Source organism: Saccopteryx leptura, chromosome 13, assembly GCF_036850995.1.
Source record: "Saccopteryx leptura isolate mSacLep1 chromosome 13, mSacLep1_pri_phased_curated, whole genome shotgun sequence".
Taxonomy (NCBI): domain Eukaryota; kingdom Metazoa; phylum Chordata; class Mammalia; order Chiroptera; family Emballonuridae; genus Saccopteryx; species Saccopteryx leptura.
In genome coordinates this window covers 30,331,238-30,538,300 of record NC_089515.1, presented here as the reverse complement: position 1 = coordinate 30,538,300, position 207,063 = coordinate 30,331,238, and the positions used below count along the sequence as shown (strand labels likewise).

Below are 207,063 nucleotides of genomic sequence, written 5' to 3'. Positions count from 1 at the left end.
GGCTTGAAGGGCATTGGAAAAGAATAGTAGTAAATTAGAGCCTGGCCTGATGCTGGTTCGAAACCCTGGACTTGCCCGTTCAAGGCACATACGACAAGGAATCAGTGAACAGCTCGAGTGAAACAACTACTGCTTGTCCCTGCCCCTCTGTAAAATCAGTAAATCGCTTTAAAAAATAAAGGAAATTGGAGCATACTATAACCTGAGTATGACTGAGAATTTTTGGTTAATCTTTAAATAAATCCAGTCAACTTTCAAGGTATTAGTTTTCCCCCTCCCCCAAAACTCAAGGATAAGTTTCTGTGATAACTTTTTAAAAATGAAATTGAATGTCTTGTCAGTGAAAAAAATTTTGTCCGGATTCCCAAAAGAGTATGACAGTTTTGTTTTGAATAAATAATTATCATCTTATAAATTTTATAAATTTATAAGTTTATCATCTATAAATTTTTATCTTTTTATGGCTTGAGACCCACTGAAATACTGGCAATTTTTTGTGTAAGTGTGAAATATTTATATCACATCAGCAAAGCAGCCCCCACATTCCATCAGTAAAGACTCTTCCCTGAGCTTGCTCCCAGATCGTCTTCAGGGGGAAAAAATAAATAAAAAGATTATTGTATTTAAAACAAGCAGAATTATGGGAAGCCTTTGGGCTACCATATCAATATAATTCATCCCTTGAAACATCAAAAGAAACTGCTATTATATTCTACAGTGATGGACTGGAAGACGTTGGAGGTCTGACCTCTTTAAAGGTAATGAATCCTACTCGGGTCAGAACGCCGATGGCTGCTCCTGGCTCAGGGCTTTGTTGGGCTGTGCTGGGGACCCAGGGCACCAGCCACCTTGGGTGCTTAGCAGAGGGTGTCCCTGCCCATGCTTCTATCCTTGGAATTGAACGGAAGCTGGTCAGTTCCTTCCATCACCACCCGCCTGTCTGGTCTGTCTGCCTTTTCTCAGAGCCGGTGGTGGATGCTTGGCACTTCGGAGCCATCCTTGGCTCCGCCCTTCGGAGGGGGCGTTGAGCAGTTATGCTCGCCTGGTGGGCGCGGCGACACAGGCTTTCTCACCTACCTGGGACCATCCCATTGAACACAGGGTACTCAGTCAGTAGGCAGGCCACAAGAAAGTATAGACTGCCCATTTTAAGGGCAGTCTATACTTTTTACCTTGAAGAAAAGGAACCTGATGCTCATGGTTTTATAATATGCCAGAGGTTGGAGGAATGTATTTTACTTTTTTTTCAAATGGTCATTTTGAAAATAACAGACCATATGTGGCCCTCACAGCCTAAAACATAAAATATTTACTACCTGGTCCTTGACAGAAAAGTGTTGCTGACCCTTGCAATATGTCACTCAAGATCAAATTGTGTAGACCGTTAGGTACAAACTTTTTCCCCACGTAGCCCGGCATTGCAACATTTCTTTCCTTTTGGATTTTAGGGTACCTTGGGTGCTCGCCTCAGCACAAGGCTGTGCTGCACATTATCCCTGAGTAATGCTTGTGTATTAAAGAACAAGAAATTATCCCCCCCATGTTGATCGATTATTCATTAAAGTCTAGACATACAAATCTTATCTACTAGGGTAAGTAGTTAAAACTCAAAAGTACAAAGTCAGACTGAAAGTACTGCAGTCTTTGTCATGTTTGAGAATCTGGGTGAACTCTACTCTGGAGAAGCATTCCTGTCTGGCCGTGCTCAACATGAAGGGAATTACTGATGAGCATAAAGCCTAAACCAGTGCCTGTCCCGGCAAGCACAGGGCATGTAGGTCTTACCCCCAGAGGCCCTTTACATATGCAGGTTACTTACGTGCACATTTCTTGCTCCCCAAGGCGTGGTCTCAACTGCAGGGGTCGTCAAACTTTTTATAAAAACCGCCCACTTTTGCAGTGCGGGTCAACCTGGTCCCTACCGCCCACTAGTGGGCGGTCCAGCTTTCATGGTGGGCCAATCGCAGCGCTGTTTGGTTGCACGGTAGGGACCAGGTTGACCAGCACTGCAAAAGTGGGCGGTTTTTATAAAAAGTTTGAAGACCCCTGGACGGTCAACGTAAATGGCTGGTCTTTGCCTGTTGGAACCTTGAACTCAGACCACCTGTTCTCAGCTCTTAAAAATACCAGCATGGCCAGCAAAGCCACCCAGTCGGGCCTAACTCACCTCGTTTTGAGGAGACACCCCTGGCCCCGTTGTCTCTTTCTTCCCTGTCCTGCTGATGCCACCAGCCCCTTTCAGGAGGCATTGTCTCTGGAACATCTGCCACCTCCAGGTGCTTCACTCAACACCTGTATGTCCTGTTAGAAGCATTTTTCCTTTTGTAACTTTATTTTTCTCCTAATACTTAGCCATTGGGTCCAAATGCTATTAAATTTATCAACTTTTTCACCCTCATTGTTCTCTATAATCCACACCTCTATCTTGTAGCTAAAACTACAGTACTTGGGAGCTAGTTTGCAGAATAGATGCTATACAGACAAGAATTGCATAATTCTGTATATTTATTCCACAGGTAGAGATTAGTTTTAGAGCCACTATAGCTTAAGGTTATTAGTTTCACCAGTGACTTCTACATTCTTAGTAGTGCTAGGAGACTGTGTTAGTGACTATGGTTTCAAATACATGTATAATACATATTTATACACACCACTGTGGAATCTATTTCATTGTGTAAATAGTGTATTTTCCTGTTCAAATGCTTCTATAGAAAGTATTTATTTTAACAACAAAAATAAAACTGTCAAAAGGGCTTTCCAAAAAAGTGTTCTTTCTAGCCACCCATCCTCCCCAGCTACTGTGCTCGGCCATTGAACCCCCAGACGACACAGTGAAGGCAGAAGGTTGGGGCCTTGGAACCCTCACTGTTTGGGGGCAGATGCAACGTGGATTTGGAACCTGAGTGCACCCCCCCACTGTCACCCCATCCCAGAACAAAGTGGGTCTCCCACCATCGGTATGGCCGCGCCAGGTGTGGCATCAGGGTTAGGCTCGGGCAGCCCACTTTTTGCATACACAGTTGGTACGTTCACCTGTGAGCCTCAGCAGCCTGTGCAGGGAAATGAGCCTTAGTTGTAGCCCCAAGGAAATCCAGACCCCTACCTTTGAGATATGGAGAAACCACTGGTTGCCTAAAGAAAGTGTGGAGTTGTATTTTAGTCTTTCTCATGTTTGTGAAAGACACCTGTTCCCACTCTCATCCATGGGAGATAAGCACGTTTTGTTTCATCCCTTGGCATTCCTCCTCCTCTTCCTCTTTGCCCTCCCCAGCCTCACCTGTAGCCAGTAGTTACAGAACAAGACCATTTGTTCTAGATAATGTGCAGCTTTACTTCTCGGGAGTCCTGGTTTGCAGTTCAGAGCACCCCTCGATGTAACGGAACCAATGCTTTCTGATCATGTCCCTCTTTCCTGGGCACCCCTGTCTGTGTCGTGAGTCTCATTCCATCGGGCTGACTGGACTGAGGGCTGCGGAGAGCTTGGGACTGAACCACAGGATTTAGTCATCCTTTTGAATCTTGCCTTGCATATTTACTTTGGGCTTCCCTTTGTCTTTTCCAAACAAATGAGGACACTTGAACGGTAATGCTGGAGAATGTTTTTTCTATGATACTCTTTGTAAGCAGATCTGATTTTAAGATGAAATGTGAATGGGTAACTAGGTGCCAGGGAATTTAGCACTGAACTAAGACAGACAGAACTTTTTCTAACCTTTGCAGGAAAAAATAAGTTTTGCTTGCATCTAAATGTTCACAAGAGGTAATGTTGTAAATAGTTTTTAAAAAATATTTATTATATGTGCTGTATACAGATTCATGTTCTGAGTGCTGTTGGTTTGCATTGTAGTATTGTAGAAGAATATATTTTGAGCAGTGGACGTCCTTTCATAACACAGTTCACACATGGAGAAAGAACAAAAACCAGCAGGTGGAGAGCTGTTTGGGGCCTTCGATCTGTAATGTTACATCACATCCAAGCTTTAATTGCCCCCTCTTCTTGTCTGGTTATGTTATATATTACACACACGCATGCACGCACACACACACACACACACACACACACACACACACACACACACACCTGTGTATGATAAACTGGTCAGTGGTCAGTCCCAGATCTGCAGAGCAGATTGCCAGGTGTTCTTTTCAATGTGTTGCCTACAAGCAATAAGATCCTAGATAATAACATTGATTCCGGGCTCCGCATGGGCCCTTGTCTCAGAGGATAGGGTGGGGGGTAGAACAGCTCTTGCTAAGACCTCTTGCCTTTGCCTGAGAGGTTGCTGTACTTGAATTTGTGCTTCTGTTTGTCTGCACGCTCCTTCCAGTCATAGAAACTCTAGCAGTGGATGAGAAATCTGCCAGCACCAGATACATCCAAAATTGGGCATAGAGATTGAAAAATACCAGTTTTCCATGAATTGGAAAGGGCTTCCAGCTTCTAGTTGAGGCAAAGCTCACTTGGCTATAGAATAAATGTATGAACTTTTTGCATTAGAAGTTTAAATGGCCAATTTAAAGTCCTTTGACTGTATCTGAGCTACTTTGCAAAGCTAGCCCGTTTCCTGGAATTTCCTGTGCCTGGGTTTGAAATGTCGGAAGCTCCCTTCAGTGTCGGGAGTCAAACCTTTTAGGTGAGTGCAAAGAGGGCAGACTCTCCTCCACGTCTCCAGGTCTCCCAGCGTGTCCTGTTCAACAGGTTTCGAAGCTGTTTAGCAGCCTCTCCTTTGACCGTCCTAAACTTTACGAACAATACCCCACACCCAAATAACCATTAATAGAATAATGTAGTTTTCTAGGCTTTTGGAATATGTCTTCTCTTTTGTATTTATGATGGTGTTTGGAATTTTTCACTAGTGATTTTTTAGATTGCAGTGGATGCATTAGGATGAAACTTTCCATTGCTGAGCCTGAAAGCAGGCAAGAGGAAAGAAACTGACCTATGTTGTATCCTTGGGAAGGTGACTACTTCTTGTGGTGGGGGGCGGGGAGGGGACATTGTAGATTACGTGGGAGTAAAATAGAATTCTGGCCTGAGGCGTCCCAAGTCTTACTACTTTGTAATAAATAATCCCTTGCTAGCCTCACTTAATCTCAATAGAAGCCTGCTGTTTACCCTCAGGGAACAAGTAGTTTTCAAAATTGAGCTCCAAGGTCATAGGCCGGTGCCTATGTGCAGGCATTGGTCATCTTTTGAACTCATGGCATTATTTTCCCATATGCATTATGATATTGAGAAATTCCACCCCAACCTGTATGAAAAGCACAGCCCAGGGTCCCACGTCAGGCCAGAGTTAATGCCTCTGAGGGGCCCATGCAATTTCACTGAAGCTCAGGTGCCATGTTGGGTTTTTGTTCTTTTCAGGACCCTTCAGATGAGTTTAGGGCGAGGGCTACTGATTCGGCTGTGGACCCAGAGAGCTCTGAGATGAATCTCTACCGTTCCTTTAAAGGTCTTTTTGGTTCCTCCCCGTGGTGTCATTGCCGAGGTCAATCTCGTAGTTGTTCAGATGTGCTCCTTTTTGCCGTCTTGTCTTAGCCAGTGATCCAGACACCCACGGAGAGTCTCCAGAGGGCCCAGCCCCTTCGCAGTACCAAGTGTGTGCTCCTGACCTGTGTACATGTGGTCTTTCCAAAAGCAGTGGCATGCGAAGTTCTGCAGATGGTTATCAGATGATCAGCGTGCATCTCCTGGGCCTGGATTTCCACTACGTTAGCGAGTGTAGGAAAATACTGTGTGTTGTTAATGGATGAAAATTCAATGTATGCTGTGAATTTGTTGGTTTGAAACATTGAAAATCTTTCATTAGACAATGTTTACATACCTCACCTGAAGAACCTTTGAGAGTGTCTATATGAAATTTTAAAATATATTAAGTTGCTTTAAAACAATATGTATAGCTATAAAAGTTGGAGTTATTTTAACTTTGAATATGTACCAAGTCTCCTAAATATTGAAATCTTGTGGACTTTCTGTGCTTCTGTGTTTGGCTTTCCCCTTAGGCCATGTAGGAAACTGTTCTTGTTACTGGTGAAGGGGCCCTCGCCGAAATCCAAGCTTGGAAGGATTTCCTTTGTTGTTTCAGATTTTCTTGTTTGGTTTGGAGGGATGAGGTTTTGGATCTAGAGGATGTATGGGAGGGATTTCTCTAACATTGACATCTATTCCATGAGCTTTTTCTAGGCGCTTATTTTATTGCAGCATATTAAATTTCTTTGATATTAATGCGTGTTTGTGTAGTCACTGGAGAGGGTACCGAACGCATCGAAGCCCAGCATTCAATTTGTAGACCGGCGCAAAGTTGCCAAAAGGAACCAAAAGGCAATCCTTTCTCATACTTCCGCCTCAGCCCTGGTGTTGGGGCTTAAAGGGACATTGTTGGCTCGATCTGTAGCCATTTTGTGAGTGATGCCTAACTTCAGGGAAAAGAACACATGGTGGGTGGACCTTTGGGAATGCCTACATCAGAGTTGGAATTGTGCCAGCATTTCATCCTGAAGAGCGGGGGGCAGTTGAGGTCAGGGGGGCTCCTGACCTCAGGTAAGCAGCTCTTAAACCTCAGGGTGATACGCGCAGGCACCAGAGAGCCCCAGCTCTCTGTATCCCATGTTGGGCTATGGCCAAAAGGTGGCAGGAAACCCTTCCGTTTCCTTGCCTCGTGACCTGTTTCATTACATTCTTTCCTTCGGATGGGTCTATTTAAGGATCCATTGGGCAAGGCATTTCTCTGAAATCAACCATAATCCCATTAACAGGTTTATCTGACGGTGGCCATTGACATGCCGACTACACCAGTGAGAACCCTGCATTTGGACCACCACTTCTTAATTGGAAGAATTATCTCGTTCCAGATAAGGACTTTTCATTGTTTAAACAGACTTCTTTCCCTCCCATATTCATTTTGTGGTAGAATAACTAGAATATGATAGAAGAGGTGCAGACTCGCTTGGGATGAAGGGACATCTCTAAAATTAGCTCTGAGGGTTCAGGGTATAAGGATGATAAGAGTTGCATTATCACTAATCAGGAAAACTTGGCAACTCTGCCTCCGGCCCAACCATGCCCTGTGGTGCCCGTCCTCTTGCGTGAGGATGTCTTTTTTTTTTTTTTAATATAGTGAGAGTAGGGAAGGCAGAGACACTCCCACATGCACCCTGACCAGGATCTACTTGGCAAGCCCACTAGGGGGCGATGCACCACCCATCTGAGCTCTTGTTCCATTGCAACTGCTGCCATTTGTTTTAGCTCCTGAGGTGGAAGCCATGGAGCCATCCTCAGTGCCTGGGGCCAACTTGCTCCAATCGAGCAGTGGCTGTGGGAGGGGAGAAGGAGAGCTAAGCAAGAGCTGAAGGGGTGGAGAAGCAGATGGGCGCTTCCCCTGTGTGCCCTGACCTGGAATTGAACCCAAGACATACACATGCCAGGCCGATGCTCTACCGCTGAGCCAACCGGCCGGGCCTGGGTGGGGATGTCCTTTTATCTGTGAAACCTTGCCTCTTATTTTACACTACCTCCGTGGTTGCACACTGGTGAGTCACAGACACTTTATTTTAGCACATTGCTGTGCTGGGTTTTTTTAAAAGATTTTTAAACTAGGAGTGTTTACATAAAAATTGGTTTCTGGATTCTCTTTAAAAAGAGATAATGAAGATCTGACCAAATTGGTGCATGGAATCAGTTGGAGCTCAGTAGGTTGGAAAATGTGTCCTTCAGGTCACCACTGTCCCTGTCAGTTACCATTTGCCCCCATTTATTACAGTGGGGAAATAGGTCTCTACCCGCTGCTTAGTCAGAAGTGGCAATACTAATAATGGCCCCAAAGGGTGTGTGCCCAGTTCACTGACTTAGGTAACCTACTGACCACTCAAGACACTTGAGCTTTTTTTTTCTTTTTAAGTGAGAATAGGGGAGATAGACTCCCACATGCACCCGACCAGAATCCACCTGGCAACCCCTGTGTGGGGCCAATGCTCAGCCCATCTGGAGCTGCTCTCAACTGAGCTATTTTTAGCACCTGAGGCAGAGGTTCTACGGAGCCATTCGCAGTACCCAAGGCCGATGTGCTCGAACCAATGGAGCTACAGCTGTGGGAGAAGGAGAGAGAAAGAAGGAGGAGGGATGGAGAAACAGATGGGCGCTTCTCCTGTGTGCCCTGACCAGGAATCAAACCCAGGTCATCAACATGCCAGGCTGACGCTCTACCACTGAGCCAGCCAACCAGGGCCAACACTTGAACATTTAACCCTGATTTAATTAACCCATTTTCTCTCATGTACCTGGTTCATTACAGTTCTTCCAAAATCCCTAAATGCTTTAAAGGCACTACAGTAGTTACTATCACTGCCCAATTTCAAAGAGACTGTGCTGTTATGGTGTGGCTTGTGTGACCATCACCACAACCCTGGTCTTCTATTTGGAAGTTAGTCTATATCCTGGCATCAGAGGAGGGCCAGCTGGGTCCCTTTAGTGTTAGAGGCCTTGCCCAGCCTGACTGCCAGTCCCTGGCCTCACTCAGATGTCATCTTACAGAACTCCTGCGTGCAATTTTGTATGTAGTTGGAAATCATTGAAGAACCACTGTAGCAGTATGTTTGCCTCCTTTTTCCACTGATCCCTCAGAACCATTCTCCTGGCAACAGGCAGGATAGTCTTACACCAGGGGTCCCCAAACTTTTTACACAGGGGGCCAGTTCACTGTCCCTCAGACCATTGGAGGGCCGGACTATTAAAAAAACTATGAACAAATCCCTATGCACACTGCACATATCTTATTTTAAAGTAAAAAAACAAAACAAAACGGGAACAAATACAATATTTAAAATAAAGAACAAAAAATAAATAAATAAAAAACAAGTAAATTTAAATCAACAAACTGACCAGTATTTCATTGGGAACTATGGGCCTGCTTTTGGCTAATGAGATGGTCAATGTGCTCCTCTCACTGACCACCAATGAAAGAGGTGCCCCTTCCAGAAGTGTGGCAGGGGCCGGATAAATGGCCTCAGGGGGCCACATGCGGCCCGTGGGCTGTAGTTTGGGGACCCCTGCCTTACACGATAGTCTGAGAAGCCACACTACTTTCTAATCTGTTGCCCTGAAACTCTGAAACCTTCAGTGCCAGGTTAAATATGGGTGTGGCTCTACACAGACTTATAAAACGTGGGGTGTGAGATGAAGGGGAGGGAGATGAGCAGCCTCCCAGCTCTCCATGTGTGCTGAGCAGTGCCGGGCGCTGCCGTCACACTGGGCCCCAGGGAACCGTGACCCGGCTGTCTCCCAGACCTTTCCTTCTGTCTGCAGGAAGAACAAACCTCCTTTGCCAGTTCAGGAAGACGTCCCATTCGTGTCATAGCTGGGAGCCATCGGCGGACCGTGGCTGGTGTGTGGGCAGCCTATAGAAGCCCTTGAACCCAGCAGGGTGCGTGTCAGCAGCCCCCACTCACCCTCAGTTCAGAAAAAGAAATCAACAAGGCAGAACCTGAGTGAATCAATGTCATGTTCACATGAAAGACAACAGACAATATTCAACATGTTCTAAAGCAACACTTCTAGGCAAAGGGCAGGTGTGGCTCCCTCACGGTCCTGTTCTAAAACCAGTCTCTCTAAAAGACCCAAACGAGGCTGCAGAAACCCCCAAACAGAATGTCACGACTACAGAGCATCTGAAAATCAAACGAGACAGTGGATGTTGACTTTAACATATAAAAATACTATAACAAAATGAAATACAAATATATATTAGAATCTGTTAAGTATTCTGTATAAAGAGATACTTTTGTGGTTAGGCTAACAACAGGCAAAGAGGAAACAAAGTCCGGCCTTTTCCACCTTCAGACACCGTCGCAGGGAGCCCGGGCTGCTGTGGCCGGCAGTGCCGCCCGAGGAGCAGCCAGCTCGGGACTCACCTGCTGGCGTCTCTTCGGTGTGTTCTGAATGGGAACAGACAATGGCAATGTCCAAGTGAACTGAAGGTCTTCACCAAAGGGATGGCAAGTTGTGGAGATGACTTCTCAGATAGATGATTTCGTGGTACCCTCTGGGACTCAGCGGGCCCAGATGTGAGCAGGCGAGATGAGTGGATTCGGGTCCTTAGCAACTGGCAGGTTGGTGGCTGAGTTGAGGAAAACTTGGTCCTGGGGTGCATGGCTCTTCTAGCCCCTTGCTGCTCTCACCCCTGTGGTATTTCCCAATTTTCCTGCTCAATCAAGAGCAAGTGTAGAAGCTGGGTTGGGCCGGGGCCTTGTGGAGAGGCCAGCAGGGCCAACAGCGAGCTCACAGGGTGTTCCCTGTGAATACTCCGTCCTCTGCCCTTCCCACCGCATGGCACTCGGGCTGCAGAACTCCTGGCAGCCATCACCTGTCTGCAGGTGTCCTTTCTACTTCCTGCAAAGTAAAGAGGCCCCTGCCAATCAGGGCCCCTCCAGCCTGGGAAAGTGCTTCTCCAAGCGGTAAGGAATGGTGGTGGCCAGGGGAAGGTGTTACTCAGGGTTGGTGGGTCCGAGAACGCCTCTGTTCCACGGAAGGAACAAACTAGCTGCACTTGAACTGTCCTGCCTGCCCACCCTGGTGCTAGCTATTCTGAGAGTCCCTCGGGGCCCAGAAACTCTAGGTACAACCGGCATGCTATACAGCGAGGTCCACGCAGCTGTCCACAGGGGCAGGGGCACTGCGGTCCTGTCAGAGCTCCATGAAGACAGAGCCCAGTGCCTGGTGAGGGCACCACCCCAATTAGGCCAGGCAGGGTCCTATTCCCATTCCAGGGGTCCCCAGACTAAATTCATTGGCCTGAGTCCTGGTGTAGTGGGACATGCCAGGCTCCCACAGTCACCGGCGGCTCCTGCCCTCGACTACTGAGCAGCAAAGCCCTCACCAGCCTGCAGCACCCCCCCCAACTGCCATGGTGGCTGAGGACAGAGGCGCACTCCCCACCCCTGCCTTCTGTTTGCAGATGGAAGGAGCCAGGAAAAGGGTGTGCTCACCCCCCTGGGTTCCCCCAGGGTACATTGTCTTGGAGAGACATCTGAGACAAGAGAGTGTACCCTGTCTTCGTGCCAGCCAACTTGCTATTTAAGCTCAAAGATCGTCTTTCTAGGTTTTCATTCTGCATGGAGGAAGCATTTGTAGTCATACAGTCACATATTCAGTGACTCTTCAAATACCGAGTCCTTGCAAAAGCCTATGGCGAGCTCCAGCCAGGGCCGAGGCTGTGGTTGGAGCCCACACTCGGCTCCACTCTGTTCCTGAGTGTCCTGGTCGCCCCTGTGACTAGTTGGCATGTGTCCTCAAGGGCAGAACACCCACAGTCCCCAGCCCCGGTCAGGCACATAAATACTTGTTGATGTGGTTAATAAAGGATCTTCTAGCTCCTGCGCCTTCCCTCCAGGAGCCACAGTCGGAGGGGCTCCACTGCTTTAGTTGCTTTCCGTCCCCTCCTGAGCTGAGAGTGAGGCCCACAGGGAAGAAATTTCCCCAGAGTGACAGAGCCAGCAGGTTTCCTGATGCCTGGACCACTGCTCCCCACTGGTCTGCAGCGTGAGGGGTGCTAAACCCCATCAGCTCAAGAGGAAACTCATCCCCGGCCAAGCAGCCGAGGCCACGCCCCTCCACCCTGTCCCCCTGCCGGGGGCTCGCCAGCAGCGGGCTAATGGGCTAATGGGCTAATGGCTGGGGAAGCCCAGGACCAGCGCCCTTTTGCTGGCTTATGTCTGGAGGTGGTAATGTTTATTCTTCTGAAACCAAGAACCCCCCCCTGTCATTTTTGGTGGGGTCTGCCACCCCAATAAGTCCCAGTGACTGTTTCCTCCAAGTAAGCCCCCTCCTTGAAGCTACAATGGTCATCTCATAACTTTAGGATTCAGAGGTCTGGTCCTAAGACCCACCTCCACCCCAGGCCTCGTTTCGGAGGGTTCTCTGCCTGCCAATCAGCTCAGGGGCAAGGGTCAGTCCCTTCCTGGCCAGCAGGAGGGGCCCATCCCCTCCAGAACCTGGCCCACTACCCACAGAGGCCGTGTAGCAGAAGGAGCAGAGAGCCAGGCTGGGAGGCTGAGTCCTTCAAGGTTACCTGTAGGGGGCGAGGGGCCCTGGGGCCAGCATGGGCCACAGACAGGAGGCAGAGGCTGGTTTGGGAAGGGCTAGTTCCTTCTTCAGACCCAGGTAGCAGGCAAGGAGGGAGTGTCACTATTCTGCACTTCTTGGCCTGACCTCATGCACGTATTCATTCAACAAATATTTATTAAGTGCCTATTTGTGCAAGGCACTTCCAGAGAGGGCGGTCTGCAGCCAGGCCTCGCCCACCTGCTCAGCCCCCAGCTGCTGGGGCCGGCTTGAGAAAAGCTGCCCGGACCCTAAGAGGTGGGCCTCAGCCCACCCAAGAAGGTCCGGCCGCCCATGAGCCACGCTGGTGATGGCCCAAGCCCAGCCCAGGTCTCCTGGCGGCCGTGCTTCTCAGCAGCCCTCCCCCCGCCCCATCAGCGCTGGGCACTAAGCACAGAGGGCACAGCCACACTGGGTGGGCTTCTCCACCTCCTCAGCAAAGGAGGTCCCGTCGCTGCACTCGAAGGTGAACTTCCTCCGCTTCAGCCGCAGGCCCTGGCAGCAGCCCTGACCCGGGCAGGCGCCCCGGCACTCCACCCACGACAGCGGGCGCGTGGTCTGGCAGATGGCATAGCCCCTCTGGACCTGGTGAAAGTCCCGGACAGGGTCCCCCCGGCACTCGGACTCTGGATGGGACAGACACCAAGAGAAAGCCTCAGGGCACAAGTACGGGCCAGTGCTGCCTCCTGGGAGGCAGAAGGAAGAGGAGAGAGGAGAGAGGGGTGAGGGGAGGGAGGCGGTGGAGGGCAGCATCCTCAGACGGGTCCTCTCAATCTCAGAACCCGCCCTGTCCCCAGCATCCTCCCTGCCCAGCATGCACACGGACAGCCTCCTCCTGGGCCCACAGTGCACTCAGTGGGAAGGGAAGACTCGGGCTGCCAGGCCCTCCAGCACAGACTGGGTGGCCGGGCTCCAGCCAGCTGCCCCCGAGCGCGAGAAGAGACTGGAGGCCTGGGAGGCGATAGTGCTAGAGAAGGGATTCGTGCTGGGAGGGTGTGGCCTAGGGGACCCTAAGGTGCCTGAGTCCTGGATTCTCAAGACTTCTCCCGCCCCACGCAGCACTCTCTATTCCAGCAGAAGCATCTCGGTCACGCAGACCAGGGAGGGCCCTGGGAAGGAGTCCCCAATCCTCAGACTTCCTGCTGCGTTCTGGCCCCCAGGTGATAGGGCCAAGAATGCAGAGATTTGGGTAGGAGCTGCTCCCCTGGTGGTCTCTTCGGTAAGGAGAGACCCCAGCCCGAAGGGGCACTTACCCCAGATAAGGGGGCTGCAGGAAAAGCTGGGCCAGGGAGAGATGGGGCCCTGTCTGGGGGTGGGACTCAGAGCCCAGAGGGTGGGGGGCACCAAAGCCCAGTGGCAGCCTAAGGTGCAGGAGGGGAGCACAGAGGGTTACTGAGATTGGGAGGAAGAAAACACCACGTTGCTAAAGCCAGTTGTGAGGAGGAACCCTGGAGAGGACCCATCAGGAGGGGGGCCCCTGACCTTGCTCACAGAGCTCGCCCGAAAAGCCAGGGTCACACACACAGTGTGCCCCCTTGGTGGCCAAGGCCTGGCAGTGGCCGTGCAGGCACTGCAGGCCCCCACACGGGTCTGCAGGTGCCCCGGCCTGGTTGCACAGGGCCCCCGAGTACCCATCCTGGCACTGGCAGCTGTACGAGAGAGCATCGAGGGGCACACACTTCCCGTGGACACACCTAGAGGGGACAGAGAAAAACACTAATTGCAATAGGCCAGAGCCAGTCCAAGGCCTGCCCGAGGGTACCCCACACCCCCAGTCTTGGCATCATGGGATATTGTTCCCAGATTGAAACACAGGGAGCCCTGGCCGGCTGGCTCAGCGGTAGAGCGTCGGCCTGGCGTGCGGGGGACCCAGGTTCGATTCCTGGCCAGGGCACATAGGAGAAGCGCCCATTTGCTTCTCCACCCCCCCCCCTTCCTCTCTGTCTCTCTCTTCCCCTCCTGCAGCGAGGCTCCATTGGAGCAAAGATGGCCCGGGCGCTGGGGATGGCTCCTTGGCCTCTGCCCTAGGCGCTAGAGTGGCTCTGGTCACAGCAGAGCGACACCCTGGAGGGGCAGAGCACCGCCCCCTGGTGGGCGTGCCGGGTGGATCCTGGTCGGGCGCATGCGGGGGTCTGTCTGTCTCTCCCCATTTCCAGCTTCAGAAAAATAAAAATAAATAAATAAATAAATAAAAAAGAAACACAGGGAGCAAAATGTGAGTCTGTGTTTGTCCCTACGGGCATCTCCTGTCAATAAAATTTGAAAAACAGAAAAAAAGAATAAAACCCTGTGTTAGGCCACATGTTCCAATTTTGGGATTTGAAAGTACTGTCTCTCTTCACCACAGGGAATGGGAACGTGCAGGGAAGGGAAGGGAGTTTTCAGGTGGGCAGGGCATGGGGGCTCCCTGAACCCAGCGCAGGCTCACTTGTGGCCATGACAGGGCCCTTCAGCTGGCTGGTCACAGTGCAGGCCCCCCCAGCCGGCCTCGCAGTGGCACACGGGCCCCGGGGTGGCGTTGGGCTGGCAGATGCCGTGCAAGCAGTAGAGCTTCCGGCAGGGCTCGCAGCCCGGCACCACGCCCGGCTTCATCCGCGTCTTGGTGAAGTCCTGCAGCTCGTTGTTGATGTACAGGTTTCGGATGCATCCGTGGAAGCTGCTGCCATTGAGAATCTGCCACAGGCGGAAGGCGGCCGAGTTCACGTCCACTGGCATCCCTGGGACGGAGGGGAGGGGGCGGAGCTGAGCCGAGTCGGGCTTGGACAGTGCCTGGCACCTACCTCTGAGTTCTGTTGGGCATCTCCAGTGTTCCTTCTTGCCCCTGGCCTCTGTCCTGTCTCTGCGACCCCAGGCCAAGGACCTCTGCCACCTTGGAGTGCTTGGACTGCTTCCCCAGAAGAAACAGGGAAGCTGCTTTCCCTGTGGTCGGAGCCTGGGGCACCAGGCCTGGGGGCAGCCAGCCAGCAGAAGAGGCCCGGTGCCTGAGTCTGGCTGCCCTTTCCCAGGGTGCCCTCCTTCCCTCTGGAATGCCTGTGTTTACCTCCCAGAGGCCCCAGAAGCAGCAGAGAACTGGGGCTTAGAACTCAGGCGTATGGTACTTTGTCATCTGCTTTTGTGGTTACCACTTCACAGTGACCCCACTGGATGCACCGGACTCTGTGACTGGCCTGAAGTTGCACAACTAGTCAGTAGCAGAGCTGGGATTAAAGCCCGGGTTCTCCATCCCTCACGCCTGCCCAGTGCCTAGGCGAGGCCCCCACAGCACTGAGACAGCCCCGCTGCACCCAGAACCTGCTCGTCGGGACCTGGAAAGCCCACAGGTGGTGGACGAGGCCACTTCGCTGCAAAGCCTCTAAGGCCAGCTCGGCAGTCCCCAGCTGATGCAGGGACTCGGTATGTGGGCCTCGCAGCAACTCTGGGCCTTGAGGGGAATGGACCCTGAACAATGACAAGCTCCTTACGGCCCAAAGCCAAGAGGAAAGAAGCCCACAGTGCAGAAGACAGCTGGGACAATCCTCCTCCTCCTCCCCCAGCTAGGCCTCAGTCCCAACTCAAGCCCATATCCTCCTCGGTTCGTCTGAGCAGGGTGGACGACAGCCTGGCTCCTGGCAGCGCTGAGCAATCCACCAACAGCTTGGCCATTCACTAGGACCCTCCCCGCCCCCAACTGGAATGCCCCCCACAGTCCAGTGCCCTGGGCACCAGCTCTCCTGGCCAGAGAGCAACTGAGGCCCCGCCTGAAAGGCTACCTCCATCACCTGGTGGAGACGCCGGGGCAGAGCAGGTTCTCACCTCCCACATAGAGGGGGGCCTCGCTGTTCAGTGTGTAGTGTTTGCCGAAGTTGTCCATGGTCATGGGACTGCCGCCATCGATGGAGAGATTCACCATCTGGTCAAAGGTGACTAGCTCAACAGTGTGGAACTGCCCGTCATTGATCGTCTCAGCACTGCAAGAAGATGGAGTGCCCCCACCCCGGAGAATGAGCTCCCGTTCGGCCCACCCACACCCGGACACTTCCCCAGATAGGCCACTGGTGCAGCAGCTGCTTCCCAAGGGACGACAGCTCTCAGGGGGGAGACTGTGGGGACTTGGGGGCCCATGGCTTAGTCTCTTCTGCTCCCCTGGGGAAAGCTGAGAAGTTTGGGGAAGGGATTTCCAACCTAATCAGCCTCCCCATCCCCACTGAGGAGAGGAGTCCCCTGTGAAGCGGTCATGGGATGGGGAAGGATGGGACCACTGCTTGGGCCTCAGAGAGCCTCAGACCCAAGCTTGGCTGTACTCAGTGGTTCAAATGCCCTTTCCACTTGGGCAGCCCAGGTGCTGCTGGTCCAAATAATGACCGGCTCTTGGCCCAGGAGACTGTTGAGAGCATCTGTTGGGCATGAGAAAGTCTTACCTGTAGATGGCAGAGCTGGGGTAGCTGCCAGGGTCGTAGCTGACACGCACGTGGCCCTGGTACAGCTCCACTGCGATGTGGTCATTGTCCCCGTTGTACAGAAGGATCCCATTGTCCTCTGCTGTGGAGACCTGGTGGGCAATGGCACTGTCTCTCCAACCCCATCCCACGCAGCAGCAGCACAGGCTGGTAGGTGGAGCAGATGGGGGACCCACAATTGGAAGAGAGATGCTGTGTGCAGAACTGTCCTCTGCCTGCCCAGGTAACATGTCCTCCAAGGGGCCCTGACAGAGGCTGGAAGCCCCGGGTTTAAATCCTATCCACTAACAGTGTGGCCAGGGCCAGGCAGCAAACAGCAGGTGGGCTGGCTTTGAAGCCTGGAAACTACAGGACAGTAGGGGAAGGTAAGAGCCCATCAGACCACCTGCCTGGAGATGAAAATCAGGCCGGCAGCAGTGGGGCAGCCCACTCTGGGCCTCGGAGAACTGCCTTGGGGCCAGGGTGGGACCTCCAGAGAGGACAAATTCAGGACCTACAGAAAGAACAAGTTCTCTTTAACAGCCAGAGCCACCCAGACCAGGAAGTAACCACGCAAGAGGTAGACCCGGTTGCTGGAGCTGCGCAAGCAGGTGGAATTGTGCATTTAAAGGGAGATCCCTCTGTGATGCTATTAGAACCATGATCTTTTTCTTTCCTGCCAGTTCCTCTTCCCCCCTTTCTTCTGGTAAAGACCTCACCCCCCCCACCCCCACCCCCAGTCTGCAGAGCAGGCACATGGCCCAGGCTGGGCCTATCATAGCAGTCCATCTCCTGGGCTTTAGTGGTTGGTCCGGGGATGGGCATGTGACTGAAGGCAGACCAATCAGAGGTCTTCCCTGAGATTGTTGATTGTTGTCCCAACTAGGGCTGTCAAGGAAGAGTCGGCATGGGATAAACTGAGCCTCTCTAAGGATGTGCCTGAGGCGATGGATGGGTACGGTTTGGGTGAATTTTCTTTTGGGGGACAACTGGGCTAGCTGTGGTCTTGCTGTGTGGACCCAGTTAGGTGGACAGAATTTTGGAGAGTTGATAAACAGGAGGAGAGCACAGTGAGTATGTTTGAGAGGCTTATTAGGTTCTGAGAACAAAGAAGAAGCCAGAACTAGAGAACGACGTGACATTTGGGATAGGGAATGGAATTTTGGGGAAAGAGAAAGATGATTAAAGAGAAGTTTAAAATATTTTATCATGTAATGTGCAAAATAATCTACTCTCTTCTTCTTCCCTAAGAAACAATTAGCAAAATCTGTATATTAGCCATCAATGCTGTTGAACTGGGCTTGTTTTTTTCTTTCTCAACATGATGTTCTAAGATGGAATTCAAGATATAAAATGGCAAAATAAGGGACCACATGACTTCTGGTTAAAGATATATGCCCAGTGTCAACTCTGGCTGTGCTCCAGCCTCATGAGAACTTATCGGCAGCATTGGAGGCTGAAGCTGAGGGGTAGAGATAAGAGGGGGTAGGAGAGGATCCTTCTGAGTTTGGCTTTCTGGATCCAGTCACCCATGAGACCCCCACCCCACCCCCAACCCGATTTGTCTCTGAGATTGGTTTTGTGACCCAATAACCTTTCCAACTGAGCTTAAACTAGTTATAGCTGAGATACTGACACCCACATCCAAAGACTTTTTGACCAACACAGGGCCTCCCCATCATCCTAGACAGGGATGCATCTTGATGCTCTGACCTGAGGCCAGAGTCCCCCCACTGTCTGACTCCCCTTTGTAACCGGCACCCTGAGCACGTACCTGCAGCGTGATGTTGGCCCGTGGCCAGTTCTGCAAGTCAGTGAACTGCAGGTAAGTGTCCCGATCCACAAAGTTGACGCTAAGCAGCTTCTCACACTCGGGGCCGCCGAAGCCTGGGAGGCACTGGCACACGGGCTGGCTGCCCTGGTCCACACAGCTGGCCCCGTTCTGGCACTCGGTCCCCTCACAGGGGCTCCTGGGGGCAGGAGTCTCACACAGCTGCCCACTGAGCGGGAAAGGACATGGGTCAGACAGGGCAGAGCAACGGGGCAAGGGGCATATTCCTCCCACCAGGTCCTAAAGAGAAACTCACTAAACATCTTGGGAAACTGGATCCTTAAGGTGACAGAAGATGCTCCTAATGAACACTTTTCCTGAGAGAACAAGGAGCCAGAAGGATGGTGAGAATCAAGTATGGCCCTTGGACCAGCAACATCGATGTCACCTGGTTACTTGTCAGAAATGGAAAACCTACTGAATCTGCTTTTTAACAATATGCCGGGTGACTTGTGTGCACCTTCAAGTTTAAGAGTCATTCACTGCTCATGTCTCATCGTACAGAAAAGATGACTGAGACTTAAAACACAAGCAAATGAGGGAAGACTCAAATTACTAAAGTAAAGAAATAAAAGAGAGGGCATTACTACCAACAGGTAGTTCCAATCCATGCTACAATAATCTATAGCATCAGTATTCACAATAGTCAAAAAGTGGAAACAATCCAAAGGTCTATCAACAGATAAATGGACAAACACATGTGGTCTAGCCACACAATGGTATATTATTCAGCCATGAAAAGGAATGAGGGGCCCTGGCCGGTTGGCTCAGTGGTAGAACGTTGGCCTGGGGTGTGAATGTCCAGGTTTCAATTCCCAATCAGGGCACACAGGAGAAGCACCTATCTGTTTCTCTACCCCTCTTCCTCTTGCTTCTCTCTCTCTCTCTCTATCTCTTTCTCTTCCCCTCCTGCAGCCATGGCTCAATTAAAGCAAGTTGGCCCCGGGTGCTGAGGATGGTTCCATGGCCTCCGCCTCAGGTGCTTAGAAGAGCTCAGTTGCTGAGCAACAGAGCAATGTCCCAGATGGGCAGAGCACTGTCCCCTAGTGGGCTTGCTGGGTGGATCCCAGTCGGGGCACATGCGGGAGTCCATTTCTCTGTCCCTCAGCCTCTCACTGAATTAAAAAAAAAAAAGGAATGTGGTTCTGATACATGCTACCTTCAAAAACATGATGCTAAGTGAAAGCCAGTTACAAGGGACGAAAGATTGTATGCTTCTGTTTACATGAAATATCCAGAATAAGCAAATCTATATACATGGATATCATAGATTAGTGGTTGCCTAGAGCTGGGGTGGAGGGGGTATGGTGTGACAGATAAAAGGTATAGAGTTCCTTTTTAGAGTAATGAAAATGTTCTAAAATTGATTGTGGTAATGAATGTACAAATTTGGGAACATCCTAATAGCCATTGAATTGTACATTTTAACCAGGGGAATTGTATGGTATGTGAATTATATCTCAATAAAACTGTTAAAAAACAAAACAAAAGACCCAAGCAGATCATGGGAGGTGGGTGGCCAGAGGGAGGGCAGGTGCTGTCCCCTGTAGGGAATCACCCATTTAACTTTGAACCCTTTATGACTTGGATTGAGGAACTTTAGTTAAAAGCCCTGAGTGACTGTCTCTTGGATGCAAACACCAAGAAAGTGTGAGTGGGTGACCTTTACGCAGACACAAAGGCATGCATGTGAACGGGCTTTAGAAAATTAGCCTAGAGGTTCTGGATTGCCCCTTCCTTTGTGCTTGTTAATTAGCAAAAGAAAAGAATGTTCTGATCAATGGAGCCCTTTCTCCATGTCAGCAAAATGGCCTCTGATCATTCTTCCCCTTTCACCTGGCCTCCCTCCCTGTAATCCTGTTACCTCTGTTCTGCTTCTGATAATAAAAGCTAAGGGAGAAGGAGATTCAGGAGGTCTTCTTCGCCTCCCTTGGCAGGCCTCCCCCTCTTCCTCTTGACAGAAGTTTGTGTCTTGAGTAGGTTTTTTCCACCCCGACACTGGTTGTTCCCAGCGGGCTGGAGTACTACAGTCCCCTCCCAACCTCCAGAGGAGCCAAGATGTGAAGGTCAATGACGTTTATGGCAGGATGTGTCTTCAGAGGCTCCCTGGGCAGGTAAGTGATGGGCACTGCCCACTATCTGAACCCACTTCCCACTTTCTCTACCAAAGAGGTTAGGGACCCTCTGCCTATGCTCTGAGTGGTTAAATAACTTCCCCAAACTGTGATAGGCATAGCCATGGTTAAAACCCCAGCACTGCCTGACTAGGTGGTGGTGCAGTGGATAGAGAATCAGACTGGGACGCAGAGGACCAGGTTTGAAACCTCGAAGTCGCCAGCTTGAGTGCAGGTTCATCTGGTTTGAGCACAGCTCACCAGCTTGAGCCCAAGGTCACTGGCTTGAGCAAGGGGTCACTCGGTCTGCTGTAGCCCCCTGGTCAAGGCACATATGAGAAAGCAATCAATGAGAAATTAAGGTGCAGCAACGAAGAATTGATGCTTCTCATCTCTCTCTCTTCCTGTCTGTTCTTTCTGTCTCTGTCTCTCTCTGTCTCTGTCACCATGAAAAAAAACCCAACCAGCACCTGACTCCCAGGCTATGAACCTCCCTCCTGCTAACCATGCCAGTGGGGTCCTCCCAGACGAGGGGCTGATGCTAGGAGTCAGTCCCCGTGGTGTGGCCAGGGCCTCTCACCTGTAGCCCTCAGCACAGAGGCAGGAGTAGCTGTTGACTTCATCTACGCACTGGGCCCCGTTCTGGCAGCGGTGATCTCTGCAGTCATCCCGGTTCTCACTGCAGCTGTCACCTGCGTAGCCTGGTGCACACTCACACCTGGGGGTGGGCAAAGGGGGAAGGTGGTCAGTCAGGAACCTGCAGGGCCCAGGTCTGACAGAGCCTCAAGGCCCTGGGGGGTCTACGGGGTCCCCTGGAAGTCAAACAGAGCCCTGGATATAAAGATGCCATGGAACCCTTTTATAGGACAAGAGAGCTTGTGTGGGTTTGGGGGGACTCTGGGTTGGGAGAGACACCCAGCAGCAGGAAGAGATGGGAATCTTTTTTTTTATTTTTATTTTTTATTTTTTTGTATTTTTCCGAAGCTGGAAACGGGGAGAGAGACAGACAGACTCCCGCATGCGCCCGACCGGGATCCACCCGGCATGCCCACCAGGGGGCGATGCTCTGCCCCTCTGGGGCATCGCTCTGCCGCGACCAGAGCCACTCCAGCGCCTGGGGCAGAGGCCAAGGAGCCATCCCCAGCACCCGGGCCAGCTCTGCTCCAATGAAGCCTCGCTGTGGGAGGGGAAGAGAGAGACAGAGAGGAAGGGGGGGGGGGTGGAGAAGCAAATGGGCACTTCTCCTATGTGCCCTGGCCGGGAATCGAACCCAGGTCCCCCGCACGCCAGGCTGACGCTCTACCGCTGAGCCAACCGGCCAGGGCTGAGATGGGAATCTTGTCAGGGAGGACCCACACTCATCACCAACAGCACGGCCAGAGCCGAACTTCAGCCCCGTTCGGACCTGCTCAGCTGCTCTCCAGCGCATGGGCCTGAGTCATAGGGCTCCTCCCCCTCCCCCCCAGCTTCCCCAACGGGCCCAGCCCAGCCTCCTGGCCCCAACGGGGCTAGTGTCCACCTGCTGTGAGTGCCTGAGTCCAGGCCCACCTCCAGCTTCCCCGCTTGCACTGTGCCTCACTGCTCACCTGAAAACCCACTTCGGCCAACCATTCGCCTATCAAATAAATGGCACATCCTCCACCCCTTTTCAGTCACGGCCTTGCAAAATGCTCATTCCTGGGCCTGACCTGTGGTGGCGCAGTGGGATAAAGCGTCGACCTGGAACACTGAGGTTGCCAGTTCGAAACCTTGGGCTTGCCTGGTCAAGGCACATATGAGAGTTGATGCTTCCTGCTCCTCCCCCTTCTCTCTCTCTCTCTCTCTCACTCCTCTCTCTCTAAAAATCAATAAATAATATATATTTTTTAAAAAAGATGCTCATTCCTGTTCCTCCCACACCGGGCCCACCCTGTGGTCACACCTGTCTCCACTGGCAGCACCCCCACCCATGGACACTCCCCTGCCTTCACTACTGTTGATTCCGGAGTCCTCTCTGCTCTCTCCCTGCCTCAGTCCAGCCAGGCCAAGATCTCACCTCCTCCAGGAAGCCTCTGATGAACATCCCAGCCATCACTGAGCAAACCTTTGTTGGAAACTCTTCCATATTGCAAACTCCACAGCCTGGCAGGTAGGTGCTCCTGCCTGAATTTTTTATTTATTTTCAGTGTTTATCAAGCTATAAGAAGTACCTTTCTATACAGTACACACACACACACACACACACACACACACACACACACCTGAAACTATACTTATCCTTACTATATAAAACAGTACAGTCGTCCTTTGCCATATTGCAGTTTACTTTCCACGGTCTCACTGTATCGCGGATTTTTAAAGTGTATATATCTAATTTTGTACCACGGATTTTTCACTATATCGCAGGATTTGTGGTAGATAGGTATTTTTATATATAATTTTAATTATTTTGTGGTAAAATGTGCATTTTCTAGCCTAAAAAATGAAAAAATATAAAAAATATTAAAAGAATATTAAACTGAAATAAAGCCTTAAAATACATATAAAAAATAAAATAAATATTAGGTTGCTACTTCACGGATTTTCACCTGTCGCAGGGGGCTCTGAAACCTAACCCCCACGATAGAAGAGGGACCACTTGTATTATGCTCTCTGATAATTTGTTTTATTTTATTTTTTGTGACAGAGACAAAGAGAGACAGAGAGAGGGACAGATAGGGACAGACCAACAGAAAGGGAGAGAGATAAGAAGCATCAATTCTTGTTGCAGCACCTTAGTTGTTCATTGATTGCTTTCTCATATGTGCCTTGACAGGACAGGGCGGGGGGGGGAGCTACAGTGGACCGAGTGAGCGACCTTGGGTCCAAGCTGGTGAGCTTTTGCTCAAACCAGATGAGCCCGCGCTCAAGCTGGTGACCTCGATGTTTCAAACCTGGGTCCTCCACATCCCAGTCTGATGCTCTATCCACTGCGCCACCACCTGGTCAGACTGTTTAATTTCTTAATGTTAATCTTTTTTCTTTTTTTAAGTGAGATAGTCAGAGAGAGAGATAGAGAGGAAGGGAGAGAGATGAGGAGCATCAATTCTTTGTTGCAGCACCTTAGTTGTTCATTGATTCCTTTTTCATATGTGCCTTGACCAGGAGGCTACAGCAGAGCCAGAGACCCCTTGCTCAAGCCAGCGACCTTGGGCTCAAGCCAGTGACCTTGGGTTTCAAGCTAGCGACCTTTGGGCTCAAGCCAGCAACCATGGGTCATGTTTATGAACCCATGCTCAAACCAACGACCCCATGCTTAAGCTAGATGAGCCCACGCTCAAGCTGATGACCTTAGCATTTGAAATCTGAAGCCTCTGCAATCCGGGCCGATGCTCTATCCACGGCATCACTGCCTGGTCAGGCTTAATGTTAATCTTGACCCACCCAATAATTGATCACAAGCCACTGTTGGGTCTTGAGCAGCAGTCCAAAAGTGTTTCAGTACCTAAGCTACCACCCACTCCATTCTCACCCATTCAATCATTCATTCATTCATTCTTTCATTCAATAAGTGGACTGAATACTTGCTGGGTTCCAGGTATAATGACAAGCACAGCTGAGCATCTGTCCCATCTTTCTTCCAAGACAGGGAGTTGAGAGGACATGTGTACTCATCTTGCAGTGTGAGGGACAGTGTGTGGTCTCACTTTATCCACCTCTGAGGCCCACCTCTCTGAGAAGCAGGCATGCCACTTGATCTGCCACTGCTTCTTGGTCTTCTGTGCCAACCCCACCTGGCAGCTCATCCAGGAGGACAGTGTTTGTCCACTATTTGGATGGTGGCTTCCATGTAGCCTCTTGTTCTCATACCCGGGCCTCTAACACCCTCTGGCTCTCCCTTTGCCCAGGGGCCTCCTGCTGGACCAAGGGCTTCCTGTTGACTCCACCCCCCTACCCTGGCCTGAGTGGCTGGGGGTGGGTCCCTTAGCCACAGACCTCAAGTAGTGCTGCCCTGACTGGCAAAACAGGGGTCCCGGGAATGACACTGCTTGAAAACTGCAGATGGGAGCAACATCTAAAAACCCATGACCTTCACATCACATGCAGTCTTCAGGCAACAAAGTGCTTCCACATATACCAGCAATGACAATGGTGATAATAAGGACCCCTTTTCAAACCTCCTGTGGCCAGACGGGTTTTAGAATGCAGCATTTTTGGATTTTGGAAAGGTAATACAGTACCTACAACTGTGTATTATGTAACATCCTAGCGGGGGCTAGGGCCGCCCCTCAGTTAAACATGCTCACAGTCCTGCAGCAGCACCTCAATACAGTCACGCTATGTGGATGGCTGTTGACCATAAGTAGCCCCGTATCTGTGGGATCAGTTTTTATTACTAAATATATTCAGATCAGATCCGATTTTGCTATCAAATCAACTTTTGGTTTTCAGACTTTCGTGGGTCCTGTAACTGAGGATGAGAAGTTGTGGGTCTGGAATAATAATAGCTATTATGAAGGATTTATCAGGTGTCAGACACGGAGCCAAGTGCATTTGTTCAACTGATCCTGCCAACCACCACAGGAGTAAGCTTCTGGTGCATCCAGTTTGTAGATGAGAAAACAGAGGCTCCAAGTGGTCAAGCCATCCATTCAGGGACACACTGCCAGCCAAGCTGTCCCCTTAAGCACCCCCATTACCGATTCACAGGAACCCTGCACGGCTGAGACCAAACCCACTTGACAGGTGAGAGAATAGGATGGGGAGGGGTTTGGGGTGACTTAGCAGCCCCTGCCCTTCCCTGGCCCTGGAAACGGGCATCACTGACCTGGGCCCATCTGGGGTGCCCACACACTGGGCCTCGTGCTGACATGGATTCAAATCTGGGGAGCAGAAGTCCACCAACTGTTCACAGGTCCTTCCTGGGGAAAGAACGAGGGAGAGGCAGGAGAGAAGCTGCCCCCGGTGCTCTGCCGGGCAGCCGGCCCAGCGGAAACCTCCTGCTGACCCTGAGCCAAGGCTGCCCCTCTGCCCACTGGAACGGGGCTCAGGGTATGCATGCTCGCCCCCACCTCCCCAGACCTCAAGCCCACATACCCGCATACGGCCGGGGACACTGGCAAGTGTAGTTGCCCAAGCCGTCCACACAGCGGCCCCCGTTGGCACATGTGTGCTCCACACAGTCGTCGCTGTTCACTCCGCAGGTCGGCCCTTCAAAGCCAGGCAGACAGGCGCACCTGCGAGGCCGGGAGGGAGGGAAAGGCGAGTGGGCCCACGGCCAGAGCAGCAGCCTGCGGTCACTGGTCATTATCATCGTCCCAGAGTTTTGGTCCCTACTCCAGGCCAGGCCGTTGCTTGGGTAACAGAGATGAACAAGCCCAGTCCTACACATTGTGGGACTCACTGTCTCGTGGGGGAGATGATGAGGAGACAGGCAACCAGAGGACAGGCGGTGGGTGTCCGGATAGTGCAGTGCCGCGGCCAGGAGTGGAAACAGAGGGGCAGGGGACGCCTAGCCCCTCCTCGGGGAAGAGGGCAGGGATGGTGATGAGAAGTTAGTCAAGGACCCTGATGGGAGCACAGGAACGGGGGGGGGGGGGGCGGGGGGAAGACAGTGTGCAAAAGGCTGGAGACGACCCTAAACCCAGTCCTCTGGGAGGGGTCCTGTTCTCCCAGACAGTTCAGGCCTTCAGGAGCACAGACTTCAGGATCGGTGAGCACGGGGCTGCAGCAGGTTTGGAGAGCACTGGAGACCAGGGTCTTCATACCGGGTGCGCCCCGCCCTGGGGTGCCTGGGCTTTTCCAAGGGGAGCGTGGGTCAGAGAGGTCTGAGAAATGAATTTCCAGGTTTCCAGGCTCTGCAGGAACTCTTCCCGGGACTGATCTGCCCAGAGCTGCACAAGGGCACACACACCTCTCCCAGCCCGCGTCTAAGGTGGCAAGTGTCTGGGGCCTAAGACCCCAGGGCTCCAAATAAAGGGACAATTAGGAATATTAATATTTTGAAAGTGAATGAACAAATGGCTTTTGCAGGTCAAGGGGTTTCAAGTCCATGTGTTAAAAATACTTGAAGGAAGACCTCATGGAACTGTCAGCTGGTAGAGCATTAAAAATAATTTCTGATCACAGCCCCCTCGAGTTTTTGGCAAACAAACTCAAGGATTTCCAAGACTTGAGTGACATGTCTATAATAAAACTTCTTCTAATCTTATCTGTTTATTTATGTGAATGAATTTTATCAGCATTTATAGCTATATATATAAAGCTCTACCTATCTCATTAAGAGATGCATCTAATTAAATTCTACTTTTATGTGTAATAACTGTCTATCAAATTTTATATATAATACAGTAATGCTGTTTTGATCAATTGCATATTATTGGTAATTGTAATGACAACTCAATGCAAAAGAAACTTTTACAGAGACAGAGTCAGAGAGAGGGATAGACAGGGACGGAGAGAGATGAGAAGCATCAATCATTAGTTTTTCATTGCGCGTTGCAACACCTTAGTTGTTCATTGATTGCTTTCTCATATATGCCTTGACCGTGGGCCTTCAGCAGACCGAGTAACCCCTTGCTGGAGCCAGTGACCTTGGGTTCAAGCTGGTGGGCTTTTTTTTGCTCAAACTAGATGAGCCTGCGCTCAAGCTGGCGGTCTCGAACCTGGGTCCTCTGCATCCTAGTCCAGCGCTCTATCCACTGCGCCACTGCCTGGTCAGGCCAAAAGAAACTTTTAATCAGAGGCTTAGAGTCATAAGAAATAAAGAAAGCTTTAAATTTACACTTAGGCCCTGGCCGGTTGGCTCAGCGGTAGAGCGTCGGCCTGGCGTGTGGAAGTCCCAGGTTCGATTCCCGGCCAGGGCACACAGGAGAAGCGCCCATTTGCTTCTCCACCCCCGCCCCCTCCTTCCTCTCTGTCTCTCTCTTCCCCTCCCGCAGCCGAGGCTCCATTGGAGCAAAGATGGCCCGGGCGCTGGGGATGGCTCCTTGGCCTCTGCCCCAGGCCCTAGAGTGGCTCTGGTCGCGGCAGAGCGACGCCCCGGAGGGGCAGAGCATCACCCCCTGGTGGGCAGAGCGTAGCCCCTGGTGGGCGTGCCGGGTGAATCTCGGTCGGGTGCATGCGGGAGTCTATCTGACTGTCTCTCCCCGTTTCCAGCTTCAGGAAAAAAAAAAAAAAAAAATTTAAATTTACACTTAAATACCCATGTTGGTGGTAGAGAAATATGGCAGCAAGCTCAAGAAAAGCCTTTCTGGCATAAAAACAGATTACATTAGAAGAGAAATGGGAGGGGGCGTGGGAAGTAAAATGGAAATATTAGTTCAAGAAGAAAAAAAAAGAGGTAATTTTTTCTTTTGTATTGAATTTATTGGGGTGAATTTATTGGGGTGACACTGGTTAATAAAATGAGGTCAATGTTTAAACTGTAAAAAAACCCAACTTGTGTAATTTTTTCTAATGGTATCAAATCGCTATGTTCTTCAGATTCCATTGGAGAATGATGAAGGAGTCATAGCTTTATTTTTAAATGTTAATATTGAAATACCCTAAAAACAACCTCCTTCGCAACAAAAAATTAAACTTACAGTGAAAAATTTTAGTTGTCACCCTAAGAAAGTGTGAGGACATATGTAGTTTTTAAATATGTTTGGGGGGGTAGGTGAGCAAAAACGTTTGAAGCCCACTGTTGGGGGGCATGTCTCGGAGTTTACTTTTCTCCCCATAAAGATGGGGGTGGGGGGCAGGGGGGACATCAGAGGGGTTTTAAGCAGGCTGAAGGGATCAGCTTTGCATTTCTGAAAAGGCCCTTGTAAGACTCAGGGTTGAGGGGTAACTCAGGGAGGCGCCCTCCTTCTACTTGGAGAGCCCACTCGATGGCCCCCAACCTGTAGGGCTGCTAGGTATCGGGGAGGCTACTCACAAAGGCACCTCTCTCTGCCCAGCAGGGGGTCTCAGCCCCTCCACTCTCCACAGACATCCCCACCGAGGAGTCCAGGGAACGAGGAGGGGGCTTGGATGGAACTGCTGCCCAAGCCCAAAGGAGGACTGCGCCTATGGTAAGGATGTCGTTGCCAAGGCAACAAGGGGCTGCTCTCAGCCAATGAGTGTTTTCCTTTTTATACCTGGTCATTTGGATTGGTAGAGACAGGTTTGGCCATTTCTGCCAGTAGATGCAGAGCCAATGTGTTCAGCTGGCAATTTATTTTCAGCAACTAAATACCAAGTATTCTTCAGAAGAACTCTGAATCCAGGAGAGCTCTGGGAATTGGGGTGTTTATCGAGGGGTCCTGGGGGAACAGGGTCAGTGTGTGGAGAGGTTGCTTGCATGGTGGCGTCAGCCCCGGAGAGTTTGAGAAGCGGCTCATGAGGCCGGCCCATCATGGAGCTGTGGGAAACTGGCTGCTCTGTGGGACCAGTGGGACCAGTGGGACCGTGAGACAGCGGAGGAAGCTCCCGAGGGCATGACCAGGACTTGCTCCCACCTCTGGGCAGGCTTCCTATCTTGGGAGCCTGGCGTGGTGGCTTGATTGGAAGGAGCTGGCTAAGGGCCCTGCCTTCAGGCAACACTGATACAACAAGCAGATGTTTGACTTCTATTAGAGGCCTCAGGTTAGCAAAGATTATAGGGTTTTAAAACGTCCCCAAACTGCCCCTTGGCACTGCCGCTACATATGCCCTTGGCCATGAATTCTCAGTGCCATCTAAGAGCAGAGAGAGGCCTGGAGCAGGAGAGGGCAGCTCAGCTCCCAGCCCCAGTGGCGCCCCCTTTCTGAGGAGGAGGGCACTGCAGCTGGGGTGCCGGACCCAGTCAGCACCCCATCCGCCAGGTTCTGGAACTCACGTGAAGCCGGCCTCCACGTCCTCCCGCGCGTGGCAGGTCCCACCGTTGTCACAGGGGCCACTGGAACAGCTGTCCAGGGACACCTCGCAGTCTCGGCCCTGGGGAGCAGGTCAGTGATGGGACCAGGGAGACCCAGGGGCTCGTGGGAGCCCACACAGACAGCTTCAGCAGCTCTGCCTGCCCGGGCCAGGTGTGCTTGCTCAGCCGTCCAGGAACTGCTCTCGGGGCACAGGGGGCAGAGTGGGGAACAAGACGGGACCAGCCTTGCCCCTCGACACAGGGGCAGCCCGCCTCCTCCCTGTCGCAGCCTCCGCTCACCTTGTAGCCGCTGGAGCAGGTGCACCTGTATGCTTCAAGGGGGTCGTTATGGCAGCTGCCCTGGTTCTGGCACGGGCTGGACAAGCAGGGGTCACACTTGGCCTGCACAGCCCGAGTGGGGGGACCTGAGACAAGGGGGAGGGGTTAAAACTGGGAGGAGGGGTTAGCCCCCCCCCCATGTCTCAGCCCCTTCAGAGAGGGGTTAGCCCCCCCCCCATGTCTCAGCCCCTTCAGAGAGAGGTTAGCCCCCCCCCCCGTGTCTCAGCCCCTTCAGAGACAGGTGGCAGGAAGCCCTCTCCTCAAGGAAATCTTTGCCATTTCCTCTGAGTCACGTTCATCTTCCTCTCACAGGCCCGTCTCCAGCCTTCTGACCCCGTTTGTGGGATGGAGTTAGTGACAGTCCCCGCTCCCTGGCGCTCAGGGCAGGGCCATCAGTGCGGGAGCGCCGAAGTCGCTATGACTGAAGTCAGGTGGCCTCTTCTGGTTCCCTTCCACCCTGCTGAGGCCACTGCCCCCAGCCTGCCACCCCCTAACCAGTGTAACAAAGGTGACTGCCTCCGCAGGGAGAAGGCGCAGCTCTGCAAGGCCACACCGAGGAGGAGAAGGTCCTGTCCCGTGAAGCCGTTTCTCTCCATGGACAAAGGGGGAAGGACCATTTCCCATCACCTCTCCAGCTACGAGGGTGACCTGCCCCAGCCCCTCCAGGACCCACTGGTCACCTGCCCTTCCCAGAGCCTGGAGGCAGCCAGGCTGCCTGGGCACCTCCTAGGAGGGCATTAGGACCTCGCAAGAATAACCAGAGCAGCCGGCTGATTCAGCTTCCCACTCAGACTCCTTCCGGAAGCGGAGAAATATCGGTTCTGCTCAAAGGCACAAGCATGACCAGCAACAGAAACCCTTCCAGTAATAACCGGAGGACGGAGGATGCCCGAAGGGACTCTCAGACCGGGTGGGGGATTCTGCTTCTTGACCCAGGTGCTGTTACCTGTGTGTGCTCGGTTTGTGAAAATTTAGTGAGCCATTCACTTATAGTCTGTGTACTGTTCCGTTATGCGTGCGTGTATATCAACAAAAAGTTTTAAAAACTTATTTCTCACCAGTACCAACACCACCCAATCAAATAAATCCTGAGCAAATGTTTCAACCTAAATCAGCCTGCTCCCAACAGCCAACAGCTACGCTGCAGATGGGACCCCTCTGAGCTGTTACTCCTGTGGCAGCATCCTGCACACTGGGTGGCCCAGGGCCTCCTCGTGAACCCACAGCTGTCAGTTACATTTCCCACGGTGGTCTGTGAGCTTGCAGAGGGCAGAAGCGCGCCCCACGACCTCCCTCCACCCCGCCCCTCCCCCCCCCCCCCGCTGTGCCCCAGCACACAAAACCTCACTGTGCCCCAGCACACAACACAAAGCACCAGGCCCGGGCAATTCCCAGCCACCTCCCCTGCTCAGCAGGGTCCTGGGGCTTGGGCTGTCCGTCAGTCAGTCCCTGAACAGCCTTTACAGATGCCCAGGGTGAGGCCTTCAGAGCAAAGCCTGAGCCTCTGATCCCCTGTTTCTAAAATGTCAGGAGTGGCTCCTGGGCCCAGCGGCTCAGGGCTTTAAGCTAATTGCTGAGCACAGTTCCTACCAAAGGGAGGCCCAAGTGCTCCCAGTGCTGAGAGGCTTGAGGCTTCCAGAAATGTGTTGCTATTTTTACTTTCCTTACATAACCCCAGGGAGGGATTAAAACCCTTACACTACAGCCTGAGATTCTCCGGCCTGGCTTTTCTCGTTCATTGTTCCATCAGGATTAGAAGGCGGCCATGCCAGGCAGTTGCAGAGGCCCCTTCTGCCACCTGACCCCTCTGCCCAGCTGGTCACCACAGGCACATCTGGAAGGCCCAGCCGGGGTGAAGCAGGCGCTGTGGGGGGCATGGGTGCGAGCCGGCAGCCTCCACCTTTCCTCACGCTCCTCGGCTCACCTTGGCATTCGAACTTCTTGGCGGGCGTGGTGAGGAGCAGCTTGCCCTCCATGTCTGGGGGCCCCGCGCAGCGGGCAATGCCTGGTTCCTTGTAGCCTGTCTTCACCCAGCTGGACAGCCAGCGGAGGTGGCAGTCACAGTACAGGGGGTTGGCACCAATGGCCCTGGTTCAGAAAGCAGAGAAGCAGGCGTTACAGCTTTGGTTTTCCACAGGGCACAGGGCATTCCACCAGGGGCTGGCAAACGCCTAATTTCACGATCAGGTACTGTGTCACCCATACAGTTTCAAGTCCTTTACATGTGTCACCTTACTTTGTCCTCACCACACCCTACTATCCCCATTTTACATGTTGAAAATGAGGCTCAAACAGGTGGCCCTTGCCTAAGATTGCACAGAGAAAGGGAAGAGGTGGGATTTGAACTCGTGTTGTTGAGGCCAGAGCCTGTGCCTGCATTGCCCCCAGAGCGCACTGGGGAGAAAGGCACCAACATCCAGCACTGCGGTGCGTCTTCCACGTGGCGCCTCTGATCCTCTCATTAGCCCCAAAGGGTAGCCTCTCCCTCCATCTCAGAGACGGGGGAACTGAGCCTCCTGCGGAATCAGTCACTGCCCTGAGGTCACACGACTAGGGAAGGGCCACTCCTGGATCCGGGCCCAGAGCTGCCTCACTCTGAAGCCCGGACTCTTTCATGTTTCTTTTCAGTTTTAGTCAAACAAGGAGTACAGGGATGCATTCTCACTGTAAACCTCTTTCAAACGTTGCAGACCAAAGTCTCTACCTCGCCCAACACTGTGAAGGTACTAAATGCCACTGAATTATACGCATTAAAATGGTTTGTTCTATATTACATAAATTTTACTTCAAAAAAAATATTTTTTTTCCTTTCCTTTCTGTATTTTTCTGAAGCTGGAAATGGGGAGAGACAGCCAGACAGACTCCCGCATGCGCCCGACCGGGATCCACCCGGCACGCCCACCAGGGGGCGACGCTCTGCCCACCAGGGGCGACGCTCTGCCCCTCCAGGGCGTCGCTCCGCCGAGACCAGAGCCACTCCAGCGCCCGGGGCAGAGGCCAAGGAGCCATCCCCAGTGCCCGGGCCATCCCCGCTCCAATGGAGCCTTCGCTGCGGGAGGGGAAGAGAGAGACAGAGAGGAAGGGGGGGGGGCGGAGAAGCAAATGGGCGCCTCTCCTATGTGCCCTGGCCGGGAATCGAACCCAGGTCCCCCGCACGCCAGGCCGACGCTCCACCGCTGAGCCAACCGGCCAGGGCCTACTTCAAAAAATTTTAAGGCACATTCCTACATCACTGACGGAGTGCAAAAGGGAATAACACTGATTCTGTGATATCTATGAAAGTCCCAGTGCGGTTGCCTTCTGACCCACCAATTCTGTCTCTGGGAATCTGTCTCACAGATCTACCTGCATAAGTACATAAAGACATCTGTCACAACATTGTTTGTAATAAGAAGACTGGAAATCAGGGTTCATTAGTGTGGGAGTACTTACATAAACCACCAAACATCCACATTATAAAAAAGCCTACACCCGCTGACCGCGCCAGCCACCGGATACGTGGTCATCGTGCTTGAGCCTGGAGCTGTCCCGTCCTTCCCATAGTCACACGTATCATGTCACAAATTATATCCACCCACTAGACATCATTTCCGAGCAGCTTGCTTCTTGTCACTGAACAGCATGTCTTGGAGATCTTTCCAGGTCAGTGTATACATGAATCCATGTCATTTTGTCAGCTTGCTTCACAGCATCCCAAAGAATGGATGCCCATAGCTTACTAAGCCATTTCCCTGTTGCCAGACATTCTGGTCATTTCCAAAGGCAGTCAACACTGTTGTACATGCCTCTTTGTGAAGCAAACATTTCTCCGGAACAGAAGCCTAGACGTAGGGTTCAGGTTGCAGAGGAAATGCGTGTAAAAAAGACTGTTAACAGCTGCCCTCCAGAACAGGTCGTACAGACAGACGTACACACACCAGCAGTGTAAGGGCGCGCCTGCCCCAACATCATATACGGCCAACCTCCTCCTGTTTTACCAGGCTGGTGGCCAAGCTCCTAATCTCACTGAACCACAGTGAGACTAAGAGATGAACAGAACATGGATTTGGGGACAGGAAGGGGCCCAAGTTTTCTGATCCAGCAAATAGAAGATTTCAGAGCTTCATGTCTGATCACTGATAGCATTATTTTGAAAATACCAGGCTGTATAAGGTCAGTGAGAATGAGCACATATTAAGTGACCGATAGATACGCAGTGCCATTTTCCACCTGTTTCTGGGCAACACAGAGGAAGTGGCTCCCCTCAGAAGTGTGTGGTCTGATGAAAGCAGCAGCCACTCTGAGCAGGAATGCCCCCAAATAGCACATCTGAGGACTGTGTGTTTTAAAAAGCAGGCTGAACGAGGCTTGGACTCTGGCCCCAGCGCAGCTGCTCACTGCCCGGGTGACCTTGAGCGGCTTGCTTTACATCTCTGGGGCTCCCTTTACGACTCGATAAAGAGCCTGCAATCTGGAGAGGGGCAAAGACAAGCACATATGACCTACAATGGGTGCCGAGGGACCGGTGCGGCTTGGAAAAGCCAGCTCAACCTCGACGTGTATTTAATTTCTTTCTGTCCTGATTTGCTGACAGCATCCATCTTGGCTAATGGGATAGGAGACATTTCCACTGAACAGAACTAGGGCTTCTCAGAAGCAGAGGAAGCTCAGACATGGATGTTTTTTTAAGTTCCTGTGTGTCCGTGTGTTAAAGAGAGAGAGAGGAGAGAGACATTTAAATAACAGGAGCATAAAAATTGTGCTATATTTGAGATGTTTACATTAACCACATTAATATGTTTAACATAACAAGTGCAAAGAGATGTGATTATGTCATTCACATGATAAATAGGGAATTTAGTTTAAAACATTATTTGTAGTGTACTCTGGGAGTGTGGTCTACTGATACACCGCCCATCTAAGGTTTATTCTGAATGGCTTCTTCTTTCAGTCCTGTTGCTCATTTACAGAACCCGCCCAAAAGGTTGAATCCGTGGCCACAGGGAACGTGGAGGCCTTGACACATTGTAGGATCGTACCAATTCCCCATTCTCAGATATATCCCCCCCATAAATGGCAGCAAAGTTGCACCTCAAATGCAAGTGTTCCTTTCTGACTCTTAATATAAAAAAATAATAAAGACTACCCAAGTCAATATAAAGCTAATCAAAACTCGGAATTCTGGCCTGACGGACAGACACGTGCTTTCCTTGTTTCTGTCCGGAGCAGACTCCGCGCCACACCTGATTTCCGTTTCAAGCTTTAATTTATCCAGTGGCCGGGTTCTTGTGGCTCATTCAGCAGTACGACTCAACTCGTAGTTCACGCTCAGCTGGGGACCCGTTTCCCAACAAAAACTACTGTGAGTCAGTGGGGAATGGGGAGCCACAGGCAGCTGGGCTGCTCATCAGCCCAGAAGGACTATGGATTGGGTCCCCAACAAGTGTATAAATAACCCTGTGTTGTTGATCTTTGGCGTAACTGGGAAAGAGATGAAACAGTAGATATTAGGTGTGCTCCTGCCAAGACCCTGCCGGGCTTCTCTTCATGTAACTGAGACCAAAATAGCTTTCCTGCGGCTGTTTGACCGAGGCGCCAACTGGAGAGTTTAGCATGTACTAAACTTCAAGATCTCCTTCACCTGAGCCCAGCCTCCTCCCAGGCCATTTATCTGTGCACATCACAGTCTCCTTCTGTGGGCCAGAGCTTCTAGAGAGCAGGAACCTTAAAGCCCAGCTGTGCCTGACAACAGCAGGCGTCGGTAAACACTGGCTGAGTCAAAGCTCGCCAAAAACATGAGAAAAGCAAAAACTTCAGCATGAAAGTAAATTCAAAAAGAAAAGTATCATCTATCATCCCGTACATGTAACTCACTTAATTTTCATATATTTCCTTCTAGTTCTTGTGTTGTATATGTACATTTTTTAAATCAGTGTACCATCTTTTTTTATTCTACATTTTCATCAAATAATAAATTACAGTGTCATAATTATAATTAACTACTCACTATTCTGTCATATGGGCATTACTGAATCATTTCGTACTTACTTTTCCTACCCAATTCTTAATGAATTCAGAAATCTAACTTCCCGGCATGTAGCAGATTAGAGGCAACAAAATGCCAGATTATAGAAATGAAGAATGATGTTGGGGAACCTTGATACCGGACCTGACACATAGTAAATATTTGCTGATGGATAGATGGACAGACAAGTGGACAAAAGCTGAGAGATGTCCGGGGTACTAAAACCCAGACCAGTGATGAGCACTCACAATTCTTATGGCATGTTAGAACCACAGTGGCCATTAGAAATAATCTTTGTGCCTGACCTGTGGTGGCGCAGTGGATAAAGCGTCGACCTGGAAATGCTGAGGTCGCCAGTTCGAAACCCTGGGCTTGCCTGGTCAAGGCACATATGGGAGTTGATGCTTCCAGCTCCTTCCCCCTTCTCTCTCTCTCTCTCTCCTCTCTCTCCCTCTCTGTCTCTCTCCTCTCTAAAAATGAATAAAAAAAAATTTAAAAAAAGAAATAATCTTTGTATCGGCGAGGAAAAAGGCCTGGAGAGATGAACAGATTGTCTGAGATCTTAACGCAAGTTGTTGCAAAACAGAGAGCTAATGCCACATGTTCTGTTTCCTAATCTAGAGTTGAAGGGGTTGAAGTGTGGCAGACCTCGCCCTGCACCACCCCTCTGCCCCCCTCCCTCTTGCACACTGCCAATGAAGAGGAGAGGCCAGGAACAGAGGGCACCTGCAGGAAACAGGAACACTGGATGCTAACTCTTGGGCATCAACCCCCCGACTTGTTATGGAGCCATGAGCATGTTCCTCCCTTCAGACTGCACACGGCCTTTGTGAAGCCCAGAGTGAACGCGGTGAGTCCCTACCATCCTTTCACTATTCCTTGACTCCTCGTAAGTGTTCAAGAAACCCTAAGAGTGTGCCACTCTGCCACTCTTCCACACAGAGGAGATCACGGACACATGTGTGCACTTACACACGTATTCCATAAGTATCGCAGGTGCACACACCTGAACACAAGCACATGCACGTTTCTCAGGCTACTGCCTCGTTCCATTCGAAACCCTGAGTATAAAGGGCAGAGTTTATTCGTGACGTTGCTTCATAACAACGAGAGATTTCTTTCACATGGATGCTGTCTCATAGAGAAATGGGGCTTAGAAGTAACAAACAAACAAACACATTCATCAGTAATGTGCTGTTCCACAATTACCCCTTACTGATCTTTACGTCTTACTAACTGGATCCAGCCTTATTTCACTGTTCTAAAGAAAATCTAAATTTATAAATCAGTATGAGCTCAAATTTTGTTTTGAAAGGTTTGGATTGTTTTGTTTGTATGTTTGTACAAAACATGTTGTTTTCTTCACTTCCCATTGGAAGAACAAAACCTCTAGATTTTGAGCTGGATTCAAGATCGGAATGTATATTAGGTATCATTCTCTTTTCATGGGGAAAGACGAAAGGTTGTTAACTTTACATTTAAAACTCAAGCCTAAAAGATACACAAAAGGGGGGATCCAAAGGCATTTCAGAAAGGTGGGCCAGATGATTGAAAAGGCCTCGCCTGGTGAGGTGGAGAATGAAATCAGACAGCTGGCACGGCCCAGGGCTAAGCAAAAGAGGCTCGTGGCCCAGAGTAGAGGCAGACCCTGGCACCCAGCAGAGACAAGCATCTCCAAGAAAATGAGCTCGTAACCAAAATTTACCAAACACAGATGGAAAGACTCCCTGGGGAATGGGAGTCATCAAGTGCAACGAGCAACACTGCTCTTGCCTGGCCTTGGCTAGAGCCTCCCTCTCCAGCCAGGCTCCCTCCTGCCACCCTCCATCCGATCCGGCCTCCACAGGTCACCATGGCTTTCCACGAGTTTTCTACAACTTAATTCTTCCACCATCCCTTTCTACCTATAGAACGAAGTCCACACTCCTCAGCACGCACAAAGGTCCATCACAATCAAACCCCAACGTTCCTTTCTAGATGCGTCTGTTCCCACCCCGTCTCCTTACCTAACCAACCCCTTTATCTTATGCTGGACAACACTGCATCCCTGACTGTGTCATTTACTTTCTTGCCTCTGTGCCTTTACACATGCTGTTCCCTCGGCCTAGGATGTCCTTCTCCATCTTCTCCAAATGCCAAACTCCTAGTTTCTTTCCAACATAAATGGCGCCTCCTATGTGCAGCTCCTCAGAGTTTCCCAGAGTTAGTCGCTGCTGTCTTTGAATTAATTCTTATAACATCCAAGGTAGTCACAGAGAGAAGAATCCTCATGTTAGTAAATTCTTTAGCACCTGCCTCACTGTAGTTACTCAAGACATATTTATTGAAGCAATTAAAAATAAATAAAAAACTTTGGAATCAGACAAACCTAAGTTAAAATCCCGTCTCTATATCGTTTCCTAGCTTTATGACTTAGGGAAGCTACTTAACTTTTCAGGACTTGGGACTATAAAATGGAAATAATAAATCCTACCAACTAAGACAGAACCCCTCACCCATTCCACTCCTGTGGCAGACATCACTAATCAATCACTGCACTCTTCCCACTGAATCCAGATTCCCTTGGAATCTTCGGCGTGGGCTTAAGGCAGTCCCCGTCAAATTTGTACAGCTGATATACAGCATAAAACTTACTTCTCATTTTGGCCATGAAGTAAACAAGATACCACAGAGAAAGTTTTCACATGCAGCAAAATATTCATACCAAGCAGACCCTCAATGAATGACACATGATTATGTTATTTCCTCAAGTCTAAAATCTTTGATGCACTACTGATTTCCCATGCTTTGGAAGGGGAGACGAAATATTATAAGATTTAAATATAGAGATCACTATAAAGTACACTGATTTCAGAGACTAAAATGTGGGAAAGGTGAGTCTTAGAACTGAGACAATCCAGTAAGATTGTTGAGTGAATGAACTTCAAGTAGAGACTCTTAGGGGGACCCCAGAAGGCTCTCCGGCCTGGCTGTGCCTGCCCCCAGGCCCTGGCACTGGGGCATGCAGAGGGCAGGAGGGTGCAGTGACACGCAGGGTCCCAGCTGCAGCCCATCGGCCAGAACGCTGCCTCAAACTGCAGCTGAGACTCCAGGAGAGAACGCTCTGAGCCCGGACTCCCCTCCAGAATTAGCCCACTGCTTTTTTGTTTCTTTACTTTTTTTTTTTTTTAGCGTGGTAAAATACATTTAACATAAAATTTGCCATCTGGACCATTTTAAGTGTGCAGTTCTGTGGCATCAATTACATTCATTGTGTTTTGCAACCATCACCACTATCCGGTTCCAAAACTTGTTCATCACCTCAAACAGAGACTCTGCGTCTTTAAACAAAAGCTGCCCATTTCTGCCTGCTCCCAGCACCCAGCACCCAGTTCTCCTCTGTCGCTACGACCTGTACTACCTTGGGGACTTCATATTGGTGGGGTCACACACTACTTGTCATTCCATGCCTGGGCTGTTCTACTTTGCATCTCCATGTCGTCGCAGGTGTCAGAACTCCTTTTCATGGCTGGATAATCTCCCAGTGTACGTATACACTACACTTTGTTCGTGTCCATTCATCTGCTGATGGACGCTTGGGTTGTTTGTGGTTTCTGGCAATTGTGTGAATGATGCTGCTGTGGACATGGGTGGGCAAGTATCTGGGTCCCTGCTTTCGGTTCTTCGCAGAATGGACTTGCTGGAGCATACGGTAATTCTACAGGGAGCTAGGGAGCTTTTTTTTTCTTTTTTCTTTTGTATTTTTCTGAAGTTGAAAATGGGGAGGCAGTCAGAGAGACTCCCGCATGTGCCCAGCCGGGATCCACCCGGCACGCCCACCAGGGGGCGATGCTCTGCCCATCTGGGGTGTTGCTCTGTTGCAACCACAGCCATTCTAGCGCCTGAGGCAGAGGCCACAGAGCCATCCTCAGTGCCCGGGCCAACTTTGCTCCAATGGAGCCTTGGCTGCGGGAGGGGAAGAGAGAGACAGAGAGGAAGGAGAGGGAGAGGGGTGGAGAAGCAGATGGGCGCTTCTCCTGTGTACCCTGGCCAGGAATCGAACCCAGGACTCCTGCATGTCAGGCCGACGCTCTACCACTGAGCCAACTGGCCAGGGCTACAGGGAGCTTTTTGAAGATCGGGTATACTGCTTTCTTTCTTTTTTTTTTTTTTTTGTATTTTTCTGAAGCTAGAAACGGGGAGAGACAGTCAGACAGACTCCCGCATGCGCCCGACCGGGATCCACCCGGCACGCCCACCAGGGGCGATGCTCTGCCCACCAGGGGGCGATGCTCTGCCCCTCCGGGCATCGCTCTGCTCCTCCGGGGCGTCGCTCTGCCGAGACCAGAGCCACTCTAGTGCCTGGGGCAGAGGCCAAGGAGCCATCCCCAGTGCCCGGGCCATCTTTGCTCCAATGGAGCCTTGGCTGCAGGAGGGGAAGAGAGAGACAGAGAGGAAGGAGAGGGGGAGGGGTGGAGAAGCAGATGGGCGCTTCTCCTGTGTGCCCTGGCCGGGAATCGAACCCGGGACTTCTGCACGCCAGGCCGACGCTCTACCACTGAGCCAATCGGCCAGGGCCGGGTATACTGCTTTCTAAGACTAGCTCATGCAGGTGCAGTGCTTGGCAACCAGTAAATGGTCATTACTACTTTTATTATTGCTGGTGAAGAGTTCTCAGATTCCATTGTTGTGACTGATGAAACCTGAACGTATAAGAGTCTGAGATGGGGAGCATTAAAAGTTCACAAGCTCAGTTAGTTTCAGGGTAAAAGCAACACATTCTGATAGTCTCAGGAGGTAGGGTCTTTCTTCGAATCCAAATTCTGTTTAATCCAGAGTGGCCCCAAGAACGGGGCCGGAGATACTTACAAATGAGACAGGGAGGTCACGTCTGCGAAGATGCCCTCTGGAAGGGCGGCGATGTCATTGCCATGCAGGGACCTGCGGAGGGAAGGGGCTGTCAGTGCTTCACCTGAGGCAGAACCCCGAGTTCTGCTGGGGGGCGTGGTGCTGTGAAGGAGATGCCCTCACCTCCCAGAGGGACCCTGCCCTGCTGGCCACAGGCAGGGGACAGGGAGCCCCTAATCATCCAGAGAGACCACCCTGCCTCTCAGCCCTCCTGGAAGACTCTCTTTTTTTCTATCATAAATAACTCAAGCGCCATTTCTGTTTCCGTAACAGATGGAATGCATGCTGCCAGGAGCCTGAGGGATAGACTTTTTCTTGGTAAGGAAGTTAATAGATGACCATAAACTGGGGGTGAACAATGTCATCTTGCCCCAGATGGAGCTGCCAGAGAATCTGAGTGCATAGCACATGAGGGGCCATCGTAACAGTGTGACAGAGGTCTGAGCACAGGGTAAAAACTTCGCAGTGGGAATTCTTAGAAAAGATGCCTGAATCTTGCCAACATTGTCTCTCTGAACAAGAGACTCACATGCAGACAATGAGCTGTCTTATCTTGGATGCCGCCCCCCCCCCCCACACACACACACTGCAGACACAACAACCTGGGGCAGACAGCAACCCCCTTTCTCAGCTCTTTTCCCGTTCATTCAGTGGACTCTGTTAGGACTTGAATGAGAGTGGACTGGCCTCCCACCTTTGGACAGAGTTGGCCCTCCTGAGACCCCAAATGTGGGGATATTTCTGCCCACCGTGTGGGTGACAGGGTAGGGTCCTGGGTGGGTGGGGGGATTTCCCAGAGGAATGAAGGGCGGAGACTTACAGCAGACGCAGGGAGCGCAGCCCCTGGAAGGTCAGCGGAGGGATACACTGCAGGGCATTGTAGCTGAGGATCCTGCAGGGAGGGGGGAAGGCAGGGAGGGAGGGAAGGAGGAAGGTGGGGGAGGAAGGGAAATGGGTTGATGTTTGCCTGGGGGAGGGGTGGGGAGGATTATCAAGGGCTGCAAGGAAACTTCTGGGAGTGATGGAATGGTCACTATCCTGATTGTGGTGTTGGTTCCATGGGTGTGAGCTTAGATCAAAACGTATCAAAGTGTACACCTGAAGTATGTACAGTTTATTGTATATTAATTTTCCCTTAATAACAAGAGAAAGGAGCCACTCTCATCACAGGAGAGGGCTATTTCCCTCGCAGCAGCCAGGGTCACTTAGACCAGGAGTTCTCAGCCTTGGCACTGTGGATGATTCTTCGTTTGGGGGCTGTCCCTACCCATGAGCTGCTGGTAGCTTCCCTGCTCTCCTCCAGCTGTGACAACCAAAAGTGGTTTGGACATTGCCGAATGTCTGCTGGAAGGCAGAGCCACCCCTGGTTGAGAACCACGGCCCTAGACCATGGCAGCTTCACACACAGGCTCATGGAGACTTTGAAAAGGGTCCACGCTGACCAATAAGTAGGCCATGGGGCGGATAAGTCAGGTGGATGGAAGCTGCACTTCAAGGCCTCTGGCCCTCATCCTGCTCCTGAGCCTGGGCTAGTTCGGGACTCCATCTTGGCTCTACTGTGTGACCCAACAGGGGTCGTCAAACTTTTTATAAAAACCGCCCACTTTTGCAGTGCTGATAGACCTGGTCCCTACTGCCCACTAGTGGGCGTTCCAGCTTTCATGATGGGCCAATCGCGGCGCTGTTTGGTTGCACGGTAGGGACCAGGTTGACCAGCACTGCAAAAGTGGGCGGTTTTTATAAAAAGTTTGACGATCCCTGAAGGGAAAGTTCAGAAGTCTCTGACACATTAACTGAAAAATGAGGTTTTGGGAAAGTGAATGAGATACACTCATAAGCTCCAGGAAAATATATAGGATGCTTGTTAATGCTTTCTTGGATATATATATACAAACAATCATGAAATTAGGGGCACAAAAATGTTTCAAGGGTCACTATTCACAATAGTGCAAACTGTAAACAACCCAAATATCCATCAACAGGAGACCGGGTAAGGAAAGTATGGAATACTCCTCCAAGGAATACTACACAGCAGTGAAAATTAACAGACCATAGCTTCACACAGCACAAGTGGATCTCACAAGCATCATGGTAAATAAAAATATATATTCTGCATAATGCAATTTATATAAGGTTAAAAAATGGGCAAAACTAAACTTCGTTATGTAGAAATGAATTTGTAGATGGCGACACTATAAAGACCAAAGACGTGATCAACATAAGAGTCAGGGTCAGGAGTGCCTTGAGTGGAGAAGGGAGGGATAATGAGCAGGAAGAGGCAGGGCAATTTCTGGGCTGCGAGCTGTGTTCTAGCTTTTTGCCTGAGGTATTTACACATGCATGCTAGCTTTCTGATTATTTGTTAAATTGTACATTTCTATCTTTTGTACTTTTCTGTATATATGCTGTATTTCACAATTTTTTAAAAATGTTCTTTAACATTGACTTTGGCTGGCAGGCCCTGGCACACCCCGTGGCAGGTGGGGGAGTCGCATGTGATACCTGTAAGTGACCAGGGTTTGGGTCAAGTCTCATTAGCCATAACACGAGCCCTCCCGCCGCTCCCCGCACCAGGACTCACAGAGTGGTCAGCTGGCTCATGTTGGTGAAGGAGGAATTGCTTAAGGAACTGATCTTGTTGTTACTTAGATCCCTGGAAAAGACAAAGGCCCCCAACAGATGGTTTCATAGTAAGAACTGGTGTGATATTAGTCGTCTCTCCCCCTTTACCTTTTCAAGTATATTTGAGCCCCTCATGGAGCTGAATCACATTAGACCAAAGAAAAGTTGTTTCTCTCTTTGGCAATCTGCCACCAGCTAACAAATCACTCCATACACCCCTCCCCCACCACACACATTGGAATAGTCAAAACCCATTTGTGCTACTCAAAGTAACTAGTCCTTAACCTGAATGTCCCATACAGCAGGAACCTGTGCCAAAATGAGATCTCCTATGACACTAAACACAGTTTACTGTAGCTGACATGTTTTTATAGCAAGACTTCCTCAATGAAGGAAGCAATATGTACATTTATATTCTGGTGCAAGTTCCTATTCTAATTGTGGACCTATTACAAATAGTTCTCAGGCAGCCTGACCAGGCGGTGGCGCTGTGGATAGAGCGTCAGACTGGGAGACGGAGGACCCAGGTTCAAAATTCTGAGGTTGGCGGCTTGAGTGCGGGTTCATCTGGTTTGAGCAAAGCTCACCAGCTTGAGCCCAAGGTCGCTGGCTTGACCAAGGAGTCACTCAGTCTGCTGTAGCCCCCCAGTCAAGGCACATATGAGAAAGCAATCTTTGAACAACTAAGCTGTCGCAACGAAGAATTGATGCTTCTCATCTCTCTCCCTTTCTGTCTGTCTGTCCCTATCTGTCCCTCTCTCTGTCTCTGTCACACACACACACACACACACACACACACAAATAAATAAATTAAAACAAACAAACAAACAGTTCTCAGACTACCGTTGATCCACAGACCAACTTTGAGTAGTAGTGCTGCTCCAAGCCACACTAAGATAGGATGTTCTCTTAACTTCCTTTTTGGTAGAATCTGGCCAATAAGTAGACAAAGACAATTGAGGTGAGGTGTTAATTAGGCTGGAAGGCTAAGAGGAGCTAACTTATTCTGAGGCTTATTTTGCACTTTTTTTAATGAGGTGGAAATAATAAAAAAGCAGATGTTTAGCCTAAAGAAAAATTTAGTTACAGAAACTTACTTATAGCTGCTATATTTCATATTCGGTCTGGGAGCCAAGATTGGACTGAGAAATTTCCCATCATCCTCTACTTGTGCACAGGTTCTTACCTCTGCAAGGCTGACCCTTATTAACAATAATTATCAGCCCAGAGGGAGACCTGGGGAGATGGTGTAGGGAGAAGCAGACTGGGTCCAACCCAAGGAGCCTGGAACAATGCAATCCCCAAGCATGGCCACTAGGTGGCAAAACAGCTCTATGCACAGGTGTTGCCAGGGGGAGGGGTGAAAATTAAAAAACAAACAAAACAAAAGAACAGAATCTACTAGAAGTGGGATCTATAGGGAATTCCAGCCACAATGGCCAGATGTCAATGGCCCTCTTGTCCTCTGAGGCAGGTCTGGGGGGTCCTCAAGTTTCCTGGATACTCACACAAGCTGCAGGTACTTGTAGGTGGATAGCTGTCCTGGAACCAGCGTGAACTGATTCCCATCCAAGTAGCTGCAGGAGAAACACAGGGGTTAGTGCACGGTCTCTGCCTCTATCCCACGCTGGAGACGCTCTCCCAGCAGCCAGGGGGTTGGTCAAATATGTTTGTAAAAATGATGTATATGTTTGCTTGCTTTTAGTTTGCATTGGGTGTGGGGGACATACTGTAAGCTGGCAAAGTCCTTATAGCCTAAGGCAGGGGTCCCCAAACTTTTTACACAGGGGGGCAGTTCACTGTCCCTCAGACTGTTGGAGGGCCGGACTATAAAAAAAAACTATGAACAAATCCCTATGCATACTGCACATAACTTATTTTAAAGTAAAAAAACAAAATGGGAACAAATACAATATTTAAAATAAAGAGCAAGTAAATTTAAATCAACAAACTGACCAGTATTTCAATGGGAACTATGCTCCTCTCACTGACCACCAATGAAAGAGGTGCCCCCTCCGGAAGTGCGGCGGGGGCCGGATAAATGGCCTCAGGGGGTCGCATGCAGCCCACGGGCCGTAGTTTGGGGACCCCTGGCCTAAGGCTTAGTTTTAAGATTAAGTCTTTCCCACCCTTTTAATATTGTACTAGGATCTTTTCAACTTCCTCCTAATACTAAGATCTTCTCAACACTAAGCTTTTCCCCACACCCCTGACTGTTGCACGATGGGGGTGGTGCACTCTCATGAGGAATCCCATTTATGCCTCAGATAAGTGGCTTTGTATCAGAGACTTCCTTATTTGTATATTGGCTTAAATGTTTTGATTTCTACACTATAAAATAAAGCAGACCAGGGGCTCTTTCTCTCGGTTCCTGCCATCAGCATTGCAGAGGAAAGGCAGCCAAAATGGCGAAATGGTAAAGGAGAAGCCAGTTTGTGTAGGAGAAGGAGATGGGGAACAGAGGAGAATAAGATTGGTGAAGTGCAAACCTTTGATTCTAGGAAAACTCAGTTGAGTCCGTGGCTTTGGGAGTTCTGAATGGAAAGGGAAGTGTTTCCCCACTGTGTGTTTTTACTCGCTTGTGGAGTGCGAGTCGGGAATAAAGGAAAAGGGACCACCAGTTCTTGGCTCTGTTGATTCATTATGATCAATCCAGATTAAATGTGAACCTGCGTTGGCCAGGCGGCTGTGATGGTGGCCACGGCTACTGGCCTTACACAGGGCCTTCTTCTCCCTTGTGTCCTTTCCTACCTGCAGGCCACCCAATGGCTCAGAATTGCTTATCGGAGGAGAAAATACTTAACTTCTTAGGCTGTTTAAATAGGTGCCACCAAAAAAACTTCCTAAAAGCCACTGAGACATGAAGCCTCCCTCAGCTCCTGTCCTGTGCCCCTGTCTCGCCCTCTCGGCCTCCTTCCAGCCTGTGGGCATTACCAGGGCTCAGTGCTGGGCCCCTGTCCTTCCCTCTGCTCTGCAGTTTTCCTAGCCAAATAGATCTGGTCTACATGTTAATACCTCTCAGGCCCACCTGCCATCCACCCTAACCCCCACCCACTCTCAGGTCTCCTCTCTGCCTGCTGGCAAGTTGTATGAAGCCAATCTCCTGAAACCCCGCACCCAAAGGTGCCCAAACCCGAGCTCAGTATTTTCACTCCCAAACCGGCTTCCTTGACCTCATCAGCATCATACTCCATGTTCTAATCATTAGGCTCTAGGACCCTGACATGATTCCCCAACTCCCCCTGCAGCCAGTCCCATGACCGCTGGCTTCTCCTACCCACTGATCTCTCATTAGTTGCTTTTAAAAAAATTGTTTTTCCAATTATAGCTGACATTTGATGTTATGTTTGTTTCAGGTGTACAGTATCTTGATTCGACAATTATGTAATTTATGAAGTGATCTCCTTGATAATTCTAGTACCCACCTGCCCCCATACATGGCTATCATTAATATTCTTGACTACTCATCATTTGCTTTTGTTCTGTTCTTATATTACCTGACTTCACACGTGTGTCACCCACGCTGGGCTCCTGTGCAGCCGCCTTGCACTCCCCCAACCTTGGTCTCCCTTCTGGGACCCACTCTCTACACTCTCATTCAAGTCATAGTCCTTAAAGCTGAGCCCACCAAAACTTCTCCTAAAACTGCCCCATGTCTAGAAGGCAGAGCTTGGGATTCAAAAGCTGCGAAGCTGCCTGACCAGGCGGTGGCGTAGCGGCTAGAGCATCAGACTGAAACACGGAAGACCCAGGTTCGAGACCCTGAGGTCACCAGGTTGAGCCCCCAAAAAGCTGCGAAGCTGCTCGCCTATTCCCCCAGTGCCACCAGCCATCCTTGCTGAGCAGCGACCCAAGCCCCAGCAGCCGAAGCCGCAGCTGGGCTCCCTGCTCAGGACCTGAGCTCAGGATGGCTCCCCACACCCCGGAGATTCAGGGCCATATTCACCCGGACCCATCACTCTGTTGTCATTCAAAGCAGCTTCCTGCCCATCTCACTTGATCCTCCCAGCTGCCCTTCAATACACCCCAGCAGCCTCATTTTACAGCTGAGGAAACTGAGACTAAAAAAAATCAAGTGACTTTCTCAGCATCCTCAGTCAAAGAAGGCAGCCATCCCACCTGTCCCATTATTCTCAGGGCTGCTATGAGGCACCAAAGAGAAAATAGGGACTTCAGCTCTGTGACAGAAAACTGGGCAGGTGACAGGGAACGCCAGTCACTGGACCTGGACTGCCTTGGTCAATGTGCTTGTGAAGAAATAGCCAGACTTGCTGGTAATGAAAGAAATAAAATGAAATCATCATGCATTCTCCACGGGAGAAAAAGAAAAGCTTGGCTACGGAGGCCTGGAGGGACCAATCCCAAGAGAGAGGTAAAGTGAGGGACTAACCAAAGCCTTTCATTTGGATGTACCCTTTGAAGAAGCCCAGCTCTCCACATGTGTGTCATTTACACCAAAACCACATGAGCTCAGATACCAAATCCCAATGAACAAAGATTTTAGACCACACAGTCAGTGTTGATAGGAGGGCAGACACGCTGTCTCCAGACACAGTTAGTTAGAGTACAAAGGAAACTGCTTTTCTGGAAGGCCGTCAGGCAAAAGGCGGCAAGAGTCCTAACAACGCACGGCTCCCGGACTAACAGTCTCACTGAAGCGCTATTTATGATAGTAAAAAATGGGAACAGCTTAAACACCCAACAGAGGGGGATTTGTTATACAGCCACAGTAGATTCATGTGATAGAATATTATGTGACCAATAAAAATAACTTTTGTGAGTTTTCATTGCAGAGTGGAATGCTCATGAGATAATATAAAGTAAAGCAAGCAATACTATTTCTTATTTTAAAGACAGAGCTTAATTTAAAGGGATGAAGCACTGGCCATGGGTGACGCATGCCATCAGGTGACTGCAGAGGGGATCAAAGCAAAGCTCAAAGCCTTCTTGGAACCAGTGTCTCCCGCAAAGCGCTAAGTGCAAGCTGCTAGTCAGCTAATATCTGCTCTGGTCACCTTCTCCTCCTGACGCCAGGCGTCCGGCTACTCACAGTTCTGTGACGTTCTTGGGGATGCCCTTGGGCAGAGCCTGGAGGTGCTTGTTGCTGCATCGGACCACGGTGTCCAGGCAGGAGCATTCCTGGGGGCACTGGGGGCGGGGCAGGCAGCCCCCCTCCTCCTGGCCTGGGGAGGGAGGCAGGAAGTCACATCAGTGAGGGGACAGGCTTTCTCAGGGTCTCCTGTAGCCACGGCCCCTCTGCGGGTGCCTCAGAACAGAAGCCCCTCTCGGCCGTTCCCTCACGCTCCAGTGAGTCTCCTCGTGGCTGCACCCCTCCCTTGCCAGGGACAAAGCCCCTTGGACCTGTTTTGAGGTTAATATAGGTCTTGGGTCGATCTCTTTCATCTCAGGCCCAAGGTGGCACTGGGCACAAAAGAGAAGGAGGATGGCAGCCACACCTTTTCCTGAGCACCTACTATGTGCTCGACACTGTATCAAACAGTCCCCTTGACAGTGGAGTATGGGGTGTCACTCTCATCCCTAGAATACAAGCACCATGAGGACAGAGACTGTGTCTCTTCTTTGTTCACTGAAGGAGCCAGGCACACAGCAGAGGAGGGCCAGGCACACAGCAGCCCTCAAAACAGAGCAGCTGAATGAATGGGTTTTTGTTTTACTGAGACCTGGAGAGGTTAAATGACTTGCTCAGGTCAGGAGACTGGTCAGAAGCAATGTGAGGCTGTACCCACTGCATATTCAGGACAGTGTGAACCTATATACCTGCAGCATGTAGGAGCAGCCAGGAGGCAGGTCTCTGGGTTAAATATATTGTGTAAAGAAAACCCATGTCTGACCAGATAGCTCAGTTGGTTAGAGCACTGTCCCCAAGCACAGAGGTTGCCAGTTCGATCCCCAGTCAGGACACACACAGGGACAGACTGATGTTCCTGTCTTCCTCTCTGTCTCCTTTCCTTCCTCTCTCACTAAAATCAATAAATAAAAATTTTAAAAAGAAAGAAAATCCACTAACATGTTACTGTGAATTTTCTCTGAATGATAATCGGTAATGTGTATTTTTCTTTTTTTATCCATATTTTCCCATTTTTTTAAACAATAAGCACATACTGCTCTTATAATCAATCACACAAAGCGCCACCAGGCAGGGGCAGGGGCGGGGGCAGGGGCAGGGGGCAGGGGCAGGGGCGGGGGCGGGGGCGGGGGCAGGACTAAGAGCTGGCCTCCTGCTCCTCACCCCTCCCCTCCCTCTCCACCGACCCCTCCTCTCAAGGACATGTCACAGGGCACTGCTGCCCGCTCCCCACCCCAGACCTGGCCCGGCTGGCCCTCTCTCGTGTCACCCAAGGGCCTGTGAGTTACCTTCCTCACACCTGAAGTCAGGGAAGGCCACGTCCTGCAGGGGAATCTGCCGCAGGAAGTCCGGGCTCTGGCACCGCGGGTTCCCCGTCACGATCTTCCTCCTGCGCAGCCAGTCGCCCAGCCAGGCCAGCCGGCAGTTGCAGTTGAAAGGATTGGCCAGAAGGTTTCTGGAAGAAGCCATTTGTGTGACCACAAAGACACCCAGCCAGTCACGGCTGTCCCATCATAGCCCTCTCTGGCCGAGGTACTGTCCACGCGACCACCCACACTCCCCCAGACAGCCAACCAACCGTTACCAAGAGGCTGCGTTCCAACGTGGTGGGACCCAAGTATCAACACACTTGGTGTTGGTCAAGTAAGTTTGAAAATATGATGTATGTGTTTGCTCGCTTGTGGTTTGCATTGGGGGCCGGGCAACGCCAGATACAATGGTCTGTGAGGTTGCGGGGGGCCTTCCTGACCGGGAGGGGCTGTTGCCTTGCTCATGTTTACTGGAAGGGAGATTCTGTCCCATCACCGCGAGGTGCAGGAGGATTTCTTCTTTCTCCCCTCCCTGATCAGGGAAGGCCCTCTATGGGAAAATCAGGTCTTCTGCTTTTCCCTTGGCTTTTCTTGTGGCTTGCCTGTCTTGGTGAGACACCAATAAACAGAATGGCCCACCATCCATCCTCCGACTCCGCCATTTCTTTACCGTCTGCCCGAATTCAACGAGAACCTGCATGTGAATGGCCACGATGGTGGCGGCGGCCCCTGGCCGTACACTTGGGAAACCCCAAACACCTCCTGAGTTTGTCCTTTAAAGTGACCAAGAGGGATGGCGGGGTGGGCAGGGTTCCTGGGTGCGGATGGCTGCCGCCAGAGCCTCAGGCCCGCCGAGGGCTGGACTCACAGTGTGGAGAGGGCCTGCAGGGTGTCGAAGGCTCCGGGGGAGATGGTGGCGATCTGGTTGTCGTAAAGCGAGAGCAGGCGGACGTTGCGCAGGCCGGTGAAGCTGTCGTTGTGGATGCAGCTGATACGATTGTTCCTCAGCATCCTGGGGTGGGGTGAGGACAAGGAGTGGGGAGAGCCATGCTGTGCCCCATGGCCACTGCCTGAGAGGCCTTCTGGCCACCGCCAGCCAGCTCACAGGTTCTCCTCAGGAGGCACTGACCTCCTGAGTCCTTCACAACTGGGCCCCATGGCCACTGCCTGAGAGGCCTTCTGGCCACCGCCAGCCAGCTCACAGATTCTCCTCGGGAGGCACTGACCCTCCTGAACCCTTCACAGCTGGGCCCCTGTCAGACCCCCTGCCTGAGATGCCTCCTCTGCCTCCCGCCCGCAGGGCCCCCACTTGCCATCCCCTTCACTCCATGGACGCTGGTGCCTCCCCCAACCTCCAGGCCAGGCTCCATGTCAACACCAGAGCGATTTCCTTAAATCCTATTCCTGGTTGTGTCCCTCTTCAGCCTGAAGTCCACAGTGGCCTCCAAACTGCCCACAGAATAATGTTAAAACTCTTTATTGTGACTTTCTGGAGCCTGTTCACCCAGCCCCAGACCAGCACCTTCCCATCACCCTGGAGAGTGACACACCCTCGACTCCGTTGTCCTGTAGGTGTGTCCAGGCCTGTCTCACCACACCCTCCCCCCACCCCACGATTTTCTTCTAGAATGGCCTTCTGCCTCATTTACATCTGCAAAAGTCTCTGTTCATCTCAAAAACCTGGCTCAAATCCCCTCCCAACCCGAAACAAAAACCAAGCCTGGCAGAGAATAGGCAATTCACGAAAGAAGTAAAAACGGTCCATGAACAGTCATAAAAAATGTTCAAACTTATTAGTAATCAAAGCCATCTAAGCAATACTTTACCTTTGCCTCATAAACTATAAAATCATTAAAAACATAAAGATAATAATATAAGAATAGTATCGCTGCCCTAGTCAGCAAGGGTGTGGGTGAGTGGGTACTTTCACACCCGGCATCTGGAGAACGGCTGGGGCCTCCCCCCGAAGAGCACAGTGAGAGGCACCCAAGTCCCTAAAGGGGCACTTCATGCGCCACCCAGCAAGATTGATTTCAGGAATTGTCATAAGGGAATAATCCTGGATGAGCTGAGAACTGCATGAGAAACATATTAATCACAACACTTTTTACCATTTAAAAATTAGAAATAGCCTAAATTGCCAGTAATCTATAGTCCTTCAAAATGATGTAAAAAAAATTTTTAATGATTTTTAAAGGTGCTCACATTGAGTATCAGGAAAAAGCAGGTTTCAAAAGAAAACTATTACAGGATCTATTAAAAAGATCCACATGCATGCATGTATGTAGGTGGGTGTGAATAGCATGTGTACGCAGGTATATACACATAGATTGTTTCTGCAGAGTGAAGAGTGCGGGCGTTTCCTTCCCGTGCCTGCATGTCACTCTTGCTGGCTCTGTCCCTGCACGAGCCCTCCCCCTCTCCTCCGTCTCCATCCGTGTCTTCTTCAGAAAGAACCCAAGAGCCTGCTTGAATAGCCCACGGCCCCCTCATTCAAGAAATACAAGGCAAGCATAAATGAGAACGAGGCAGCCCTGCGTGAACAGCCTGACTAAGTGGCCACACTGTGTTCACAGTGGAAAAGCAAGCTGCAAAGCACAGCACATAATAAAATCCCCTTTTTGTAAAACAAATGAAAGCCCTCAGGGTCCCTTCATGCATTCGTGAACGGTACACAGGTTCCAAGGTCTGTGCTCCGGAAGCAAGTCCGCAGCCTGCTGCAGGGCTGGGCTCAAGGAGCAGAGCTTCGACGGCCGTGCTGCCCGATGCGTACAGCTGCTACGACCCACATGCAGCTACTTAGATTTAAATTAGTTAACATAAAATGAAATTCAAAATGTAGTGCCTCACTCAAGAGCGCACATCAAGTATTCCATGGCCACATGTGGCTATTGTGTTGGACAGAGCAGACGTGGGGCCTTTCCGTTACTGTGGGATGTCCGACTGGATAGCATTGTCTGCTGGATACGCGGACGGTCTGAACGACCATCTGGGAGCCAGCGCTGCCCGGGCAGAGTGGCTCACGGCACCGCTCGAGGAGGGGCGGGTGACGTCAGGATCCTACTGGGTCCTGATGTCTGCTCTGCTCTGGCTGGGCTCCGGGTCACGGGACCCCACAATCCCAGCAATGGTGGGCCATCACTGCTCTCCCATCTACACCCCCAGGAGTCACCTCTGCAGTGTCCCCGCCACGGGGCCACTAGCCTCTCCTGCCTGCAGTTGTGCCGGTGCTCCGCAGAGGCTGACCACAGGGCGACAGGAGCGGACCTCCAAAAGGGCCGCCTCCCTCCACCCCTTCACCAGGCATAAACCCCACATCCCAGGGAACAAGAAAACAGGCCTCACCACAGTGACCAATATCTGATGGCCCACTACAGGCAAGGTCCTCAGCTGTCCCCTCCTCCTGCAAGCTGGGGTCAGGGGGAGGCCTCCCACCCACTCTTCCCTTCCCTTGAATGCAGACACCCACACTCTGGCTTTTGCTTACTGAAGTCCCGCCATCCACCCTGCTCCCTGGCCCACACACTCACAGGGTCCTCAAGCCGTCCAGGCCACGGAACATGCCACTCCGGATGGACTCCAGTTGGTTGGCGGTCAGGTGCAGCTCGCTCACAGAGGCAGCGCCCTCGAAGGCCCCGTCTTCGATTTCTGACAACTTGTTGTTGCTCAGATTGCTGGGAGAAGAGGTGGCAGAAGGACGATGGAGCTTCAGACCCCACTTCCTGCACCTGATACTTGTGCTCGGGAGCCCTGTCCTCCGTGGGAACTCCCCCACACCTGGAATCTTCCTTCTCCATCCCGGGTCAGTGTTCTGACTGCAACCTTCCCACCAGTGGTAGAAAAAAATAAGTAACAAAATGGGTAACTCACATTTTCTTCAGGTGGGTGAGTTTTTTAAACGTGCCAGTGGCCTCCAGGATGGAAATCTCATTGTTATTTAATCGTCTGTAGGAAGCAATTAAGGGAACTTACACATCCATAAATGACAGACATTGAAGTATTTTCCAAATTGAGACTATTTGGGATTCAAACAAAGGGGACTCCCAGAAGAACATATCTCACAAGGCAAACTGTCCCTATTTCAAAGGAAGACTAGGCCAAGTGCTGGAGCTGGGAGGAAGAGGAGCTGTGAATCAAGACATTTTTAACACTAAAAATGCTATGAATGGCCCTGGCCACTTGGCTCAATGATAGAGTGTCGACTTGGCATGTGGAAGTCCCAGGTTTGATTCCCAGCCAGGGCACACAGGAGAAGCAACCATCTGCTTCTCTACCCCTTCCCCCCTTTCTTTCTCTCTCTCCCACCCCTGCAGTCACGGCTCTAATGGTTGGAGTAAGTTGGCCCAGGGCATTGATTATGGTTCCATGGCCTTGCCTCAGGCTCTAAAAATAGCTCGGTTGCCGAGCAACACAGCAACAGCCCTAGATGGGCAGAGCATCACCCCAGTAGGGGGTTTGCTGAGTAGATCCTAGTCGGGGTGCATGCGGGAGTCTTAAAAATAAAATGCTATGAAAATTTACATACATAAATGAAATGTGTGTAGGTAACCATGGACGTGCATGTCTATGTACACCAAGGTATATATTTAGATAGAAAAAAGAAACACTTAAAGGATAGCATAAGCTCCAACTTAAACTAATAAAATCATGTCCCCCCCAAAATGGCAAAAGCATGATTTAAAAAAGACACTCCTGGTTCAGCCTGGTGACCTGCCCCGGATGCCAGATAATTGTTTCACGAGTGAGTAAGGCTGTGAGCCAGAAGCACGGGGCCACAGGGGCCTGCTTCCTGCAAGGACAACGGCTGCCTTGCTGGGGCCTCCAGTGGTTCCCAAACAGAGCCTGACCAGAGAAGGGCCAGCAGCAGGCCCCGAGAGGCTAGCAGGAGCAGGAGGCACGTGAGGGGTGTGGAGGGGCTGGGGCCTCACAGCTCAGCCGTGGACTGGGGGACGCGCTCAGGGATCTTGGTGAGCTTCAGGCTCGAGCACTCCACCACGCTGGCCTCACAGCGGCACTTGTGGGGACAGACCACGTCGCTGCTGCATTCACTGTTCAGCTGGTAGTCCTCCGTGCCTGCGGTGAGATGGCAGGGCTAGGTGCTGAGGGGCCCGGGGAAGACTCCGAGCAGGCTTGCCCAGCCCACTGCCCCGGCCCCCTGCCCACCCAAACGGCCCGTGATGTGTCCACTCTCCTACCTGGAATGAAGTACTGCTCTTTGGCTGCAAAGAGAAGCATAAACACCATGATGCGGGTGGGATCATCCAGGATGTGCAGGAAGAGCCCAGGCCCAGCCCCCACGGCCCAGCTGACGGCACCCCAGGAGTGAGGCTGGGGTCCCAGATCAGGGTCCCAGAGTCCCTCTGCCCAATCCCTGTGTGGAGGCCTTCTAGGGCACAGATGTTCCTTGCCCAGGTCAATGTGGGGACAGCACCACACCTAGTTAAACCTCTCAGGGAGCACCAAAGCCGTGGGAATTCTCACGGGCAACGGCACAAGATGAGGACAGGGCAGGGAGAGAGACATCAGGCCTCTAACCAGGATCTGGGCTCAGGAGCTGACCCCACTGTCCCTGGCCAGATGCTGTTTCCACTGCCTCCGAGCCCAGAGTAGGCAGCTCTCTCACTGAGGAGGGGGCTCAGGCCTCCCGAGTGTCTTAAAGAGCTGAAAGCAGCAGCAGGAGAGAGAACTGGCCTGGGAGTAGAGGCCCCAGGTCCTCGTCTGGGTCCTCCCCCAGGGACCTGCAGCAAGCCCTCTCCTCCCCAGGCCTCAGGGAAATGAGGGGGTGGGAGAACACCGTTCAGATCCAAGTCCACAATTTGGGGCCGACACCCTGGGACATCCCGGCTGCGGCCACCCAGGAAACCTGGCGGTCCCTGAGCAGACGGAAGACTGACGGGCGGGCAGGCCGCTACCTGAGCACCGGAACTTCTTGCTCTTGATCTGCCCGATGCGCTTGTTGGCGAGGCGCCCGGGACTGGCGCAGCGAGCCCCGCTCGTCTCGATGGGGTTGGTGCGCAGGAAGTCTGCCAGCCACTTGAGGTTACAGTCACAGATAAAAGGGTTCTGGGCCAGATGCCTGTCCGAAGGGGAAGATCGGGGATCAGAGCAAGGGCCACAAATCTGCACTGAGCTCCCGCTGGGTGAGACCTCGCTGCTGGCTCTCAGCTTGAAGCCCGCGGCTGGCCCTGAGGAGACACAGACCACCTGGGTGCACCACCCGGTGCACCCACCTTCCCTCAAGTCGTGCCATAGCATCACAGTGAGGAGGGGTCTCTGCAGGCTCTGGAGCTTCCAGGCGTCCCTGCCACACTCCCCCCTTCAAGCCTCCCTGGTCCCTCTCCTACTCACCTCGCCCTCCCTCTGCCGGGGATATTTCACAAATATGAACGGAGTCAGGAGAGACCTGGGGACTGGGAAAAGCACCCCTGTCCTTTCACAGGTGAGGTGACAGAACACACATGAGAACTCAGGCTGCCCTCTCAGGCAGAGGGAGGAAACTCAGACAGCATCACTAAACAGCCACTTATCAGGGGACCACTCCTCGTCTTTGCCGGGCTGCCTGTGTGACCAGCAGGGTAAGTGTGTGTGGGGGGGGGCAGCTGGCAGGTGATGCCCACTAAGGGAACCTGGGTCACTGTGAGTGACCACCTGGCTGCCTTTGCCATTTGCGCTGACCTCCCAGCAGGCTCGGAGCAGTCACATCTGAATCAGCACCTGTGTCTGGGCCACTGCAGCACGGGGTGTGCCCTGCTTCCAAACCGAGACACAGACAGGAGCAGGGGTCTCCAAACTTTTTACACAGGGGGCCAGTTCACTGTCCCTCAGACCATTGGAGGGCTGCCAAATACAGTGGTCCTCTCACTGACCACCAATGAAAGAGGTGCCCCTTCCAGAAGTGCAGTGGGGGCTGGATAAATGGCCTCAGGGGGCCGCATTGCGGCCCGCGGGCCGTAGTTTGGGGACGCCTGGCGGCAGAGGGTTCCAATACCTGTCCTGACTACCACCCCTGAGAGACAATGCTTCTGCATGGAAATGCAGGGAGACAGAGCAGGGGCCGGCTCGGAGGGCTTACATACCATGCCATGGACACTTCCCCCATCAACTGCTATCAGTTCAGGCCACCTGCTTACTGGCATCAGCCCCGCCCCGTGCTGGGGCTGCAGAGCCCTCCAAGCAAAGGCATGACCCTGCGCAGGGTCTGCACCCAGCTCAGCTCAGACTCGCCACTCTTCCTTTGGGCTCTGCCCTTTGGCCTCTGGACAGAGCTGTCCCTGCCCAGCCTCTCCCCTTTGCAGAGCTCACCACTTTCCCGCCTGACTCCTGGCTCCTTACAGCTCCTCCAGAGGGCCAGGCCCCTCCCACCCCTTCTGCATCCAGTTTGGCATCAGTCTCCCAATTGAAACTGTCCGTTTGCACAGAGAAGACATGTTTGTTGACTCTCCACGGCAGAGTTCGTGGCTTATTTAAAATGCACTGGGAGTCAGCGACTGTCCCGGGTCCTCCCGGCCGCCCACCCACATCTATCTTGTGCCATAGTGTCTGGCCTCTGCCTGAACTAATTGCTGCCCTTTATCACAATCTGGGTAGAAAACTCTTTAAAAGCAACTTAATTATGTTGCTTAGGCATGTTCAAGGGGTACAGACTAGAAGATATCCTTTTTAAGAGTAGGCTATTGGTGCTAAAACCAACTTATAAAATTTGAACCACCCACAGAGGCAAATAACCTCTGAACAAACTTAAGAATTTGACATAAATTAGAATTTTTAACAAAATTCAAAATTTGCCAAGGGCATGAGCTGGAGAAAGGAAAATGCTCAGGAGGAAAAAAAAATGTCTGGGAATAATTAATCGTAGTAAAAATACACCCAGAAATGTGTGGCACGTGTGCCCATACAGTTATATCCGTGAACATTTCTGACAGTGGAAAGTGGAGAGGAAGGTGGAGTCTCAGTATCCTCAAACACACACGAAGAAGTAACAACTAGCCTGACCAGGCGGTGGCACAGTGGATAGAGCATCGGACTGGGATGCGGAAGACCCAGGTTCGAGACCCTGAGGTCACCAGCTTGAGCAAGGGCTCATCTGGTTTGAGCAAAGCTCACTAGCTTGAGCCCAACGTCGCTGGCTCAAGCTAGGGGTTACTCGGTCTGCTGAAGGTCCGCGGTCAAGGCACATTAAAAAAAAAAAGAAGAAGTTACAACTAAACTAAGTGGAACAATGAGTTGATGCTTGATGCTTCTCTCTCTCTCTCTCTCTCTCTCTCTCTCAAACTCATGGAAACATTAGAAAAAAAAAGTTACAACTAAACATCTTTGGAGCCAGATGCTCAAACTCAATAGTCAAATTGAACCCACAGTGAGAGACCACTTCATATCCACTAGGATAGCTATGACAACAAGACAATGTGTTAGCAAAAATGTAGAGAAACTGAATTTTCATAATACATTGCTGGTGGGAATGTAAACGAGTGCAGCCACTTCGAAAAACAGAGGCAGTTGCTTAAAAAGTTAAACATAAATATCCCACGTGACCCAGAAATACCAACAGAAATGAAAACGTGTCCACACAAAGATTTGTAAGTGAATATTCTAGCAGCATTATTCATAGTAGGTATCCAAATGTCCATCAACTAGAATGGATAAACAAAATGGGGTCAATACATACAATGGGAAATTATTTGGCAATAAAAAGAAACCAGGTAACAATACACGCTGCAATAGGATATGGACAAACCACAAAAACATTTTGCCAAGCAAAAGAAATCAGTCACAAAAGGTGATATATCGTATGAGCCCATTTTATGAAATGTCCAGAAAAGGCAAATTTATAGAGACAGAAATAGATTAGTGGTTGCCTGGCAAAGGGCTGGAAATAGGAATTGACTGTAATTGGACACAAGGGATTTGGGAGAGTGATGGAAATGTTCTAAAATTGGAATTGTGATGATAGTTGAACCATTGCAAATTGGCTAAAAATCAATTGAATTGTGCATTTAGAACAGGTAATTGATTACCTGGTATGCAAGTTATACCTTATTAAGCTGTTCAAAAAATTTTTTTTAATATCTTGGAGCAAGTAAAACCGCAGCAAATCAATACTGTGGCACAAGGTACTCAGCCACAGATCTTGGAGCGATAGGCGGATGAAGCAGGGTTTGCTGAGTTTAAATCCACTCAGGTCTGACATGAGACTCAGCCCAGGGGTTTAACCATCCGAGGCTGAAGGAGGAACATTTGGCTGCACCTTGGATTATCTGTGTTTCTTTTATTCTTGTTTCAAGCTGTACTTCAGTTGTGAATAAATTATTGTTGTTCATGAAAGTTGTTTTGTTTTACAGCCTTAAATAATAAGGTCTATTCTCATGACCGCGGAGAAAGGTAACCACTTCCTCAGTGACACTGAAGAGAAGCCTGGGACCAAATCAGTGCTTCTATTGAGATGTCACAGTATCTAGGGATGTTGTGTGGCCTTAGATAAGTCACATAACCTACCTCTCTGCTTCAGTTTCCTTGTAAGGGAAGTCAGAAATGATAGCAACTAATTCCACAGGCCATTGTATGTATTTAAGAAAGTACACGTAGAGTCTGACCAAACGGTGGCGCAATGAATAGAGTGTCGGACTGGGACACAGAGGACCCACGTTCAAGACCCCGAAGTTGCCAGCTTGAGCGTGGGCTTATCTGGTTTGAGCAAAGCTCACCAGCTTGAGCCCAAGGTCGCTGGCTCGAGCAAGGGATCACTCGGTCTGCTGTAGCCCTCCCCCGGTCAAGGCATATATGAGAAAGCAATCAATGAACAACTAAGGAGCCGCAACGAAGAATTGATGTTTCTCATCTCTCTCCCTTCCTGTCTGTCTGTTCTTCTCTCTGACCCTCTCTGTCTCTGTCACCACACACACAAAAAAAGTACACATAGAGAACAGGGGGCTGGTACCTAGCACAGGCACAATAAACAACAGTGACTGCTGTTATCAGTATTACTATTATTAGTTATTATATGTTATATATTACATGAGATGTGATATATAATATAATTTATCACATATATCTCGCCTTCTTATTTTAACATTCTGTTCCAGCTTTGTGCCCACTATTGTCCTAGGGCAAAGGCCAAGGTCTCAGGTATGCTGTCTGGAGGGCAGAGGCATGCTCTGAAACCCAGCCAGGTAAATGGACACAGAGAACATCATCTGTTTGATTCATTCACTCTCCTCCCACCTTGAGAGGGAGACAGCTCCCCAAGTGCCCCTCGGTGCCATCTCCCAACCCACACTTTCCTGTGTGTGGGGTCCTGGCCTTGACATCTTTTTGGTGTGTTCCTCTTGAACATTCCGCCAGCTGCATAAAGTAATTTGCCTTGCCTGTGTCTGCCTGTAACCTCCAATCTCACATACTTGGCAAGACTTTCCGGGCTGTGCCATCTTCCTCTCCCTGGCTATGACAAAATTAATTAGCAGGAGTGGGCTACAGGCAAGTTCGTGGGCTTTAATGAGTTTGTCTTTGTGGCTGACACCGCTGCCGATGTGCAGGGTCCCCAGGGAGCGGGAGCTGCACCTATCCCAGCATTCCGTGCAGATAATTCTCTGAAGGAAGGCACTGCCTAGCAAGTAAACAATGTGGCAGGGATGGCAATGACAACAATGGCTATAACAATATTAATAATAAACGCCCATTAAGCACACATCATCGGACCCATAGGTCAACACATCGAGTCAAATGATAGGGCCCAGAATTAAAGATGTAGAATGAAAAACACCACATAAATGCCTAAGCTTAACCAAATGATAGATAACGAGAAATTTCCTGTACAGAAGCATTCCGGATAAAACATGAGGACTCTTTTTAAAAGCATAACCACAACCACATTAGCAAATGAAGAAAGAATGCCAGGAATCAAATATCACCATTTCAGGATCCCTAATGAAAGAATGAATTGGTCTAGGCATTAAGATCAATGGCTGTGTTAATTACAAAAAAAAAGAAAAAGAAAAGAAAAGAAACAACTAGACATTATGTGCCTCTTGATGGAAGTGCACGGTCCAACTTATGAAGCCATTTTTCCAAAAGAAGAAAAAAAATCAGAACCTGCCCAAGCTCCTAGATGTAGGACATCTGCCTTTCTGTCTGCAGGATAGAGACAGGACAGAGGAGTATGTGAAACTACAGCATGGGGAATACAGTCAAGAAAGTCCACACTGGGGAAGGAAAAAAGAGATGGAGAGGTCACTTCTACATTAAAAACAATTTACGTGAGGCCTGACCTGTGGTGGCGCAGTGGATAAAGCGTCGACCTGGAAATGCTGAGGTCGCCGGTTCAAAACCCTGGGCTTGCCTGGTCAAGGCACATATGGGAGTTGATGCTTCCAGCTCCTCCCCCCTGTCTCTCTCTCCTCTCTCTCTGTCTCTCTCTCTCCCACTCTCTCTCCTCTCTAAAATGAATAAATAAAATAAAAATAAATAAAGAGTATTTAAAAAAAAAAAACACAATTTACGTGATACATCAAGCAATATCAGCCAATTGTATTTGCAATACACAGACCTAATTTAAATCCTGAGCCAAACAAATTACTTTCAAAAATTTACAACATGTATGAGACACTGAGTCAAAGCTGGGTGATGAGTACTTCTAATATGCTTACAACATTCTATAATAAAAAATTAAAACGTATTCCTAGAGCTATTGCTCTCTAATTTATAATCATCATTGCCATTACTAGATTTCAGCTGGCTTAAGATATTATCAATTGCAAGATGTACTATTATTTTATGTATCATCAAAAAAGAACAAAATGCTGTAAATTAAATGAGATGCTGTTGATGATAAAATACATTCCAATTTCACAGCTGCTAATGTGGAAACAGCATGTGTCTTAGAATCAATAGACATTATTATTATTTTTTTTATAAACTTTTTTGTCTTTTTTTTTTTAATTTTTAGAGAGGAGAGTGAGAGAGTGAGAGAGAGAGAGAGAGAGAGAGAGAGAGAGAGAAGGGGGAGGGAGGAGCAGGAAGCATCAACTCTCATATGTGCCCTGACCAGTCAAGCCTAGGGTTTTGAACCGGCGACCTCAGTGTTTCCAGGTCGACGCTTTATCCAATTATTATTATTATTAACTGTAGCCAACTTTTCCGACCTGGGCCGGTTCACCCCTCTTTAGGCAACCTGGTGGTCCCCTGTTCCCAGGAGGTCACCATATTGATGCCGAACTTAGTGCAGACACCCGATCGGCACAGCGCACTACAGCCCAGAGCTCCTGGGCTCAATCGATCCTCCTGCCTCAGCCTCCCGAGTAGCTGGGACTACAGGCACGCGCCACCACGCCCGGCTGTAGCCAACTTTTAAGAAGCATTTACAATAATAAACTAAGCTCTGTGCAAACATCCTCTTTAATCTCATAACAACCCCATAAAGAAGAAAATATCCTCATTTTATCAATGAGTAACCTGAGACCCAGAGAAGCAAATTAACTTGCCCAGGGTCACACAGCCAATATGAGGCATAGCTGGGACTTCTAACCCAGGGCACTGTGCTCTTTTCTCTAGAAGAAACCATTCCTGGCGAGCAAAAGGTACAGGGCAAGAACAGGAGGCTGTTACCTCCCCCTAAGCCCACCTGCTAGGGTGGAAGGGAGGAGGGCAGAGGGCACTCACAGGGTCTGGATGGCCCGCAGGGAGGTGAAGGTGCCCTTGGCGAGACTCTGGATCTTGTTGTCATACAGGGAGAGAAGTGAGAGGTTCTGTAGGTCTTGGAAGGCATCGGGTCGGATGCAGTTGATCTTGTTGGCGTTCAAGAGCCTGTAGGCAGAGGCAGAGCCAGGTGGTGAGGGTAGGGGAGAAACACAGCATCAGACTCATCAACATGCCCTGGGCACCTTCGCAGGTGCAGAGCAGGCACAAGAGATCTGGCCCTCTGGGTGTCCACTCCATGCAGAAGAGTCAAGAACCCCTGACTGCCTTCTCCGTGCACAGGGACGGGCTTAGCCACCCTTCTTCTCTCTCTCTCAAAGAACTGCTAGAGGTGCCCCATGGCATTCTCATAAATCAGAATGCACAGTGGCAAAGTCACGTCCCAAAGGCATTTGGGAGGCTCCTCCTTCTTCCTAGAGTTCTGCTGGGTTCCCTAGGCAGCTGAGATGGAGCGCTTGGGTTCCGTGCCTCTTGTGTCCTGAGAGAGAACACTTGCCTGAACTCTCCTGGTTCAAGGAGGCTGAGCTGGCCTGAGTATTCCCCTGCAGGGCATCTCCCACCCCAGCCATGCTGACCTCCCTTAGCCATGCGCCTCTGGCGTCCAGCGATCAGCTCTGAGTCACCTCTCCCTCCCTCTCTGGCCTCTGCAGAGCCCCAGAGCCTCTCACAGCCCTACTCCGTCTGCCATCCTCCAAGCTCCTCGCCTCAAGTGAGCCCCACACTCCGAAGAGGTCATAAAGACCACTCTGAAAGGCCAGAGGAATACAGGGAGTCCTCGGGTTACAACAGCCTCGACATACGTTTTGAGTTTATGACGCTTACTGTCATAAAAACAAAAAGATTGGGACATGAGTGTTTCCGCTTAGGCCATTAGCGTCGTACTTACGAACCATGTGGGCGAACTAGTTTGGTTGTGCACGGTGGAAGAATATGCAGTACAGTCAGTGTACAGGGCATTATATTTATGGCCTCTTCCCTTTTCTGTGGCTTAGTTGTGTTTTTACGTTCTAGAGCAGTGGTAGTCAACCTGGTCCCTACCGCCCACTAGTGGGCATTCCAGCTTTCACGGTGGGCGGTAGTGGAGCAACCAAAGTATAAATAAAAAGATAGATTTAACTATAGCAAGTTGTTTTATAAAGATTTATTCTGCCAAACTTAGCGAAAATCCGACATAAAGTACTTGGTAAGTAATTATTATTATATGCTTTAACTTGCTATAACTCTGCTTTATAAATTTTATAAAGTAAAGTTACTTCCCTACTTTATAAATCACCAAGACTGTGGAACTGGTGGTGGGCGGTTAGAAAATTTAACTACTAACAGAGATACAAAAGTTGGCGGTAGGTATAAAAAGGCTGGCTACCCCTGTTCTAGATGATGATTTTACAACTCTGTTAGAATAGGTAAGTGACTTAGGCTAGTAGGGTATGTTTTGACCTACACCAAAATTCAGGTTACGTCACTGTCACAGGAACAGAACTGTGTTGTAACCCAAGGCCCCCCTGTTCTGGCTCCCTCCCAGTGTCCGGCCCAAGCACACCATCAGATGGGTTCTTACAGGAGCTGTAGGGTGTACAGGCCTCCAAACACACCCCGAGGGAGGTCTGTGATCTTGTTCCCATAGAGGACCCTGGAGAAAATACAGCAGAAAGGGAGAGTCAGAGGACAGCCCGCCAGACTGGGCACCACTACTAAGCCACTGTAGCAGTGTAGGTTTAACAAGTGGCCAGCAGATGGCAGTAAAGTGGTTAAGAAAGAGTTGCCTGTTCTTAGTTTGCACAAAAGTACCCTATGGGCTTCTGGTAGCCCTCACCCCCATTACTGTGGGCACAGTGCTTACTCCCTACCCTCACACATGGATTCCACAAAACCTGGAAAGGGGACCCACCAGGGAACCTCATGGGAAGTTAACTTGATCTGGGACCCAAAAGGAGACTGTTGAAAGAAGTGTGGCTTGAGTGGAGGAAACAAATGGAACAGAAGCTTGAATTTCACCCATCCAGCACCAAGAAGCCTCTAAGACATGATTAAGTTCTTACTTGGAAAGGTCCGTGATCTGTTGTGTGGAGAATGGAGTAGAGGGGACAGGAGTTGATACAGGGATTCAAGGTCAGGGCCGTCCAAAGTGGACACTGTCGATGAGATCTATTTGCATGACCTCAGCACAAATGCTCCCATTTGACAGAAGATGGCTGTGACAAGGTACCCATGAGCCACAGAAACCCACGTAGAGGGGTTACTGCCACTCCCAGTCGAGAAGGAGAGTCATTCACTTCTCAGAAAAAGAACCCTGCATTTTGGCAGCCCACCTTCAAGATCCAACCTCAGCCAGTGACAGTGACCCATCGCCAGGCAGTCACACACAGCCGCGTAAGCTGTGCACTGCACAGCCTAAGCAGTGTCGTTCACAGAAGTCCACCAGCTCAGACCTGACTCCAAGAGAAGAGGGTGATCTGGCCGCCTTCCGCAGTCATCAACGGGGAGTTCCATCCCTTTCCCCCTCCCCGGACCCTGGGCTACGTGAGGCGTGTTCCAGTGCTGCCGAGGGACCGGTGAAAACACTATTCCCAAGAGTAACGAAAGGCCCCTACCAACGAGGAGCCCGTCTGACTGCAGAGCACCCAGAGTGCACCCTCTGTATAGACAAAGTGCTGTGGGACCTCAGAGTGAGGGGCTGGGTGAACACGGGAGTGGGGTGTCAAGCAAGGGTTCTTGGAAAGAGACATGGAGTAACATTTCCAAGATTAATTATTCTGGTGTTGCTAAATTTAATTTTTATTTTTCTGAGATAAGTTTTTAATTTTTTTTTTTTTTTTTTTGTATTTTTCTGAAGCTGGAAACGGGGAGAGACAGGCAGACAGACTCCCACATGCGCCCGACCAGGATCCACCCGGCACGCCCACCAGGGGCATGCTCTGCCCACCAGGGGGCGATGCTCTGCCCCTCCGGGGCGTCGCTCTGCCGCGACCAGAGCCACTCTAGCGCCTGGGGCAGAGGCCAAGGAGCCATCCCCAGCGCCCGGGCCATCTTTGCTCCAATGGAGCCTCGCTGTGGGAAGGGAAGAGAGAGACAGAGAGAAAGGAGGGGGGGTGGAGAAGCAAATGGGCGCTTCTCCTGTGTGCCCTGGCCGGGAATCGAACCCGGGTCCCCAGCACACCAGGCCGACGCTCTACCGCTGAGCCAACCGGCCAGGGCTAGTTTTAAATTTTTTTAATGTTTATTTTATTGATTTTAGGGAGAGAGAAAGAGAGATAAGAATATCAGTCTCTTCCTGTATGTGCCCTGATCAGGGACCAAATCGGCAACCTCTGTGCTTCGGGACGATGCTCTCACCAACCGGCTCAGCCGGCCAGGGCCTGAGATGAGTTTCTGATGCTGTACGATGCTTTGCATATTGACAGACCACCTACCCGCCCAGGTAAACCCTTGAGAAAGGGAAATATGGAGACAAGTGAAGACCACTGTTTTTACACCACCCACCACAATTTGGGATCAGAGCATGTTTGGGATGAAAGATACACGTATGGTAGATGTCACGACTGAAGCTGGTGGTTGCTGCCATTGTGGGTGAGCTGGGGAAGGCGTGGGAGCATGGGGTGCTGGCCTCCTCAACATGGCCCAACATGAAAGCCAGGCTGAGTCAGATGACTGTCGCAAGGAATCCTGGGAAAATCCTCACCGTGGTGGGGAGAACATCACAGTTGCCAGGGCAACAGCTCTCCTAGCTTTCCCGTGCACTCAGTCCTTAATTCTCTCCTCCCCTCCCAGATGTAGAGGGTCCACCAGCGAGGAAGGGGGTGCTGGGCATCCAACCCTGAACTTTGCTCTCCCTCCAGCACCCACCCGAGGGCCTGGGGCCCTGCTGGCCTCCTTGGAGACACCCGGGGCCCCTGCAGGAGCCTTGGTGCTACTACTCACAGCGAGTTCAGGGAGCGAAGGCCCTGGAAGGCATCGGGCGCGATCTCTGCGATCTGGTTGTTGCTCAGGTCTCTGCACAGTGAGCAGGAGAGAGGGGGGCTGAACCCCTCAGCGGCCACCAAGCCCTGCCTGGCCATCTCTACCTCCCAGAGGGCAGGGCTTCTTTGAAATAGAAAAGTGAGGGGCCCACTGTCCCATCCATCAGAAAAACCCATGGCTACTCTCCCCGTGCAGCCTGAGGGTCGTGCGTGGGCAGAACACTCCAGCTTTGGTTTGTATGACAAGGCTTCCCCCCGCCTCCCAGCTGTCCCTTACATCCCCATGTATGTCTAGAGTGGCTCCTGTTGGTGCCCAAGCTGACATGACAGGATGACAGCTCTGGTCACGTGCCAGACTCGGGCTCAACGTTCAGGCCTCAGAACAACCCTGCAAGGAGGTCACACCACCGTCATCTCCATGTCGCAGAGGAGCCAGCTGAGGGGCAGGAACACCAGGCAGTGGCTGGTCCAGGCCCTCTCCGCCGTCAGAGGCAGAGTCAGGGCCAGCCCGGCGCTATGGCTGCCAGTCCAGGGCCGTCCTCCTGCCCAGGCCAACTCTGAGGAAGCAGCGGGAGGCACTCACATCCTCCGCAGTTTTCTGTAGGGAGAGAAGGCTCCAGGGGGGATGGACTTGATTCCATTGAGCTCCAGGCGGCTGCAGACAGAGAACACAGAGGGGGACCCAGGTCACCCAGTCTGGCCTGTTGCTTGCTGGGCTCACCCAGCCAAACCAGGCCCTTTGTCTCCCTGCCCTGATCCCATCCACTGTCTGGAGTGGGTGGACTGCCTCGGGCAGAGAAAGGAGGCTGCTGTGATGTGAGCTACACTATCCCTGGCTGGCACGGCTGAAAGGGGCCCACGAATGATGCCAAGACAAAGAAACCAATTCTCGCAGACTCACCCAGCTGGGCTGGGCAGATGGACCACAGAGAACACCCTTTCTCAGCCCTCCAGAGTTGCCCAGCCCCGAGCAGAGAACTCAGCTGGCTAAAGCAAACTGACTTCTTCATTCGTACTGAAGGGCCTCGGGGCAAGCCCTGGGGTAGTCCCTGTCCAGCTTTTCACTGGACGCAGAGCCTGGCCTGGTCCCAGGGTCCGTGCCCCGCGCCTTTCCCGCCCTGTACTCACATCTCCGTCATGGTCTCGGGCAGGTTGGCGGGGATGGCGGTGAGGCCTTTGCCACGACAGTCCACAATGCCGTTGCTGCAGGTACACATGGCCGGGCAGGAGCCGGAAGAGAGGGTGCAAGAGGGCAGGTGCCCTGCCTCCCCCTGGCCTGCAGGAACAGAGGGCTGTGACCTCAGGTGCCGTGTCAGCACCTCCCTCCAGAGACAGACTGATGTGTAAGGACGGGGCACATGGTGTTTCTCTGACTGAGGGGGAACCAGCGATTGTCAAGAGCTCCGATGTCACTCTACAGGCACTTGGCACAGAGAGGTGCTTGTTAGATGTTTGCTAAACTTGAATCTGAACCTAGTGCGCTGCATGAAAGTGTGATTTACATGCTGAAAAATTCCAGCCTAAATTCTGAAGCTACGGGTTCTCATCCAAGTCACTCAGCACTTTTGAGCCTAAGTCTCCTTGTCCGTCACTGAAGGACGACAAGGACAAGGTTCGCTTAGCTCTTCCTCCGGGCCACACGCTGCGATAGGTGTTGTACATGCAGTATGTCCCTTAGTCCTGCTTCTCACCCTAGCAGGAGCATGATATTATTGCGGCCATTCTACAGGTAAGAAAACAGAGCCCTTGATATTAATTAATCTGTGGAAAATCACACAGCTGATAGGTGCAGAAACCAGGATGAAGCCCCGTGTCTGATAAATTACTGTAACTGAAGGGTAAGTTATATAGCATGTACTGTCTTAAGTGTACAGCGGACTGATTTCTAATTATGGATACACAAAATTGTCCCCCAAACATGGAACATTTCTATCACTCAAGAAAGCTCATCTTCCCCTTCCCCACGGTAACCATTATTCTGAGATCTAGCACCAAAGATTTGTTCTGCTTATTGGTGGACTTCACATAAACAAAATCAGACACCAGGTTCTCGTGTCTGGCTTCTTTTGCTCAATAGAAAATCTTTGAGATTCATCCATGTTGCGTGTGTATCAGTGGTTTGTTCTTTTTATTTATTTATTTTTTTATTCATTTTAGAGAGGAGAGGGAGAGACAAGAGAGAGAAGGGGGGAGGAGCTGGAAGCATCAACTCCCATATGTGCCTTAACCAGGCAAGCCCAGGGTTTCGAACCAGCGACCTCAGCATTTCCAGGTCGACGCTTTATCCACTGCGCCACCACAAGTCAGGCCTGTTCTTTTTTAACTCTAACTGGTATTCTATTGTGTAGAGAAGTCATAATAAGCTAGTCCACGCTCTTGTTGGTGGACATCTGGGTTGTCTCCAGCTCTGTGCTGTTATGAAGAAAGCTGCCGCCTGACCAGGCGGTGGTGCAGTGGATAGAGCGTCGGACTGGGACTGGGATGCGGAGGACCCAGGTTCGAGACCCTGGGGTCGCCAGCTTGAGCGCCAGCTCATCTGGCTTGAGCAAAGCTCACCAGCTTGGACCCGAGTCACTGGCTCAAGCAAGGGGTTACTTGGTCTGCTGAAAGCCCACAGTCAAGGCACATATGAGAAAGCAATCAATGAACAACTAAGGTGTCGCAACGAAAAACTAATGATTGATGCTTCCATCTCTCCGTTCCTGTCTTTCTGTCCCTATCTCTGACTCTGTCTCTGTAAAAAAAAAAAAAAAGAAAGAAAAGAAAGCTGCCTTGGATATATATTTCTGGCCGAGTGTTTGCGAGCATATGCATATACCCCGCAGTGGACAGTGGGCATGCAGGGTCACGAGTAGACATACGTCGGGCTTTCGTAGATTCTGTTTAACACAGGGGTCCCCAAACTTTTTACACAGGGGGCCAGTTCACTGTCCCTCAGACCGTTGGAGGGCCGGACTATAAAGAAAACTATGAACAAATCCCTATGCACACTGCACATATCTTATTTTAAAGTAAAAAAAACAGAACAGGAACAAATACAATATTTTAAATAAAGAACAAGTAAATTTAAATCAACAAACTGACCAGTATTTCAATGTGAACTATGCTCCTCTCACTGACCACCAATGAAAGAGGTGCCCCTTCTGGAAGTGTGGTGGGGGCCGGATAAATGGCCTCAGGGGGCCGCATGCGGCCCGCGGGCCGTAGTTTGGGGACCCCTGGTTTAACAGATGTGTGAAGTGGCCCAGACAATCTATACTCCCACCAGTGCTTTAGCCTCTAATCCTTTCCTTGGCTCCCCTCAAAGGGTAGGCGCCAAGATCAAAGAAGACAAAGTTACAAGGACTTCTGACAAATTTTGCAAGTGCTCTTCTCAGACGAGGGCTTGCCAGGGTGAACAGACTGCAGAGGAGAAAACAAATGCCTTAATAGAGAAACTAAGGTATTCTAAATGCGAAAAAGGTTTCATTTCAAGATAAGAATCACCCGAGTGAATAAGGCATTCCTCTTCCTACAACCTGCGCAGCTGCAGAGACTCAGGGGAGCGGCGTGGACCTTGGCTCTCCTCACACAGTACACGCCCATGTGTGCACACACGCCCCACACCCCCACATCCCACACACACGCCCACGTGTGCACACATGCCCCACACCCTCACCTCCCACACACACGCCCCACACCCCCACCTCCCACACACACGCCCCACACCCCCACATCCCACACACACGCCCCACACCCCCACCTACCACACACATGCCCATGTGTGCACACACGCCCCACATCCCACACACACACCCATGTGTGCGCACACGTCCCACACCCTCACCTCCCACACACACGCCCATGTGTGCACACACGCCCCACACCCCCACCTCCCACACACACGCCCCACACCCCCACATCCCCCACACACGCCCACGTGTGCACACACGCCCCACATCCCACACACACACCCATGTGTGCACACACGCCCCACACCCCCACCTCCCACACACACGCCCCACACCCCCACATCCCACACACACGCCCCACACCCCCACATCCCCCACACACGCCCACGTGTGCACACATGCCCCACATCCCCCACACACGCCCATGTGTGCACACACGCCCCACACCCCCACCTCCCACACACACGCCCCACACCCCCACATCCCACACACACGCCCACGTGTGCACACACGCCCCACATCCCCCACACACGCCCATGTGTGCACACACGCCCCACACCCCCACCTCCCACACACACGCCCCACACCCCCACATCCCACACACACGCCCACGTGTGCACACACGCCCCACATCCCACACACACACCCATGTGTGCACACACGCCCCACACCCCCACCTCCCACACACACGCCCCACACCCCCACATCCCACACACACGCCCCACACCCCCACATCCCCCACACACGCCCACGTGTGCACACACGCCCCACATCCCCCACACACGCCCATGTGTGCACACACGCCCCACACCCCCACCTCCCACACACACGCCCCACACCCCCACATCCCACACACACGCCCACGTGTGCACACACGCCCCACATCCCCCACACACGCCCATGTGTGCACACACGCCCCACACCCCCACCTCCCACACACACGCCCCACACCCCCACATCCCACACACACGCCCACGTGTGCACACACGCCCCACACCCCCACACCCCACACACACGCCCACGTGTGCACACACGCCCCACACCCCCACACCCCACACACACGCCCATGTGTGCACACACGCCCCACACCCCCACATCCCACACACACGCCCATGTGTGCACACACGCCCCACACCCCCACACCCCACACACACGCCCATGTGTGCACACACGCCCCACACCCCCACATCCCACACACACGCCCATGTGTGCACACACGCCCCACACCCCCACACCCCACACACACGCCCATGTGTGCACACACGCCCCACACCCCCACACACACGCCCATGTGTGCACACACGCCCCACACCCCCACACACACGCCCATGTGTGCACACACGCCCCACACCCCCACACACACGCCCATGTGTGCACACACGCCCCACACCCCCACATCCCACACACACGCCCATGTGTGCACACACGCCCCACACCCCCACACCCCACACACACGCCCATGTGTGCACACACGCCCCACACCCCCACACACACGCCCATGTGTGCACACACGCCCCGCACCCCCACACACACGCCCATGTGTGCACACACGCCCCACACCCCCACACACACGCCCATGTGTGCACACACGCCCCACACCCCCACACCCCACACACACGCCCATGTGTGCACACACGCCCCACACCCCCACACCCCACACACACATCCACACACCTACCCCCTGCGCAGACACCCTCACACTCACACAGACACGCTCACACCCTCACATAGCCTGTACACACACATGCACACACAGCAGCCCTGAGCACAGCAGTGTTCGGAGCAGTCCCGGGTGCAGCCAGCGATGGCGGAGGGAGCCGCAGGTGAGGAGGAAGCCGAGCCCAGGAGACGCTTTTTCCTCAGCTTTGCGTGGCTGGCAGGCTCCGAGTCCACAGGCTTGGGAGCAGTGGGCAGCCTAATTCCTCTGCTCTGAGTCTGAGAGCCACTCATTCACTCAGCAAGCATTCTCAGAGCATCTATCTCTGCCAAGCAGAGGGCTGGGGCTACGGCCAGAAACCACGGCCTGTGTATTCCACATGCTCGTGGAGCTTACAGTCTATCAGGGACCAGAGAAGGCTCCCCGAGCTCTGCGGGGTGAGGAGGAGTCAGCAGGCAACAGATGGGGAAAGGGTACTGACAGGTGCAGCCTGCGAGAAGGTCGGGGTGGCAGGCGCCTGCTCCAGGGAGGGCAGAGCGAGCCCAGCCCAGCGGGGCTCACGGAGTGCAAAGGCCTAGGCGCTGCGGGGAGACTGAGGCGACCCTGGCCCGGCCTTACGGAGCTTGAGCACAGTGTGGACTCTCTCAGAAGCAGGGGTCACCAGGGAGTATGGAGCAGCAGTGATTTGCCCAGACTTGTGGGTCCTTTTAGGTCTTTCTGGCCGCACTATGGACATTGACGGAGCCAGAAAGAAAGTGGGGTGGGCAGTCAGGAGGCTCTCACAGGACCCCAGGTGGAAGAGGGGGGCACAGACTACTCTGGAGTCCACCTCGTCTCAAGCTGAAGCTAGATGGGCCAATTCAATGGCTTTTCAAGGTAGCAGGGGTGAGGCAAGCACAGAAGGGAAGAGGGAGTAACAGGAAGGGGTGGGATGGGAGGGGACTGGTGAGGGGTGGGAGGGGACTGGTGAGGGCTAGGAGGCAGTAATAAGAAAAGATAAAGGGGACGGGACAGAAGGGGACAATGGGGCAGAAAGCAATGGGGCAGAGGAAGAGAACATGAGTCAGGGCAGGAGGGACAAAGGAGTGAAGGCAAGAAGGAAGTGGAGGTAGGTGATGGGTGGGGACAGGAGACAATGGATTGACAGGAGGAAAGATGGGTGGACAAAGGAAGTAACAGATCAAGACAGGTGTGATGAGTAAAGAAGGGAGGTGATGAGTAGGGACAGGAGGCGATGGATAGGGACAGAAAATAATGGGTGAGGACAGGAGACGATGGGTGGTCCGGGAGATGATGGATAAGGACAGGAGGTGAAGGGCGGGGAAAGGAGGTGCTGGCAGCAAGGACAGGGGGTGACGGAGACAGACAGGCCGGAGGTAATCGGTGGGCTAGATGTTACCATGTGGTGGTGACAGGAAGTAATGGCAGGGAGTATGATGGGGGGTGGCAGCAGGAGGCAGTAACAGGCAGTCGAGATGGGCTGTCAAGAGCCCCAGTGGGCCCGCACCCACCTGAGCAGCTGAACTCGCTCTTCTGGACCTCGGCCACGTTGAGGCCGCGCAGGCCGGCGGGGCCCGAGCACTGGGTGAAGAGTCCGATGGTCGGCCGCTGCCGCAGCCACTGCGAGAGCCAGGCCAGGTGGCAGTCGCAGACCAGGTGGTTGAAGTGCAGGCGGCTGCAGGGGGACAGGGTCGCTCACAACCCCCCTGAGCCTCCAGACCCCAGCCGGAGAGCGGGAACCCCCCCACCCAGGAGAGGCCGAGCCCAGGGCTGCTCTGGGCCCAGCACAGTCTCTGCGCAGTCGGCCCACAGCCCTGACTTGGGGACTTCCTGCAGCAGCAGAGAAGTCCCCAGCAGCTGCCCCTTCCCGCCCAGGGTGCGCGGGGTGCCCCCAAGGCTGGACTTTGCCCAGCTGCTATCGATCACCTGCCTGAACTCATGCAGACCCCCTGTCCCAAATCATGTAACTCATTTTGAAACTCAAAAAGAAATCATTTGTTTTCCAAGAAAAAAATCAAATAGAAATGACATTCAACATCCTTTCATTTCAGATGACCTCCCCCGACTCCAACTCCAATCAGCCCATCCGGGCTGGCCGGGGGGTGGGGTGGGGTGTGGAGAAGGAGCTCCCTCCCCCGCCTGTGGAAGCCTCCGTCCCTTTCCCACGGCCCGGGCACCAGCCACCAGGGCCGACTCACAAGGTCCGTAGCTTGGGCATGTGGTTGAAGCTGGACACAGGGATGGTTGTGATGTTGTTGTTGTTCAGGGTCCTGTTGGGGAAACCAGTCAGTTAGTGTCTCTCCAGCAGAAAGTGATGGGGGCGGGGGAGGAGCAGAGCTTCTCTCTGACAAAGGGACAGACCCTCCAGTTGTGTCCCCTGGTCCACCCTCGAGCTGGACCAGTGCTGGGCTGGACCCAGGGGCTCTGCCCCGCAGGAGACACGAGCCGCCCTCGGGGAACGCCCTGAGCTGAGGCACCGTAGACTCTGAGTCTGGCAGGACAGAAGGCGCAGGGAGAGGAACAGCTTGTGGGCAGGCTCGGGCTGGCTTACAGAAGGGGTGGGGCTTAGACAGTCGGTCACAGCTCAGAAATTCCCGGAAGACACAGCCATGGCCCCGGGGGTCATCACAAGCAGGATAACCTGGGCCACACTGCCGGAGGCACGATGACTTCGTGAGCCTGAGCGTGAGTCTGGGAGGGCCTGCAACCCGCCTCCCAAGCCTCCTTCATGAACCTGAACGTGAGTCTGGAAGGACCTGCAACCCGCCTCCCAAGCCTCCTTCGTGAACCTGAGCGTGAGTCTGGAAGGGCCTGCAACCCGCCTCCCAAGCCTCCTTCGTGAACCTGAGCGTGAGTCTGGAAGGGCCTGCAACCCGCTTCCCAAGCCTCCTGTCTCCCGTGCCACTGCAGGGCCCCCAGCTCTGGCCCCCCGGGCTCGGCACCTGCCTTAGCTGGACCCTCTCTGAGCCTTGGCTTCCCTTCCCGTGTTACTTACAGCACCTCCAGCCCCCGAAGAGCCCGGAAGGCCCCCTCCTCAATGCAGCTGATCTGGTTCTTGTCCAGCTGCCTGTGAAGCAAAGAAAGAGCACAGAGAGGAGGGCACGCTGCTGAGAAGGAGCGTCCGCACGTTTTCATCGATGCTTCCATTCAGAGAGACCTGACCTCATCATCTGTTCAGTACCAACGTGTCAATCCAAGCAGGAAATAACGAGAGCTTAAATTATTCCTTACTTCAGTTAAAACAATAAATTATAAAAGTTTGGCCCTGGCCGGTTGGCTCAGTGGTAGAGCTTCGGCCTGGCGTGCGGGGGACCCGGGTTCGATTCCCGGCCAGGGCACATAGGAGAGGCGCCCATTTGCTTCTCCACCCCTCCCCCTCCTTCCTCTCTGTCTCTCTCTTCCCCTCCCGCAGCCAAGGCTCCATTGGAGCAAAGATGGCCCGGGCGCTGGGGATGGCTCCTTGGCCTCTGCCCCAGGCGCTAGAGTGGCTCTGGTCGCGGCAGAGCGACGCCCCAGAGGGGCAGAGCATCACCCCCTGGTGGGCAGAGCGTCGCCCCTGGTGGACGTGCTGGGTGGATCCCGGTCGGGCGCATGCGGGAGTCTGTCTGACTGTCTCTCCCCGTTTCCAGCTTCAGAAAAATACAAAAAAATAAATAAATAAATAAAAAATAAATTATAAAAGTTTTACTACATTTCTTTACATAGCCTTGCATATCTCCTGAGGAGCCGGCCCCCTACCCCATTTTGGAGACCACCTAGGGGGTGCTGGCAGCTGAAAAACGAGCCCATCACAGCAGCGATGGCAGCCGGGCTGAGACAGATGTCAGCCTCGGTGCCAAGCCAGAGCGACTAGCTGCGGCTCCCTGGGCACCTCCGTCACAGAACACACTAAAGCTTGGAGCTGGGCTCCTTGGGAAAGAATGCACCGATCAATTATGGATGTCTGTTGGGCAAGGGGGTTCGGGGTTGGGGTCAGGAAGTGACAAGCATGCCAGTCATTTGCCTTCCCACTACAGTCGGACCTCCTGGGGGAGGTGGTAAGCCTGGAGCAGAAAAATTTGAATAAGAATAAACTATTACATTTAAATTACATTTGACAAAGCACATTGCCTATCTCGTTGAAACCTCAGAACAAGCCTGTGAAGTGTGATATCCTCATTTTATAGAACAATATACTGAGGCTCAGTGAAGAGAACTTGACTTACAGTAGCTTATACAGTAAGTGAGTCAAGCCCAGCTCTCCCAGTCCACTGCAGGGCAAGAGCACAGAGATAGACATTCAAACAGACCGAGACCTCAAAACCCTGGGCTTGCCTGGTCAAGGCACATATGGGAGTTGATGCTTCCTGCTCCTCCCCCCTTCCCTCTTTCTCTCTCCCCTCTCTATAATGAATAAATAAAGTCTTTAAAAAAAACAAACAAACAAAAAAAACCAAATAGACCGAGACCATCACCCCAGCAGCCCACAGTTCGGGACGCAGTTCATGATATCCGGGTCCTCAAACGCTGCCTGTTTCCCCAGACTCCGGAAGACCATGCTGGCACCAGCCCCCGCAGAGCCCAGAGCCCAGCTCCTTGGCTCCCTGGACCCCGGGGCTTGGGGAGATCCACGAGGATACTGCCAGGGGCGGCCCTGCAGCCCCTAATCCCATCCCTCTCCATCCCTGGTCTGTACTCACAAATTTTTGAGGTCTGTCGCTCCACGGAAAGCCTTCCTAGGGATGGCCTGAATGGTGTTCTCACTCAGGTCCCTGTGGAGATCAAGCCAAAGGAAGAAAAACACTGGTCAGTAGAGATTTCTCCAGAGGGCCCTGAGGAGTGAGGGAGGTCAGGTGAGCTGGACAGCAGGACCAGTCACAGCTGCAGCTGAGGACCCGGGACAATGCCTGGCACACCAAGACCCTGAATGAATGTGTGGTAAGTTGCCAAAGAACTGTAGAACTTAGTATTGGCAATGCCATTTTAAAGAGAAGAAGTCAGGCTTCTTGCCTCTCTCTGTCTCTCTCTCCTCTCTCTCCCTCTCTGTCTTTCTCTCTCCCTCTCTCTCTCCTCTCTAAAAATGAATAAATAAAATTAAAAAAAAAAAAAGAAACACAATATACCAAAAATAAATTATAAAAAAAAATTATAAAAAAACCACAAAAAACAAAAAAACATTCCTTCCTTAAGAGCTTACAGGGTCTGCAGACTACTCAGCAGGCTGTTCAAAAGACTGTCCAAGAGGCGCTCCTGACATTGCCAGGAGATCTGGAACATCCTTTCCAGCCTGGGGACTCAGTCTGGGTAAAGAAGTACACCACCCAAGGACTGACTCCCACGTGGGCGGGTCCACACACCGTGAACCTGACCACTCCCACTGCTGCCAAGGTAGAAGGCATACCCTCCTGGGTTCACCAGAGCCGGTTGAAGCCTGCAGTCCCAGCAGAGACACCCTTGTGGACAGCAAAGACTGACCCCGCCAACCCTTGTAAGTTGACCCTGAGAAGGACAGCATGCCCTGCTCCAGCCACAAACTGGAAACCGGTTGGTCTATATACGGCTAATACATGAAGAAACTCACTGAGGACCTCCTTTTAATTAGACTTTGAGGAAGGAGGGAAACTGAGGTCAAAGGAAAGCCAGAACAAGTTGTCTTCAGGTTTGATGCATGTACTGCTATGAGTCATACAGAAGGGAGGTATAAGTCCCTTTGCTAGAAGGGAAGCCACAATGTAAATGGGAAATATATATGTGCTTACAATTAACCTATGATTACTAGCTACTTAGAGGGAGGATGTCTCCAAAAGGAAGTATACTTTAAACTAAAATTACTTATTGCCAGCTTGGTTGTCACTAAAGGTTAAGAATTTTAAAACTAAGGAGTTCTGACGAAAAAGGAATTGTATGGTTTTGATAATAAAAGGTATAAAATATAGAAATACTTTTGAAAGAAAAAGGAAGAAAGTTTATAAAAATTAAGGGTTTATATAAGTTGCAGAAGGTTTGTACAGGTTGTAAGAAATTAATCAGTAGCATTTGCTTCTTCAGTTGACTGTATTACTATTAATGAAAACATCAAGTCTACCTGTTAAATATCTGTTGCATGTTATAGGCTGATATTTCTACTCAACCGCCTCATGCACCTCGTTAAAATGAGTCAAGGATTTGACTCAGGATATAGAACCAGTGGGGAATGTGGTAAGTTGCCAAAGAACTGTAAAACTTAGTATTGGCAACGTCATTTTAAAGAGGAAAAATCAGGTTTCTTGCCCCCTCCTTTCTTTAGAGAGTGGAGGGAGAAGGATGTGGGAGCTTCCTGGCTTACAAGGACAACTGGGTCATTTAGTTTAACTATAGTTCTCTGAAAGAATAAAGGTTATCTGAAGAACTTCCTTTCCCTTTCAATAAGAGACAATATTTACATATCCTACACTGATTTTAACTCTCTCTCCCTTCCTGGAATCCTGAGAGTAACATAAACCTCTAGACCAGTGGTCCCCAACCTTTTTTGAGCCACGGACTGGTTTAATGTCAGAAAATATTTTCACAGACCGGCCTTTAGAGTGGGATGGATAAATGTATCATGTGACCAAGACAAGCGTCAAGAGTGAGTCTTAGATGGATGTAACAGAGGGAATCTGGTCTATTTTTTTTTTTTTTTTACAGAGACAGAGAGAGAGTCAGAGAGAGGGATAGACAGGGACAGACAGACAGGAATGGAGAGATATGAGAAGCATCAATCATCAGCTTTTCATTGCAACACCTTAGTTGTTCATTGATTGTTTTCTCATATGCGCCTTGACTGCGGGCCTTCAGCAGACCGAGTAACCCCTTGCTCGAGCCAGCGACCTTGGGTCCAAGCTGGTGAGCTTTTATTCAAACCAGATGAACCCACACTCAAGCTGGTGACCTTGGGGCCTCGAACCTGGGTCCTTCCGCATCCCAGTCCGATGCTCTATCCACTGCACCACCGCCTGGTCAGGCAAATCTGGTCATTTTTTAAAAATAAAACATCATTCAGACTTAAATATAAATAAAATAGAAATAATGTAAGTTATTTATTCTTTCTCTGCGGACCGGTACCAAATGGCCCATGGACTGGTACTGGTTTGCGGCCCGGGGGTTGGGGACCACTGCTCTAGACAAAGGAATGGGAGGTAGACACTAAAAGATTTGTGAATGTCTTTGATATGTAAAATGACATCACTATTGTGTTACCTTGTAAGCTTTAATATGTAGGAATGTTTTTTATAGATCCTATAGACGAATGTTATGAGTGTTAATAATTAATTATTGTATCATGCTCCCCCTCCTTTTCCCCCAACCTATATGTGATCAAGTCTATATAACTAGCTACAAGACTATTTTTGGGATACACGATTTGGGTTAGCTATACCCCGTGTAAGTCATATGCAGCCATCTTATTAATAAATCTCCTAAAAACTCTTCTGTATCCTGCCTTGGTGTCTCTATGTAAATCCACGGAATTAAGGTTCGCTATTTTATAACAAATGAATGAGCTTGTGTTTGGTGCCCAGCTACCTTCCATGCTCTGGGCAGAGGGGTTGCAATTGGAAGGAGAAGCTTGGCATATGTGACCAGCTCTGCCAGACCCCAACCCTGCTCCCAGACGCACAGGGGTCAGCTCAGTCTCCGCTGCATCCTCCAGGGTTGCCAAGGAGATGGCAAAGGAGGGATAGGCTTGGGGGGGGGGGCACGGACACCCAGGGACATGTGGCGAGTGTACCAAAAGCTCACTTTCTGCAACGAAGTACCTTTGGACCTCAGGTAACCCAGCCAGTAGGTGACCACCCAGGTGCTGAATGAACTCTAGGCTGGGTCTGACTCCAAGTTCCTTGGTCTCAGGACTGTAGGCAGCAGAGTCACCACTCAGAGCCTGGGCACATGTTGGGGACTGGAGCACGCTGGCCTAGGGGCTGCAGTGCCCTGTCCCTACCCTGTGGCTTGGAGAACAGAGATCACCGAGGATTTCATCACCTCCCCATTAGTAATATCCCACTGCGAGGGAGGGCTGTTGTAGGGGACTCTGCGAATCTCTGGCCTCTGCGAGCCTAGGCCAGCTTCTGGACCCTTCTTCCAGCTCCTCTGGCCAGACTGGGCCTCTGGCACCTGTCCACCTGCTTCTCTGTCCCTCTCTCAACCTCTTCACTACAGACGTTTACAAATGCCCCTTTCCTTCTGTAAGAAATTTCCTTCTGGACCTGTGGTGGCGCAGTGGATAAAGCGTCGACCTGGAAATGCTGAGGTCGCCGGTTTGAAACCCTGGGCTTGCCTGGTCAAGGCACATATGGGAGTTGATGCTTCCTGCTCCTCCCCCCTTCTCTCTCTCTGTCTCTCTCTCCTCTCTAAAAATGAATAAAGAAAAAAAAAGAAAAAAAGAAATTTCCTTCTGTAAGAATGGCCCTTTCGTGGCCATTCACATGCAGGTCCTCATTCAATTCGGGCCCATGGTAAAGAAACAGCAGAGTCGGAGGATGTGCACCTTTCTGTTTATTGGTATCTCACCAAGACAGGCAAGCCACAAGAAAAGCCAAGCAGAAAACCCGCTTTTCCCATGGAGGGCAAGGGATCAGGGAGGGGAGAAAGAAGAAATCCTCCTGCACCTATCGGTGATGGGGCAGAATCTCCCTTCCAGTAAACATTACCAAGGCAACGGCCCCTCCCGGTCAGGAAGGCCCCCGCAACCTCGCAGACCACTGTATCTGGCGTTGCCCAGCCCCCAATGCAAACCACAAGTGAGCAAACAAATATCATATTTACAAACTTATTTGACCAACACCTTCCCACAGCAGTGGCACCAACTGCCACCATGTTCTGAGCACGTCTCCAGGCCACACTGCCCCCAGCACTTCATGTGTGTGAGCACCCCTGATTCTTGCATTGACCGTAGGCCAGGGGTCCCCAAACTACGGCCTGCGGGCCGCATGCGGCCCCCTGAGGCCATTTATCTGGCCCCCGCCACACCAGAAGGGGCACCTCTTTCATTGGTGGTCAGTGAGAGGAGCATAGTTCTCATTGAAATACTGGTCAGTTTGTTGATTTAAATTTACTTGTTCTTTATTTTAATTTATTCATTTTAGAGAGGAGCAGAGAGACAGAGGGAGAGGGAGAGAGGAGAGACAGAGAGAGAGAAGGGGGGGAGGAGCTGGAAGCATCAACTCCCATATGTGCCTTGACCAGGCAAGCCCAGGGTTTCGAACCGGCGACCTCAGTATTTCCAGGTCGACGCTTTATCCACTGCGCCACCACAGGTCAGGCACTTGTTCTTTATTTTAAATATTGGATTTGTTCCTGTTTTGTTTTTTTTTACTTTAAAATAAGATATGTGCAGTGTGCATAGGGATTTGTTCATAGTTTTTTTTATAGTCCGGCCCTCCAACGGTCTGAGGGACAGTGAACTGGCCCCCTGTGTAAAAAGTTTGGGGACCCCTGCTAGGCAATGCTATTACAGCCCTCACGTCACCAGGAGGAAAAGGAGGCCTAGAGAAGTTAAAACAGTTTCTTCACGAGAACACAGCTGGCAGGTGGTGGCTGCAGAATTTGGACCCAGGCAGTGCAGTCATAGCGCCTCCCCTTGCATGGCAGCCCAGGGAGTGGGAACTGTTAGCTCACCCATTTTGCAGAGAGTGGACCTAAATATTTTACCCAAGGCTGATGAGGGGGGGGACCCAGTGTCCGACAGCCCTGCAGACCTCAGCCCCCTCTCCTAGACCAGGCCCTCGGGGCTGACTTCTCCCTCCTGTCACTCATGTGCCCCAAGGGCCTCCGGCTTCCCTGCAAGCCCCGAGAGCACGGCCCTCAGCACCCCCTCCCCACCACTGTCCCTGAGCTGTGGGGCTTCCGGCCCTCTGCCCGGGTTTCTTTGGGTTTTTTTGTATTTTTGTATTTTTCTGAAGCTGGAAACCGGGATAGACAGTCAGACAGACTCCCACATGCGCCCGACCGGGATCCACCTGGCACGCCCACCAGGGGGCGACGCTCTGCCCACCAGGGGGCGATGCTCTGCCCCTCCGGGGCATCGCTCTGTTGCGACCAGAGCCATCCCCAGCGCCCGGGCCAACTTTGCTCCAATGGAGCCTCGGCTGCGGGAGGGGAAGAGAGAGACAGAGAGGAAGGAGAGGCAGAGGGGTGGAGAAGCAGATGGGCGCTTCTCCTGTGTGCCCTGGCCGGGAATCGAACCCAGGACTTCTGCACGCCAGGCTGACGCTCTACCACTGAGCCAACCGGCCAGGGCCACCTCTGCCCGGGTTTTTCTGCTGAAACATGAAAGGGAAGTGCTGCACAGAGAGCACGGGGACCGAGCTCCGAGCGGCTGGTCTGAGTCCCGGCTCCCCCACCTCCTGGCTGCACGTCTGGGGCCAGCCCAGGTTCTCCATTACACAGGTCATAGCTACCACGGCCCTACAGCTGATACCGGCTCTCCTGTTCCCTCGGTCTGCGGGCTTGCTCTCTCCCAATTCTGCAGTGAGACACTGGCAGGGTCCTCTGACAGGCAAATCACCTCAGTGGGCTGTGCGGGCACAGAGGTAAATGAGGCGGCCCACACTCAGGCGCTCATGGTCACAGTAACTAGGAGCCAAGGCAGACGTGGGTGCCCCACCCAGAACCAGAGCGCCCTGATGGAAAACCTACACCCACCGGTGACTGCTGGGCTCACGTGTGCAGATAACCAGAGATGCACAGAATCCCCTCAAACACTCGCAGCCCATGGAGGACACAGGGGAAACCAGCAAACGAAATCTCCATTCCTCCATGCACCAAGTGCATGCTGGGAGCTGACCATCTGCTGGGGATACGACAAAGACTCACACGCCAGCTTACATAGTTGTTGGAGGGCGGTACTTCCAAAGAGATGTGCAAGCTCAGAGAAGCAAGTGACCAGCTCTGCCTGACGGGCGGAGAGGAACTCCACACAGTCCTGAAAAGTCAGCGCTTACCAGACAGAAAAGGGAAATAAGGGAAGTACGTTCTAAGCAGTGGGAACAGCATGTGCAAAAGCCCAGAGGCAGGAAGGAGCAGGCTGTTGGGCGGGGGGAGTGTCACAGTTTGGTATGGCTGGTATGTGTCTACAGGAGCTTTTAGCTTAATTCCCCCCTTAATTGCGTGTGGGATTTAGGAACTCACTTCTGAAGAATAGACTCTGACAGAAGTGATGGATGATTTCCGAGACTAGATCATAAAAGATCCTTTTATGTATATAGTTTCCTTCTTACTCTCAGATCACTCTCTGGGAGGAGCCAGTCATAATGTCATCAGGACACAAGCAGCTTTCTGGAGAGGCCCACATGGAGGGGAACTGAGGCCTCCTGCCAATGGCCAGTGCTGGCTTGCCAGCGATGTGTGTGAGTCATTGTGGGAGTAGACTCCCCAGCCCCCAGCAGGCTTCCAGATGATACAGCCTGCTCAGTGTTTGTGATGTTGAAATCCTAATGCCCGATGTGATGGTATCAGGAAGTGGAGGCTTTGGGAAGTGCAGGGGTTATGAAGGTTGAGTACCCCCCCCCCCATAAATGGCATTAGTGCTCATAGGAGTTCTAAGAGACCGCCTCTGTCCCTTCCGCCAGGTGAGGCCACAGCCAGGACGCCAACCCTCACCAAACATCACACCTGTTGGTACCTGGATCCTGGACTTCCCAGACTCTAGAACTGTGATAAATATTTATTATCTATAAGCTACCCAGTTTACGGAATTCTTGTGATAGCAGCCCAAATGGACTAAGCCCAGCCCACATCTTGAATGCAGTCTCGTGCAGAACCGCAAGCAGAGCCACCCAGCCACCCACAGAAACTTTGAAATAATAAACGTTTATTGTTCTGGAGGCCACTATATTTTGTGGTACTTGGCTACACTACAATCAACGAGTAAAACAGGTGCTTTGAGGGAATGATCCGAGAGAGGAGAGGCTTAGAAGCTGTGCTGGAGAGCGTGGTCCTGACCCAAAAGCATGAGGACCCCCTGAGGGATTTTGAGGAGGGCAGGGCATGAACGAGCTGCAATAGGTTAGACACGTGGCTCCATCACTTCCCTCTTTGGGCTTCAATTTGCTCGTTTGTCCAATGCATAGGCTGGGCCAGATGATCTCCTCGTCTCCTCACCAATGTGTGCCCACCACATGCCAACTGCTTCAAGACCTGGCAAGTGAGGTGCTTGGCTCTTTAGGGCATCTTGAGATCCCAGGGAGGAGGTGAGGGAATGGGGGCCCCACTGCTGACAGTGTGACCTGAGAGGCCTGGGATGAGAGAGGACAGACCCAGCTACCCCTGCTCCTACCCACAGGGAATCGGGGAGAACAGAGTCCAGTGCTGAGGACAAGGCAAAGGCAGAAAGGCAGTGGCCAAGAGACGTCTCCAGAGTCAGGAACATGGAGGCTGCCCAGAGGGCGGGGACCTCCAGCGGGACTCGCGACTGGGCCCCCGCCAGCAGCTGGCCCTTTGGCCAAGCCTGGGAGGGAACTCTGGGCTGGAACTCACTCACATCCATTATTCCATTTCATCCTCACCACAACCTTGCAAGGAAGGTTTTCTATTTGTATTGACTGGTTTATTGATTTAAGCCAACCTTGTTCCAGAAAGGCTTTGAGGTGGCTTATAGGGATTTATAAAACAGCAAGAGAGCAGGAGTGGAAAGTGGGACAAAGAGAAGAAGAAAAATCAATGATAGATACCAAGCAAGCAGCACCAGTGGCCACACACACCTGCCAGGTCCAGGTAGGGCACGGCTCTAAGATGTCTGAGAACCGACATGAAAGGGAGAAACGGGTCAGTTAACAGCACCCCCAGGACGTGTACGAACTTAAAAGGACCAGTTTCTCTAGTATAGCTATTTGGGGCACTAAGATGAGACAAGAATTTCCCCAGGGGTCTTTATAAAAAATGACAGTGTGGCCTAATCAATAACACCAGAGCCTTACAATAAATGGGTTTCAAGTGTCTGCTTCTTCTAATAGCATCGCATCAGGTACGGTTCAGGAAAAACAATTCTATAAAAACTCACACCAGGAGCTAAGTGGGAGGGAGGGGGCAGGAACAGTCTGTGCAAAGGCAGGAGACATCACGGTAGAGTCTGGCATGGTTCAGGAGCAAGTAGGGTTTGCCCGGAAAGAAAGGTGCTGAGGAGAGGTGTTGGCAAGAAAAAGCCTTGCAGGCCAGAGAGAGTGGCTGGTTAGACCAGAGAGGGGGTGTATCTGATGGTCTTTTAGGCACTGCTCGGGGCCACCAAAGCTTACAGAGGAAAGACGCTGCCCCTGGGCATACAGGTCGTACAACAAACACCAAGAGCCAGTCCAAGAGGAGAGGGCCCAGGGATGCAGGTGGAGCTGAGCTGACTGGGAAATTCAGGCCTAGCCCCTGGGCCAGGCCATAGCAGTGAGCAGCTCATGGTGTTTAAATGAGTAAGGAACACTGAATTTTTTTTTTATTATTATTTATTTATTTTTTTTGTATTTTTCTGAAGCTGGAAACAGGGAGGCAGTCAGACAGACTCCTGCATGCGCCCGACTGGGATCCACCTGGCACGCCCACCAGGGGGCGATGCTCTGCCCATCTGGGGCGTCGCTCTGTCATGACCAGAGCCACTCTAGTGCCTGGGGCAGAGGCCAAGGAGCCATCCCCAGCGCCCGGGCCATCTTTTGCTCCAATGGAGCCTTGGCTGCGGGAGGGGAAGAGAGAGACAGAGAGGAAAGAGAGGGGGAGGGGTGGAGAAGCAGATGGGCGCCTCTCCTGTGTGCCCTGGCCGGGAATCGAACCCGGGACTTCCGCACGCCAGGCCGACGCTCTACCACTGAGCCAACCGGCCAGGGCCAGGAACACTGAATTTAAGACCCTGGAAGACGCCAGCCTCTAAACCAGAGGAGAACAGGTGAGCCTTGGAAATCTAAGAAAAATGCAGCGTGCTGGCAGCAGAGGGAGTCGTGGAAAGAGCCTGGCTCTGCAATGAGAAGGCTCTAGGTTCAATTACTGCTTCTACCATTCACTAGCCACGGTCCCCTGGAAGTTATGCACCTGAGAGCTAGAATTTCTCTGTTTGTGAAACAGGGATAAAAATACCTACCACACCGGGATTTAGAGAAGATTGAGTTCATGTATTTAAGCATCTGTCCTTTTACCTCCATTGGCAAATTTTGAGATATGCTGGCTTTTGTCCTTCCCTAAGTACAGTCTGCCTAAAGCTTTCCTAAGGTTCCGACTATTGTTTCCAGCTCCCCTCTAGGGGGCGCTAGAAGCCTTCTCTGGTCTTGGATGTTCTCTCTACTATATGGTAACCCAAAACAAAGCTACCCCCCACCTCTGCCCAGTTGACTTCCTACCTGGTCAACAATTGTTTTGTGCTTTCCAAACCACAGTCTCTCATCTATTTTCACCCAGTTGACATGAAAACCCAAAAGACACCACCTACACATTTTCCCAGTCCTTGAGCCCCCAGTATCTCCCTCACACTTAGTCATTTCCACCCCACCCTCCTTCCATAGCGACCTCGTCAGAGGTCCTGAAGCCAGGGGTATGTCAAGGCAGAATGAGATATACTGAGAGAGGCCACCCTGGAGGAGGCCTGGAGGTTCTGGAGCTGGAAGGATAGCAGCTGGCAGCCTGGTCCTGGCCAGGGGTCAGTGAAGGGCGCAGAGCCATGGGACAGCAGAGGCTCAGAAGGAAGTCCTAGGCAGAACAGTGAAAAGCAGACTCCGAGAGCAAGGACCCAGCCACCAAAGGGACAGGACCTGAGAGAGAAACACAGGCCTAGGGGATGAGGTCCTAGATTGCTGACAAGTTCCCAGGTGATGTGCACACCGCTGCCAGGAAGCACACACAAAGAGGCCAGGGTGTAAAGGAGAAAGCCCACAGCTGAGTGTTATAATAAAAATGTGGATTCAACAAGCCCTGAATCTCCCACTTAAATCATATGGTCTTAGGTGAGTCACTTAATATCTTTGACCTCGATTTTCTCTTCTACAAAATGAGAGAGAGAGAAATAGCACCTACTTTTCAGGATCTGAAATGACAAATGCTATGTGTCTTGTCCCTGCCTGCACCTCCACTTATGCTATGTCCCTTCAGTTCCTCAAATCCTCCTGCCGCAGGACCTTTGCATTTGCTCTCCCCCCTGCCAGGAATACTCTTTCACTCTTCCACCAGTACACTTCTATTCATCCTTCACACCTCTGTCTACAGACATCTCTGCTGACCACTCCCTCTGCTAAAAGCTTGCAGGACATCTCATACATTTCCTTCCCTTTTTTTTTTTTTTAGATTTTATTTATTCATTATAGAGAGGAGAGAGAGAGAGAGAGAGAGAGAAGGGGGGAGGAACAGGGAGCATCAACTCCCATATGTGCCTTGATCAGGCAAGCCCAGGGTTTTGAACCGGCAACCTCAGTGTTTCCAGGTTGACGCTTTATCCACTGCGCCACCACAGGTCCCCCTTTTTTTTTTTTAAGATTTTATTTATTGATTTTCAGAGAAAGGGGAGAAAGAGGAGGGAGGAACGAGAAGTTATCAACTCAGTTGCATTAGTTGTTCAGTGATTGCTTTTCGTATGTGTCTTGACTGGGCAAGCCCACGGTTTCGAACCAGCGACCTCAGCACTCCAGGTCAACACTCTATCCACTGTGCCACCACAGACCAGGCTGCTTTTCCTTCTTAGCACTAATCAAGTTGTAATGAAATACTGGTATATCGCACATAATGAAATAGTCATGTTTGGTTAATTAACATCCATCTCCCCCTCCAGACCACTACCTCCCAAGATCACTGTCTCTTTTGCTCCCCATCTTCTCCCTGGACCCCACATATTGCAGGAGCTTAGTAATTTTTAGCTGAATTGAACTAAAGTGGACCCTTACATGATTCTCTTGCTCCAATCCCTCTGCATTTTCCCGACCCAGACTAGCAGTCAGGACTGGCTGTGCGGCTGAGAGAAGGCGGGGGCTTGGACGAGGGCTCTGAAAGGGGCGGGGAGCGCCGGAGAAGCACTTGTTGTCCATGTTGATGCAATCAGCCCTGCCCCGCCCCTCACATGTTTCTACTGAACATTAATAACTGGACATCCTCGGGTGGGTCGAGGTGGCCTCAGCAGCATCAGCAGGGAGGTGTGGGCAGCCCCTGCGCAAGGTGAGTGACTCTTCTGGGAAGAAAGGGAGCTGGAGCCCTTGAGAGTCCACTCTGAGGGGCTTGGAGTAAGGGGCCCTGCAAGCAAAAATCCCCAGCCCGAACCCCACCACCCAAGACCAAGGTCCGTGAGGGGCAAACTGCTGCCCATGGCAGCCCCCCGGGGTCTGGGAGCACTCGGGAGACCCCAGCCAGGGTCCTTCCCCCGAAGAGAAGGGGGCACCCGGCCCACACCCTGACCTGGGCACCATCCCAGGCACCCCGCTCCTGCCGCTCCTGACCTGGGCACCATCCCAGCACCTCGCTCCTGCCGCTCCTCTTCCCGGACACTCTGCCAAGCCTCCCAGCCTCTGCCAGGGCTGGGGGAGGCAGAGGCTGGAAAGCTGAGGTCAGGACCCCATGTTCTCACTGCTAATCCTCTTCACGCTCTAACCAGATTGGGTCGTGCTGGCCAGCCGGCGCTGTGGGGATCAGCGGGGACTCAGCCGGGGCTGCTGGGCACCAGCCAAGGCCAGACTCAGCCCTGGGCTCCTGCCGCCTGCGCAGCTGCCCCGCTACAGAACAAGCTCAGGGCCTGCCTCACAAGCCACGTGGCAGCGGGCCTGTCCCCTCGTCCCCCTGGTTACCCTGAGCCCACCCAGTGTGGGACCTGGCCAGGAGGGAACTGTTCCACTACAGCTTGACCATTCCAGGCCACCTCCCCTGGGACTTCCTTGTGGTGAGACTGTCTGGTGAGACTCAGCCCAGAGCAGACAGAGCTGGCCATGAATTCCCCCCAGCTCAGGAGCCTCATGCAGCTTCCCCAGCCCCTGGGGCCTCAGTCTCCTCTGTACAGTGGGGATAACCGTGGGTCGCGGAGTTTAAGGCTGTGTGTGGTGCGCCAGCAGGGCTGACGGAGTCGGCTGCCATCGCTCGTATCTTATCATTGTCGTTATGAGGCTCTAAGGTGGGGGTGGGGGGGTGGGGAGAAAAATCCAGACGGGGAATCAGGAGGGTGCAGCTCAAGGCCGGCTCCGACACCGGCCCCTTCATGAGGTTGGACAGAACCTGCACTTAGCCCCCTGCACCTCCATCTCCCCTCTTAACAAAGCTGACATCCCAGTGAGGTCAGGGTCGGCGCCGCTGGGCAGCCGACGCAGGGCAGCCTGACTCCGCTGCTGCCGTGAGTGCCGCCCAGCACCCCAGAGCAGCCGCTCGGGCCCCTGCACCGGCAGCGGTTGAGTCGCCCAGGAGTTCATCAGAAATGGACTTGCTGGCCCCACTACTGATTAAGACTCTGCATTTGAGCATATTAAGATTTGAGAAGTGCTGCATTGAACAGAGGGAAGGTTTTTTGTTTGTTTGTTTGTTTGTTTGTTTGTTTCCAAATGTGATGAATTTAATGATACAAATTTACAAAGTCAAGAAACTGATTAAGGCCTGACCTGTGGTGGCGCAGTGGATAAAGCGTCAACCTGGAAACACTGAGGTTGCCGGTTCAAAACCCTGGCTTGCCTGGTCAAGGCACATATGGGAGGTGATGCTTCCTGCTCCTCCCCCTTCTCTCTCTCTCTCTCTCATTCTCTCTCTCTCTCTCTCGCCCCCCCTCCTCTCTAAAATGAATAAATAATAAAAAAAATTAAAAAAAAAGAAATTGATTAAAACCTAAATAGGATAAATTCAGAGAAAACCACCGTTAAACATATAATGAACAAAATTCTAATATGCCACACATGCCATGAAACAGTAGTGTTAACATTTCTCCTCCTCTACAAGGGCCCTGGGTTTATCACAGGAGACCTGTCAGGGTGGACACCCAGCCTCTTCTGCAATTCTGATATGTTCCTTTTTAAGACTTGAACCGAATTTCAATGCAGTCTTCCCTTCTCCTGCCAGAGCTGAGGAGTTCTTTTTTTTAAAAAAAAAAAATTATTGATTTTAATTTATTGTGCTTACATAGATTCAAGTGTCCCACCAAATATATCTCCCTTCCCCCACCCCCGTGTTCCCCTTGATACCCCCTTTGCCCCTCCCCAACGCCCTCCCCCCTACCCTCCAGGATTTGCTGTCCTGCTCTCTATAACGCTGTGTTATGTCTATATAATTTCACTAATCTCTTTCCCTTCTCCGATCCCATCCTCTCCTCCCCTTTCCCTCTGTCTGCTTTCCCTCTGGTCCCTTTGATCCCTCCTCTGCCTCTATTCGGTTCCTCAGTTCACATTGTTCATTAAATTCCTCATGTGAGTGAGGTCATATGACATTTTACTTTCTCTGCCTGTCTTATTTCATTTAGCATAATAGTCTCCAGGTCCATCCATGTTGTCGCCAAAGGTAGGATTTCCTTCTTTTTCGTGACTGCATAGTATTCCATTGTGTATATGTACCACTGCTTTTTAATCCACTTGTCCACTGATGGACACTTGGGCTGTTTCCAGATCTTGGCCATTGTAAACAATGCGAACAGAGGGAAGTTTACAAACGTTCTCTTGTCCCAGCTACGGCTAAAGCAAACTGGGTTGTGGCCTCTGTTCCCAGCCAGCATTTCAAAACAGGAAGCTGAGGCCCCAACTCTTATTCTTGGGGGGAGGGTGTTTAAGGAGAGACTTGGACACAGACAACCCCACTGGGTAGGGAAGGGGGAAGAGCAGTGTCACTGGTCACTGGTGGTGGCCACTGAACAGAGGTGGGATTCGGGAGGGGGAGCAATGGTGACTACCACATTAGCACCCATGCCCCAGGTGGGATTCGGGAGGGGGAGCAATGGTGACTACCACATTAGCACCCATGCCCCAGGTGGGATTCGGGAGGGGGAGCAATGGTGACTACCACATTAGCACCCATGCCCCAGGTGGGATTCGGGAGGGGGAGCAATGGTGACTACCACATTAGCACCCATGCCCCAGGTGGGATTCGGGAGGGGGAGCAATGGTGACTACCACATTAGCACCCATGCCCCAGGTGGGATTCGGGAGGGGGAGCAATGGTGACTACCACATTAGCACCCATGCCCCAGGTGGGATTCGGGAGGGGGAGCAATGGTGACTACCACATTAGCACCCATGCCCCAGGTGGGATTCGGGAGGGGGAGCAATGGTGACTACCACATTAGCACCCATGCCCCCCCCTGCGATCCTGCTGGGGCTGGGGGCAGAGGGACACTGCCTGAGAAAGCACTGGTGAGAACCAGGATGTAGCACTCAGCTCCTTTGAGAAGGTCAGTAGTCATCACTCCTGCAAGGGGCTAGAGGATGCACTTTCAGGGGACAGGTTGGTGGTAACCCCTGGGTGGACTGCCAGGGTGCACACCCTCTGAGTGCTCCTGGGGTCTGATGAGACCCTCCCTTCCTGCTCTCTGCCTGCCCTACGAGCCTCCCATCAAATCCTGCCCTTCCTACCAGGAAAGAAAGGAATTCTACAATTACCCTCCCTGCGCTGCTCTCCCCAGCCCACCCCTCCCTGCGCTGCTCTCCCCAGCCCACCCCTCCCTGCCCTGCTCTCCCCAGCCCACCCCTCCCTGCGCTGCTCTCCCCAGCCCACCCCTCCCCGCGCTGCTCTCCCCAGCCCACCCCTCCCTGCCCTGCTCTCCCCAGCCCACCCCTCCCTGCCCTGCTCTCCCTAGCCCACCGGACATTCAGGAGCCCCTGATCTACCTGTGTGGGTGGACTGCATGTGCGTACACCTGTCTCTATTTTTTTTTCCAAGGGAGAGGAGGAAAGATAGAGAGGCAGATTCCCACATGTGCCTGACCGGGATCCACCCAGCAACCCCATTTGGGGCCAATGCTCTGCCCATCTGAGGCCATGCTCACAACCAAGTTACTTTTAGCGCCTGAGGTGGAGGCTCCACGGAGCCATCCTCAGTGCCTGGCGCTGATGCCCTCAAACCAATTGAGCCATGACTGCGGGACAGGAAGAGAGAGAGAGAAAGAGAGAGAAGACTGGTACGTGGGAGGTAACAATCAATTGCACTGCTGGCAAGGCTTCAAACTACCCACCCATACTAATTGCTGGGTGGTCCAGCTCTGTCTCCTCTCCTTAACCCTTTGAGTGGTACGAACGTTCATGTACATCCTCACTCAAAGGGTTAACAAAAAACTCACTACTCAAAGGGTTAACCACCTCTTCCCCTACTAGGCTAGTTATAAGATTCATGGAATTAAAGCTCACACATGCTCTGTGAGGTCTTGAGATTTTTTAAAAATGTTGAACATTCAATGTTTTTTTCTGAAAACTCCTGGTGTCCAAACTCCTGTAGGTGGTTTTTTATGTTGTTTTGTCTTGTTTTTAGTGAGAGAGGCAGAGAGGAAAACAGACAGACATACAGATAGGAAGAGAAAGAAATGAAAAGCATCAACTTCTAGTTGCAGCACTTTAGTTGTTCACTGATTGCTTCTTATACGTGCCTTGACCGGGGGGCTCCAGCAGAGCCAGTGACCCCTTGCTCGAGCCGATGACCTCATGGTTTGAACCTGGGTCCTGCACTGCCACCTGGCCAGGCTCCTGTAGGCACGTTTTGAAGGTGACACTACGGATGGTGGGATTTGAGCTTTGCAGGAGAAATGAGCTGGTCTGAGCACCCAGTGTGTGCCAGGCACTGTTGGCTGGAAAGATGCCCTCCCTCCCCTGCCCACCACACGACCCGAAGCCACACATCCTCCTGTGGCCGCCCCCTCTCTCCAGCCTGCACAGTTAATGTTGCAGAAACCGCATTAGGAAGAGACATCAAGCAGCCCTGGATCGCAGCGCCATACAGCCACCTTGGGTAACATTTCCTCACACCAGGCTGTTTCTCATGCAGCTACCGAGCATCACTGCAATCAATTCCCAGGATAGAGATATCAGAGGAGATGCACACACCCCACAAAGCAACTACAGGGCCGTGCCAAGAAAAAGCTGCTCAGAGGCAGGAGGGAGTAGCTCAGGGACAGACAGGAGACACACATCATCAGCAGGCGCTGGTCTCAGCGACCAAAGCCAGAGCACAGTGATGACAACAGAGTGGATGAAGAAGGCAGGGGGGTGCAGGCCCCTCTTAATCTGAGTGCCGGGCAAGGCCCTTACTGTATGTGACCACATGTGCTGAGCCCCCAGAAAGCCACAGGCATTCTGCTGGGTCCTGGGGGAGACAAGGCTCTCATCCTAAAACTCCAAGTTGTGAGGATCAATAACTTTAGAGATTCCCAGTCCAGACACAAAGAGATGAGGGCAAGGGATTGGGGAGCAGCAGGGGGAAGAATCAAGATATAGAGAAAAGAACCTGAGCTTCAGAGCCAGACACGCCTGGGCTGGACCCCATGCCCCACCACTGCTGCCTGGGTGACCTTGGGCATGAGCTTCAGAGCCAGACAAGCCTGGGCTGGACCCCATGCTCCACCACTGCTGCCTGGGTGACCGTGGGCACGTCACTCAGCCTCCCCGGGTCTGCTGGCTCACAGGGAAAAGGCCAATCAGAGCTCCTTGCTGAGTTATGGTGAGGACCGAATACCACATGTGCCATTTACATAAAGCACAAAAACAGGCCAAACGAATCTATGCCATAGAAGTCAGGATCACGGCTACCCTTGCCGGGGGCGGGGGATTAATGACTGGAAGGCGGTGCAGGGGCTTCTGGGTACTCATGATGTTTTCCTTCTGGATCTGCTGCTGGTTACCTGCATGTGTTCACTTTGGGAAAACTCAGTGAGTTCTACGTATGAAAATACATAACACATCCAGAAAAGTTGGGCTCTTATGTACATATGTAATACTACAATGAAAAGTTTTAAAAATAACATGTAAAGCACCGATTTCAGTGTGCTGCTTTGTAGGCATGCTACAAATGCCGTGCCCCCCCCCCCGACCCCCTCCAGTGGAGGGGACAAATGGGGAGAAAAGTCTTCCCAGGTGACAAACACCAGAAGGATGGAGGCTCACACTTTTCAGCAGTGAGGAAATACCCAGGCTGAGGGAAACTGCTCAGAGGCAGTGTGGCGGAAACAACGTCCGCCCCAACGCGGTGAGGACTGGGACCAACCTCAGCAGTGAGGAGATACCCAGGCTGAGGGAAACTGCTCAGAGGCAGTGTGGCGGAAACAACGTCCGCCCCAACGCGGTGAGGACTGGGACCAACCTCAGCAGTGAGGAGATACCCAGGCTGAGGGAAACTGCTCAGAGGCAGTGTGGCGGAAACAACGTCCGCCCCAACGCGGTGAGGACTGGGACCAACCTCAGCAGTGAGGAGATACCCAGGCTGAGGGAAACTGCTCAGAGGCAGTGTGGCGGAAACAACGTCCAACCCAACGTGGTGAGGGCTGGGACCAACCTCAGCAGTGAGGAAACACCCAGGCTGAGGGAAACTGCACAGAGGCGGTGTGGCAGAAACAACATCCACCCCAACGCGGTGAGGACTGGGACCAACTTCAAACAGACGGGAAGGTGGGAAGGCGGGAAGGCAGGTACTGGGGGCCCCTGAGTGTTCTGGCTGTGCCTGTGCCCATGCTGCCTCTCCCGGGTAGGATGGTACCTGTCTCTAACGCGGCCCGTTTGGGTGCCAGGTCTCCCTGAGGAGCGGTGCATTCCCCTACTCCAGGGCGAGACCTCAGGGTCCAGCAGGTGGGCTGAGATGCTGGTGCTGGAGGGGTGGAGACCTGGGGGAAGCCAGTGAAGTAGGAGGAGAAATGGGCCAACCAAACAGCCTTCAGAGCAGGTCTGAATTCCTTTTCTGCCTTGTTTAGGCAGAAACAAGGGATTAGGCCACTTTAAAGATACATTATAAAAATGGAATAAGATAACAGGAACCAGAAAATTGGTAAAACTTTTTTAAATGGTTAGAAACATCAAACAAGAGAGAGAAACACTCGCCTGACCTGTGGTGGCGCAGTGGATAAAGCGTCGACCTGGAATGCTGAGGTCGCCGGTTCAAAACCCTGGGCTTGCCTGATCAAGGCACATATGGGAGTTGAAGCTTCCTGCTCCTCCCCCCTTCTCTCTCCTCTCTCTCTCTCTCTCTCCTCTAAAATGAATAAATAAAATAAAAATAATTTAAAAAATAATAAATAAATAAAAAGAGAGAGAGAGAGAGAAACACACTCTATGAAAGTCTTGGTATCCGCCACAAGTGGGCCCTGGGTTTCTTCCGGGCCCTGGGTGATGTGGAGCTGACATGTTCTAGTTTATCAAGTCTGTAGATGCGAACAAGCCTGGGAGAGGCGTGGCCTTTCCTGCTCCTAAGACAAAGCGTGTATGGCCTCCCACAGGTCCCCGTAAAGAGGTGGCCACAGGGGGAGAGAGCAAGATCCTCACCGGCACCCCCATCAGAGGCTCAAGGACACCCTCCGAGACACTTGCCGAGAAGCCAAGTCACAGATCAGCCAGTTCTCCAAAGGGTCAATTTGCTAAATTTCTTTATTTTCTTTACCGATTTGGTTTCAGTTGGATAACTTTCTATTTGTCTTCACAACAGCCCTTTTAGATTTGCTGGGTTGTCCCAGCCCCAGCTCCCTGCAGTCACAGGAAGAGACTGGGATAGTTTCTCAGTAGTTCCAACGCCAGGAGTGGGGACAAAGACAAATGGAATGGTCCTTAAAATGCCGTAATAAAGAAAAAATGCAAAACCAGTCGACTCGCACCAAATAGTTAAAGGAAGTAAGTCAGTTTGATAAATTGGTCATTTGACAAATTGGCCATTCAGTGAATTGACTTTTGGTAAAATGGCTTTTAGCAAAATGACATTTGGTAAATTGGCCTGCTTCTAACACAGCAATGTGTTTCACAGGGCAATTACTTATGCTATCATGGCCCGGTACCAGAGCTCAAAGCCATTCCGCAGGCACATCCACCCCGCACCATCTGGCACACAGCTCGTCACCGGGCTACCGGAAAATAGGGTGGATTGTAGGATATTTTGAGGGATGCATGCACTGTCCAGCATGCAGGCCATCCTTCATCCATATTGTTTTTCTCAATTAGACTCATCTAGATTCTAAGGGAAGACTCTTTGGCATCTCCATGATAAAGACCAGGAGAGAAACGGACAGAATTAAATGTGGTTTGGGAAGAGAGAAAATCAAGGAGGAGGACACAGGGCTGGGCAAGTAGAAACCAAGCTGTTGTTGGGCAGGGGGCTACACTGAGGGCAAGTCCAGTCCGGGCTTCTACAGGGAGAAGTTAGGGGCACTGACCAATGCACAAGGCAGCTGATGCCAGGAAAGACATCTGACTTAAGTCCATGGCAGGAGTGGTCCACCAAGGAGGCCAACAGAATATCACGGAGTCCCTGTGGCATCCCCAATCCTCTCTTTCCTGACCTCCAAGGGGAAATGTTCTTTTATCAAAGACCATGTCCATTGTCCCCCCAACTCCTTCAAAGCAGTCCAGGCCCTGTCTAAGTTTGGTCTCCAGAGTTTCTCAGAAGAAAGTGGAGCTTAAGGAATAGTAATGGCAAGAGGTCAGCTCCTAGCATGTCTAAAGCCCCTCATGTCTCTCACGTATGCACCAAGGATGCCCAAAGGGCATAAGACCCCTGACTCCCTTCCAGGCAGGCAGAAAGACAGCGCTCTGCTATGGGGCAAGGAAGGTTTCCAGTTGGATGAGTGTGATCTGCAGGTGGCTTCCACAAGTAAAACCAAGCGTGCGGAGCCACTGTCTGGGGAGCTGTCCGTGGTGCTGAATGCTCTCAGCATCCTGCTCCTCTGGTCAGGGCTAAAGGCACGCCTTGGATCCTAGACACCTTCAACCCTTACTCATCTGACTCACACACCAGGCCTTGTCTATTCAGCTTTTTTTCCTCACAAGCCCACAGGCAGTCTGACTCATAGCACACACACAAAGGGTTAGGACAGCACCATTATAACCCTTAAGGCAGTTACCCTCAGACTCTTTGGGACAGGTATGTGCTAAGTGAGCACAGCCCATGTTGCTAAGCTTTTTCTCGAGAAGGATGAAGCTTGATCCTGCCCCACTTCTCCAAAAGCCAGACTTCCCATTACCTGAACATAGACCCAAGCACTGAGAGGTGCTAAGAGCCATCTGGCCTTGACCCAAATAACTTTCCACAGATCCTTACATTAAAGCCACTCACTTTAATCCTTAGGACCTTACTATCTTCACTGACTCTTGCATAACACACAATTGTTATTATTGATGATGATGATGATGATGATAGCTACATATATGGAGGTTTATTATGTGCCTGGCACTGTACTAGGTATTTTATACATTTTATATACATTATCTCATTAATCCTTTTTTTTTAGAAAATTAAGTTTAACAAAGTGACACTGATCAATAAGAGCACATAGGTACACATTTCTATAGCATTTGAGATGTTGATTGTGTTATACTCATCCCCCAATGTCAAATCTCTCTCCATCACCGCATACTTGTCCCTCTTTACTCCCCTCCCCCCGTCACCACTTCACTTTTATCTGTGTCCATGAGTCTCAGTTTTACATCCCACCTCTGTGTGAAATCATACAGTTCTTAACTTTTTCTGATTTACTTATTTCACTTAGTATACTGTTCTCAAGTCTCATTAATCCTTAAAACAACCTTCTGAAATACTTCCTCCCATCTCTCTGGTGTAGATACTGACGGTGGGAGAGTATGGGTGACAGAGAATATGGGAACCCTCTGTGCTTTCCACTGGGAACTTAAAATTGCTCTAAAAAATAAAGTCCATTTTTTCTTTAATACTCTTACCATACCTGTTTTCCTGATAATGTAATTGAGGCATAGTAACTCTCCAGGCTGTCTGACTGCAGAGCCCACAGCTAACTCACTCACCACGTTACATCAGCTTAGCAAATGAGAACTATCAAAGTGACAGGCAGGTGGGGGATGTCTAGAAGCATACACATGTCAGCAGTGACATTTGATAGATGAACTTGGAGGGAGGAGCTGAAAACCTAAAAAGCAGATTATGATAATGAACATTCATAATGTTGACATTGAGTCATCAAGCAAAAGTTAAATTATGTTCAGGACCCTCTGTTTTAGAATGTGGATAATTGGTATAATAAATTTTAGACATATGGCATGAGGTTTGTGTTTTTTTCTCTGAGCAGCCATGCTGTAGGGAGAGAGGACTGGCAGCCCCAGCCTGGGACAAGCACTGCCCAGGGACCTGTCCTTACACCTGTATTCCTACAGGGATCTCAGAAACTGTCACTCCTCCCAAGCCCCCATAGGTTTGAAAGGTAAAGAGAAGCAAGCTTTGGAATCTGTGGTGAGAGGCTTCAGTCACAACTCAGTACAAACAGCAGCACCTCCTGGGCCTCTGAGAATGAAGGAGCCCTGGTGGGGGGCCTGCAGGGAGGACCCAAGGCCATCCACCACCGGCTTCTCACGGAGGCTCCCCTGGGCCACCACCTATAAGCTCCCAGCGGAATGAGTGACCACCAAGACGCCTGTCCCCAGCCTTCACCTTGGTGTGGAAGCAAGTCTCACTGCGCACACCTGGAGCACAGAGGGCACCCAGACCTCCTGCTGTGGTAGCTGTGGTCAGCTTCCGGGAGAGACAGGCAGAGGGTGGGGGCTCTGGCCACCAATGTGAACACCAGAAACTGATGTTCGGGCTCAGAGCTTTCATCTGAGCATCAAAGCTGGCCCAATTCCCGGTGTTTTAGGAGGGATGGGAACGCTCCCAGCTTCCTGGAGGCCAGCTCCAGCAGGCCTGCCCTTCCCCAGGGGACAGCTGGTGCTGCCAGGCACCCTGCTAACCCACCTCATCTCATCCACACCCCAGACCATAGGTCCCTCTGGGCTGCGGAGCCTAGAGGATGATACACTTGTTGCAACACCCGTGCATCCTTATGCACCCCTGGCGTTGTCTGCAGACTGAATGTGTTCGTTAGGACCTTGGGCTTCACCTCTCTGAGCCTGATTTCCCAAATCTGTAAATGGTGCTGTAAAAATCATCATCCCAGAAAGGTGCCATGAGGATTCGATAGGTGGGTTGGCACATTGAGGCCCAGTAAATGAGAGCTGTTGCTCTTTTTTTTTTTTTAATTTTATTTTATTTATTCATTTTTAGAGAGGACAGAGAGAGGGAGAGAGAGAGACAGAGAGGGAGAGAGAGGAGAGAGAGACAGAGAGAGAGAGAAGGGGGGAGGAGCTGGAAGCATCAACTCCCATATGTGCCTTGACCAGGCAAGCCCAGGGTTTTGAACCGGCGACCTCAGCATTTCCAGATAAACGCTTTATCCACTGCGCCACCACAGGTCAGGCCAGTTGCTCTTTTTATGATTGCTCCCAGGTCTGTGGAGATGCTGTTGTGATAAATTAGAGTCAATTAAAAGTGCTGCTTGAAGGTCTTCAGAAAGCTGGTGTGTATCAGTCACCTCATAACTGTACCCATGCTTTTTTCTTCTTAGCACTCATCATAACTCTAGTCGATCGATTATTCATGGAGTTATTTAATTCTTGGTTATTCCTCTCAATTAAATCATGCACTTCAAGAGGCAAGGGCCATGTCTGTTCACTGTGCGCCTGGCAGAGGCAAGCCTCATTAAAAGTTTGGTGATTATTTTGGCTACTCAAAAGGTCACACTAGCATTTGGGAGGGGGACATCCTGACATTAAAAGATAGGTCCCCCTCAGGATTGATGGAATAGGAATATGAGACCCCCTGCCTGCGACCCCTCAACACACCGCTATTCCTCCAAGGGGCTGTTCTCCAGCAAAGAGAAAAGGCTCTGACCAGGTCCAGATGGCCCTTGTGACCGTGTCGAGAGGAAGGGCACAGCTCCTAGGCTGGACATGCTCTCCGCACGCCCCGTGCGCCAGGCCCTGGCCCACCGCGCCATCCTATCCTTCCCACCGACCTGCTCCATGCTCTCCGCACTCCCCGCGCTCCATGCCCTGGCCCACCGCGCCGTCCCACGCTTCCCACCGACCTGCTCCATGCTCTCCACACGCCCCGCGCTCCATGCCCTGGCCCACCGCGCCGTCCCACGCTTCCCACCGACCTGCTCCATGCTCTCCACACGCCCCGCGCTCCATGCCCAGGCCCACCACGCCGTCCCACGCTTCCCACCGACCTGCTCCATGCTCTCCACATGCCCCGTGCGCCCGTGCCCTGGCCCACCGCGCTGTCCCATCCTTCCCACCGACCTGCTCCATGCTCTCCACACTCCCCGTGCGCCGTGCCCTGGCCCACCACGCCGTCCCACCCTTCCCACCGACCTGCTCCATGCTCTCCACATGCCCCGTGCGCCCGTGCCCTGGCCCACTGTGCCATCCTATCCTTCCCACCGACCTGCTCCATGCTCTCTGCACTCCCCGCGCACCGTGCCCTGGCCCACCGCGCAGTCCCACCCTTCCCACAGACCTGCTCCATGCTCTCCACATGCCCCGTGCGCCCGTGCCCTGGCCCACTGTGCCATCCTATCCTTCCCACCGACCTGCTCCATGCTCTCTGCACTCCCCGCGCACCATGCCCTGGCCCACCGCGCAGTCCCACCCTTCCCACAGACCTGCTCCATGCTCTCCACACGCCCCGGGAGCCATGCCCTGGCCCACCGCACCGTCCCATCCTTCCACTGACCTGCTCCATGCTCTCCACACGCCCCGGGCGCCAGGCCCTGGCCCACCGCACCGTCCCATCCTTCCACTGACCTGCTCCATGCTCTCCACATGCCCCGTGCGCCCGTGCCCTGGCCCACCGTGCCATCCTATCCTTCCCACCGACCTGCTCCATGCTCTCCACACGCCCCGTGCGCTGTGCCCTGGCCCACCACGCCGTCCCACCCTTCCCACTGACCTGCTCCATGCTCTCCACACGCCCCGTGCGCCAGGCCCTGGCCCACTGCACCGTCCCACCCTTCCCACCGACCTGCTCCATGCTCTCCACACGCCCCGTGCGCCAGGCCCTGGCCCACCGCACCGTCCCACCCTTCCCACTGACCTGCTCCATGCTCTCTGCACTCCCCGCGCACCATGCCCTGGCCCACCTCACCGTCCCATCCTTCCACTGACCTGCTCCATGCTCTCCACACGCCCCGTGCGCCATGCCCTGGCCCACCGCGCCGTCCCACCCTTCCCACCGACCTGCTCCATGCTCTCCACACGCCCCGTGCGCCATGCCCTGGCCCACCGCGCCATCCCACCCTTCCCACTGACCTGCTCCTCTGTGTCTCACAACACCGCCACTCTCACCATCACTGCGCTTGTCACACTGCCGTCTGTGAGCCTCTGGTAATAATGACAGCACAGCGGTTGAAAAGGACACACCTGCCCTCTGCCAGCCTCCTGGAGGAAGGCACAGGCTACCACCTGGGGCCACATCTAAGGTGGGCACAGCCACACCACGATGGAACAGCAGACACTCAAGTGGACCCCTAAATGCCCCTCTGCTCACCCCTCACCCCCTCTTGAGCTTGCTGGTCACGGCTTTCAGTTCCAGTACCGAGCACCAGCCCAGGGGCTGGAGCGTCAGATCTGATTCGAGCGTGGGGAGCAGAGCCGCTGCTGTGACCCGTGCGCTGGCTCAGGCTCACCGGAGCTCTGTGCTGGGAGGGCTGCGGGCCGGTCAGCCGGGCCTTATTTCCCATTTCTCATCTCTCACAGAGAACAAAGCCAGGCTGGAGAACAAGCTGTATAAACCACAGCTTTGCTACTCCACGTGCGATCAGAAAATGTGCAGTAACAACATTGATGGAAATGCAGACTCTCAGGCCCCGCCCCAGACCTTGGGGATCAGAATCTGCACTTAATAAGGTGATTTGTATGCATATTCAAGTTGTGAAGCACTGAAGAGAGCAGTTCTGAAACTTGGCCACACATTGGAACCACCTGGAGAGCTTTTAAAAATACTGATGCTTGGGCCCCACCTCAGAAATTCTGATTCATTGGTTGGGGGTGGAGCCCGAGCATTGGGATTTTTCAAAATTCCCCAAGGAGTTCCAATGTGCAGCAGGAGTGGAGATCTCTTGTTTTACATATGTCGCCTTTAATCCTATCATCTCTGCCCCGCAGACCCCTCTCCCTGCCCTACCCCACGCAGCAGCCCCCCTTACAGTGCCGCTTCCTTCTTCAACCCTTTCTCTGTCAGTACTTCCAGTCTCCAGGATAACTGATACTAATCAGCTGTTAAGAAAAGTGGATCTGGAAGACTACTTCATACTAGATGTTGAATGACTGATAACCTGGATTTCCATGAAGTATGTGCAAATTAAAAAGAGGAGGATTTCTGATGCCACCTTCATCACTGTAACATCTGATCAGTCTGAGGAATATAAACAAAATACATTTGGGTGGAGAGGTGGCCCCTTGCTAGGGGCCCTGAAATGCACCTTTCTATTCAGCAAACTTACTATACAGAGCTATTTATAGCACGGGTGAAAATTTGCTACTAAATTCAGATGGTTGAGCGAAGACACCTGCATGTTCATCTATGTGTGTGTGTGGCCAACTTTCTGTCTCCTACTGATGTTGGGTTGCTCCAGGCCATTTTTGGTAGAAATGAGAAAGAAGGAAAGGGGAGAGTAAGAGGCCACCTTAGAAGCCAGGAGCAGGGGCTAGAGGCTAAAGCTTTGGGTGGCAAGATTACAGGGTGATGATCTCCACGAAAGGATCAAAGTGCCGTATCTGGCACACCTTCGCGCCGACTCTGGTGTCAGTGTTGCTGCACAAATACACACTCCTCACTCTCACGGGCTGCCCTGGGCAGGGTCCGGAGACCAAGGGAGGGTGAAGGAAGGAGCCAGCTTAGTTATCAGGTGCGCAGCGGAGGCCGGAACGGAAGCCAGAATCCAGGCCACATGCTCCGAGCCCGCCAGGGCACCGCTGACTAGCACCCTGGACAGAGAAAAGGCAGGAAAGCAATGGGCAGCAGCCCTGTGGGAGCAGCAGCCTCTGCAGGGCTCAGGGTACACGGCGAAGCCACCTGGTGGAAAGACAAGGAATGCAGAGACTGAAGTGGAGAGGAGACCAAGGAAGAGAAATAGGCAAAAGAAGTGAAAAAGGAAGAGAAGCTAACCGAGAGGGGGAAAAGACGAAGAGAGGCAGACAAAAAGAGATTGAAAGAGAGAGAGAGAGAGGCCAAGACCCCCACGGTAGGGGCTGAGGCAGGAGACGGGGATGCCGGGTTTTCACAGCAGTGAGGCCGCCTCACGCCTGACAGCCAGCAAAGGTGCAAATGAAAAGAGCGCGGCGTGGGAGCCTGCGGGGCTGTCCGGGCTGTGCGCTGCCAACCCCTCCGCTCCTGGGCAGGCCTGGTGGCCAGGGAATAACTCGCCACTGGCTGGAGGTGTCAGGCTCCGATGATGAGTGTGAAGTCTTTGGGTGACCAGGCGCAGGGGCACGTCCTGTGTGACTAATCACCAGGCAGAGGTGGGAATGGATGAATCAACTCTGTGTGTTTGTGTGTGTTGGGGGGGAGAGAGGAGGTCTTGTCCTCATTCATGGCTGGGGAGGGAAGGTTTTTGCAATGAGAAGAACTATGCTATCTGTGGCTAGGGTACGAGGCCAGTAGGGATAGGCTATTGTCACGAGGACAGGAGATCACTGAGGAAGAGTGGCAGGCGGGTCATGCTGCCTCTTGCATACCACAAACCCAACAAACATTTTACATGTGAGTTAAGAGCAGACATGCTGGAGCCAGATCATCTGGGTCTGAATCCTGTCTCTGCTTCTCCCTAGCTGGGTGACTCTGGAGCTGCTGTGCTTTTATGTGAGAGAGAAACTCCTATATCTATATAGTTTAAGCAACTTTTTTTGAGTTTTGTTACATAGAGCCAAATCCAGTCCTCCTGACTGTGAGACCAGCAGGGCAGGGCAGCGCCCAGCACTAGGTCCGCAGGACTGACATCTTGCCAGGGCAGGAGAGGGTCGGCAGGCTGAGACAGCGTGCTGGCCACAGCAGAGGAGCAAGTCCTGAGATGAGGGCACTCTACTTCCTTCACACCCTAGACTCTGTCTTAAGGAAGGTGACAAGGGACAGTGGGAGGACACAAAAAGTGATGTTAAAATGAGAGTGAATGCCAGAGAAGCTGATGGCTGCAAAGGTGAAGATTTTGGGAGGCAACAAAAATCACGTGGGGGAGGAAGGTTCCAGAGCTGGGACAGGCATTCGCCTCGCGCAGAAGGGCAGCTGAGTTACATCGCCCAGAGCGCCTTCTTCATCCCATCTGAAAAAAACGCGGAGGCCCCCAAAGCAATGCTGACCTGTAGGAATAACTTTCGGCAGCAAGTTCCAGGACTAGTTCTAGAGCAAGAACCCTCAGGACCACTGCCAAGCCCAAGGGGACTCTTGTGGGAATTAGTAAAAGGTGCCCCTTCTTCAAGACATTTTCATGACTTGGAAACTGTCAAAGAAAATGTACAAATGTACATCTATGATATGAATAGTGTTCCTTAAAAACAGCACCTTTGGGTAGTGCACAGGCTGCACAGCTCTACATGGTGACTTTGCAAATAGACCCACCAGCGCTGCATTGATTGTGTGGCTCCGAAACTGGTGGAGCCATTGCCTTGTTGAGTGATAGTTACATGAGGCCAACTGGACCCTCATTAAGAAGGCAGGAAATATTTCCGACAACATGGATGGATCTGAGAATATCACATTAAGCAAAATAGGTCAGACAGAAAAAGTCAAGAACCATATGATTTTACTCACATGTTAAATAGAAAACTGAAAGCAACAAACAAACAAAAACTCACAGACACAGACACCATTATGATGGTTGTCAGAGGGAAGGGGGAGGGTAGGTAGAAAAGGGTAAAAGGGTTCAATATATGGTGACAGAGACTTGACTTTGAGTGGCAAACACACAATGTAATATATACATCATGTGTATCTAATTATATACTTAAAACCTATATAATTTTATTAACCAATTCACTACAATACATTTAATAAAACATAAAAATAAATGAATGAATGAATGAATGAATCTGTAGCTACAAAAAAAGAGGCAGGAGAGATTTCTACCTTAAAAAAAGATGCAATGTCGCCTGACCAGGCGGTGGCACAGTGGATGGAGCGTCAGACTGGGATGCAGAAGGACCCAGGTTCGAGACCCAGAGGTCTCCAGCTTGAGCGCGGGCTCATCTGGTTTGAGCAAAGCTCACCAGCTTGGACCCAAGGTCACTGGCTCCAGCAGGGGGTTGTTCGGTCTACTGAAGGCCCGCGGTCACGGCACATATGAGAAAGCAATCAATGAACAACTAAGGTGTTGCAATGCGCAATGAGAAACTAATGATTAATGCTTCTCATCTCTCTGTTCCTGTCTGTCTGTCCCTGTCTATCCCTCTCTCTGGCTCTCTGTCTCTGTAAAAAAATAAATTAATTAATTAAAAAAAAAAGATGCAATGTCAAGTCTGAGCACCTGTCGATCATTAATGTCACTCATAAGGAAAATGCAAATGTGTGGAGTGGGTAACAGCTATAGCTAAGACCGGAAGTTACTGGATGTTACTGTATCTCTTGTCCATAGTGTGGTAAGCACCAAGCACAGTGCCTGGGGGAGAAATCAAAGCCTAATAAAAATTTGTGGACTGCATCAATGTATGACAAAATGAATGGGTGCAAGAATATCTCTGACTTATATCATAATTAACTAAAGCTACTTTATGTCATTTTATTGGTTTACTTTTTTCCCATGGAGGGATGGAAGGTCTTTTACAACTTGCGGAATTGTTTTAAGTCAATAAATGCAAATGAGTATATCTCAATAAACAAACTATTCCGACCTTAGTTACCTGCCCTGTCCCCTTCCCTCTCCAAAAAAACCCCTAATGAACTGCATCCATGCTTTCCAGCCAGGGTCCAAATGTTGACCTCACCACATCTCAATGCTGTTCTTGCAAACCAACCACCACTTCCCGCGCAATGTCCTTCTGTGGGGCTCTCCAGGCCTTCCATACCCCTGTGACCTCTTGTGTCATCTCACACCTTCAGATGCCGACCCTGGGATGAGAGGGGAGAACTGAGAATGCTCCAGATGAAAGGAGAGATGAGATGGAATCAAGTACCTGAGAGATCCTTTTTCTTTAAGGTTTCTTTTTTTTTTTTTTTTTTTTTTTTTTTATTATTATTTTTTTTTTCATTTTTCTGAAGCTGGAAACGGGGAGAGACAGTCAGACAGACTCCCGCATGCGCCCGACCGGGATCCACCCGGCACGCCCACCATAGGGCGACGCTCTGCCCACCAGGGGGCGATAATCTGCCCATCCTGGGCGTCGCCATGTTGCGACCAGAGCCACTCTAGCGCCTGAGGCAGAGGCCACAGAGCCATCCCCAGCGCCCGGGCCATCTTTGCTCCAATGGAGCCCTGGCTGAGGGAGGGGAAGAGAGAGACAGAGAGGAAAGCGGCGGAGGGGTGGAGAAGCAAATGGGCGCTTCTCCTGTGTGCCCTGGCCGGGAATCGAACCCGGGTCCTCCGCACGCTAGGCCGATGCTCTACCGCTGAGCCAACCGGCCAGGGCCTCTTTAAGGTTTCTATTTATTCATTTATTTTACTTTTTAAAATCAAATCTATTGGGGTGACACTTGTTAACAACATTATACTGTTTTCAGGTGCGTGATTCTACAACACATTTCTGGGCACCGTATTGTATGCTCACCACCCCCATGTCAAGTCTTTGTCCATCACAATATATCCCCCTATACCAGGGGTCCCCAAACTTTATACACAGGGGGCCAGTTCACTGTCTCTCAGACCGTTGGAGGGCCGCCACGTACAGTGCTCCTCTCACTGATCACCAATGAAAGAGGCGCCCCTTCCAGAAGTGCGGTGGGGGGCCGGATAAATGGCCTCAGGGGGCCGCATGTGGCCCATGGGCCGTAGTTTGGAGACACCTGCCCCATACCCTCCTCCACCCCCACCCCTGCAACCACCACACTGTTGTCCATGTCCATGTGTTTTTCTCCTTTTCTGTCCTTTTTTGCTCAATCTGTCCACCACCACCCCCCTCACCACCTCACAGATGTCAACCTGCTCTCTATGAGTCTGTCTCTATTTTGCTTATTCACTTTGTTCATTAGATTTCACAAATGCATGAAATCATATGGTACTTGTCTTTCTTTGACTGGCTTATTTCACTTAGCATGATGCTCTCTAGGTCCATCCATGTTGTCAAAAAAGATAAGACTTCCTTCTTGTTTATGGCTGTGCCGTATTCCATTGTGTATATGTACCACAGCTATTTTACCCACTCATCTACTAGGGGCCCTTGGGCTGCTTCCAAACCTTGGCTATTGTAAATAATGCTGCAGTGACAGAGAGATCCTTAATGAGAAGAGCTGGAGTTTACCTACTAATGCCGCTCCGTTCCTGAAACTAGTCCCCCCGGGAAAGTCACGCTTCCGCACTGTGGCAGGAAGAGAAGTAACAACCATTCTTATTCAACCTGCACTGGTGCCGGGCACTACAACAGATGTGAAGTTGACAGGGAAGGATGCTCTGGACCTTGACTCAGAAGCCTTTGTTTCCTGCACTAGCTGTGTGACCTTGGGTGGGTCCCTCTGCTACTCTGGACCTCACTGTCCCCACTTGCAAAAGGAGGACCGTGACTGTCATCTCTAAAGCAGTGTTTCTCAAGTGGTGATGCGCACACAAGTCCCTTGGGGTCTTGCTCACATGCAGATTCTGACTCGGGGTTGGGGTGGGCCTGGGAGTCTGCATTTCCGTCAAGCCTGCAGCCCTGCCCCTTCCCAGCAGCCAAGCAGAGAAAGTCCCTCCCCCTGAGTGGGGCTGGCAGCTGGCCCCTCGCCTGCCCTGAGCCTGGTGCCCGTTAGAATGTCAGTCCAGCAGACAAAACAGCCAGCTGCCGACAGAGCCCAGGGAGCCAGCCAGCTGCCTTCTGCTTTTCCTTTCCCAAACAAAATTTGAGATGTCATCTTTTAAAATCATGGAACAGCTGAGAAAACAAGTGTGTCCTCCATCTCCATCTCTGATTCCCACCCCCACTCACCTCTTGCCAGAAACTAGCCTTGATATCTTCCTACAGCTTCCCCCGCCCCTGGTCCCAGCACCCGTCCTCTGACAGGTCCTCCCAACTCCTCCTGCCCTTTTGGCCACTCTCTGAGCTCACCTCTGGCAGAGCGGCCTGCCAGGCTTGTTTTTAACAGCTCTGATTGAAGCTGGGGTCCCGCTGACATTTATACTCCCTCCTCATTATCAGCTCAGGCTTCCAGCAGCCAAGCTTAAAAGGCTTCTCAGAGCAGGAGGGACCGGGAATGAAAGGTCAGCGGCTGGGCTCCGCTCTCCTGCGTTTGCAGAGCTGCCCCACCACCTGCCTGCAGCACAGCCCACCTGCCCGGCTGGATCGGGTGATGGAGGAGGCAGACACCCCACCCCCCGCCCCACCCCCACCCCATCCTCTCACCCCACCCCCATCCCCACCCCACCCCACCCCCAGCCAGCAGCCAGCGGTTTCTTGTTCCATTGACCACATTTTCTCTCCCAAGAATCAGGACACATGGCGATTTAGAAATGCACAGATGTGAAAAGACTCCCAGAGGCTGAAAAACTAAATCCCATTTAGTTATGTATTTAATGAGAGCCACCAACAAGCCCCTCCTGGGCGGCTTTATCTGCCTTTAGATGAATGAAAACCACCCAACCATCGCTCTAACAAACTGACAGGCTTCCTGCTCTTCTTTTGAGTGCCAAAGCCCAGTTTTCTCATCCTTAAAAGGGGGGAATACTCATTCCCGTCCTCAAAGGGTACCTGGGAGGAGGAAACGAGAGCCTCCGCTGGCCTCAGCACGAGGCAGGTGCCCGCAGCCGGGCTGTGCACCTGCGCCACGCCTTCCACAGCTGGTGGGTCCGCTCTCCCCGGAACCCCCTCCTCCTGCACGTCAGACTTCAGACGTTACAACCACATCTCAGCCTTCCAGCGGCTGAAGTGTTGTTGAGCCTCAGAAAGAAGAGACGTGAGCGCAAGGAGCGCCTCGACCCCTCGCTGACCCTGGAGAAATTCATGGCCGTGTTTTATGTCTGTTCAGCAGGGTCAGAGTTCACAGGAACGTGTATGATTCGTTTTGGTGGGTTTTTTTATTTTTTACAAAATTTTTTGTAATTCATTTTAGAGAGGAGAGAGAGTGAGAGAGAGAGGTAGAGAGAGAGAGAGAAAAAAAGAGAAAGAGAAAGAGAGAGAGAGAGAGAAAGGGGGGAAGAGCAGGAAGCATCAACTCCCATCTGTGCCTTGACCAGACAAGTGCAGGGTTTTGAACCGGTGACCTCAGCATTCCAGGTCGACGCTTTATACACTGCGCCACCACAGGTCAGGCTGTGATTCATTTTGAAATTCCAGTTGTAGAAGGTCTCGAAGATCACTAAATAATTGACTTCTGGGTCACTGAGGCAATAAGATTTAAAGAGAAAGCATTTCTGATTCAATGCACTAAAATGTCAGTTCATTAAGATGTCAGGGGTTGGGTGGGGTTTAGAAGTGTGAATCAGGATCATGACAATGCTTCTATTAGGAGGAGAAGTTCACTGTTAAAAGCATACAAAGGATAACCACAACTTAGAGTTCACGTTTGTTTATCAAAGATGTCTTGCCTCACCTATATAGATACCAATACAAAAAGCAAACAATCAAAAATGTTTGATAATGGAGATCTTAAAAACAATGAAAAGCCCCATCCATCTCAAGGGGCCCCTTCTAGGAAGTCTTCCCTGGTTTTTACCCCACTCTGATCATTCGTTATTACTTTGTAACCTCGCAGCCCTTGGCTATATGGTCTGGTCTGCAATCCACTACACCTCAGGCAAAACATTAAATCTTAGAAGACCTCCCCCAGCCATAATTGTCCACAGGCAGCCATTGGCCGGGTCCTTCTCTGCCATTCCCTGGGAAGACAGGTGGCAGGCTGTGTTTGGCTTATTCCAAGCACTGCCTTCCACTTCTACACGCAGCTGTGATCATCAGCTTAATGATTTTGCTAATGTTATCGCTTTGATACTACCATCCCAAGTGAATCAGGAAGCCCAGTTTACTGTTCAGTTTGCAGGATTGTGATACATGGGCAGCTATCAAGTGTCTGGCAAACCAATGGCCTTGAACCATCACAGCTGGAACAACTACTCCCCGAGCGCCTTCCACATAAAAAACAGTGGCTGGGCTGGGGGTGCAACGTGCACACAGGCACAAGCCCGCCCTCCCGGAGCTCACAACCGGGCGCCAAGAAAATAGTAACGACGAGGATCCCGATAGCTAACCTCCAACGTTTCGCCTTCACAAAAGCCCCACAGTTCAGTGCTATTCCTGTCCCACTTCAGAGCTGAGGAAGAGAGACTTAGGGAGGTAGTAAGTTAGACAAAGTCACACAGCTAGGAAGCAGAGAGGCTGGGTTTTCAACTGGGACATTCTAACTCTGGAACTGAAGTTGTAACAGTGATGCCATCTCTCCACCTTGATCACTGAGAGAGACAGGACCCTAAGGCAGAGGTAGGACTCTGAGAGAGACGGGACTGAGACAGAGAGACAGAGAGACAGAGACAGTACCCTGAGAGAGTAAGACGAGCTCAGCACCCAGAGACATGGCTACAAACACCAGCTGATGCCGGAAGAGAAGTCAGAGAGAACACCCCGGGGCAGACGCGGTCTGGGGGAGCATCAGGATGTGAGGGAAGGGCTCCCAGGGGGACGGTGAGGGCTGGAGAAGGCCGTGTCACCATGCTGAGCGTGTGCTGGGGGCAGAGCCGGAAAGCCCGCTGCCCGAGCGGTACTGGAGAGAAGCAGGGCGGAAGGGCCTGGTGCCGAGGGGCCCTTGAAAGCCAGCGTGAGGAGGTGGACTTGAGCCGACAGCTACGAGGACCCCTGAAGATTTCTGAAAACAGGAGCCACCAGATGGAATGATGCCTAGGAAGATGACGCCTGGTACCTGGAAAGGATGGCCGGAAAGAGAGGACAGAGGAAGGGAGGGGACACTCGGGGAGCCACAGTAGTCTTTAAAGCACTAGTGGGGGGCTCCCGACCTGGAGGCCCCATCTTCTCCCAGATGTGAAAAAATGTCTAGTGTGGACCAACGGGGCATGAGCATCAGCTCTGGAGCTAGCCTCGCTGAGTGACCCTGGGCGGACTCTCGGCCCCTTCTGTCCCGTTTCCTGGGCAGCGAGACAGGAATATTCTAGATCCCCCTGTCAGGCTGCTGAAGGTCTAAATAAGCTCACGTGTGCGAAGCGCTTAGCCCAGTACCCGCTCGCCGCAGCCCTGGGTCATTGTCAGCTGTATAACTAACAGGAACAGAAACAGAGCCTGGTGGGGGTGCCATGCCGCCCCTCCATCCGGCCCCTGGGAGTGGGAGACAGGGCGAAGGGGAGGAGTCAGGGCGTGCAGTCCTGATGGGGAGGCAGCAGGGGAGAGGGGAGGCTGGAGTCACAGGGGGCTGTGAGCGCTCCCCATGGAGCCTGCGGTGGTCTCACAGGTTTCACAGCGCGTGGACCACCCAGGGGAGCAGGTTCAACAACAGGGACAGCTGGGCTCCCAAGAGCAGAAGTTGCACAAAGGGATTAAGACTCTCCAGGTGCAGAGGTCCAAAGTTACCGGATCTGATGTGCATCTGGCCAGGTGTCCGTCTGTCTGTCTCCCCTGCCACAGGCTCACCCTGTTTCCACCTCTGCCTGTGGCCTGGCCCCGGCCCCTGTCTGCACACGTGCAGGCAGGTGTGTTAGGTGTGCAGGGAGATGGCGTCTCCAGGCTTTTCCTTCACTTTTCCTTTTCAAGCCAATCCAGTTTGACAATCCTTGTGCAGCTGCCCTGACCTGGGCACAGGGCAGGGAGGTCCCAGAAGGAAAAGGAAACTGTGGCAACTTCTCGCTTCAGGGGGAGACCGCAGACAGGGGTGGGCGGCGCCCCCGCAGCAGCGTCTGGCTGCTGTGAAGTGGAAATCGTACGTGGAAATCAGGAGAGAATCAGCCAGCGGCACCCCCATCACGGCGATGAGAGAACTGACAGCTAATTAGAAAGCTCGATTTGAGCCTCACATTGAAAAGCCATTTAATAATTAAATGTCTTATCTGTATTTAAAGTCCTCTGACAATATATACTTAGAGCGCGGCCAGAGAACCCATTTTCTCACTTCCATCACCCTGCAAGACACAATATTTGAATCCAGGCATCTCGCCCATTGACAATAAGTGACATTATGCCACACTGATTTGCACTGGGATCATTCCAGCGCTGGCGGGACTCTTCCTCCCGGTTCCTGGATTGATTCACACAGACACTCTGACTCAGACACATGCTTGACATGATTATGTCCCTTCACAAGCTGCTGGGCTGAAACTGAGCGGGCAGGGAATGGGTGATGGGACCCTCAGCCTAGTGGGGTGGGGGAAGGGGCAGGGCGAGCTGCTCACCTGAGTGCAGTCAGAAGGGTTTTCAACTGTCCGTAGAGCAAGAATAAAATGTTAAAATAGGCCCTGGCCGGTTGGCTCAGCGGTAGAGCGTCGGCCTGGCGTGCGGGGGACCCGGGTTCGATTCCCGGCCAGGGCACATAGGAGAAGCGCCCATTTGCTTCTCCACCCCTCCTCCTTCCTCTCTGTCTCTCTCTTCCCCTCCCGCAGCCAAGGCTCCATTGGAGCAAAGATGGCCCGGGCGCTGGGGATGGCTCCTTGGCCTCTGCCCCAGGCGCTAGAGTGGCTCTGGTCGCGACAGAGCGACGCCCCGGAGGGGCAGAGCATCGCCCCCTGGTGGGCAGAGCGTCGCCCCTGGTGGGCGTGCCGGGTGGATCCCGGTCGGGCGCATGTGGGAGTCTGTCTGACTGTCTCTCCCCGTTTCCAGCTTCAGAAAAAAAAAATACAAAAAAAAAAAGTTAAAATAATAGTAAAGTAAGTAATAATGTATTAAGATAATAACAATAAAAGTCATAAGTTGGTCCGCTTTTCATTATCACCATGCACAGACAATTCTATTAGAAAAGTCCGTGATAAAAGACTGCTCCCCACTAGGAAGGGGGCTGCTGCCGCCACCCCTCTGCCCGCTGGCTAGAGGTCGCAGGCCAGTTCCAGAGGGGAGCGGAGGCCACAGAGGAGATGTAGAGGGAGGAAAGGAGAGGCGGGCTGCGTGTTTAAAGGGACAGACAGACACAGGCCGGCTTTGGCCCCATGGGTATGCTTTGTCCACCCTGCAGGAGCAGGAAACAATAGGGAGGTGACCTCTGCGTGGTCCCGAGACTACACCCCATCCTGTGGCAGCTGGGCCTTATGTCGCCAGCATCCGGGGGCAGGCTGAGGGGGCTGTGCAGAGCTATAGGGGGAAGTCAAACGGCAAAGGAACACACAGGAGCCTCCAAAAGGGGCCCGGATTTGGGTGGGAGAGAGTCACGGATGGTCCAGTGTGGGGCACGGATGGTCTAGTGTGGGTCACGGATGGTCCAGTGTGGGTCACGGATGGTCCAGGGACATGGATGGTCCAGTGTGGGACACGGATGGTCCAGTGTGTGGCACAGATGGTCCAGTGTGGGGCACGGATGGTCCAGTGTGGGGCACGGATGGTCCAGTGTAGGGCACGGATGGTCCAGTGTGGGGCACGGATGGTCCAGTGTGGGACACGGATGGTCCAGTGTGGGACACGGATGGTCCAGTGTGGGGCACAGATGGTCCAGTGTGGGACACGGATGGTCCAGTGTAGGGCACGGATGGTCCAGTGTGGGGCACGGATGGTCCAGTGTGGGACACGGATGGTCCAGTGTGTGGCACGGATGGTCCAGTGTGGGGCACGGATGGTCTAGTGTGGGGCATGGATGGTCCAGTGTGGGACACGGATGGTCCAGTGTGGGACATGGATGGTCCAGTGTGGGACACGGATGGTCCAGTGTGTGGCACAGATGGTCCAGTGTGGGACACGGATGGTCCAGTGTGGGGCACGGATGGAGCATCTGGAGAAAATGGGAGAGAGGGAGGTTTCCCAGCTCCCCCCACTGTTTGGTTGGAGCTCTCTGATACCCAACGCTGCTTCTCCCTCGTGACTCAGTGACTCCCCTGTGACAGTCTCTGAGAACACAAGGCTGCCCTTTCGTTTCCCCTTCTGGAAGTTTCTCTCACCATTTAAGGGAGCCCATGAACTCAGACAGGGAGGGTACATTCAAAGGAATAGACCTGAAGGGAATTTAAACATGACCTAGCTTTATTCTTTCTTCCAACAAAGGCAGAAAGCCCAGAGAAGTCAAGTGACTTCTCCAGAGTCACACAGCTTGTTAGCTGGTGCTCTTTCCTATGTCCCCACCCACCACGCTGCTGGGAAGTGTTCAAGTAGGACAGCGAGTCGTGGGTTCATATACTGCTCCCCACATGCAGCCCCAGTGCAACATGTGACACATTCCACACATTTCCTGGCCTCAGAGAGTGGCCTGGACTGGTGACCACACTGACCATGACCAGCTGAAAAAGCACCCCCCACCAGGCAGCGTGAGAACTGATTTGGGGAGGATATGACTATGCATTTCTGGGGTACTTCAGTCAAGACCCCTGAGTCATAGCCAATAAGACCAAGTTTCTCTCTAGGATTCATGGGAACTGGCCTGAACTATCACTAAATTCAGGAGTAGCACAGGGCTTGGAAAACACTAACTGCACCTGACATGGCTGTAACCCTGCCCTCAAGGTGCTCTCGTTCTATTGGGCTCAGCGGCTACCTCTCAAAAGCATGGGATGAGCAGGGTTCACATCACCTGGGAGCTTGCTGGGAAGGCAGAAATCGAGCCCCTCCTGGACCCACTGAATTAGAACCCATTGCATTGACACAAGACCCCTGGTGACTCGAATGCACATTAAAGCTTGGGTATCACTCGTCCAGGGCAGTGTGGGGACACCTGAAGGCGATGACGTTGGAGCCAGCCCACACTCTGACCATTACAGACTGTCCGTCACAGGGTGTGCAACATGGTGCCACCATCACTCACACAGGGAAGGACGGGAGCTGCCGGGCTCAGCAGCCGGTCTGGAGAAGCCTGAGTTTCAGAGGGTGGCAAGCTCAGTGGCTCCAACGTGAGATGTCACGTTGCAGCCAGCCGCCAAATTAGGAAAGCTGGCTTACAGAGTGTCTTGGGAGTCCGGACTCCGGGGCCCCACAGACCTGCCGGCTCCTCGTTCACCAGCTCTGAGACCTACCACAAATCCAGCAAGTCTCTGGGACTCGTGTCCACATCTCCACTGTGACACAGGATAAAAGGAGGTCCCAAGTGTGAACAGGTGGCACTGGCTTGATCCCTGGTGGGTGCTCTTGAGTAGTAAGCACTATGATTATAACCTGGGGGGACTAGAGAGACTGACTGCTCCCCCAAATATCCTAAGGGGCAGACCTGGGATGGGTGACCCATGGTTGCAAGTCCCAGGACAGCAGGTTGGGCTTAGTGCATGGAAGACCCGCAGGCAATGAACTCTCCAACAGCAAATGCTCAGCAAAGGTGGTACAAGCACAGGGCATGGCGGGAGTTCAGGGGCAGCAGCGAGGCACTGGTGGGAGGGTGTACTGCTGGTGGCCGAGGCCAGGCAGGTCCACATTGGATTCGGGCAGACGGTAGAGGAACTGCGGAGTCGGAAAGTATAGGGCCATTCCCGTTTAGTAGGTTCTCACAAAGATGGACGAGCAAACAGGCAGGGAAAACCTCTTCTCACCCAGCAGGCAGACGAACAGCAAACGGCCCCTCACAGTGGCAGACAAGCCATCTGTGCCAAAGGAAAGCACGGGGCCTTACACAGGCTCTCCAGAGGGTCTGTGAGATGGAGAGCAAGGTCCTTTCCTCTCCCGTGTCCGCTGCTCTAAGGCATGGGGCCAGCCTGCCCCAGTATCCAAACAGGTGTCTCCTCCTTTCTCTTTCCTTGCAGCAAAACAGACGAGAACGAAGCTGCAGTGGAGTGCGCACCTCACACCTTCCGAAGCCCGGCACTCCTTCCCAGCACGGCTTCCGAGCAACACCCGCCAGGTAACCGAAAAGGAAGGCACTCCGGTCTCCTTAGTAACCGCTTCCAAGGCCTCCTGGTAATGATTTTAACAAGCTCCCAGCTCTCTCTCCAAACTGCATGATTTTTACAACGATCATACCCTTCTTTTTCTCCTCTAAACATTCATTTGAGCACATCTGAGCAGAACACAGCGTGACTTCTAATCCCAGTCAGACAGCAAGTTCTTCGCAAAGTGCAACACCCCTGATTAATGAGCCCTTTGGGAATGAAGTTTCTTTTAACAAAGACACCATTAAAAACAAAGCTGGGGGGGAAAACCTGACAAGAGCCCCTAAGCATTTGTCACCTGGTCACAACCGAGGAGGGGTGGGCACAGTGGGGGCTACGTGAACAGCTCAGAGGGGCGGGCTCAGCCATTCCTGGCTGTTAAAGAATGGGAGGGAGCAAGCCACGAGAATACCTGGAAGAAAGGGAACGGCCAATGCAAAGCCACGAGAATACCTGGAAGAAAGGGAACAGCCAATGCAAAGCCACGAGAATACCTGGAAGAAAGGGAACAGCCAATGCAAAGCCACGAGAATACCTGGAAGAAAGGGAACAGCCAATGCAAAGCCACGAGAATACCTGGAAGAAAGGGAACAGCCAATGCAAAACCACGAGAATACCTGGAAGAAAGGGAACAGCCAATGCAAAGCCACGAGAATACCTGGAAGAAAGGGAACGGCCAATGCAAAGCCACGAGAATACCTGGAAGAAAGGGAACAGCCAATGCAAAGCCACGAGAATATCTGGAAGAAAGGGAACGGCCAATGCAAAGCCACGAGAATATCTGGAAGAAAGGGAACGGCCAATGCAAAGCCACGAGAATATCTGGAAGAAAGGGAACGGCCAATGCAAAGCCACGAGAATATCTGGAAGAAAGGGAACAGCCAATGCAAAGCCACGAGACTATCTGGAAGAAAGGGAACAGCCAATGCAAAGCCACGAGAATATCTGGAAGAAAGGGAACGGCCAATGCAAAGCCACGAGAATATCTGGAAGAAAGGGAACAGCCAATGCAAAGGCCTGAAGCAGGAGATGGTGTGGTGTTTAAGGAAAGGCAAGGAGGGGCGGGGACTGGAGTGGGAAGAGGGGAAGAGTTGGAGGAGGGTACGGACTTTCGATTTCACTCTGAAGGGAGCAGGAAGCCATCAGAGAGGTTTCTGAACGGAAGAGAACTTACATTTTGAAGATGACGCCCTTCAGGCACCAGGAACAGCGTCTTGCACATTGTAAGCATTCAATGAACATGAGCTATTGGTCATATATCCGCACCACCACCACCATTTCTGTCTGGTCACCCCACACATTCAAGTGCTCACACCACTCAAAGCCCTTCTCAGGTGTCCCAGATCCTTGTCTGGGCTTCAAGCTTCCGCTTTCCTGAGACCCAAGACACACTTGCAGCCACCACCCTGTGCCCAGCTACAGACTCCTCCACAGACCTGCACATCTTCCCTCTTCTTTGCTTTCCCCTGTGCATTTCCCTTCCTCCTGAGGACCCTCCCCTCTCGGCACCGCTTAGCATCCTACCCAATGTCACACTCGTCTCAGTGAAGGCTTCCCTGTGCATCCCCAAATAGATGTCGTATCTATGCTGTTCAGCCAAGCACACTATGCCACTCATAGACTTTCTCATTCTGAGTGCTGGCCCCGTCTCCCCACCAAATCCTGCCTCCAGCTCCTACCACCACCCCCAGATAGTGACCCACTGAGCCACTTTGCAGGGTTCTGCTGTGGCGCTGAGTACGCCAGTATAAAATGCAGCAGAACAGCACCATCAATGCACAGACCCGACTTGCCCCAATCTTTTGGACAGAGACCTGGCCAAGACTCAGCTAAGCTGTAAAGGGGGCAGAGCTGGCTTCTCCCAGCCTGTTCAAGGGGCTAGTATAATTATAAATGGAAAAGGGGTGGGAGGCACTCTTCTTCCTTAACAGACAAAAACTCAACAGACAGATATATAATAAATCTAATGACGGTTCAGTTCTGTTCACCAGTTAAGCCCAGGATTTTGCTTCATTGTGACCATAGATGTAGGTGAGCATTTCACAGGATAAAAACAAGGCTACAATAAGGAGGAGGAAGATACTCAAAACTCCTGCCCAATACTACACACACACAAGCCTCGCCTGGCTGCATGTCCACCTCCAAGCCTTGCATTTGGAGAAAGCCATCTTTCACGCACCCAGGAGGCCGTGGAACAGCCAGCGAGGCAAGAAACCCATGCAAGGGAACTGGAAGCCGTCCCTATGAAGTCGGTGGCTGGGAGTGCTCAGCCACATCACAGAGGCCTCCAACACCGTGATATAAGGAGGGCGGGGACATAAATTGCTGCCCCTGTCTTTATAGAAAACACATTAAAGAGCACTGAACTCCCACACGGTTTCTGAAGCAGGCAGAAGAGATGACAGATCAAACAGGGGTCAGAATCTTGTAGATAACTGCCTAGCCAGCTGCAGATAAATCACACACCACAGAGTACAGAGTCTGAATTAAGGAACTCAAGGTGAGCACTGCAATAAATTCAATAAAAAGGGGAAAAAAGGAACTCAAGGTGAAAATGGGACCAGGACTCAGGAACTGTTGTTACTTAGGTCTCTTGGGGAGGCAGAAGCTCCTCTTCCTCAACCACTTCACCAGGTAGTCCCTCCCCAGGGCCGAGAACCCAACAGACAAAGAGACCGGCTAGAGGCTCCGGCTGGGTAGCTCAGTTCGTTAGAGCGTTGTCCCAGTACACCAAGGTTGCAGGTTCAATCCCCAGTCAGGAAACATAAAAGAATCAACCTCAACCATTGAACACATAAAAGAGGGGAACAACAAATTAATGTTTCTCTCTTTCTCTTTCCCTTCCTCTCTCTTCTAAAAATCAATTAAAAAAATAATAAGCAACCAGCACCCAGAATCTGATCAAAGGCCTTTGGCAAGGGCACAATCAGTTGGATCCCAGGTCACATAAACACCTATAACAGACAGCCAATGGTTTTGTTCTGTTCTGCTTCTATCTGCAGCATCTGCTCATCCTACTTCCCAGTGATAACCCTAATTTTTATTTATGAATCCACCCCTCTCCCACTCTGCTCTCATAATCAAGTGGAGACGACTCCACTACCAGCTGCAGGGAAGCCCTGTCATTTCTCTGCCCATGGTGGTTGGGCAGAAGATGGGCACAGAATGCCATTAAAGTCAATATGATGAGGGGGAGCCAATATGATGGTGTGAGACTTTGGGACAGAAGCCAACATTCTTTCTGATAGACTTGGAGCTAAGGAGGTATCAGGCTAGAATTGCTGTAGCCTTCAAACAGGATCGGAGATAGTGCTAAGAACTGAGCCAATGTGGAAGAGATTAGGGGAGAGAGTGAGACAGGATAGATGGATGGATGGATGGGTGGATGGATGGATGGATGGGTGGATGGATGGATGGGTGGATGGATGGATGGATGGATGGGTGGATGGATGGATGGATGGATGGATGAATTTGGGCCCTGGTATTTTAGCCTGCTCAACCCACATCTGACTCAAACTCAGGTCTTTCTGAACCTAAAAGAGGGAAGGAGGTTAAGGGGTATTGAGTGTTCGTTACCAGGCTCAAAACAAGTGTTATTGCATTTAATCCCCACAATAACCCTGTGAAGTAGAATTTCTTTCCTCCTTGTTTCTATTTGTAAATAAGAAAACTGAGGTTAAAGAAGTTTTGTAACTGGTCCAGGTCAGCCAATTCACAAGTGGAGAAACCAGACCCAGGGCTCACCCCAAGTCCCGGATCTTTCTGCTGTGCTCCTCCACCCCTGGGCAAGCAGGCCAGAGCTCCAGAGAGGGCTGTGCCCAGGGGGAGCTCACTCTTTGATAACTGAGCCGGGGTGGGGGAGACTGCCAATGAATTGTCTGCTCAAGGGACTGACGGGCACAGTGGTCTTTGGGAGAGAAATGCCACGTCTGCGGGGACATGCTTCAGAAAGATCTCTCTAAAAGCTGCAGAAACCAGCAGGGGAGCAGCTGATAAATGTCACCGCACAGTCATCCCGGGTGATCCATACAGAGGGGCTACACTCGAAACTTTTTGAACAGCAGCTACTTTGAGCCATCAGTTATAATGCAAGAGGGAGCCGAGCCCTGCGAGTCCTCCAGGGGGGCTGCCGAGGACAGAGGCCCAAAGTCAGGAAAGGCACAAAGCAGTTACAACCTCAGGAAGGTGTAAGAAACCGAGACAAAGCATGTTCCAAATCAGGCAGAACTACTGGCTGTGAGGGTGAATGAAATGCCCCTGGCCACATGTTTCCACAACACTACTGTGTTGTGAAAAGCAAAGCAGTGTTGTTGTTTTTTTTTAACTCTACGCTCAGTTTGCGAAGACTCGGTCTCCTTTGTTAACATGAAGCCCTGCTCTCCCTGGGGAAGACAGAGCAGGCTGCCCGGATGCCCCTCTAGCCCTGATCCTCCTTCTCTCTGGCTGCCTCCCATCCTAACTGAACCACACGGCCGCCAAGGTCTGCGATTCCCCTTGGCATTCAAACCCATTTGGTCATGGACCAGTTCCCATCTCTCTTCACTGCTCAGAGAAGAATATTTGAAGACAGCACAAAATAGTAAAAAAGAAAGAGGCCCTGGCCGGTTGGCTCAGTGGTAGAGCATCAGCCTGGCATGCAGAAGTCCCGGGTTCGATTCCCGGCCAGGGCACACAGGAGAGGCGCCCATCTGCTTCTCCACCACCCCCCCCTTCCTCTCTGTCTCTCTCTTCCCCTCCCGCAACCAAGGCTCCATTGGAGCAAAGATGGCCCGGGCACTGGGGATGGCTCCTTGGCCTCTTCCCCAGGCGCTAGAGTGGCTCTGGTTGTGACAGAGCGACGCCCTGGAGGGGCAGAGCATCACCCCCTGGTGGGCAGAGCATCGCCCCCTGGTGGGCGTGCCGGGTGGATCCCGGTTGGGTGCATGCGGGAGTTTGTCTCTCCTCGTTTCCAGCTTCAGAAAAATACAAAAAAAAAAAAGAAAGAAAGAAAGAAAGAAAGAAAGAAAGAAAGAAAGAAAGAAAGAAAGAAAGAAAGAAAGAAAGAAAGAAAAAAGAAACAGCATGGAAACCACTCATGCCACCTCACCCAGGGTCTGGCTGGGAAAGCCCAGGCCCCCCCACCATGCTGAATGCTAGATACCCTGCCCATCCCACGTGCTGCCAGCCCCGCCCGGAGTGGGGTGGCTGGTGGAGGACGGAGAGCCCACTGGTAGGGCCAGCACTCAGGATAAAGCAGGAGCCAGGGTGGCGGCAGGGAGGTGCCAGCCCCCTGCAGAGGGCCTTGTGTACCTCACCCACACTCATGCCCATTTCACCCACACAGGAGTCATGAGCATGAGGCCACTGTGTGAAGACAGATCAATGGTGAGGCTCTGGTTTGTGGGAAAACACTACTTGAAGCCAGGTCTTTCCTGCCCCGGGTCACTGCCCTCCGCCCCCATCTGCCCAGACGATGCCTCCTTTGGGAAGTCCTCCATACCTCCCCCTTCTCTCTCCACCCACTTCTGCCCCTCCACAAGCAGAGCTGGATGTGCTCTCCCCTGGACTATCTCAACACCCTGAACGTACCTGCGCAAAGCGCCTTCCGGGACCTAAGAAGCAGCGGAAGGAGAGGGTGGGCTCTCCTTGGCTGCCTGGGTTCACGTCCCAGCTCTGCCACTTACTTTGTCACTTTAACCAAGTCACTGAGCCTGCCTGCATTTCAGTTTCCTCACCTGTAAAATGGGGAGAAGGATGGTGCCGAGGGTTAAATAAAGTCATTCATGGGAAGCATCTGACTTGTGCAATAAATGTGAACTTCCGTGTTTTTAACTTGTCCTTTTCCTCCACTGAGTCAAGAGCACCCCAGGGGCCCAGGCTCTGTGTCACCCCCTCTATGTCTCAGCACACACTCAAATCCACTTCCCCAGTGGCGACATGGAACAACCACCCCACAGGGTCATCATGAGAGATCCAAAATGGAGTAAAGAAGACAGGTGACCACCACTAAGGGCCCTGCTCTGGACTCCGCAGTCCTGGGTCCGAGTGCGGGTCCAGGGTCAAGGTGCGGTGACTAAAGACAGACAAGTTCTTTCACTTCTCTGAGCCTCAGGTAAAAATGTAAACCTGCCTAAGATTAAAAGGACACCTTCACAGGGTTATGGGAAGAAGTAAATGACCAGCTGTTTCGAAAGAGGTCAGTATAGTAGCTGGAAAGTCGTAAGTCTCAGAAAATGTAGCAGGTTCTGTGGTTACCATCAATAACAAACCGTGACCACGGGAGGCCACTCACAGCCGCAGCTGCTCTGGAGGAACTTAAAGGAAGAAAGCAGAACAGGATTGCCTCCAAGATCCTGGGGGAGGAGAAATGCTTCCTCCTCAGGGCCCTGATCAGAAAAAGGTTCTGGAAACATCCTGGCGGGGAGCCTCCCAGTGAGAGTGGCGGGCCCCTGCTGTTGCGTCTGGACTCTGCTGCTGCCTTCCCCCCACCCGCTGTTTGCCCTGTCACCCAGAGAGGGAGGCCTGAAAGGATGGAGCCTGGAAATTAACACTTCAAAGTCAGTACTGGAGACTGCTGCCGGGAGCTCCCCACCGGCGCGGTGCGTGGGGGAGCCCCAGCACAGAGGAGGGCCAGGGGCGGGCAGCGGGCCATCCCCTGTGGCTTTGGTGCCTGCTCAGCCATCTCTCATTTTCCTTCCGAGGCACATTAAAGAAAAACATTGCCGACAAACCTGCAGCAGCCAGGCGGAGCCAGCGTTCAAACGCAGCCCCGTCTGACCTGCTCAGAAGATGGAGAGACCTTTGGCCTCCCGTCTTGCAGACCTCAGTCAGACTGGATGGGCCAGAAATGAGAGTAGAGAACACTGCATTCAGCCCCGTTTACTCAGACAGATACTCATCCAAGCAGCCACTAGGTCAGGCAACGACTGATAGCCCCAGGCTGGCCTGAACGGAAGCACAGAAAAGCATCCCTTGTTTTATCCATTGATCCACTGACCATCCAACAACCACTGACATTAGATTTTACTTGTGAATTGTTTGTTGGCACATTCTCTGCCTGTCAGAATCACACCTACAGAGATGACACAGGGACAATTCCACGGCCCACAACCATATGGAAGGTGCCAGCCGGCCCCTCCCTCAGCACAAAGTCAAAACACGCACAGTGACAGAGACGCTCCTGAGAGCCTCAGGAACGGCACAGAGGGAAAGTGGACAGACAGACTGACTGGTACAACCCTTCTGTAAAACCGTTTGCTGTATGCCAGTACAGCTGACAATGCCCATGACCTACGAGCCTACTCCCATGTCTTCACCTAAGAAACTCCCTGATGTGCACACACCCAGAGGCCCATCTAAGGATGCTCTGAGCAGCCCTGCCTGCGGCCCAAACCTGGAAACCACCCAATCACACGCCGACATGGAAATGGGTCCACGGTGGGAACCGCATCGAATGGTGACTGCGTGGGCCATGGACACCCACGTCATCATGAGCGAATTAATGAAATATAACACTGAGTTTAAAAAGAAAATATTGCAGAAGGTTCATTTAAATTTTTTTTTTAATACAGGGACAGAGATAGAGTCAGAGAGAGGAATAGATAGGGACAGACAGACAGAAACAAAGAGAGATGAGAAGCATCAACCATTAGTTTTTCGTTGCGACACCTTAGTTGTTCATTGATTGCTTTCTCATATGTGCCTTGACCACGGGCCTTCAGCAGACCGAGTAACCCCTTGCTCGAGCCAGCGACCTTGGATCCAAGCTGGTGAGCTTTGCTCAAGCCCGATGAGCCCATGCTCAAGCTGGCGACCTCGGGGTCTCGAACCTGGGTCCTCTGCATCCCAGTCCGACGCTCTATCCACTGTGCCACCACCTGGTCAGGCAGAAGGTTCATTTTATAAAAAGGTAGAGAACAAGCAAAATTCCAACTAATGCTTACATATACATATACATATACACATACATATACATATACACATACACATACATATACACATACACATACATATACACATACATACACATATACACATACATATACATATACACATACACATATACATATACACGTACACATACACATACACATACATATACACGTGTATTAATACTACAAAGAAAACCAAAGAAATTACAAACAGAAGTCAGTGCCGTGCTCCCTCTGTTGCCGAGGTGGGCGGTGGAGTCCGGATGGGACAGGGAAGCCTTCCAATAGCCCCGTAATGCTCTTTTGCTTCAATTGGGAGGTGAGTTCACGGATGTGCATTTTATTATTATGCTGTGCCACTAATGTATACAAATAGACATTATTTACAACACATTATAAATATTCTTTTATATTATCAAAAATTTATTTTAAAAGTTTCTTTTCAAAAAGAGGGCTGACGACGATTTCAGTAGGACCACCCGAAGGCAAACAGAGGCTAGAACTCTGAGGAATGCCGAAGCCAAACCAGACGACCACTCACGTCCTGCCCGTCAAAGTTATTACAGAGCGGAGAAGAATGGACCAGCATGAAAGCTGCATGTGCTAAGTGCACCACGTCTTCGGCACCTGCTAGACTCTACACAGATTATTCTCCTTCTTATCTGTACAAGATGAGTGTCATTATCACCATGGAAAATACAGGTCTGAGAGGTGAGGTGACAAGGCCAGAGTCACCAAGCCGGTCCTGTCGCTGAGTGAGAAGCCAAAGGCGCCCCATCTGTCCGTGCCTGCAAAGACTTCAACTTCCCGCAATGCCAAGGGGCCTCTCAAATATTTATAGACATAAATGGTGAATGAACCGAAGCGCAATTCAATCCAGCGCATATTTATAAATATTTATAACCAAATGTTTTGCTTTGATAAGGCCTATTCTCTGAAGTGCCTGGCGTCAGACAAACAGGGCTTCTTCTGCAGGCACGGGCTGCAGCTCGCCTGGGAACGCTTGCCCGTTTCCCTGAACACACACTCCTGTCTGCCTGCGCTCACATCTGCACCCAGATGGCCCAACGCCCTGGTACTCGGTGTCACCAACTTCACACACCACGGAAATCAGACTGCGAGCTCAGGCACTACGGGGTGCTATGTTTGTGAGGGAATTTGTGCTTCTCAGATGCCTAAAATCTGCCAGAGGCTCCCCACTGCTTTCAGGATGAGGTCCAAACCCCTAGGCAGACTGACAGATCCTGGACGAATGCTCCGAGCTCACACCATTCCACACACAATTCACACCCACACCCCGACCTGAAGGGCCGGCTCCACAGGCAGGTTCTCAAATGCACCTCATGCTACCTGTCCTTACACAGGCTGTTCCCTCTGCCCCTCCCTCTCCGCCTCTCTCCTGGCCTGGCTGAGCCTGCTGCACTCTCAGAGCACAGCCGTGGTGGTGCCCCCTCCTCCAGGGAGCCTCCTCCTCCAGGGAGCCTCCCGAGCCTCACGGCAGGGCTCCTGTGACTCCACACCCCCTCGGTGTCTTCTTGTCTGTCCGCCCCGCAGACCCTAAGCTCCTCTTTCTGCATCCCTGCCTGTAGGCTGGGTGGACATACATTCAGAGCTCGCTATGAATAAATGCGTGTTGTCACCTGAGCCTCATGTCCCTGGACCATTTAAGACAGCGGTGGGCCAGGGACAGACAGTCCACGTTAATGTGCCCGCGCCAACCTGTGCCGAGCCTCGACAGCATCCTCCGCCTCAGGCCTCACACCACCCCACGAGACACGGCCACTCCCACCTCACAGAGGAGGAAACTGAACTTTAGAGAAGCCAGGTGACAGGAACAAAGCCATGCAGCTTGTCACCCAGGCCTGTCAGATTCCAAAGCCCATGATCTGCGATTAAGTTTTTGAATAAACAATTGAATGTCCTCAGAATCTGGATATTAGACCTGAAAAGGATCTTGGGAAACAATAACAACTTTTAATGGTCACTTTTGTGTCCCTGAAAGGTTTTTTGGTTTTTTTTAATCATGACAACACAGATTTTGTAGAGCACCTTGAAAATTTGAAGGATTTTTCCATGTGAATCAGCGTTTCTGAAAATTTTTCTTTGAGAACTTTTAAGGTGCATTTCCTGGGTTGGCCTGACCAGGGACAAAGGCCTGCCCACAGACCACGAAGAATCTCCCGAGCAGCCCGGGCACAGCAGAGGCCTGGGAGTGAGGCGTCCATGGGGGATGGACAGCGTCCACCCCACCCAGCCTGTCTGGCCCTCAGCGCGGCCTAAGACCACTGCCCCCTCTCCTAGGACACCAGGGCTCACCATCCCTTTCCTTTTTTATTTTTATTATTTTATTTTATTTTATTTTTTTACAGAGGCAGAGATAGACAGGGACAGACAGACAGGAACGGAGAGAGATGAGAAGCATCAATTATCAGTTTCTCGTTGCGCGTTGCGACTTCTTAGTTGTTCATTGCTTTCTCACATGTGCCTTGACCGCGGGCCTTCAGCAGACCAAGTAAGCCCCTGCTGGAGCCAGCGACCTTGGGTCTAAGCTGGTGAGCTCTTTGCTCAAGCCAGATGAGCCCGCGCTCAAGCTGGCGACCTTGGGGTCTCGAACCTGGGTCCTTCCACATCCCAGTCCGACGCTCTATCCACTGCGCTACCACCTGGTCAGGCTTATATATATTTTTAAGATTTTATTTATTCACTTTAGAGAGGAGAGAGAGAGAGAAGGGGAGAGGGGAGGAGCAGGAAGCATCAACTCCCATATGTGCCCTGACCAGGCAAGCCCAGGGTTTCAAACCAGCGACCTCAGCATTCCAGGTTAACACTTTACTCACTGCGCCACCACAGGTCAGGCATCACCCCTTTCAGACCTTACAGAGGTTGGAAGAGGGGAGCTAACAAGGGATGGCCACAGCCCACAGGTCAGGCCTGGAGTCCTGGACCTTCTCCCAGGTCTGCTGACCAACTCGCTGCCTGCTCCCATATGCACGGCAGACAATGAGGTTTCTCTTCCCGGCCCATCTCATTTCTGGAGACCTGGGCCAGGAGCTGGGAGCCCTGCCCAATTAACACTATCAAGAATGCCCGTGGAGCAGCTGTGGTGGCAGTCAGACTCCCCAGGGAGAGAGGTCCAGGTGTTCCTGCCTTCTCTTTGGTACAAACTGGGGGAGGGGGCTGCCAAGGATTGGGGGGGCCTGCCGAGGGCTGCCCTCAGGCTTAGGACCCACCCCACGGCCTCTGGGCTTCCTCTGCAGGGGTGGGGAAGTATCTGGCAGCCCACGTGCCCTCCGTGATCTGCACATCATGGAGTCGAGAGGATGGGTGAGCTGGAAAGACCCGGGAGCCACCGATGCCCCAGTTTATTACCTGTCTATAAAAGGACAACACGCTCAGCCCCACATGGTCACAAGGGAACAGTAAGTGCATGGCTTAGAAGCTGATGCATAGTCCATACCCAATAACCAGCTGGCTTTCTCTCTCCCCCTCTATCACTATGTGAGTGGGTGGAAGAAACCTTGCTTCATGGAGAGAAAAGATGAAATCAGAAAGATAGACAAAAAAAGCAATTTTATCTTACCTGCTTCTGAGAGACAGACTTGAAAGAAAAACACTTGCCATGGAGAAAAGTTAAAGAGGTCCTGATATTGGGGAACCCTACCCTGGAAGGTTTGAGAAAGAAGCACTTGAAGTGGGTATACAAACAGTATGTGGGTAAAAGGAAAAGGAACCAAATACAGGGAGAAGGACTAGGAACACTGTCTGTTTAAAAGTCATAAGGAAAGATCATTTTGGTTTTTTTTTAAACAGAGACTGAGAGTCAGACAGACAGGAAGGGAGAGAGATGAGAAGCATCAACTCTTTGCTGCAGCTCCTTAGTTGTTCATTGATTGCTTTCTCATATGTGCCTTGACCTGAGGGCTACAGCAGACCGAGTGACCCCTTGCTCAAGCCAGTTACCTTGGGCTTCAAGCCAGCGACCATGGAGGCATGTCTATGATCCCACGCTCAAGCCGGAGACCCCACACTCAATCTGGTGAGCCGTGCTCAAACGGGATGAGTCTGTGGCTCAAGCCGGTGACCTCGGAGTTTCGAACCTGGGTCCTCTGCATCCTAGTCTGACGCTCTATCCACTGCACCACCGCCTGGTCAGGTGGAAAGATAGTTTCTTACCTCTAATAATCTATTTGCTTATAAAGTTTGCTCTAAACAAAATCTCCACTTCAATATTTGATTAATGTTTGCTTCATTTATCTAGTTTAATAAAGCTATTTATCTTTGTGTTTAAAAAAAAAAAGATGTGATTATTCAATGTATAAATCCCTGAGGGTATGAAGTTCCAGAAATTGAACCCTTAGGTCTCTATAGCACTACTGCCACCTGGTGACAGAATACCTAAATTGAAGGGATAGAATATGAGACATAAGTTGCTGAATCTGAAAAAGGACATGAGGCTTTGATCATGTCACCCACATGCAAATCACTCCTCGATTACCAGCAACTATTTTGAAAAATCAATCAAATTGTTAAAAAATAAGCAAACTAAAGCCCATTCCCAGTCTCCCTTGAGGGCAATTCATTCCTGAGTTGCGACCTAAGCCTTAGTTTTTTCTCTATAAAATTAAAGGAGGGGCCAAAAAGATCTCTTGACTCTGACAGTTGAAAGCTCTATTTCAGAACCCCCGGGGAGTCTGTCAAAATGCAGATTTCTGGTTCCAGCCTCAGATTCTAAGTTAGAATGTCTTTGGTAAGGTTCTGAAACCCACATTTTTAACAAACAGTTTCTCATTTCTGTTTGAGAATTGACTTTCCAAGTTCTTGTGTGTAATAAGATGTTGCTTTACTAAATCTAGAAAATTTGAGGTACCTGAGTCTATCACAGACCCTAACATTTCCTGAAGAAGGCCTGGATATCACACACTAACCAACCCAGCTTCATAAGGACCCCAGGGTACGGGAAGATTTTAGGCCCCTTTTGCTGACAGTGAAACTAAGGCTCCAAGAGGTAATATGATCAGCCCAGGGTCACACGGCTGAGTGAGCTGCAGCTGGGTCTAACGCCTCGCCTTTGGAATGCCCGTCCACTTCCCCCAAAAACCCAGAGCCTTCTTGATTCCTCTTCCGTTTAGTGCAGTGGGGCTGAGGTCCCCCCTAAGCAATGGAGTTCAAGTCCTGCTCCCAGCTCCCAAAGGCTATCTTTAGCTTTGACAGACTAAACTAGCGGACGGTGAGCATCTGCGTCATCCATCAAAAGCACACCTTTAGCTCCAAAATGGTCATTGTGGGTTTTGACATTCAACTGAGAAAGGCGAGGTGTCAGGGACCAAAAAAGCCAACAGGGTATTTTGCAGTTTGGATTTTGGGGACAGAATCCCCAAAATCTACTGCCCAACCCCCCACCTCACTAAGTTGCAAAGGGCTGTGCTTCAGTACTCGTCCCGCCCCCTATGTTCCTCGGAGGGACTGGAAGGAAGTTACTTCTTTGTGTCAAGTTAAGATGGGGAGGGGGTTTCTTGTGCTGCCTTAGAAACATAACTGATTTGCTGACGGCTCACCTTGCCTTATAAATAAAGGAACGTGTGGTTTCTGGCGGCGGCCATCTTTTTCTGCTAGAGCAATAAATTTCTGCTAGCAGGAACTGTAAAGCCCTTCTGAAACCCACCTTATATATTCTTTCATTCTTTATGTCTATTTTCATTAATTCCGTACCGTTCCTGCTCGAGACCTGAATAAACTGGGCGGCGGCAGCGAGGGTCTAACCAACAGCTGGGCTCATCACCTCAGCCCAGGACAGCACGCATTTCTTTCTTTTCTTTCTTTCTTTCTTTCTTTCTTTCTTTCTTTCTTTCTTTCTTTCTTTCTTTCTCTCTCTCTCTCTCTCTCTCTTTTCTTTCTTTCTTTCTTTATTTATTTCTTTCTTACAGGGACAGAGAGAGAGTCAGAGGGATAGATAGGGACAGACAGACAGGAAAGGAGAGAGATGAGAAGCATCAATCATCAGTTTTTCATTACAACACCTTAGTTGCTCATTGATTGCTTTCCCATATGTGCCTTGACCGTGGGCCTTCAGCAGACCAAGTAACCCCTTGCTCGAGCCAGCGACCTTGGGTCCGAGCTGGTGAGCTTTTTGCTCAAGCCAGATGAGCCTGCACTCAAGCTAGCGACCTCGGGGTCTCGAACCTGGGTCCTCTGCATCTTAGTCCGACACTCTATCCACTGCGCCACCGCCTGGTCAGGCTGGACAGCATGCATTTCTGCAGGAGGGAGGAAAGGTGGCTAGTCCTTCCTATAGCTGCTTAACAGATAGAAGCAACGCGCTTCATGGTTCATTCCTGGCTCTGTCCCACACTAGACGTGTAACCTTGGGCAAGTGACTTACTCTCTCTGAGCCAGTTTCTTCATTGGATAAATGGGGATCAAAAGAAGTCCTTACCTCATAGGGTTGCTATGATGGTTAAATGAGATAATATATGTGAGGTGTTAACTTTGATGTCTGGGATATAGTAAGTCCTCAACAACAGTAGTTCAAAAAAAAAAAAAGTATTGCCTGACCAGGCGGTGGCACAGTGAATAGAGTGGCAGACTGGGATGCGGAGGATCCAGGTTCAAGACCCCAAGGTCACTGGCTTGAGTGCGGGCTCATCGGGTTTGAGCAAAGCTCACCAGCTTGGACCCAAGGTTGGTGGCTCCAGCAAGGGGTCACTCAGTCAGCTGTGGCCCCTCCCCCGGTCAAGGCACATATGGGAAATCAATCAATGAACTGAGGAGCCACAATGAAGAATTGATGCTTCTCATCTCTCTCCCTTCCTGTCTGTCTGTCCCTATCTGTCCCTCTCTCTGACTCTCTCTGTCTCTGCCACAAAAAAAAAAAAAAAAAAGGATTCACACACACTCACCAAATACAGCTTAGAGAGAAATGGAACTAGCTCCCTGCTCTGACCCAGAAGCTGGCAGGGCCTACATACTCAACAATGATGCCCACTGAGGCCCATCATGGGCAGCCACCATACTAGGCTCCCATCTGTTCTCCCACAGCACCAGTTTCTAGACTGGGAAAGCGTTTCTGGCTAAAGTTAAAATGAGAAAGTTCCTCTTCCCGACCTTCTTGTAAAGCCACAGGAAACTTCCCTGGGGAACCCCACCTTCAACATGAAGGTCAGGACATCAGCTCGTCACCTTCTTTATTATCACAAAAAGATGGCAGCAATTCCCCTTGCCATGGTCCTCTGGTGGGGGGGTACTTATCTGTTCATGGAAAGGGGAGGGGGAAGCGAGCTGATCCCGGCCAGCCTAACTACCGCCTCTGTGTTCTTCAATTACTGGTACAAAATGACTTAATGAGAGGAACCAAGCCGACATCTGGGTTTCAGTTAGCGTCTGACATGAAGCCTTGCTAATTAATCTGGAAACATGAACTGACAAAGGCTCAAATCCAAATGCAGTCAGGGAGAAAGTCGGCTGACGGGCCGTGAACAGAAGGCGGTGTGTGGCGGGCGGCACTCGGAGGTCACCGGGAGTGTCCGGAGGACTTGGAGACGGCGCCTTGACTTCACCCATCCTCCTCCGCTTTGTCATCTGACCCCCAGAGGATAGGCGGGAGGTGGCCCCGCAGCAGCTGGGAGGGGCACAGCTGAGGCCCATTCTGTGTCAGCAGCAAGCTAGGAAGACAAAGGGGCCGAATGTTTCAGCCCATCAACCTGCTCGGAAGTTTCCTTCCCACCTGGCCCAGTGCTGACACACAGTTACATCTTCCCAGCTCTGAATCTGCCTCACATAGTAAATATATATATTTACACACACACAAGTACTTATCCATTTAATAATCATTTATCAGTGGGTCACCTTTATAGTTTATCTCTTACTAGGCTTTACGTAAGTTATGACAGTCCTTACACCAACCCAATGAAGTATTATCTCCATTTTACAGTTGAGCAAAACAAGGCCCAGAGGAGTTAAGCTAGTTGCCTAGGGTTGCACAGCCAGCAAGGGCAGGTCCAGACTATGGCCTAGAGTTGGACACATAAGGCAGGTGTACCAATCCCCTGTTAGCACACTCTACACCGCCCCTTCCTCCTGCCCCTCTTACAGCCATTCCAATGACACTGCTGAAGGGAAGGAGGGGTAGAGTTGAAGAATCTCTGATGATTGGGGCTGAGGAAGCCCTGGCGACCATCAAGTGGCCATCCAACCGTATCCCCGAGGCTTTGGAGGCAGGCCTAAGGCTGAAGGGCAGTGGACAAGTGGACAGGGCCCCCACACACCCCTTCCCCCGCCACATCTCTTTTATGTCACAACCTGTTGCCCTTCTGATTCAAATCTGCCACTCATGTTTTATAATTAAAGAAACAGAAATTCAAGGAGGTGCAGTAACTCATCTCAAAGGACTGGAGCTGAAATCCAGGTTTCCTGACCCGAGTCCTCCATGTGTCCAGCTGGTGGCTCTGAACAGAGGTGCAGTCCTTCCCCGGAACCGTGTTTTCGTGGGCTTTGCTTCCTGCACAGATGGGGGCAAGTGCCTCCACCCAGGGTGTTTGTGATCTAAGAGCACCTAGAGGTGCTCAACAGAGTGCTCAGCACAACACAAGTGCTCCGTGCGCGGCAACTATTCTCACTGTTCACCTCACTGCTCCATGGGGCTAAGAAAAAGGCCTCCATCGGCCCTGGACTCTGCTCCTCCCTCCCCGCCTCCCAGCCCACCCAGTGAGGGGACCTGCCTGTCTGAAGTGAGCGTGCACGCAAACAGAACGCTTGACACAGTCCCCGGCATAGGGAAGAGCTCGGCCAAGGCTGGCCAGTACTGTCAGGGCTATTCCATCACCTGTAAGCCTTCTCTCCCATCCCTCCCTCCAGGGCTATGAGACATCAAGATCCGTCCCCCTGGCCTGGAAGTGCCAGCATCTCACACCTCTCTCCCGGCTGACAGTTGGCACCACTCCGCATTCTCTCCTTCTGTAGACCTATTCATCGCTCCCCGGTTTCCTCTGGCTTTTGAAAATTAATTATCAGCGATTTGTTAAGTTCATTAGCTCTGCCTCTCAACAGCATAGAAGGCTCGCCATCTGGACCTGCATTTTCATTTTTGTGAGAGTTGTTCCTTAAATACACAATAAGCGATGTCACCCTGTGAAGCCATGCTGGATGCACTCAGCTGACCCCTTCTTCTCCAGTCTCACACACTCTCTCCCCAGGATGAGCGGATTGGTCCACCCTGGTCTTGGAGCCACCACCCCTTCAAACACACGCAGAGGCCCCAGCATCTTTCTCTTCTTCAGCATTTACTGAGCCCACACTATGTGCCAGAGGCAGTGTAGGTGCTGTTTCTATCTTCTCTTCCATGTACCCGTAGTAAGTCTGTGCGGCTACTATCATGAACCCATTTGCAAGTAAGGAAACTGAGGCTCGGATAGATGAAGCAACTTGTCCAAAAGAATGCATAATTTCAAGTAGTGGGACCAAGATTTGCACATAAGTCCAAAGTCCTCACCAGAAAAACCTCAGGCTGAGTGTAGCAGATCCTGCAAGCCCACCCACTACCTTTTTGTTAAATCCAATTTTCCTCCTGCTTTCCATTAGAAGAGCTTTCAGACATGCAGCCCTGACCGAGTCCCCTGTGTCCACCATTCCTGCCTGGCCAGCTCCAGCCCAACCCACCTCCTTTGTTTTATAGACGCCAGCTACTTGGGAGGGTGGATGCACCTGGAATAATGTAAAGAATGGATTTTATTTATCGATCACTCACTATGTGATAATCGCTAAATGCCTGGGTTATCTCACTTAATCCGCACAACACTACAGGTGTTAATAACAAGGCAGGTAACTAGGAGAGTGATCACACCCATTTTATAGAAGGAAGACCGAGGCACAGAGAGACTGAGCCACTGATTTTGGTCACCCAGTTAGTAACTTATAGAACCAAAAATTGAAGCCAGGCTCTGACTTCAGTCTGTTAAGCCATTCTCCTTCACGTTTCAAAGAGGCTGCTACACACATAAAGCTGCTGACCATAAGGAAAACAGGTCTAGCATGTTATACGGTGAGGGCAGAGAGATCTCATAATTCCATTTTTGGCAAGTGAACAGTATCAGTCAGGAAATTCATTCAACAAATATTACTGAACACCCACCAGATAGCAAGGGCCATGCTGGGTGTTGAGAGATTCAAGAACACAACAGAGCCTGACCAGGCGGTGGTGCAGTGGATAGAGCATCAGACTGGGATGCCGAGGACACAGGTTCGAGACCCCGAGGTCGCCAGCTTGAGCGTGGGCTCATCTGGTTTGAGCAAAAGTTCATCAGCTTGGACCCAAGATCGCTGGCTCCAGCAAGGGGTTACTTGGTCTGCTGAAGGCCCGCAGTCAAGGCACGTATGAGAAGGCAATCAATGAACAACTAAGGTGTTTCAATATGCAACAAAAAACTAATGATTGATGCTTCTCATCTCTCCATTCCTTCCCTGTTTATCCCTCACTCTGACTCTCTGTCTCTCCTGTCTGTCTGTCCCTGTCTATCCCTCACTCTGACTCTCTGTCTCTCCTGTCTGTCTGTCCCTGTCTATCCCTCACTCTGACTCTCTGTCTCTCCTGTCTGTCTGTCCCTGTCTATCCCTCTCTCTGACTCTCTGTCTCTGTAAAAAAAAAAAAAAAAAAAAAAAAGAACACAACAGATAATCACTCCAGTCTTCCAGGGGCCACAGTCATGGAACAGATAATTACAAGTGCCCTAGGCCTGATGAGTGTTACAAAGAGGCGAGGTCAAGGGCATCAAGGGGGCACACAGCAGAGGGGCCCCACTCAGCCCACGAGGTGATGAGAGAGGGCTTCGCTGAGGAAACAATGTCTGAGCTGAGACGCGGAGGATGAGAGAATTGTCCCGATGATGCATATGTATGATGCACACCCAGGTACACGCCCACGTGCTTCTCTCCAGGGAGCTGTCTGTTCCAGGCTGAGACAACAGCAGGTGCAAGCCTAGAGCTGAGAGCATGAGGACGGGACATCTGAGGCACTCAGAGAGGCTGGTGCCACCTGGAGAGCAGCAGGGAAGCCCACTTGTTCATTCAGCAGATGTTTGCTGAGCACCAAGGATGTTCCCTGGGATTTCCTTACCTGCTAGCTGCTTCCTAGGCCAGGAAATTTGGCCGGCTCTGGAAGGCAGCCCTGGGGCTGCCTCCCTTTCTGAGTTCCTCGGATAGTCTCTGAGTCTGTGCCTCATCTGCTCACCATCTCTCCCTGAAGTCTACTTTATCTGTCCCTATCTTGAGGATCACCTCTCCAGCACCTCCGAGTACATCAACTCTGGTCCTTGTCAACAGATGCAATAGCCATTGAATCCAGGAAAGAAGGGGCCTAATGTCTGCAAAGCCAGTCCTGCACCAGGAGCCTTCGAACACCCTTTAGTGAACTCAAACAACATTCCTGTAAGTTCGGTTATCATCCCCATTTTACAAATGAAGAATCTGAGGCTCAGGGGACCATTAACACTTGTCCCACAACACAGAGCTGGTCATTCTCTTCCTAGCATTCTCTGCTCCCTCTTCCCAAAGAAATGGTCCTCAGAAGTCAACATCCTGGCCTCCCCAAAGGGACTGTCAAGAAGTCACAAACATCAAGCAGCTTCTCCCCAAAACCCAACATCTTTTCTCAGCATGCTGCATTTCAGCAAAATGAAGAGCTTCCTTCCAAAGGCCAGGGGAGCGTGAAAGTGTGAGCCACCCAGCAGGGAAAAAATGAGGGGACTGCTCTTCATTTGGCAAAGAATGCAACCTGTGAGGACACTGGGCAATTAGATTTCTCCAGAACATCTGAACAGCACAGACAATCCAGAACAAATGCCTACTATGTGCCAGGGCCAGGCCCAGGCACATGTGGAGGCGGAGAATAAACCCAGGGTCCCTGTCCTCGAGGTGTTAACAGCTAGCAACACACGAGAAGTACTTATGTACCAAAGCAAAGGCACCGACCTAAAGGGACGGGGGCCTTAGGAAAGTGGGGGCCTCTCAGCCCTGTGCCCCCCGCAGCGTGGTGCTGCCTTCCCTTTGGCCCTGCTTTTCCATGGCTGTGGCCATGTAATGTCTTATCAATAATTCATGGGTACAAACAATAATGCCAGCTGGACACGCTCTGTGAGCGGGAAGGGCCTCTGAGGAGGCTGGCGGGATAAACCCCTAACCCTCGAGAAACAAGCACGCACTCATTGCACACCTAGCCTACCAGGGAAAGACAAGTCCTAGCAGCTCTTTAAGAATCAAGTTTCAGCCTGACCTGTGGTGGCACAGTGGATAAAGCATCGACCTGGAAATGCTGAGGTCGCCAGTTCGAAACCCTGGGCTTGCCTGGTCAAGGCACATATGGGAGTTGATGCTTCCTGCTCCTCCCTCCCCCTTCTCTCTCTGTCTCTCTCCTCTCTCTCTCTCTCTCTCCCTCTCTCTCTCTCCTTTCTAAAATGAATAAATAAATAAATAATTAAAAAAAAAAAATCAAGTTCCAGGCCCTAGCTGGGTGGTTCAGAGGATAAAGCATCGTCCTGGCACACTGAGGTCATGAGTTTGATCCCCTGGGCAGGGCACATATGAAAAGCAATCAATGGGTGCACAACTAAATGGAACAACAAGTTGATGCTTCTCTCTCTCTCCCTCCTTCCCACTCCCTTCAAGTCAATGGGGGGAAAAAAATCAAGTTGCAGCCTGAGAGGGCTTAGTTTTGGAAACACTCTCACAGGCTCTCACATTGCCCCCAGGGCCAATGGGATCCCCAAGAACATCCAACACGGTGTCTATTTACCTGCCCTTCCCCACCCCCGGGAGCGCTACGTACAGCCCGTTCAACCCTTATACATGAAGGCACCATGGGCACTAGAAGGACCACTAGATCAGGAATCAGAAGAGTGGGTTCCAGTCCCAGATCTACCACGTGCTGCTGTGTGACCTAAAATGAATGGCTTAACCTCTCTGAGCTTCAGCATACCCCTCTATAAAATAAAGATGAAACAGAAAATGGGCAAAGAGATGAATAAGCAAGTCAACAAAAAAAGGAATGCAAATAGTCTTCAAAACATTTGAAAGGGATGCTCAGCCACACTCAGAATTAGAGGAATACAAGCTAAAACAAGATGCTTTTTTTTTAACCTGTCAAATTGGCAAAAATGAAAAATGTTAATAAGGCCCAATACTGAAAAAGGTGTGGAAAAACAGATTTTTTTTTTACTTGTGAGAGTAGACAGACATTTGCCCTGACCAGAATCCACCCAGCAAGCCCACTAGGGGGCGATGCTCTGCCCATCTGGGGCATCGCTCCATTGCTTAGCAAATGAGCTCTTAGTGCCTGAGGTGGAGGCCATGGAACCATCCTCAGCGCCCAGGGCCAACTTGCTCCAATTGAGCCATGGCTGCAGGAAGGGAAGAGAGTGAGAGCAAGTGAGCGAGAGACAGACAGAGAGAGAAAGAGAGGTGAGAGGGATAAGAGTGAAGAAGCAGATGGGCACTTCTCCTGTGTGCCCTGACCAGGAATTAAACCCGGGACACCCACATGCCAGGCCAATGCTCTACCACTGAGTCAAATGGTGCCGAAAAACAGATTTTCACATACTGTGAAGGTGGTCCATCCTTTCTGGATGGCAATGTGGCAATAGCCATCATAAAATAAAATGCATTTTGACTTAGCACTTTCACCTCTAGGAGTTGGTCTTATAGCCCTAAAAATGTTTAAGTGCAAAAGTCAGGCCTGACCTGTGGTGGTGCAATAAATAAAGCATCAACCGGGAACGCTGAGTTCACCAGTTCCAAACCCTGAGCTTGCCCGGTCAAGGCACATATGGGAGTTGATGCCTCCTGCTCCTCCCTACTTCTCTGTCCTCTCTCTAAAAATGAATAAATAAAATATATATTTTTAAAAGTGCAAAAGTCAGCCTGACCTGTGGTGGTGCAGTGGATAAAGCGTCGACCTGGAAATGCTGAGGTCGCCTGTTCGAAACCCTGGGCTTGCCTGGTCAAGGCACATATGGGAGTTGATGCTTCCTGCTCTTCCCCCCTTCTCTCTCTCTGTCTCTCCTCTCTCTCTCTGTCTCTCCTCTCTAAAAAATGAATAAATTAAATAAATAAATAAATAAATAAAAGTCAGATTTACAAGGATATTTATTACAAGGATATTTGTAGCATGTTTTTAATTAGAAACATTGTAGAAACGTTTTCGCTTTTTAAAGAGCAAAAAGACTAAAAACAATGTAGTGACCCTCAATGAAACATATAATGAGAGCCTCTGGTGTTAAGAAACTACTCTAAATGTGCTGATAGGAGTGAAAAGAACAGGACATGCTCCCATTTGGAAAGAGACAGAGGGACACTCACACACACACTCACACACACACACACACACTCACACACACACACACACACGCACACGAAGGGAGGGGAGGAGGAGGACTGGAGACAGTTAGGGAAGCGGGTAGAGAGAAGTGGAGAGGAGTATATCTGTATCTTTAGATGCAGAGAATATTTCTGGAATTCTCCAAACTCCCCATGTGAAGCTTCGTCTGGGAAGGGGATCAGGAGATCCGGATGGGACAGACATTTCTTCTCATTTTATACACTTCTGTTTCTAATTTTTTTTTTTTTTTTTGCAACAAAGACAGAGACACAGAGAGGGACAGATAGGGATAGACAGACAGGAAGGGAGAGAGATGAGAAGCATCAATTCTTTGTTGCAGCACCTTAGTTGTTCATTGATTGCTTTCTCATATGTGCCTTGACTGTGGGGCTACAGCAGACTGAGTAACCCCTTGCTCGAGCCAGTGACCTTGGGTCCAAGCTGGTGAGCCTTTTGCTCAAACCAGATGAGCCTGCGCTCAAGTTGGCGACCTTGGGGTCTCGAACCTGGGTCCTCCGCGTCCTGGTCTGACGCTCTCTCCACTGTGCCACCGCCTGGTCAGGCTGTCCTAATTAATTTTTTAAACCAAGCATTAAATTTTCAATATCTTTAAGACACAGGTTTTTGTTTTGTTTAGATGGGGAACATCCTGCCTGTGTGAAAATGAACACTGGATGTGAGAGTGTTGTGTAAACTGTAAAGGATCACACACGTGCAAAGTGCTGTTAGTTTACACACACACACACACACACACACACACACACACACACACACACACACACACACACCCCTGCACCGCAGGTGCCCCTCAGAGAAGAAAAGCACTGAGCCCGGGTGAGTGATGGCTGGGATGGCGTGCTCCCTGCTTCCTGGCGCACGCACCATGGTGTTCCCACAGGTGTTTCAGGAGCCACTGGAAGTGGCAGGGGCCAACTGGCCTCTACCCAGGAGGTCCAGGGTGGAAGGGGAACCAATACCTCTCCATGGGTATTTTCATGATGAACCCACTCTAGGCCAGAGGCTGGCTCTCAAAGAGGAGGATTAAGGGACAGCTCGGGGTTTTGTCTCGCTGACTGGCAGATGCCGCACCGGGCTGTCTGTGAGCACCGCCTTCCAGCTGGAACAGGCACTGTTCCCAGTCCAATCCCCATCGCAGGACCCACTCCGCCAGCCTCTGTGGAGTGGAGGAACGAGTGCCGTGGGTGACAACCTGCCCAGGGGCTCACACACTGCTGGCTCTGGAAGGGGTTTCTGGAAGCCCCTGAGCCTCATGTACAGATGTGACTTGTCCAAGGCCCACAGCAAGAAGGGACATAGAGCCTGACCAGGTGGTGGCACAGTGGATAGAGCGTCGGACTGGGATGCGGAAGGGCCCAGGTTCAAGACCCCGAGGTTGCCGGCTTGAGTGCGGGCTCATCTGGCTTGAGCAAAGAGCTCACCAGCTTGGACCCAGGGTCCCTGGCTCCAGCAGGGGGTTACTCGGTCTGCTGAAGGCCCACGGTCAGGGCACATGTGAGAGAGCAATCAATGAACAACTAGGAAATCGCAACGCGCAACGAGAACTGATGATTGATGCTTCTCATCTCTCTCCGTTCCTGTCTGTCTGTCCCTGTCTATCTCTGCCTCTGTAAAAGAAAAAAAAAAAAAAAAAAGAAGGGACATAGAGGGAAGACTCCGACCCAACACCTGAGACCCTTGCCTCGCGCAACCCCCTGCTGGCTCTCTCCGCGAGCACAGAAGTCACGTTGCTCCAGACCCAGCGCACTGCCAAGCACGCCTTCCGTCACGACCATTCTCGGGCTTCAAAGGGTTTTTTTAGGTTCGTCTCCATCTGACATTTTTGAAAAGCGTCCCAACCCACTAGAGCCTTCAACTCAGACTTGTAATTTTTTTTTAAGTCAGGAAAGCTCTATTGCTGCCATGAGCTATACATTAGGCAAAATCTGCCCGGTCCCTACCAGATTCCGGAGGGGGCAGCTCACAGTGCTGAGGAACTGGTCTCGGGTTTCTCCCCAGCAGGGTCGGGTCACTGCACAAGAGCAGCAACAGCCTCATCCAAAACCCTGTCCTCTGGGTACGAGGATGAGCCAGGGCTCCGTCGGCTCACTGCTCCACGTGTATCCAAGCTCCACTCTACAAAGTGAACATCAGGGGTCCAGGGTGCAGCTCCCCACCCCGCTTGTCCCAGGCTGAGAGGCTCTGGGTAAGTCCTGCCACCTCTCTGGGCCTCAGTTTCCCCATCTGTAAAGTCATGGCCTCTCTTCGAACCCCTCTCTGGTTCTTTCCATATCATATCAAACTAAAGCAGGGATTCCTCAGGCATGAATGGTGAACCCCAAAGGCAACAATTTTCAATGGACTAAGAAGCAACAGCCCTGAACAAACCAGTTCCCACACGGGCCTCAAACAAGCCCAACAGAAAAGCCCCTGGGAACCCACATGCTGTGTCAGGAAGAGCTGTGTGCCTGGGCCATCCTGCCCTCACCTCCCAGCCGACACCTTCTTCCCAGCCTGTAGGTCAGGCCCTGCCCCCTGCCTCAGTGCCAGCCCTCAGGCTACACTGCCCCATCTCAGCAGAGCTCCAGTCTCAGCCCTGTCCTTCCCTTTCTACAGAAAGCCTGAGCCGGAGTCCCAGGGGGCTCTTCAATGCATTTGAGGAACAAGGCTTTGGAGTAAACATGTGTAACAGTAAAGATGGGCCCAGCAGGATAACCAGGAGTGTTCCCTCTCACCTGGCACAATGCCTGCCTCAGGCAGTTCAGGCTGCTATGGCTACACACACAAACTCCCCAAATCCCCGCTCCCTTTTAACAAAGAGTGCATCCACCAGCTCACCTCACCCTAAGCTCTTCCTCCTAATTTCCCAGGGTGGGGCGGGCCCTCCTCTCCTCCCCTCCTCCCCTCCTCTCCTTCTCCCCTCCTCCCCTCCTCCCCTCCTCCCATGGACTCAGGGTTAGCATGCCCCCTCTATGATATGCACACCCTGTCTTGTGTGTATAGGATCCACACAAAGTATTGCCGCTAAGAAAGGCACGCCTGGAGCCCAGAGACCAAAGCCCAGGGCTGATGGTGGTTGCTAAGAGACAGAAGATGCCCAGCTGGAATCGTGACTGAGGTTTCTTGTTTGTGCAAGAGCAAGATGAAGAGGGAAAGAGAGGACGTGTTTGTTGTGATAAATTTCAGCCTCCATCAGATCCTGCCAAGGGAGAAAAGATCTCACTTAGGATTACATCCAGCGATGTTCAGTCTCTCCAGACTTCTGGCAACAGAAAATGCTATACGCCCCATTCTTTCCCTATTGTTTAAATTTATGCTCTGAAAAACTAAGCCAAAAAAATCCCTGGAGAGAATAAAAGTTAGCCATTCTATTTTGTAAGGTGCATTGTGGTAGAGGAGTAGTTCAAGTCCAATCCATGGGCTCAGATCATCTCAAGTCAATCCTAGCTTCTCAGCTTACTGCTGTGTGTCTTCAAGCAAATCACTCAACCCATCTGTGCCTCAGGTTTCACTTAAGTAAAATGGAGCTAATATAAGTGCCGCATAGGCTGTTCTGAGGACTCAGCCCAGTAGCCCATGGAAGAAAGGACTTAAGACAGCACCTGGTTCTCAGTCATCCCCACAGATGTTCACTTTGACTAAGGGGATGGTCAGAGCTAGGTTTTCCAGGGCTCCTTACTCTAAAACAAGGAATCTGAGCAAACGATGGTTCAAAACAGGAGTCTCCTGGCTGACTCAGATTGGAACAGGGAAGAGAGGGCCACTTCCATGCCACCACACCATCTCTCTCTCCCCTGCCCTGGGAGAGGCAGCAGACTTCCAAGAAGGTGACCCTGAGCCACTGTCACCTCAGCCACTCTGCTCTCTTCATTCCCTCCAGGGCCCTGCACGCCCCCACCCAGCCAGCGCCACATCAGGCCCTGGGCATGGCACGGGAGCAAGGAGACACAGCCCTGCCCTGCCCCCCAGGTTTACCACTGATGAAGCCAACTCGGGCCCCTTCACAACTGGCTGCGGATTCAGCCCCCCAGTGGCCAGCCCAACCCGCAGCCAGAGCGAAGGCCACCTCTGTCTTCAAAACCACAGAACCCCCTCTCCTCACTCAGACCCTGTGGCGAATCCACAAGGCTTGCCTGGCAAGCACGGCCCCTAAGTCCCAAAGAAGGGACACAAACTCTCCCAGCAGTGCAGGAGGCAGGTCCAGGGAGGAGGCGACAGAGAAAGGGAGAGGGATTGGACAGCACCCTGGGCAGGTGGACAAGCGAAACTTCTAAATCCTAGATTAGGCACGTGCTCTGATGCATGGATTTATTTATGTAAGAAGTCAGGTTTAGCATGGCGAGTCCTCAAAAATGAAGCTTAGGATTTGCCATTTTATCCAACAATAGACAAAAGAACTGAAAGCAGAGATTTGAACAGATTATTTGTACACCCAGGTTCATAGCAACATTCTTTGCAATAGTGAAAAGGCAGACACAACCCAACTATTCACTGATTCATGAATGGATCAACAAAATGTGGTCCATACATACTACAGAATACTAGTCAGCCTTAAAAATAGAAAATGTTGTCGTGCATTGCAACAGTAGTGAGCACGGGGGGTGGGGGGAAATGGGGAGCTGTTATTTAATGGGCAGAGAGCTTCTGTTTGGGAAGATGAAAAAGTTCTGGAGATGGATGGTTGTGATGGTGGCACAACCTTGTGAATGGACTTAATGCCCCTGAACTGTACACTTAACACAGTTAAAACCTAGGTCAATTTTATGTTCTATATATTTTATCCCCCACAAGAAACAGATTGGCAATGGTTCTCAACATAATCACATGTAGCTGCACACTAAGCACAGTACCCTCCCTGAAAAAGACTAAAATAACAGGACATTTGGGAGCAGCACACACACACAAAAAAATATTCAAGAGGATAAGCTGTCACCTGTGAAATGGAAACTTCCAGGAAATAGTCTTTGAATAAAGCTCACAGGATGCCCCACCCCCAAGTTCCACGTCCCCTTTTGTGGCTGGAGCCGAGAAGCCTGTGTCCCTGGCCACTGATGAGTGAGACGAGAAAGCAGGGGGAGATCACAGATCAACCACGCAAGCTGCAGGGTGCTGGGGCCCAGGTGCCACCAGGAGGTTCGATGTCCTGCAGAAAGAGCCCATGCTGGGACTCCCGGCCCAACCACATGACCTCACTGCTCAGTTACTCTGTGGGGCTTCACGTTCTTATTAGGAAAATGGAAGATAACGATCCTAGCTCTATAGGAGCGTTAAGGATTACGAGCAGGAGGGGAGTGGACAGGGATGGAAAATAATTTGACTTTGGGTGATGGGCACACAACATAATCGACAGTTCAAATGCTATAGAAATGTTTATCTGAAACCTATGTACTCTTATTGATATCACCCCATTAAATTTAATTTTCTAAATAAATTTTTTTTAAAGTGTTAAGAAGAGTAAAGAAATTTTGAGAGAAGACATAAAGTACGTAGTGGTAAAGTGTACAGACTGTGGAGCCAGACTGCCAGCCAGAGTTCAAATCCTGGCTCTTCTACTTCTAGCATATGACCTTGAGCAAGGTCCTTTACCTCCCTGTGCCTCAGTTTCCCCACATGTAGAAAAAGATAACTACGTTGCTTCAGAGGGTGATCGGGAGAGTGAGCTGAGCTATGTCAGACGTTTAGAACCAGGTGGAGCACACACCTCAGCGTGGTTCTTATGATTGGTGTGATGGTGGCGTGACGGCCACTGTCAGAGTCTGCATGTCTAAGGACCTTTCTGTCTTTCTTCTGACCTGCGTTTGCTCAAGAAACATGCCCTGTGGTCTGGACCCCACCAAGCAGCCCAAGTTTCCTGAGTGGATGGGACCTTAGCCATGTGGACTAACACAGTCTCAGCCGTCAGATTGTGTGTGGCCAGAATGCTGCCTGGAGGTTGTGGAGCCCACGCAGGCCCCGACGGGCGAAGACTGCAGCACGGAACAGGCTAGGTGGGGGCGTGCGATGATCGTGACCTTTCCCACTGGTCAGCACCTTCCTTCTGCCCAAAGGGCCGCCCAGCCAGAAACAGCCTTTCACTTTCTGTGCGGCTGCCCATCCAGAGCCCAGGAGGCGCCTCCTAATGCCCTTTTCAGATTCTGCCAACATCTCTCACCACACACACTCTCCTCACAAACAGGCCCATTCAAGCAGCTAATTCAAACAGATTCTGTCTGGGCGCTGACTGCCTCTGGTGGACAGGAAAACGCAAACAAGGCCTCTGTTCAGGCCGCGTTCACCCGGCGCGGGACTGGGCAGGCGGGGTGAGCAGCAGCACTCCGGGGCACAGGCCATGCCTCTGCCCGTCGGGCCGGGCACGGCCAGCCACGCCTTCACCACCTCGAACGAGCATTCGTGGCGACTCTATGTGAGCCAGGCACTGGAGATCCCTGCGGACAACAGATGCTAGCTCTGCCATGTGGAGCCTGTGACATTTCCAAAACAGCTCCACCAAAGTACCCTACAGGCGGAGGGCAGCGGCCCAAAGCACAGAGCCTCTTGCAGGTCTCTTATCCTAAACATTCCGGTTTTACCAAAAGTCATGATAGTAACAGCAACTACTATATGCTGAGAACGGGCCTTGTTTCAGACGCTGTTCTGAGTTCCTCACTAATCACTTCATTTGCCATCACAAGCCCAGGAGGTAGGTCTGATTAGTACCCTCATGTTGCAAATGAGGGAACTGAGGCAGAGAGGGTAAGCAAAATGGCAGAGCCAGGAATCAGGAGCTCAGCCTGGCCCCAAGTGTACTCCATTAACTGCTTTATAAACATAACATGCAAAACTGTTTTAACCACTCATCTGCCCACCCCACCCCCAACTGCCACCAATTTTTAAGTAAAACTTAAAATGCCAAGCCCTGGCCAGGTAGCTCACTTGGTTATAGCGTTGTCCCTATACTCCAAGGCTGTGGATTCAATCCTTGGTCAGGGCACATACAAGAAATCAACCGATGAATGCATAAATAAGTGGAACAACAGATTGATGTTTCTCCTTCTCTCTTCCTCTCTCTAATATCAATTATATATATATATATAGTGGGTTTTTTTTTAACTTAAAATGCCAGGATGATTGCCCTGTTTAACCTTGAGGCTGCCTGCCTAGGGCATCCAAACTCCTCAAAGTTCAGGTCTTAGGCACTGAGACCGAAGGTCCCAGTCTGCCAACCACACCCCCTCTCCCTTGCCCCCAGCCCCTGCCCTGTGCGGGCTCCAGTCTGCCCCCTGTGCAGGACCAGGCAGCCCCAGTCCCCACACAAAGCGGCTCTGAGGTCCCCTGCGGTCTCAGTCCCTCCCCTCCCCTCCACGGTGACAGAAGTTCGAATTGTTGCCTGCCTCGACTGGTTGCCCTCCTAGGGGTCCCAAAGTTGCCTGCTACCTTTCCAACCCAGAACTTGGACGTTCCCTGAGCCTCAGGCCACCTCCAGAGCCGCCCCCCACAGAACAGGTGCCTGTACAGCAGTCACACAGCCAAGACCTTGCATCAGAACTCCGCCCCGGCTCCCTCCCGGGGCTGCCAGTCCAGGACCCGGGCCACGCCCCCTCCCCTGTCTGAGTTCCTGGTCCTCTCTAGACTCCAAGCTACCATTGCACAAAACCGAAATGCCAAATGCCCCCTTGTATTTCCAAGGGTCACAGACTGAATTTTTTTTTAACTTTTTTTTTTTTATTATAGCTTTTTTCAGAAAGGCTTTTTTTAAGATTTTTTATTTATTCATTTTTATTAGAGAGAGAGGGGGGAGAGAGAGAGAGGGAGAGATAGAGAGAGAACGGGGGAGGAGCAGGAAGCATCAACTCCCATATGTGCCTTGACCAGGCAAGCCCAGGGTTTCGAACCGCCGACCTCAGCATTCCAGGTCGACGCTTTATCCACTGCGCCACCACAGGTCAGGCACAGACTGAATTTTTCATTGTGCGCTCCCTTACCTAACGGCAGTCCTGTGACCACTGGGCTCGCCAGGGCCCACCAGACCGTGCAGGAGAATCAATCTGGTGCCTCCAAGAGGCAGCACCTTGTCAACCTGGGCCCGAACCCCACCACCACCGCTGCCTGCCGGAACCAAGACCTTCTTCCCCAGAGGAAATGGCCACAGTACCAGACAGAAGGAACAGCTGAAGATGAGCATCTCTGGTGGGCGGGAAAGGAGTCACCCACCCGACAGGCCCACTTCCGAAAGGCCTTGGGTGCCTGGGTAAGGAGCAAAGAAAACAGTCACCAGTTCATGTCCCCAGGTCACAAAGGAAATCAGAGTGAGCTTCAAAAGTGGGGCAAGTCATGTTCATAGCAGGATTATTCACGCTAACCAGCAGGTTGAAGCAACCCATCAGCTGATGAGTGGAAAAAACGAAACGTAGTAAATACATGGTACCGAGTATTGTTTTTCCTTTAAAAGGAAGAAAATTCTGACACATGCTACAACATGGGTGAACTCTGAGGACCAGTAAGTCAGTCACAAAACAACAAATACTGTGTGATTCCACTCTCAGGAGGTACAGTACCTGGAGGAGTCAAGCTCATGAGGCCTGAAAGTATAGCGGTGCTTGCCAGGGGCTGGGGGCAAAGAAAAATGGGGAGTTACTGTTCGATGCATAGAGAGTTTCCGTTTTGCAAGATAAGAAAGTTCTGGAGATCGGCTGCAAGGTAGTGTGATATATTTTTTTTTGGGGGGGGGGGGGTTGTATTTTTCTGAAGTTGAAAACGGAGGCAGTCAGACAGACTCCCGCATGCGCCCGACCGGGATCCACCCGGCACGCCCACCAGGGGGCGATGCTCTGCCCATCTGAGGCACCGCTCTGTTGCAACCAGAGCCATTCTAGCGCCTGAGGCAGAGGCCACAGAGCCATCCTCAGCGCCCGGGCCAACTCTGCTCCAATGGAGCCTTGGCTGCGGGAGAGGATGAGAGAGACAGAGAGGAAGGAGAGGGGGAGGGGTGGAGAAGCAGATGGGCGCCTCTCCTGTGTGCCCTGGCCGGGAATCGAACCTGGGACTCCTGCACGCCAGGCTGACGCTCTACCACTGAGCCAACTGGCCAGGGCACAATGTGATATATTTAAGACTACCAAACTGTATGCTTAAGAATGACTAAGACGGTCACTTTTATGCATATTTTATCCCAATTAAAAATCTAAAAAATAGAATGAAAGTGAAAGAGAGCTATTTTGCAAGTAGATTACTCACACTCTCTCTTCTCTCCATCACTCTAAACCCCCTTTATGAGGAGCTGTGCGTGAGGGTTTGGGGAGGGAAGCATTTGGATCCGTCACCGACCTGCTAAAAAGTGACACCTCCTCTCTGCCCCCAGATCTCCTGACCCCTGCTCGCTGCTGGGTCCCCTGAGCCACTCCGATTTGCCACCGTTTGGACCACCTGTGGTCCTCACTATATCAGAGCAGGACAGTCTCTTTGCTCATCGTGTCCTAGGCTCTATGGCCCGGAGTGGTCCCATTAAACTGTCGAGCATTTCCTGGAGCTCTATCATGCCTGGGGCCCGGCCGGCCCCCAGCTCCCAGCAGGCGGACCTGAACCATGGTCTGACCCTTCGCAGGCCTTCTGAGGTCCCCAGAGGCTAGGACGGCCTCACTTGCTCTCCCCAAAGGGGTGCGTTTGCTCTGCCCTGGTGGGGGAATCGTCAGCCTGCCCCATCTCATGCCTCTCGCCTCATCCTGCCCCCACCCCACTCCTCCCCCGAGTCCCCGTGTCTCCACTGTCGTTGGGAACCACAGTTGTGTGACAAATGACTGAGGAGGTCCTGGGGATGCCGTTTCATTCTACAGGCCTTATTGTGCCTGACCTAAACCCGAATACCCAGGCCCCAGTCTCCCGGGTGACACCTGAAGGCCCCAGTTTCCTGGCAACAGGGAACAATGGCCCCTGGGAAAAGCACACACAGTTTGGGAAAGGGCAGCCTTTTTTTCTGTGCCCCTGGGTAAGACGAGGAGCGCTCCACTTCTGCAGGCAGAGCCTGGAAGGAAATTCAAGCCCTGAGGACACTTGGGCCTCCGTTGCTCACCTCCCCACCCTAACCCTGAGCACGGGGGTCTCCCGGGCAAGCTGGAGAGACCCACTGCCTCTCCTTTCCCCTCCACAGGCCTCCCCGCTGAGCCTAGGTTGTCCTTTGTTATTGAGCTGACTCAGATATTCGGACCTCTGTGCTGGTGACCTCCCCGTGTCACCTTTTCCTACAAAAAGGACATTCTCTTTTCCCTCTGAGCACCCTGAAAGGGTGTGATGAGGATTAACGAGTGCAAATGTGCACAACAGGGACTGCAGACATAGCACCTGTTACCAAGAGCACCTTCTGGGTTCTGGAGTGGTGCTGCCTCTTTCCTGCAGGAAGCAGAGCACAGCAGGGACCTAAAACAGACTGAGGAGGTCCTGGGCTGATCTGAGCCCTTCACCATATGCCCCTCAAACTTCAGACATCCAGCCTGACCTGTGGTGGCGCAGTGGATAGTGTCGATCTGGGAACACTGAGGTTGCCGGTTCAAAACCCTGGGCTTGCCTGGCCAAGGCACATATGAGAGTTGATGCTTTCTGCTCCTCTCCCTTCTCTCTCTCTCTCTCTCTCTCTCTCTCTCTGTCTCTCTAAAAAAAAAAAAACTAAATAAAGTTAAAAATAAAATATTAAAAAAAAAAAAAAACTTCAGACATCCATGGGGATGGAATCACAGCCTCCAGGTCGCTGGACCCAAGGAACCCCGAGAAGGTTGTTAGAAACCTCCCCTCAAAACCAGGAACTCGCTAATGAAAGCTAATGTGTCGTAAGGTTGCTATTTGTGACGTAATTCTTGCCTGTGTGCTAAGAAAAGGGGATCACATCTTTTAAATTCACTCGAGTCCTGCTCATGTGAAAAGTTCCTTCTGACTGAAACACACAAAGCAACTTCTCTGCAACATCAATTAGCTGAATTTTGAGTAATGTTCTTTTTCTCTTTTTCATTTTAGCTCTTGGAACCCTGTATTGCCTCCCATCCCCAAGAGGTCAGGAAGGGAGGAAGGGTGTTGGCTCTGTTTTACAGGTGGGATAGTGCAGAAAGGAGAGTCAAGCATCACAGACAGGTAATGCTCCAGCCGGGACCAGGAGGTGGCCATGCACTCAGCACCCGGCCACCCTGTTGGCAGAGGGTGCCAGGAGCAGAGGCAGGAGCTCAGGGCACAGGTCAGAGGGACAGTGAGTGCCCGATCCTGAGGCACAAGCCCAATCCCAAATCACAGGCAAGGGAAAAGGTGGGCAGCAAATGAGCAACAGTCAGACGGCGCCGAGGCCAGGGATGTAGCAAAGCAGGAGGGCTGTGGGCTCCCTGGGGCGCTGGTGAAGGTGGAACAAGACCCCAGGTGTCGCAGACCTGGCCTCCTAATGCCGGACGGACAGTAAGCTCCGGTGAACAGGAGGGCAGAGGGCTGGGCTCAAGCACCGTGCCTGGCCCCAGCGCCAGTGCCCTGCTGTCACTCCCAGACACCTGGAGTCCTTTCCTTCATTGCACTCACTGCTGCTTTGTTACTGAGAAAAGCACTGGACTGACCCTTTCTGTCACTGCTCTTGTCATGCAGTCAAGTCCTGCCCCATCGGCCACCTGAAGGTTTAAATCAGGGGTCCCCAAACTTTTTACACAGGGGGCCAGTTCTCTGTCCCTCAGACCATTGGAGGGCCGGAGTATAAAAAAAACTATGAACAAATCCCTATGCACACTGCACATATCTTATTTTAAAGTAAAAAAAACAAAATGGGAACAAATACAATATTTAAAATAAAGAACAAGTAAATTTAAATCAACAAACTGACCAGTATTTCAGTGAGAACTATGCTCCTCTCACTGACCACCAATGAAACAGGTGCCCCTTCCGGAAGTGCGGTGGGGGCCGGATAAATGGCCTCAGGGGGCCGCATGTGGCCCGCGGGCCATAGTTTGGGGACCCCTGGTTTAAATAAAACTCTTTCTCTAGCTCACACTGATCCCCACCCCCAACAGACTTCCCCGCTCTGGAAAGCAGACCGCACATCCTTTTCTTCTCACCACTGTAACCCGAGACTGGAATGAAGCAGCCACAGAAATATTTGTTGGGTGCGTTACCAATGAAAGAGGAAAGATCAGACCCCCTAAAGCCAGAGGCCGACAGCTGGCCTGCAGACTCACCGGCAGGAGCTTGAACGGCACCCACTGCAGAAGGCAGGGCAGCCTGGGAGCACGTTGTCTGAATAACTCGCTTGGGATCTTGTTTCCTTCCCCACCCCTTGATGCATGCCTACGTCTTCATTTGTTGGTACTGTGGCAGCCAGTGAACATGTGACTTGGAAGTACTGAGGCCCAATGTCCATGCACTGTATGACCCCCATCTGCTTCTCCCTGGGACAGTATGGAGGGACTACAAGATCCCATCCTCCTCTCAAGAAGGGAAGCCCCTGAAAGACAGCAGTTGATCTTAAAGGCCAGGGCAACTGAGCAGCCAATGCTGACATTGGCAGAGACCAAGGCATTGACCTCCCCTAATCCTCACTTCCACCCCACAACGGAGGGCTGTTTTATCCCCACTTTACAGAGAAGGAAATAGGTTCAGGGGTGTGCATTGCTGGTCCTCAGTTATGTGGCTAGACATGGCAGCAGCAGAACTTAAACCCAAAGCCTCTCTCAATAGCCCGATGCACTGGGTTTACATGCAGGACTCCCTACAAGGCAGAAAGTGAGAAGCAGAAATCCCATGACACACTGGAATCAGCAAAGGGAGGTTGAGGGCACATATGATACGCTGGGAACTAGAGCAACGGTGAGGATGCCCAGGGGGGTAATGGTTTCTTGCTGGGCTGCAAGGAGGCTTGGGAGGCAAAAGGCCTCAAATCTGAAACCAACCCAGCAAATATTTTAAGGTCAATTTAAAAAAAATTTTTTTTTTTTTTTTTTTTTCATTTTTCTGAAGCTGGAAACAGGGAGAGACAGTCAGACAGACTCCCGCATGCGCCCGACCGGGATCCACCCGGCACGCCCACCAGGGGCGGTGCTCTGCCCCCCAGGGGGCGATGCTCTGCCCATCCTGGGCGTCGCCATATTGCGACCAGAGCCACTCTAGCGCCTGAGGCAGAGGCCACAGAGCCATGCCCAGCGCCCGGGCCATCTCTGCTCCAATGGAGCCTTGGCTGCGGGAGGGGAAGAGAGAGACAGAGAGGAAAGCGTGGCGGAGGGGTGGAGAAGCAAATGGGCGCTTCTCCCATGTGCCCTGGCCGGGAATCGAACCCGGGTCCTCCGCACGCTAGGCCGACGCTCTACCGCTGAGCCAACCGGCCAGGGCATAATTTAAAAAAATTTAAAAGGGGGGAGTCATATCCTGGAACTCCTATGGGTCTACCATATCATGCTTTTTACTTAAAAAAATTTTTAATTTCTTCTGAATGCTGATGAACAGGAGACGCCAAATCTTTTTCTCCTGCAAACTACTACCTTCTTTATTTGATCCAGCTAATAACACTGTTTTGTCTTTTTCCAAATAGCTCCAGATTTATGGAATAGATTTATATAGGTGGATGGGGACCCTCAAACCCCTCAGCGAGATGTTCTGAGCATGGCCTTTAAGATACCAAGAGGCAGAAAAAGCCCAATAGAGATCAGGGGAACTACCAGCTTTTAGGATATGCCCTTAAAGGCTCCATCACCCCAAAGGGGTCTCATAGGATGCCATCTGGGTCCTGCTTCAATAGTGGAAAGGAAGGTCATTGAGCTGAGCTAAAGCCTGCCAGACTTACATGCCTCTGCTGTGAGGAAACAGGGACACTGGAAGGTAGGCTTCTCCCTCGCTCCTCTAAGGGAGGGTTCAGTCTCTTCCAGCCCTGCTCCAGCCACCTATGACCTAACCTTGCCCAGAAAGCTGGGGTTTGCCACTGAAGGCTGAAGGTGCCCAGGGCCATCGGCCCCATCTACGACACTGTGGACAAGCCTAGGGTATTTCTTCCAAGAAGCAGGTAAACTGATCTCATTTGCACAAGGGCCATTTAACTATGTCTTGCCTGAATAGTCAGGTTTTTTATTCTTCCCTCGAAGATCTCTGTTGTGGGTGTTGATAGTCCTATTTTCTGCTGCTTTGTTTAATATATAGTGTTTCCTTTATCCCTCCTACCTCAATGCCCCACTCATATTTCAGGCTGGGACCTACTCCTAATTTAGAGCTCTCTTTCCCCCTTTTGCCAGCCAGCTTAGTGTATCCCAAGGTTCTCTTTACCATGCCACAGTCGCAGAGCTCCAGGGAAAAGCAATCTGGTCTCATCTCTCCAGGCAGAGGAGAACAGAAGCTCCATCTCCACACGTGCTGCAGATGGCTTTTCCAGTCTACGTGAATCATTACCAGCTAGAAGCAGTGGTCATTGGGACTTGGACATGAGCTGCAAAGTATAGAATTGTGACAACAATTCCAGTGCCATACAGACTTTTCCTGGATGTGGACTTTTCCTGGACTCCTGCTCCTTGTGACAGCTCCTAACAGACTGAACTGGGGTTGGGTTGTATTTTTCAGGGATTTGGCATGGTGTTGGGGCCAACTTGGACTTGGTGAACACGTTAAGGACACTACTTTTATGGATTCTTGCTGTATTGGCCAAGAGTTTGCTTAAAGGCTTTAATCACTGTAAAAAAAAAAATAGAAGACTGGATAAAGAAGATGTGGCACATATACACCATGGTATACTATTCAACCATAAGAAACGATGACATCGGATCACTTACAACAAAATGGTGGGATCCTGATAACATTATACGGAGTGAAATAAGTAAATCAGAAAAAAACAAGAACTGCAGGATTCCATACATTGGTGGGACATAAAAAACGAGACTAAGAGACATGGACAAGAATGTGGTGGTTAAGGGGGGGGGGGAGAGGGGGAGGGAGTGGGGGAGGGACACAAAGAAAACTAGATAGAAGGTGACATAGGACAATCTGACTTTGGGTGATGGGTATGCAACATAATTGAATGACAAGATAACCTGGACATGTTTTCTTTGAATATATGTACCCTGATTTATTGATGTCACCCCATTAAAATAAAAATTTATTTATTAAAAAAAAATCTGAAACCGAGCAGAGGTAACTCCAGCGGGACGCAGTCAGGACCTTAGCTCAGGAGCACCTTCCGCTTCTTGGAAGCTCACACTGGATGCCGTGCTCTGGCCTGGCCCTGATGGGTTCTGAGCCCCAGGGAGGCTATTTGGCCAAGCAGAGTAGGGGCTGCAGAAGCACATTTAAACACCATTGCTCTAAAAATGGCAATGATTGGGACCAGGTTGGGGGTGAGTCTTCAGGTAAAATGGTTTCCCTTAAGCACCTTAAGACAGTGGTTCTCAAAGTGTGCGTCAGGGTGCACTGGTGCACCCTAGAAGATTTCCAGATGTGCCCTATGGTATTCCAGAGAAATATGTGCCTGTTGGGGACCAAAAAACCAACGGGGTTTTTGGAGTTTAGATTTTGGGGGGACAGAGGTGTGGGGAATTGGCTGTAAGCTGACAGTCTGCCCAACCTCCCACCTCACTTGCCTGATTAAGTTGCAAAAGGCTGTTACGTTGTGGTGCTGGATTGTTTACACTATCCCCCCTGTTCCCCGGAAAGACTGGAGGCAAGTTTCTTCTATCCTATGTTTGGTATAAAGTTAAGATGATATGTATGATGGGGGTTTTCTGCACTTGGTAAAATTCTTGGGTTACCTTGGAAACATGATCAGAGACCATTGATTTGCTAATAGCCTCACTTTGCCCTATAAATAAAACAAGATGAGGTTTTTGGGCACACTTTGTTCTTGCCAGCAGCAATTACAGGGCCCTTCCCACACTGTATTTTCTTAATTCCATATATTTTCTTAATTCCACACCGTTCCCACTTGGGACCTGGAATTACTAGCTGCACTGGTTCGTGGCATGTGCCCAGATATAAAAATAAATACAGTTACTCTTATACCATTTCATAAGACATAACCGTATGTTGCCTGCCCTTAAGAAAACACCCTCTCCACTGATGCTCCATGCCGCAGGGAGGAGTAAGAAGGGACCGTGGCTGGCAAGGCTCTCCACACCCTGGGGTGGATTCTGAATTTCTGGGGTCCTTGGGGTGATGGGATTTCATGTTGGCTGGGACTCTAGGGCTGGCTCGCCTGAGGCATCAGCGTCTGCATTTGGCATTGGTGGTAAATAAAGAATGGGGACACACTAATAAAACCATATTCTGAAAAGAAAAATTTTTTCTTAAAGGAAAATTGACAAACCATCCTGCCGGCCTGTGTAGAACGCAGCGGGCGGGATCTGCGCGGCCTGCAGACTGTGAAAGCTTCAAAATGAGCAGAGCGTCACGTTAATAAAGCCCCTAATTTCAGGCTTGCAAGATTTGGAAGCACATTCTTGGTGTATATATAAAAGGCAACACCTCATCCTCAGGGCATAATGTGACCTGCCCAGGGTGGTGGCTGACAGAGGTGTCTCACCCCCTTGTGAGCTGATATTCATAACAGGGTCGGGGACTGGAACAGATTGAACAGGGCCAAGTCCTCCCTGTTAGCGTCAAAACGGATAACTGTCAAAGCCCCAACAAAGCCTGATGCTCTCCGAGTTAAATGAGCTATAAAGACCGGCATCCTTCTAACCTGGACCAAGCAGGTGCCCGGTGAAATCAAGGAAGAGAAAAAGGAACCTTTTTGCTGACTAAGCTCCAATCCCCTTGATCAGCCTTAAAAGCAAGCACATTTTTATTTTATTTTATTTTTAAATAATGTTTTATTCCTTTTAAATAATAAAGGGAATTTATTCAGTGTGTTCATGGCTTACATCCCTCGCTGGAAAAACTCCATGTTTACTATGTAGACCCAGTTTCCAGAACCTTAGTCCCATTTGGCTGCCCAATTATCTTTGTTTGAAACAACAACAACATCAAACTACAAATCGCCAAAAACACTACCTTCGGAAATTCTGCTTTAACATGTTCTAAGAATAACATAAGGTTAAGACACTGACCATCAGGTAATGGAAATGCAAGTGTTTCCTCCCTGCGTTTCCTACCGCTAGAGGGACAAGGACTTCACTATCAAGAAAAATATAAGCCTAACGTTTATTGATGATAGTCACAAAATGTGGGAAAAAATTCGTATTTATTCCCTGCTCAACAATTTAAAATAGTTCCTTATTGGGCCCTTTTCCCAGATGACAAAACTGAGTCTAAGCAGCAAGACTAAGCAATTCGCCCAGGTCAACCAGGTAGTAAGCAGCTGAACTGTTGGATTTCTTTACTTCTGTGTTGTGCCTAGTCCTCAACTCTGGTTATCTTGCCAGCACCAGAGGGTATATAGAAAGTCCAAATGGAAACTTAACAAAAGCTCCCCAAGCCCCTACGAGCCTCTGGGTCACCTGCACCTTCAGAAATGCTCAGCTGACACCTGCATGCACCTCCACCATCAACGGATGGCACATCGCAGCAAGGGACGCACTCCTGCAGGGAGACCAGGGGATAGCCATTTGCAGTCTGTGGTCAATGTTCAAGTGACCAGTCATCCCCGAGGGATAACTGAGATCTCACACCATGTCCAGCTGGCTGTGAAAGACGCTATTAAAAACCATCAATAAATGAGTTCCAGCCAGTTTGCTCACCCAGTTTTCTGTAAGAACCTGCCGAAAATGATTTCTTGTTCTTTGTTTCCCATCAATGGAGTTAATGGCTTGTGGGAAACTGATTTGTTTTTCCAGTTGCCTTTGGAGACTCAGATGCCCAGGTGTAGTGACCCCGTTTCAATATATCTGACACAGAAGATGAATAGCATGGGGAAGTTTATGTTTGAACAGCTGCGGAATCGATAGATGTGTATTTGTCCCTGTGAAATATGATTTTTCATTTCTATTAGTTTTATTCACATTTCTTTTTTCTTTCTTTCATTTCATGGGATCTGGGAGGGAAAAAGGCAGGCAACAAAACAGCCATTAAATTCTCACAGCTTAAACCCATCACCTAGCTGAGAAATCAGCAACCCCAGAACCACCAGTCAACGCTCCAGCCAAGTCCTTCACCATATCTAATTCATCCTGATATCCCCACACCCAACAAATTACTGCACGCGGCAGGCTTGTAATAAGCTGGTTGGGTGAATGAATCCATCCATCCATCCAGAGAAGGAAAGCAGGTCCTGAGTCCCCCACTGCCAAACTGGGAAGGTGACGCTCAGAAGGAGGGCTGCCTCTCAGCCAGGCAGCAAGGCTAAAACCAGCTGCTGCTTTGCAAACATTAACCAGGAATCGGATTAAGAATTCCGCCCACAGCAGAAGCCTAGAAAGAGAGGCTCCCAGTGTGTCCCCGTCAGATGTGGCAACCGTTTAAAAATATGCTAGACCCACACCTGGGGATAGATGCATTCTCCCCTTCTTTCCTAAATGTTTTCTAAAGGTTATGAGGAGAACTGGTTACACACACACACACACACACACACACACACACACACACACACACACACAAATAGATAAAAAGTCATTTTGCTGTTTTGTTTTCTAAGAAAAGATTGTTAATTTGATCAAAAACAGTTGGTCTGTGACACAAAATTCAAACTTCCGCTGACAAGCCACCATTTTGGGCTCTGGGATGCCCCTGGTTGTTTAGGAACCTCATGGAAGTCATAAAAGCCCAACTACAAACTGCTAAATGGCTTCCTCCAAAAGCCCTCAGGTAATAAATACTGTCCCCTTTGAGAGCTGACATGCCCTTGGAGTCTTTGAGAAGAGGTGGGCAGTTCTGGGGCAATGAACAGGAAATCCTGGGGTCTTGGAGTCTCCATCGAGCCTGGTGGAGGGCCTGGCGGGGGGAGGGGGGTGTCTCTGAGTACACGCGTGGCATTGGGCTCCTGGCTCCAGTGGCCAGCTGGGGACTCCCAAAGGGTTGGCCTGGGTGCAAAGCCTCTCACAGGTAACCACTCTGGGGTGGTACCAACCATGCAGGCAGGTGTGGGGGACGGGGTTCACGCCAGGATCACATCACCCCTCTACCACTCAGACACAATAGAAACCTCTAAACTCTGCTTTGGGGCACTGGCTTCCACAGAGACCGTGTTCCTCTCCGGGCCCTGTGGGGCATCTCCCCTTCCAGCCATCCCTCACCCTGTCCTCCGCCCTGGGAGTGGAAACATCTCTGGGCCGGGTAAAAGAGCGGCCCCTCCTGTCCCCCTGCCAGGCGGGATGTCACGCCATCAGAATTGATGTGCCAGCTTTCTTGTACCAGCTTTTCCCAGGTTTCCTCCCCACCCATTACTGCCCCATTAGTTGCCATGTGTTTTCCCCTAACTGTCACCAGTCCACACTACCTCTTTGTTACCCTGCAACATTCGGGCCCGCCCCTCCCCATCAAGGGGCTGAGCTTACACTCGGCATTGTGAAATATTTCCTCCCTCTCTCCTGGCCCCCCCTTCCCACCTCCTCCAGGGCCCCAGAGCCGTTAGTAAAACACACCCACCGAAGGGCATCCTCCAGCCACTCTGTTTGCACAGCACGAGTGGGCCCCCAGTTGCCTGGCACCCCTCATCCCCAGTGTACACACTTCCCCTTCTTATTGGTATTCAGTCAATACCTTCCTTTTCTGACCCTTCCCTGCTGGCCTCCTAGATCTACCGACAGAAGGCCCTTTGTTGAAGGAGCAGAGGGTGTAAACACCAGGGCTCCGAAGACAACGCTTGGACTTCAAAGGAGAAATGAGTCATTGCCCATCGATGGGGTGGGAGGCCCCGGGAGAGTCACTCCCCTGAGCACCTCGAGTCTGAGCACAGGCCTTCTGTGTCTTTTTACAGATCAGACACTATTTCCAAAGCTATTCATTGATTTTTATTGTTCCATATTTGTCTCCAAATGTGGGCCGGAACCTGGGTCTGGTGAATATTTTGCTACACAGTTTGCTGGAAGCACTTTGCAGTACAGGACAGTTTCCAATGCTGGGGCTCAGGCGAGGGGCCTCCCAGGCTCCCACCATCTGCCAGTTTCACGTGTCTGCAAGCAGATTATCCATCCCAAACATCATTTGGACCAGCTTCTCCCCTGCTCGGGAGTCCTCGAGTGATTAGACAGCTCTGCATCTAAAAGCAGCAGAGCCCGTCAAAGCCAGCCCCCCGCCCCCCACAGGCACACAGTCCTGCCACATTTGGATCCAGCCCCGCCTTGAACTCTCCCAGGGGTGAGGTGACAAGCAGAGCAGCCCACCACTTGGCAGATAGCTCCTCTCTTCAAAACAAAATCCACTTCCCCACACCTTCAGCCCACATTACTCAGTTCTGCTTCTGGAACAAATCATTCTTGTCCTCTGACAGCCCTTCACACAGATTTGAAAATTGCTCTGAGTTCCTCTGCATTTGTTTTCATCACACCAAACAGCCCCAGGCCCCTTGACTACATCGCATATAAAATAGTTTCCACATGGCCCCTGATGTTATCTGCTCTCTCCCAGAGCACGCTTAATGTTTCCCCACAACCACCTACAAGATCCACTGTTCTCTGGATGTGCTCAAATCAGCACAGACTGGGACAGGCCTGTCCCCTCCCCTGGAGAGGATACCCTGCCTTTATTAATTCAGCCTAAGGCTACATTCACTCTTTCAGCCACCTTACCACACCTGACTCACCCTCAGCTTGAAGTCACAGGCCCTTTTCCTAACAAGTGATGCCAAACAAGGTCTTCTCCATTCAGCGCCTTCCAAGCCATCTTTGTATTTATCAGTATTTAATTTCACCTTATTGATTCCAGCCCAGTTCATGAAGAACTTTTTCAATCTTACTTCTGTCATCTTGGGTATAATGGGCTACCGCTTTGCAGTTTTGTGCCCCCCTGCCAATCTGCTGAGCATCCCTTCTGCATGCTCATCCAATTCATTAATGAATGTGATCGAAAAGGATCCAAAGATATTCATTCATTGACTTCCAAGGTATCCCAGCCAGATGGGAACAGAGTCACACCTAGAACACAAGTGCCTGGCTCTCTCAGTGCTCATTTCTATCACACTGTGCAAAAAGCCTTAGGACCCCCAGAATGTTCTCCCCCCAGCCTTCCACCACCCCACCTCCTTACTGGTCCACCACAAGAGGCCTTGATTATAGACAGGAAAGTCTGGCTTCCTAAAAGGAAGGTAGGGAAACTGCCACCTCGCAGAAGGACACTACTTTGTTAAACGGTAGCAGCTTCCTGTAGCTATAGCTCTATACTTCTCAAGGGAGCCTCTTGAGTAGCCCACCCAGCAAACCAGGCCAAACAGGACTGAGATGGCAAGAAGGTTCTGGGGTCCTCACTAAGCTGCCTGGGGAAAGTGGAAGAGAACAAGAGGGCCCACAGCGACTCTGGGGATATCTCTCTGAACCTTAGAAAGAATCTATGCGATGGACAGACAGCTTCAATCTTAGAAACAGGTCTCTCAGATCTGTCCCAGAAATGTGCATGGTCCCTTGAAGAATTTGCCAAAGGTCATGACCAGTGAAAGGTCTGAGCTTAGCACATGTCCTTGCTCTGAACACAACTGTAGAGAGCAACACTGAGATCACTGGGCAAACATGACAGGAAAACAGGTCAAGGTTAGTATGAGGATTCCTATTGATCAAAGTTACTCACCAACAAGACTGCTTGTCTTATGAAGTAGTGAGTTCCTCATGACCAAGGCATTTATACACAGGTTTGTCTCATTTGAATCCAAAGATCTAAAACTTCTTTTCTGCTGTGACAGGTTCCTTGTGCTTCCAAGTAAAAAGCTATCACTGGACCCCAAACAGCCAAAACAATTTTGAAAAACAATAAAAAAGCTGAAGTACTCACACTTCCTGATTCCAAAACATATAAATATACAATAATCAAAGCAGTGTGGTATGAGCATAAGGACAGACAAATAGACCAATGGAATAGAATAGACAGCCCATAAATCAGGGGTCTCAAACTCAACTCAGCATGTGGGCCGCAGAGCAAGATCACAGCCATTTGGCGGGCCACACTAGGTCTACAAAAGGCAACTGTTACACAACACTTTTCTCTCTGCAGTTGAAAACAAAAAAAAATCAGTACAACCAGCACAATCGTACATGCAGTTTACTCAGTGTCACAAAACGACCAGAAACTGTAGTTCGCATCACAACTGCTGTTAACTAAGCTAATATCTAGCTAGGATGCTAGAGAAATGAAAAATACAAGTAGGCCCCTAGGCTTACTTAATTTTATCCAAAATATTTTGAACTTTGTGGATTAGTCTGCGGGCCGCACAAAATTATTTGGCGGGCCGCATGCGGCCCGCAGGCCGCAAGTTTGAGACCCCTGCCATAAATAAATCCCCACCTCTATGGTCAAACAATCATTGACAAGGGTGCTCACAGGATTATCCAATGATGAAAGGACAGTTCCTTCAACAACTGGCCTTCAGAAAACTGGATACCCACATGCAAAAGGATGAAGTTGGACTCTTATGTTACACCATATTTAAAAATTAACTCAGGCCCTAGCCATGTGGCTCAGTGGATAAAGGGACATCCCAGCACACTGAGGTCACAGGTTTGATCCATCAGTTTGGGCACATATGAGAAGCAATCAATGTGTGCACAATTAAATGGAACTAAGTAAAACAATAAGTTGATGCCTCTCTCTCTCTCTCTCTCTCTCTCTCTCTCTCTTTCTCAATGGGAAAATATTTTTTTAATTTAAAAATGAACATCAGCCTGATCAATAGGTGGCACAGTGGATGGAGTGTCAGCCCGGGACACAGAGGACCCAGGTTTGAAACCCTGAGGTCACCGGCTTGAGCACGGGTTCATCCGGCTTGAGCATGGGCTCACCAGCTTGAGCGTGGGGTCACTGGCTTGAGCCCAAAGGTCGCTGGCTTGAGCAAGGGGTCACTTGCTCTGCTGTAGCCCCCCAGTCAAAACACATATGAGAAAGCAATCAATGAACAACTAAGGTGTCACAACGAAGAACTGATGCTTCTCATTTCTCTCTCCCTTCCTGTCTGTCTGTCCACATCTGTCCCTATTTCTGTTGCTCTCTCGTGCAACATCTTTATTTTATAAAGATAAAATAAAATAAAAATAAATGTCAAAATAGATCAAAGACCTTAATGTTAAGACCCCAAATTATAAAACTCTTAGAAGAAAACATAGGGGAGAAATTTCATGGGATTGAACTTGGCAATGATTTCTTGGATATGACACAGGCAACAAAAGCAAAAATAGACATTTGAACTACATCAAACTACATCAAAAGACACAATCAACAGAATGAAAAGACAAGCTATGAAATGGGAGAAAACATCTAATAAAAGGTTGATACCTAGAATATATAAAGAACTTTTACAACAACAAAAATCAAATAACCTGATTTCAAAATGAACTAAGAACTTGAATGGGTATTTCTCCAAAGATTACATACAAATAGCTAACAAGCATTATACAAAAATGATCAACATCACTAATCATCAGAAAAATGCAAATCAAAACCACAAGGACATATCACCTCATACACATTAGGATAGCTACTATCCAGAAAAAAACAAAACAAATAAACAAACAAAAAAACCCAAAAAATAAGTAATGGTAAAATGGTGTAACCTCTAAAGAAAACAGTAAGGCAGTTCCTCAAAAAAACTAGAATTACCATATGATCCAGCAATCCACTTCTGCAGATACATACAAAAGAATTAAGAGGTGAAAGATTTATACAATCTGAAGAGAAACCAGAGTATAAAAGAATTAAAAAGAGGGTCTTATACAGGTATTTGCACAATGCTGTTTGTTCATAGCAGCATTACTTACAATAGCCAAGAGGTAGAAGCAATTCAAATGTCCATTACCGATGAATAAACAAAATGTGATGTATACATACAATAGAATATTCTCAGGACAGTGAGCAGTTTCTGCTCTTTGTATGGGCCTCCCCCACCCACCCCGTTCCTCTCCCCCTTCTCAGATTTCTGGGCTCGGGGCTTTCCTGGTCTGTGCCAGGCCTCACCAATTACCTTATCTTTTCCTGCTTTTCTTTATTTTCCAAATGTTCAATATCACAGCAAAATTATCTATATAATTTTGAAATGGCTTTTTAATACATCCTCACTCCCCTAAAAGGTATTCACAAAGCCCCCCAAACCCCCCTCCCCCTACACATACACACTCCTCTCTGTTCAGATCTTCTAAATGTTTTTTTTTTTTTCCTGTATTTTTCTGAAGCTGGAAAAGGGGAGAAACAGTTAGACAGACTCCCGCATGTGCCCGACCGGGATCCACCCGGCACGCCCACCAGGGGCGAAGCTCTGCCCACCAGGGGGCGACGCTCTGCCCCTCCGGGGTGTCGCTCTGCCGAGACCAGAGCCACTCTAGCGCCTGGGGCAGAGGCCAAGGAGCCATCCCCAGCTCCCGGGCCATCTCTGCTCCAATGGAGCCTTGGCTGCAGGAGGGGAAGAGAGAGACAGAGAGGAAGGAGGGGGTGGGGGTGGAGAAGCAAATGGGCGCCTCTCCTATGTGCCCTGGCTGGGAATCAAACCCGGGTCCCCCGCACGCCAGGCCGACGCTCTATCGCTGAGCCAACCGGCCAGGGCCTAGATGTGTATTAATTCAGTTTGCTCCATGCTGCTTTTTGTAATGCTGAAGTAGAGGACAGGCAACTTTTCACTCCTTTGAGCCCCTAGAAAAGTCCGCAGCATGGCTCATTCTCTGGGGGGTACCCCATCCATTGCTCTTCCCTCCAGGCTTCTTTGGGGGGAGCCCAGGGCCAGGGGCTGCAGCCCAGCCAGGACAGTCCGTGCGCCACCCCCACCCCTCCCCCCCCACCCCCTCTCCCCCCACCCCCTCTCCCCCCACCCCCACCCCCTCTCCCCCCACCCCCACCCCCTCTCCCCCCACCCCACCCCCCCACCCACCCCCACCCCGCACAGCAGCAGCAGCAGCAGCCTCGGGCTGATGGCCCTCTTCTCCGGAGCTTCCTGCCGGCCCAATGGGACACTGGCCTCTTTCTCACTTGAGCCGTGACAGCAGGCACAGCTTCAGTGATGGCAAAGCACTTTGAGGCTCCAGAGTGCTCCATAAGTGCCACCTCATCATGCCCACACTGTGCTCTGCCCTCAGGAGGGTCTTTGTTAGTGTGGTTCTCATCCCAGATTCAGGCAAGGCAGAGGCAAAGAGGGGCTCGGCCTGGAGAGCGGTCCCTTTCTAAAACTCACCAACCCTATCAAGTCAATTTAAAAGATAAATAAAATTTTGGTGGATAATAAAAGACTCACCCAGTGTGCTGAGGCATGGCTTCTCAAAGTGTGAACTCAATAATAATGCAGATTCCCGGGCCCTTCACACCTACTCACGCGGTGCTCAGATGGTAGAGTCCTGGAATCTGCATTTTAATAAACTCCCCAGCTGACTTTCCTGCACAGTAATTTGAGTTCTGATGGTTTAGAGGTGTGAATACAGGGGTCACAGCTCTGGTCCTTATCGTCTGAAACTTCAGCAAGTGACCTGACATGAGGTCCACAAGATCTAGGTATTCCCTAAAAAAAAGTTCAAGAGTTTCCGGTCAAATCAGTGTGGGCAATGCAACACCCTCCCTGTGCCCTGTGGGCTTTATAATGCACAGAAATGGATTAAAGGGGCGAAAATTCCCCTGACAAAGAAGCCTGTTTGACCCAGCACTTTCAAAGCAACTAACCAAGGGAGTTTCCATCATTAACGCCAGAGACATCTCACAGACTTAGTAGCTCATGAGACAAAGCTCATGACTTCATGAGCTTCCTGGGAAAAGAGAAGTCTAGAGGGTGAGCGACGGCATCTTAAGGTGGTAATTCTGGCAGGAAGGAGGCTCTGGCCAAGAGAGGGGAGGCCACAGGCGCCCCATTCCTCATGCTCAGGGTCCTTGGCGGCTCAGTGCTACAGATCCGCTGCCTGGACATGTCACAATAGCGAGGTCACCTTCCTGCTTCGGGTAATTTCCCTTGGAGGCAAGACATCCATTTTTAACGGCTCTTCGTTTCAGCAGAGAATGCCCTCCTGCCTCTGATGGGGGCTGGGGACCAGGATGGGAAGAGAGGCTTTGTTCTTCTGACCAGTGCTGACAGTTTAATTAAACCCAGCTCGAGACGGGGTCGGCCGGGTCAGGCATTCTTCAACAGGGCTCCTGCGGAAGATCCTATCCACGCCTCTCCAGCCACCAGGTCCCTGTTAATGAGTTATCCTGGTCCTTCCAGCAGGGATATAAATAAGGGGAAATAAATGCCCTGGGTTGCCCTCAATCACCCACCCCCACCCCTTCCAGGCCCAGCACAGACAAAAAAGCTTGATCTGGTCGGGACACATACTGGTTTCAAGGCTAAAGAGAAACCCAGGGGAACTGGGTTTCCAGAAGCAGCTTCTGGATGATGAAGGGAATGCAACCAGTAAGAAGAGGGATTGAAAGGCAGCAGAGAGACCCCTCCCCAGACCTGAAGGACAGAGGATAGGGGCTGACACTCACTGTGCTCCCCACCTAAATGTGGGCCAAGACCAGACTTTGCTGTTATGAGAGAAGCAATTAGGTTCGCACATGTCTGACCCCTGAGGGCATCCATGAAACAACATCCCCACATGCTCAAATGACGAGGCTGACCCCACGTCCAGGTAACAGGCCATCAGAGTATAGTGGTCCCCCACAGGGGAGCCAGGTCCAGCCAATCACGCATCTGCCTCCTCATTCCAGTCAACCTGTTGCTAAGTCAGAGGGTGTCAGTTCGTTCTCTAAGAGCACTCCTCAAAGAGTTCTCAACCCTCACCTCCTGGAGGGACAGTGCCCACCAGTCTCTCTCAAACAGATGTCACCCTAATAGTTCTCAGCACCCAGAACAGTGCCTGGCCCATAGAAGGCCCTCAATAACTGCTGGATGAATGAATGAGCAGGCAGTGTGGGTAGGGGAGAGAGGATGGGAGGGTGGGCGTGGAGGGAAGGGAGAGTTGGGTATTGTGGGTAGGTTTATATGTGGGCTGGTAGATGGGGAAGGAAAGGGTGAATGGGGAATGGAAGGTAAATGAGTAGAACAGTAGATGGGTAGGCAGGTACCGTATTTCCCCATGTATAAGAGGCACCTTTTTTCGAAAAATTTGGGGTCTAAAAACTGGCTGCGTCTTACACAGTAGCTGTGGCATTTCAAATGCCATAGCTGGAACTGAGGACAAGGCCACATATGAAGGCAGTGATTCGTCACCAGACACAGATGAGGACAAGCTAATGGATGGGAGTTTTGACAGTGATGAGGAGTTGTATAAATTTTATGATGAACAAAACTTGAGTTCAATAACTTTGTATAATAATTTTTTTTTTCAAATTTCGGGCCCCATAATTAAGGTGCGCCTTATACATGGGGCATCTTACACATGGGGATACAGTAAATAGGTGGGGCTGTTAGATGGGAGGATGGGTAGGAGAACATGGAGGAGGGGGGTCGATCGGTGGTTTGTAGGTGGGTGAGTGGGAGTGCAGACGACTGGGAGTCTGGATGGGCGGTGGGCAGATGACAGGTGGGAAGATGGGGATGAGGGATAGGTTGGTGGGTGGGTTGATGACTAGGTAGTAGGTGAAGGAGGTGGATGAGTGGTGAGTAGCGGGTCGATGGGTGTTACAGAAGGATGACTTTTAGCCTCGGACAGACCAGAGTTGACATTTGGCTCAGCCCCTTTGGCATGTCAAACTCTCTGAGCCTGGCAGCTTCCTTTTGTCAACTTCCTGCGCCCGTGCAATGGTTGTCCCAAGTCAGACTCCAGCTGCTGCCTGCACACCAGCCAGGAGGTCCCTCCACAGGTGCACCTACGCCTCTCACGAACAAAAGAGAGCAAAAAACCTTTTGGGGGAAGTCCCTGCCAAATGAGGGGATGGTTCTGAGTTAAGACTGGTGAGGCTGAATCAGCCCAGGGAGTGGAGGCACCAATACTGACTGTAAGCTAATTAATGCTCAGAGACAGAGTGCAGGGTCAACTTGGGCGCCTCTTCAGTCGGGTCTGCTGCCCACAGAAGCAATTACCATATGGATTCACCTGACATTTTCTGAGCTCCTCCTATGTGCCGCGATGTTTACACCTGACATGAGAGCAACTCATATCTCTCTTTCACCCCACAACGGCCTGCGAAATAGACGTTATCTTTATCTAATAAAAGAGCAAATGGGCTCAAAAGAGTTCAAGGAAGCATTCCAACATCATGCATCTGGCATTCACTTGAACTCAAACTACAGAGGCTTTTCATTGCTTATATAAACTTGGAGATCTGCTATAAAAATAATACATGCTTCTTATAGAACATCTGGGAAACAGAAAAGAAAAACTCACCCAGAGACAATTCTTGTTGGCATTTACAGTCATTTTTTTGTACATTCTTTAGAGTGATTTATTTAGTGGTCATATTGTCAATACAACTTTGCATCTTGGCTTTTTATATTACAAACATTTATCTGCATTACTTTATGTCTTTCATAGAGGCCATTTTTTGATAACGATATAAAGACTCTATCAAGTATATTTAGCATAATTTATTTAGCCATTCACCCAAGGTTAGACATTCAAATTGTTTCTATATTCTTTATAATATTTGATATTCCAATATAGAAATAGTCTATATTTCACTATTCTAAATAATGCTGCAAGGAACATGCCTGGACCCATGTTTTATTATTTCCCAAGACAGATTCCCAGACATGAGATTTTTAGGTCAAAGTTGAAGCCTGTTTCCAGGCTTTTTAAGGACCTTTGAAAGCCTGGTGTTTAATTCCAACCCCATCACCAAACGGCCCTGTGGTCCAAGGCAAATCACTGCCTCTCTGGGCCACCGATTCCACATAAGGAAAGAAATGGACAGACAAACCCAACAGCAGGGGCAATATTAGAGAAGAATAACCAGTTATGAGATTTTAACTCCTGGAAGCTCCACAGACAAAAGCAACTGAAATGCAGACCTTGCCACCTGACTTTCCTTGTGACCACACCTTACCCTGCATATTTGGTCTCTCAAACTCATTTTCATGCTGATTTAGCATAACAGCCTCTGCAGGCAAGTGCACCATTTGCTCCAGATGGAAAGGGTGAGCAGTGGATCTCTCAAAGCAGAGGGAGGGTCAACAGGCGACAGGCCAGAAAGGCTAGGCACTGGCTTCCCTCTTACCCTGCCTCCTAAGGGAAGGTGAGCTCCCTAATATGACTACAGGAGATCCCACAATCCCCTGCACAGCTCACGGGTGCCGGGTGATCTCCTGCCCTAAGGTGAGCCAAGCAGATCCTCTTCCAAATCTGGAGCTGGCCCTGATACACTGTGGGGATCTGAGGTCACAGAAAGTAGGAGGGAGTCAGCACTGTGGCCAACCAACGGCACGCGGAACTGACAGGTTGCCTGTGTACCCAGGACACTGGTTTGGACGGAAGAGTGGAACAATAAGGTGGATATTTCCAAAGAACTAGAAACATCCTTCACACTTACTCCCAGTCCCAGCTGTGCCTCACTTCCTGTCAGCGAGTCTGCTGGCCGTGCCCTTACAACAATAGCCCAGCCCACCCTTACTGTCGCCAGACTTGGGGGATTCTGTTTCTGGACCCAAGTGTGCCTGAGAGTTCCTCAGTCAGACCAGCTAGGAGAGTTCATGGAAAACGGTTAACAACAGGAAAGCCTGATGCACGGGTCAAAAAAATGGGGGGGGGGGGGGCTGCAAAGATGATAAAGATAGTCATATAGATAGATAGTCATATAGATAGATAGTCAGATAGATAGATAGATAGATAGATAGATAGATAGATAGATAGATAGATAGATAGATAGACAGATAGATAGGTGATGGATAGATAGATGTGATGTGGTGTATATATACTGTATATGCTGGCCAGTGGCATTATGCTCAGTGAAATAAGCCTAACAGAGAGAGACAAACACTGCACAGTATCACTTACACGTGGACTCTTAAGGGCTGGGGGGTGGGGGAGGCAAGGAGAGGTGGGCCAAAGGGTATACACTTTCAGCTATAAGATAAATGAAGTCTGCCGAGCTAATGTATAATATGGTGACGATGGTTGATAACACAGTATTGTATAACTGAAGTCTGCTAAGAGAAGAACTTAAGTGTTCTCACCAAAAACAAAGAAAAGATAAACATGTGAGGTGATGGATGTGTTAATTAACTAGATGAGGGGATTCTTCCACAGTGTATACATATATCAAATCACCACAAAGTACACTTGAAATAGCTTATTACAATGTTATTTGCCCATTATGCCTCAATAAAGCTGAAATTTTTAAATAAATAAATTTCAAACCAAATAAATGAAGAGGGTCAAAGCAGAGGCCCAGAGCCGGGCAACCACCCATGCACACTCGCTCTGAACCCCGGATGGTGACTGAGGGGAAGGGAACCGAAGCCGGCAAGGCCGGGAGAGTGGGCAACAGCGTGAAGGGCTAGGAGCGCTTGGACGAAGGAGAGAAAAGTGCACGTTCAGGATGAGTTCTGCAGAAAGAGCCGTGCTACCCCCTGCGACAGCCGGCTGTGAGAAGGGGCAGGCAGGGGCCAAGTCAGGGCGAGGCCGGCCGCCTGCGTGTGACCAGTAAGGGCAGGGACCTCGTGGGCCCGTGCATGGCCCACAGCTTAAAGAGCTGTCAGATGGATGCATCTGCTGGGAAGGGTCTCGTGCCTTCCGCGCTCAAAAAAGAAAAGAAAAACACCCGCTGCGTGTGCCTGGCACCACCTTATGGGCAGCTCAGCTCTAGCCCAAAAGTGGCAAAGACCAACAGAAGGGGTCATCACCGAGGGTCACCGTGGAGAGGCCGCCAGGCCAGGAGGAGGAAGAAACAGGAAGTAACCAGAGAGGCCATTTGAACACACTAAAAATTAGAATTCCATCTTAAAGACAAAAACTTGAAGGATCAGGTGGCAAATTCTTGAGCTGCCTGGAGACCACTGGGTTTATCAAGAGGTCTGGAAACCAGGACAGAGGTGGAAAGCACTGGCCACTCAGCACTCAGGCAGCCCCAGGGTGCCACCTCCCACCCCGCCCCACCCCCAGCTCACCCACGTCACCTACTGCTTCTTCCTCCTCCAGTCCATGTCCCACAGGCTCCAGGGAGGAACCAGCAGCCCAGCATCTCACCAGTGCTGGCAATGGTTTTTCAGGCTTTCAGTGACAACAACTAAAGGGGCTCAAAAATCTCCCACCTCAAAATTAAAAAAACCTAATGACCCTTCAAAAACCTAGTAAGAATTTAAGATTGTTCCAGGTACTTACAGAAAGCAAAGCTAGGAAAAAAAACATAAATTATCAGAAAGCAGATTCAGGGCTCAAAGTTAAAAAAAATGTTTCTAATATGCAGACCTTTTCAATAATGGAATTGATTGCCCTGGGAGGTAGTGAGTTCCCCGTCTCTAGAGGTAGGCAAGCAAAGACTAAAGGACCCTTTGCTGCGGAGCTACAGAAGAGATTTCTTAGATGACCTCTAAGGTCCTGTCCAACCCAAGATCCCACAGAATGAAATATATGGTAGAACAATTACAGACACATTTGGCAACTCATAAAGCAGCAGAATTAGCCACTATCCTTCAAACTTGAAAATAGTACTTTCACAACAAATAAAAGTATGGCATTACACTCAGTGAATAAGCTTAAAAATCTTATTACTCCAAACTGAAAATAGAAATAAGCCCAAGAAGCACTTAGCTGATTGTATAAGAATTTGACAGAAGGCAGGTTACCAAAGGCATTGAGATAGTCCTATGAATGGTCCTCCCTGCAAAATGGAGCCCACCTTCTAGTCCCCACACTGTCAGCGCCAGCACATGGAACTAAATGGACTTCTGTTCCTGCCAGGTACTTGCCGTGGAGAAATGCCCCACGCAGCACCTTCCTACAGAAAAGGCTGACCTTTGATACCCTGAGCGATCCTCCCAGGAGAGGAACAGGGGGGGGGGGTCACAGGAAGGCCCAGACCCCACTGACCAAACACTGCTCCTCCCACAGGGTGAGGAACAAGAGCAGAGAAAGCATCACTCACAGCCTCGACAGAGCCTGGTTGTTCTGGAAGAGCAGTTCTGGTAACATGTGCAGCTGGTTCCGGTTCAGTCGTCTACAAGAGAGAAGAGAGGAAGGGTTAGAAATCGCCTAGGAAATCGAAAAGACTTCTCAGAAAGCACTGGATTCAGAGTCAGAGAGCCCAGGGTTCAAATCCTAACAGGGTCAATCTGTAATCACAGGGAAATCACCTTCTTTGGGCCTCAGTTTCTTCAATTATAAAGCAGGATCCGCCACCCAACACTCCAGAAAGTTAAGAGCTAAATATTTGCATAAGCCCCTCCCCAAGGACCTGACGGGTAGGCAGTCAATAGAGCATCTTTCCTCCATTATTTTCTCCCAAGCTCTCATCACCACCTTCACTTACATTTGCAGGACCCTTGTGATTTATAAGGCACTGGTACAGACACGATCTCGGTCTGCGGTTTGTGAGTAGATATCTGATGACACTTAAAATGAGAGATATATCTTAATGGAGTAGGGCTGGCCACGTGGTTTTGATTCTGAATTGCTCTCATCCACATTTGTCTCAGTGGCAACTTAACCTTTATTGTTTGCTTTAGGTCTTTTTTCAAAACAAGAATAGCTTTATTGATTTTTTAAAATTATTTATGGAAATGTATGCTATTTTTTTTTAAGCCTCAAATAATAAAAAGAAAAGGTATTCGGCCACCTGCATTTTTCTGACTCAACCATTTGTGGATATCTTTCCATGCCAAACACTAGAGAATGACCCCTTTGTTTTTAGTGACCGAATGGTTACGCCCATCATTTTTAATTACTCTGTTGGTGGACGGACAACTTTTCAGTATCGTAAACATAGGCAGGAGTGGGAAGTCTGGTTCTAGAATGGGGCCCAGTGAGAAGATTCAATGCAGAAAGGCCGTGGACTTGTCACAGGAAAGCAGCAAAGCTGACCCAGACTTATCTTGCCACCTCAGGCCACTAATTCCTTTTTTTTCTCTAATTTTTTTCAATTGCAGTTGATATACAATATTATGTTAATTTCAGGTGTACAACATAGTTATTAGACATTTGTGTAACTTACAAAGTGATCATTCCAATATGCCTAATACCCACCTAACACTATATATAGTTATTACAATATTATCGACTATATTCTCTATGCTATACTTTAGATCCCCATGACTATTAGGCAACTAATTCTCTGACTCCAGACCATCAGGGGTTATAACACTTATAAACTATGGAACCTTGGTAACTCACACTGTGGTTCATGGACCACCTGCTGGTCCATGGCATCACCTAAGAGTTGCTAAGAACCTCAATATCCCAGGCTCTACTCCAGACCCGTTGAATCAATCTGGATTTCAACAATATCCCCGGGAGGTCAGTGTGCTCAAGGTTGGAGAAACACTGTTGTAAAATGCAACCCCTGCCCTCCATCTATGCACAGTTTGCGTTTCATACAATTATGTCTTTCAACAGCTCTAGACCAGGGGTCAGGAACCTATGGCCCGCGAGCCAGATGTGGCTCTTTTGATGGGTGCATCTGGCTCGCAGACAAATCTTTAATAAAAAAAAATAATAACGTTAAAAATATAAAACATTCTCATGTATTACAATCCATTCATTTCCTACCGCTCATGTGCATGGTTGTGGGTGGCTGGAGCCAATCACAGCTGTCCTCCGGGACACCACCAAATTTTTATTGGATAATGTGTAATGTACACGGGTCGTTGTATGGTTCTCATGGAATTACATTTTAAAATATGTGGCGTTCATGGCTCTCTCAGCCAAAAAGGTTCCCGCCTCCTGCTCTAGACAAAGATCAACCAGCTCAGCAAAAGCTCTCTTTCGCCAGGAGGGAGGAAGAGATGCAATTCTTATGTGGCCGGCAGTAACTGTCTGTGGTTACTTCGCCTTTCAGGAGGTCACCGGTCATCTGCTATGTGAGAAAGGTAACATTCCCCAGCACAGACAATTAAACTAGCTGGAAGAAGTGTTAGCTAAAGGACTGCTCCAAGGGAACCACATCACTGCCTTAGGGAAAAAAAGGACCACCAATAGAATCCTTAAAGCAACAGGAGAAGACTTCAGATCGCTCCAAGTTCCTTAACCTTGTCCAATAAATTAATTCTGTGTTTACATTGCCTGGTTATCATTGGTTTATGTTTTATTTTGTTCTCCCCCAAGATGTTCTCATTTTTCTGGCTTCAATTTCTGAAAAACACTTAAAAGGAAAAGAGATCCAACAGCTGAAGTGGAAAGTCAAAGGACCCCAAAGGGGGGACCCAGCCTGGTGAGGGGCTGCAGGTAGCTAAGAATAATGCCAGAGCAGCACGGCTACCAGTCCTAGTAGCCCTCGCCATGTGCCAGGCCCCAGAATAGAGGTTTTACAGGCGTCACAGAATAAAAAGGTGGGCTTCTTTCTCTTGAGTATAACAAGGCCTTACATTTAAACACATACCCTCCCACCTCCTCTTTGCAATAACCCCTCCAGGATGTGCCACCATCTTGCCACATGGCTTGGCTCTTAATAGGTGCTCAGGATGTGTTTGTTGACCCTGTTGCACTGTCTCTTTGACGATGACTGAGGGGATTAGGATGTCCAGAGGTGAGTGACTCCCCCAAGTCACCTCTAAGTGGCAGAGGTGGGATTCTGAAGCCTGCCTTTCCCCAGCTCCCCAGTCTGGCTGTCTCCACGTTATGCATCATCCAGCCAGCTGAGGGGATGGAGCGCCGCACCCCCTCCCCAACAGCAGAGCGGTAACGCCCCCATGGCCGCAGAACCACGCGTGCTGCTGCTGCACTCATGTTTGTAACTGCCTACCAGAACCAGTTATGTCTGTTCCCAAACCTGTTTAGCCACAGGTACTTATAATTATAATTATATAATTTAATTAACTGTTACATAAACAAAATACCAGTGTGAAAAGAGAGAGTTGTCTCTATGAAAACAAGGCTGAAGGCTTTAGAAAGAGTCAATGAAAGGAAAGCTGCTAATTAAAGGGCTGTTGGATTATGCAAAGGACTGGGGGTAGGAAGACCGTAAAAGAAACTCAGACTCTTCCACCCAGACTGCTTCCAAGCACCCTTTAAAAATCTCACTCCACCTTAAAGAAACCAAACCCCCAAATCATAAGCAAGGCATATGTGTATGGTTTAGGTGAGGAAAACAATATAGAACTCCAACAGCACCTCATAATCAAAAGAAAGGTCTTAGCAAAAAAAAAAGAGAGAGGAGTCCCTAAATGCTCGTTTATATGTTCTGACTTAAAATGAGATGTTTAGATTAGAGTCTGTATGATATTGATGACTCCCCACATTATCCAACTTCAATGATGAACTGATTCACCACTGGTCTCCAGTAAGTCAGGGGAGAGGGTGCCAGCCATCCAGCGCAAGGACTGAACACCCCGGGAACAGAGCAGCCACAGAGAAAGAGAGGAACTGGAAGAGGAACAGAAGGGACAAAGTCAACAGTGCTAAGCTGTAATTCAAAAAGGAGTGCCCTGCCCAGCCTCGGGCGGCAGAAGCAGTAGTGATGCGGGTCACCGGGTCATATCTGAACCCCAAGCCCACCCACCCTCTCTCCTCCTGGGCACGCAGTGCCACAGCTGAAGCTGGAATGGGTTAGGTCCAAATCAGCCGCTCACAGCCAGGTCACGAGCACAGTATATTTTGTTCTGAGCCTTTGAAAGAAAACAAACACAAGGGCTAAACATCTGTTTCGCTGGGGATTCCTCGGCACTCAGTTTTAGGCCAGATGAGGAAGATTAAAAAAAAATAATGGCCTTGACTTTCCTCCAGGGTTCAGGGAGGCAATGAGGCAACCATATCCTTTCCCTTTTATTTAATGCCTTATTTTCTTTGGTATAAAAGAGAAAAGTGAGATATTAGGACATAGCTATTAAGAGCTCAGGTTTTGGAGGAAAAATGGTCTGGGTTCTCATCCTCTCGTCTGCACGTAATCACTTAATAACCACTCAATAGCTCTGGCCGGTTGGCTCGGTGGTAGAGCGTCAGCCTGGCATGCAGGAGTCCCGGGTTCGATTCCCGGCCAGGGCACACAGGAGAAGCGCCCATCTGCTTCTCCACCCCTCCCCCTCCCCTTCTTCTCTGTCTCTCTCTTCCCCTCCCACAGCCAAGGCTCCATTGGAGCAAAGTTGGCCCGGGCGCTAAGGATGGCTCCATGGCTTCTGCCTCAGGAGCTAGAATGGCCCTGGTTGCAACAGAGCAATGCCCCAGATGGGCAGAGCATCGCCCCCTGGTGGGCATGCCGGGTGGATCCCAGTCGGGTGCATGCGGGAGTCTGTCTGACTGCCTCCCTGTTTCTAGCTTCAGAAAAATACAAAAAAATAATAACAATAACCACTCAATAAAGCAATGCCTTAGCTTCTGTGCACCTGTTCCTCACCTGTAAGAGCCCGCTGACCCAGTGCTGTTCCGAGGGTTAAATGAGATATAGCGGGGCATGAGCAAAGAGCTTATCTTAGTGCCTGGCATAGAGTAAGGCAATCAATAGTAGCTATAATTATACACTCATTGTAAAAAAGAAAAAAATCCATAAAGAAATAAAAGCACACAAAATAAAATTAAAGTTACCTGTTAACCCACCACTCAATGCAATTATTTTTCTCCTCTTGTATTCTGCACACATACAAGTTGATTTTATTTACACAAATGTCGCTTTCTGCCTTTGCCACTTAGCGCTATATTATGTGTACGTTCCCATGGCCTTAATTGTTCTTCTAAAGTGTGATTTTATGGCTTATGTCTCCCCCAGAATGCCTATTCCCAATTTTTCATTGTATTTAAATAATGTACAATGAATATTCAGATATATACTTTTTTTTAGTCATGTCTCTGATTATTTCTGGTTCAAAAAGAGCGAACTTCAGAATTCTGGACACCTATAGCCAAGCCGCTTTGTAGAAAAATGAAATCGGTGACCACCCTGAATGTGAGTCCCCATCCCCCATCTCAGCCACACCACGTGCCTTTTTTTGTTTTCATTATGGCCCATCTGAAATGCCAAAATTGATCAAGACACATTTGCAAACTTAAAATCCCTGTGAGGAACACACCATGCAAATCAGAGATGTCCCCACCTTGCAGTTTCAGTGTGTGGCCCTGAGCACCCAGGACAGGGCTCCTCAGGTGGCCCTGGGACTTCCCTGACAGCCCCCTCCATACACCCATGCTTCCTGGAGGCCACACAAATCAATGAATGGTGGCTATGCCTGGGGTATGAGATTATAGGGAAAAATCTCACTTCCTCTGCACTGTGTGGATTTTTTGCCGTAATGCATTTTCAGGGGAAAGTTTTTTAAATAGCTGCACTTAGAATGTGGGGTGTGGACAGACTCCAGCTTTCTTGCTGCCACGACCTCACGATGATGCTGTGAGCACTTCCGCGGCTGCAGCCGCTCCTGGTTCCCATCAGCAGGCAGGAGGCAGGCTGGGCATGCAGCCCTGTCCCTGAGCACCCTGCCCGCTCACAGCCAGGCTCAGCCTGCTCGGGTCCCCTCGGGGCTAGCCCCCACTGCCCTCCTGAGCCTGCACCCACGGATACTTACAGCCGCTCCAGCTCCTTCATGTCATCAAAAGCCCCCCGTTCCACCACTCCAATCTGGTTCTCCATCAGCTGCCTGGGGAAGCAAAGAGACAAAGACAGCTACAGGGACTCCTAGAAACAGCTGGCACAAGGGAGGGAACAGGAGCCGTGCCGGAGACGCATGCAGACTGGCAGACCCGAGTCCTGGTCTAAGCCCACAAAATTCCCTCACAGCCACGTGGGTTTCCGACAGGGGCTCCTCAGTGCACACAGCCCGGACAGCGAGATGCGCTTCCAGCCCAGCCCCATGCTGATCCCTCTGAAGCCGCCTGTTTGCAGAGGGCCGCAGGACATCAGAGCACCAGGTTATTGCTCCACAGGCATGCTCAGGGAAGCCTGGACCCAGGCAGAGGGGACAGGCTATGGCTCTGGGCCACTAGTACACATGCCTTCCTTTGGCCCACAGGGTGAGTGTCCAAGGGGCACAGCAGACAGAATAGGCCAGTAGCAGGGGAAGGGGACCCGTGCCAGCTGGGCAAAGCCCACACATGCAGCACACTCGGCAGTTGGCAGACACCGCCCCCTCCGCCTGGCCCCATCTGCTGCCAGCGAGCCACCTGGCTCTGCGGGGCTCGGCACCTCCTCGCCGCCGACGCGCCCCGAAGCCCAGAGCGTCCAGCTGGCAGGCAGCAGCTTCCACCAACAGATTGCCTGTTGCATGGTAATTTTTGAGATTGTCACGCATGTTTTTCTCCAGCACTGTCCCTTCGCCGCTCTTAAGCAAGTGGCTTCTGTGTTGCCACAGGAACCTCAGACAAGGTTTGAGACAGGGCGGTGGGGGCGGGGGGGCAGAAGCTGCCACCACACACTTCCTTTTCCTCCACTTCGTTTCCAAAAGGAAACTACTGAGGGGTTCCCGCTGCAAACCTGGGTGGGGATGGGGGGCACGCCAGGACGGAGGGAGGGCCTCCTCAGGCTCAGAAGGATTCCTGGAGCCCAGGGTGGGCTCAGAGATCAATGCATCCTGGAGCAGCAGAGACCCCTGCCCAGCGATTGACAGCTATGACGCCAGAGAGGACCAACCACAAGGTCCCCAGCTCTCTCAAAGACTCTTGGAGATGCAAAGCCAGTAGCTCTGAAAGAACTGCGTCTGCAGGACCCTTGCATTACCCTGGGCACAGGGAGTGAGGGGCCCTGGGACGGGCTGATGCTAAAGGCTAGGGCTGCTCTGAACGGAGACCAGCGGACAAGGAGGGATGAAGGGATCAGTACCCTCCACTGACTCCTCGCCCCGCCCAGCATGACAAAGGAGGTGCTGCCGATGGCTTCTTCCCCAACAGAGCCGTGCCCCCTGCCTCTGATATCTGCCACTGTCAGGCAACCCAGAGAAATCACCCCTGTCCTCCACTGTGCCCACCCCCTACCCTCTCAAGTCAGGGGTAGCCCCTTGCTGGGGCTACAGTTTCAAAAAAAAAACTATGGAGGCCCTGGTTGGTTGGCTCAGCAGTAGAGCGTCGGCCTGGCATGCGGGGGACCTGGGTTCGATCCCTGGCCAGGGCACATAGGAGAAGCGCCCATTTGCTTCTCCACCCCCCACTCCCTCCTTCCTCTCTGTCTCTCTCTTCCCCTCCTGCAGCCAAGGCTCCATTGGAGCAAAGATGGCCCGGGCGCTGGGGATGGCTCCTTGGCCTCTGCCCCAGGCGCTAGAGTGGCTCTGGTCGCGGCAGAGCGACGCCCCGGAGGGGCAGAGCATCGCCCCCTGGTGGGCAGAGCGTCGCCCCTGGTGGGCGTGCCGGGTAGATGGATCCCGGTCGGGCGCATGTGGGAGTCTGTCTGCCTGTCTCGCCCCGTTTCCAGCTTCAGAAAAATGTACAAACAAAAACAAAAACAAAAAAACTATGGAGACTGTTCTAAACTGAGTTGTGTCCCCCCAGATATTAATGCACTGAAGCCTTAATCCCAATGTGACAGGGTCTTTAGGGAGGCAATTAAGGTTAAACGAGGTCATAAGGATGGGGCCCTAATCTGATAGGACTGGTGTCCCTATGAGACACCAGAGATCTCTCTCGGTGCACACACAGAGGAAAGGCCATGTGAGGACACAGAAAGGAGGTGGCCAGGAAGAGAGGCCTCACCACAAACCAGTCCTGATGGCACCTTGATCTTAGACTTCTAGCCCCAGGACTGTGAGAAAATAAGTGTCTGCTGTTCAAGCCACTGGTCTGGAGTATTTTGTTACAGCAGCCCGAGCAAACTTAAGGCAGAGACCTAATAAGGATTTCTCGTGGTCACTTGGTCTTCCCTCCCCTCAGGAGACAAGCAGTGGACAAGAGAGCCCCTCTGCCCGGGCCAGGTCCTGCCAGGCAGCCACCATTGGTGCCTATGCCACACCCAATTTTTCAGCATGCTGGAGGCAGGGCTGTTCTGGGTCGGGACTCATCATCACTTCCACCCCACCCCCCTCAGGGTGTCCCAAGACTGACTCCACAGGGAGGAGCCCAGTCTGCCTCCAACCCTACAACCCTAAAACCCACAGCAAGGGCTCTGCCCAGGACCCACAAGGCCAGGTGGGGGCAGGAGGAGGTTATGAGCAGAAGCAGCATCCCATACTCACAGCACCCGCAGCTGCTTGAGCCCTGCAAAGTCGTTCTTATGGATCCGAGTGATGTTGTTGCCGTTGAGTTCCCTGGGGGAGGAACGGAGAGAAGGAAATGGTGAGATGTGTAGGGTGAGGCCCCCAGGCCAGGGCCTCAGCTCCAGGCTCCCTCTCCACCTGACTCAAGCCTGTCATCTGAACAACAGGGCTGGGCGCTTCCCAGCCAAGCCCTGGGACCCTCCTGTCTGTGTGGAGACCCAACAAACTGGGGTTTCTTTGCAGCAGCTGTCTAACCAGCAGGGACACACAGGGCTCACCGCTAGGAGTTCTACAAAACCCAACACATGGCCTTGGCCCTGAATTAGCTCAGTCTAGTTGGAGAGACGAGACATTAACACAGCAGAGAATTGGGAAACTAAACAATTAGAGGCTATTTAGGCAGAATCCTCGTTGAGCCTCAGTTTCCTCATCTCTGAAATGGGGATGATAACCGAGTCTACCTCACAGGGTTTGCATGAGACATAAGCAAGTAGAGAGCACGGCCTGCAGTTGGAAAGGGCGCCCTTGCAGACACCATTGTTATCATCTGGTGGCACTGGTTCCTAGGAGCCGTCCATATTCTCAACAGCGGAGAGCAGAGTGGGCCATGCCATTCGTGGGGCCTGAGGAAGTGGGACTCGAACTGAGACCTAAAGGACAAGACAGAGCTGCCGAGCAGAGCGCTGGAGCAAACACTCAGGGAAGGAGAACACCCAGTGAACCCACGGGGTGGGGGAGGAGACGGGCTGAGTCAGGAGCCGGGGGAAGCAGGGCTGGAGGGAGGTGGGTCCACATCACAGAGGGTCTGAGAGAGCAAGCAGAGGAGAGACAGGGAGCCGGCCCTGAGGTCAGTCCTGTGGCAAGGGGAGGAGAGGGGCCAGGGGGGGCCTGGAGGGCAGGGCTCAGGAGCGGAGGGAGTCCACTGTCCGACCCTAGGGCCACGGAGGGAGCCCACTGTCCGACCCTAGGGCCACGGAGGGAGCCCACTGTCCGACCCTAGGGCCACGGAGGGAGCCCACTGTCCGACCCTAGGGCCACGGAGGGAGCCCACTGTCCGACCCTAGGGCCACGGAGGGAGCCCACTGTCCGACCCTAGGGCCACGGAGGGAGCCCACTGTCCGACCCTAGGGCCACGGAGGGAGCCCACTGTCCGACCCTAGGGCCACGGAGGGAGCCCACTGTCCGACCCTAGGGCCACGGAGGGAGCCCACTGTCCGACCCTAGGGCCACGGAGGGAGCCCACTGTCTGACCCTAGGGCCACGGAGGGAGCCCACTGTCTGACCCTAGGGCCACGGAGGGAGCCCACTGTCCGACCCTAGGGCCATGTCCGCAGTGGCTTTTATTCTCACCCCACCCCAGCCTCTGGCCCTTCTTCCTCCCCTCCCAAGGTCCCTGTGTTCCTCCCCGGCCCTCCTCAGTCATGCTGTGGACACCTTGGACCTAGAACCCCACTTTCCCAGCCAGCCTCAGGGGGCTCCCTCAGTTCCTCCCGGGCCAGTCCCCTTCACAGGGGGCCAGCACACCACAGAGACAGACCCTCTGGGAGGCAGACACTCCACTCTCCAGGAAGTCATTCCACTGAGCCACACTCGGGTCTCGCTCCAAACCACTGTCACCTGTGCACCTCACCTGTCTATGCTGCTCCAAGTTCACAGTCACTACGTGTCCTCCTTTCTCACCACCGTCATAGTCACCACGTGCCTGGCAACCACCTGTCACCACGTCATCTCCACCTGCCAGTCTCATCACTTCCCAACTTCGGTCAACCCAAGCCCAAGTGACCTTGAAGAGCAGCAAGTTCTCCTTTCTGAAAGTGTTTCAGAAGTGTGTTTGGACCGGATGATGTTCTAGAAGCGCATCCACTAAGAACAACATATGTGTTAGTTCCCCTGCGCTCAAACGGGGCTTTGCACACATCCTCACACCAGGCTGAAAAGCAGCTACTGTGCCCGTCTTACAGATGAGGGAAGAGTGGCTCAGAGAAACTGGGTGCCTTCCCAAAGTCACCAACTGGTAGCTGACAGGACAGGACCTGAGCTGTGGCCATCTGATCCCAGAGCCCAGGCTGCTTCCACTCTGCGGGGCTGCCTCCCCAAACTGACAAGCCACTGATTCATCCAGCTCATCACCCCTCCGCCCTTCCCCTGCTCCTGGCTCTTGATCCTTGGGGGCAGCTGGAAAAACTCATTCCCTGCCCCCATCTCCTTTCTAACAGGATCTCTCAGAGGGGCCTGAGGCCTCTCTAAGGTAACAAGGCCATTGGTGAGAGCCAATGGTGGGATTTAAATAATTTAACCACCAGTTCTCTGCCCTAATGACTATTTTAAGTATAAAAAAACAATACACCAGCCTGACCTGTGGTGGCGCAGTGGATAAAGCGTCACACTGGAATGCTGAGGTCGCTGGTTTGAAACCCTGGGCTTGCCTGGTCAAGGCACATACAAGAAGTAACTACTGTAACTTGATGCTTCTCGCTCCCCTGGTCGCCTGGCTCTCTCTCTCTCTCTCTCTCTCTCTCTCTCTCTCTCAACTCAATAAATAGAATCTTTAAAAAAAAACAAAAAAACCAACAATACACCAGAAGGTAGTTTATTATTTCATGCATTTAATACTTAAATAAGAACAATAAAAGAGGTACACAAAACTAGATCATGTTATAAGAAAGAATTTTAAAATATTAATGAAAAAATATTAAATAATACCTGACAAAAAAACAATAAAACTGTAATTTAAGATATTTCCAATGACAGCTTATCACCCCTGGTTGTTTGGCACTTTTTCTGTTCATGTTATATGTTTGTTTACTGAAGTAACAAGCATGAGGGAATTAAAATGTGGTATTTCATCAAAGGTATAATGAGTTTTGTGAAATGAATAAACAAATATTACAAGCATAGTTATGTCAAATTTTTTCACCTGTGGACGGAATGAACATTACTACGGGATCCTAGAACATGCTGTTGCACAGATGAACATTAAAAAAGAGTAAGGACTGTAAATTTGTGCTTTTCACATTGGGCAGCTGCCCAGGAGCCCACCTTAGAGAGAACCCTGATATAAGTGACATTTTTTTTTTTTCATTTTTCCGAAGCTGGAAACGGGGAAGCAGTCAGACAGACTCCCTCATGCGCCCGACCGGGATCCACCCGGCATGCCCACCAGGGGGCGATGCTTCGCCCCTCTGGGGCATTGCTCTGTTGCGTCCAGAGCCATTCTAGCGCCTGAGACAGAGGCCACAGAGCCATCCCCAGTGCCCGGGCCATCTTTGCTCCAATGGAGCCTCGCTGCAGGAGGGGAAGAGAGAGACTGAGAGGAAGGAGAGGGGAGGAGTGGAGAAGCAGATGGGCGCCTCTCCTGTGTGCCCTGGCCGGGAATCGAACCCGGGACTTCTGCACGCCAGGCCGACGCTCTACCACTGAGCCAACCAGCCAGGCCAGGGCCACAAGTGACATTTTAACAACCAGTTCACTGAACTCAACAAAAAATTAGTATCGGTTCTGCTGAACCGGTGCGAACTGGCTGAACCCCACCACGGGTGAGAGCCCCAGACCGAGCCACTTCCTGCCCTAAATGCTGAGATGGGTTCTTTACAATGTTAAGGTCTTTTTTATTGAACTAAATATTCTTCCCCGAAACAGCCGCCTCTGAGCCTCACCTGTGCAGCTCCCCAACTGCTCCTTCTGCAGCATGACTGGGCCATCTTATTGAACTCTCACCCCCAAACCCAAAGCCACAAGAAATTTTTGGTTGTTTTAGTTTTTTTGTTAAAATGATATGTCAGCCTGACCAGGCTGCGAGACAGTTGATAGAGCGTCAGATTAGTACACTTAGGACACAAGTTTGAGACCCCAAGGTCACCAGCTTGAGCACAGGCTCACCAGCTTGAGCACCAGGGTCGCTGGCTTGAGCTTGGAATCATAGACATGACCCCATGGTCGCTGGCTTGAGCCCAAAGTTCGCTGGCTTGAGTGCAAGGTCACTAGCTTGAGCAAGGGATCACTCACTCTGCTGCAGCCCCCCAGGCAAGGCACATATAAGAAAGCAATCAATGAACAACTAAGGAGACTAAGGAGCCATAACAAAGAATTGGTGCTTCTCATCTCTCTCCCTTCCTATCTGTATGTCCCTTTCTGCCCCTCTCTGTCTCTCTCACAAAAAATGAATAAATAAAAGATATGTCAGCACTGATTGTAAGAGCAAAATGTTCAACTTAAATGGACACCAACAGAGAATGCTTAGTTGACTTTCAGCACAACCATGAAACCAAATACTATGCAGCCACTTAAAATGGTCCAGATCACTTTGTATTGACCAGGAAAGCTGCCCGTCACTCAGCACACAAGAAGAAGAGTCATAAGACACTTGTATTCTCGGAGCCTGCTTATGTAAAGCCCACATACACATCGACACGGGCCATGCACATACAGCTCGCAGGGGGCTGTTTGCCACATAGTTGCGCCTGTGACTGCTGTGTGGTGGGACCTGAGGTGACTTTCTTTTTTATACTTTTCTGCATTGTTCGAATTTTTTAAAAAGACATCTAGGTTTGTACAAGCCGACCTTAATATTCCAGCTACTGAACTTAAAAATAAGAATTCTATATGCACATCGTTGAATTTTTTTCAATTTCCTAAAGAATAAAGGGAAAAAATTAATATCACACATAAACTCATCACCCAAAAGTAACCTCTGTTAACATTCTGGAATATTCTCTACCATGCTGTTCCTTTCAGATACAATTTTCATATGATTGAGATAAGTTAAATATTTATTGAAGACCAGCTATGTGCAAGGTGTTCTGCCAGGTTCTGAAAACATTTGGATGCATGAGACATAAATGACGTAGGCACTCCTACAATGTCGCACCCTGAGTGTCCCCTGTTATGGCTGTGGCTGACTGGGAAGTGTCCCTTCATTTGTATAGGTCAGGTTCCTGGGGTGCTCCGTGATTCCCTGTTACTAGAACACCTGGGCTGTTTTGATATTGTTCAGTTATAAATATATGTGCATTATTCGGTGGGCATTTAGGAGAAGTACATTTCAAGAAATGGAATTACTCAGTCCTAAATCATGAAACAGCTGATGAGTTTTTACAATCATTCTCATTCCTTTTCATGATATAGAAGGCATTTGATTACAATGATTACTCATTTTACAGATGGCAAAACTGAGGCACAGGCAAACGCTAAGACTTGTCTGAACAAAGCAGGACCCTGGAACTCAGGAAACTCAGGATGAGATTGCCATCAGGTGGGGGGGCGGGGTAGAGGGCTCAGGGGGACTTCTGAGGAGAGCTCGCAGTCACGTGCCTCTCCTCTGATGCTCTGCAGCAGGCCCCATGGTGCAGACTCCAGGGCCAATTCCTTAGCCCACCATCAGCTGACTGCAGCCCTCCCTCCTCGATTCCTACCCCTCACTCCACTCCCATGCAAGGAAAGCCCTGGGACAGGCAGGCAGACAGCAAAGCAAACAGCCTCTCAGGAGGCCCTGCTGGTGGCTCTGGGCGAGAACCCAGAGGGAGGCCCAGGCCACCCGCCCCCCAGCCCCCCCATCAGCCTCGCCCTCTAACCCCAGAGCTGAGCGTCTCCTCCCAGGGGAAAGCCCTTGAGAAGCAGCCCGCAGGCTCATCAGCCTCCCAGGTCTGCGGGCTGAGGCATTATCCCTCTTAGGCTGATAAAACGACCTCCGTGGGGTAGCCGTCCTCTCCCCCTAGTGGGGCGCCCCCCACCCAGGATCGAGTTTCCAACCTGGGCCAGCCACTTCCTCTCAACCCTCAGCAGAGGCTGCTGGAATGAGGCAAGGAGGTCATTTTCTCCAGCACCTGATGCCTCCAACAGGTGTTGCTTGTGTGTTGTCACGGAGATACCCTCCTCCCCCGCCGCCTAAGAAAAATGGAAGAAGCTGCTGTGACCTTAAGACCCTTGCAGCCAGAGCAGCCGAGTGAGGCGGCCCTCTGGGGAGCCCCCAGCCTCGTTTCTCAGGAGGAATTCTGGGCCAGAGCTTCCCAGGCTCCCGGAGCCTCTTGTCACCAGAGCCCACACCCACCACTTCTCGTTGGGCACCTACTGCGTGCAGGCTCTGAGCCTCATGCCGAGCAGGGCTCATCTCACTGCACGTCACAGTGACCCACGGGGAAAGTCATGTTCTCTGCCTCTTACTGATGAGGAAACTGGGCACAGACTGATGGAGTAGTTTTCCCAGTGCCACGCAGCAAATAAGTGGTGGGGCCGGGATCAAAACCAGGCCCTCATGATTCCCTGTTCATTCCCTACCTTACAATGTCTCGTATGGACGGGCTCTGTTCAAGCCCCCCCACCCCCCCACCCCCCGAGGGCTCATGCCTTGAAGGGAGCTGAGAAACCACTGGCTGCTTTAGACAGGAGACACTGGGGCCCTCTACGAAGATTGTGTGCTCCACCAGAGACGCAAGATCAGAGCACAACGTCCATCCTGCCGAGCAAAGCGCATTCTTAGTGCCTAACAGCTCAGGCTTTGGAGCTAAACTGTCCAGCTTCAAATTCTTGTTCCACCATTCCTGGCTGTGTGACCTAAGGTAAGGAGCTTAACTTCTCTGTGCTTCAGTTTCTAGATTCATAAGTAAGGATAATGATAGCACCCACCTGTTTGACATATGGTGAGGTTTAAATGATTTAACATTTCTAAAGCACCAAGAGCAGTGGTCTCTGAACCAGTGTTACCTGCTGCAATTATTCTTACTGCTAGAACAGTTGTTGTTGGTTTCCTCAAGGACTGTGGCTGCACCGGCAGGGTGGTGCCCCAGGTTCAGCTCGGGCTGGGCCGGGCGGGCGGGCAGGGCCACGCTGAGCAGGGAGGGCCCAGCCACTCGGGCCCTCAGGCTCCACCATGCTGAGGCCCAGGAAGGACACCCTAAGATGGTTCTCTCTCTTCTACAAGTGATGGGTCTGCACCCATTCTTGTCCCCCAGGAGGAAATACCCTGGATTGGCAAATGGCCCTGATTCCCATCAGTTCCTGTGTGGTCCGAGCCTGAAAAGAAAACCTCGGTGATAGAAGATTTTGGAGAAAGCCTCTGAAGCCAAGTCACTGAGGAAAAAACAAAAACACACAGGATTTCTCGAATCCTCTCAGGAAACAAGAATCTGATCCCTTGCGTCTGGGTGTTTACAATAAACCAGGAGAAACCCTCGGATTTCCTAGACCTGCAGGAATGAACACCTCGGCCCCTCGCGGGGTGTTTTGGGGGCCCCCCACAAACCTCACAAGCATTTCTTGCCCTGGAACTCCAGCCGTTCCCACTGCTTTTTCACTGAGGGACCGGGGCGTGTCCACAGTGGCCCAGGCCTGCTCTGGTGACGGGAGGCTCGGGCCGCCCTCCAAATCCCTTCCTGCCGGGTCTCCCAAAAATAAACATGCACGCTCCCCCTGTGACTGAGCCGGGCCACCGGGCTGGGGAACTGTACACCTAGGCTCTCTGTCCTCTGGAATCTTAGCCTGGCCAAATCCACCCGCCGAGTGTGTGCAGAGCCGGGCTGAGAACTGAGGGACGGAAGAAGTTCTCTAAGCAGCGAGGTCCACAGATGAGGCCAGACACCTCAGCCTGCTGGCCAAGCAGCTGCCTGCCTACACCTGTCACCGCACCTGGAGCCCCAACCCGGGCTCCCACAGTCCCTGGCTCCCCTCCAATCTGTGCTCCAAGCCACAGCCAGAGCGATCTTTTCAAGATGCAAATCTGATCGTGTCACTCCCCACTTAAGCCCTTCAATGAATCCCCATTGCTCTTGGAATCAAGACAAAAATCTTAATGGGAACAGCAGGGTCGCGAGGCCTGCCCCCGCATCGAGTTCGTGTTCTGCTCTGCGCCCTCCTGGAGCAGAGCCTGTGAACTCACATTCCTGCTGCCGGGCATCTCCCCCCTCCCTCTTGGCCTAACTCACTCCAATGTTTCCTTCCAATAGGTCAGCCCTCCTGTCCCAGGCCCGCAGAGCTTGCCAACCCTCTCTCTCCTCTGCAGCACAAACTGGGGCAATTTTGTATGGATTTGGGGGCTTCCTTGAATGATGTCTCAGCCCCTGAATAAAATTATAGTCTCCCTGAGGACACAGACTGTTGGTTTTTCCTCATCATGTATCCCTTGGGCCTAACACAGTCCATGGCACCTGGTAGATGGTTCTTGAATGCATGAATAAATTTGCATTAAAATTGGCATATTCCAAATAGCATTGTGTTGAGTGTGTTTTGCATGTTTCCCTGCTCCCCTACTCCAAAAACACCCTAAGAAACGCTCTCCCCAAACAGACATCAACCAAGAAACGGCACACGCACAGAGCACCCTGCTGTGTTACTGACATCCTCCCAGGGCCCACAGGATTAGAAACTGATTCTATTTTCTGAGTGCCTTTCACAGGAAAATCCAGCGCCCCGGGCTTCAGAGGCTCTGCGCTTCCACCCTGCTGCAGTCCGCCTCAGGGCCCTGCTGGGCTGTCCCTCAGCCCAGAGCAGCTGGAACAGCCCAGAACCGCCTGGGACAGCCCAGAACAGCCTTCCCCTGACCTGCTCAGCAACACACATATCTGGCTCACTGCTGACATTCTTGGGCCTCAATTTAAACACACCCTCCTCTAAACCAACCTCCCCATGGGCGCCCACTTAGCACCTTTTCCAGAAAGACTGCCATTTGGCGGGTGTTCAATATAAGGCCCTTTGCCTCGGGCCAGTCTCCCCTGTCAGGCCGTGAGGGGCACGGGTTACATCTGTTTTGCTCACTGCTGTATGCCCGGAACCTGCGAAGCTGCCTGGCACACAGTAGGTGTTCACTACACGCAGTAAAAATAGGCTGAGTGAGCACTCTGCCCACCATGGCTCCTACGGGCACAGTGTCTGAGACCAAACACAGGCTCCCGTCTGCCAGCTGAGCCTTCCCCACAGTTGTCAGGCCTCAGCAGGGCTGGACCCAGAGGCTCCTCCGCCTCCCACGAGCCCACGGGCCCAGCACCAACGCCAGCACTAGGACAGTCCTAGACCTTGGGAAAATCCAGAGGTCCCAGAGCTGAGTAATCAGTGGACATGCCAGGGCAGATTTGCTAGCCTTCCAGCTCTGCCCGGGCTCCTGGGGGCCATCTTGCTTCCTTGGCTTGAATAGTAGGAACACTCGTACTATCACAATCAAACCAGTTCAACAGAAGCAGGTTAGGGAGGCAAGACTTGGACCCTGACATATCTGACTTTAGGGCTCAGCTCATTCTTTTTCTTTCCTTTTTTTTTTTTTTTTTTTGAGAGAGAGAGGGACAGGGACAGACAGAAAGGGAGAGATGAGAAGCATCACCTTGTTGTTGAAGCATTTCAGTTCACTGATTGCTTTCTCATATGTGCCTTGACCTGGGGGGGGGGGGAATACAGACGAGCCAGTGACCCCTTGCTCATGCCAGCAACCTTTGGGCTCAAGCCAGTGACCATGAGGTCATGTCTTTGATCCTATGCTCAAGCTGGTGAGCCCTCACTCAAGCCAGATGAGCCCATGCTCTAGCCAGTGACCTTGAGGTTTTGAACCTGGGGCCTCAGGGTCCCAGGTTGACACCTATCCACTGCACCACTGCCTGATCGGACTGTCTTTTTTTCTCTAATATTTCACTATGGAAAAATATACACAAGAAATTTACCCTTTGACCATTTGTAAGTGCACAGATTAGTAATGTTAAATGTATTCACACTGTTGTATAACAGGTCTCCAGAGCTTTCTCATCCTGGAAAACCAAAACTCTGTACCAGTGACTGTAAATACTAACTCTCACTCCTCTCTTCCACAGCCCCTGGCAACCGCTATTCTATTCTCTGTCTCTATGAGTTAGACTATCCTAGGTAATTCATATCAGTGAAATCATACAGTACTTGTCTTTTTGTGACTGGTTTATTTCACTTAGCACAATGTCCTCAAGGTTCATCCATGTTGTAACATTTGTCAGAATTTCCTTCCTTTTTGAGGCTAAATGACATTCCATTGTATGTTACACTGCATTTTGTCCATCCATTCATCCATCGGTGGACACTTGGCTTGCTTCCACCCTTTAGCCATGGTGAATAAAGCTGCTATGAACACGGAGGTACAAATGGCTTTGAGATCTTGCTTTCAATTCTTTGGGGTATACACCCAGAAGTAGACTTGTTGGATCATTTGGTATTCTATGTTTAATTTTTTTGAGGAATCATCATACTGTTTTTCATAGTGGCTGCACCATTTTATATTCCCACCAAGAGTGCGCAAAGTTCCAGTTCCTCACATTCTCACCAACACTCATTATTTCCTGTTTTTTGTTTGTTTGTTTATATTTTTCTGAAGTGAGAAGCAGGGAGGCAGAGAGACAGACTCCCGCATGCAACCAACCGAGATCCACCCAGCATGCCCACTAGGGGGCAATGCTCTGCCCATCTGGGGCATTGCTTCATTACAACTGGAGCCATTCTAGCACCTGAGGCAGAGGCCATAGAGCCATCCTCAGTGCCCGGGCCATCTTTGCTCCAATGGAGCCTTGGCTGCGGGAGAGGAAAAGAGAGACAGAGAGGAAGGAGAGGGGGAGGGGTGGAGAAGCAGATGGGCGCTTCTCCTGTGTGCCTTGGCCGGAAATCACACCCGGGACTTCCACACACCAGGCCGACGCTCTACCACTGAGCCAACCGGCCAGAGCTTCCTGATTTCTTGATAGCAGTCAGCTATCCTAATGGTTGCGAGGTGGTCACGTCCCAGCTCCTAATCCCAACTCTGATGTATTCTATTTTAAGGCCCAAAGGGCACCCCAGTCCCTTCACTACTGAGGCTTGGTCTTGCTTTTGCCAATCCCTTTCCCAGGCCTGGGGCTCACTCAACCCAAAACCACAACCCTGTAGCCACGGCACCGCTGTTTACCACCAGGCCTCCACGTCCACGCCTGCCCACTGCTCTCCACTCACTGCCCCCCACAGGCCCCTCAGAGGCCACCGCCAACTAACTCTCTGACACTGACCTCTGGCTGCAACAGTACCTCCCTGCATCCCCCAACCCTGCTCACCACCCCCTACCCTCAGGCTGGACACCCCTCCTTACACCAGCCTGCAACTTAGGTCCACCCTGTAAACATACACAGGCAGGAACCAGTCGTGGGCAAACTGCCTTTAAGCCCCACTGCTAAGCCCTGACCGGGGTTTTGTAGGAGCTGGACAAATGAATGTCTGATGAATGAATGAATGAGCAAGTGAATGAAACCAGGCCTTATTGAGATGTGTGGAGCAGTAGCAAATTTAAAAACAAACCACAAACACCTCTCAGAGCCTCAAGATTCAGGGTCCCAGGGCACACCGTTACCAGTCATCTGTGACCCAGGCAAACAGCTCCACATCTCTGAACCTTCTTTATGTAAGTAACACCTTCCTCATAGCACAGGTATGAAGAGCAAAGGGCAGACTTGGTAAGAAGCATCTTGCTCTGAGCCTGGCACCAGATAGGGACCCTAAATGGTGACCAGCAGCACTGCCACCACTCCTTCACGTCTCTCCACCTCAGCTCTTCTCTGACCCGTCACAGGTCCCGCTCACCTCATCCCCATCCCCACCCCCATCCCCAAGGGCACTGGCTCCTCCTGCCCTGCTCCTGCGTTCTGCCCCCAGCAGTCTCCAGTCCCCCTGCCCCTGGGCTGCACACAACTCCCCCTGGAAGCTCTGCTATTGTTCTCTCCTCCCGCAAACTTCCTCACCACCTACTCACTCCCCACCATCTACCTTCCGCCCTCCACTTCTCCCAGGAAACATTGCTGCCTGCCTTTGCAGTGACCTCTTCATCGTTCCAGAGCTTTCCTTGGCCCTCATCTTCAGGCAGACCTGGCTGCTCTCCAAATGCCCAGCCCTCCTCCCCATCTCCAAATGCCTTTTTGGTTTGGCAATAACTACTCTTTTTCCAGGTTCATAGCCACAAACATTCAGCCAATGCTCCCCATGTCAAACACAGGACAGGGACGCCTCCTGACCTCCCGACACAGCTCCTCCTGACCTGTTCATGGGGGCAGAGGACACAGGCAGGCCTTCTAAGTCTTCAAAGAACAGACCTTCCTCACCAGGAAACCCCAGCACCAAGCAGTGTTTCTCAAATTGTGGTCTGAACACCTACCTCCTGCATCTTCGTCAACTGAATCACAACTGCCAAAGATGCTAAATCAGCATCTCTGGGACAGGCCTGGGGTGGTCTGCATTTTATATCAGCTTTGCTAGCTGCAACACTGCCTCCCTGCACCCCCCAACCCTGCTCACCACCCCTATTCTGTGGGAGAGTCCTATTCCCACGGGAGTTTTTCTTCCACTGCCCTCGTGGGTTCCACTGCTTTCCCAAAAGGCCCTCCTTCTCAACTACCTCTCCGGCCTGGACAGTCTACACGCTACAGAGCAACCATCCCTGATTCCTCCTCTAGAGTCATGGTTTCCCCGTAGCTGTTTATTGGCAATTCAAGCAAAAGAGGCAGAAGCCAACTGCCCGTCTTCCCCAGGATTTAGTCACAAGACTGTTCTCCCGGGCTTGAGCCTTAGGGCACCCCAGGGCCTTCCCTTTTGCTGTCTCTGCCTCGGCCCCAGCCTGCTTCCTCTCCTGTCTCGGCCTCTGCAGTCCGCCTGATTCTACGAGGACCGCAGTCATTTCCAACTGCTGCTATAACAAATTACCACACGCTTAGTGGCTTAAAATACCACCGACTTTTTATCTTACAGTCCTGGAGATGAGAAGTCCAAAATCAGTCTCACTGGGTTTAAGTGAAGATATCGGCAGGGCTGCATTCCTTTCTCTAGGACAGAATCCCATTTCCTTGCCTTTGCAGCTTCTAGAGGTCACCTGCATTCTCTGGCTTGAAGCCCCTTTCTCTCATCAAGCCAAACTCTTGCATCAACACATCTCCTACTGCTAACTCCGACCCTCGCTCTTACATGGACCGTTGTGATTACACTGCACCTACCTGCGCAATCCAGGATCATCTCTCATCTCAAGATTCTTTTCTTTTCTTTTTTTTTTTTTTTTACAGAGACAGAGATAGACAGGGACAGACAGACAGGAACGGAGAGAGATGAGAAGCATCAATCATCAGTTTCTCGTTGCGCGTTGTGACTTCTTAGTTGTTCATTGATTGCTTTCTCACATGTGCCTTGACCGTGGGCCTTCAGCAGACCAAGTAACCCCCTGCTGGAGCCAGTGACCTTGGGTCCAAGCTGGTGAGCTCTTTGTTCAAGCCAGATGAGCCCGCGCTCAAGCTGGCGACCTCGGGGTCTCGAACCTGGGTCCTTCCGCATCCCAGTCCGACACTCTATCCACTGCGCCACCACCTGGTCAGGCTCATCTCAAGATTCTTAATATATGCAAAGTCCCCTTTGCCCTATAAGGTCACATACTCACAGGTTCCAGGGATTAGGACGTGAACTTCTTTGGGGACCATTATTCAGCCAACCACAATCATTATATTTTTTAAAGCAAAGATCAGAACCAAAAAATGTTTTATAGCACCAAAAATTTATAGAAAAAAAAAACCCTCACCCAACACATATTTAACACATTTTTTTTGAGCACTTACTATGCACCAGGTGAGGGGACACAAAAATACATGAGATTCAGTGTTTGTCCTCAGGCAACTCAAAACCCAAGGGATCCATCAATCAAACCACCTTCTTAAAAAGGAATAAAATTATCTTCCCTATAGAACACTTCTAATTAATGAGTATAGAAAGAATAAGAGAAATAGAAAATCAAAATTGGACAATAATGGTTGTAGGCAAGATCCATTAATGAATGTTAAAATTAGTAGGTAAGAATTTAAGGACAAAAAAGGATCTTACATAGTCTCAACATATCTCTCCCAAATATTTCATTACAAACGGAAAGATAATAACATTACAGTGCAGACACCATCTTAACCAGGTGATCAGGTTAACGTCACCAACAGTGACACATACTGATGTCATCCACCCCCCCTCCCCCCGGTCAGGATGCTCGGAGGAGGACACCATCATCTCTGAAGCATTCTTGCCAAAAACACATAACTTCAATCTAATCATGAAGAAACGCCAGACAAATTCAAACGCAGGACTCTTCTACAAAATAACCAACCACTACTTTGCAAAAGTGTGAAGGTCATGAAAAGCAAGAAAGACAACTAAGGAATTGCCACAGATGAAAGGGGACTAAGGAAAAATGATTATTAAATTCAATGTGGAATCCGGGATTGGATCCTGGAAAACAGAAAGGAGAGTGGAAAAACTGGTAACGTCTAAATAAAATCGGTACTGTAGTTAAGTATTGTGCCAATGTTAATTATTCTTTAAGATTTTACTTATTGGTTTTACAGAGAGAAGAGAGGAATGGAGAGAATGAGAAGTATCAACACACAGTTGCTTCACTTCAGTTGTTCAATTGGTTGCTTGTCATAGGTGCCCTGACCCAGCAAGCCCAGGGTTTTGAACCAGCGACCTCAGCGTCCCAGGTGGATGCTCTATACACTGCACCACCATAGGTAAGACACCAACATTAATTTCTTAGTTTTGATCATCGTACTATGGTTAATAAAGATGTCAACATTAGGGGAAGCAGGGTTAAGGGTGTGCGGGACTTTCTTTTTTTTTTAATTTTTGAGAGAGACAGAGTGAGTCAGAGAGAGGGATAGACAGGGACAGACAGACAGGAATGGAGAGAGATGAGAAGCCTCAATCATTAGTTTTTCATTGCGCATTGCAACACCTTAGTTGTTCACTGATTGCTCTCCCATATGTGCCTTGACCGTGGGCCTTCAGCAGACTGAGTAGTCTCTTGCTGGAGCCAGCGACCTTGGGTCCAAGCTGGTGGGCTCTTTGCTCAAACCAGGTAAGCCCGCGCTCAAGCTGGCGACCTCGGGGTCTCAAACCTGGGTCCTCTGCATCCCAGACCAACGCTTTATCCACTGCGCCACCGCCTGGTCAGGCTGTGCGGGACTTTCTGTACTACTTTGGCAACCCTTCTGTAAGTCTAAACTTATTTCAAAATATATTTTTTTTATATTTTAAAAAAGAATAAAATACAGCAATGACAGAAAAACCACTGTCACGGAAAAGCTAGAGACCACACTCATCATTACCAATTGGTTTCCCCACTACCAACTGGTCTCACCCTCTATTTATTCTCTGCCCCAAAGCCAGGCAGCAGACTGTCCTAAGACAGCATGCGGCAACCTGTCACTCTCGACTCAAAGTAAGAGCTCAGAGGATCTTGTCAAAAGGACACATGAGCAGCTAAAAATGGCTCCCCTGGCTAAATATGAGACACTATGAATATTGAAGTAAATAATGATAGTAACTGACACATTGTAACCCAAATAACAAAATAATGATCCACAGGTCCATATCGTTATAAATGAATAGACAAAGAAGCAAAGTTCTTTCTTACAGTAGCCTGCCAACTAATAGAAAAGAAATGATGGAGTTAAAATTTTCTCATCTGGCCCTGGCCGGTTGGCTCAGCAGTAGAGCGTCGGCCTGGCGTGCGGGGGACCCAGGTTCGATTCCCGGCCAGGGCACACAGGAGAAGCGCCCATTTGCTTCTCCACCCCCGCCCCCCCCTCCCTCTCTGTCTCTCTCTTCCCCTCCTGCAGCCGAGGCTCCATTGGAGCAAAGATGGCCCGGGCGCTGGGGATGGCTCCTTGGCCTCTGTCCCAGGCGCTAGAGTGGCTCTGGTCGCGGCAGAGCGACTCCCCGGAGGGGCAGAGCATCGCCCCCTGGTGGGCAGAGCGTTGCCCCTGGTGGGCGTGCCGGGTGGATTCTGGTAGGGCGCATGCGGGAGTCTGTCTGACTGTCTCTCCCCATTTCCAGCTTCAGAAAAATACAAAAAAAAAAAAAAAAATTCTCATCAATAGGTGCTAAAAACTACTAAATAAGAGTTTGATAAGGACTGACCAGTGGTGGCAGAGTGGATAGAGTGTAAACCTGGGACACTGAGGTCCCAGGTTTGAAACCCTGAGGTCGCCGGCATGAGCGCAGGCTCGCCAGCTTTAGCATGGGATCACTGGCTTGCGTGTGAGATCATCAACATGATCCCATGGTCACTGGCTTGAGCCCAAGGTCACTGGCTTGAGCAAGGGGTCAGTGGCTCAGCTGGAGCCCCTCCCCCACGGCCCCATTAAGGCACATATGAGATGCAACTACAAGTTGATCGTTCACATCTCTCTCTCTCTCTCTCTCTCTCTCTCAATAGGATATTTATATAACTTCAAAGTACCTCCCTACAAATTACATATTAATAACTAAGAGAAAATAGTAACTCTTCAGCATACCCAGTGATCAAAGCTAAAATCACCGATATTGGGACGAGTTGACATCACGTGCCTTCTTCTGACACGATTCACTGAGCAGGGCAAACATCACTTATTTAGCATTCTTGCCAAAAATGCATAACCTGAATGCAATCATTAAAAAAAAATAGCAGATAAAGCCAAATTGAGGGACATTCTATAGAATAACTGGCCTACATTCTTCAAAAATATCAAGGTCAAGATAAACAAAGAAAGGCTGAGGAAAACTAGTCCAAATTGAAAGGAGACTATTAAAGACCCATGACAAGTAAGTGCAAAGTTTAGTCCTGGACAGAATTCTGGACCTGGAAAAAAAATAGCCATGAAAGACACTGAGGGGACAACTGATGAAATTCACACATGAATTCATGTGTATTAGTTCATAAGTGTACACAGGTAGATAATGGTATTGAGTTCCTTATACTCTTGTTGCAATTTTTCTGTAAGTATGAAATTATACCAAAATAAGAAGTTAAAATGAGAACAAGAGGTGTTTTGGGGTGGCAAAAATATTCTGAAATTGGATTTGGTAATGTTTACACAACTCTATAAATTTATTATAAAATCTTTGGTAAAAAAAAAAAAAGTTTAATCAAGTTCTGTGCACACCCCTCTGACGGCTGCCCTGTCTCCAAGCCCAAGGTGTGGTTACCACCATTACTCTACTCTTCCCTCAGAACTCATCAGAACAGGCCCTGGCCGGTTAGCTCAGCGGTAGAGCGTCGGCCTGGCGTGCGGGGGACCCGGGTTCGATTCCCGGCCAGGGCACATAGGAGAAGCGCCCATTTGCTTCTCCACCACCCCCCCCTCCTTCCTCTCTGTCTCTCTCTTCCCCTCCCACAGCCGAGGCTCCATTGGAGCAAAGATGGCCCGGGCGCTGGGGATGGCTCCTTGGCCTCTGCCCCAGGCGCTAGAGTGGCTCTGGTCGTGGCAGAGCGAAGCCCCCGGAGGGGCAGAGCATCGCCCCCTGGTGGGCAGAGCGTTGCCCCTGGTGGGCGTGCCGGGTGGATCCCGGTTGAGCGCATGCGGGAGTCTGTCTGACTGTCTCTCCCAGTTTCCAGCTTCGAAAAAAAAAAGAACTCACCAGAACAAATGTTCACGCCTTCAGCTGGGTCGGCTCGGTACTCTCCTTCCCCAATATGAGGCATACAACTCTGAGTGCCCCAGATTCCCGGGCCCTTGCTTCACCCCTCCACTACCTAAGTCCTGGCCACACCCAACCTTCCAGGACCTGGCCACACCCCACACCCCACACCCCACACCCCACACCCCCATCACTGCAGAGATCTGAGTCCTCCCTCCGCGCTCTCCCCCCCCCCATCTCGTTTCCAACCACGACAGAGTCCTTTCCATGTGCCAACACTCTTCTCACCATGCCACGTGGAGCGGTTCATCGGAACTCACAGCCCAGTGAGGTAAGCGCGATCACTGGCCCCGTTTTCCAGATGAGGAAATCAAGTCACTGATGAGCTGCCCAAGGTCTCTCAAGTGGTAGCTGATGGAGACAGGATTCAAACTGGGCCCTTCTCATCCCAAAGCCTGTGCTGGTAGCCACTGTGCTGTCTGTCCCTATGGACGTCCTTGCACATTTGTTCTTTCTCAGATAGACCTCCTTCCCCCACCAAGTTGCAAGCTCCCAGAAGAGCGAGTCCGCACCCGGCACCTCTCTAGACACTTTGCACACGGCAGGTGCCTAACAGCTGTTTGTGTGCCACAGGCTGGGCTCCAGAGTGGGGAGGAGGGGGTCATGAGCTCCGTCAAAAAGAAGAGCCAATGCTCCATCCCTCCCCTCCACTCCCTGGCGACTGCCCAAAGCCCGGCCGTCATCTGCTCTAGGTAATAAGTATTTGTATAGCGATAATTACAGCATTTGGGGAGAAAATCCCATTAAGCAAGAGCCCTGCCGAGCAGCTAATGCCTGCACAGAACTGGAGGCGGCAACTCCGCCAAGCTCCCGTCTGCTCCCAGTAGTGCAGGGAGGGGCTGCCTGTCCCCTCGCCCCTTGTCCAGCCCCAGAAGAGCGCGGCCGCCCGTGCTGGCAGCCGTGTGCAGCCCCAGCCCGGACCACCACCCCCGCCAGCCTCCTGCCTCGGAGAGGGAGGCAAAGAGGAAGGGGCAGCCCTGCCTCCGAGGGCTCCAGGGTGCCCAGGACATACAGAGTGCAGGGTGGCTGCCTGGTGAGGCCGGGAGAGCAGGGTCCTGCTGGGACCCAGCACTGAGTTTCTTTCATGTCCCTGCAATTCTGTCACCTTAATAACAATAATAATGCCATTTATCGGGCACTTGCTGTGTGTCAGGCCCGGTGTCAAGTGCTTCTCCCAGCATTACCAAGGTTGGTCCTCAGGACCACCCTCTGGAGCAGGTCCTGTCATCCTCCGCACTCCATGAGCCAGGAAATGGGGGTCCAAGAAGTCCCTTTCCTCCAGAGCACTTATTGCAGTTTGCAATTACACACTTACTCTCATATTGTGTCGTTCATTTCAATCTCCCCTGCTGGACAGAAACTCGGGTGGAGGGCGCTTTGGGTTTCTGTCTGGCACTATTTGCTCAGCTGATGCAGCTACTCAATAGATAGCTATCTGCTGAATGAATGAATTAAACCCCATAATATGTCCAGGTCTCCCAGCTGCTGAACGGCAGAGAGAGGCTAAAAACCCAGGCAGGCTGGCTCCAGGCCCATGCCATCATGCCATCCCCGCTTGAGAGAGTCCCTGCACACACTGCCCCGCCCCCTGTCTTCAATCCCAGGGCACGGGGACAAAGATGCCCTGGTACAGGGAAGCGCTCGAGCAGCCAGACTCTGGGAGAGCAGTCAGCAGCACGGCTGACACCCAAATACTCACTTCCCGAGCTCTTTCCCCCCTCAGCTGAACTCTTAAACCTTCCACTTGAGCTCAAATAATGAAGGAGGAGGAGGAGGAGGAGGAGGAGGAGGAGGAGGAGGGGGGGGGGAGGGGGAGGGGAGGAGGAGGAGGAGGAGGCGGAGGAGGAGGGGAAGAAGAAGGAGAAGAAGAAGAAGAAGGAGGAGGAGGAGGAGGAGGAGGAGGAGGAGGAGGAGGAGGAGGAGGAGAAGAAGAAGAAGAAGAAGAAGAAGAAGAAGAAGAAGAAGAAGAAGAAGAAGAAGAAGAAGAAGAAATACAAAAAGAAATTATCACTTAATTGAATCACAAAGCATTGTCACCCCCGCAGCATGAGGAGTCCTGGCAAGGCCTCTGAGGTGCTAGGTGTCACTCTTGCCAGAGGCTCAGGGATGGCAGAACACCAGCTGCCACGCCCTCTCCCCTGCACTCTCTCACTTAACCCCCACCATCAGCCTGCAAAGCCATCGCCATCCCCTTTCCAGGTGGGGACCTGGGTCTCAGGGAGCATGGAGGACAGCACTGGGGCCCTACCACCAGTCATTGAGAGCCCAGCAATGAGCCAGAGCACCTGCTCCTGGAGATGTGAGTCCCACCAGGAGCCAAGCCTCCCTGCTCAGCGTGGATCTCCGCTGCAAGAGACCACAGAGTCCTGCTCAGAGAGCCCAAGCTGGCCAAGCCCCTGTGGTAGACACGGCTTCAGTCTGGCCCCCTGACCCTTCTTACTGCAGCCACCATCCAATCATTCTTTGGAATTCCGAACAGCTTCCCAGACAATCAGCCTGGAGGTGCCCGGGGCAGTCTTCCTTGGGCATGACCACTGAGCCCTGTGGAATGGAGCTTCCAGACTCAGAGGGTGGGGCTGAGAGAAGGCACATGACCCCGGGCCTCAGTAGCAGGTAGAGAGCTAGGGCACTGGACAAACTGGCCAGGAGACAAAGGGACATAATGAAGAAAGCAGGAAAGCAGGCCCCCATGACCTGAAGAGCAGCAGAACGTCCTGGGCCTGGGGCAAAACAGAAGCCATCAGGCCAGCCTGAGGCCCTTGTCCACCTCACCGTCCTCAGGCCTCATCCCTCTCTGCACCCAGCACCCATAAGGGGGTTCTGTGGCAAGCCCAGAATATGATTGCCCGGGGTGGAAAGGAGAAGCATTGCCCACACATTCTCTTTTATCACACTCTCCTGAACCTTCTAGTCCAAAACATTTTTTTAATTAAAAAAAAAAAAAAACAACATCCAGCCTGACCAGATGGTGGCGCAGTGGATAGAGCGTCGCACTGGGATGTCGAGGACCCAGGTTCGAGACCCCGAGGTAGCCAGCTTGAGCGCAGGCTCATCTAGTTTGAGCAAAAGCTCACCATCTTGGACCCAAGGTCGCTGGCTTGAGCAAGGGCTTGGCTTGGCTTGGTCTGCTGTAGCCCCACGGTCAAGGCACAAATGAGAAAGCAATCAATGAACAACTAAGGTGTCGCAACAAAAAACTAATGATTGATGCTTCTCATCTCTCCGTTCCTGTCTGTCTGTCCCTGTCTATCCCTCTCTCTGACTCTCTCTCTGTCTCTGTAAAAAAAAAAAAAGATGCACTTAAAAAAAATCCAACTGAAAGTCAAGGTCTTTGAGTGGAAGAAAAGAAAGTTAAGCCTGACCGGTGATGGCAGAGCAGAGAGAGTGTCGACCTGGGACACTGAGGACCCAGGTTTGAAACCCCAAGTTTGCTAGCTTGAGCACAGGTTCACCCGGCTTGAGCGCGGAGCCGCCGGCTTGAGCACAAAATCATCAAAATGATCCCAGGGTCGCTGGCTTGAGCAAAGCATCACTGGCTTGGCTTGAGCCCCCCCCCCCCCACCCGGGTCAGGGCATGTGTGAGAAGTAATCAATGAACAACTAAAGTGACACAACTACAGGTTGATGCTTCTCATCTCTCTCCCTTCCTGTCTGTCTCTCTTTCTCTCTTTCTTTCTTCTGAAAAAGAGAGGAAGAAAGGAAGGAAGAGAGGGAGGGAGGGAGGGAGGGAGGGAGGGAGGGAGGGAGGGAGGGAGGGAGGGAGGGAGGGAGGGAGAGAAATAGTGGCTACAGCAGGATCCTCTTAGCCTGAGTCCTCCTGCAAAGAGACCAGCACCCAAGCCTCCTCTAGTGCACCCTCAAACCTCACTTGGTATTTTAATTGTTCCACGGCAGTGAATTATTCAGCACCTCTTCCCCAGCCAGCCCACCAGCCCCCAGCCCCTCTGGCTCAAGCAATATTGTCAGCAGCTCTGAGACCCGCCTGCACTGCCTCTTCCCAGAAGTCCCTGCAGCAAAATGACAATTTCTTCCCACTTGGGGGGATAGGCCTGGACCCAGAGTTACGGAATATATGATCATAAAGTTGCCAGGTCTCATGGGCTACCATAGAAACTGCCCGGAGGACAAAAGGCGAATGCACAGCTGCAGTCTGTAACAATTTTAGCCTCAGAAGAAGCTGCCGGTTCAGGCTCTAATACTGCACGGCAATCATTGATTAGAGCAGTGGTGTTGTTTTTTTTTAACTGCCAGTCCATGGACTGTCTGCCAGAAATTTCCTGCCATTCTGTGAAAGCATTAACCACCCTGACGTCGTATGAAGATTACAGACCCAATTATCTTAGTCGAGTTTGCTCATGCTCAGGGTGATTTCTGCTTTAGCAGTCCCCAAAATAATTCTCCAATTTTCCCCAGTCCCCAAATGTAAAAAGGTTGAAAACCACTGGGTTAGAGAGAACATTTGCCACATTTATTCTGAGTCCACCTAGCTCTCCCTAAGGCCTCTCCTTCCGGCATTCTTTTCCTCCTCAAATGACTCTTTTGCAGCCTGCCTGTTGAAAAACAGCTTCTACTTTCCACATCCTTCCCCAATCTGAGTTTTGCACAGCAAAGATCGGACCTCACCTTAAGATAACTCAACCTAAGATAACCTCAGGTCCTATCACAGCCCAGGGGACACAGCCTGTTTCAGCCCCAAGGCAAAGCCGGTCCATTTGCCCAGCAGGCTAGGCACAGCCGCACCTGCAGGCCTTTTGCTCATGCATTTCCTCTATCTGCCTGGCGGCCCTCTCTGCTTGACAAAATTCAATCCAACCAGCGTTGGGTCCCAAAGTGCCCTGATGAAATGACTATCCTCTGAGAAGTCCCTTAACTCCAGAGAAGGGTTTCTCGCCCCAATGGTTCCACCAACAGCCCCATCACTCTGTGGGCCTGGCCCTCTCCCAAGAGCTTACAGTTAGGTGTCTCCAGCCTCTGGTCCTCTCGACTATCCATCCCTGGGAGCAGAGACGTGCTCGCTCCCCGCCGCAGCTTCAGCACCCAGGGCAGTTCCTGGCTCTGTAAACATTTGCTGAATTAAATTGAGACTCTTCTCCTGATCCTACCCTAACAATGGCTCTCGCTGAGTAAGCATCATAATGTACCAGGCACTTTCCCCGCATTACCTTCAATCCTCACAAGAACCAGAGACCTTATGCATCAGCAGCGTCATTTTCCTGATGGAAAGCAACTAAAACTCAGAGAAGTTAAGTAACTTGCACAAGGTCACACAGCAAATAACTGACTGAACTGGCTCCAACCTAGGCAATTGGAGCCCCAACTCTTTCCTCTGCACTAGAAAATTTAACATCTCTCTTTTTTTAAAAAAAAAAGATCTTATTTATTGATTTTTTTTTAGAGAGAGGAGGGGGTGTATGGAGAAGTGGGAAGCATCAACTCATAGTTCCTTCTCATATGTGCCTCAACCAGGCAAGCCCGGGGTTTCGAATCAGCAACCTCCGCATTCCAGGTCGACATTTATCCACTGTGCCACCACAGGTCAGACTAACATCTCTTTTAATCACAAAAGAGCTCAAGAGTTTATGAAAGTCAAAATAGACACTCTCCTCAAAGCTAAAGATCAAGAGAAAGCAAGGAATGTGATGACTTCAAGATTTAGATCCAAAAGCAAAGGAAACAGGCTAATGTGTCTCCGACCTCAGCAGCCACCCAGTAACAGCTGCAGAAGAAATGCCCATGGACACGGCCAAGGAACAGAGAGTAGGTCCCGAGAGAACAGGTGTGGAGAGTGACCCTGCAACCTCAGGAGTCCTCTGGACAGATTTCTGACCCTCAGTCCCTCTCTAGGGCCACACAAGATAATGCACAGGTGCCCCAAGAAACTTGGTTTGGTCCAACCTCTCCCCACACCAGCCTCCTCCCTCAGCCCACATGCACGTCCTCACACACACACTGATTCCATCTAGAAGACAAATTCTCTCAAACCTCCACAGGCATTCTTCAGACTGCCAAGATGAGTCTGGGGCAAAGTGTGTTCACCAATTGCTGACCTTGGTATGGACTTTGAGCCAGGAGACAGCTTTCCCCAAGGTCAGGTTTCTGCCTCTAACCAGTAGGGAGCCACGAAAAATGTGCTCAAAAGTTACCAAAATGTGTACACATTTCCTGAAAGCCACTGCCCATTGCCCAGGAGAGTGGGAAGAAGGAGTAGGCAGGTTTGAAAGGAACAGCAGCCTTCTCCAAAGTCCAGATCAAAAATCTCCCGAGGCCGTCCCCTCTGCAGTCAGCATAAAGGCCCGGCGTGTGACCAAAATCTATACACAGGCCATGTACAGGGACTCTTGCAGAAGTGACACCACTACACTAGGAATTCACACAGACACATTCTGCAGGGAATCTGGAAAAACAAACTATATAGGTTTGTAAACACACACATCCTAACTACACACACACACATACAAAAGCCCTGCAAAATTTCAGCGGGTCGAGAAAGAGCTGAGATTCCTCAAGAATTCAGAAGTGAGGGAGATGGGAAGAGAAATGGTGTTCTGTGACTTGTCATGGTCAATGTCTTTCATCTCATGTCTCCCACTTCAAGCTCCTGACCTCTCAGCATTATTCCTGGAGCTCTTGGTCCAGCTCGCACCTAACCCTCTCTGAGTGCTGAATGCAACATACCCTATGCCCCAAACCCAAATCCCTCTGGTCCCATTGTCTGCCAGGGTTGGGGATGGCTGGATGTGAGGTAGGAGACCAATGCCAGATACCTGCAAGGGAAGAATTCTTAAGGCTCTAGGGCAAACAATGGGGAGGAAGGGAAAGATGAGAAACTTCAACTCCATCCCACCTTGCCTGCAGGTCCTCAGAGCTTACATCCACACACTCCACTCAGAACACAGCCCAAGCCCCAGGTGCCCAAAAGGAGACATGGTTCCTGGCAAGCATGAGGAGCTTCCCTCCTGGGTGCCAGGAAGGCTTTCTGGCACCAATTCGTAGTCTCCTTAGTGCTAGCACAGTGGGGAGGACCTGCCAGGCTGAGCGCAGGGTGCAGGTGTGAGAATGGGCGCTGACAGCCCCGCCGAGGGCCCTTTGAATCCCAGCAAAGGAAAACAGTGGCGCTCTTGGCTCCTGGCTCCTGGCTCCTGGCTCGAGAAGGACCCTGGCAGGCACTGACTCGTCTACTGGCTGCAAAGCCTGGCCTCAACGGTCCTACCCCCAATCCCAGCCCTGAACTGCGTCTGAGTGGGAGGGCAACCTCGGAGCTCCCCGCGGGCTAGGGATGGGGGCAATACTCACAGGCGCTCGGTATTCCGTGGGATGTTCTTGGGGATAGCCTGCAGCCCTGTGCCGTGACAATCCACCGTGGTGCCGGTGCAGGTGCAGAGGGCGGGGCACGCCGTGGCACCCAGTCGCCACGCGGCTGCCCACAGCAGCAGCCAGAGCTCCGGCCTGAGGAGCCCTGCCGGGGACTCCCTCTGGGGCGTCAGCGCCATGGTGCCCTCACCGCGTCCCTCTGGCGTGCCAGACGACGGCAGCGGCTGACCATCCCCGTCCGGGGCGGCCTCCAGGTGCAGTCCCGGGGCAAAGCCACCGAAGAGACCGCTGGCTGGTGCGCTGCGCCCTTGCGGGCTGGGAGGAACCTTGCTTCTCCAAGCGACGGCGCCTGGGCGCGGACGGAGGGAGGGTGCCTGGGGCGGAGGGCGCTCGGCTCCTCTCCGGTTTCTCGCTGGCTGCGTCTCCTTCCCTCCCTCCAGCTCCCAACAGACTGCCGAGGGGAGGAAAATGGGCAGGCTCCGCGCGCTCACGCACCCCGCGCGCACACACGCGCACACACTCTCACACCCGCGCGCTCGCTCCCACCCGGCAGTCATCCATCAATCGAAAAGCACACATCCAGGGCCAGACTCCTCCCCGCCCTCCCCCACACACCCCATCCCCGCCCCCGCCTCCCGACGGCCGCTAGGCTGCTGCTGCCAGCAGCGTACAGTTTCAAAGGTAGAAACTACAAGGCGCCGCGAGTGGGCAGAGGGAGGTGGGTGGCTCACGGTTTTACCTGCCGCTGCCGACCCTCGCTGGCTGTACACACACACGCACACACACACACACACACACACGCACACGCACACACACACGCACACACACACGCACACACACACACCGAGGATAAGCACTCTTGGACTCAAGCAGTTGGCACCTCAGCCTCAGCTGCTGGTCCAGAGGGGGTAGGGGATCTTATTTTGCTGCCTGGATCCCTTTCCCTGGGCCACAGACAAGCTTTCCTCGACGACAGAAACTGCTCCCATGCCCCGTCGAACTTGCTTTGTCAATTCACGGTGAAAGGAAGCCCCACACTCTTAGTCATCTTCAAGCCACCTACCTTACTTAGCGTGAGACCTTAAGGGCGGGATTGGGGTGGCGGGGGAGGGGCATTTTCGTAGGACCCAGACATCTCATATTCGTTGTTCAGCACCCTGATTCCACGCTGCCTACGGCCTGGCAAGAAAAAACAGTTGAGCAGCTCAAGAAGCACATCCCTTCACAGGAATTGGTTTTCCGGGGTTTCTTCTTAGGAGAAACCAGAAAGAAAGGTGGTGATTCTGAGAGGCGAGGCGCGGGGCGGGGGGTGGGGGAATGGGAGTGGGGGTGGGGCGGTGGTAGTAAGCACAGCTGGCCTGAGGAGCGGTGTGGTGCTGATGTGCGCTATAAGCCTAAATTCTCCTCATCCACCAGGTAAAGGCTCAGGAATTTTCTTTCCCATCCTAACGGAAATTCGCAGCATCTCTATAGTCACTGCACATACTGTGTGGCCAGTATGTCACAACTAATGTGGCTGATTTTATGAGCTTTTAACAGTTCTTTTGAAGGTTTTCACATTCTCCTGTCTATGACCTGCATCCAGGGCCATAGGTCCTTAGGCATCAAGTCAATCCCAATTTGGAGGGAAGGGACTTTCTCAGGGGTCTTAGTGTGGTGTGCTCCTAGAGCACCTTCCCGCAAATCAGGTCCCACAGTGCACAAAGGCCTCCCACCCTCTCCCTCACAAAGTTCTACTCAGGGTAGCAGTCCCTTCCCTCTGGACCTTCCCCAGCTGCCTCAGGCCAGTAAAAGCTCCATTCCTTTGAGCCTGCTGCTTTGTTTATCCCCTCTTAGCTGGGGCTCTGTTTACGCAAGTGGCTCCTTTCTGACACTCCGCTGGGGCATGCCTGCCCCCCCCACACACACACATGGCTTCCTTGCTTTCTCATTTGGGCACTGAACCCAGCCCCTGGCACTTAGTAGGTCTGTCACAGACTGGAGCTCACAGTGTTGTAGATGTCTGGTCTCCAACTTTCTGACCCAGTGGTGGTTGCCTCCCTGGCCCCATGACCTCAGCGGGCTCCTTGAATCCAGGCCCCATGTGGAGAGAGAGAGTGTTGATTAACCTGGCAGCATGCCCTGGGGCTGCAGAGAGGGAGGCAGAGTAAAGGGGCAAGAGGAGGGTGGAAGTGGGCAGGGGTTGCATGGTCAGCCTTGCCTTTGGCTCCCAAGAGCCAATCACTGCCCCAGAAGCTTCTAGACTAGCCTGAACAATGAATCCCAAGCAGGCGTTAAGCCAACTTGTTACTGCCTAGCAAGGCCTGGCCTTTGCTTTAAAGTGGGGAAGGAAGGAGGGCCTTCAAACTCAGGACAAAAGTTCCCCCCACCAGCCCATAATGAGAGTCCCTGCCCCAACAGCTGGGCAGCTCCCCAGCTTGGCTCTCATGCCCATGCCCTCCATCCCAGAATCTGGCCTGCTCCCCAATTTGGGAGACAGCTCGCCATGAATGAACGCAGCTCATTAGCGTTCCCAGCACATTATACAACCGCCTGGCCAGCCTCACACCCCAACCTCCCCCCCACCCCGCCCTTTGCTTGTTCAGTTTTCTCTTCCATACCCCTCCCTCTGCTGGGTCTCCTACCCCCTCCCTACAGCCAGGCCACCTGCTCCCTCTGCGCAGGGGTGGGCGGGGAAGAACAGGCCTCTCACACAGCTCCTGCTGGGAGTGCTCCGCCAAGCCCCACTCTGCCCACTGGCTACCATCAGGCAACTCCCCGAGGGATCCCTGGGGCTAAGCGTGAGCCTTCTCTGAGTCACCTCACCTTGTGTGCTCAGGAGCTGCAGACCACGTCCTGCCTGGGACTCAAGGGAACTGAGCCCTCCTTCCAGCCTTCTGCTCAGGGTCCTCTCTCCAGCTCCACCAGCCCCTTCTGAAAAGCACCAAGAAGGCAGAAAGCCTCGCTGAGGTTGCAGAGCACTGTGCTTTAGATTTCCAAACTGCAAAAGGCAAGAAGGAGACAACATGCCTGCTCTCTGAGCATTTGTTGAACACCATTTATTTAGCATTTATGTACTATGGACAGTGCACTGGGACTCGGCGCCTCAACGGGGACTAAGAATGAACCAGCGCAGAGTGAGGTCATAGTCCAGCGAGGGAACAGAAAAAGGAAAGCCACTAAATCCAATTAGTTTGGTAACAGGGAGTGTGAATCTGCAGAGGACCCAGAATGTAGGACTCAGGGGAGGGCTGGAAGGCTCCCTGGAAGAGGAAGCACTTGAGCTGAGTATTGCAGGAGAAACAGGCATTGGCTGAATAGTAAAATGAGAAGAAAGGTTTCCTGGACAAAGAGAACTTCGTGAAGTAAGGCACCCAGGCGGCAGCAACGTCCTCAGTGGCTGAGCTGGCAGCGTCAGCATGGCCAGGGTTCAGGTGGGCAGTGGAGGTGGAGGTCGGAGAAGTGATGGGCTGGACCCCAGAGGGCTTGCTATAGCCAGTCTCTGACTTTACCGGACTTGCAGAGTCCCCTGGCTTGTCCCTGCACTCAAGCACACGCCTACGTATGTGTGTGCTTAAAATGCACTACTCCCGGAATCAATGACAGTGTGTTTCCAAGGAGAGGACTGGGTGGTGGCAAAGGGACAGTTTCAACATGTTGGGTTTTTTTCTACCATTTGTATTTCTTTATCTGTATAGTATGACCTAACCCTCCATAACCACCAATACATTTTTAAACATCCCCTGAGTGCTTATTATAAATGTCAATACCTAAGACATACCTGAGACCTTCTTAATCAGAATCTTCACAGCACGTTGGGAAGGGGGGGGGGGTGCTTTCAGAGATCACACTCTAAGAACCAAGGTCTGGTGTACTGGGTTAATGAGTTTGAACTTGAATCTGAAAACTCTGGGGAGCCATCGAAGAAATGGGGCCTGGCAGGGACAAAGGGTCTAAGGCCTGCCGGCCTCCCTCCTCTCCGGTTCGCACAGACTGTTAGCAAGCATGAGACACATCAAAGAGAAAGATAGCCACGGGGGAGGGAGGAATAAAGGGGAGGCAACAGAGCCATGTGACATTAGTGCATAGTAGCTTCAATCACAAGATGTCAGGGCTGGAAAGGGATGAAAAAATGATCAAATCCAAATACCACTGTACAGCTGGTGGCCCACAGAAGTGCAGCAAACAGCCCATGTGGCAAAGGAGTTGCCGAATTGAGCCATGAATGAGTCTGGATCTTGCTCCCCAAGGGCACACACCCGGGTAAAACACAGCATCCAACCCACAACGGACTTATCACCCTGTAGGGACTGAGAAACCAGGAATCATGGGAGGCCATGCCAGAAAGACTTGGATATTCTAGTTTTACTCTCTAAACCCCATGATGCACTCAAATTTGGAGAGCAATGGGCCACTTGAGACTCAATCACAAAG

At 51.2% G+C, this 207,063-nt stretch overlaps 1 protein-coding gene across 1 annotated transcript; it reads right to left on the bottom strand.

The window, feature by feature from the left end:
* Positions 1-9,550: 9,550 nt before the first annotated feature.
* SLIT1 (slit guidance ligand 1) lies at positions 9,551-202,965 on the bottom strand. Its single transcript, XM_066355591.1, has 37 exons — positions 202,633-202,965; positions 177,880-177,951; positions 175,288-175,359; positions 169,728-169,799; positions 76,171-76,242; positions 74,487-74,558; positions 73,690-73,761; positions 73,003-73,166; positions 67,292-67,439; positions 66,747-66,818; positions 66,126-66,197; positions 63,766-63,837; positions 62,172-62,315; positions 55,433-55,596; positions 54,716-54,739; positions 54,449-54,593; positions 53,391-53,465; positions 53,051-53,194; positions 50,389-50,532; positions 49,500-49,666; positions 48,175-48,307; positions 44,633-44,701; positions 43,084-43,155; positions 41,323-41,394; positions 40,464-40,535; positions 31,536-31,699; positions 29,573-29,697; positions 29,255-29,352; positions 25,510-25,649; positions 25,241-25,334; positions 21,035-21,172; positions 18,284-18,509; positions 16,492-16,622; positions 15,887-16,041; positions 14,523-14,811; positions 13,577-13,788; positions 9,551-12,720 (listed from the first exon to the last, which is right to left on the bottom strand). The coding sequence occupies exons 1-37, from the start codon at positions 202,827-202,829 to the stop codon at positions 12,482-12,484; spliced, it is 4,593 nt and encodes a 1,530-aa protein (XP_066211688.1). The 5' UTR covers positions 202,830-202,965; the 3' UTR covers positions 9,551-12,481.
* Between the last annotated feature and the right edge of the window lie 4,098 nt (positions 202,966-207,063).

Excerpts from the sequence above, each read along its gene's own strand:
- SLIT1 (XM_066355591.1), bottom strand. The coding sequence starts at position 202,829 with ATGGCGCTGACGCCCCAGAGGGAGTCCCCGGCAGGGCTCCTCAGGCCG. Across the intron at positions 21,173-25,240 it reads GGCACCCCAGATGGGCCCAG|GTGTGAGTGTGCACCAGGCT; the intron begins GTCAGTGATGCC and ends GCCCACCCCCAG. Across the intron at positions 14,812-15,886 it reads GGCCCCCCTCTATGTGGGAG|GGATGCCAGTGGACGTGAAC; the intron begins GTGAGAACCTGC and ends CCTCCGTCCCAG.